We start from the raw sequence: 288,358 nt of genomic DNA on the forward strand, positions 1-288,358 counted from the left end.
TCGAGACGTGGAAAGTGTTATGTACAGCCGTGAGTTGTTGAGGTAACTCAAGTCGGTAAGCTACTGGTCCGACACGATCAATAATCTTGAATGGTCCAATATACCTTGGATTTAATTTCCCCCGTTTACCAAATCGAACAACACCTTTCCAAGGTGCAACCTTAAGCATGACCATTTCTCCAATTTCAAATGTAGCGACCCCGACAAATCGTCAAGTGACGGCGTCGACTACGTGGGTCCCATTACCTGGTCATAAGTCTTTATGACAATGTTTGACCAAAATATGTCACCCTCATTTCAAAATAAAGATTGTTTTCAAAGTTTACAAGAATTGTTCAACCAAAAGTTAAGTTACAAGGTTATAAGTACATTTGAAATCTAGGCGACACGGTTTAAAGTAAAGTCAAAAGACGCTCCAAGTAATGCATGTATACTCGACATCCAATGCAAGTATCAAATAGTGAGCGGAAGCATGTATCACATATCGTGCAAGACCTGAGAAAAACATAGAAATCTGTCAACGAAAACGTTGGTGAAATCATAGGTTTAAGTAAGTAAGTGAGTAAAAGTAAGTAAGTCGAACCACAAGGTTTGCAAAGTTGAAATAATAGTAACACATTCTAAAAGTTAATATTCACGAGCACCCAATTATCAAAACTTAACATTCCGTCCGTTGAATACCCCATCAATTAGTGCTAGAACAACACTGTTTCCTGAAAATATATTTCATCCGTAGACGGTAGCGAATCGTCAAAGATGAGGGTTGTCAAACCCATATGGCCATATAACATAAGTTCTCGCTTACACCATCTGATGTAACTAATGATAATCGGATTGAGGATTTTTGTTCTAAACTCGTATGTAGAATGTTTGTTTTCCCGTTCTTGTGTTCACTTAGTTCAAAAGAATCGTTTATGTTTTCTCATCCCAAAAGTAAGTTCAAAAGAGTAAAAAGTGGGACTATGATCTCACCTTGAGTGCAAGAGTTAATAAAGTACTTCGACAAGTACACGCGTGCAAAGACAAAGCTAGTCTTGACCTAAACATATAGGTTATATCAATAACGATAGTCACGAAGGGTCAAAGATGTTCAATTAGTCCTATGGCTCGTTACGACTCGATTAATATAGCACGTGGATCAATTTGTCAAGTTTCATGCACGACACAAGTAGTTAAGCATGTTAGAACGATTGTATAATCGTTTGGTTAAGTTTGACTAAAAGTCAAACTTGGTCAAAGTCAAATTCAACGGGGTCGGGTCGGGTGACCGACAATTTTCTCATGATGAGAAGTCATATACGAGCATAATAGTCAAGTTTCATGGTAAACGGGGTTATAGTAAAGCGGGAAACATTTTTGTGACATGAAAAACAAAGACAAAATGAGCTGGGCAGTATGCGCGGCGCGCTATGGGTTGCGCGGCGCGCACCCAAGTGTAAATCCTGGTCAGAACTTAACCACGAAGGCAAACATCTGGGATTTCTAATTCTGCGCGGCGCGCGGGTATATGCGCGGCTCGCAATACCTGGGAAACATGCAGTTTGCAGAAAAATGGTCCAAGTCACGAACCAAAATACAATTTAACACATCTCATGCACCGAAAACACTTAAAACATGTATCTTATACCATCGGAAAGGTATTTTTACAAGGAAAACATCTAAACGCATTTCATCAATCAAACTTCCACTTACAACAACCAAAAACCGCAATTAAACATTCATAATCAAAGTTCAAGTTCCAAAAACGCATTTTATGATTCGGGCAACCAATTTACATGTATGTTATGCCGTTTCGAAGGTAATCAAACACACATTGCAACAAAACACTTAACAACAATATCTCATAGCATTTGACTCATCAAAAGTTCATGTAAAGCTCATCAAACCCTAATCCAAGTTCACAAAATCATTAATCATGTTCTTGGAGTTTCCTTAATCAACCTATACATCAAAACGAAGCTAATGATACTAGTAACACTTTTAAAACATGCACTTTAACAATCTAACAACATTTGATCATCCAAAATCAAGGATTTAGCAAGTAATTTTCATATTGAACTAGTTACACCAAAAACAACGAATCGAGCATACAAATTACATACACGACATCACAATGAGCCATAGACACTAATTAACAACTTTATAACTCAAAAATCTCAAGAACACATAAAATTAGTGATTTTAGAAAGTTACCCAAATGAGATGAAGTTGGTATCAAATTGAAGAGGATGAAGAGAGGATTCCAAATATGTATTTTGTTTTGGTTGAAGCTTCCAAATCCGAATTTAGATGTTGATTCTTTGTAGTGGTGTTTGAGAGAAAATTGGAAAGTATAGAAAGAAAATGGAAATGAAAATGAAAAGGAAAATGGGGAGGTGGGTGTTGACTAGTCAAGCTAGTCACATCTTTGCTCCAATAGCGAAACTAGTCCCTCGCGTTCGGTTGCGGGTGCGTGAATTGACCAAACGAATTATTTTAAATTACACGGAAGTACGGGAGATATTAAAAATCCGATAACGAGAATATTTAAAATGTTACTTAACAAAGGATACGAATCTAGATATGAAGGGTATTATTTAAAAAGAAAAAGACGGGCGTTAAAATAATTTAACGGAAAAATGCGGGATGTTACATTATCCACACCTCAAAAGAAATTTCGTCCCGAAATTTAGTTGGAAATAATAATCGATGCCTCTCACTCGAGACCGGAGATGTCAATGCTACGAATAAGTGAAGGTACGTCCTTGAGTGTTCTCATGAATTTGGATTTTACGATCCCCGGTTTCAACTGGTTTTCCTATGAAGAGAAGTTTGTCTTCAATAGTTGGTGCATTTAGAAGAATTGCACGTTCCTATTCCGCATGACACGTTTCTATGTTTGTTACACGAAATGTTAGGTAAACGGAAACTTAATTGAGTCGGAAGTTCTAAACGGTCGGAAGCGGTTCCAATACGCCCCAAGGTTTCAAAAGGTTCAATATTGCGGCTATAGCCTTTCTCGATTTCCCAAAATGGATTACACCTTTCCAAGGTGCGGTTTCTCAATATTACGCGGTTACACACTGGGATTTGTGAGGTTTACATCTAAGTTTGGTATAACTCTTTTGGCGACTACGGATCGTCTCGAGCCCTCCTCGGATTTGAATGATTTCAATTGTTGTTTCTTGATGGAGTTCAGATTTCGGTGGTTGATGCTTTGGTTAAATGAACAGGGGTATGACATTAGCGGTCATATAGGGTTTTGGAAAGTGCGCGTGAACACACGAGTGGTAACTACTGTTGTAAGAGTGATCTACTAAAGGTGACAATACGAGTTTGTGACATGTATTTCCAAGACGTAAATCGTTCGTTTGCTCGGTTCGTCTGTTTGTGGGTGGTACGCGGTACTCATGTCTAAGCGGGTTCCCAAGGTTTCTTGTAAAACTAGAAGTGAAACGAGTATTTCGATACGGAATAATTGACAAAGATACACCGTGTTGGAATAGAATCTCTTAAGATACGTTTGAACAAGTTAGTTAGGGTTCGAAAAATGTTCGTTAGGACTATTCACCCTCGTGGCGAATACTTATGTAATATGAGGAGTTTCTCTATCCATGGAGAAATGTTACAAGGAGTTTCTTTAAACGGAAATGCGAATGGTAAAGATAGTAGTGAAATGAGGACTTAGAATAGGATGAGTTTACATCTCGAGGTTGCCATAACGTGCCTCTAGTTGTCAAAAGTTGAAGTCTGAAAGAGAAACGAGGTAGTACACGTAGTTGTATAGTTCGGGGTTGAATAATAGTTGACCGATTATCAGAAACACAAGGGCGTTAAGTCAAAGAAGAGTGAAGTATCGTTGGATTGTGTGTTATCTTAAATCCCAGTAATATCAGACGGTGACGGTGAAATAACAGAGGTAGGTAGTGTGGTACGGGATGACGAGAAAATTGATCGGATCCACAATTTAGTATTCGAATTCTTCGTGCAAAATAACGAATTTCAGTTATGTTGATTTTTGAGTCGAGAGAGTATGCCTTTCGGCGTTCAAGTAGAAATATTTCCATGTTTGAGTTCCATCTGTTGCTATACGATTTTAACTAGAAATGTTGGTGTGAAGAATCACGCTCAAGGTTCGAACACGGAGAGGTTTAGAGTTTTCCTTAGTGAGTTAACGAGTTTAAAAGTCGTGTGACACGAGAAAAGTCAGAAATGAATCTTCGGTAACAACCGGTGAGATCTAATATTTTTACGAATATAAGTCTGAGTTGGGAGAGTTTCCTGATTACATGTGGCTTGATTTCGAGATTGATTGTAATGCCTTGACCATTAACATCATGGTCTAGAAAATTGGACTTCGTTCAACAGAAACTCTCACTCGGAGAATTTGGTATAGAGTTGCTCTTTTCTCAAAAGTTCGAGCTTAAGATGGTGATGTTGTTCGTTTTCCTTCTTTACTTGAATAAGTTAAGATGTCATCTATAAATACGATAACAGATTAGTCTATATGAATTTGCATACGCGGTTCAAGAGGTTTATGGATACGGGCGAGCCCTAAATAAATCAAACGGTACTAAGAGAGCTTTACAACTAACGTTGCGAGTTCGGAAAGTGGCTTAGGAGACATCGTCTCACTTAACCCCCAATTGATGATAACCGGAACGGAGGTCGATTTGGAACATACGGGATTCGTGCAAATAATCATGAGGTCATGGATGCGAGGGAGAGGGTATCGGTTTCCAACCAAAAATTTCTTAGTTCACAATAATCTATACATAAATGTAGGGCAACAATTTCTCCTTAATGAATAGGTTTTGAGTTCCTTAGTTCTATTGGTGTCGAGTTCAATTTCTTAACGTATATCCTCCGATAATATTTATAGGCACACAATATTTTTCCGTTGGTCGCTTAAATCGCCTAAATAGTATCTAGGGGAAAAGATGGAAGGTAATGAGTACAAGTCAAAGTCTTGGTTGTAAAACGTCTAGCGGTAATCGAATCGAACAAGTATGAAGTATACGGTTTGTTGTGAAGAAACGTACCCGTGACTAGTCCATCGTCGTCTCGGGCATCCTAGGTGTCGATGTTGAAAGTTCAATGGCGTGCGTTGGGGTTGATTTCTTCTTTGGGCACACATTCCTAAAATGACCCAGTTGGCCACACTCAAAGCATGCACCCGTCCTGTGTGCGTTGGGCACCCTTCGAGCGACGGTAACGGTACCCTTACAGACATGGGCCACATGGCCACTTCTTTGACACTTGACGCAAAATGGTTTGCCACATTCACCAAAATGATGTTTGCGACACTTGTTACAGTGAGGTAGGGTTCCGTCATACCCCTTCTTGCCGCCGGGGGTGAAAGGCTTCTTGGAGATGTTGTTATTGTTGTGGTTGCTTGGTTGCGAGGCTTCCCATTTTCTTTTGTTGTTACCCGGGTGGTTCTCGACCATTCGTACCGGTGCTTCCATTTCATTCACCGTTTCTAAAGTTTAGTGGGCCTTTGTTAAAGCCTCTTGTAGGTTAGTGGGTTGGGATGCCATTACCCCGTGTTGAATGCTCTTAGGGAGGCCATCCATGTAAAGTTCGACTCTTAGGGATTCGGGAGTCATGAGATTTGGACACATTGAGACTAGTTCGGTAAACCGTTGATTATAAGCTCCGAGGTCATTCCCGACCGTTCTTAAATTCCTTAGCCCTTGCTCGAGCCTTCGAGTCTCATCGCGCGGGAAGTATTCGGTGATCATTCTTTCTCTTAATTCGGTCCAAGAGAGTGTAAGGGCTTCATCGATACCCACTGATTGTACATACGTGTTCCACCATGAGAGAGCGATACCGGTAAGAGTGAGGGTGGAAAACTTGACCTTATCTTGGTCCTGACAACCGCTTATGTTAAGAACGGATTCTGTTTGTTCAAACCATCGGGTGAGAGTAACCGGTCCCCCGGTTCCATCGAAAGTGGGAGGATTGTACTTCATGAAGTTCTTGTAGGAGCAACCTTCGATTGAATTACCGGCTCCATGATTGTTGTTGTTAGAAAAGTGATTGGCCACGGCCGTACCCACGGCGGTGGTTATCATTCGTTGAAGAGCTTGTTCTAGAGTTTCGAGAGGAGTGTTGTGTTGACCTTGGTGAACCATTGTTCCTTCATGACACAAGAATATCTTTGATTAGTATTCTCAAAAATACTAACCGTGATATGGAATAAGGATAGAGAGAAAATTTTCCTTGACTCTCCTTAAATTCTTTATGTCATAATGTCGGAACATCCATGTGAATCACCGTAATATAATCCCGGAAATTATATTACCCTGATTCTCATGTGCATTTAACATTACTTCACAAAGTCAAGGTGGCGCATCAACAAAATTTATCAACGTAAGATCAAGATCGAATACGAGTCAGATATGATAGAAGAGTTCGAGTATAAATGCACAAATAGTCAAGTAATTCCTACTTCAGTCTATATGCCGGTTGTAGTCTAGATTCACCTATGTACCCTATGAATCGGGGTGGACACAAATGAACTCTAAATCCCTACAACCAAGGCTCTGATACCACTTGTAGCGACCCCGACAAATCGTCAAGTGACGGCGTCGACTACGTGGGTCCCATTACCTGGTCATAAGTCTTTATGACAATGTTTGACCAAAATATGTCACCCTCATTTCAAAATAAAGATTGTTTTCAAAGTTTACAAGAATTGTTCAACCAAAAGTTAAGTTACAAGGTTATAAGTACATTTGAAATCTAGGCGACACGGTTTAAAGTAAAGTCAAAAGACGCTCCAAGTAATGCATGTATACTCGACATCCAATGCAAGTATCAAATAGTGAGCGGAAGCATGTATCACATATCGTGCAAGACCTGAGAAAAACATAGAAATCTGTCAAAGAAAACGTTGGTGAAATCATAGGTTTAAGTAAGTAAGTGAGTAAAAGTAAGTAAGTCGAACCACAAGGTTTGCAAAGTTGAAATAATAGTAACACATTCTAAAAGTTAATATTCACGAGCACCCAATTATCAAACCTTAACATTCCGTCCGTTGAATACCCCATCAATTAGTGCTAGAACAACACTGTTTCCCGAAAATATATTTCATCCGTAGACGGTAGCGAACCGTCAAAGATGAGGGTTGTCAAACCCATATGGCCATATAACATAAGTTCTCGCTTACACCATCTGATGTAACTAATGATAATCGGATTGAGGATTTTTGTTCTAAACTCGTATGTAGAATGTTTGTTTTCCCGTTCTTGTGTTCACTTAGTTCAAAAGAATCGTTTATATTTTCTCATCCCAAAAGTAAGTTCAAAAGAGTAAAAAGTGGGACTATGATCTCACCTTGAGTGCAAGAGTTAATAAAGTACTTCGACAAGTACACGCGTGCAAAGACAAAGCTAGTCTTGACCTAAACATATAGGTTATATCAATAACGATAGTCACGAAGGGTCAAAGATGTTCAATTAGTCCTATGGCTCGTTACGACTCGATTAATATAGCACGTGGATCAATTTGTCAAGTTTCATGCACGACACAAGTAGTTAAGCATGTTAGAACGATTGTATAATCGTTTGGTTAAGTTTGACTAAAAGTCAAACTTGGTCAAAGTCAAAGTCAACGGGGTCGGGTCGGGTGCCCGACAATTTTCTCATGATGAGAAGTCATATACGAGCATAATAGTCAAGTTTCATGGTAAACGGGGTTATAGTAAAGCGGGAAACATTTTTGTGACATGAAAAACAAAGACAAAATGAGCTGGGCAGTATGCGCGGCGCGCTATGGGTTGCGCGGCGCTCACCCAAGTGTAAATCCTGGTCAGAACTTAACCACGAAGGCAAACATCTGGGATTTCTAATTCTGCGCTGCGCGCGGGTATATGCGCGGCTCGCAATACCTGGGAAACATGCAGTTTGCAGAAAAATGGTCCAAGTCACGAACCAAAATACAATTTAACACATCTCATGCACCGAAAACACTTAAAACATGTATCTTATACCATCGGAAAGGTATTTTGACAAGGAAAACATCTAAACGCATTTCATCAATCAAACTTCCACTTACAACAACCAAAAACCGCAATTAAACATTCATAATCAAAGTTTAAGTTCCAAAAACGCATTTTATGATTCGGGCAACCAATTTACATGTATGTTATGCCGTTTCGAAGGTAATCAAATACACATTGCAACAAAACACTTAACAACAATATCTCATAGCATTTGACGCATCAAAAGTTCATGTAAAGCTCATCAAACCCTAATCCAAGTTCACAAAATCATTAATCATGTTCTTGGAGTTTCCTTAATCAACCTATACATCAAAACGAAGCTAATGATACTAGTAACACTTTTAAAACATGCACTTTAACAATCTAACAACATTTGATCATCCAAAATCAAGGATTTAGCAAGTAATTTTCATATTGAACTAGTTACACCAAAAACAACGAATCGAGCATACAAATTACATACACGACATCACAATGAGCCATAGACACTAATTAACAACTTTATAACTCAAAAATCTCAAGAACACATAAAATTAGTGATTTTAGAAAGTTACCCAAATGAGATGAAGTTGGTATCAAATTGAAGAGGATGAAGAGAGGATTCCAAATATGTATTTTGTTTTGGTTGAAGCTTCCAAATCCGAATTTAGATGATGATTCTTTGTAGTGGTGTTTGAGAGAAAATTGGAAAGTATAGAAAGAAAATGGAAATGAAAATGAAAAGGAAAATGGGGAGGTGGGTGTTGACTAGTCAAGCTAGTCACATCTTTGCTCCAATGGCGAAACTAGTCCCTCGCGTTCGGTTGCGGGTGCGTGAATTGACCAAACGAATTATTTTAAATTACACGGAAGTACGGGAGATATTAAAAATCCGATAACGAGAATATTTAAAATGTTACTTAACAAAGGATACGAATCTAGATATGAAGGGTATTATTTAAAAAGAAAAAGACGGGCGTTAAAATAATTTAACGGAAAAATGCGGGATGTTACATCAAATTCTATGTCTTTTCTTTTAATGTCGGCGTAGCTCTTTTCTCGACTTTGGGCTGTTTTCAACCGTTGTTGAATTTGGATGATCTTCTCAGTAGTTTCTTATATTATCTCCGGACCCGTAATCTGTCTATCCCCCACTTCACTCCAACAAATCGAAGACCTGCACTTTCTACCATAAAGTGCTTCAAATGGCGCCATCTCAATGCTTGAATGATAGATGTCGATCCCAACTGTTTCTGAAATCAATAACACATGCTCGAAGCATGTCTTCAAGCGTTTGTATCATCCTTTCGCTCTGCCCATCAGTTTGTGGATGATAGGTAGTACTCATATCTAGACGAGTCCCCAATGCTTGTTGAAACGTCTGCCAGAATCTTGAAATAAATCTACCATCCCTATCAGAGATAATAGAGACGGGTATTCCATGTCTGGAGACAACCTCCTTCAAATACAATCGCGCCAACTTCTCCATTTTATCATCTTCTCTCATTGGCAGGAAGTGTTCTGACTTGGTGAGACGATCAACTTTTACCCAAATAGTATCATAACCACTTGCTGTCCTTGGCAATTTAGTACTGAAATGCTTGGTAATGTTTTCCCATTTCCATTCCGGGATTTCAGGTTGTTGTAGTAGACCTGATGGTTTCTGATGTTCAGCTTTGACCTTAGAACACGTCAAACATTCTCCTACATATTTAGCAATATCGGCTTTCATACCCGGCCACCAAAAGTGTTTCTTGAGATCTTTATACATCTTTCCCGCTCCGAGATGTATTGAATATCTGGTTTTATGTGCTTCTTTAAGTACCATTTCTCTCACATCTCCAAACCTTGGTACCCAATTTCTATCAGCCCTATATCGGGTTTCGTCTTCCCGAATATTAAGAAGTTTCTCTGATCCTTTGGGTATCTCATTCTTCAACTTTCCTTCTTTTACAACCCCCTGTTGCGCCTCCTTTATTTGAGTAGTAAGGTTAGTACGAATAATTATATTCATAGCTTTTACCCGTTTAGGTTCTCTGTCCTTTCTACTCAAAGCGTCGGCTACCACATTCGCCTTCCCAGGGTGGTATCGAATCTCAAAATCATAATCATTCAACAGTTCAATCCACCTACGTTGTCTCATATTCAGTTGCTTCTGATTAAATATATGTTGGAGACTTTTGTGGTCGGTATATATAATACTTTTGACTCCATATAAATAATGCCTCCAAGTCTTTAATGCAAAAACAATAGCACCCAATTCCAAATCGTGAGTTGTATAATTTTGCTCGTGAATCTTCAATTGTCTAGACGCATAAGCAATCACCTTCATTCGTTGCATTAATACACAACCGAGACCTTGCTTTGATGCGTCACAATAAATCACAAAATCATCATTCCCTTCAGGCAATGACAATATAGGTGCCGTAGTTAGCTTTTTCTTCAATAACTGAAACGCCTTCTCTTGTTCATCCTTCCATTCAAATTTCTTCCCTTTATGCGTTAATACAGTCAAGGGTTTTGCTATTTTAGAGAAATCTTGGATGAATCTTCTGTAGTAACCAGCCAATCCTAAAAATTGACGTATATGCTTCGGAGTTTTTGGGGTTTCCCACTTTTCAACGGTTTCGATCTTTGCCGGGTCCACCTGAATACCTTCTTTGTTCACTATGTGACCGAGGAATTGAACTTCTTCCAACCAAAATGCACACTTTGAAAACTTAGCGTACAATTTTTCTTTCCTCAATACTTCTAGCACTTTTCTCAAATGTTCTTCGTGCTCTTGATCATTCTTTGAGTAAATAAGTATGTCATCGATGAAAACAATGACAAACTTGTCAAGATATGGCCCACACACTCGGTTCATAAGGTCCATGAACACAGCTGGTGCGTTAGTCAATCCAAACGGCATAACCATAAACTCGTAATGACCATAACGCGTCCTAAAAGAAGTTTTTGATGGTAAGTTTGTTCAACTCTCTGTAGTCAATACACAACCTAAATGTACCATCCTTCTTCTTGACAAAAAAACAGGAGCTCCCCATGGTGATGTGCTTGGTTGAATGAAACCACGCTCTAAAAGTTCTTGTAATTGGCTCTGAAGTTCCTTCATTTCGCTAGGTATGAGTCTGTATGGAGCACGAGCTATTGGTGCAGCTCCTGGTACAAGGTCTATTTGAAATTCAACGGATCGGTGTGGAGGTAGTCCCGACAATTCTTTCGAAAATACATCGGGAAATTCTTTTGCGACGGGAATATCATTGATATTCTTTTCTTCAGAATTGACTTTCTCGATGTGTGCTAGCACAGCATAGCAACCTTTTCTTATTAGTTTTTATGCCTTCAGGTTAGTAATAAGATTTAACTTCGCGTTGCTCTTTTCTCCGTACACCATTAAGGGTTCTCCTTCTTCTCGTACAATGCGAATTGCAAGTTTATAACATACGATCTCTGCTTTCACCTTATTCAGCCAGTCCATGCCAACTATTACATCAAAACTCCCTAACTCTACGGGTATCAAATCAATCTTAAATATTTTGCTACCCAGTTTAATTTCTCGATTCCGGCATATATAATCTGCTGAAATTAATTTACCGTTTGCTAATTCGAGTAAAAATTTACTATCCAACGGCGTCAATGGACAACCTAATTTAGCACAAAAATCTCTACTCATATAGCTTCTATTCGCACCCGAATCAAATAAAACATAAGCAGATTTATTGTCAATAAGAAACGTACCCGTAACAAGCTCCGGGTCTTCCTGTGCCTCTGCCGCATTAATATTGAAAACTCTTCCACGGCCTTGTCCATTCGTGTTCTCCTGGTTTGGGCAATTTCTAATAATGTGGCCCGGTTTTCCACATTTATAACAAACTACATTGGCATAACTTGCTCCGAAACTACTTGCTCCGCCATTACTCGTTCCGACACCATTTGTTCCTTTTGCTCTGTTAACCCCTGGTCCGTAGACCTCACACTTCACTGCGCTATGACCATTTCTTTTACACTTGTTGCAAAATTTGGTGCAGAACCCCGAGTGATACTTTTCACACCTTTGGCAAAGCTGCTTCTGATTGTTGTTGTTGTTGTGGTTGTTATTGTTGTTGGGATGATTGTTGTAGTTGTTGTTGTTGTTGTTGTGCCGTTTGTTGTAGTTGCGATTGATGTTGCGATTATTGGGATAGTTGTTGTTGTTTTAGTGACTCTTATCACCGTTTTCCTCCCACTTTCTTTTGTCTAACTTCACGTTGGCCTCTTCGGCCGCCTGTTCTTTAATTCTTCCCTCAATCTGGTTCACTAGTTTGTGAGCCATTCTACATGCCTTTTGTATGGAGGCAGGCTCGTGTGAACTTATATCTTCTTGGATTCTCTCCGGTAACCCTTTCACAAACGTGTCGATTTTCTCTTCCTCATCTTCGAACGCTCTAGGACACAATAGGCACAATTCTGTGAATCGTATTTCATACGAAGTAATATCGAATCCCTGTGTTCGTAACCCTCTAAGTTCTGACTTGAGCTTATTGACCTCGGTTCTGGGACGGTACTTCTCGTTCATCAAGTGCTTGAATGCTGACCACGGTAGCGCGTAAGCAGCATCTTGTCCCACTTGCTCTAGATAGGTATTCCACCATGTTAACGCAATACCTGTGAAAGTATGTGTAGCGTACTTCACTTTGTCTCCTTCAGCACACTTACTTATGGCAAACACCGATTCAACTTTCTCGGTCCACCGTTTCAATCCGATTGGTCCTTCGGTCCCATCAAATTCTGAAGATTTGCAGGCAGTGAATTCCTTGTAGGAGCATCCTACACGATTTCTTGTGCTGTTAGCTGTATTGCTAGATTCAGAATTATTGTTGGTATGTAGTGAAAGAACCCGTTCATATACATTATAAACGATTCACAATAGTTGATTACATTGCGAGGTATTTGACCTCTATATGATACATTTTACAAACATTGCATTCGTTTTTAAAAGACAATCTTTCTTTACATCGAAAATTGACAGGCATGCATAACATTTCATAATATCCACTATCCAACTATAAATTGATTTAATAATAATCTTTGATGAACTCAATGACTCGAATGCAACGTTCTTCGAAATATGCTATGAAAGACTCCAAGTAATATCTTTAAAATGAGCAAATGCACAGTGGAAGATTTCTTTAACACCTGAGAATAAACATGCTTTAAAGTGTCAACCAAAAGGTTGGTGAGTTCATTAGTTTATCATAATCATTTATTTCCATCATTTTAATAGACCACAAGAATTTCATTTCCAGTTCTCATAAATATACGTCCCATGCATAGAGACAAAAATAATCATTCATATGGTGAACACCTGGTAACCGACATTAACTAGATACATATAAGAATATCCCCTATCATTCCGGGATCCTCCTTCGGACATGATATAAATTTCGAAGTACTAAAGCATCCGGTACTTTGGATGGGGTTTGTTAGGCCCAATAGATCTATCTTTAGGATTCGCGTCAATTAGGGTGTCTGTTCCCTAATTCTTAGATTACCAGACTTTAATAAAAAGGGGCATATTCGATTTCGATAATTCAACCATAGAATGTAGTTTCAATTACTTGTGTCTATTTCGTCAAACATTTATAAAAGCGCATGTATTCTCAGTCCCAAAAATATAAAGGGTAAAAAGGCAAATGAAACTCACCATACTGTATTTCGTAGTAAAAATACATATAACGTCATTGAACAAGTGCAAGGTTGGCCTCGGATTCACGAACCTAAATTAATTATATATATTTATGTGTTGGTCAATATTTGTCTAACAAATTAGGTCAAGTCATAGTGTACCACAATCCTAATGCTCGAGACTAATATGCAAAAGTCAACAAAAGTAAATTTGACTCAAAATAATTTCCAAAAATCTATACATGATTAATATATAGTTTAAATATCGTCGTTTTATATTTTTAAATATTTTTAAAAGATTTATTAGAGTAAATAATATAATTTATTTATTAATAAATAAAATTTTATATTAAATTTATATAATAAAATATACTTTTATATATATTTAAGTAATAAAATTTATAGGGTTCATTTAATATCATAAAGATAATATGATAGGTATTATTAAAGTAAGTTATTACACGTAGTAAAATATGTTTGTATCACATATTTATTTGATAAAATAATATCTATAATGATAGTAAGTAAAAGTTGTATTATTTTGTAATAATAATTATTATTATAAAAATATCAATATTTATAATTACTAAGATGATATTATGATAAAACGATAATTCTAATTATGATAACTTTAATATTTACGATAATTTTTAATATTATCTTTAAAATAATAATTCTATTTAAAATAATAATAATAATAATAATGATATTTTATAGTAACAATGACATTTCTATTAAAATGATAATTTTTGTTAAAATGATAGTTTTAATACTAATGATACTTTTAATAATAATAGTAATGATAAAAATAATAAGAACGATAATTTTATCTAAATCAATATCTTATAATATTTTAATTTCATCATGAAACTCTTACCCATTATTTCCTAATCGTTTCGTTTAATAGCTTTTAATCGTCTTTTATATCGTGTTCATAATAATGATAATAATAGTAATCAAAATAATTAGGTGTTACAAATATTTGTTTTAATTACACTAATATTAATAATGATAGTTACTATAACATTATTAACGATAATACTAATAATTATCTTAATGATAATATAGTAATAATAATAATAACAATAACAATAACTATTTTTAAATAATGATATATATATTAATAATGATAATAATAATAATAATACCAATAATAATAATAATAATTGGATAATAATAATAATACTAATTATAACTTTAACGATAATAACGATAGTAATAAAAAAATAACAATTTTTAATGATAAATCCCTTTTATTGATAAAGATAATAATAATGATAATAATAAGATAAAACTAGAACGACGATAAAAACGACGATAATAATAATCATTTTTTATAAAAATATCGAAAATTCAATTGATTATAACTTCTAATCCGTTCATCGAAACCATTCGATATCTAAAGGAAAAGTTCTTAATTTTTCGCTAACTTTCTAAGGACATGCATATCTTATACCTTATCTCAACCGCAAGTGTAACTAATTCAAGATTCAACCTAACTTGTCTAAGGGCAATATCAAAAGTACAAGCATGCATAATTCTAAATACTCGAGCACTAGTCAGGGATACACTATTAGTATGTAAAAGTTAAATTATGAGTACTCACGTATCAATATTGAGATTCAATATTGTAGGAAAGGTACGTAGACGCAACGGAAATGATAAATACTATATTGACCTCACGAGCATACCCATGAACCATACTCAATCACCTCCATAGCTATAACCCATAATTTCCTTAATCCTATCCCACTCGAAAAACAATTTCGAAATCACTCAGACAGCACTCCGTCGTAATATTTTATGTATACTAATAATATCTTGAAATAATACGGAGTAAATATATATATGTAAATCGATTGAGAGAGTTTTGAGAAAAATATTTTCAAGTTTCTATGAAATAATGAAACCTATTGAATTCTATTTATAATAGATTTTTGAATTATTAAAGTGAATTATTAAAGTATGAATTATTAAAGTGAATTATTAAAGTATGAATTATTAAAGTGAATTATTAAAGTTAAAGTAAAGTAAAAATAAAGTAAAGGTAAAGTTTAAGTATAGTAAAAGTATAAAACTACATAATACGTATAATACGCGTATAAATATATATAATATTAATTTAAATCATTATATATATTTAATAAAATAAAATATAAATATCGTTATATTTATCATACTAGTTAAGTAATGAGTTGTCAAAAGTGGTTCTAGATATTTATAAAAGTTATATACGTTTTAATAATAAAGTTCTTTTTAAACTGAAAACGTTTTTGTACGTTTGAAACTAAATAGATCAATCGAGTCTTTATGAGATTCAATCTTCCACTATCCTTTGTCTAGTTCTCAATGATTAACAATTTGTTCTTATTTATAAATCACTTTACCATTTTCCGAATATTGTTAAAATAGAAAGATTTCTCAAATCAACGTGGGCCTTTCAACAGAGACTTGTAATCATAATTCAATATATCTGATAATTCAATCATTTGATCTTATCTTCTAATTCCATTGATAAACATTTTGAAACAGATACAATCATATAAAGTATTTAATCTAATATTTTGTTTACGTTTCAAGTTATAATATATATACACATATACATATATAATCATATTCGTTTAATGGTTCGTGAATCATTGGAACTTGGTCGAGGTTGAATGAATGTATGAACATAGTTTAAAATTCTTGAAATTTAACTTAACAAATATTGCTTATCGTGTCGGAAACATATAAAGATTAAAGTTTAAATTTGGTTGGAAATTTCCGGGTTGTCATAGTACCTACCCGTTAAAGAAATTTCATCCCGAAATTTGAGTGGAAAGGTCGTGAATGATAATAAGTATGTTTTCATGATGCGTACGGGCTGAAAATTAGAGTTTTATTATCAGCGAATAATTTGGATAAACAATCCATTTATATGAAGAGTACGAATGAAGCTATCATAGAAGAGTGAAATGAGTAAGTGTAGATTCATCTTATCATTTGACGTAGATATGATTGATTTCCAGATTTCAAGGGATTTGAAGAAAATCTTCTTAATAAGATTTGACACTCCGGTAATCAAGGGAATTAGGATCCGCTTTAAATGCGATCGTCCATTTTAATTGTTTTGTCGGAGATTTTCTTATAAATTCACCTCCTTCGTTTCCTTACAACTCACACCTTCTGTTGATGCATTTATGTAAGTCCCTAGACATCTACCCACGTCCATTGCAGGTACAACAGTTTACAGGCCACCATGATTGTTCGTTATTATACTATCCATGTTTGTATGTGGTTACAGGAACTGCAGGAACGAGATTTAGATATTTGACTATGTTAGACTAGTCAGACATACGAGTGAAGCCTCACTAGTACAGCTGACAGGCTCATACGCATGGTTGATGCTGAGCTAAGTCACAATTACGACCTAAATAAGAAGACACGAGTGAGTGATCACCCGTACGGCTGATGAAGCCAACTCGTACGTGTGATGAATGAATCGTATGGGTGAGTCAACAGCAGGGGTATATAAAGTCTTATGTTCTTCATTTTAGGTTAAGCCTCTCATTTGTTACACACACTCAGATCTAGTGAGCTCCTCCGATTCTCTCTCAGTCCAAATCACCCAGGTGGTGAATAATAGCTCTAGGTGTTGATCTAATCACACTTGATTTAGCTGTGATTTGACTAAATTAATCAAAAAAAACTTAACCTATTCACTAGAGGATTTGATTCACTTATTCCGCCATTGTGTTAGTTAAATCTGTTAATTTCTAAGTTCCTAGTCATGTTTCATCACCTTCTATTCTTTCCCCCTCAACTCATATTTTAAAGTATTCATCAATATGCTCCATCCAGTTCTGATTCTCGATATACTTCTAACTTTCATATCGGTCATTCTTCTTTTTCATCTACCGCCGGAAGAATCTATTTACTTCTACTATACTCTTGGGTTTATAGTGTTTCTAGTTCTCCCGTGTCTTTATATTGCTATATGCATCGATATATATGGTTTATAATTTATGGTTTATCGTTGGGCTTTATATGTTCCCTTATATTTCAAAGTCTCTGCTTCTGTCTTCTATAATCATTATCATTCACAATTAATGCTGTCTTTTATTTGCTGCAATTTATACCCCAATTTCTATTTCGGAGTTTTGTCCTTTCGTTTCTTCTTCTTGCGATTAAGCACCGCTTGTAATGGTCCAGAATTCACAGATATGAATTTTGAAATGAACATTGTTAATGTTCTAGGAAGGAAATTGTGATGGCACGATCTTGACTTGTCAAATTACTAGAATACCTTGGAAAAGGCCGAATCATCAAGAAATATTTTCTTGATATTTTAGAGGTTAAATAGAATACAAGAGTCGTATAACATAGCACATGATGATGTTATGATCGGTGAATCATCACGTTCCATTTAGAAACTCAGCATGACTTACTGTAATATAATCACGTTGATCAAGTGTCATTATATTATACTAATTCATGCTTCAGTTCCCAACACTACTTCAAAATATTTCTATTTTAAACTTGAATGTTTCAGAATTTAGAAACTAAAATAGTTTCTTTTATGATGTAATACAGATAGCGCGAAGAGGTAAATGATTTCAAATAAGAAAAATTAAGAAAATATCTTCAGAAATATGGAGGATATTTATAATGAAAGATATGATGATATTTTAGAATATCTAAGATCAGAGGATGATGAAGAATATTATTCACAAGGGTTTAGAGTCAGGATTAAGGTATTTGATAATAATTTCAGCAGACACTGAATCATTTGGATTCTTTGAAGGCAGGTTTAGTCTTTGTGATTTGTCCATAGCCTCCTTCATGGTTTGCTTAATCCGTTTTTCAGTTCCAAACCTTCTCTTTTTCTAAGCTTTTCCAACACACTATCCTTTATTATCAAACTTTTGACTATTAAGGTTGTTTACAGTTTTTGCTGCGTCATCAGCATTTTCCAAACTTCGGAGAACTAGTTCGCAGTTTAGGGTGTTTTTCAGAAACTTCACATTCAAAGTATATAAGTCTAGGAGATAGACGTTATATATACCCCTATAACTGTTGGCAGAGACATACTGCAAGATTTCAAAATACTAATTGCTGATTCCCAGTAATTGGCATGACAATTCTTGTTACAAGATGCGGATGAGTAAATGATGGGGTTTCGATAAATATAATGACTTTTCGGAAAGTCAAAGATCAGTGAAGTTGTTGGTAAGTTTATTTTTAATGTGGTGAGACGTAAAAGGTTCTCTGGTAACGATGACGAAAGGGCAACGTCTATATCAAGGTTATAATAAGACTGTTTCAACTGAAAAGTCGAAGTTGACTTGCTAAAGCTGTGACAAAACTGACTAATTTGAAAAGGAATCGCAAAGTTATTTTTACTAATAAATGCCAAAGGGTCTGACACGGATACGTGTTAAATTATGACTCTGGTTTCGAGAGCTTTTCAGATGCAAGACTGTGGTTAATATGTGGTTGGATCATCATCTCGATTGTTTATTATTTGAAGTGTCTTCAGGAATTTTGAAGGGTTTTGAACACAGATTGTAATCGTTAATATACATATGATGTTCTAACACACTTTTGAAGTCAAAGTATAGTTTGTGAAAGATGTAAGGATCTAAGAGTGATGATTTCGGTCATATCTCGAGTTGAATTCTGAGATTTCAAAATCAGAATATGCAATTAAATTTTGAATGAGTATGGTTGTTTTGATTTCTATAAAAGAATATATATTGTTTGAGAAAATAGTGAGTATAGTTGATGATTGCTGAATCAGATTCGAAGAATGTAACATATTAATTGTGAATTTATATATCTCTCGGGTATTACCTACCTGTTAAAAAAAAATATTTCACAATTAATATTTTGTACAAAAGAATTTTTATTACAGTCTTTTTGAAAATATATATATATATATATATATATATATATATATATATATATATATATATATATATATATATATGTATATATATATATATATATGTATATTTTCTTCAGATGTAATATCGATTTAATGAGTTAATATTAAATTAAACTCATTTAATTTACGGTTGAAACTAGAATTGAATAATCCCTTAAAGGCTTTAGAGATTACATAAGTATTACTTCAATAATACTGAAATTATGAATCAATACTTCGTTATTTGTTGGGGCATGATGTTGGTTTTCATTAAATTCTTGTGAACTTCGCAAAGTACGAATGATGTTATCTGAAAAGTTTCGAGTACATTGATGACGAAAGTGTAAAATCAACATATATTTGAATAATACACTTGATTTATTATGAATTGGAATTTATTGAATTGAGACAGAGGTTGTAGTTAACGATAGTTAAGTTGCGGACGAATGACGTGCATTATTGCATATTAGTAATATGAATTAACCGAATAGTTAAGATTCACACATAATAGCATAGTACAGAAAGATTTATTATGGTTTAAAGATTTATATATAAGATATACATATAAATCCTTCAGTGGAAATGAGTTAATTCTTCATAACTCATTGATACAATATACTCGTTGATTCATAATGATGTCCGCGGTGATTCTTGAACTGACGGAGCTTGTGAGGTTATAGGTGCCGCTAATGCTGATGCTGACAACACTGACGATGCTGGTGATGCTGGAGGTACTGTTGATACTGTTGGTAAAACAAGTCTAGTTTGTAAATCGTGCACCATTCTGGTCAGGATTTCTTTTATCATTTCGGTCCACTCATCTGATTTATGGTTAGATCTAGAATAAGTAATCTCTAAAATTTTAGAGATTACATAATCACCGTAAAATATTTCTCCGATGAAGTCATGAATTAATACTTCATCGTTTGTTGTTGTTGGTCTTCCATGTTATTTATAGGACGTATGACCTTGATACTCGTGGGACAGATTGTGGAGTTGAGGTTTACGACGCGGTTGTGGTTGGGGGTGGTAATGGTACTGTTGACGTTGATGTTGGTGGTACTGATTATGCTGCTGGTGCTGCTGCTGGTGTTTGTAACCTTTGCACCATATTCTCCAAAGCCACTACCCGAGCGCGAAGCTCGTTGACTTCTTCTATTACACCGGGATGATTGTCGGTTCGAACAAGCGGATAAATAAAATCTAGAATTTGATGTAGTATATAATCGTGGCGAGATACTCTGGAAATGAGAGAGAAAATAGTGTTTCGGACAGGTTCGCCGGTAAGTGCTTCAGGTTCTTCGTCAAGAGGACAATGTGGTGGATGGAAGGGATCACCTTCTTCTTATCTCCAATGATTGAGGAGGCTACGAACCCATCCCCAATTCATCCAGAATAGGTGATGACTGATTGGTTGATCCATTCCGGTCACACTGCTTTCGGAGCTTGAGTGGGATTCCATTTCATAATCTGAGGAACTTGAACTAATGACGAATTCCATTTCGTACGATTGAATAAAGGGTTTTTCGATATGAAATAATTTTCTGGCTATCGAATGGTATTCTAATTACATAGAATATATATATATATATATATATATATATATATATATATATATATATATATATATATATATATATATATATATATATATATATATATATATATATAGATCAAAAGATTTCGTAGATTACAGAGGACTTTGCGGGATATGTCAGGCAAAGTTTAAAGTAACATATACGATAAGATATGATTTAGCAGATATGCTAAGATATGAATTTTTGTCTATACACTATTCATGCAATCAATGTAGCAAGACGTGTCTTAGACTAAAAATGATAAGCAGGTAATTTCCTGAGAATGATAAGTAGTTAATTTTCGACACAAAATGATAAGCAAAATATTTGACATGCAGACACGGTCGAAGTCCAGACTCACTAATGCATCCTATCGACTTATCAGTTAGACACACTAATGCAGACCTGGTTCGCTAAGACCACCGCTCTGATACCAACTGAAAGAACCCGTTCATATACATTATAAACGATTCACAATAGTTGATTACATTGCGAGGTATTTGACCTCTATATGATACATTTTACAAACATTGCATTCGTTTTTAAAAGACAATCTTTCTTTACATCGAAAATTGACAGGCATGCATAACATTTCATAATATCCACTATCCAACTATAAATTGATTTAATAATAATCTTTGATGAACTCAATGACTCGAATGCAACGTTCTTCTAAATATGCTATGAAAGACTCCAAGTAATATCTTTAAAATGAGCAAATGCACAGCGGAAGATTTCTTTAACACCTGAGAATAAACATGCTTTAAAGTGTCAACTAAAAGGTTGGTGAGTTCATTAGTTTATCATAATCATTTATTTCCATCATTTTAATAGACCACAAGAATTTCATTTCCAGTTCTCATAAATATACGTCCCATGCATAGAGACAAAAATAATCATTCATATGGTGAACACCTGGTAACCGACATTAACTAGATACATATAAGAATATCCCCTATCATTCCGGGATCCTCCTTCGGACATGATATAAATTTCGAAGTACTAAAGCATCCGGTACTTTGGATGGGGTTTGTTAGGCCCAATAGATCTATCTTTAGGATTCGCGTCAATTAGGGTGTCTGTTCCCTAATTCTTAGATTACCAGACTTTAATAAAAAGGGGCATATTCGATTTCGATAATTCAACCATAGAATGTAGTTTCAATTACTTGTGTCTATTTCGTCAAACATTTATAAAAGCGCATGTATTCTCAGTCCCAAAAATATAAAGGGTAAAAAGGCAAATGAAACTCACCATACTGTATTTCGTAGTAAAAATACATATAACGTCATTGAACAAATGCAAGGTTGGCCTCGGATTCACAAACCTAAATTAATTATATATATTTATGTGTTGGTCAATATTTGTCTAACAAATTAGGTCAAGTCATAGTGTACCACAATCCTAATGCTCGAGACTAATATACAAAAGTCAACAAAAGTAAATTTGACTCAAAATAATTTCCAAAAATCTATACATGATTAATATATAGTTTAAATATCGTCGTTTTATATTTTTAAATATTTTTAAAAGATTTATTAGAGTAAATAATATAATTTATTTATTAATAAATAAAATTTTATATTAAATTTATATAATAAAATATACTTTTATATATATTTAAGTAATAAAATTTATAGGGTTCATTTAATATCATAAAGATAATATGATAGGTATTATTAAAGTAAGTTATTACACGTAGTAAAATATGTTTGTATCACATATTTATTTGATAAAATAATATCTATAATGATAGTAAGTAAAAGTTGTATTATTTTGTAATAATAATTATTATTATAAAAATATCAATATTTATAATTACTAAGATGATATTATGATAAAACGATAATTCTAATTATGATAACTTTAATATTTACGATAATTTTTAATATTATCTTTAAAATAATAATTCTATTTAAAATAATAATAATAATAATAATAATGATATTTTATAGTAACAATGACATTTCTATTAAAATGATAATTTTTGTTAAAATGATAGTTTTAATACTAACGATACTTTTAATAATAATAGTAATGATAAAAATAATAAGAACGATAATTTTATCTAAATCAATATCTTATAATATTTTAATTTCATCATGAAACTCTTACCCATTATTTCCTAATCGTTTCGTTTAATAGCTTTTAATCGTCTTTTATATCGTGTTCATAATAATGATAATAATAGTAATCAAAATAATTAGGTGTTACAAATATTTGTTTTAATTACACTAATATTAATAATGATAGTTACTATAACATTATTAACGATAATACTAATAATTATCTTAATGATAATATAGTAATAATAATAATAACAATAACAATAACTATTTTTAAATAATGATATATATATTAATAATGATAATAATAATAATAATACCAATAATAATAATAATAATTGGATAATAATAATAATACTAATTATAACTTTAACGATAATAACGATAGTAATAAAAAAAATAACAATTTTTAATGATAAATCCCTTTTATTGATAAAGATAATAATAATGATAATAATAAGATAAAACTAGAACGACGATAAAAACGACGATAATAATAATCATTTTTTATAAAAATATCGAAAATTCAATTGATTATAACTTCTAATCCGTTCATCGAAACCATTCGATATCTAAAGGAAAAGTTCTTAATTTTTCGCTAACTTTCTAAGGACATGCATATCTTATACCTTATCTCAACCGCAAGTGTAACTAATTCAAGATTCAACCTAACCTGTCTAAGGGCAATATCAAAAGTACAAGCATGCATAATCCTAAATACTGGAGCACTAGTCAGGGATACACTATTAGTATGTAAAAGTTAAATTATGAGTACTCACGTATCAATATTGAGATTCAATATTGCAGGAAAGGTACGTAGACGCAACAGAAATGATAAATACTATATTGACCTCACGAGCATACCCATGAACCATACTCAATCACCTCCATAGCTATAACCCATAATTTCCTTAATCCTATCCCACTCGAAAAACAATTTCGAAATCACTCGGACAGCACTCCGTCGTAATATTTTATGTATACTAATAATATCTTGAAATAATACGGAGTAAATATATATATGTAAATCGATTGAGAGAGTTTTGAGAAAAATATTTTCAAGTTTCTATGAAATAATGAAACCTATTGAATTCTATTTATAATAGATTTTTGAATTATTAAAGTGAATTATTAAAGTATGAATTATTAAAGTGAATTATTAAAGTATGAATTATTAAAGTGAATTATTAAAGTATGAATTATTAAAGTGAATTATTAAAGTATGAATTATTAAAGTGAATTATTAAAGTTAAAGTAAAGTAAAAATAAAGTAAAGGTAAAGTTTAAGTATAGTAAAAGTATAAAACTACATAATACGTATAATACGCGTATAAATATATATAATATTAATTTAAATCATTATATATATTTAATAAAATAAAATATAATTATCGTTATATTTATCATACTAGTTAAGTAATGAGTTGTCAAAAGTGGTTCTAGATATTTATAAAAGTTATATACGTTTTAATAATAAAGTTCTTTTTAAACTGAAAACGTTTTTGTACGTTTGAAACTAAATAGATCAATCGAGTCTTTATGAGATTCAATCTTCCACTATCCTTTGTCTAGTTCTCAATGATTAACAATTTGTTCTTATTTATAAATCACTTTACCATTTTCCGAATATTGTTAAAATAGAAAGATTTCTCAAATCAACGTGGGCCTTTCAACAGAGACTTGTAATCATAATTCAATATATCTGATAATTCAATCATTTGATCTTATCTTCTAATTCCATTGATAAACATTTTGAAACAGATACAATCATATAAAGTATTTAATCTAATATTTTCTTTACGTTTCAAGTTATAATATATATACACATATACATATATAATCATATTCGTTTAATGGTTCGTGAATCGTTGGAACTTGGTCGAGGTTGAATGAATGTATGAACATAGTTTAAAATTCTTGAAATTTAACTTAACAAATATTGCTTATCGTGTCGGAAACATATAAAGATTAAAGTTTAAATTTGGTTGGAAATTTCCGGGTTGTCACATGTAGCGCGGCCTGTACTGCGGCTATGTTTGAAGCAAGAAAGGCACGAAATTTCTCTTCGCTCATATTCAAGGTGTGTCGAGTAGTCGGTGCCATTTCCTTCAAAATAGTCAAATGAAACAATTTAATCATACAGAATATTAAGAGTAGTCAATAGTACCTCGTAGCATAATATGAACTCATTTATAAAAGCTTTTTCTTCATATTAGCGTTTTATAAGTTTAAATTCGGGTACTACCTATCCGTTAAGTTCATACTTAGTAGCTAATATACAATTCAACTACTACAATTCCATATGAAAAACTAATTATAATAATATATCACATACAAATATTCTTCAAACTTACAACTTCGCTATATTACATATAACATGAAATATAGTACACTATGATACAGGACAGTTTTGAAGATAAATCTAGCTAATACGAAAGTTGTTCAGCAAAGAAAATAAAGACACGTAATTCATAAGTCCAGAAACAAGTCATGCATTCTGGTTTTACTAAGACGACTTCCCATCCTTGGTCTTGTGGAAAATAACCGTTATGACCGTTGGCTAGGCAGCATGTTGAAATGTCGTCAAAAGGACTAGGGTTTTGTAATGTCCAACAGCCTCATAATAATCTAAAAACCTCATTTCTTACCCCAATTACCGACTCCGTCACTTGTGGGAACGTTTTGTTTAATAGTTGTAGCCCGATGTTCTTGTTCTCACTTTGGTGAGAAGCGAACATTACTAACCCGTAAGCATAACATGCTTCTTAATGCTGCATGTTAGCCGCTTTTTCTAAATCACGAAGTCCTATATTCGGATATATTGAGTCAAAATAACTTCTTAACCCGTTGCGTAAAATAGCATTTGGGTTCCCCGCAATATATGCGTCAAAGTAAACACATCGTAACTTATGGATTTCCCAATGTGTTATCCCCCATCTTTTGAACGAAAGCCTTTTATAAATCAAGGCATTCTTGGAACGTTCTTCGAATGTCTTACAAACTGATCTCGCCTTAAATAGTTGTGCCGAGGAATTCTGACCGACTCTAGACGAGATTTCATCAATCATGTCTCCGGGTAGGTCTCTTAAAATATTGGGTTGTCTATCCATTTTGTGTTTTTATACTGTAAAATAGACAAGAGTTAGATTCATAAAAAAATACTTATTAATACAAGCAATTTTTACATATATCATAAAGCATAAGCACACTATATTACATATATTACACCACACGAATACAACTATCTTATTCCGACTCGCTCGTTTCTTCTTCTTCGATTTTGGTTCGTTTTGCCAAGTTTCTAGGGATATATGATGTTCCCCTAATACGAGCCGTCGTTTTCCACATTGGTTTAGAAAAACCTGGTGGTTTAGAGGTTCCCGAGTTATTGTCACAACTTAAGAAATACGGATGTTGACGATACATATAAAGTTCATCGTGCTTGGAATCAAATTTTTCTATTTTTATGCCATTTTCCTTATTGTTCTCTTTTGCCTTATTAAATTGTGTTGGGGTAATTTCTATAACATCATCGGAATCCTTGTCGGGATCCGATTCATCGGAGAATTGGTAATCCTCCCAATACTTTGCTTCCTTGACGGAAACACCATTGACCATAATTAACTTTGGTCGGTTGGTTGAGGATTTTCTTTTATTTAATCAATTTACTATAGGCATCAATATTTCTTCCTCCGGAACCTCTTCTTCTTTTGGTTCCTCCTCTTCCGATTCATCCTCTTCCGGTTCCTCCTCTTCCGGTTCCTCCTCTTCCGGTTCATCTTCGGGAATTTGTGAATCTTCCCAAAATATATTCGATTCTTCATTATTATTAGGTGAATCAATGGGATTTGTACTAGAGGCAGACATCTATCACACAATATCAAACACGTTAAGAGATTAATATATCACATAATATTTACATGTTAATAATATATAGTTTCCAACAAAAAAAATGTTAAGCAATCGTTTTTTTTTTTGAAGAAAAACACGGTCGAAGTCCATACTCACTAATGCATCCTAACAAACTCGGTAAGACACACTAATGCAATTTTCTGGTTCTCTAAGACCAACGCTCGGATACCAACTGAAATGTCCCATTCATATTGATTATAAACGTTCCATATTAATTGATTTTGTTGCGAGGTTTTGACCTCTATATGAGATGTTTTTCAAAGACTGCATTCATTTTTAAAACAACCATAACCTTTATTTTATCAATAAAGGTTTCAAAAGCATTATGTAGATTATCAAATAATGATAATCTAAAATATACTGTTTACACACGACCATTACATAATGGTTTACAATAGAAATATATTACATCGACATATGTTTCTTGAATGCAGTTTTTACATAATATCATACAAACATGGACTCCAAATCTTGTCCTTATTTTAGTATGCAACAGCGGAAGCTCTTAATATTCACCTGAGAATAAACATGCTTTAAACGTCAACAAAAATGTTGGTGAGTTATAGGTTTAACCTATATATATCAAATCGTAACAATAGACCACAAGATTTCATATTTCAATATACATCCCATACATAGAGATAAAAATCATTCATATGGTGAACACCTGGTAACCGACATTAACAAGATGCATATATAAGAATATCCCCATCATTCCGGGATACCCTTCGGATATGATATAAATTTCGAAGTACTAAAGCATCCGGTACTTTGGATGGGGTTTGTTAGGCTCAATAGATCTATCTTTAGGATTCGCGTCAATTAGGGTGTCTGTTCCCTAATTCTTAGATTACCAGACTTAATAAAAAGGGGCATATTCGATTTCGATAATTCAACCATAGAATGTAGTTTCACGTAATTGTGTCTATTTTGTAAATTATTTCTAAAACCTGCATGTATTCTCATCCCAAAAATATTAGATTTTAAAAGTGGGACTATAACTCACTTTCATAAATTTTTACTTCGTCGGGAAGTAAGACTTGGCCACTGGTCGATTCACGAACCTATAACAAATATGTACATATATATCAAAGTATATTCAAAATATATTTACAACACTTTTAATACATTTTAATATTTTAAGTTTATTAAGTCAGCTGTCCTCGTTAGTAACCTACAACTAGTTGTCCAACGTTAGATGTACAGAAAAAAATTGATATATATTATCTTGAATCAATCCACGACCCAGTGTATACACGTCTTAGGCTAGATCACAACTCAAAGTATATATATTTTTAGAATCAACCTCAACCCTGTATAGCTAACTCCCACATTACTGCATATAGAGTGTCTATGGTTGTTCCAAATAATATATACACATGGGTTGATATGATATGTCAAAACATTTGCATACGTGTCTATGGTATCCAAAGATTACATAATATATTAGAATACATGTATAATACAATATAAGTTAGCTAGAATATGATTAATATAGATTTGTTACCAATTTTCACGTTGCTACAACAAGAAAAATTATCCAATCTTGTTTTACCCATAACTTCTTCATTTTAAATCCGTTTTGAGTGAATCAAATTGATATGGTTTCATATTGAACTCTATTTTATGAATCTAAATAGAAAAAGTATAGGTTTAAAGTCGGAAATATAAGTTACAAGTTGTTTTTGTAAAGGTAGTCATTTCAGTCGAAAGAACGACGTCTAGATGACCATTTTAGAAAACATACTTCCACTTTGAGTTTAACCATGATTTTTGGATATAGTTTCATGTTCATAAGAAAAAGCATTTTCCCAGAAGAACAACTTTTAAATCAAAGTTTATCATAGTTTTTAATTAACTAACCCAAAACAGCTTGCGGTGTTACTACGAGGCGTATGTCCGGTTTTACAGTGTTCTTCGTGTTTCCAGGTTTTAAATCATTAAGTTAGCATATCATATAGATATATAACATGTGTTTAGTTGATTTTAAAACTCAAGTTAGAATGATTAACTTTTGTTTGCGAACAAGTTTAGAATTAACTAAACTATGTTCTAGTGATTACAAGTTTAAACCTTCGAATAAGATAGCTTTATATGTATGAATCGAATGATGTTATGAATATCATTACTACCTCAAGTTTTCTGGATAAAGCTACTGAAAATGAGAAAAATGGATCTAGCTTCAAAGGATCCTTGGATGGCTTGAAAGTTCTTGAAGCAGAATCATGACACGAAAACAAGTACAAGTAAGATTTCCACTCAAAATAAGATTGTTATAGTTATAGAAATTGGATCAAAGTTTGAATATGAATATTACCTTGAATTAGAAAGATAACCTACTGTAAATAACAAAGGTTCCTTGATCTTAGATGATTACTTGGAATGGATTAAAAAGCTTGGAAGTAGACTTGCAAACTTGGAAGCGTTCTTGATTTTATAAAACTATAACTTATAGAATTTATGAAGAACACTTAGAACTTGAAGATAGAACTTGAGAGAGATCACTTAGATGAATAAAATTGAAGAATGAAAGTGTTTGTAGGTGTTTTTGGTCGTTGGTATATGGATTAGATATAAAGGATGTGTAATTTTGTTTTCATGTAAATAAGTCATGAATGATTACTCATATTTTTGTAATTTTATGAGATATTTCATGCTAGTTGTCAAATGATAGTTCCCACATATGTTAGGTGACTCACATGGGATGCTAAGATATGATCATTGGAGTGTATATACCAATAGTACATACATCTAAAAGCTGTGTATTGTACGAGTACGAATACGGGTGCATACGAGTAGAATTGTTGATGAAACTGAACGAGGATGTAATTGTAAGCATTTTTGTTAAGTAGAAGTATTTTGATAAGTGTCTTGAAGTCTTTCAAAAGTGTATGAATACATATTAAAACACTACATGTATATACATTTTAACTGAGTCGTTAAGTCATCGTTAGTCGTTACATGTAAGTGTTGTTTTGAAACCTTTAGGTTAACGATCTTGTTAAATGTTATTAACCCATTGTTTATTAAATCAAATGAGATGTTAAATTATTACATTATCATGATATCATGATGTATTAATATATCTTAATATGATATATATACATTAAATGTCGTTACAACGATAATCGTTACATATATGTCTCGTTTCAAAATCATTAAGTTAGTAGTCTTGTTTTTACATATGTAGTTCATTGTTAATATACTTAATGATATGTTTACTTATCATAATATCATGTTAACTATATATATATCCATATATATTTAATCATATAGTTTTTACAAGTTTTAACGTTCGTGAATCGCCGGTCAACTTGGGTGATCAATTGTCTATATGAAACCTATTTCAATTAATCAAGTCTTAACAAGTTTGATTGCTTAACATGTTGGAAACATTTAATCATGTAAATATCAATTTCATTTAATATATAAAAATATGGAAAAGTTCGGGTCACTACAATGGGTATCTTAAAAAAGGCACTACACCTCGATCCAATTGAAATAAATAAAAGATGTATGAAACAAATCAATTACCATACCGTAGTCTTTTTGCCGCTAACCAACATGCACTAACCATCTTGGACATGCGATAATCATTATCTGTCATTCGCTAACCGTATCCATCATGCGCTAAGTAACTTGCTCTAATCCAACATGTGATGCGCTAACATAACCGCCATGCGCTAAGTAACTTGCGCTAATCAACGTGCACTACGCTAACCGTAACCGTCATGTGCTAACCGACAGACGTTAGATGACTAGTGCCAACCAATGGACGCTAGCTAACCAACATGCACGTAGAAAGAGCGCTAAGCATCAAGCTCGGATCATATTAGCTGCAACCCTTCGTGCGCTTTTAGATAATAGAGACAAGCTTTGTAGGCTACTGTGTACGTTATATTCATACATACTAATATAACATATATAATAATAATATACATGTACAATATGTAATATGTATATGCAATAATAGGTCTAGGTGTAATTAGTAGCGCATGTAGAAAGAGAGAACAAAAAGAATGTTATCCCCCATGCCTTTTGTAGACCACAAACTCCTTTTTTAATTTATTTTTTGTAAAATTAAATTCAATTGTAAGTTGAGCCCATTTGTTTACTGCACCTATGAGACCAATGTACCTTTTTTCTGTTTGAGACGACAAAAAAGTAAAAGGACAAAACATAAAAGCACAGCCCTTTTCTTTTTTGCTTTTGTCATGTACCATTTCTACTTCTAAAAATTTCATTCAAAACATTTTATACCCTTTAGGCTTTTAGCGTACATAATGATCAACGAACATAAATGCATCGTACTGTAATGAATTTGTTTAGCTGCCGAATTAAATGAAGGAACTTACAGCTACGAGTCAAGTCTGACTCGTTTAACCCGTTAAACAACGGTGGTGTTGCGAAGCTATTGCATGAAGCGTATAAGTGTAAGACCGGACTGATTCAGTTGCTAGATGCATGAGCTTGCCATGCCAGTCCCACGGATGGCGCCAATTGTTCAAGCATAATTCGGGGATATACTTGAGTACAGTAAAAAGCAGGGTTTTGGGGTTCAACGACATCAACACTCCGGTCCGGATAACGTAATAACCCGAATCGAGATGATGATCTCGAGAGGGTGGTCGATGGTTGAGAGCCGTCCGGTTGAGTCGAGTTTTGTAGTGACCTGAACTTTTCCATGATTATATATTATGTGAGATTAATATTTACATGAATAAATGTTTCTAACATGTTAAGCAATCAAACTTGTTAAGACTTGATTAATTGAAACGGATTTTGTGTTAACATTTGACCACACAGTTTGTCCGATGATTCACGAACGTTATAACTTCTATATTACATGATATTATATATATGAACATATATATATGTTTAACATGATGAAATGATAAGTAAGTATCTTATTATGTATATTAACAATGAATCTTATACATAAAACAAGACTACTAACCTAAGAAATTCAAAACGATATCTATACGTAACGATTATCGTTGTAATAACGTCTTAATATTTATATATCATATTAAGATATATTAGTACATCATTTTATCATAATAATGTAATAATTTAACATCTCATTAGATATAATAACAATGAGATTAATTACATTTAACGAAATCGTTAACTTAAAGGTTCCGAAACAACATGTACATGTAACGACTAACGATGACTTAACGACTCAGTTAAAATGCATATACATATAGTGTATTAAGATGTATTAGTACACTTTTGAAAGACTTCATGTCACATATCAAAGTACTTCTACTTAACAAAAATGCTTACAATTACATTCTCATTCATTTTCATCAACAATTCTACTCGTATGCAACCGTATTCGTACTCGTACAATACCTAGCTCCTAAATGTACATACTATTAGTATATACACTTCAATGATCAGCTCTTAGTAGCCCTTAGTGAGTCATCAAACATGTGGAAACCATCATTTAACATCTAGCATGAAATATCTCAAAAAATTACAAACTAATGGAGACTATATGGTACCCCCATTTTCACGTGAACCTACACACTCACAAACACTTTCATTTTTCAATTTTCTTGAATCAAACTCATCTCTCTCAAGTTCTCATATTGTTCTAAGTGTTCTTTATCATCTTCATCAAAATCTACATCAATCTAGCTCATAAATCCAAACATAAAACACTTACAAAACAACTACTTAAGAAAACTTCAAGAACACTTTCAAGTTTGCAAGTCTACTTCCAAGCTTTCAAATCCATTCCAAGTAATCATCTAAGATCAAGAAACCTTTGTTATTTACAGTAGGTTATATTTATTATTCAAGGTAATACTCATATTCAAACTTTGATTCGATTTCTATAACTATAATTATCTTAATTCAAGTGGTAATCTTACTTGAACTTGTTTTCGTGTTATGATTCTACTTCAAGAAATTCCAAGCTATTAAAGATCCATTGAAGCTCAAGTTATTTCTTCATCATTTCCAGTAGGTTTACCTACTAAACTGGAGGTAGTAATGATGTTCATAACATCATTCAATTCATATATATAAAACTATCTTATTCGAAGATTATAACTTGTAATCACTAGAACATAGTTTAGTGGATTCTAAACTTGTTCGTCAACAAAGTTAATCCTTCTAACTTAACTTTAAAATCAACTAAACACATGATTTATATCTATATGATATGCTAACTTAATGATCTACAATCTGGAAACACGAAGAACACCGTAAAACCGGACATACGCCGTTGTAGTAAAATCGGGGGCTGTTTTGGGTTGGATAATTAAAAATTCTGATAACCTTTGATTTAAACGTTGTTCTTCTAGGAAAATGATAATTCATATGAACATAAAACTATATCCAAAAATCATGGTTAAACTCAAAGTGAAAGTATGTTTTTCAAAATGGTCATCAAGATGTCGTTCTTTCGACGGAAATGACTACCTCTTACAAAAATGACTTGTAACCTGTATTTTCGACTATAAACTTATACTTTTTCTTTTTAGTTTCATAAATTTCAGTTCATTATGAAACTATAGCAACTTGATTCACTCAAAATGGATTTAAAACGAAGAAGTTATGGGTAAAACAAAATTGGATATTTTTGCTTGTTTTAGCTACGTGAAACTTTGTAACAAATCTATACTAACCATAACTTAACTAACTTATATTGTATTATACATGTATTCTAACATATATTATGTAATCTTGATAGACCGTAGAAATGTATACAATGTTTTGACATATCATATCGACGTCATTTATATATATTATTTGGAACAACCATAGACACTTTATATGCGGTAATGCTCGAGTTAGCTATACAGGATTGAGGTTGATTCCAAAATAATATATATACTTTGAGTTGTGATCGAGTCTGAGACTTGTATACACTAGGTCGTGGATTGATTCGAGATAATATATATTGATTTATTTCTGTACTGCTAACTGTGGACAACTAATTGTGGACTACTAACGTTGGACTGTTAACTTAACAAATTTAAATCGTTAAAACGTAATAAAATATGCTATGAATATATTTCGATCATACTTTGATATGTATGTACATATTTGTTATAGGTTCGTGAATCGACCCGTGGCCAAGTCTTATTTTCTGACGAGGTGAAAATACGTGAAAGTGAGTTATAGTCCCACTTTTAAAATCTAATATTTTTGGGATGAGAATACATGCAGTTTTTTAAATGTTTTACAAAATAGACACAAGTACGTGAAAATACATTCTATGGTTGAATGATCGAAATCGAATATGCCCCTTTTTGCTTGGTAGCCTAAGAATTAGGGAATTGGCCCCTAATTGACGCGAATCCTAAAGATAGATCTATTGGGCCCAACAAGCCCCATCCATTGTTGCGGATGCTTTAGTACTTCGAAATTATCATATTTGAAGGATGTCCCGGAATGATGGGGATATTCTATATGCATCTTGTTAATGTCGGTTACCAGGTGTTCACCATATGAATGATTTTTTATGCAGATTGCATGTTATTGAAAGATGAAATCTTGTGATCTATTATTACAATTTGATAAATATATAGGTTAAACCTATAACTCACCAACATTTTTGTTGACGTTTAAAGCATGTTTATTCTCAGGTGATTATTAAGAGCTTCCGCTGTTGCATGATAAATAAAGACATGATTGGAGTCTGCATGCTTGTATAATATTGTTTAAAAACTGCATTCGAAGACTTAAGTTGTTGTGTAATATTACTGTAAACCATTATGTAATGGTCGTGTGAAAACGCTATATTTTAGATTATCATTATTTGATAATCTTTGGAATGTTTTTAAACCTTTATCGATAAAATAAAGGTTATGGTTTGTTTTAAAAATTGAATGCAGTCTTTGAAAAACGTCTCATATAGGGGTCAAAACCTCGCAACGAAATCAATTAATATGAAACATTTATAATCGATATGAATGGGACATTTCAAGTTTATTGGCCGTGAGGGAAAAAAGCCTAGGAGGCAAAAATCCTTGAGAGAGAGAGAGAGAGAGAGAATGAGTGGAGAGAAGATAGAGAGAGAAAGATGAGATGGATAAAATGGGAGGATGACCCCTTTATTTATAGAGGGGATTTAGGGTTTTTAGGGGACTTGTGGGCTTTTCTTAGCTCAAGCCCAAGTGCAAGCCTAATGAGAAAACATGATGGGCTACACACATCATCAGGAAGACATTATATAAAGATGAAGGATAGAAGTACCATTAGATTAAACGAGTTCCAAAAGTACATAAGTGAAAAATTCAAACTCCAGACCGCTCCTAATATAATCTTCGGCGTTCTTCTCCGGGTAATAAATTTCCCGCTCAGAGTCGAAGACCTTGAAAGTATGACTCTAATTATTGTAATAAGAGAGAGAGAGAGAGAGAGAGAGAGAGAGAGAGAAGTGAATTGAAGTGTGTAGAAAATGGGATGACAAATGGCCCTTAAATAGAAAAGTTTTGGCTGGAAACGGCTGGCAAGCCGGTGCCCATGCCCGGCGTGGGTGGCCGTAATGATACGCATACCCGATCATCTCGTGTAGCGCATCAGACAACATTCCCACAAGAGTCATGAGAGCGCGCACTTAGGCAGGTAGCTCTAAAGTGACAACCATAGCGCTGATCCCATCCATGCGCTTTGGTGACGTGCACATATTAGGCAATGCTGTAGCTGGCAGAGGACACCTGTCAGACAAGAGGTCAGGTCCGACAAGGACACTTTTTACTTTTGTCGTGTTAGCTAACTCAAAGAAATACTATTGGCAGGCCATGGTCCTTTTAACCTTATTATGTGGCGATAAAAGACAAGAAGGATGGCCCTATAAATAAAGGATTTTGTCCACAGCATTGAGGGATCTTGAATTCACTTCACATACACATACATTATCAACAGTAGCGCATAGAGCACATACCCGCGCTACCGGACTTATAGCATTTCACTATACATTCTTGATACACAGGTAACGTTCTATGAACACAAACCCTACAACCCAGCGTGAGCCATCGTTGACTGGACTACCCGCCGATGGTGGGTCTATGTTTAACCACCCCCGCTGAGATCCTCATCTCACAGGGGGTTATTTACGGTACTCCAGATCGGAGAGTTAAACCCAATTGACCCTTAAATCCCCCTTCTTTGATGTCAAGCATGGACCGAACCCGACCAGATTAATCTATGCTTGATTATTTGGCGCCATCCGTGGGACACACAAGTTAAAACATTCTGATTTGATCTTTCTTTGTATGTCTACTACCAACCCGCTTGTTTCTTTTTGATACAGTAACAGGGGTTGAAATGACTATCAAGCTAGAAGTACCTAAACCTGCACAAGCGCGAGCTACCTCGCCCACAGGACCTAAGCCGAAAATCAAGGTATAAAACTGTTGCTAGAAAACGACAATTTTTTTTTCTTTTTAGAGGGCTCACCACCAGACCCAGGCCTAAGCCGCGGCGCGGCTAGTCTGGTCGCGGCGCGGCCTAACATTGATCTACATATTATTTTTTCATTTCTCCTATTACCAAAACACGTTAAAGGGCGCGGCGCGGCAAAGGGGCTCGCGACGCGGCCCTGTGCTGTCGCTGGTACTGAACGTTAACATGCTTTAATTTCACAAATTTCACCATTTTACCCACATAATACATTCAGGAACTTAACTTTTAACACTTCCATTCATCATTAAGAAATACAAATAATGCTTGGTCGCGCACGACCTGTCACACAATTTAAACGTATCTTTTTGACCCAAAATACTGAATTTAGCATTTGGTTTCGAAACATAACCTAAACATCTTTTATCTTTAAACACTTTTAACCCTTGGCATTAATAAGCGGCTATCATAAAGCTAGATTCAATTAAGAGACTTGCTTACCACTTGCTAAGTGCCGAATGCTCCTCTAAAACCTTGTCGTCCCATACTTTCTCGATGCATAAGAGCCTATCAAACATTATCAACATAATGGGGTAAGCAATACTCTTAGTGAGTTAATGGTAAGTAAATATCTTAAACTTAAAACATTGACATAATCATAACGTGACCATAACCTTCCAACCCGAAGGTTGATTTCGTGTTTCGGACTTGATCATCTCGCGTCATAGGCTTACGTCTAATCTTAGCACATGACATGGACGTAGTCTAAGCTTAAAACAATATCATGGATGTAAATTCAAGCTTACACATAACATGGACATCGTCGAGGCTTACACTTAACATGGATATAAATCCAAGCTTACTCTTAACATGGACCTCGTCCAAGCTTACACCTAACATGGATATAAATCCAAGCTTATCATGTGATATGGACATAGACATAAAGTCTAAGCTTTACACCATGACATAGACACAAAGTCTAAGCTTTTCGCCTTATCATAGACATGAAGTCTAAGCTTTTCACCTTGATATAGACGTAAAGTCTAAGCCTTTACCTAGTGAGCTTAATCGTTACCCTCTTGCACGGATGCAATCCGGGAGCATTAAGTCACCCATATCATCCTATCTCGTATTCAAAACAACCACAAGTACACTTCTATAGTAAAATTCAAAAACGTAGAATAATTCATAAACATCTCTTTTACATAACTTGTGATCATGGATTCCGTGATCACCCTTGACCCGCCCATATTATCCCCATATAACTCATCTTGATTTAGAGCACTCCCTTGATTGGTTGAAGTTCCTTTGCTTTGACTAGCACTTATAAAAGAGCTAATCTCATTATTTACAAAATTGAGCTAACATAAAGCATTCAAACAAATTAACCTCATAAGCATAAACTTTCACTTTCATTCATTTAACACTTGAGGGTTAATCTTGCTTAACCCTCTTTTTATCACTTCACATGAACATTTATAATATTCAAAATTCTTAAATTTCATTAAACTTAGTTTTACATTTTCCATTTCAACAACTAGTGCCATTCTTACAACTTTTCAATATACAATTTCTCGAGTTTAATTAAGACATGTTCTTAGATCATCAACCTCCTTCTAAATTTAGAGGTGAACCTTAAACATTGACATTTCTTGAAAACACCTTTTTGACTTTCACTTCTTAGCAACAAACACTAACTAGCAATTTCATCATCTCAAAATAAATCTTTTAACACAATTTCATCAAAATTACATATTTACTTTCATTGAGGCATTTCATCAAACACTTAGTGTGCATAAAGCCATATTCAACTATTTCATAATCTAAGAAATCACATTTTCCACGATTCATCATTTATTAGCTAGTTTATGCATAAACATATGCCATAACATCATAAAAACTAGTATTTACACATAACCATAACATAAACCCATCATAATCTACACTTATACCTTCATCTCATTAACAAAACCCATTTAGACATAGACCATAGCACTTAAATCTGAATTTTAACTCATGCTTACATAAATCGTACAATAATTCATAAAACACAAACCACTTAAGCATAAGAATATGTAAAAAATTCGATTTTACCAATCATACCTCAATTTCACTTCACCATTCTAGTCCATCTTAGCAAAAGAGATGAAGATAGAGATGATTCCTTGCTTCCACCATGACTACCATGCCTCTAATTTCTTAAATTTGATTTGCAAGAGCTTTAGTCACTTAGATCCAACACTTGAAAACCCTAGGTCTTCTCCCTTTCTTTCTTTCTTTCTCAACTCTTCTTCCACAAACTAGAAGCTTCATGACTAGTTTAATACATATAAACTTTCACTAGTTGGCAACTTAAGTCCCTCCCCACCAAAACATAGTTTAAGTGGTCCTTAACACCAACTAACCACCTCATTTCATACTTTGCATGATTAGTCCGTTTTAACAAAACACATAACTTGAAATTTTTGGGATGTTACAACTCTCCCCCCGTTGAAATGTTCATGTCCTCACGAACTATCCTTTTTATTCCTTGGTGAATTCAAAACCATTATAAACTACATTTGAACCTTCACCGGTCCTTGCTCATAATTCAATACTCATTGGTGCCATTTTCATTTTAATCGAATAAAGTTTCTAATAGTCATAAGTCATCCTGAATATATTAAAGCTTTTCATCTAATATGTTACCATTTATACCTTTGTCCTCATAATTTTGAGTCTTCGTTCACTAACCTCTTTCAAATTCGATAACCAAAGTACTTAGCTTTTACTTAATCTCCTCTTAACGTTGGTAATTTCTTGTAGAATTTTGTGCACGTTGCTCCATCAATCACACACTAGGTGTTCTTTAGGCATACATTCGTTATATTCTCACCCTAAGTCTTAAATTTCCTGCATTAAGTATTCTTTCCTCATGTAGCTTTCATTAGATATTTCAATTTATCCGCTTTCTATCTCCTTTCTTGTATTATCAAGTTTCTATATCACAACCTTTACCAATAAAAATTTTCATAACCGAGAACTAATCCTTAATACCAAATAAATCATTATTTCTTTTCCAGAAAATTTCTCGTTACACCTTGTTCTCGCATCTTAATTCTCTTCTTTCAAGGTATTAAAACATGTTATCACTCTAAATTCTTCACTAGCTTCTATTAATTTTTGCCAATTTACATAGATTTTACTTCCTTACGTACTTTTTGTGTCGACAACTCATGCCATCAACATTGATTATTCGCATCATCATCTCGAATCGTGTTTAGTATTAATCAAATAAAAGACTTTATCCCTTTTATGCTCACCATTATTTCCATGTTGTAAGCTTTTCATATAATTGCACTGTACATTCCATAAGTACCTTTCTCTTCTTAACTAAATTACATCCTTCACCAATTTTACACTTGTAAAATTCATCTTTCAAGTCTCTTCATAAAATCACACAATACATGACTCATTTGCTTAAATATTAAAATCTTCTAGAATCTCTTAATCTCTATTCGCGAATCTATACTAGAGTCCGCATTTGCTCCCCACATATCACTTTTTTATAAACTTACATACCTTTGAATCTTCCATAGGTTCTTTCTTAGTAAAATATTTCTACTAAAGTATATAGAGTTACCATTATTTCAACCTTCATCTAACTCCATAAAATTAACGATCTTATTATCACCATGATCAATCTTCCATTCTTATGATCCCTTCAACTATGTATTTTCACATAACCCTTTTTCCTCTTAACCACGTTAAATAGAAACGGGGAATCTGACATGCCTCATGCAAAACCCATTAAATTCTTTTGCTTATAAAATTCACCTAATTACTTGAACAAGCCTTCAATATTATCTAATATGATTATAGATCAAACGTACGCTATTTTCATTTTCATCATCAATCTCTACATCATATTCTCTGGATAATGAATAACCGAACCTGTTTCTTTTTCAATACATAACCAGAACGTGTCACAAGACTCATTGCTACTACGCAAATGTAGCCCTAAATACATATCTCATCATCTAGAGCTCATTTCAATGTCTATTTTCATAAATTCTCTTCAGATTATTCTCATGCAACTTTTCAGAGACGCCTCCTTCCATTCTCGAAATTTATTACCATAACATAAAAATCTTCTCATTTCTCACATCTCTTTCATGTCTCTACTCATTTCCATCATTAGCTACCGATAATACACATTCGTATATACACTTAGTCTTTATTTTAAACATCGTACATCATGCACATCTTACTACTTAGTCGCAACCAAGTCTTAAGTACCATGATAGTTGGATTGCTCATTCTCATGCAAAATTTTACTCCCCATGCTTAATTAGTTTTCTTAACTGTCTACTAAGTCTTACATCATACTACAATCATTTGATGTACCACATATCTTCCTTTTTAATACAAGAAGAACTACTCGTTTTCAGGCTTTTTACATTCTATCTTGTTCTTCTTACATTTGTGTAGTCTTAAAGCTATGAAGATCCAAATATTTATAGGACCTTACAATCGGTTCAATCTTATCTATCACATCTTCCTCTCCTTCTAGGACCAAATAGATCTCTTTCTCATGACTTTTCAACCTCAAAAGTAAGTAATTTGGTCCTCTTAACATTCTTACATTTACCTAAGGGAAACTCTTTCTTTTCATTCAGTCCCTTCACTTGAAGGTTCGTTGCTATACATTTCCGTTGCAACACACTAACCCCACTCCAAGGGAACAAAATAATCATTTACTCACTATAGTCACAACTATATAGTTTCATTACCTCTCCAATTAAAGGTTAAGGCCTATACGTGTTCATGTAGGAAGTTACACAAAACATGTGCAGGTGTAAAGGAAGGAACCTACCACACATCTCGTGACTCCTTTACCCTTCTTCTACTCTAGATCGGGTTCGGGTCTCAGTTCAACCCGGACTGAGTTCACATTCCCTTCATACTTCCTTCTCTTATCATGACTTCTTAATATTCTAAACGATCGGGGATGCTAAACTCCACCCCTAAATTTCACTCTTTTGGCGCTTCAGTATAACTTGATCTGCTTTCATGCTTTTCTCGTTTTAAAAAAAATAGTTTGTTCCGCATAACGTGTTACACTTCATTGTTATTATTTTGCTTAGCCTCACGCTAAGTCTTACACCTATTCATGTATTTGTTCGTCTTAAACTTGCAACTTACATCATCCTATATAGACTCGTGGTCACGAAAACCCAAGAGCACTCTTAGCATTAGCATAATCATAACCAAAAACATAACCTGTCAACCCGCAAGTTTCTTTCTTGTATCGGATCCGGTCATACTACACCATAGACACAACTTACTAGGGATGACCTAGGATTGTGCCTAAGCTAAACACAAATCCATAGACATAAGGTCTAAACTCATCAAGATTAACATGGACGTTAGTTCAGGCTCACTAACATTACCATGGACGCAAGTCCAAGCTCATTAACTCGACCATGGACACAAGTCCAAGCTCATTAACTTTACCATGGATGCAAGTCCAAGCTCATTAACTTTACCATGGATCTAAGCTTACCATTATCGGCATGGATACAAGTCCAAGCTTATCATTATTGACATGGACACAAGTCCAAGCTAATCATCATTGACATGGACACAAGTCCAAGCTAATCATCATTGACATGGACACAAGTCCAAGCTAATCATCATCGACATGGACACAAGTCCAAGCTAATCATCATTGACATGGACACAAGTCCAAGCTAATCATCATCGACATGGATCCAAGCTTCATTACTTAGTGGGTTTGATCATCACCCTCTTGCACGGACGCAATCCGGGTGCACCAAACCACTCTAGTACATCACATCACAAGTGCATAGTTTTCTCAAAAATACTAACAAGCTCATGCATAACACACATTCATTCTTCCGATTCCTTTCTTCTAGGTTCTAGCATCCTATACAATCCTAAGGAACATGGCATAATACTTTAATAATTATCTATCATGCAAGTCATAAACAGCTTATTAAAACTTAGAGTTGGTTTAAGCCTAGATAACCCTACGATGGATTATCCAAATCCCTTAAACCATAGCTCTGATACCAACTTATAACGCCCTTAAACTCTTGCTAGAAAACGACAATTTTTTTTAGTGGGCTCACCACCAGACCCAGGCCTAAGCCGCAGTGCGGCTAGTCTGGTCGCGGCGCGACCTAACATTGATCTGCAGATCAGTTTTTCATTTTTCCTGTTACCAAAACACGTTAAAGGACACGGCGGGCCAAAGGGGGTCGCGGCGCGGCCCTGTGCTGTCGCTGGTACTGAACTTTAACTTGCTTTAATTTCACAAATTTCACCATTTTACCCACATAATATATTCAGAAACTTAACTTTTAACACTTCCACTCATCATTAAGAAATACAAATAATGCTTGGTCGCGCATGACCCGTTACACAATTTAAATGTATCTTGTTGACCCAAAATACCGAATTTAGCATTTGGTTTCGAAACATAACCTAAACATCTTTTATCTTTAAACACTTTTGACCCTTGCGTTAATAAGCGGCTATCATAAAGCTAGATTCAATTAAGAGACTTGCATACCACTTGCTAAGTGTCGAATGCTCCTCTAAAACCTTGTCGTCCTATACTTTCTCGATGCATAAGAACCTATCAAACATTATCAATATAATGGGGTAAGGAATATGCTTAGTAAGTAAATGTATTAAATTTAAAACATAGACATAATCATAACGTGACCATAACCTTCCAACCCGAAGGTTGATTTCGTGTTTCGGACTTGATCATCTCGCGTCATAGGCATACGTCTAATCTTAGCACATGACATGGACATAGTCTAAGCTTAAAACAATATCATGGATGTAAATTCAAGCTTACACATAACATGGAAATCATCCAGGCTTACACTTAACATGGATATAAATCCAAGCTTACTCTTAACATGGACCTCGTCCAAGCTTACACTTAACATGGATATAAATCCAAGCATATCACGTGATATGGACATAGACATAAAGTCTAAGCTTTACACCTTGACATAGACACAAAGTCTAAGCTTTTCGCCTTATCATAGACATGAAGTCTAAGCTTTTCACCTTGACATAGACGTAAAGTCTAAGCTTTTACCTAGTGAGCTTAATCGTCACCCTCTTGCACGGATGCAATCCGATAGCATTAAGTCACCCATATCATCCTATCTCATATTCTAAACAACCACAAGTACACTTCTATAGTTAAATTCAAAAATGTAGAATAATTCATAAACATCTCTTTTACATAACTTGTGATCATGGATTCCGTGATCACCCTTTGACCCGCCCATATTACCCCCATATAACTCACCTTGATTTAGAGCACTCCCTTAATTGGTTGAAGTTCCTTTGCTTTGACTAGCACCGATATAAGAGCTAATCTCATTATTTACACAATCGAGCTAACATAAAGCATTCAAACAAATTAACCTCATAAGCATAAACTTTCACTTTCATTCATTTAACACTTGAGGCTTAATCTTGCTTAACCCTCTTTTTATCACTTCACATGAACATTTATAATATTCAAAATTCTTAAATTTCATTAAACTTATTTTTACATTTTCCATTTCAACAACTAGTGCCATACTTACAACTTTTCAATATACAATTTCTCGAGTTCAATTAAGACATGTTCTCAAATCATCAACCTCCTTCTAAATTTAGAGGTGAACCTTAAATATTGACATTTCTTGAAAACACCTTTTTGACTTTCACTTCTTAGCAACAAACACTAACTAGCAATTTCATCATCTCAAAATAAATCTTTTAACACAATTTCATCAAAATTACATATTTACTTTCATTGAGGCATTTCATCAAACACTTAGTGTGCATAAAGCCATATTCAACTATTTCATAATCTAAGAAATCACATTTTCCACCATTCATCATCTATTAGCTAGTTTATGCATAAACATATGCCATAACATCATAAAAACTAGTATTTACACATAACCATAACATAAACCCATCATAATCTACACTTATACCTTCATCTCATTAACAAAACCCATTTAGACATAGACCATAGCACTTAAATCTGAATTTTAACTCATGCTTACATAAATTGTACAATAATTCATAAAATACAAACCACTTAAGCATAAGCATATGTAAAAAATTTGATTTTACCAATCATACCTCAATTTCACTTCACCATTCTAGTCCATCTTAGCAAAAGAGATGAAGATAGAGATGATTCCTTGCTTCCACCATGACTACCATGCCTCTAATTTCTTAAATTTGATTTGCAAGAGCTTTAGTCACTTAGATCCAACACTTGAAAACCCTAGGTCTTCTCCCTTTCTTTCTTTCTTTCTCAACTCTTCTTCCACAAACTAGAAGCTTCATGACTAGTTTAATACATATAAACTTTCACTAGTTGGCAACTTAAGTCCCTCCCCACCAAAACATAGTTTAGGTGGTCCTTAACACTAACTAACCACCTCATTTCATACTTTGCATGATTAGTCCCTTTTAACAAAATAGATAACTTGAAATTTTTGGGATGTTACAACTGGGATCTGTAGGAACCTCCGACAATGCGCCACCAAGGGTCGCCCAGATACCTCCCCATGGTGCGCCTACATCACCTTTCAAGACCCAGAGGCGATCAGGCTGATACCCTGGGCCTCGAACACCGCAAGTGTGGGGTTCACCCCTGCCTACCCCACGCTTGAGGCCACACACAGTAGCCCAAGTCACACTAGCAGCCCTGTCGACTCACAAAATACAAGGCCCTCGCCCTTGCCCCAAAGGGATGCCTCCCCAACAACCCCTGGATCTAGAGCCACTACTTTCGCACAAGGAACTTCACCCGCGGGAAGAGGCGCCTCCACCGAATCACCGGATCGAATGCGCGAACAACGCGCTCTCAGCCAAGCCAATCTGATCTATGTGTCACGACCCTATTTTTTCCGTTATCTTTTACCGTTTATTATTTAACGCCCATTAATTGTTATTCGTGCCACGTCATTTCTATGAATTATATTATTATTTTAGTAATAATATTCCTTATTATGTGTTATACGAATATTTGTATTCGTATTTAATATTGTACGTTTCTACGTGTCGTGGATTTCTATCCGGCGAATATTTTCGGTTTTCAGACCAACGGCCAGACTTTTGAGATTTTTAAATCCACTTTATTTTAAATATGATATTTTTATATCATATGATTATATAAGGTATTTCTATATTTTATTTTTCGCGTGTCGCAATTCCTCCGAAGATTTAATCGCGTAACGGTGTTTTCGCGTTTCGGGCTTCGTTCGGGCATTCGGGCCACAAGCTCTTCTTCTAATCATCAAAGTGGGCTAAGGAGGCCACTCCTTGGGCATGATTCGGCCAAAACCCCATGGGGAGGGGGTTAGGTTGTCAACCTTCCAAACTTGTGAATTTAATCCCATTTTACACTACTAAACCTAAACCTAATCCACATTCCATTTTATTTTCTCCCTCCCCTCTTTCTCTCCTGGTTTATGCCATCCACCACCATCAACATAATCATCATCATCTTCAACAATTTACATTGAAAATTTATGGCTTTCACTGTTTCTGGATTCACCGTACCGTGCTCTACGCAACCATACTCTTTGATTCTCGATTAGGGTATAAACCCTAACCCTAAATTTTTGATTTTTATTCAATTTTACTGATTTTGATGTTATTATGATAGTATAGCACTTGTGTATTGTTGTATTGATGATTGTATGCGTAGAATTGCTCGTTTGTGTATGTTTTCGGTTTTATTAAATTGGGACAGCGGACTTTTTGATTAATTCAGTACATTTGACTGTTTTTTTTGATAAAATAAAGTGTATATATGAGTTCCTCTCATCAAGACAATAATTTTGGACTTTGGATTCATGTTATTTCGAGTCCCGGATTAAAAGTTATGCTAAATTTGGTGTTCTCATGAGATTAAATTGTAAAAACGAATATGATCATTTGGATTCCTACTTTGTGACCATTTTTGAAGGGTCTAGGGTGTACTAGTGGGTTAATATTGATGATTGGATGAACATTCATGTTCGGGTCATCGAAATCCGAGCCACGGATCACCCGAAATGGCTAAAACAAGTTTTTGAACGGATTAATGGTTTAGGTTGGTTCATGGCTGTTTTTCATGGCTCATGAACTAACCTTAGGGTGTTCTTGAGTGCACTAATGTGTCGAGTGGTTTGGTTAGACGAAGATATATATAAAATTCGTCGAAAACCGACACCCGAGGCTCAAGTTATGACCGGCGAACTTTTAATTAAACTTATGGTTATAAAATTTGAACTTATGATATAAATAATGATTTTCGTTATTATTAAATTAATTATGATATAAAAGTAATTATTTTAATTTAAGACATATGATATATATATATATATATATATATATATATATATATATATATATATATATATATATATATATATATATATATATATATACATACATATATTTATTATATCATTTATTAATTACATTATGATTTAATTAAACTTTTAATTAAACTTATGATTAATAATACATTTTATTATTAATGAAAATACTTATGATAAGTATTAAACTTATGTTATGGGATTATTATATCAAAAGTTATAATAAAGATTAATTAATCATTTATTTATTATAAGGCTTAGTTATTATTTAATTATAATTTAATTATTAAATACTTATGATTTAATAATTATAATTAAAACTTATGATATGATTAATAATTCATTATTAATTAATAATACTTATGATATGATTAAAATTTATTATTAATTAAAAATACTTATATTATGACTAATATTTAATTAATTAATTAAATACTTATGTTATATTAATTATATCATTTAAACTTATGTTAACTTTATAATTCAATTTAATTTAATTAAACTTATGATATGACATGATTATACATGTATGTGAAACGACTCCAAACCATTTAATTAAATACCGATTAATTTTTTATTTTTATTTTTAACCAAAGGCGGCGCTTTTGTTATCCAAAAGCGGCGCTTCTACATGCAAAAGCGGCGCTTTTGCTGTCTGATCAAAAAGTCTACAATGTGCTGCCCAAAAGCAGCGCATTTAACCTCAGGAACGGCAATTTTGGACCTGAACTGGTGCAAACTCGAATTTTTACTAAGTATTCTATCAAACCATGAAACCACAACGCGATTTACAACCCCAATACTCAAACATAAGTTTATTAGGGCTCAAATTACAACAAATTCATAGAATAAAAGTAAGTAGACATCAAAATGGGCATCCCGACCCTTGGGACTCCAACGACCCGTTACATACATCAGTGTAGCAATTTTGACCCAAATAGTTTAATTTCCAAACATTTAACGAGCATGGTGTTTAGGACTAAACTACCCCATACTTAGGCCAAATTCCAAAAGTGTCCACTAACATAGTAAAAGTGGGAGATCTCTAATCCAAACAAATACCCTTGCCTTTGTCCACGCCGGAGCCTAAAAAGGTAAACAACGAGAGGGTAAGCAAAACGCTTAGTGAATGCAATAATTATACACCTACATATATAATATACCTACTTGCAAACACTTACTCACATACTGCATATACGCTAGCAATATAATTACAATACCATCTCAAGTACAAAGCTAATTACCTCCAATACCGTAACTAGCATAATCAATAGCATATAATCGAAACAATACAATATGCTACACTACAATGCATACACAAACCATATGGTTAACCATACATGCGTCATGGTGCTACCGACTCCGTGGTTCACACCATACGCAATTATCATGATGCTACCGGCTCCGTGGTTCACATCACAACTCGAGTCATACTCATATTGAGGCGCTACCGGCTCAGGGGTTCACACCTCAATAACTCATGTTATAGTGCTACCGGCTCCGTGGTTCACACTACAACACACTCGCACATGCTATGGAACTATCGGCTCCGTGGTTCATACCATAGCACGCAAATAAATACACCATATACATACATGCATAATTATTCTACTCACCTTATCACGTCGGTGATGATTAAACACTTCTGTAAGCTTCAAAGCAAAGTACCTAAGACATCAAGTACTCAATCAACATACAAACTAGTTGGAATAACCACCAACACATAACTCTTGTGCATTTAATGACCCAATTGCATTAAATGACCCATTTTCACAAAAACTGCCCATCCAAGGCCAACACTCATCATTAATCACTAAAAGCTAGTGATTAAAGTCTAATAACACTAACTAACACAATTTAGGGTATTTTCTTACCCATCTTGCCCAACTGGTCAACCATTAACCATTTGACTCATTTTAACATCAAAACCTATAATTTGGTCAAACTTGAACCCATTTCAAAACCTTTCACTAATACCTAAGTGTATTAGTGATTTAACAACACAATCAACTCTATGAACACCAAATTTCATGACTAAACTCTAGATTACAAACCTTAGGGTTTCCATACATCAAGTTTAACCCAAATCCACCCATTTAACCCCCAAATGGGTCTTATAAGTCACACATGAACAAACCCTAGCTATAAATCAAATTGAACTCAAAACTCGGAGTTAAGACTTACCACCACTATCACAACGTAGCTAGCGGTTAGATGAACAACCTTAATTCTCGAGTTCAAACCCGAAACAAGCTTCTTCTTCCTTGATTTAAGCTTTCTCACACTAAAACTCTTTCTCACTCTAAAATTGAAGTAGAAAAGATAAGGTAGGTGAAAGAGGAGTGAATGACACTCTAGATCTGACCTTGGGGTCTTAAATTCATCCCACAAGCGAAAATACCAAAATGCCCTTCCTTTATAATTTAAATTTAAGAGACCCATTAAATTCCCCGTCCAGGAGCGGCGCTCCTAAACATAGGAGCGGCGCTCCAAGTGTCTTCTCAAAATATTTTTGGGTCGTTACAGTATGACTTTAAATAACATTATAACTTATATTATTAATATAATTTACACTTAAAATTCAACGTTGACTAAGTTTGACCAAGGTTGACTTTTAAGTTGACTTTCGGTTGCTTTGACTTTCAGTTGACTTTGTTGACTTTTCTAATTAAGGAAACTTTCCTAAGTTAAAAACTTTTCAAATATAGCAACTTTCTAAATATGAAAACTTTCCAAAAATAGAAACTTTCCAAAAAAGAAACTTTCCAAAAATAGAAACTTTCCAAAAATGGAAACCTGCTAAAAATAGAAACATTCTAAAAATAGAAAGTACGTGTTAAACGCTGTCCTCCTCATACCAAAACATACTGAGTGTTGTTCTGTGCTTATTTGCAACAAGTACTATAGCTATCATACTAAGAGTTGACCTAAGTTCGTTATTTATATCGACCTGCTTTATTTATAGGTTGGCGTTGTGGTCATTCTTGATCACTTTATCATTTGCTGCTCACGTTTCTGTGTTGTTACTTCATTTGCGTTAAGGTGAGTTATAGTCCCATTTTTCTATTTTAAATTTTTTGGGATGAGAGTATATGCAATTTATTTTACATATTGGACACAAGTGGAATTTGATTTAAATTATTCATTGTGAGTCAAACGAAAATATTCCCTAATCTGGTAATTTTAATCACTGGTTTCTACTGGTGAATGTGAATCCTATGGATAGATCCCTCAGGCCTGACATCCCCATTTCATGCTAGTCGTACTAGCATTTACAGACAGAATGTATTAGTACTTCGTATTTTTGGAAGATACACATGTTCAGTGTATATTGTTATATTGGTTTGTTAAGGGTAAGGAGTTGTTAAGTGAATTACCAGGTGGCTCACGGGTTAATCGAATAATGTTTTTATATATTTTCGAGCATATAATTTTGTGGTCCAAGATGAGTCTTTATGTTTTCAAACATAAATGTTTATGGTTTAAATTAATTATTGTTTGCAATATTAAACCTATAATTCACTCAACATTTTTGTTGATAGTTACTCGCATGTTTTATTGTCAGGTTCATGATTGATTGCTTTCATTGTGCTTAGAGAGTCTGCATAATTATGATGGCAGCTTTTGTTAAACATTAACTTGCATTCTATTTTAATACATTAAATTGTGGGTGTTTGTTGACTTTGTTTTTGTCAACTTTTGGTTAAGTATTTATGTATGGTTTTTCGAAACTTACATATTTTGGTAGGTTTCCTTTATAGGAAATCATTTTTAAATAAAGAATGCAAGGTTATTTATTAAATTCATTTAGAGTTATGATCAAGCTGTGGGACCAAGATAACGATGGTCGTCAAGTGTACTTTGACGGGTCGTTAAACTTGGTATCAGAACCTTGGTTTTAGGGAATTAGGCTGCATTGATATCGTTACCCGAGTCAATAGGGTGCATTAGTGGGTCTAGTCTACAGCTCGACCTATAGCATATTATTATATGTGATTATTTGTATTCTATGGTATATATTTTGTTATCATACATACATCTCTGTTATGTTCTGAATCCGGGAGGAACTTCCATTCCGATTTAAACGTATTCTCCGACTCATGCGAGTTTATCTTTATAAGAACACCTCAGATAGTGAAACCGAGGCATGTCATTCTTGACTTCTAAAATTCTCGATATTTTTATGTCTTCTATTATGGTTATGTATATAACTTTTAAGTTCTATTACGCGAGATGTCATTCTTGACTTCTAATTCTCGGCATTTCGGTGTCAGCTATTATGTTTAGGTATATAACATTCTTATTATATTATGTACCTTTGTGCCTTTGTGCCTTAGTGCTTTGGTTTTCGAACCGAAAAACGTCATTCTTGACTTTTAAAGACTCTTGATACTTCAAAGACATTTTTATGTCATCGTTACTCTTATTCATTACTTTTGATGTTTTTGTCTCTTGGTGCTATCCTTAGCACACTGTTTAAGAAATCGTTCTAAAGAAAATTGTGTCGAAATTCAAGGTTGACCACGTGTCCTGACCTTATGTAGTGCTATTGGAATGGAACTATGAATTAGTGAAATATAATGGCTTCAGGACAACGTGATCATATTACGTTAATTCATATAGAAATTCCAATATTGTGACATGAGAAATAGAAAGAGAGTCAAAGAGAACTTTTATACTACTCATTCAGAAACTCCAATGTTATTACATGAGGAATGAAAATACTCATTATCTTATTTGTGGATATACGAAGAACTTGTTTTAACCAAACTATCCATCTCGTGCTTATGAGTGGATTTACAGTCTCTCATATACCATAAAGGTTGTGAAGCGAGTAGCTGTGGAATTTTTCATTCATTCTTGTTAACGACATACCTCTTATTCCTTGATAATCATCATCACTTGTTGAATTTGGGTTTACCCTATTACACTATGTTTAGTTAAATGTTAGTTCGATACTCACCACCATATCCTTGTTGGGAGGCACGGTACATATTCTTATGTGACTGGTAGTGACACACCTAAAATTTCCTAAAGCATGCACTTGTTATCTATTATTATGCTTTTGGCATAGATTTTCATATGACTTCCATGACCACATTTGGAAATTCAACGGAGATAATCGACAATCACTTGTAGGGATTTTAGTTGAACCCTCAAGCGTCGTACTTATAAACACCTTACTATTTTGTCCCTTATGTTAAGGTGGTAATTACCTCACAAACATAACCTTTTGAAGAATCGAACCTATCTACGGGTATCTTTTGATTACCATGACCAAGAAAATTTTCACGCTCGTGCGTTCATTAAATAGCAGATTGCTCGGCATCATGCGAGTAATAATGATGTACCCGACTAAAGATCATTCACAATGAATTTAAAACCTAGGGTGAGATACATCCTCTGAAGTTCTCCCGTTTACCTACGGGCTGTGGCATTAACTAAATTCATCCTAATTGAAGCGACCCGTCCAAATTCATATGGACGAATACAGTAACATCTGGTCTCATTGCGAGGTACTGACCTCTATATGATATGTTTTACAAACATTGCATTCGTTTTTAAAAGACAAAATTTTATTACAAAGAAAGTTGACAAATATGCATACCTTTAGGATTCACGTCAATTAGGGTGTCGTTCCCTAATTCTTAGGTTACCAAGCTATAATAAATGGGGGAAATATTCGGTATAATAACCTACAGAACTTCTCGTCTGTATAATAATTCATTTATAAAAGTATTTCATATATTCTCAGTCCCAAAAATATATATTGCAAAAGCATTTAATAAAAAGGGATCAAATGAAACTCACGATACGATATTTTGTAGTAAAAATATGCATACGACGGAATTGAACAATGCAGGGTTGGCCTCAGATTCATGAACCTATATTATTTATATATATATTAACACATATAATTGTAATCGAACAAATTTATATATTATTAGTGATATAAATGTTATTTTAATAAATTATATGTTTTGTTAATATATTAATTAATATATTTATTTTATATGCTTTTAAATAAATAATTAATATTTATTATAAGAATATTATTATAGTTTTTTTGTTAAATATATTTTTATATAACTAATTTTTATTGTAATAATAATAATATTAATAGTAGTATTTATAATAATAATAATAATATAGTTATAATAATAATAATAATAATGATACTAGTAGTAAATATGATAATAATAATAATAATAATAATAATAATAATAATAATAATAATAATAATAATAATAATAATGTTTAAAAATAATAATATTAATGTTAATAATAATAATAATAATAATAATAATGATAATAAAAATAATAATGATAAAAATGATGATAATTCTAATAATAATAATAATAATAATAATAATAATAATAATAATAATAATAATAATAATAATAATAATAATAATAATAATAATAATAATAATAATAATAATAATAATAATAATAATAATAATGATAGTTTTAATGATAATAAAATGATAATTTTAGTAAAAATGATAATTTTAATAATAATAATACTTTTAATAATAAAATGATAATTTTAATAATAATAATACTTTTAATAATAAAATGATAATTTTAATAATAATAATAACAATAATAATTGTAACGAAAATAAAAATGATGATAATAATTCTAATAATGGTACTTATTTTGTTAATAATAATAATAATAATAATCATACTTATATTAATAATAATAATAATAATAGTTTTAATAATAATAATAATAATAATAATAATAATAATAATAATAATAATAATAATAATAATAATAATAATAATAATAATAATAATAATAATAATAATAATAATAATAAATACTACCTTAAAAAGATAACAATTATTGCAGCGACCCGTCCTAATCCATAAGGACGAATACAATAACATATGGTTATATTGCGAGGTATCTGACCTCTATATGATAAGTTTTACAAATATTGCATTCTCTTTTAAAAGACAACTTTCATTTCATCGAAAGTTGACAGGCATGCATACCATTTCATAATATATCCAAAACTATAAATGACTTAATAATAATCTTGTTGACTTCAATGACTCGAATGCAACGTCTTTTGAAATATGCCATGAATGACTCCAAGTAATATCTTTAAAATGAGCAAATGCATAGCGGAAGATTTCTTTAATACCTGAGAATAAACATGCTTTCAAGTGTCAACCAAAGGTTGGTGAGTTCATTATTTTATCATAAATAATCATTTCCATTAATTTAATATACCACAAGATTTTCATTTTCATTTCTCATAAACATCATCTCATATTAGGCATTTCGTACTGCATAGAGATAAAAATCACTCATATGGTGAACGCTTGATAACCGAACTAACAGGATGCATATAGAATATCTCCATCATTCCGGGACTCTCATCGGATATGATAAATCGAAGTACTAAAGCATTCGTAACACGAATGGGACTTGTCAAGGTCCATAGATCTATCTTTAGGATTCACATCAATTAGGGGCCACTTCCCTAATTCTTAGGCTACCAAGCTAAAAAGGGGCATATTCGATTTCGATAATCCAACCATAGAATGTAGTTTCGATTACTTGTGTCTATTTCGTACAACATTTATAAAACATCGCATGTATTCTCAGTCCCAAAAATATATATTGCAAAAGCATTTAAAAAGGGAGCAAATGAAACTCACTATACTGTATTTCGTAGTAAAAATACATATGACGTCATTGAAGAAGTGCAAGGTTGGCCTTGGATTCACGAACCTATATTAATTATATATATATTTATATGTTGGTCAATATCTGTCTAACAATTTAGGTCAGGTCATAGTATATCACAATCCTAATGCTCGAGATCGATATGCAAAAGTCAACAAAAGTTCACTAGACCCAAAATGACCTCCAAAATATATACATGTTTATTATATAACTTAAATATAGTCATTTAATATATTTAAATATATTTATCAGATTTTATTAAAGTAAATAATACAAGTCATTTTTTAATAAATAAGAATGTATATTAAAATTTTATATATGATAAAAATATGTTTTTATATATCTTACGTAATATAGTTTATATAGTTCACTTAATATCATAAAAATATAGTGGTATGTATTATTATATTACGTGTGGTAAAAATATCTTTGTATCACATATTTATTTGATAAGATAATATTGATAATAATAAAAAATAAAAGTTGTATTATTTTATAATAATAATAATTATTATTATTCTACTAATAACAATATTTATTTATATTAATGATGATAATAATTATGATAAAATAATAATTCTAATCATGATAATTTTAGAAATAACAATACTTTTTAATAATAATATTTTTATATAACAATAATAATTCTAAAAATGATATTTTTTTAATAATAATACTAAAATGATAATAATAATGATATTTTATAATAATAATGATATTTCTATTAAAAATGATAATTTTAATAAAATGATAATATTAATATTAATGATACTTTTAATAATAATAATAACAATAAAAATAATAAAATGATAGTTTTGATAAAAATATTAATTATTTTAATAATAATAATAATAATAATAATAATAATAATAATAATAATAATAATAATAATAATAATAATAATAATAATAATAATAACATTAATGATAATAACGATTGTAATAATAATAATAATAATAATAATTTTTAATGATAGTACTTATATTAATAACGATAATGATATTAATAATATTAATTATTAGATAATAATAATAATGACGATAATAACGACGATAACGATAACGACGATTGTAATAATAATAATCATTTTAATAATAATACTAAAATTAATGATAATTCAGTTGACTATATCTTTTAATCCGTTCATCGAAACCATACGCTTTCTAAATGAAAAGTTATTAATTTTTCGTCAGCTTTCCAACGACATGCATAACATATACCTTATCTCAGTAACATATGTACTAAGTTCATGATTTATCATAAACTATATAACGGCGAAAATAAACATTCAAGCATGCATAATCATATATACTCGAGCACTAGTCAGGGATACACTATTAATATATAAAAGATAAGATATGAATGCTCACGTATCAATATTGAGATTCAATATTGCAGGAAAGTACATAGACGCAATGGAGATGATAAACACTAGTTTGACTCACGAGCAATACCCATGAACCATACCCATAACTTGCATAGCTATAACCCATAATTTCCTTTGCTCTTTCTCACTCGCAAAACCCGTTTTAAAATAACTCGAACATACCCTCGTCGTAGTATTTTATGTAATAATAATAAAAATAATAATACTAATACTAATACTACTAATAATATATTTGGATTAATAATAATAATTACTAATAAAATAAATATGAAGCAATATGAAGATCAGAGGAGGAGATTGAGTGTGCAACATTTGAATCAATTTCGTCGAGTTTTATAGACTTGTGCCACCAAACCTCCCCATGCGATCGCATGGGGATTGAGCTTTAGGGCCATGCAATCTCATGGTGCCTTTTCCAACTCACATCGCACTTCAATTCTTGCCGACACCCGATTTAATATTATATGTATAAATATATATTTAATCTATATAATTAATTAAATATTATATTATATTTACGTGTATAGTAAATTTGTAATTTTGGTTCCAATGACTCGTACGTTGTCTCTCGACTTATGTTCCGGTTTCGGTTTCTCGAACGCATTTTCGTACGCTTAGAAAAATGGTACCTTATGTTTTGTGTAATGTACCTTTATAAATAACAAGATTCAAATCAATGAAAACTATCCCACTCAAAATGTAACTTATTTATTTGAGTGTTTTGGTCATTTGCTTCTTTTAATCAATGCTTCGTTATTAATCAAAGCATATTTAATAATATTAGTTTAAATCAAAATGTTTTATGACTAAGTTAAATTATATATATATATATATATATATATATATATATATATATATATATATATATATATATATATATATATTCATTTAGAATTATAAATTTATACATAATATATATGTTTGAAATATTTATCTAATAATATGATATTTAGCTTTTCAAACTAATTATATTTCAAAGATTATTATATATAATCGTTTAAATAATAGAATTTACTATGTTGTATCACGTTTACGTTTTTGAAACACTATATATATAAATTTATAATATAAAGCTTTTATTAAATTCTTCTAATTATATATAATCAATTTATCTTTATAAATAATAGATTACAATAACTCAGTTTTTGAAATCGTTTTCATACGTTTGAAAATAGATCAGTCGAATATTATGAAATCCAGTTCTCCAATAACTTTACTTTCATCTTTAAATAATATTAAAGTTAAATAGTTGATACATATAAATAGGATATCAAACAGGAAATCCACTACCCCTTGTCTAGTTTCCGTTACTTTGACACTTACCGATAATTCTGAATATCGTTAAAAATGAATGATTTCTCAAATCAACGTGGACCTCACAATAAAGACTCATAATTATACAATGTATCTGATAAATCAATCATTTGATATTATCTTTTAATTCCACCGATAAACATATTGAAACAAATACGTTCATTTAAAGTATTATACGTTTAATAGTTTGTTAATATTCTCAAGTTATAATATATACATATATATAATCATATTCATTTATATAATAGTTCGTGAATCATCAGAATTTGGTCAACGTTAAATGAATGTATGAACACAGTTTAAAATCCTTGAGATTTAACTTAACAAACTTTACTTATCGTGTCAGAATAATATAAAGATAAAGTTTAAATTTGGTCAAAAAATTCTTGGGTTGTCACAGTACCTACCCGTTAAAGAAATTTCGTCCCGAAATTTGATTGAAGTCGTCATGGTTAACAATAAAAATATTTTCATGACTCATACGAGCTGAGGATTTAAGTTTTATCATCAGTGAGTAGTATGGATAAAACAATTTGATTTTATGAAGAGTACGAGTGAAGTTATCACAAAAGAGTGAAATGAGTAAAATAAAGTTTCGTCATATCTTTTGACGTAGATAAGGTTGATTTCCGGAGTTCAAGGGATTTGGAGAAAATCTTCGTAATAAGATTTGATTGTTCGGTAATTAAGGAAATTAGGATCTTCTTTGGTTAAATGCAATGATCTATTTTGATTGCTCTGTCGGATATTTTACTATATATCCACCCCCTTCGTTTCTTTATTTCCATAACTCTCACCTTCCATTCTTCTTCCCTCAATTCATATATTAAAGCATTCATCAATATGCTCCATCCAGTTTTAATTCTTGATATACTCCTAACTTTCATATCTATCATTCTTCTTTTTCATCTGCCACCGGAGGAATCTATTCACTTCTACTATACTCTTGGTTTTATAGTGTTTTTAGTTCTCCCATGTCTTTATGTTGCAATACTTATTGATATACACGATTTGTAATTTATGCGCTGTCGTCGGGCTTTATATCTTTCCTTGTTTTTCGGAGTCCCTGCTCTTGTCTTTTTATAATCATTGACATCCACAGTTAATGCCCTCTCTTATTTGCTGCGATTTATACTCTCATTTCTATTTCAGAGCTTCATGCTCTGTTTTCTCTTCTATCCATTAAGCACAGTAAGTAATGGTCCAGAATTCGTAGGTATGGAGTTTCGAATGAACATGGCTAATGTTCTAAGAGAGAAATTGTAATGGCACAATTTTGATTGGTTAAATTACCATAATTCAAGAGAAAAGATAGAACTATCAAGAAATTATGTTCATGATATGTTTATATACTAGATAGAATGTAAGAGTCGTGTAACATAGCACAAGATGACGTTATGAACTGTGAATCATCACGTTCCATTTAGAAACTCAACATGACTTACTGTAATATAATCACGTTGATCAAGTATCATTATATTATACTAACTCATGCTTCAGTTCCCAACACTTCTTCAAAAACATTCATATTTTATATTCAAATTTTTCATAATTTAGAAACTAAAACAGTTTCTTTTATGATATAACACAGATAGCGTGAAGAAATGAATAATTTCAGATAAGAATAGTTATGAAAATATCTTCAGAAATATCGAGGATATTTATAAAGAAAGATATGATGATATCTTAGAATTTCTAACGTCGATGGATGATGATGAAGATTTGTCTGTAAAGGTTCAGAGTCATGAGCTAGGTATTCATTAATGACTTTAGCAGATACTGAATCATTTGGATTCTTTGAAGGCAGGTTTTGTCTTTGTGATTTGTCCACAGCCTTCTTCATGGTTTGCTCAATCCGTTTTCCATTTCCAAACCTTCTCTTTTTTTTAGCTTTGCCAACACACTATTCTTTATCATCAAACTTTTGGCTGTTAAGGTCGTTTACAGTTTTTGCTGCTTCATCAGCATTTTTCAAAATTTCAAGAGCTAGTTCGCAGTTTAGGGTGTTTTTCAGATACTTCACATTCGAAGTATGTGAGTCTTGGAGATAGACGTTATATGTATATATATATATATAACTATTGGCGTAGAATTGCTGTGAAATTTCAAGAATAATGATTCAAGCTTTTTGGTATGGCAACTACCGTTACAAGATGCAGATGAGTACATAATAGGGTTTCAATGAATAAGTATAGTGATTTTTCGGAGAGGCTTAAGTTAAAGGGTAACGAAGTTGTTGATACGTTTATTGTTAATATGGTGGAATGTAAAAGGTTCCCTGGTAACGATGGCGAAAGGGTAACGTATATACTGAAGTTATAATAAGACTAATCCGGATGAAAAGTTGAAATTGATTTTGCTGGAGGTGTGACAAAATTGGCTATTTTTGAAAGGATTTGCAAAGTTATTTTTGCTAATAAATGCCAAAGGGTCTGACACGGATACATGTTAAACTATGACTTTGGTTTCGAGAGTTTTTCAGGTGCAAGACTGTGGGTAATATGTGGTTGGATCATCATCTCGATTGTTCATTATTTGAAGTGTCTTCAGGAATTTCGAAAGGTTTGAACACAGATTGTAATTGTTAATATACATATGATGTTCTAGAATTTTGAATAATACGAATATTTTTCTGGGTAGAAGTGATGTTCTAGCACAATTCTGAAGTCAAAGTATAGCTTTGAAAGATGTAGAGATTTAAAAGTGATGTCTCCTGTTAAGTCTTGACTTAGATTCTGATCTGTCAAAATTAGAATATGACATTGAATTTGGATGAGAACGGTTGTTTTGATTTCTATGAAAGAATGTATATCGTTGTGAAAGTAGTGAGTATAGTTGATGATTGCTGAATCAGATTCGAAGAATGTAACATATTAATTGTGAATTTATATATCTCTCGGGTATTACCTACCCGTTAAAAGTTTCACAAGTTAATATTTTGTACAAGAGAATTTTATTACACTCTTTATGAAAATATGTGTATATTTTCTTCAGATGTAATACAGATTTAATGAGTTAATATTAAATTAAACTCATTTGAATAATTTTTTTTGGCTGGAACTAGAAATGAATAATCTCTACAACAATAGAGATTACATAATCTTTGTGGAATATTTCACTAATGTAATCAATACTTTATTATTTATTCTTATTGGCATTTTCTTGGTGATGGATGTTGATGCTTATGAATTCTTACGAACTTCGTAAGATATGAATGATGTTCTCTAGAAAGTTTCGAGTATTTAGAAAGTGTAAAATCAAACATGTAATTGAATAATACACTTAGTTTATTATGAAACGTTCATTGAGTTGAAACAGAGATCGTAGTTAACGATGGTTAAGTTGTTAAGGAAGGATCTACATCTTAGCATATTAGTAATATGAATTCAACCGAGTAGTATCTACCCTTATTTAATTCATATATAATAGCTTAGTACAAAAAGATTTATTTTGATCTCAAAATTCATATATATATATATATATATATATATATATATATATATATATATATATATATATATATATATATATATATATATATATAATTTCTTCAGAGGGAATGAGTTAATACTTCAATGTCGTTAATACATTATACGCGTTGTTGATTAGTGGTGATGTTTGCGGTGATTATGGATCTGGCGGAGCTTGTGATGTTGCAGATGCTGCTGATTCTGACGATGCTGACGGCACTGACTGTGCTGGTGATGCTGACGGTACTGTTGATACTGCTGGTAAAACAAGTCTAACTTGTAATTTGTGCACTATCCTTGTCAGGGTTTTTACTCTTTCTTTTATCATCTCGGTCCACACATCTGATTTATGGTTAAGGCTAGAATACATAATCTCTAAGACTTTAGAGATTACATAATCGCCGTAGAATGTTTCTCCTATGAAGTTATGAGGCATTACTTCATCGGTTATTGTTGCTGGTACTTCTTGATAACTATGGTGCGTATGACATTTGTTAGGACCCCGAAGTTGTATAGTGTTAATGTGAAATAAGCTTAATTGATGGTTCCTTAAAAGAGGACTATATAAGGACCTAAGTATTCCTAATTAGATAGCCATTGCATCGAACTGAGTTCTAGAAGCTGTGGAATGTAAATCTTGTTAATTCTCTCTCATACCGAATATCCTTCACACTTACTGAATCTCATTCTAACTTGTCTTTTCTTCTAATCTCAACATGATCTGACCTATCATTTGGTATTAGAGCTTCCAGGGAGTGATATTACTTCACTAGATCGATCCAGAGATTGAAGATTACAGAATCTGAACACTCTTGGTATTTTGAATCAGACTCGGTATAATGGAATCTGATAATCTGACGTTCAGATTCCTGTGATAAGTTCAGCGAAGGTGTATTAGGTTGATTAGAAATAGTTTTAATCATCATTACAGATTTTAACATCAATTATGGAGAATCAAGTTGATTTTTAGAGTTCGTGGCTAAAACTCTCGATATTCATCAATTACAGCTTGATTCTATAGTTAAGTAAAGATTTGAGGCTTCAGTTATGATCGTGAGGTGTTTAATCACATTTCTGACGGTTTAATTTCATCAATTCTTCAAGTTTTGAAGATTTGATACACATTCGGTATCGTAACTGCCATACCAAATCTGATTCAAAGCTATTAATTCTCATTCAGTGTTGCAGATTGTGGTGTGTTTGTGATTCTATCACATTCAGTTTGATCATACGTAGCTAATTGGTGTGATTTGAGAAAGGATTCGTTTGAATTCTAAGTTTTCATACTTAGACTCGGTATTGTCAACTGCTACAGTTGACATTCGGTATCCTATACATTCGGTATCTTTGATATTTTGTTTGATACTAACTTGTTTCCTTGTGCAGCAAGGCTACAGAATCTAATTCAAAGGAATTGAATTGTGTTTGAATTCAAATTCATACAGAATCTGACTACCGAGTCAGATACCGAATCAGGATATCGGTATCACTTAATTCATTGGTTTTAAGTGTTCTCAGGTTACAAATCTTGTGGTTACCAAATCTTTACCGAATCTGGGTGTGTTACTTGTATTTCTACTCAGTTTCTGATACAGAATCTGGTTTACCGAATCTGCTACAGTACATAATCTGTACCGAATCTGCTACAGTACCGAATCAGTTACCGAATATGACATTTGTGTTAGATTGTTGTGATTTTTCATCTTAGATTTGAGTAATACCGAATCTTTACCGAATCTACCTCATTTTCAAGATGTCTACTCAAGATGCTTTGATCATTAGATCAGATTCCCATCCTCCAGTGTTGTTTGATGGTAAGTACACTCAGTGGCTTCACCGTATCACTCAGTACATAGACTACAAGGGTGAGAAAGTAAAGTACATATGGGCTTCTCTGAGAGATGGTCCAGTTGTAGATTATCATCCGGATACTGGTATGCCAAATCCAGTCTATGAACTTTCCGGTGATAAACGTGAGAGAGCTCAGGGTGACATAGAGGCAAAGAACCTTGTTATGCAAGCTATCCCATATGAGTTGTTTGAAAATATTGATAGCAACACAACAGCAAAAGATATATGGGATGAGATCAAACGACAGCAAAAGAAGATGTTACTAAACTGAATAAGGCTCTGGGATTTTATGAAGACTTCAAGCAGGAACCTGATGAACCACTCAAGGATACCTACCGTCATTTCAATGATGTTCTCAATGAGTTAAAAAGGTGCAAGATCATAAAAGTAAATGCTGAAGTCAACATGGAATTTCTTAAAAAGCTCAATGTTGATTGGCTTCCTTATGGAACCATTGTTCGATCAACCAAAGAGATTGACAAGTTGACTATTCATGAGCTTGTTGGAGTTCTTATTCATTACCAACCTGAAGTGTCTAAACTTCAAGAAAGAAGGAAAGAGTCATCTCCAAGTGATCCTCTTGCTCTCATTGCTAAAAAGAAGAGCAAATCATTTACGACTTCCAAAAGCTTGTCCAAGAAAGTGCTTGTTGAAGATTCAACTGATTCTAAAGAATTGAATCTGTCTGATGTTGATGATTCTCACCTTGAATTAGTCAAGATGGCAGCCATGTTCATAAAATCCTTGAATAAATACAAATTCAAAGGCAAATCAAGCAATCAACGCAAGAATTCATCATCTTCCTCGTACTACAAGAAAGCTGATCAATCAAAACAACAACAACGTGCTGATGATTCCAAGAAGGATGATTCAATCTGTTTCAATTGTGGCGAAGCTGGTCATTACTCTCATGAGTGCAAGATGCCTAAGAAGAAGGATGCAGCTTACTACAAGAAGAAAATGTTGATGGCTAAGATTGTAACGACTAACGATGACTTAACGACTCAGTTAAAATGCATATACATATAGTGTATTAAGATGTATTAGTACACTTTTGAAAGACTTCATGTCACATATCAAAGTACTTCTACTTAACAAAAATGCTTACAATTACATTCTCATTCATTTTCATCAACAATTCTACTCGTATGCAACCGTATTCGTACTCGTACAATACCTAGCTCCTAAATGTACATACTATTAGTATATACACTTCAATGATCAGCTCTTAGTAGCCCTTAGTGAGTCATCAAACATGTGGAAACCATCATTTAACATCTAGCATGAAATATCTCAAAAAATTACAAACTGATAAATCAATCATTTGATATTATCTTTTAATTCCACCGATAAACATATTGAAACAAATACGTTCATTTAAAGTATTATACGTTTAATAGTTTGTTAATATTCTCAAGTTATAATATATACATATATATAATCATATTCATTTATATAATAGTTCGTGAATCATCAGAATTTGGTCAACGTTAAATGAATGTATGAACACAGTTTAAAATCCTTGAGATTTAACTTAACAAACTTTACTTATCGTGTCAGAATAATATAAAGATAAAGTTTAAATTTGGTCAAAAAATTCTTGGGTTGTCACAGTACCTACCCGTTAAAGAAATTTCGTCCCGAAATTTGATTGAAGTCGTCATGGTTAACAATAAAAATATTTTCATGACTCATACGAGCTGAGGATTTAAGTTTTATCATCAGTGAGTAGTATGGATAAAACAATTTGATTTTATGAAGAGTACGAGTGAAGTTATCACAAAAGAGTGAAATGAGTAAAATAAAGTTTCGTCATATCTTTTGACGTAGATAAGGTTGATTTCCGGAGTTCAAGGGATTTGGAGAAAATCTTCGTAATAAGATTTGATTGTTCGGTAATTAAGGAAATTAGGATCTTCTTTGGTTAAATGCAATGATCTATTTTGATTGCTCTGTCGGATATTTTACTATATATCCACCCCCTTCGTTTCTTTATTTCCATAACTCTCACCTTCCATTCTTCTTCCCTCAATTCATATATTAAAGCATTCATCAATATGCTCCATCCAGTTTTAATTCTTGATATACTCGTAACTTTCATATCTATCATTCTTCTTTTTCATCTGCCACCGGAGGAATCTATTCACTTCTACTATACTCTTGGTTTTATAGTGTTTTTAGTTCTCCCATGTCTTTATGTTGCCATACTTATTGATATACATGATTTGTAATTTATGCGCTGTCGTCGGGCTTTATATCTTTCCTTGTTTTTCGGAGTCCCTGCTCTTGTCTTTCTATAATCATTGACATCCACAGTTAATGCCCTCTCTTATTTGCTGCGATTTATACTCTCATTTCTATTTCGGAGCTTCATGCTCTGTTTTCTCTTCTATCCATTAAGCACAGTAAGTAATGGTCCAGAATTCGTAGGTATGGAGTTTCGAATGAACATGGCTAATGTTCTAAGAGAGAAATTGTAATGGCACAATTTTGATTGGTTAAATTACCATAATTCAAGAGAAAAGATAGAACTATCAAGAAATTATGTTCATGATATGTTTATATACTAGATAGAATGTAAGAGTCGTGTAACATAGAACAAGATGACGTTATGAACTGTGAATCATCACGTTCCATTTAGAAACTCAACATGACTTACTGTAATATAATCACGTTGATCAAGTATCATTATATTATACTAACTCATGCTTCAGTTCCCAACACTTCTTCAAAAACATTCATATTTTATATTCAAATTTTTCATAATTTAGAAACTAAAACAGTTTCTTTTATGATATAACACAGATAGCGTGAAGAAATGAATAATTTCAGATAAGAATAGTTATGAAAATATCTTCAGAAATATCGAGGATATTTATAAAGAAAGATATGATGATATCTTAGAATTTCTAACGTCGATGGATGATGATGAAGATTTGTCTGTAAAGGTTCAGAGTCAGGAGCTAGGTATTCATTAATGACTTTAGCAGATACTGAATCATTTGGATTCTTTGAAGGCAGGTTTTGTCTTTGTGATTTGTCCACAGCCTTCTTCATGGTTTGCTCAATCCGTTTTCCATTTCCAAACCTTCTCTTTTTTTTAGCTTTGCCAATACACTATTCTTTATCATCAAACTTTTGGCTGTTAAGGTCGTTTACAGTTTTTGCTGCTTCATCAGCATTTTTCAAAATTTCAAGAGCTAGTTCGCAGTTTAGGGTGTTTTTCAGATACTTCACATTCGAAGTATGTGAGTCTTGGAGATAGACGTTATATGTATATATATATAACTATTGGCGTAGAATTGCTGTGAAATTTCAAGAATAATGATTCAAGCTTTTTGGTATGGCAACTACCGTTACAAGATGCAGATGAGTACATAATAGGGTTTCAATGAATAAGTATAGTGATTTTTCGGAGAGGCTTAAGTTAAAGGGTAACGAAGTTGTTGATACGTTTATTGTTAATATGGTGGAATGTAAAAGGTTCCCTGGTAACGATGGCGAAAGGGTAACGTATATACTGAAGTTATAATAAGACTAATCCGGATGAAAAGTTGAAATTGATTTTGCTGGAGGTGTGACAAAATTGGCTATTTTTGAAAGGATTTGCAAAGTTATTTTTGCTAATAAATGCCAAAGGGTCTGACACGGATACATGTTAAACTATGACTTTGGTTTTGAGAGTTTTTCAGGTGCAAGACTGTGGGTAATATGTGGTTGGATCATCATCTCGATTGTTCATTATTTGAAGTGTCTTCAGGAATTTCGAAAGGTTTGAACACAGATTGTAATTGTTAATATACATATGATGTTCTAGAATTTTGAATAATACGAATATTTTTCTGGGTAGAAGTGATGTTCTAGCACAATTCTGAAGTCAAAGTATAGCTTTGAAAGATGTAGAGATTTAAAAGTGATGTCTCCTGTTAAGTCTTGACTTAGATTCTGATCTGTCAAAATTAGAATATGACATTGAATTTGGATGAGAACGGTTGTTTTGATTTCTATGAAAGAATGTATATCGTTGTGAAAGTAGTGAGTATAGTTGATGATTGCTGAATCAGATTCGAAGAATGTAACATATTAATTGTGAATTTATATATCTCTCGGGTATTACCTACCCGTTAAAAGTTTCACAAGTTAATATTTTGTACAAGAGAATTTTATTACACTCTTTATGAAAATATGTGTATATTTTCTTCAGATGTAATACAGATTTAATGAGTTAATATTAAATTAAACTCATTTGAATAATTTTTTTTGGCTGGAACTAGAAATGAATAATCTCTACAACAATAGAGATTACATAATCTTTGTGGAATATTTCACTAATGTAATCAATACTTTATTATTTATTCTTATTGGCATTTTCTTGGTGATGGATGTTGATGCTTATGAATTCTTACGAACTTCGTAAGATATGAATGATGTTCTCTAGAAAGTTTCGAGTATTTAGAAAGTGTAAAATCAAACATGTAATTGAATAATACACTTAGTTTATTATGAAACGTTCATTGAGTTGAAACAGAGATCGTAGTTAACGATGGTTAAGTTGTTAAGGAAGGATCTACATCTTAGCATATTAGTAATATGAATTCAACCGAGTAGTATCTACCCTTATTTAATTCATATATAATAGCTTAGTACAAAAAGATTTATTTTGATCTCAAAATTCATATATATATATATATATATATATATATATATAATTTCTTCAGAGGGAATGAGTTAATACTTCAATCTCGTTAATACAATATACGCGTTGTTGATTAGTGGTGATGTTTGCGGTGATTATGGATCTGGCGGAGCTTGTGATGTTGCAGATGCTGCTGATTCTGACGATGCTGACGGCACTGACTGTGCTGGTGATGCTGACGGTACTGTTGATACTGCTGGTAAAACAAGTCTAACTTGTAATTTGTGCACTATCCTTGTCAGGGTTTTTACTCTTTCTTTTATCATCTCGGTCCACACATCTGATTTATGGTTAAGGCTAGAATACATAATCTCTAAGACTTTAGAGATTACATAATCGCCGTAGAATGTTTCTCCTATGAAGTTATGAGGCATTACTTCATCGGTTATTGTTGCTGGTACTTCTTGATAACTATGGTGCGTATGACATTTGTTAGGACCCCGAAGTTGTATAGTGTTAATGTGAAATAAGCTTAATTGATGGTTCCTTAAAAGAGGACTATATAAGGACCTAAGTATTCCTAATTAGATAGCCATTGCATTGTAACTGAGTTCTAGAAGCTGTGGAATGTAAATCTTGTTAATTCTCTCTCATACCGAATATCCTTCACACTTACTGAATCTCATTCTAACTTGTCTTTTCTTCTAATCTCAACATGATCTGACCTATCATTTGGTATTAGAGCTTCCAGGGAGTGATATTACTTCACTAGATCGATCCAGAGATTGAAGATTACAGAATCTGAACACTCTTGGTATTTTGAATCAGACTCGGTATAATGGAATCTGATAATCTGACGTTCAGATTCCTGTGATAAGTTCAGTGAAGGTGTATTAGGTTGATTAGAAATAGTTTTAATCATCATTACAGATTTTAACATCAATTATGGAGAATCAAGTTGATTTTTAGAGTTCGTGGCTAAAACTCTCGATATTCATCAATTACAGCTTGATTCTATAGTTAAGTAAAGATTTGAGGCTTCAGTTATGATCGTGAGGTGTTTAATCACATTTCTGACGGTTTAATTTCATCAATTCTTCAAGTTTTGAAGATTTGATACACATTCGGTATCGTAACTGCCATACCAAATCTGATTCAAAGCTATTAATTCTCATTCAGTGTTGCAGATTGTGGTGTGTTTGTGATTCTATCACATTCAGTTTGATCATACGTAGCTAATTGGTGTGATTTGAGAAAGGATTCGTTTGAATTCTAAGTTTTCATACTTAGACTCGGTATTGTCAACTGCTACAGTTGACATTCGGTATCCTATACATTCGGTATCTTTGATATTTTGTGTGATACTAACTTGTTTCCTTGTGCAGCAAGGCTACAGAATCTAATTCAAAGGAATTGAATTGTGTTTGAATTCAAATTCATACAGAATCTGACTACCGAGTTAGATACCGAATCAGGATATCGGTATCACTTAATTCATTGGTTTTAAGTGTTCTCAGGTTACAAATCTTGTGGTTACCAAATCTTTACCGAATCTGGGTGTGTTACTTGTATTTCTACTCAGTTTCTGATACAGAATCTGGTTTACCGAATCTGCTACAGTACATAATCTGTACCGAATCTGCTACAGTACCGAATCAGTTACCGAATATGACATTTGTGTTATATTGTTGTGATTTTTCATCTTAGATTTGAGTAATACCGAATCTTTACCGAATCTACCTCATTTTCAAGATGTCTACTCAAGATGCTTTGATCATTGGATCAGATTCCCATCCTCCAGTGTTGTTTGATGGCAAGTACACTCAGTGGCTTCACCGTATCACTCAGTACATAGACTACAAGGGTGAGAAAGTAAAGTACATATGGGCTTCTCTGAGAGATGGTCCAGTTGTAGATTATCATCCGGATACTGGTATGCCAAATCCAGTCTATGAACTTTCCGGTGATAAACGTGAGAGAGCTCAGGGTGACATAGAGGCAAAGAACCTTGTTATGCAAGCTATCCCATATGAGTTGTTTGAAAATATTGATAGCAACACAACAGTAAAAGATATATGGGATGAGATCAAACGACAGCAAAAGAAGATGTTACTAAACTGAATAAGGCTCTGGGATTTTATGAAGACTTCAAGCAGGAACCTGATGAACCACTCAAGGATACCTACCGTCGTTTCAATGATGTTCTCAATGAGTTAAAAAGGTGCAAGATCATAAAAGTAAATGCTGAAGTCAACATGGAATTTCTTAAAAAGCTCAATGTTGATTGGCTTCCTTATGGAACCATTGTTCGATCAACCAAAGAGATTGACAAGTTGACTATTCATGAGCTTGTTGGAGTTCTTATTCATTACCAACCTGAAGTGTCTAAACTTCAAGAAAGCAGGAAAGAGTCATCTCCAAGTGATCCTCTTGCTCTCATTGCTAAAAAGAAGAGCAAATCATTTACGACTTCCAAAAGCTTGTCCAAGAAAGTGCTTGTTGAAGATTCAACTGATTCTAAAGAATTGAATCTGTCTGATGTTGATGATTCTCACCTTGAATTAGTCAAGATGGCAGCCATGTTCATAAAATCCTTGAATAAATACAAATTCAAAGGCAAATCAAGCAATCAACGCAAGAATTCATCATCTTCCTCGTACTACAAGAAAGCTGATCAATCAAAACAACAACAACGTGCTGATGATTCCAAGAAGGATGATTCAATCTGTTTCAATTGTGGCGAAGCTGGTCATTACTCTCATGAGTGCAAGATGCCTAAGAAGAAGGATGCAGCTTACTACAAGAAGAAAATGTTGATGGCTAAGATTGTAGAAACTGGGGGAGAGCTGAAACCGGTTGATGATACTTGGTTTAACTGGACTGACGATTCAGATTCAGAGGTTGAACATGCAAATATTTGCAAGGTGACTAAGCTCATCAAAGCTATAGAAGCAATGGAGAATTCTGACTCAGCATCTGATGATGATGAGGTACAATCATCTGAAAATTCCACCTAATTTTATCAAAGTGCAAAATGATATGATGAAGAATTTGGTCTCAATGTCAAAAGAAGTCAAAGGTTTAAAATCTGAAAACAAGGTTTTAAAAGATAAAATCAAACTTTTTGAGACCAAACCATCTTCATCCAAATTACAATCGGAACTGCAAAGATTGACTGTCCAACTCAGCTCCACGGAAACTGAGTTGGAAGATCTTAAAAAATCAGTTCATTCGATTAAGGTCGAAAGGACAGATTATCGTTTAAAATCGGAATGACTTGCAAAAAAAGTTCAATTTCTAGAAAAAGATCTTTCTGATTTGAAAACTCAAAATGAACCCACACTTTCAAAGCTAAACAAGAAAATTATTCAATTGGAAAACACCATCATTGAAAAGGACTCTCAAATCTCTTCGTTGTTAAAAGAGTCTTTTGAAATGAAAGCACAACTTGCTCGATATGAGGAAAAACTCTATCGAACAGATCAATCCAAAGCTATCATGAATATGGAACTTTCAAAACAAACGATTTTCATGAATAGACCAAAAACAATTCATGGTGACAAGTGGGGGTTGGGTTATGAAGATCCTAAGATCTTAGAAAATGCTTAAAAAAAGATTCCAGGACTATATAATTCTGATTACTTTCAAGCTGGTTTACCATATCATTTTGTGCATGCTTCTGATGCTGATTTTGATGATATTATTGTTAATCGGAAATCTAGAAAATACCATCAAATTAGCTTAATGTATGAGAAAATCAATGCTAAAATGGGTAAATCAAATCCTGATTTCTTGAAGGAACTTGTTGAAACTGAAAAGAATATGCAACATGAAAATTATGTGCCTAAGCGTGGACTAGTTTATATCCCAACACTCATGCTAAAGAAATACATTATAATGCTTGAGAATGAAGTGTTTAACAAACCTAGTTCTAGCATTATTGCCATAGATGAGGTGTTTGATGAACCAACTTTTGATGTAAAACCAATTCTACCAGCTTTGCCTGCATGTTTTGATAATGTTTTCCGTGAAGACCTAGCACATGAACTAACTGTCTTCTTTAAGACAGAATCCCTAGGTCAACCTGATTTAGATGTAAAGGTAGAACCTCAAGATGAACCAAATGTTGAAAACATGATAGACTTGGACACAACAATTAATGAATTTTATGAAAACATACCTGTTGTACGAAACTTGAAACGTATATTAGGTATAGTTGAAAAGTAAAATGTTGATTTGCAACTTAAGTGTCATTCATTAGAACAAATGCTTGCTTTGTGTGATAAATTGCCTCCACTTCCTAAGAAAAAATGTACTTATGATTTTACGGAAGGTGAGGTGCTTGTTTCTACAGAGGAATTATGTCTTGAGATTAAAAGCTTAAAATAAAAAATAATTCAACTGAAACAGGCTAACACACTTAAGCAATCATCTACTGTTGAAACCAATATGTCTGAATGTGTTGGTGGGATTTATAAGAAGGGGAAGGGAACAAAAACATCTACGGATGCAAAACTCATTACTATTCTTAAAAACCCATTACGTTCTCAATTTGGTAAACGTGTTTCAAAAGTTACACCTTCACACAATTTGTTATCAAGAAAGTTCATTCTCAAAATGGTTCTGTGTTAACTGAAAAGATTCCTATGATTCCAATGTCAAATCAATCAAAGGAAAGTCTTTTACCAAAATCAGTCAAGTCAACACAACACAAGAGTCCACAACCTGATTTGAGTGAGTATGATGCAAAGGAACGTAAAATCAAATTGGAAATTTTGCAAAATCAATCATCTCATGTGTCAACTGAAAAGTTTGGACGTCTAGCTAACAGATGTATTTTTCGTGTCACAGGTTATAATCCAAATTTGACTTACAAGTCTTTATGGGTTCCTAATTCCACGACTAAGAAAGTAGCAACTAAACTAAAGAAATCTGCTGGTCGACCTAGGAAATCATCTCATGTTTTTCAATTTTCATCTGTGAACAAAACATCTACTTGGAATAAGTTGTGTGTTAAGACTTCTGATAACGATGTAAAACTTGATATTATGTATGATGCTTCATGTAATGTGGTGTTAAATGATGCTTTATTGTCTAAATTGCATGATGTTTTACTTGATTATCTCATTGTTGATCCAAAGTTTATTGTTGGTACTAACCGAAAAGGACCCAAGAAACTTTGAGTACCTAAACTCTAGGAAATTAACATTTACAGGGTTTCGACGTCTGTGTTTGGTATATCGATTTTGGTTGCTCTCGACACATGACGGTCGATAAATCCTTGCTTGTCAATTTCATTGACAAATTCCTAGGAACGGTTACTTTTGGAAATGATGAGATTGCAGCAATAACGGGTTATGGAGATTTTGTGAAGAATGGCATAACGATCAAACGGGTCTCATATGTTGAGGGTTTGGGGTGCAGTTTCCAGTTTTGTGATGGAGATCTCAAAGTTTTGTTTGAACGTCGTCAATGCTCGGTGTAATCCACCGATGGAAATGATCTCCTTGTTGGTAAACGTTGTGCTTCACTTTATACTATTGACCTCAACGATGCACCATCACATGGAACCATGTGTGTGGTCACTCATTCAACAAAGGAAAATTCATGGTTATGGCATCACTGGATGTCTCACCTGAATTACAAGGGTATTAATCAACTAGTCTCTAAAGATTTATTTGACGGTATTCCAAGCTTTCAATATGATAAGCATCATGTATGTCCATCATGTGCGATGGGTAAGCTGAAACGGACTTCTCATCCGACTAAGCAACACCCCAGTACTTCATCGTCCTTGTAATTATTGCATATGGACTTATGTGGACCCATGAGGATTTCTAGTCTTGGTGACCGGAAACATGTGCTTGTCATTGTTGATGACTATACCCGATTTACATGGATTTTCCTTCTACGAACAAAGTCAGAAACCCCCGCCATTATCATTGAGTTCATTATAAAGACTCAACGCTCTTTTAACAAACATGTTAAGAGTATTCAAAATGATAATGGGACGGAATTTAAGAATGACTTGTTTGATAGTTATTTGAAGGCCAAGGCATTGAACATCAGTTCTCTGCTGCACGAACCCCTCAACAGAATGGAGTAGTCGAACGACGTAATCGTACGTTGTGCAAAGCAGCTCGAACGATGCTTGCTTACTCGAAACTACCTCCGAAAATGTGGGGGAAGCCATTTCTACTGCATGTTATACCCAAAATCACTGCATCATTAATAAACATTTTGATAAAACTCCTTATGAGTTACTATATAGTAGACGCCCGAATGTCAAATATTTTTGTGTCTTTGGTTGTATATGCTATGTGCTTAATGATTTTGACAGCCTCGGAAAGTTTGATCCACATGGCGATCAGGCCATATTTCTTGGTTATTCTTCGAACAAAGTTGCTATCGTGTTTATCACAAACGGACAAAGACGATCAAGGAAAACATTAATGTAAGGTTCGATGAATTATCAGGAATGGCTTTTGAACAACTCAGTTCAAAACCTGATCCTAACCTGGCTATTACTTCTTCCACACAAAACTCAATTTTCTTGAAGAAGGGTGTTCCTACGGTAACAACAGAGGACCTGGATATCTTGTTTGATAGTCTTTATGCTCCTCAACGGAATATGAATGTTCAAACCTTACTAGTTACACCATCACAGTCAACTACTGTAGAGACTCAATCAAGTCTTTTTGATGAAGATACAACACCAACTGATTCACCCGTTACTTCTTCATCCTCCTTCCCACCTCTAGATACAGATAATCTTGAACCAATTAAAGATTTATCAGTTGATACAACTCCAGTTGTTTCTCTAGATACTCAATTGAATCCATTAGATGGTGTTACATCAGATCAAGCGGATCAAGGCTCAACGTCAACAACGGTTGATGTTCCAATGGATACCACTGATGTACAACCTCTTCCACATAACATTCGATGGACTAAAAGTCATCCAATTGATCTTATCATTGGTGATGCATCTGCTCCAGTCTCAACTCCAAGGGTGACTCGGAATATGTGTTTATACACTGCATTTTTTAGTAAGATTGAACCAACAACGGTTGCTCAAGCTTTACTAGATCCGAACTGGGTAGTAGCAATGCAAGAAGGGATAAGTCAATTTGATCATTTGAAAGTATGGCGATTAGTTCCAAGACCAACGGGTCAACGACCAATAGGGGTTAAGTGGATTTTTAAGAACAAGAAGGATTCTGATGGAATTGTGGTTCGAAACAAGGCACGTCTTGTGGCCAAGGGATATCGACAACAAGAGGGTATTGATTATGACGAAATGTTTGCTCCGGTTGCTAGGATTGAGGCTATTCGTCTTTTCCTTGCATTTGCTTCTCACATGAAGTTCACGGTGTTTCAAATGGATGTCAAAAATGCTTTTCTGAATGGTCATCTTCAAGAGGAAGTTTATGTTGATCAACCAGAAGGCTTTGTCAATCCCATTCATCCAAACCACGTCTATTACTTGGAGAAAGCTTTATATGGTCTGAAGCAAGCACTGCGTGGTACGAGACCTTGACAAAGTATTTGCTGGATAACGGCTTCTCTCGTGGAACGAGTGATACAATGCTATTCATCAGTAAAAACCACGGTCACATTCTCTTGGTTTAAATTTACGTTGACGATATTATTTTTGGTTCCACATCCCCGGCCTTATGAAAAGAATATGGTGACCTTATTACCAACAAATTCAAAATGAGAATGCTTGACTAGTTAAATTTCTTCTTGGGGTTACAAGTAAAACAATTACCAAATATGATTTTTATTAGTCAAACAAATTATATCAATGATATGCTAAAATGTGTTAAAATGACTGATTTAAAACCAATGACAACCCCAATGAGGACTTTACGGGATACTGATGCTAATGGGGAACCCTTTGACGTTACGCTCTATCGAAGCATGGTTGGTTCTTTAATGTATCTGACTGCAAGTCGACCAGACATTACACTTGCTATAACTGTCTGTGCCCTCTTTCAGTCTAACCCTAAGAAATCTTACTTCAAAGCGGTTGTTAGGATTTTTCAGTACCTTAAAGGTACACCTAACCTTGGGATCTGGTATCCTCATGGATCCGATTTCAATCTCACTGCTTATACTGATGCGGATCATGGTGGTTGCCATGTTGATAGAAAAAGAACATCTGGATCAATTCAGATGTTGGGGAATAGGCTAGTTGGTTGGTCATCCAAAAAGCAGAACTGTGTGTCTTTATCAACAGCTGAGTCTGAGTACATTGCTGCAGCTCACTGTTGTTCACAAGTTTTGTGGATGCAAACTTAACTTATGGACTATGGCTTTAAGATTTCTAAGACCCCAATTTACTGTGATTCACAAAGTGCTATTGCAATTACGAGCAACCCGGTCCAGCATTCTAAGGCTAAACACATTGATATTCGTTATCATTTCATTAAGGACCATGTAGAAAAAGGGGATGTAGAGTTATACTTTGTGCCTACCAAAGTGCAATTAGCTGACGTGTTCACTAAGCCCTTAGATGAACTTAGGCTAAAGTTCTTGATTAAAAAAATTGGCATGGTAGAGTATAGTGCTTGACATTCCTTAGATCTGTTGGGACTTATACTTAGGATCTTGTGTTTAGGGGGAGTAGATACATTCTAGGGGGAGCAACTACTTCTTTTGCTTTAGATAACATCTTTCAAGCTGGAGTCATACTTTTAGATTTCTGTTAACTACCTAGAATTAAATTTCAATGGTTACGAAATGGGGAGGTAACTCATTGATATCATATTACAAGGGGGAGTTAACTCATTTTCTTGGGAATATATCAAAATGGTGATTTACTTTCTTGTATATCACATTTTGAGGGGGAGAAAAAGGGAGAAAATGAAAAGAAAACTGTTTTCAATAGTGAATGTTATAATTTCCTTGTTTCTTTTTTCTCTCTGAAATAATTCACTAAGGCTTGTATACATCTCAGTATGTAACCCGTTTTAACAATTGGTATCACTGAAGATTTGTACTTTGTACATAATTCAATATTTTCTAAGTACAAATCTTGTTTTGATAAAATTCATAAGAATTGGAAAAGATAAAATCCAAAAAGATTTGAATTTTAATGAATAAATGCTACTTTTAGCATTATACCGAATCTGACAACCAACAGTGCAGATTCGGTAAGTTCCAAATTTTCAACAATTGTCTCAGAAATGTTTTTCATCAAAATTGTGATAATCTTGAATGATTTTTTATAAAGATTTGTCAAAGTCTGAAGTGCAATGTGCCTAAAAATGAAAATGGACTGCATTCGGTATTTAAGGCCCATTCGGTAAAGCCCATGTCTTCAAAACATTCGGTATCTATAAATAGAAGGGTCAAAGTCAAACTTTCGTTTACTTTTACCTAATTGCATACCGAATCTGATCTAATCTACCGAGTCTGCCTAATCTACCGAATCCGTCTCTCTGTATCTTCAAATCTTTGGTATATTCTTGTTTTAATTGAATTTAAACATCACATGTTGTAGATATGAGATAATTGAACATATATAAACCAGAAAATCAAGCAAATAACATGATTGTGACACTTAATTTTGAAAATTGTTGCTTATACCAAATTTGAGTCGTATTTCATAATTCTTTGATTAAACTCATTTGATTTGGTTGATTAACATGAAATCTTGTCAGATCCATGTTAAATTAGTTGATCTATCAATTAACCGAGTCATATTACATATTTAATTGTGTATTTGATAGATTCTGTACATACCGAATGTGTTCTTGCTACTGTACCGAGTCTGTTCAAGTCTTTAACATGCTTTTCTGATTTGTTTGAGTTGTTAATTGATTGTGACTATGTTTTTGCATGATTTAAGACTGAATATGCATGTTTGAGTGATAATGTGTGATTTTTGAAGATACCGATACCGAATCTGTTCTTGACATTATACCGAGTCTGCTATTTGGTACTTTCAAAATTTGATATTTTCAACTTGATAAATCGTGCATGCTTAAGTCTTTGGTATGAAAACTCAAGCTTATTTGGTTACAAAATCTCAAGTTTTCATGACTACCAAATCTGCTTGATTTGTGCTTAAAATTGACTAAGTGTTGTTCTGATTCTTTGTGTTATATAATTGACTTTGCATGATGACTTTATACTGTAATGAATATCATATGAATGTCATGTTTGTCAATTACTTGTTCATATTTGGAATAAATGGTGTTTTTAACTTAGAAAAACCTTAAAAATTATAAAATTTGAAAAATACAAAGGATTTCAAAGGCAAATAAGAATAGAGATATGTGCTTTATGTTATATATCTTGTGGTCTTCTATTTCTTATTCGTACAGCTAAATGGCGAACAATCACTTCATCAAATCTGAAACTAACATTTCTTTCAATTACTGGACTGCAATACTAGAGAGGCATACACTATGGCGTGCTCTAAGCTCAACTGTCAGTGTACCTGTGACAGATCTGGAGCTACTCAATAGAACCATTAGGTTTATGGAAGCTGCACAACCTACTGCTGAAAATCCAGAAGGAACTCAAGCTCGATTTGAATTTCAACTAAGGGGAGTTCAAGGGATGAGGAGTATCACTAAGGCTGATTTTAGGAGGATCTTCAGACTTCCTCTTGTACAGAATGCTCATGCTTTCCCTGCTACTCAGCAAATGATGAATGCAGTCTTCGATCTTGGTTATGTTGGAGCTACTAATGTTCCACCGGCTAAGTTCCAGAAGAAATATCTACACTCAAGGTGGTATGTGATCTTCTTAATCATCAACAGATGATTGTTGATGACAAGAAGTAGATCCGACAGCCTGACCGTGCCAATGCTGAAGTTGTTTTACTCTTTCAAAAGAGTAGAGGCTCCTAACTATGCTGAACTTCTATGGGAACTAGTTTAGGCACAAGTTGATAAGCCAAGGGGTTCATACATCCCTTATGAAAGGTTTCTCTGTATCTTTATCCATGATGCTATAACTGCTTGCAGAAATGCAAATATTTTTGTTCCAAGTACACATGGTTTACAGATGAAAAGATTTGGGGAGCTGAAGATGAATACCCCAATGGTATCTGACAATCAATTCACTGAGCTGATTCCAAATTGGCTTGTGGGGCTAGCTGTACCCCAAGACGCTCGAATGCGCTCTTATTTTAAGGCTGTACGAATACCTCTTCCGAACCCGGCACTACAAGAACAAGTTGAACCCGCCGCGGTTCCAGCCCCAGAGATTGTAAAGGAACCTGTAGTATAACCACCCGGACCAGCTAATCCTCCACTTAGGGTGAACCTCAAACGTTCTAGGGTAGCACACCAAGCTCAACCCGTGAGGATCAGGGAGCCTAGTTCACCTAGGATTGAACCAACCCTTTCAACAACACCCGAAGTGAGCAGTGACACTGATTCTTCAGCAACTAAGTCATCTCCTGAACCTTCTCCTAAGAGAACTCGATTTATACCTGATGAGATGATTCAGACTCCGCCAACCCAATGAGTAACTAGATCTAGGACTTCGACACCCATCATCCACCAAACAGTTACTCCAACCATTAGTGATACGGACCAAGACCTAGAACCAATTAGGTCACCCTCACCCATCTCCGTATCACATCCAATAATAACAGTAAGCCCTACGCAAGAGAGCTAAATGCAAGGATGGTAAAAAGACCACTAAGCCCATCCAATCTAAACAGGACTTAACAATAAATCTTACACAGAAAGATGCTTCGGCATCTAAGGAAGTAAAGTCTTCCTCTGCAGTAAAGTCTACGTTGACTCAATCGATTGAGGAAACTCAATCATTGAAGTCCAGAACGGCCGAAGGGGAGCCGAAAAGTCTTGAAAAGGCACCCTGTGTATCGGCTGGAAATCCTCCTGTGCCTCAACGTACAATAGGGTCTCGAGGTCTGGCTTATCTTGACGAGGAAGATCTGCCGCGTCCCATGGAAACGAGTCAACATGACAATCCTTCAGGATATTTATCAGACTTCCAGCAGACTGATCCCTTGGTTCATGAAAGTGATCCATTGGTTCAAACCACTTATCTTTCGGATTCTGAAACTCAGGGTCTGGAGGAAGAGTCGTTAACTGAAAGAGATGTATCACATCATGGTATATCAATGATTTCAGGAGTCGGAGATAGCAATATCTCTGCGAGATCAAAACCGAAGGGTAGTTCTACTACTTTGTCAGAGTCTCTTGAGACTAAAGTCATGGAGGCGGATGCTTCGAAAGAAACTTCGCCGGTGACAACGCCGGTGACAACGCCAGTGACACTTTGTTATTCTAAGCAAATTATCTTCAGTATCTTCAATCCCGGAAAATGTAGAGATTGTAGATGAAGGGAATCCTGATCCAGTAACTGAAAGTGATGATGAAATGGATTCTTCTAATGACGATGAAGACAATCTTTATGTTAATCCAAATGATGATTATATCTTTGATCATATTGAAGATGATAATGCTCCAACTGATGATGCGACAAATCCTACTGATCATTCATCGAATTCTACACCTTCATCGAGTTCAAATCCAACAAATGCTAATGAAAGCTCAACTTCTGGTACATCTACATCAAGTGAAACAGTGAATTCCAGATTCAAATACAACCATGGTATATTTTTTTAATAATCGGGAACAAAGATTGTTATTGGGAGTTGAACACGATTTCATTACTTTACGAAACACATTCATCGAGGAGAATGCTTACAAGATCTTCTGCATTAACGAAACATCAAGGAGTAAAAGATTTACTTATATAGGTTCAAGGTTGCTTCCAGCAAGTGAAAGAAACTGGTATGAGTTTATGTGGAGGAAACATATCAACAAAGATGAAGATGACTTGTGGCTTCAAATAAAATATCATATTATAGAAGTGCTGAATATTACTCAAGTCAGAGTAGATATAAGCGATAATAATGATGTCATCAGTCAGTTCTACGTTATTAGAGAAGATGAGAAGGAATACAAGTTCACAGAAGCATATTTTCAAAACCTAGATATGCTTGATATCATTCACATCTATAACTATCTCCGTATCATCACCATTCGACCTTTTGCTAAGGCTCAAGCTTTGGAAGCTGTGAAAAGATACATGATGGAGACAATTGAACTGATGAGACATGAAGATTTCCAAATTGGTCTCGAAGCTAATAGGAAAAAGATTCGAATAACATGTCCGAATCAATACACAGAGGGACTAAAGGATATGAGAATGTTTCAAATGCAATTCAAACCCGAAGGGTTTGTATTTGTGAATTCTCAGAAAGAAAAAGTGTTCATCTGCACTGAAGAGTTGAACAAATACTCAGATGGTATACTCGAGGCTGCACTAAAGTATCTTAAAATTTTTCAAAACAAGTTTGATGACATTGACATGAAATGGGTCTTGGAGAGTTTATAAAGTGTATCAGAGATCGGCTGAAGCTCCGAATCCGTACAAGACAGTTTGAGATTCTTCGTGGCCAGAGAAAGAGAAGGTATTTCAAAGAAATGGATGAATATCCATTACATAAGGGAGATCCAAGAAAAACGTAGGGCGTCTTGAAACCTTCTAAGCAAATTTCTGAAAATCAAGTAGAAGTTTCAAAACCAGATGGCACACGATGGAAACTAACGTTTAGATCTCTCAAGATTACTCAATAGGATTATATTGTAAAGTTCACATTTAACACTAAGGGGGAGATTGTTAGGACCCCGAAGTTGTATAGTGTTAATGTGAAATAAGCTTAATTGATGGTTCCTTAGAAGAGGGCTATATAAGGAACCTAAGTAGCCCTAATTAGATAGCCATTGCATTGTAACTGAGTTCTAGAAGCTATGGAATGTAAATCTTGTTAATTCTCTCTCATACCGAATCTCCTTCACACTTACCGAATCTCATTCTAACTTGTCTTTTCTTCTAATCTCAACAAGATCTGACCTATCAACGTTAATGCTCGTGGTATAGGTTGTGATGTTGAAGTGTGGGATGCGGATGTTGTTGTTGGTGGTGATGATGGTACTGTTAGTGTTGATGATGGTGGTACTGGTGTTGTTGATGGTGCTTGTAATCTTTGTACCGTATTCTCCAAAGCCAATACTCGAGGGCGAAGCTCGTTGACTTCTTCTATTACACCGGGATGATTGGTGGTTCGGATGAGCGGGTGAATAAGATTTAGAATTTGAGATAGTATATAATCGTGCCGAGATACTCTGGAAATGAGGAAGAAAATGGTGTCTCGAATGGGTTCGACGGTAAGTGCTTCAGGTTCTTCGCCAAAGGGAAATGTGGTGGATGGAAGGGATCACCTTCTTCTTGTCTCCAATGATTAAGTAGGCTGTGAACCCATCCCCAATTCATCCAGAATAGATGATGGCTGATTGGTTGATCCATTCCGATCACACTGCTTTCGAAGCATGAGTGAAACTCCATATCGGAATCTAACGAACTTGAACTAGTTGAGGGGTTCATCTCATACGATTGAATAACGGATTTTTCGGAAAGAAATGATTTCCGGCTATCGGATGTTATTCTAATTACATAGAATATCTATATATATAAAACAAAAGATTTCGTAGATTATGGAGGAATTTATGGAATATGTCAGGCAAAGTTTACACTAACAGATACGCTAAGATATGAATTAGCAGATACGCTAAGATATGAATTTTGTCTATACACTATTCATGCAATCAATGTAGTAAGATGTGTCAAGATTAAGAATGATAAGCATGTAATTTTCCGACATAAATGATAAGCAAAACTTTTGATATGCAGACACGGTCGAAGTCCAGACTCATTGATGCATCTTAATATCTATCAGTTAGACACACTAATGCAAGATCTGGTTCACTAAGACCACCGCTCTGATACCACATGCAGCGACCCGTCCTAATCCATAAGGACGAATACAATAACATATGGTTACATAGCGAGGTATTTGACCTCTATATGATAAGTTTTACAAACATTGCATTCGCCTTTAAAAGAAAACTTTCATTTCATCGAAAGTTGACAGGCATGCATACCATTTCATAATATATCCAAAACTATAAATGACTTAATAATAATCTTGTTGACTTCAACGACTCGAATGCAACGTCTTTTGAAATATCGCATGAATGACTCCAAGTAATATCTTTAAAATGAGCAAATGCACAGTTTAATATTTCTTGAATACCTGAGAATAAACATGCTTTCAAGTGTCAACCAAAGTTGGTGAGTTCATTAGTTTATCATAAACAATCATTTCCATTAATTTAATAGACCACAAGATTTTCATTTCCTTTTCTCATAAACTGTAACGACCCAAACCTCGTCATACCAAAATACGACCCCAAAATTTTTTTTTATGTTTCAACACATCTGGACGGCATCTAGTTATCTAGACGGCTTCCAGCAAAGAAGACTTGGACGGTGTCCAGGAAATCTGGACGGCGTCCAAATGAACTGCCAGATTCTGATCAAGGTGTCCAAATTACATGAGCGGAAAACTCACTTCCCGACACCTTTAAACGAAACGCTTTTCACAACATGTTAACATAATTAAAACTAAGAAGTTTCTACAATAAAATCAAGTTTTACAACATCGGGCCCACATCGGCCGTTTTACGAGTTTCATTCAAAAATACGAGTTTCGACCATTCAAGTTTAATTTCTAAACGATACTAGACCATGGTGTTTGGGGTTAAACTACCCAATCTTGGCCGAACTTCCAAAAAGCTAATCCCTCAAGATTCACTAATCCAACCGAATACCTTTGCCCTTATCCACGCCAGAGCCTAAAAAAAGTAAACAATGAGAGGGTAAGCATAACGCTTAGTGAATGCAATAATTATACACATACATATATAACCTACTTACTTGCAATCACTACACAATTACCTCATACACGCTAGCTTTTAAATTAGCATACCATCGCAAAGTATAACGCTAAATCTCCGGTAACACAAGCTAGCACATCGATGGCATATAACACGAACAAATATAATATGGTACACTGCATCTCTTAACCATGGTTAACCAAAACACAAGGGAGTGATTCTCGCGAATGAACCGTTAGCCACGCAGACGCCACTAGTATGCATCACTAGTCCCTTAGGTGGTATCGACGCCCGAACTTTAAACCCACCCATCACGTGAAATGTGGTATCGAATGCACAAACTTTAAACCCACACTTCACGCCCACACACATACATATGATATGGTATCGAACGCCCGAACTTTAACCCATATCACATGCCACACATGAAGATGAGGTATCGGACGCCCGAACTTTAAACCCTCATCCCATGCCTACATGATGTGGTATCGCATACCCGAACTTAAAACCCACATCGCCTTTCGCACAAGTAAATACATTACATACACACATGTATAATTATTCCACTCACCTTATCGTCTTTTGGTGAATGATAAATCGAGCTTGCAACCTTCAATGTAACGCACCTATTACATTATACACAATATTAATCACACATTCAAGTTGGCGAACCAACTTACTCGCCACCCAAGTGTCATTTGGACCCATCTCAAGGTTAGCACACCCGTTTTGGGTCATCAACACACCCAAATAATACCCACTTACTTAATATCAAATTGTGCTAGTGATTAACTAACCAATTAAGACTCATAAACACCAATTAACACTTTAAAACCCTAGGTTAGATATCATTGAGTCTTCATGACTCAATCATACCTAAGAACCCTCAAAAATCAACAATATTAGGTTTTATGTTCATCACTAACCCAAACCCTAACCCTTAAACACATTAAAATAAGGAAATCAAGATTAGAGCATACCACCACACTCAAAACGTAGCTAGTGATTAGATTAATAACTTTAACACACGCGCTTTTGCCCAAAATCAACTTCCTCCTACTTGATTTGATATTTCTCACTAAAACCCGTCTCTCTCTCTCTAGAATTTAAGTGGATAGGAAGTGGTGGTTGAAAATGGAGTGATGACACTCAATGAACTGATCTAAGTGCCTTAAACTCGTTCCATAAGTGAAATTAAGAAAAAGCCCCTTTTAATATAACCAAAGTAAGATAGCTGGCCCGTCAGTACATCTGGACGGCGTCCAGAATACTGGACGTCATCCAGAATACTGGACGGCATCCAGCCCTTCAAACTTGGATGGCGTCCCACAAGTTGGACGGCATCCCAAACATCTGAGAAAACAGGATCTTACAACTCTCCCCCACTTGAACTGAATTGCGTCCTCGCAATCCAAGCCGCATGACAAGCAGGTAGATAAACTAACACAAACTCTTCGGGCTCCCAAGTGAACTCGGAATCCTTACAACGACGCCATTGAACTTTATAAGTTCTCACTTCTTTATTCCTCAACCTTTTCACCTTTTCATCGAGTATCGCAATCGGCTCTTCAACATACTCTAACTTTTTGTTTAGCTCCATTTCGTCTAATGGCACCCATGAAGAATCATCCGCAAGACACTTATGGAGATGGGAAACATGAAATGTATTATGGATCCCTGAAAGCTCTTCGGGTAATTCCAAACGATACGCAACTTCACCAACACGAGCTAAAATTTTAAATGGCCCAATAAATCGAGGAGCTAACTTTCCCCGTTTTCGAAAACGAATAATGACCTTCCATGGCGAAATCTTAAGCATCACCATGTCACCCTCTTGGAACTCAATCAATCACCTACGTTTGTCGGTATACGACTTTTATCTATCTTGAGCCGCTTTCAAATGAGTCCGAATCATCTCAATCTTGCTATTCATCTCCAAAACCAAATCGGTACTCCCAATTTCCTTTTGTCCCACTTCACCCCAACAAATCAGAGTTCGACACCTCCGCCCATAAAGCATCTCATAAGGTGGCATCCCGATGCTAGTATGATAACTATTATTGTACGAGAATTCCACCAAGGGCAAGTGCTCACCCCAACTACCACCGAAATCAATAATACACGCTCGTAACATATCCTCCAATGTTTGATTCGTACGTTCAGTTTGATCGTCCGTTTGAGGATGGTACGCCGTCCTCATTCTCAATTGTGTACCCATATCTTCATGAAACTTATTCTAAAACCGAGAAGTGAAACGAGTGTCTCGATCCGAAATAATAGACATAGGAACCCCATGTATCGATATCACCTCCTTGATAAACAATTTTGACAAAGCCTCCAACGATATCGTTTCCCGAATGGGAAGAAACACGGCACTTTTCGTCAACCGATCAACTATCACCCAAATTGAATCAAATTGGGTTCTCGCCGTCTTTGGTAACTTTGTAATGAAATCCATGGTAATGTGCTCCCATTTCCATTTTGGGACTTCCAACGGTTGTAACTTATCATACGGCTTTTGGTGCTCGGCCTTAACTTGCAAACACGTGACACATTGTTCAACATACTTTACATCATCACGTTTCATGCCCGGCCACCAATACTCTTTCTTCAAATTAAGATACATTTTCGTCGCGCCCTGATGAATGGAATACTTTGACTTATGTGCTTCATCAAGTAGCACTCGTCGGAAATATCCCATTCTAGGCACCCACACTCGTCCTTGAAAGGACAACAAACCATGCGGACCTAAGGTAATAAACTCCGTTTAGCCCACGATCCGTTCCTCATGTTTGTTGTTAACAAAAGCTTCAATTTGTATCTCACCGAGCTTTACAAGAAAATCATTAGTAACAATCATGCGTAACGATCCTACTCGTATCGCCGGATGTTGACTCTTCCGACTTAACGCATCTGCGACCACGTTCGCCTTACCCGGATGATAAAGTATTTCACAATCGTAATCTTTTACCACATCCATCCACCTACGTTGTCGATAATTCAAATCTCGTTGATCAAAAAGGTGTTTTTAGCTCTTGTGATCCGAATATATCGTACACTTGACACCGTACAAATAATGGCGCCAAATTTTCAACGCATGAACAACCGCCGCCAACTCAAGATCATGAGTCGGATATATCATTTCGTGTTCCTTTAATTGTCGAGAGGCATAAGCGATGACTTTACCTCTTTGCATTAGAACACACCCGAGCCCATTTAAAGACGCATCACAATAAACCGTTATGTCTTCTACCCCTTCCGGCAACACTAACACCGGAGCTTGACATAAGTTCTCTTTTAACAATTGAAAAGCAATTTCTTGCTCGTTCTCCCAATTAAATCTCGCGTTCTTTCTCGTCAATTTCGTCAATTAAATCGACGATAATAATCGGTCAATCCGAGAAAACTTCGGATTTTCGTAGGCGTAGTCGGCCGTCCCCAACTCTTCACCGTCTCAATATTCCCCGGATCTACTTGAATACCATCCTTGTTCACAATATGGCCAAGGAATTGAACTTCCCTTAGCCAAAATTCACATTTGGAGAATTTTTCATATAACTTCTCCTTTCGAAACGTCTTCAACACACCACACAAATGATGTTCATGTTCCTTCATACTCTTCGAATAGACAAGTATGTCATCAATGAACACAAATGTTTTTGTATATTTTCGAGCATATAATTTTGTGGTCCAAGATTAGTCTTTATATTTTCAAACATAAATGTTTATGGTTTAAATTAATTATTGTTTGCAATATTAAACCTATAATTCAATAAACATTTTTGTTGACAGTTACTCGCATGTTTTATTCTCAGGTTCATGATTGATTGCTTCCGCTGTGCTTAGAGAGTCTGCATAATTATGATGGCAGCTTTTGTTAAACATTAACTTGCATTCTATTTTAATACATTAAATTGTGGGTGTTTGTTGACTTTGTTTTTGTCAAATTTTGGTTAAGTATTTATGTATGGTTTTTCTAAACTTACATATTTTGGTAGGTTTCCTTTATAGGAAATCTTTTTCAAATAAAGAATGCAATGTTATTTATTGAATTCATTTAGAGTAATGATCAATCTGTGGGACCAAGATAACGATGGTCGTCAAGTGTACTTTGATGGGTCGTTAAACTATGCTTTGATGAATGCTGCGCCAGATGACATGGTACACGAATTCGAACAGCCTAGGAAGGCTGAACTCATGATTAAAAACCTGTACGCAAGAATGAAAGGAGTAATCGTCAAACCCTCGTTTGAAACCACTCCCACTGGGGAATAGTTTTCAGTGCACATACTGAACCACGTCTCGATGCCGTTACCCGTGATACCACTCACCTTGGGATATTACGATGGGTTCTCAGACCTGGATGACTTCCTGCAGAAGTACGAGGGAATAGCGCGAAACCAGCGATGGGCTGACGAAACAAAATACATGGATTTTCCCCCGCTTCTTGAAGGTGTGGCTCGACAATGGTTCAACAACCTTCCAGCGCCCGTTATAAGCTGTTATGATGATCTTCACATGCGTTTTCTTCTTAACTTCCATAACATGTGCACAATTCGAAGGACGCATGTCGAATGCCATGACATCAAGCATGAACGAGGAGAGTCTATGGGACAATTCATCGATATGTACTGCCAAGAAGTAGCCAAAATCCCTAACTGCTCTGAATCGTTAAAGGTATCTGAATTCATACATGGAATCTGCCGGGAACGCCACCTAGCGTTATGGCAGAGGCTTCGGAAGCGCCATCCAGAGATGCTAGCAGAAGCAATCAGAGAAGCGCACGAGCACATGCGCGCTGAAGAAGATACTACTAGGTACTTAGGTTACCGCTGTTCGGGAAATGGTCGGCGCGACGGCTACGATTCGCCAAGGGGGTGGACGTCAGTCAGGTGGTTTCGGAAGAAATCAAAATGACTACAGCCCGTACCGCCACCACGGTAATAATCATCACAGCGATAGAAGGCATCAGCGAAACCATCAAGGGAACAACAACAACACCCAACAACATCACAGGAACAGAGACATCGAAACAAGAGAAAACAAGCAAGCCTTAATTAGAAGCCTCACCAAGAGTCTAAAGGAGATATACGTAACGGAGCCCATCTCCAAGACGTTTAAGAAACCTGCGCGCATGTCTGAATATGCGTAGCACGATAAGTTAAAATTCTGTGACTTTCACGACGACTTCAGACACGAGACCACTCGTTGCAAAGCATTGGTTGATAAGGTGGTCGTTTGCCTCAAGCGCGAAGAATTAAAAAACTTGAAGCCGGGGAAGGATGTATCAGGTGGGAACAAGAAGCAGAATGAAAGAGGTAAGAAGGACAAGGTTATCTATGTCTTTTCGTGGGAGAAGAGGAAGGAAATCGAGAAAGAGCTGTTGCTGCCATATGAAACCCTCAAGGTGCACCTTTCGCGCGAGCCTATCTATGAAAGGAAATGTGACCGCTAGTTGTGGAGGATTACTTTCCTGAGTGCAGTCAATACATCAACAACATTCTTATCGACACTGATAGTTGTGTCAATGTTATGTTCTTCCACTGCTTTGATGACCTATCCTACAAAATGAAATGCAACATAAGAGAGGTGAACCAACAGTTTAGATGAATCAGTAGGGATCCCGCATGGTCAAAAGGGATACTCGGAGCAGCGCTGACCCTGTGGGATGATCATGACAGGGAAAGGGAGCACACGTTGGTGGTTGACTTTAAAGTGATACGAGCAGAATCGGAATACGACCCTATCCTTGGGCAACCGGCATTATCACACTTTGGCATCAACATCTGCCTTTATCAAGGCATCATAACGCTACCTACCCCTCTAAGAAAAGCCATGCTCAAGTCCAAAGTAATAGCGGAGGACTACCGACTTCAACAAGTACATATATAATTAATTGTTTTGAAAATTAAAACTACAGATCATGCGCGATCACACAATGGAGAAATCGGTACTTACATACTTAACCGGATGGGATTCAATAACGCGCAACTAGTCTATGTGCTTACCACATTAAAATGAGCACAATCTTACATAATCCAAAACATATGATGCATATTCGAGTGCGCTTGCACACATACTCGCGCATTCGTTGATTTGTAACAATATTTGACTGGTATCCATAGATCCGAAGTATTCAAGCCGCGGCAAAGGCGAAGAAAGATGGGGCCAGTTCTTCAGGAGTTGGAAATGATGAGGGAGACGAAATTGCCAGCGTAGACTATGAGTTCGAGGAATATAAGGATGAGAAGTTGAGGGAGAGAGCATATGGTTTCAGCTATGATCATGGTGGATACGCTTACTATTGATGTTAGAAAAGTTTGGATGTTTGTTGTCATGCGCATTGTGTCCAGCGCAAAATTGAAGTTTGTACTAATAACAATGATCCTAAGCGCTTTGTGCGCAGTTTAATTTATTTTATGTTTGCATGTCTCCAAGTTATTGTCTGCTAAAATCTTTATGCCATTTACATGCAACGTAGTTCTATAACTTGAAAATGGTACGTACAATCTTGTAGGCAGCGCACTCCTGCCTTTGAAGGGTTGCTTTCTCAGGCACCCGTGCGGCAGAAGCTTGTTTGGCGACAATCTAGTCTATTATAACTGGAGGGTTAAGCGTCATTGGGTTGACCTAACCTACCCGCGCAGAACTTGAGATCTACAAGTCATGACTATAAATGACGGCGTTGGTCACGCCAGACCTCAGTCCTAAGTGTTGGCGCACTTAGAAGACTCCCGATGCGCACATACGGATGTTTAACTTAAGCATATATTGTGTGCACAACAATATATGTGATAAGTTAAATGTTGACATGCCTTGAGTATAATTGCGATTAAAATCAACAAGCAACTTAGCCACATAGAATAACAAGTTAACAAATGATCTTGTGCGCTTGACTATACAGTAATTGTAAATTGAGCAAATCACCAAAGATATCGAAACAGTATACATGCGTGTTCATAAACTTAAGTGCGCTATAAAACGGAAACACCATCCACAATAAGAAAAATTCAATAAAAATTGATATTTAATTTCCCAAAAAGTCATTAAAAACATACAGGAAATAATAAATTACAACTCTTCGGATAGCAAATGATGGGCGTCGGCAGTAGGATCGTTGGATAAAGCTATCAGCGAAGGCACCGTGATATTCGCCAACGACGGCGTAATTTCTTTGCTCTTTTGCACCGCAAGAGGATCCACTTCCTTAGCGATAATGGCATCCAAAGCTTGGGAAGATTGAACGTGAGGTTGAATCTTCTTCCAGAAAGTAAGACTCTCCTCCGCCTTATAGGCAAGAACGGCGTCAACAAATAGATCGCTCACATATTTGGAATAGCAAGCGCGAGAAACAAGCGAAGGAAGACCCTTCTTCAAGGTCTCAAATTGACGCACCGCCGCGTTACGATCGCTTTCACAAGTAGACAATCGACCAACCAAATCTTCGTGCTCTTTAGCTAGAGTACTCTTTTCAGACTCAAGGGAGTTAACCTTTTCGGTTAACCCCTCAACCTGAGATATCAAAGACGCCTTCTCAGCAGCTAAGGCAGATGAGGCAGTGGTTGCCTCTTTGGCACTTTTTCTGCCTCCTCGAGCTGTGAATTCAGATTCACGATGAGGTCATGGGCCTGATCAGCAGTCAAGGAACCCGATGTAGAGGAGCCATCGCCATCCAAACGAGCCCTTGCCCCCTGCAAGTAAAATTGAGAATGCATCAAGTTCAACATAGTTAGTTGAACATCGAAGCACCACGCTGCTTCAGGCGATAGATGCGTGAAGTAGTTGGGGAGTTTGATACTCTCCAAGTAGTCGAATTGGGAGGTCGCTGCCTTCTCCAGTATTGACAGAAGGCCATTCATACCATAAAACTGCAAGCGAGCCTCTGCAAGCAAAAAGATAACCGATTAGTGACATAATTAGTAGCGCAATTGTTCATAACTTAAGCAAAATGAAACTACATTTGGCCTTCTTAGCGCGTTTACGCTTGTGCCCACTCTCAGTTGGGGCCTCAGTCACCTTGGGCCCCCCGGCATCCACTCATTTAAAGTCATCAGCTGCATGACTCTCATGTTGCTCAACGCCACCAGAACCACTGGCGCTATTAGAACCGTTACCTTGGACCTCAGGGTCAGCGCTTGAGCGTTCCTCTCCCTCATTCTACGTTTCAGGTGTCTCGGTATAGACGCCCTCGATATTGCAAGATCCAAGAAGCCTGTCTAGACGCATGACTGCAACAAAAACAAACAAGAGATTAGAACAAAGCATTCGAAAAATAAAACAAGTATAAAGTTAGCACCCATCTTCCGCATACCATTATCGTCGCCATCTTTGATAATTGGCAGGGCAGACGGATAAGGGCACATGTTGGCAACTCACAAGATGTCGCTACTATAAGGGCGAATTAGAAGCTCGCAGTTAATAAAGTGCCCAAGCCTCTCTTGCTCGATCGGAGAAAGTGTGGGCTTAACATTGAGTCGCGAATATTTCGAAAGGCAAGAGGGAAGAAGGAATCGTCAATATAGAAGAATGAATTTTTCCATTTCTTACGGACGCCAGCTTTAAGATGTGCCATAAAGTTAACCCTATCATTGAAAGCGTACTAACTTTGTTGGCTTTTATGGTAAGAAAGCACGTTTTTAAATAACGTTAGCGTGGGACAAAAATTGTAGAAATTACAGATCATCTCAAAAAGTGTGACGCGGAAAGCACTATACGGATGTAATTGACCAATGCCAATATTAAAATGGCTAAGGACCTCCATGAAAAAAGGAGTAGAAGGATAGCGCACATTCCCTTCCACCATGACTTGTCGATACACGGTGACCTTATCGTCAATAACGGTATGTGTGCGCTGATTCGGTAGGGGCGCTATGGGATTCAAATCGGCCAAAGGTGGGTACTAGTCCACAAAAGCGCGATTTTACGCGCCGTCATAATAGACCTAATGGCTCCGCAATTCGGAGGCTCACCAGTAGAAGAAGAAGATGCCATCTATTAACAAGTAATTCAAAAGACCGTAAGTAAAGAAACTAAACGCGCGCTAACCTGAAAAACTTAAAGAAGAGGTCGAAGAAGTAGTAAGCCGAGAAGATTTGCGCAGGATTGAAGAACACAGAAAGAGTAAAAAATGAGAGGTAGTTATGAGGTATTTATAGGGAAGTAAAAACACAGAAGAGATCTCAAGAAGAAGTTGAAAAAGGGCGGTTAAAATATGAACGACAGAGACGGAGCCACGTGTCAAAAGCTGGAAAGGAAGAGGTACGAGATAATCAAAGGCAGCGGAAGTGATCAACGATTACTTTAGCAACCGACAAATGTTGCCTCAATTACCATGCATTTAATGCAGCAGGATAAAACATTATTCAAATAAAAATAGAGGAAAGCGAAGGCGTTTGGAGAAGAATAGACAGAGGGTGGTCATAAGTTGAGTTCAACGTAATGCGCAGTACCTACGCATACCATTAAACTTGGGGGACTTAATGATACGCATACCTGATAACTCGTGTCGCGCATCAGACAGCATTGCCACAAGAGTCATGAGAGCACGCACTTAGGCTGGTAGCGCTAAAGTGTCAACCATAGCACTGATCCCATCCATGTGCTTTGGTGACGTGCACATGTCAGGCAATGCTGTAGCTGGCAGAGGACACCTGGCAGACAAGAGGTCAGGTCCGACAAGGACACTTTTTACTTTTGTCGGGTTAGCTAACTCAAAGAAATACTATTGGCAGGCCATGGTCCTTTTAACCTTATTATGTGGCGATAAAAGACAAGAAGGATGGCCCTATAAATAAAGGTTTTTGTCCACAGCATTGAGGGATCTTGAATTCACTTCACATACACATACATTATCAACAGTAGCGCATAGAGCACTTATACCCGCGCTACAGGACTTATAGCATTTCACTATACATTCTTGATACACAGGTAACGTTCTATGAACACAAACCCTACAACCCAGCGTGAGCCATCGTTGAATGGACTACCCGCCGACGGTGGGTCTATGTTTAACCACCCCCGCTGAGATCCTCATCTCGCAGGGGGTTATTTACGGTACTCCGGACCGGAGAGTTAAACCCAATTGACCCTTAAATCCCCCTACTTTGATGTCAAGCATGGACCGAACCCGACCAGATTAATCTATGCTTGATCATTTGGCGCCATCTGTGGGACACACAAGTTAAAAGATTCTGATTTGATCTTTTCTCTGTATGTCCACTAACAACCCGCTTGTTTCTCGAAGCTGATGATCAGTTGACTCAGTTCATTCAAGGACAACAACAGCTAAATCATAGAACTACATTCAGACAAGACCAGACAGAGATACTAATGAGAAATCAATTGGCTCTGCTCAAAAGTCTTGAAACGCAGCTCGGACAGTTATCACAACGCCTTGAAACCCGACCACAAGGGAGATTACCTAGTAATACTGTCCAAAATCCCCACATAGAGGAAGCTAAGCAAATAGATTCCGTAATCCCAGAAGAGGAACCACGGAGAAGGTTAGCTAGGCTCAAGAACAAATCAACATATACTTAGAAGCTGTCCACTACAACTTCGGTCCGTGTACCTTACCCAGAAACGCTACACGAGGAACCATCCAAGCTTGATTCTTTCAAACTTGATGGAAGATTCCTGGACACCATGTCCAAAACCAGAAGAGATACATCCAAAGGCTTCTCTCTACAAAGGAAAGGATACCAGATCCTAACCAAATTCTACTGAGTGAAGAATGCTCGGCATTACCCAGAAACTCTCTACCGCAAAAGCTAGGAGATACGAGCCGATTCATTTTCCCGTGTTCAATCTACCAATATGGAACCATTCATGCGCTAGCAGATTTAGGAGAGAGTATCAACCTAATCCCCTACTCTCTCTAAAAGAGATTGGAGTTAGGATATTTTTCACCAACTAAAATGACAATCCAACTTGCCGATCACACAATTCGATATCCTAAGGGCATAGTTGAGAACGTCTTGGTGAAATTCGACAAATTCTTGTATCCTACGGATTTTATAGTGATGGACATTAAGAAAGACCTACACACACCAATAGCGTTAGGAAGACCTTTCATGAATACGGCTATGATTGTCATTGATGTGTACAATCAAACCTTGATCTTACGATCTTATGGGGAAATCGTTACCTTCAAAATTGACCGACCTAGCGATCTTTCTGGATAGGCAGAGATGTTTGCTATTTCCATCAGACGGATCACTTCCAATGATGAGTCTCCACCACCAGCCAATGATATCGAGATGGGTGTCGAATCACAGTCTGCTGACGACCCAGAAATAGAAGAAGAGGATCCTAGTGAAGAAATAGAGGAAGAGGAAATGGGAGACATAAAAGAAACTGCGATGATACCCTCTCCAAGCCTAGAATGTCACGAAGAATTAATGAGGCTTGAGACAGAAGATCACAGTTTAATCATTCGTTTCAAGAAGAAAACTGATAAGGTTGAGGTAAAGGATATAGAAATTGACCCTGCAAGTGTCAAGGTGAAGAACCAGAATACTGAAGAATCCCGTTCATCATACGAATCCTCAGAAGACTATTATACTGATGATAACGAGGAAGAGCAACATGAAGACATTCTGGATAACTCATATTCTCCAACCGAACCAGATCGGGAGAAGTCGGACTCTTCTTCAGATCGAATTCTGGTCATATTGATATTGCGATAAAAATACATATTCTTACTCGCAATATTAATACGAAATGTTATGATTTCAATTGTATTTTAGTAATTTTCAGTTTGTAATTAGTTAAAATGTGTGTAAAAATATAAAATGGCGTATGAAGTATTGTTGTGAAAAAGTGAAGATTTCAAGCTCAAAATGAAGATAAAATGAAGCTCTCTAGTAAGCAACGAAAGACTACAACATCATGACTCGAGACAACGATGATTTTTCTAGACATCAGATATATATATATATATATATATATATATATATATATATATATATATATATATATATATATATATATATATATATATATATATATATATATATATATATATATATTCATTTGACAACTTGATCTAGCTTTTCAACATGATGGGACGATGGTTATTTTAGCTTTACACCAACACAAGTATAATTTAATATGTCAAAAGAGATCAAGAGGATTATATGCTATATTATACTGATATTTTAAAGGCAAAAGGGATAAGCGAAACGCGTGAAGCATCTGACCCCGGATCCAGATCCAGCTTTAAAGAGAATGAATTGTTGCTTTGTATTTTATATTTATTCTTTGCAGTACTTTACAGCCACAAAGACTAAAAAAAAGATAAAGATCAAAGTAGCTAGCCTACCTACTACTTGAATTTCAATCTTTAAATACGGAGTACTGTTACTGTGGAAGGACTACACACAATAGGTTACATAGAGCTACACAACAAAAGATAATAGTTACTTTATAAGTCAACACTTTCAATATCCATTTATTCACTACTGTATCAATTATATTACTTTAAATATCTCGTATTTATTTCACTTCTATACCAAATTAATTCTCAAGTCAAGATTAGGATAAGTTTTATTATTAAGGGTTGTATTGTTCGTGATTAAGGGTATTATCGTTCGAGTGCAAGAGTGTTGTTATTGTAAATTTCTACCATTTGAAGTTAATGAAAGTGAAGATTTTCGTAAGTTTGTTCTACTAAAATTATTGTTATAATCTTTTATCAATATCATTATTATTATCATTATGTTTGTATATTTATATTTTTATGTTCATCCTATTAAAATGAGTAGCTAGTTACCCATAGTGTTTGCTTAGATGTAGAGCCCTAGTGAAATGGATTGTTATCATTTGTAAATATTAAAATGTAACTTGAGTATTTTTAACATTGTGCCTAGCTAAAAGAACCATTGTTATGTAATTAGATATTTAATCCTTATCACTTAATTTATTAGATATAAATAGCGAAGGTTATTTTTTATAAATTAAGCTTTAACATTAAAAAATGGTTTAGACGAACTTATGGATAAATTATTAACATCAATTTAGAAATAAGGTTCGGTGGTTTGGGTAATATCATTAGTTATATAATAGTGAAATTGTAAAAAGGGAAACCGTTACGATTTAAGGTCTTGGCGAAAGTCAAAACTAGGTTAGGTCTCAATTTAAATACTTGGGGTATAGTTAACTATCTAAATAAGATCCGATGAAAATTAGATTTAATTTAGTTAGTTGAAACTTTATAAATTCGAAAGAAAATATAAAGTTATATATAAAAACATTTTAATCGGACTTAATCTCAAAACAATCCATGGATCTAGAGGCAAAACATTTAAGTAAACACTCCTATTTATTTATATTGTAAGTTATTATTTTTACTTTTTTATCATTGAGTAAATTAAATTAATATTTCTATCAGTTTCATTTATGTACTGTTAATAATTTTTATTGCAAGCGAGTAACTTAAATACAATAGAATCATTATTTGTATACAAGAAATAACAAAAATCGAATACTTACCAATTGGTAGAATAGTCTGAAAGTATAAATTATTCCATGAGTAAATAGAACAAAGTAGTGCTTCTTTCTAGCCACGTGTCTTCTTAATCAAGTTATGAGATAACTTTTCACTTTGCAACTAAGATGTCTCTTGTCTCTGATGATCGTCGCCAACACAAGAGCCGGCTAAATAGTAACCAAAATTATCAAAACCCAATTTTCTAATAATTAAATTTGTAATTTAGTTAATTTTATTTAAATTGTATTTTATTTTGTTGTATGATATTTATCCCTAATCCAAAACCCCCTTTAAATTAGTTTAACTTCAAAGACTATTAAAAACCATTAAACACTCCATCTCCCTGTGGAACGAATCGGATTTACCTATAAAACTAAACTACGCAGATAGGACTAGTTGCCTATATATGTTTGAAATCAACCCGAATTCATTAAAATACCATATATACAATAAATTAATTCGTGTAACAAAACAACTCAAATCCGTTTAAAATAAAGGTTACGTTTCAGCACATCACATATCTACTCATGCCGACATGATAACCTTCATCAATGACACCGATGAATTTGAAGATATTCTCGAAGCCATCCGTAAATCAACAATTAATTTCACGCTACTCTTAACAGAACGAATCATGGCTATCAGAGACGAATACAACCTCTATCTATAAAAAGAAGATAATAATGTTGAAATCCTAGAAGAGCACATCCAAGACTTTATCAATACCCTTCACAATCATATCTACCGCGAAGAAAGGAAACGAGAGCACAATTCAGTGGTTCATACTATTCTTGAGACAAGGTTCTGTCGAGATCAGAAGATCATTTACTCTAAGGTTTACAATGCCTTAGCCGGATCTACACTTCCATTCTCAGCAAATCAACGGGCACTACTGACTCTCATCCGAAAGCATATGGATCTTTCCACCGGACGCCCGACTTATCACTCTGATTTGCAAATGATCAAAGATATTCACAGCTTTTTCACTGTCTTGGAAAGAGATAATTTCGAAGGCACACCAGATAGGCTAGTGATTTATGTAACAATTGATCACCACACTGATCTGATTATCAAAGAGTTACGAGATGCAGTCACAGAAGAATAAGACGCAACAATCCGTTTTCTTATCTTGAACCAGACCGAGTCAACATTGCCACCTACGTTACGAAGCAGATAGCACGTATCTTTCACGGGTCCAGATATCCAAGTTTCATATTTAAAGCTGGATATCGGGAGATATACTCAAAGACGATGACATTAATGCTCGGGTCAGGATTGCTCTTCACCTCTTTTCAGCTTCGCCTCTTGACTAATCTGTGCAAGGCTACAGACTCCTATTGTAGAGACCACCGATCAGAAGATTTTAAGATACTAAAGATACAATTTTGACACTATTTAAAGATCTCCGAAATGAACATCCTATCAGAGAAGTAATCACCACCTGCACTGCCTCAATGATTGACATTCATGGATCAATCAGCAGAGCAGTGGATCATATTCTTATCAGACTTCAAGATCTGTCACGAGCTGAAACAGCGCATTATCTCTCTTTCAGAAAATCTTTAAGAGAAGTACCTGATCTGTTACCACTTTTGGTCCGACACTTTCTCAGGATTTATCCACCAAGACTCACATTCCCTTGAGAAGACAAAGATCACAACTACCAGAGAGGAATGTCTGCTTTTTAGGCATCATTACGGTCAAGCCAACGCCCTTAAACAAAAGCACTTCTCGGGAGGCAACCCGCGTAATAAAGTAAAGTAGAAGAATAAAGGATGACAAATGAGCCGATAAATAAAGGATGTAACTTCCAAGATTGCAAGCCAGCCAGTTTCTTCACGAGCAACCACATCTGCTGGGGGTACTCCTTTCTTCCCGTTACTAGCTCAAATTTTAAATTATGCCACATCCTAGCTTATCACTATGTTTGGGATTCCAACCCAAATAAACATTAGACAAATATTCCCAAATGTTTAACTAAAACACCCAAGTGTGGGATACACTAGGAACATTGAGGACAATGTTCGTCTAAGTATGGGAGGTTGGTATAAACTTTTTATGCTATATTAAAATAACCCATTATGAAGATTCCAAGTTCTTAAGCCAAATTTCAAAATTTTTAACAAGAGAAAACCTTTCCGAAAAAGTATTTTTGAAAACGTAAAGCGTTTGTAAATAAAATTAAGGCTTAAGTAAGATAGAAATCTTGTTGGGACGAACCAAATCACTAATAGAGCATTGCATGACTAGGCATTATCGACCTAAATTGATTATGGTGAGGCACCCAAATAAGACCAGCATTCATCTTTAATGCTTCGCTATTTTTTGTTGAGAGTGTCTATGTCTGTGCTCAGAATCAGAACTTGCTCAATATCTGCATTTCCAAGTAACGAAATGTGATTCGGTTATAATCAGAAGAGCTAGCCATTTGTCAAAATAAGCCTTTCATACCTTCACCACTTCTACCACTCCAACTCATCCACATCATCTTTACTATCACTCGAATAACCAGAAAATGAGATTCCTTTCGAAAATTCGATGTTATAAACCTCTCAATTATCATGGCAATGGTCTTGAAATAGTTTAAAGGTTTTTATCATGGTTTTTAAGTTATTAAATCCTTTTGTAGGACTTCAATTCCTAGAAAAGCCTTTGTTGTTGTGATTGCATAATAGAAATTAATGCATGAATTTACGTTCTTCCAACACTGATTAAACTCCTTCATATCCTGAACCCGAAAGAGAATTTCACGAACGTTTAAGAGCTCAAGAAGTAGAGTCTCTCGCTGAGGATTTAGAATCACTTTCATTGGATTCTAAATCTGAACCAGTTATTCAACCAATCATAGAACTAGTTATTAAAGAAGAAGAAGAGATGGCTGCTACAAATCAAACGATGGATACATTGATGAAGGCGACAAGAACAGGTCAAGGCCACGCAATTATTCAACCTACGATGACTGACGGCTTTGAAATAAAGGGTCAATTCCTTCACATGGTGACTAATACATGCCAATTTGATGGAGCTCCAAATGAGGATGCTAACGAGCATCTTCGTAAGTTTGTAAGCATTTGCAAGCTATTCAAGATCAAAGATGTCTCCGATGAAGTCGCATGTTTAAAAATCTTTCCATGGTCGTTAAAAGATGATGCAAGAGATTGGCTAGACTCATTACCAGAAGGTTATATCGAAGACTGGAATGATATGATGGACAAGTTTTTGTCAGAGTTCTTCCCTGCTTCAAAAGCAGCAAAGTTACAAAGTGATATAAATCACTTCAAGCAAAATACTAATGAGACTCTTTATAAAGCTTGGACTCGATTCAATAAAATGCTTAGGGTATGTCCTCAACACGAGTTGAATACATTCCAAAAGGTTCAAATATTCTATAAAGGAGTCAATGTGGCTACTCGAAAGGATATTGATGTTGCAGCGGGAGGATCAATCATGAAAAAATGCCCAAAGAAGCTCACACAATCATTGACGATATAGCAGCTCATTCTCATAATTGGCATCAAGAGATAGAATTCTCTAGATCATCAACCGTTGCTAATATCGAAAGCAACGATGAAATCGCTTCTTTAAAAGTTCAAATGGCAAATTAAGCAAGGCAAATTGAGAAGGTAACCAAAGAAATGCATGCTATCAGGGTAGGGTGTGAACTGTGCCAAGGTCCCCATCTTACTATAGATTGTGATAAGACAACAATGGAAGAGCAAGCAAATTTCTTAGGTTACTTGCGAAAAGGTGAAATGAATTTCAACAATTTTCCGGGGATAGAAGCAATGAACAGGAAATATCCTCCTATCAACAGCTATCAAATAGGAGGACCTTCAGGTTCAAATAATAATAATTATCAAGGAGGAAATTCAGGTTACCAAAATAACCAAAATTTCCCAAATTAAAATCAAAGAAATGTACCACCAGGTTACAATCACCTAAACAACTGAAATCAACCTCAACGAAATTACCAAAATAATTTCCAACACAATCAACCACAACCACAACCACAACCACCTATACAACTACAACCCGAGAAGAAATCCGGTTTAGAAGATCTTTTGAGAGATTTTATGGTTAAGCACGAGCAAACTGAGGAACTTCAAACTCAGCAAATTCAAAATCAACAAGCTACGATACAGAATTTAGAAAGAGATGTTGGAAGGATATCACAGTTACTAGCAGAGAGACCACCAGGCACTCTTCCCTCAAATACTCAAGTGAATCCCAACAACAGTCAAACAAGGAATGAGCAAGTAAATTCCATAACTACGAAAAGTGGGTTAACCATTAACCCCGATATTCCAAAACCTCCTGCTCGTGTTCCTATTCCTAACGAAAAAGAGTCTTCGGTGAAAGAAGATAAAGTGCCAACCACAAATGCACCTAAAACTCAACCGCCATTAAAAGAATACAAACATCCAATTCCATACCCACAATGTTTGAAGAAAGATAAATTACAAGCACAGTACAACAAGTTTTCCAAAATGATTAAGCAAATTTGTATCAATGTACCACTTGTAGATGTTCTTGCGGGGATGCCAAATTATGGCAGGTTTATAAAGGATCTCATAGCCGATAAAGGTAAATATGAAGAAGTTTCAACCACATTCCTCATTGAGGAATGCTCAGCAATTTTGCAAAAGCAAAAGATGCCACCAAAACTTAGAGATCCTGATAGTTCCATTATTCCATGTCTGATGGGAGATTCAGTAATGTACGATGCATTAGCTGACTTAGGCGTAAGTATTAATCTTATGCCACACTCCTTGTACTTAAAACTAAACCTAGATGATCTAAAACCAACTAGGATGTGTATACGTCTAGCCGATAGAACTTTTAACTATCCTATTGGTATTACCGAAAACCTACCGGTTAAAGTTAATCATTTAATCTTTCCTGCCGATTTCGTTGTCCTTGAAATGGAAGAAGACAGCAAGGTTCCCCTAATTCTAGGGCGACCTTTTCTAAATACCGCCGACACAATTGTGCGTGTTAAAGATAAAAAACTTAGTCTAGGTGTAGGGGAAGATAGAGTTACCTTAAACATAGATAAAGCTATGAAATAACCTATCTCCTCCGATGATGAATGTTATAAAGTAGACATCGTTGACTGTTGTGTCGAAAAAGAATTGCAAGAATTACTAAATGTAGACACCTCGAACTTCACCCTAATGAGTGAAAATGATGAATTTGATGTAGAGCTTAAACTTAACGAATTGTTGAAAGTAGTCATTGATGAAGATTACTGTGAGGAAGAAATTCCCAAGGAAGATGAACCCTTTGAAGAAATTACCGATGGTAATAGGTTCTGAATAAAATCTTCCTTTGAAGAACCACCCACCTTGGAACTTAAAGAACTCCCGGAACATTTGGAGTATGCTTATCTCCAAGGTACGTCACAATTACCTGTTATAATCTCATCAAAACTCTCCGATAACGAAAAGAGTAGGTTAATGTCCGTTCTAAAAACTCATAAGAAAGCAATTGCTTGGAAAACAACTGATATTCAAGGGATTAACCCCGCTTATTATACTCATAAGATTCTAATGGAAGAAGATTTTAAACTCGTGGTACAAAGACAACGAAGGTTAAACCCTAACATGAAAGAAGTTGTCAAAAAGGAGGTTATCAAGTTACTTGACGCTGGGTTAATATACCCTATATCCGATAGCCCATGGGTTAGTCCTGTTCAAGTAGTACCCAAGAAAGGGGGTATAACTGTCGTCCTTAATGATAAGAATGAACTCGTTCCTACAAGAACAGTCACTGGTTGGAGAGTTTGTATAGAATACCGTCGTTTAAATGATGCCACAAGGAAAGATCATTTCCCACTTCCTTATATTGACCAAATGCTAGAACGTTTAGCGGGAAAAGAGTACTATTGTTTCCTTGATGGATTCTCCGGTTATTTTCAAATTCCCATTGATCTAAAAGACCAAGACAAGACAACATTTACTTGCCCATTTGGTACATTCGCATACCGACGAATGCCGTTCGGATTATGCAACGCGCCACGCACCTTTCAAAGGTGTATGATGGCAATATTTCATGACATGATAGAAGGAAGTATAGAAGTCTTTATGGACAATTTCTCTATTTTTGGAGACTCCTTCGATTCATGCCTTTCAAACCTCGAGTGAATGTTAATTCGTTGTGAGGAATCAAATCTTGTTTTAAATTGGGAAAAATGCCACTTCATGGTGAAGGAAGGCATTGTTTTAGGACACAAGATTTCTCGAGATGGAATGGAAGTAGACAAAGCTAAGATCGATGTAATCTCAATGCTTCCTCCTCCAACTAACGTTAGAGGAATTCGTAGTTTCTTAGGTCATGCGGGATTCTATCGACGATTCATAAAGGACTTTTCCAAAATCGCTCGACCCATGACTAAACTTCTTGAGAAAGACAGTACATTCAACTTCAATGACGAATGCTTACAAGCTTTCTCCATTCTAAAAGATAAACTTACGAATGCACCTATCATAGTATCTCCCGATTGGTCCAACCCATTTGAACTAATGTGTGATGCTAGTGATTTCGCACTAGGAGCCGTTTTAGGACAACGCCAAGATAACAAATTTCAACCAATATATTATGCAAGTAAAACACTAACAGGAGCACAATTCAATTATACGACTACAGAAAAGGAACTCCTTGCAATTTCATTTGCTTTTGATAAATTTAGATCATATCTTGTGCTATCCAAAACGATTGTTTTTACCGATCATTCAGCCCTAAAGTACTTGTTCAAGAAACAAGATGCAAAACCTAGATTGATACGTTGGATTCTTCTCTTACTAGAATTTGATATAGAAATCAAGGATAAAAAGGTGCTGAAAATCTCGCTGCTGATCACTTGTCTCGTCTTGAGAATCCCGACCTAGAAAAACTAGATGAGTTAATTATTCATGACACTTTTCCCGATGAGTTTCTAATGAGAATAGAAACCGAATTTTAAGTTCCATGATTTGCAGATTTTGCAAACTATCTCGCCGCAAGAGTTTTAATTAAAAACCAAACATACCAGCAAAAGAAGAAATTCTTTGCTGATTTAAAGTTTTACTTCTGGGAAGACCCTAATCTTTTTCGAATAGGAGCGGATCAAGTTATCCGCCGATGCGTATATGGTAAAGAAGCTCAATAAATATTGGAGCACTATCATCAAGGCCCAGCGGGTGGTCATTTCGGACCTAGCTATACAGCTAAGAAGGTCTTTGACTCAGGTTTTTATTGGCCAACCATTTTCAAAGATGCACACAACATGGTTAAAACATGTGATGCATGTCAAAGATCCGGTAACATCTCAAAAAGGGACGAAATGCCACAAAAAGGCATTCTTGTATGTGAGGTATTTGACATTTGGGGTATTGACTTCATGGGTCCATTTCCCGCATCGAATAAATGCAAATACATCCTTGTGGCAGTTGACTACGTTTCTAAATGGGCCGAAGTAAAAGCTTTACCCACAAATGATGCCCGTGTTGTTGTGAACTTCCTAAAAAAACTATTTTCACGTTTTGGGATTCAAAAAGCATTAATCAGTGATCGTGGAACTCATTTTACAAATCAATTACTCGAGAAAGTACTTAAAAAGTACGGAGTTAATCATCGTTTCTCAACTTCAGTTAATCATCGTTTCTCAACTTCTTACCACCCTCAAACGAGTGGCCAAGTTGAAAACACAAATCGAGGTCTTAAACAAATTTTAGAAAGAACGGTTAAAAATAACCCTAAAATCTGGCATCGAAAGTTAGATGATGCGCTTTGGGCATTTAGAACTGCATTCAAAACGCCCATTGGTACTACACCTTTCCGATTAATTTATGGTAAGACATGTCATCTAGCTGTCGAAGTTGAACACAAGGCATATTGGGCTCTAAGAGAATGTAACACTGACATTGTGGAAGCCAGAGAGAACCGATTCTTACAACTTAATGAATTGGACGAATTAAGACTACAAGCTTATGGAAACTCTAAAACATACAAAGAGAAAACTAAGAGATGGCACGATGCACGATTAAAGGAAAGAAAAGAATTCGAACAAGGGGATAAAGTATTAGTTTTCCAATCACGTTTTATGTTTTCACCTGGGAAACTTAGATCCGGGTGGACTGGGCCATATATAATAAAACATGTTTTTCCATCTGGATATGCAGAGTTATATAGCAAAGATGGTGGAACTTTCAAGGTGAACGGTCATCGACTCACGTTATACTTTGACGGAATCAACACTACGAAAAGAGATGAAATCACCTTCTACCCTAAGGACAAGTAAATTCAGGGTAATTTTAAGGTTTTCAACTCCATTCTCGATTTTTATTTTTATCTTTAAGAGTGGGGTTTGTTTGGTGTTTTCCTAGCAGACACTAAAGAACTAGTCTTCTCCCTTCATTCTACCTTTTTATTTTCTTTCGTTTTTATTTATTTTTTTTCTTTTATCAAGATGCGTAATCAATATGTCTACAACCACTTCTTTTTGATGTGCGATAATATTTTACCGAGAGATGCGGTATTAGATATAAAGAGTAGATGCGATCAGGGGAGAAAAGAAATAATGCATGAACTTAATGAGAAAACTTATGGAAAAGGTAAATCAAAATCAGCTAAGAAGCGTCAAGCGCGTCATTTGGGCAAGTGTGTAAAATGTGGAAAACCGACTCATTACGGAAATTGCCCAAAGAACCAAACGGACTCTAATTACGAGTACGTAACCATGTGCCGAGAAGGGCCATTTAAATGTTCAAAGGAAAACCTCTTAAACCAATGAGGTTACGCCTATGAAGCCATGGTGGGCGAAATGGTACGACTCTACTATGAGGCGAGTCGACGCGGTTTCACAATCTAATTCTTTTTCTTGCCAATTGTGTGTTTGTGCATTTTTGTGTCTTTGTGCATTTTTGTGTGTTTATGTTTTGGTGTGTTTTAGTTTGTATTCTTTTGATGTGTGTTTTATTAAAAAGGTATACCATTTAAAATTGATAAACCTTCAGTTTAACCTGTTTTTATTGAAAACGATAATGTTAAGTGTAACAACTGAATTGTCGTTCTTCAAATTGCACGAAATTTCTTGTTGGATTCATAATATATCTTTTAAATAGTAAACCAAAAAAAAACAAAAAACAAAAAACAAAAGAAAAATTATTTTTACTAAAAATATACTTTTTTATCAATAACCATAAAAATATATAACTTGTAAACTTTGTCGTGGGTAATAATAGGTGTAACAACCGAGATTATCTCTACCTAGTTGATAGGAAACAAAGTTTTAAGTTTGAAAATTAGTTGGTTTGAAAGTATATATATATATATATATATATATATATATATATATATATATATATATATATATATATATATATATATATATATATATATATATATATATATATATATATATATGTATATATATATAAGAGTGTATTTTAAATTTATTTAATTTTTATTTTTCATGTACTTGTTTTAAAATTTTAAAATATTAATTTTCTTTTAATTTTAAAAATTTGAAAAGAAAAATAGAGTGTTTTGTTTTATTACTAAGTTGTTTTCGAAAAATATTAAAACTTTAACTTTTAAAGCATTAAATTTTATAAATTGAATTTAAAAATTTATAAACGGATAAAGACTAGGTATAACAACCGAAATTTCCGAAACAATAAATATAAATTTATAAAAGATATTTTAGAAATTTGATTACTTATAAAGTTGAAAAAAAAAATTTGTGGTTTTAGTTTATTATATTTTTTGTTTGTTTATATATATACAAAAATTTTAAGTGTAGGGTAAAATTTTTGGTACTATTGAAGTACAGCCCCATCTTTTGTGTGATTAACATGATTGTTGACAGGTACTTATGATGATGATGCATTCAACACAAAGAAACACCAAAAGTGTAAAGGGATTAGATATATTCATACGATAAGCATTTTACGATCTCCAATTTTTAACTAAGGAAGTTCTAACTACCTTTACACTTTTTGTCCTCTCAAATTTATACCTTTTTATCTGATTTTATGTAATGAGGGCATTACATAATCTTAAGTGTGGGGTAGGGAATATATAAATTCTCGATAACTTATAACTTGGTGATTTTTACGAAAAAAATGAAAATTTTTAAACAAATATATCTAGTCAATTTTTAAGGTAATTACGAGCAATTAAAGATTAGGTGTCAAAAACCGAAATTATTGTCTCCATACATTAAAAATACATAAGTTTATTTGATTAAAACATCTAAAAAGAAAATCAAGTATAATGGAATTTATAAACCCATATGTTTAGAACCATTTATCACGTGTTTCTATGAAGTTTATTGCAGATATCATTGCTTTGGAATGTATAAACCTGAATATCCCATTGATGCGAGTAATAAAGGATGAATCAAGTCCATACTTTAAGGAAGTAAAGTCTTTCAAAATGACACACTTGCTAACTTATGTTAGAAGATGTAGTCCAGAACAGCTGTAGGTTGACGAAAAATCTTGAAAAGTCATCTCTATCATCGGCTGGAAATCCACCTTGCCTCAACATCAAACAGGGTTTTTGGTGGTCAGACTTATCCTAACCATGAGATGGATCTGTCTCGTACAATGGGGGGGCAAATTGCAAATTAGCTTTTAAGACTAATGAATCTAATCCTCAGATGGATGATCTCTATAAAGATCAACCGCATCTATGTTTGACCGTGGTCAACATACTTATGCCATAACAAATTGAGGTGTGCAAACTCATGGTTCACCGATGATATTTGGACACGATATAATTTCCTTCTAAAACTTATGCTATTTTATGAATTATCTTGTGTAAAACCATTTTTAGGACATTCGGTTTCAAGTTCCATGATACTTCAATCATGGGGGCGGATAGCTTGCTAATCGCCTACTGAGACTACGGTTTTCAGTTACCCTCGACCGGAATTTGAGGTTAAAACCGGAAAACGTGTCTAGTGTAAAAACTAGCATGCCATTTTATAAAATCATAAAACGTTTTCACAAGGTCCAATTTTCCCTAAGGATCCAAAATTTTAAACCTTAATCACGAGTTTCAACTTTGTTTCTGTTGTCAGAATTTCATTTCAAGTAGCGTGCGTGTGATTCAATAAATATTGTGTAGTGTTTCCAATGTGTTTCATGTGAAGACCCGTCCTAATCCATCCGGACGAAGTCCATATCGATTATAAACGATTCACAACAGTTGATTACATCGCGAGGTACTTGACCTCTATATGATACATTTTACTAACATTGCATTCGTTTTTGGAAAGACAATCTTTCATTTCATCAAAAGTTGACGGCATGCATACCATTTTATAATATATCTAACTATAATTGACTTAATAATAATCTTGATGAACTCAACGACTCGAATGCAACGTCTTTTGAAATATGTCATGAATGACTCCAAGTAATATCTTTAAAATGAGCAATTGCACAGCGGAAGACTTCTTTCATACCTGAGAATAAACATGCTTTAAAGTGTCAACCAAAAGGTTGGTGAGTTCATTAGTTTATCATAAATAATCATTTCATAATTTTAATAGACCACAAGATTTCATATTCCCAATTCTCATAAATAAACGTCCCATGCATAGAGACAAAAATATCATTCATATGGATTGAACACCTGGTAACCGACATTCACAATTTGTATATAAGAATATCCCCATCATTCCGGGATCCTCCTTCGGACATGATATAAATTTCGAAGTACTAAAGCATCCGGTACTTTGGATGGGGCTTGTTGGGCCCGATAGATCTATCTTTAGAGTTCGCGTCAATTAAGGTGTCTGTTCCCTAATTCTTAGATTACCAGACTTAATAAAAAGGGGCATATTCAGTTTAATAATCCAGCCATAGAATGTAGTTTTAAGATAAAAAGGGGCATATTCAGTTTAATAATCCAGCCATAGAATGTAGTTTTAAGTACTTGTGCCTATTTCGTAAAACAATTATAAAAGCAGCGCATGTATTCTCAGTCCCAAAATATATATTGCGAAAGCATTTAAAAAGGGATTAATGAAACTCACCTAATGTATTTGGTAGTAAAAATACATATGACTATATTGAACAACTGAACAATGCAAGGTTGGCCTCGGATTCACGAACCTATATCATTTGTATATATATTAAAACGTATTCTTGTAATCGAACAATTATATATATATATATATATATATATATATATATATATATATATATATATATATATTATTATATATTATTATTATTATTAATGATATAATTTTTATATTAGAAACTTATGTATTTTGTCATTAATATATATATTCATTTTTATATATGAAAATATAGATTTTTGTTAAGTTACATATATTGAATATCTTATTTATATACTTTATTTATATGTAATATAACTTAAATTTTATGTTATATATCTATTATGTATATATATATATTCATAAAAAAATGATTTTTTATATTCGTTTTGTTTTATTAGTATATTTATAAATATATGTTTAGTTCTTTATTTAGAACCGATAGTTTGTTATAAGTAGATGTTTTTATAAGTAATGTTCATAATAATAATATTAATGATAATAACTTAATACTAATACTATACTAATACTAGTGAAAATAATAATAACTGGTATTATTTTCATAATAATAATAATAATAAAGATTACACTACATATAATTATGCAAATAACACTAATACTTATAATACTTATAACAAATGAATAATAATAACAATAATAACAATAATAGGAATAATAATAACAATAATAAAAGTAAAGGAAATAACAAAGTATACCCTTTTAAACTCCGTCCTAAAAATAATTGCTTCAAAGGAGACTCGAACCCAAGACCACTCGCTACCCCATCAATACCCAAGACCACTCTTCCAATCATGTTTTTCTGAAATTCTACCCAAAGAATATAAATATAACTCGTTTTATATTTCTGTTTCTTCCTCACCTCCTTCTTCTTCTATTACGCGATCGAGAAACCTAATACCCATCAATCTTTTAGTTGTTTATTTAATCTTAAGATATTTAAACAAAATATAATCATTCACAAGTAGGATAATGAATTAATAAACGAAAAAAATAATAATAAAAAGAAAAAAAACAACGACTGCTGTTCGAAGAAAGAAAAGAAAATTGATTTCGAGATTTGCAATGTTTTAGGTAGAAGTTATAAAACGAAATTAGTTTCAATCCACCTTTTGCAACTATTGGGATCGTTAATTTCCAGTAATTCTCAACAACAAACTCAAATTTCTGCAAGAACAATTTTGTTGACCTTTATTTTCAAAACTTTGACCTTGAAATTCGAAGTGGTTATGAGGAGTTGGAAGTTGGGATTTTACAAGTAGCCTGAGTGATGGATTCCTAACAACATTGCTTTTAAAGATTTTGCAAATTCATTCAAAATTGGATTATGAATAAAAAGTGATGGTACAGAGTGTTTTCGAGCTGTGTAAAAAAAATAAAAAAATAAATATAGCTGAATTCCATTACAGAAATTCGTAATTTGTTTCATATAGTGAAAAGAAGTTTGGATGACTGAATTATAAAATAATTTGATCGATTATGTGGTATATGAGGCTCGTTAGGATATAATCGTTCAGAAACATTCAACAAAAAACATATATAAAAGCAGAAAATGAATATTAGTAGGTGATTAAATGGAGTTGTGGAATTGATGGCACCTTGTTTGCATCTTGGATTAATTTGACAGCTCTTCACGAGCATAATAGAGAGAAAGAAGAAAAAAATAAATAAATAAATAAAATTTTGAAAGGAGATGGCAGGATCTAGTACGCGTAATTTTGTCTACATATTTATATTACATATTATATAATAAATAAATAATAATAATAATATTACTAATATTAATAATAATAATATTATTAGCAATATTGATAAAAGTAATAATAATGATAACAAAAATAAGTTTAATAATAATAATATTATTATTTTATAATAATAATAATAATAATCCTTAATGATAGTTGATAGTAAAAATATATCTAATAATAATACTACTAATGAAACAATTATAACAACTTACATGTTTTAAATTTTTATATATATGTAATATATATTATAATAATATTAATAATACATATATTAATATTTGATGATGATAGTGAAAGTAATAATAATAGTATTAGTATAGCATTTATATTTTGACATATTAATAATATGTATTATGTATTATTTAATAATAACATATAATTTATATTTATACATTTTATCGATATACATACAATAATATTTATGTTTATACATCATATACATATTCAAATTACTATATATAATTATGTTTTACATATCAAGTTTTATTAGTTAGATGAATGTATTAATTATATACATTAAAACAATTAAACTCTAAGTATAACCTTATTCATTTAATACTTTGTTAATCGATGACAAATTATGTATATTCAAAATTATTTACAGTCAGCATACACTTTATAATAACTTTAACAGTTTTAAATAATAATAAAAAATTAAGTTATTTTAAGTTATCTTTTATATAATCAAATTACATCATAGTTTAAGTCATAATATATAATTATTATTTATATATACATTTTATATATACAACAATGTTATAATAATTATACATATAACTCATATATATATTTTTATAGCTTCATTTTAAATTACCCTTTATTATTTTGTATCTTATTTTACATCTCTAATTTTAATGTTTAAATTATATTTTATATTTTCAATTTATTATATATACTTACATTTATAAATATATACATTTATATATACACAATCGTTCGTGAATCGTCAAGAGTAGTCAAAGGGTATTTGATCACATGAATACGGTTCAAAGTTTTCGAGACTCAACATTACAGACTTTGCTTATCGTATCGAAATCAAATAAGATTCAAGTTTAAATTTGGTTGGAAATTCCCGGGTCATCACATTTCATAAAGCGTGTGTTTTCAATTCGAGTGGTGTTAATAAAACAAAAAAAAATAAAGATTCGTGTGGATTGTTAGTATTGTAAACATTTCGATTATTTTTCAGTTTGTTATTGCTTGAGGACAAACAATGTTTAAGTGTGGGGTGTTTGATATTGCGATAAAAATACATATTCTTACTCGCAATATTAATACGAAATGTTATGATTTCAATTGTATTTTAGTAATTTTCAGTTTGTAATTAGTTAAAATGTGTGTAAAAATATAAAATGGCGTATGAAGTATTGTTGTGAAAAAGTGAAGATTTCAAGCTCAAAATGACGATAAAATGAAGCTCTCTAGTAAGCAACGAAAGACTACAACATCATGAATCGAGACAACGATGATTTGTTCCAGACATCAGATATATATATATATATATATATATATATATATATATATATATATATATATATATATATATATATTCATTTGACAACTTGATCTAGCTTTTCAACATGATGGGACGGTGGTTATTTTAGCTTTACACCAACACAAGTATAATTTAATATGTCAAAAGAGATCAAGAGGATTATATGCTATATTATACTAATATTTTAAAGGCAAAAGGGATAAGCGAAATGCGTGAAGCATCTGACTCCGGATCCAGGTCCAACTTTAAAGAGAATGAATTGTTGCTTTGTATTTTATATTTATTCTTTGCAGTACTTTACAGCCACAAAGACTAAAAAAAAGATAAAGATCAAAGTAGCTATCCTACCTACTACTTGAATTTCAATCTTTAAATACGAAGTACTGTTACTGTGGAAGGACTACACACAATAGGTTACATAAAGCTACACAACAAAAGATAATAGGTACTTTATAAGTCAACACTTTCAATATCCATTTATTCACTACTGTATCAATCATATTACTTTAAATATCTCGTATTTATTTCACTTCTGTACCAAATTTATTCTCAAGTCAAGATTAGGATAAGTTTTATTATTAAGGGTTGTATTGTTCGTGATTAAGGGTATTATCGTTCGAGTGCAAGAGTGTTGTTATTGTAATTTTCTACCATTTAAAGTTAATGAAAGTGAAGATTTTCGTAAGTTTGTTCTACTAAAATTATTATTATCATCTTTTATCAATATCATTATTATTATCATTATGTTTGTATATTTATATTTTTATGTTCATCCTATTAAAATGAGTAGCTAGTTACCCATAGTGTTTGCTTAGATGTAGAGCCCTAGTGAAATGGATTGTTATCAATTTTAAATATTAAAATGTAACTTGAGTATTTTTAACATTGTGCCTAGCTAAAAGAACCATTGTTATGTAATTAGATATTTAATCCTTATCACTTAATTTATTAGATATAAATAGCGAAGGTAATTTTTTATAAATTAAGCTTTAACATTAAAAAATGGTTTAGACGAAGGTTCGGTGGTTTGGGTAATATCATTAGTTATATAATAGTGAAATTGTAAAAAGGGAAACCGTTACGATTTAAGGTCTTGGCGAAAGTCAAAACTAGGTTAGGTCTCAATTTAAATACTTGGGGTATAGTTAACTATCTAAATAAGATCCGATGAAAATTAGATTTAATTTAGTTAGTTGAAACTTTATATATTCGAAAGAAAATATAAGGTTATATATAAAAACATTTTAATCGGACTTAATCCCAAAACAATCCATGGATCTAGAGGCAAAACATTTAAGTAAACACTCCTATTTATTTATATTGTAAGTTATTATTTTTACTTTTTATCATTGAGTAAATTAAATTAATATTTCTATCAGTTTCATTTATGTACTGTTAATAATTTTTATTGCAAGCGAGTAACTTAAAAACAATAGAATCATTATTTGTATAGAAGAAATAACAAAAATCGAATACTTACCAATTGGTAGAATAGTCTGAAAGTATAAATTATTCCATGAGAAAATAGAACAAAGTAGTGCTTCTTTCTAGCCACGTGTCTTCTTAATCAAGTTATGAGATAACTTTTCACTTTGCAACTAAGATGTCTCTTGTCTCTGATGATCGTCGCCAACACAAGAGCCGGCCAAATAGTAACCAAAATTATCAAAACCCAATTTTCTAATAATTAAATTTGTAATTTAGTTAATTTTATTTAAATTGTATTTTATTTTGTTGTATGATATTTATTCCTAATCCAAAACCCCCTTTAAATTAGTTTAACTTCAAAGATTATTAAAAACCATTAAACACTCCATCTCCCTGTGGAACGAATCGGATTTACCTATAAAACTAAACTACGCAGATAGGACTAGTTGCCTATATATGTTTGAAATCAACCCGAATTCATTAAAACACCATATATACAATAAATTAATTCGTGTAAAAAAATAACTCAAATCCGTTTAAAATAAAGGTTACGTTTCAGCACATCACATATCTACTCATGCCGACATGATAACCTTCATCAATGACACCGATGAATTTGAAGATATTCTCGAAGCCATCCGTAAATCAACAATTAATTTCACTCTACTCTTAACAGAACAAATCATGGCTATCAGAGACGAATACAACCTCTATCTACAAAAAGAAGATAATAATGTTGAAATCCTAGAAGAGCACATCCAAGACATTATCAATACCATTCACAATCATATCTATCGCGAAGAAAGGAAACAAGAGCACAATTCAGTGGTTCGTACTATTCTTGAGACAAGATTCTGTCGAGATCAGAAGATCATTTACTCTAAGGTTTACAATGCCTTAGCCGGATCTACACTTCCATTCTCAGAAAATCAACAGGCACTACTGACTCTCATTCGGAAGCATATGGATCTTTCCACCGGACGCCCGACTTATCACTCTGATTTGCAAATGATCAAGGATATTCACAGCTTTTTAGCTGTCTTGGAAAGAGATAATTTCGAAAGCACACCAGACAGGCTAGTGATTTATGTAACAATTGATCACCACACTGATCTGATTATCAAAGAGTTACGAGATGCAGTCACAGAAGAATAAGACGCAACAATCCGTTTTCTCATCTTGAACCAGACCGAGTCAACATTGCCACCTACGTTACGAAGCAGATAGCACGTATCTTTCACGAGTCCAAATATCCAAGTTTCATATTTAAAGCTGGATATCGGGAGATATACTCAAAGACGATGACATTAATGCTCGGGTCAGGATTGCTCTTCACCTCTTTTCAGCTTCGCCTCTTGACTAATCTGTGCAAGGCTATAGACTCCTACTGTGGAGACCACCGATCAGAAGATTTTAAGATACTAAAGATACAATTCTGACAATATTTAAAGATCTCCGAAATGAACATCCTATCAGAGAAGTAATCACCACCAGCACTGCCTCAATGATTGACATTCATGGATCAATCAGCAGAGCAGTGGATCATATTCTTATCGGACTTCAAGATCTGTCACGAGCCGAAACAGCATTATCTCTCTTTCAGAAAATCTTCAAGAGAAGTACCTGATCTGTTACCACTTTTGGTCCAACACTTTCTCAGGATTTATCCACCAAGACTCACATTCCCTTGAGAAGACAAAGATCACAACTACCAGAGAGGAATGTCTGCTTTTTAGGCATCATTACGGTCAAGCCAACACCCTTAAACAAAAGCACTTCTCGGTAGGCAACCCATGCAATAAAGTAGAGTAGAAGAATAAAGGATGACAAATGAGCCGATAAATAAAGGATGTAACTTCCAAGATTGCAAGCCAGCCAGTTTCTTCACAAGCAACCACATCTGTTGGGGGTACTCCTTTCTTCCCGTTACTAGCTCAAATTTTAAATTATGCCACATCCTAGCTTATTACTATGTTTGGGATTCCAACCCAAATAAACATTAGACAAATATTCCCAAATGTTTAACTAAAACACCCAAGTGTGGGATACACTGGGAACATTGAGGACAATGTTCGTCTAAGTATGGGAGGTTGGTATAAACATTTTATGCTATATTAAAATAACCCATTATGAAGATTCCAAGTTCTTAAGCCAAATTTCAAAATTTTTAACAAGAGAAAGCCTTTCCGAAAAAGTATTTTTGAAAACGTAAAGCGTTTGTAAATAAAATTAAGGCTTAAGTAAGATAAAAATCTTGTTGGGATGAACCAAATCACTAATAGAGCATTGCATGACTAGGTATTATCGACCTAAATTGATTATGGTGAGGCACCCAAATAAGACCAGCATTCATCTTTAATGCTTCGCTATTTTTTGTTGAGAGTGTCTATGTCTGTGCTCAGAATCAGAACTTGCTCAAGATCTGCATTTCCAAGTAACAAAATGTGATTCGGTTATAATCAGAAGAGCTAGCCATTTGTCAAAATAAGCCTTTCACACCTTCACCACTTCTACCACTCCAACTCATCCACATCATCTTTACTATCACTCGAATAACCAGAAAATGAGATTCCTTTCGAAAATCCGATGTTATAAACCTCTCAAGTATCATGGCAATGGTCTTGAAATAGTTTACTGGCAAAAAGTTTCTCGAGAATAAATCTCTAAAAATATATATATATATATATATATATATATATATATATATATATATATATATATATATATATATATATATATATATATATATATATATATATATTTTTAAAGTTCTGAAAAAAAGGAGCAGAACTTATGAAAAGAAACGCCGAAGAAGAACTTGACCACAAATGCTTATCATGTCAAAAGGGAGAATAGTTCAAAAGTGCTTCTCAAAAATCTCAGCACTCCTATCTATCTTAAATTTTCCGAAATTCCGAATAACAGTCTTTAAAAGACTATATAACCTTTTTCTCACCCCCTTAAAACAACTTCACCACCACTTCAAAATTCCTTTCCATCATTGACAAATGACCTAAAAGCTATGGTTACTACCGTTTTCACATTAGTAGCAAGGATTTGGGTCTTTATCAAGCCTAAGACGATGGGTGCAACATGACTGGCTATAAGTGAATTCATTTCTTAGATTTATATTGAACCCTAAACACTTGTGTGGTTTGAGTAACCCGTGAAATCTAGCCTAAGTAATGTAACCTCCTCGCATGCTTGCAGAGATAGTTTCAACTATAACATAGATGACACACCTTATCTTTCGCTCTTATAATAAAAAGCAAACCGCTTAGGCTATTAGAAAAGAAACTCCGAAAAGATTTCTTTAAGTAAAAAGGAGAAGTTTGCTTGAGGACAAGCAAAGTCTAAGTGTGGGATATTTGATATCGGCTAAAAAGTCATATTTTCACCTCGATATTAAGGCCCAAAAACAATAAAGTTCCAAAATTTATCGCCAAAATACCTGCTTCATCGGTTAAAATTGAAGAACAAGTGATTACAAAGACGGTGCAAAAAGAATCAAGAGAATCGGAAAGTGAATTCAGCAAACCAGGGTAGGCCAAACGGCTTGCTAAACTGCTTGACAAACGGCATGCCAAACGGGTTAAGCAAACGGGCACATCAAATGGCCCCCTGTAAACGGCTTGCCAAACGGCTTATCAGTCGTTTGCAGGCAAATTTCAAGTCTATTTAAAGGGCCATTGTCATCCATTTTTACACACACTTCAATTCACTTCTTTCTCTCTCTTTCTACAATATTAGTCATACTTTCAGGGTCTTCGACTCCGTGCGGGAAATCTAGTACCCGGAGAAGAACGCCGAAGATTGTATTAGGAGCGGTCTGGAGTTTGAAGTTGTAACTTTTGTATTCGAAACTCGTTTAATCTACTGGTACTTCTATCCTTTGTCTTTATATAATGTTTTCCATTATTATACTTTGTGATATTGTTGCCATGATTAGTGAGTAGTTATCTTTAGTGTATGTTATGATATAGTCAGTTATAATTCTGAAATAATATTATGTCTTGTGTATATTGTCAAGATGCTTTCCGATTATACTTTAAACTCAATCACTTTTCCAACTAATAGAACGTAGTTATTGGCTCTGTTATTAGGAAGTCGCGAAACCTGATTCAGAGTACACGATCTGTGTCACCCCTTGGTAAGAGAAGGCTATTGGATACAACGTAAGTTTGACTAAGGCACACCGGTTGTAGTAAGTCCACCGAGCCTTGGATTCTGACTGAGGACTCTTTCGTTGCGAAACATCTAACTAAACCCCTAGTACATTGTCGGTCCAAGACCATGCTAGTGTAGTCACCAAGCAGATAAACTTCGTACGTGCACACTGAAGCTCAACGGTTATTGTAAGCTGTACCTCTGCTGAGTAAGGCCATGAAACCCGGTCAGTGCTAATTAGTACACTTCACCATAACGCTGTCTCAAGCATTGCACCTCGCTTGAGGGATTCTTGGTTAATTAAGGAACTGTTTGTTTAAACACATACAGGATTGGACCATTAGGATAACCGAACGTGTTCATGGAAGTCAACTTGACTTGGCCATGGTGTTCTTTATGGTTGAACTCTTTTTAAGGGCCTAACTACCTTTTTAAAACCCAATCATTAACGAAAGCATCAAAACACATCATGTCTCTCGGATACGGTAAACCCTGTATTCTATTATGCTTAAGAAAGTTTAGACCTTTGTGGAATTTTAATACGTTACCCAACCGAGTCGCTCAATTGGATAAGCCATCTGAATGTGTATGCATGTAGTCAGACTGCACGGGCGTCGGGGGTAAGGGACGTTGCTGTCTATTCAGAATCTTCAAGCCTATCGCATTACCCAGTAACTTGTCTTATTACAGGGGCGTTTAGGACCAGTGTAATGAATACAAGGTCCCTACCTATTCATGAGCCAGCATTCTATAATCCCGGTAGAGTAATTGACGAAATCATAGCATGCACTTGTTTTAAACTTATCTGAATTACCAATTTTATCGCATTTACTTTACTCTATCTTATAAACTAGAAAACCCAAAATTAGGTAACCACTACTCCTCCACCTTAGAATTATCTTAAGCTTTAAATATAGGTTCGATTCTACTGATATCTTAAAATATGACCCTAGTTCATACTTCCCTAACTCATAATAAGGAGTAGTACGATTTAGGCCCCGTTAAATATAAATTTAAAACCATTACCCCCATGTTGGTGGTTGATTCTGATGCATTGCAGCCTAACGACACTGCATAAATAAAACCGTCCATTTCGACCATATCAGGGGCCTAAATCTACTACGCCTTAGGGTGAGTAAGGAAAGTATGACCTAGGGTCGTTTTTAAAGAAGTCTACATAATCGAACCCAAAACCTGACAAAAATAACTAACAAGGAGTGGTTGTGTTTCTATTTTGGGTTTTCTAAATTTGTAAAGGATAAAATAAATACAGATAGGTAAAATCTGTATTTCAAATAGGTAAAATCTGTATTTCAGATAAGGTTAAAGATGTGCATGCTATGATTTCGTTAGTTACATTACTGAGTTGTGTAATGATGGCTCATGGATAGATAACCCTTTACCCGTTATATTGGTCCTACCACCCCTGTCAGAAGACTGATATGTCACTGGGCGTAATGTATGCGATAGGCTTAAAGATTCTGGATGGGCAGCAACGCCTCTTCCCTCGACACCAGAGTAACACAGCTACTTGTTAACACTAGACGGCTCTTTTATTATTAGTGACCTTATAAGGCAGCGTATTAATCTATCCACTTGGCCCAAACTTTCTTAAACATAAGCTAAAGTAGAAGGTATCCCTTATCCGAGAGACATGATATATTTCCGATGCTTTCATTAACGATTGGTTTATAAAGATTTAAAAGAAATCAACCATAAAGGAACGTCATGGCCAGATAGTAGTCTCCATGTAAATGTTCAGTTATCCTAACGGTTCCAATCCTTTATGGGTTTAAACAAACAGTTCCTATTACTAAAGAATCCCTCAGAAGGAGTGCAATGTCTGAGACCGCGTTATGGTGTAATGTACTCTTCAACGGTGAGGTTATTTCCATGGCCATACATATCAGAGGTATATAGTACTACAACCGTTGTGCCTCCTCGATATACGTACTATGTTTACATGCATAGTAACTACTCTAGCTGTAAGACCCGCTTACTTGTACGAAACATCTTTGTAGAGCATGTACGACGTGTTGGTTGAATGTTGGTTAATAAACTAAATGACAAACTTAAGTATGATGATTAACCAAAGAATATGTTTTGATGATGACACACACGTATGCATAAGTGATGACTGACATCTTAACATAAAACACGCAAGGTCACTAATCCATACTTTATCTTGCAAACGACCAAGTCAAACATAGGTTAAAGAATGAAATTAAAGTTCAGCTAAACACACGGTCGAGGTACAGTCGACCGCATAGTCAACCGTGAAACCCCAAACTGAATTTCAATGCAGTTTTATGAAAACAAGTTGCACGGTCGCCACCACGGTCAACCGTAGTGCGACCGCAGTTTTCTCTGTTATCGATTTTGACCAAATAAAGTTTGACTAGTTCCCGATATCTATAATTCATGAAACCTTTCTCAACATACTTAGAATAGATGCCCTCTCCATAGTCAATTGAGTTTTGGTCATAAAACACTAATTGTGATTAATTACGCCTAATGACATCTTAATGACAAATTAACCAAGATTAGGCATAACACATAAGTGTTAATCAACAACTTGTGATCTTAATTCTTATCTAGATATCCTTAGTATGATCATCAAGTACCAACACACTTAAGCCAATGTCACTAGAACAATAATTGCTATTAGAAATGACTTAGTGATTAATTAAGGCTAAATGAGGAACAATGCTCTCAAGGTTAACTAGTAATGACCTGTAATCCTAAAACACACTTAGCTATATTTAGGATGGTCACCAAGTCCCAACTAGAGATTGCTCTTCCCTTGTGCATGTGCTGGACATTAATGTGTGCTTACACATTAATCAAGAAATATGTTTTATTGCAATTAAACTTGTTAAAAGCTTGAATTATAAGTTGTGCAAGTATCTGTATGATTGATCCTAGAATAACTATCTCTTTCTATGTGAGTATTACTTGCTACTTGACAATATGCTTAATACTCATAAACTTATCAACTTGATTAATATGTTTGCTATGTGCTCACTAGTTATGATTCAAGTAACTAACCTACTCCAATATATTAAGTGTAAAATGGTTCACAATGAAAGTATAGTCAATTGTCTATTTGGTATAGTCTAAGTAACTAAGGGTGATTGTTTATGACTTAACTTTAATGTCTCTACATACTTCATGATTATCTTATACAGACATTATTCAATTAATCTCTAACTAAACTTAAAAAGAACATAACTTGTGATTAATTAAAACTAGGAAGTTAATGACATAGTGACTAGTATTTAGAATTGAACCAAAGGCATTAATGTGACTAACTAAGTCCTAACCAAACTGAGATTTCCCAAAATATCAATCAAGACACTTCTTCAAGAATGTTGGGTTTGCCACTTTTGGAATGTTAAGTCACTTTCATGCAATAAGACCAAATCTCACACACTTAATGCATATAGTACTTGTATAGGATGTTTGGTTTATTTTGCAGGTGTAGAAGGAGTAAAGGTGCCAAAATGTGGTGATGAAATTTGAGTCAGACGGCTATATAACGGATACCAAATTTGGACTGAAGCACGCACGGTCGCACCGTGCAGGCAACCGTGTGTCAACGGCTATTTTTTGAATCCCACTATAAAAGGCAAACATTAAAGAGCATTTGAAGCTGACCCTCTTGCATATTTCAAAGGTTTATTTCCAGAGATCACAAGGGCTCTAATTACTACTCAAATGTGATCAAGCAAGAGAAGATTCTATGATCTTAGAGATATAGAATTTTGTTGTTGTAAACTTACTAATCAAAATCATTAATCTTGTGAGTTTACTTAGTGTAATGTATGTCCTAGTATTGTCTTAGGACATTATTGCAAAGTGTATAAGTCTTGTAACTTCAATTAGTAGAAGCATAGGCTAGCTTAGTGATCTACTTCCTTAAAGGGACTTAGGAAGTTGATTAATCTTATTTGGAGATTAATACTTGTCCAAGGTGAAGACAAGTTGATCTAGGTTGGAGTTGATCTTTCAAAGCGATAGAAAGATTAGGTTTGTTGTCTACCAAAGAAGTTGAAGACTTCTAAATCGGTTCTCCACCGGGTTTGGAGAAAAGTACTTAGTGAAGCAACAAATCCCAATTAGTGTAATAGGGTAGTGGATTAAGGTGGATTAGTTAACATCCACTCGAACCACTATAAATCCTTGTGTCTATGTTCTTTACATTACTTCATTTATCATTTTGAACATATACACTACACACATCAAGTTTGAGTTGAATTGGTTGATCAAAGTTAATCGAATTTGGTGATCAATTGAAAAAGTGTTAAAAACGTATTAAGTAACTATTCACCCCCCTCCTAGTTACTTACAATTGGTATCAGAACGTTTGCTCAAATCATTGCTCTATAAACGATTGCGAAAGCGTTAAAATTCATTTTGTGCAAAAACTTGAGTCAACGATTCTCAGATCAACTCAAACGATGGGATACTTGGAAGAATTGATGAAAGAAGCACAAATCTTTGATAACATGAATATTGATGTGTGGAAACTAAGATTTGAAGCTTATCTCAAATCTAAGGATTACTACTTGTGGAGAATAATCAAAGTAGGAGACTTTGTACCACAAGCTAGTTCAAGACTAGTGAAGTCAACATTTCAAAACAATGATGTTTTGAAACAATTTGATACAATTTCACTACTTCATGGAATTCTTCCTAGTGAAGAAAGATTAAAGATAATTTCATGTGAAAGTGCAAAGGAATGTTGGGATTCACTATATTCACAAGATGAAGAAAACTCTAGGAGTTTAAAGGGTAAAGGAATAGAACAGGATTTGGAAAAGGTTGATGATTCTCAAGTAAAAGGTTTGAATGGAAATGAAGACTTTTGCCTCATGAGCTCTTGGAATGATTTGGATCAAGATGGTCAAAGTGAAGAAGAGGTTGAATCTCCTTTCAAAGAAGATGATGTCTCAAGCATGGATTGCAATGAGGTACATGTATTCTATCCTTCTAATTATGAAGAATTGTTAGTTGATTACAAGAAAATTAAATTTGTGTATAATAGTAGTCGTGATAAAGTAAAACTTTTAGAGAAAGAATTACACAATGTTAGATAACTTAATAAAACCTTAATTGATGAAAACAACGCTTTGAAAAGAAAATTTGAAAGTATGATTATTTGTGATTCATCAAGAGGTAAACTTGAAATGAATATATGTCACAACTCTAGCAAACACAAATCATGTAATCAAAGTCCATTGTCTATTATTAGGAAAATTGAGAATATGGGAAAAATGGACCAAGCTAGCAATTCTACAGTAGGGATAAGTCAAGGATTGGGTAATCTTAAAATCAATCAAAATCAATGATCAAAATGCTAATGAGAATAACCTTCTCAAAAAGACTTTATATTAATGAAAGGTTTTTCTTACAAATGCAAAATTGTTTTTGAAAAATGATTTTAAAAGGTTGGTGAAGGAAACTTACTTGCATTAGGATTGTGTGTTTATGTGAAACCATGTATTGCATGCTAAATACAAGATTGATGCGTTTTGTGTATACTATGTGAATGATTGAATTTGAATATATATATATATATATATATATATATATATATATATATATATACATATAGATATAGTATATTACGTGTCATTGATGATTAAACATCGGGAGGATGTAATCATTCAATGTTAAGAAAAGAAAACTTGTCCTCAAGTATTCTATAGAACCTAAGAATCGTCAAAACGCATTCTAAGAATGAAGAAGTGAAGAAATAAGTGATCAGAATGATCCATGGCAGCACCACGGCTGACTGTATACCTGACCACAGATTCCTGTCCTGTACGTGTAAAAATTCCTGCACGGCTAACACCACGGTCGACCGTGCTTCGATCGTGCGTGGTCTGATTCTGTTTTAAATTAAATAAAACCCTCACTTTTCTTTCACTCCCACTCACTTCAAAACACACGAACTTTGCACACGGCTGAGAATAAAAATCACTGATGTATAAAGTGGGAGAATAAAAAAATGATTCGAGTGAAGTGTGATTTAATTTCAAGTTCTGTATTGCTTGAGGACAAGCAGCTTTCAAGTGTGGGGATATTTGATAGTGCTCCAAATGAACATATATTTAGTCGCAATATCATCCCAATATGTAAAGTTTTTAGTTGTAATTATTCTATTTTTAAGTTGTAATCGTTTAAATAAATAAATGTGAAGACAAAGCACGAACATTAAAGAATTGAAGAAAAAGTGCCACTAAAGCCTGAAAAGTGCCACTAAAGCTATAGTGCACTCAAAAGTGCCACTAAAAGTGAGTTAAAGACTTGCGCGGATTTTGGGAGTTAAGCAAAATAATTTTTTGTGCAAATTACAAATTGCGAAACATAAAGTACAAGATATCTAAGCGTACGAAAAGACGTTCAAAAATCCAGAACCGAGACATAAACCGAGCATCAACGAGCGAGTCAACGGACCTAAAATTATAAGTCAACTATGCACAAGAATATAATATAATATATATATAATTAATATAAATTATATATTTTATATATATATATATATATATATATATATATATATATTTAAATAAAACATCGACAAACTAGAAAACAAAAGCATATGAGCTGTCCCAGGCTGCCATGCGATCGCATGGCCTGGAGGCACAAAAACCATGCGATCGCATGGGCATGAAAAGTTGGCCAAGTGCTATAAAAGGCGACGTTTTCTGTCGAATGAATTACACCTCAATTTTCTTTCTTCCTCTGTAAAGAATTATATATATTTATATTTATAATTTAAAGTTTAAATTAAGTTTAATAATAATTGGGTTAATGTAAGAAATTTTTTAAGGTTTTGTAAGACGGAACTCTGTCCGTGTAATGCTACCCAATTAATCACCACTGTAAGCTATGTTCTTCCTTTTTAAATTAATGTCTCGTAACTAAGTTATTATTATGCTTATTTGAGCAGAAGTAATTGTGATGTTGGGCTAAATATTAAAGATGGGATTATTGGATTTTGTACCATAATTAGGGTTTGGACAAAAGACCGACACTTGTGGACATTGGACTATTGACTATTAATACATGGGGGTATTGTCTAATCGAATGACAACTCATTAGAATATGTCGAACCTATCTTCATATTAGTTAATCTAATAATTATTAAAATGATTATGCATGTCCTATTTAGTGACGTTTATATGACATCTTTTACGATCATTTAATTAATTATTCAGGTTGGGTAGTTGATTATTCATTCTGATCAAGTGGGTAAATTAATATTCATATCTCATTAAAACAGGGGTGGATTACATACAAGGATAATTGGTGTAATTGTTAACAAAGTATTAAAACCTTGTTACAGTTCAAATCCCTAATTAGTTGGAATATTTGACTTCGAGAATAAGGTTAATTTGACGAGCATATTATAATTATGACCGATGGACTATTATGGGCAAAACCCAGATAGGTATCAAATAAGCCAGGACAAAGGACAATTAACCCGGGTAACAATTAATTAAAATCAAAACGTCAAACATCATGATTACGGAAGTTTAAATAAGCATAATACTTTTATTTCATATTTCATCGTACCTTTATTTACTGTCATTTTAATTACTGCAATTTACTTTATCGCAATTTAAATTCTGTCATTTATATTATTCATTTATCTTTACGCTTTATTTAAAATCGACAAACCGGTCATTAAACGGTAAAACCCCCCTTTTATAATAATAATAATATTACTATATTACTAATATATATATATATATATATATATATATATATATATATATATATATAATTGTTTAAAAATATAGTGTACGCAATAAGCCGTCTCCCTGTGGAACAAACCGGACTTACTAAAAACTACACTACTCTACGATTAGGTACACTACCTATAAGTGTTGTAGCAAGGTTTAGGTATATCCATTCTATAAATAAATAAATAACTTGTGTAAATTGCATCGTATTTAATAGTATTTCGTAGTAAAATAATAACAATTTCGTACACCTCCGCTGCTTCATCAAGTTTTTGGCACCGTTGCCGGAGAAGCGAAAGCGAAACGCTATATTCTGAAGAAAAAAAAATTAGTTTTTAAGCTATTTTTGTAAAAATATATAAGTTTTAAAAAAGTATAAAAACATAATATATATATATATATATATATATATATATATATATATATATATATATATATATATATATATATATATATATATATATATATATATATATATTTCTATATATTTCTATATTTTTTTTAATTGTTTAAATTAAAAAGTTTATATTTTTTTATTACTTTTTGTTAAAAGTTATAAAAAACTAATAAGTAATTTTTTTTAAAATATAAGTTTTATTTATATTACATATTATTTTCTATAAATTTAAAAAAAAATATAATTAAAATTGGTATCCGATCCCATACGACCGCATGAAAATATAACTCTCAAACCATGCGATCGCATGACAGTGTCTGACAAGTCTGATGCCTAGTACGTACGGATTAGGGTTTGTGTTTAATAATTATTATTATTAATTAATTAGTTAATTAGGGTTTTATTAAATAATATTTAGTTTTAGTTTATTTAAATTAGTTTTAATTAAGTATTTATAATTATAAATTAATACTTTTATAAAATAATATTTTTTTTTATCTTTTTATAAATTATATATTTTAATCATTTAATTCGTAATTTGTAACTTATCGTTCGTAATTAGTTTTAAACTTAGTTTTTTCCGTAGTTATTTTATAGATTTTTAAGTTTTGCCGTAAAATCCCTTAAGTGCTTTTTCTTTAGATTAAGATTTAGGTGCTTTAGAATTCTGCGACGCAGTTTTTAGATTTTAGTGCCTAATTAAGTTATTGCCGTTTTGGATATAGAATTCTTTTTAAGTTTTAATACCTTTAGGCGCAACTTTTTAGATTTAGTTTTTAGACTTTTAAGTTTCGACGCTTTACTTTCTTATTATTATTTTTCGATCTTTTATTTTTCGACATTTTTCGACGCACTCATTTTCTTTCTTATTTCTCGACGCTCTAGTTTCTAGAACATAGATTTTATCTTCAAAATTTCTACGAAAAATTATTTTAAGCGGTTAAATTAATAGACATCCAAAATTTTCTGGTTCGTAGTAATAGTTGGATTTGTTAGTAGCGAGTTGTGGGCTTCCAATTTAAAGGGTCCTGGCTACATGCTGCATCTATTGGCTATTCGAAACGTGGGCAAAATCAGAAAAGTCTATTAATTTGATAACTTATATAATTTTTTTTATTTTTTTATAACTAATAGGATATTCAGTGACTGCACCGAGCAAAACGTTCACCACCTTTCATACGTTCACCACCTGTAACTCGATCAAGACATCTTGCCAATATTGTTGCCGTTGATTTTTCTTTAGAATCGTCATCTAGTCAACCAAGTACTCCGAATCAAATTTCCGATAATCTATTTTTGAACCTGACCTCACAATTGAGAACCCAGAGGATATTCAAGGACAATTCAGTGATCCTGAACCACTAATTATTCCTCTTGAACCACAAATTATACAACCAGAGATTATTGAGGAAGAAACCATTAAATCAGAATCACCTAGTGATTCAGATTCAACAATTTCAATCATGGAAAATCAGGAACCTCTAAGTATGGAAGATCGAATGAGAGCCACACGCACTGGCCAAGGTCATGCCATTACTCAACCAGACATTAATGCGCCAGATTATGAAATCAAAGGACAAATCCTACACATGGTAACTAATCAATGCCAATTTAGTGGTGCGTCGAAGGAAGATCCAAACGAACATCTTCGTACCTTTAATAGGATTTGTACTCTATTCAAAATCAGAGAAGTTGAGGATGAACAGATCTATCTCATGTTATTTCCCTGGACTTTAAAGTGAGAAGCCAAAGATTGGTTAGAATCGTTACCTGAAGGGGCGATTGACACATGGGATGTCTTAGTTGAGAAATTTCTTAAAAGATTCTTTCTGGCATCTAAATCCGTGAGACTTCAAGGAGAAATTGTTACGTTCACGGAAAAGCCAAATGAAACTCTATATGAGGCGTGGACAAGATTCGGAAAGTTGTTGAGAGGATGTCCTCAACATGGTTTAGACACTTATCAAATAGTGCAAATATTCTACCAAGGATGCGACGTTAGTACACGAAAAGACATCGACATAGCAGCTGATGGTTCCATTATGAAGAAAACCGCAACTGAAGCTTACAAAATTATTGATAACATAGCCTCCCACTCACATGAGTTGCGTCAAGAAAAAGACATCGTTAGGTCATCTAAAACGGCTAGAGCCGATTCTAGACATGACTTTGATTCCGTTTCCGCAAAAATAGATGCTTTCGAAAGACGAATGGAAAAGATGACTAAAGATATTCACGCAATACGAATCAGTTATGAGCAATGCGGTGGACCACACTTAATGAAAGATTGTAATGTTGAACAAACTATGGAATAACGTGAGAATGTTTCCTACATGAACCGAAGGCCGGGAAATAATTATCAAAATAATTATCAACCGCCAAGGCCAAACTTCAATCAAAATCAAAATATTCTTTACAATCCAAATGGACCCAACAATAACTCATATAACCAACAAGGTCCGAATAACCAATTAACTCAAAATAACACTTTCAATCAATAAAGACCAGGCTTATATAACCCACTACAACAAACCGAAGAGAAAAAGCCAAATCTGGAAGAAATGATGGCAAAGCTAATGGAATCTCAAACACAATTTATTACATCTCAAACCCAAACAAATGAGAGGTTTGATCAGTTATTAAGAACTCAACAAGCTTCCATTTTGAATCTAGAAAAACACATAGGTACTCTTGCTAGCATGATGAGTGAGAGGGAACAAGGAAAGCTACCGAGTAATACTAAAGTAAATCCTCGTAATGAGAATGTTAATATGGTGTCAACAAATTCTAAAAAACCAGCACTAGAAGATGGGAAGCTTTTAGATGTAAGTACCAATGAAGAAGTTACACCACCACCACCAGCCGAGTATGTAAAGCCAGTAGTTGTACCATACAGACCACCCATCCCGTTTCCAAGAAAAGGAGTTGAGTATGAGCAAGTGATAGGTAATAAAATTTGTGATACCTCTGGAATGAAGAAGAAGAATAAGAAAGTGCAAGAAACAAAAACCGTAAAAGTAAACCTGATGAAGACAGTTCCACCAAAACTTCCACCCAGATTGGGTGATCCGGGTGAATTTATTGTTCCTTGTCTACTTAGTGATTGTGTCATGTATGATGCACTAGTAGATTTAGGTGTGAGTGTGAGTGTTATGCCCCTTTCATTATATACGAGATTAGGAGTAGGTGAGTTAAGTCCAACAAAAATGAATGTTCGACTCTTTGATCAAACCATTAGGCACCCAGTTGGAATCGCTGACAACCTACCCGTTCAAGTGGGTAATTTAACCTTTTTAGTCGAATTTATTGTCATTGACATAGAAGAGGACTCAAACATTCATCTAATTTTAGGTTGACCATTCTTAGCATCCACCAGGGCGTTATTTGATGTAAGAGAGGGTAGAATGACACTTAGTGATGGTGAAAAATCGGTCACCTTTGTTTGTTGAAAGACTAAATCTCCACCAAACAAAACCGTTGAACCAACAAAAACGATTGGTAAGAACCATATTGTTTTACCAACTCCAACAGTAGTGCTTAACAATAATAAAACACCTAAGTGTGGGGAAGATGAAGTAAAACCTAATGATGACCTGATAACAAAGAACCCCGTTGTTGATACGAAATTAAATGACCCGTTATTAACAGTTCAATGAAGAAACTTATTAAACGGATGCGCGATGCTAGAACCAAGGGGAACTTTATGTTATGTAACCGGTTAGTATCCAATCTTTCGCCTAAAGAAAAGGCGAAAGTAGTTGAATTTATGGATGTTACACAGGAATCCGACCAATGGCTTAAAGCAAAAGTCACAGATATGCAAGTTGATTATGGTCTAAAAGAAATTGTCAATGAAGTTAATCACAATTTCGACACCACATCTACCTAAGTGTGGAGAGATTCAAATGTTCTAAGAAAAAAATGTTGTCTAGAGTTAGTTGTTCTATTCTCGTGTAGTTCGAGAATGGAATCCGATTGGTCTTTTCTGCTAGCAGACACTAAAGAACTAGTCTTCTTCCCCTCATTCTGAATTTTTGTTTTGTAGGTTTTGAATAAAATTAATATGCATTTTTAAATTTAAGTTTTGTGTGAATTTAAAAACAAAATTTACTTTATTTCATTAAGTTTAAAAAATGATTTCTAAACTTCATCCTAAGTTAAAGACTAGGTCATAGAACCAAAATTGCTTTACCCGAGGGCGGGGCGAAAAATTTTGTTAAAATTATTTTTAATTTTATTGATCTAAAGTATACAAAAAAAATTTAAAAAAAAACCCAAAAATCTTTGATTTTAAAACAATCGCTTTAAAAATGACAAATTTTAAATTTTGTCGAGGGACGGACTAAGTAAACATACCGAAACTACCTAAAGTAAAAGGAAACAAAATTTTAAAAAAATTATTCATTTAAATTATTTTAATAAATAAAGGTTTTATAAGAAAATATATATATATATATATATATATATATATATATATATATATATATATATATATATATATATATATATATATATATATATATATATATATATATGTTTGTAGTTTATCTTATGTACAAAACAGGGTAAAACAGCGCACTTTCAAAGACTGACATTAAAGTTCAGAAAAAGCTACTAATTTTGACGACAAGACGCAAAATATCAAATGTGATATAAAATAATATGTTTGCAAATTCGGTATTTTTAATCACTTTTCTACACTAATCACCCTCATGAATTTATAATTATAGTCCGATTTCATGCAAATGAGAGCATTGCATGATCTCAAGTGTGGGGAAGGGTTATAAAATCTCTCGGGTTTACACTTAGGTTAATTGCCAAATTTTGTGAAAATTTGAAAAAATTTTCAACTAAATGAATTCAAAATCATGTTTATACATATTTATGAATGATAAAACTAGGTGTTAATGCCGAAATTATTGTTACCTCGGAGAGAACATAAATGGACAAACAACCCAAAATGCTTGAATTCATTTAAAATAGAATAAAGGAGAATAAAAAGGCAAAGAAAAATAAAAGCTAAGTATGGAAAGAATTTACCAAGTTCTTTAAAACATATATCACATATTTTGTACAAGATTATTGCAGGTACTTTAGCTTTGGACTAAACTAACCAGTTTTACCCGATTTACTGTAATATATTTGAAAGAAAGATGGATCTACACGATGAATCAATTCCATCATTAAAAGGAAGTAAAGTCTTCAGAAAAAGAAATGCGCTTCTTGATTTAGGTCAGGAAGTTATCATCCAGACCAGTTGTAGAGTCTACGAAAAACCTTGAATAGTTTTCTCGAAAATCAACTAGAAATCCACGGACCTCAACATCAAACAGGGTCGCCAAGTGGTCAGACTTATCCTAACCATGAGAGGATCTGTCTCGTAAAATGGGGAGGGCGCCTTGTAAATTAGCTTGATAAGACTAACGAATCAGACCCCTAGAAAGGATAATCTCCTAAAAGATCAAAAATTAGCATTTAAGCCTGATATTACTCAATCCTTGAGATTGACTTTAAAGATTGAGAATTACAAACTCATGGAATTTAATGATATCTAAACTCGAGCTTGAACGAGAAAATATTTTGATCAAAATTAATACCGATTTGTTTTCTGAAAAACTATTTTCAATGCGTTCATTAGCATTGAACGTAAAATCCTAAGAATTCACCAGAATATATTAGGTCACCTGAACCAAATCGGGTGTCAACCATAAGAACGGTGGTTGCATAGCATGGTCGAAGACAGAACCTAGTGCCAGACTGAAAAATTATAGGGTGATCTTTATTATTCTCCTACAAAGGATAGTAATTGCATCCGACACGTTGTGGACCATGAACAAATGCATGTCATTAGACATTGCCTTAACAGTTTCTTGTTCATCATTTTCCTTTACAACCAGACGGTAGTTTACCGAAAGGTAATATACGGAGCAAGTATACTGGACGTGTTGCTTTCCTAATACAAGGTTAGCAAGTGGGTGACACAAAACCGTAAGTTGTGAGCTAAAATTTTAAAATTTGAAACCCACACAACCCACAAAAATAATTTGCAAACACCGGTGAAGGGTTATTCTGTAGCGACCCGACCAAATCATGTTTGACGGCGCCGACTGCTTAGGTCCCGTTACGTGGTCATAAGTCTTTAACATGACGTTTGACCAAAATATGTCGCATTCATTTCATAAGTAAAAGGATGTTTCAAGTTTACAAATGTAGTTCAAAAGACTAGTTACATTACAATGTTTAACGTACGAATGAAACCTATGCGACACAATTTAAAGTAGTCAAAAGATGCTCCAACTATGCATGTATACTCGACATCCAAGCAAGTATCAAAAAGAGTGCGGAAGCATGTATCAAGTAGCGTTCAAGGACCTGAGAAAACATATAGAAAACTGTTAACGAAAACGTTGGTGAAATCATAGGTGTTTTAGTAAACGTTGCATTTGAACCACAAGATTTAATATAATATGATTATCAAAATCATTTGCATTCCAAAGTTGTTATTTGTTTCGCGGGCACCCAACTATCAAACTTAACTGTTTTGCACCCTTTGCGTAGTGTTAGAACATACACTATACCCGAAAATTTGTTTCATCCGCTAACGGTAGCGAACCGTCCGAATGAGGCTCGTCAAGCCCATGTGATCACATAATATAAGTTCACGTTTACACCCTACAAGTGTAACTAATGATAATTAAATTGAGGATTTTTGTTCAAACCCGTACGTGGAATGTTCGTTTTCGTACTTGTGTTCAAAATGTAAAAGCATGATACGTATATGTTTCTCATCCCATACTTTAAAGCGTAAAAGTTGTTTGAAAGATGGGACTATGATCTCACCTTGAGTGCACGTATGAAAAGTACTTCACAAAGTAACATGTGCAAAGGACAATGCTAGTCTTGACCTAAACAAATAGGTCGTATCAATAACGGTAAACACGATAGGTCAAAGATTTTCAATTAGTCATATGGCTCGTTACGACTCGATTATGTAGCATGTGAATCAAATTGTCAAGTTTCATGCAAGATACTAGTATAGAAACAAGTTAGAAAGATTGCACAATCATTTGGTTAAGTTTGACAAAAAGTCAAACTTTGGTCGGTCAAAGTCAACGAAAAAGTCAACACGTTCGGGTCGGGTCCCGAACTATTTTTCTGAGGTTTTTAATCATGTATAAGCATGTTAGAACAAGTTATATGTGAATCGGAGGTTCGTAGCATGGCAAACATTTTTCATAATTTGACCAAATTGGACAGCCCACTTTGGCGCACCGCGTGGGCATATGGCGCGCCGCGCCATTACCTGTGCAGAGAATTCTGGCAGTTTTCAAGTTTAATGCACGAACCTAACTTCAAACAATCACCATTTATGACCCGCAAACAACCAAAACATGTATCTTATATCATCAAAAAGGTATTTTGACAAGGAAAGCAACTAAACACATTTCATCAATCACATTTACTTTTACAACAACCAAATATTACATTCAAAGCTCCTCATTTAATGCATCCAAGTTCATAAATGCAATTCGATGATTCGGAAACCAATTTACATGAACGATATGCCGTTTCGAAGGTAATCAAGCATACAATACAACTTAACACATACAAATAACATTTCATGTCATTCAAAGCATCAAAAGTCCATTTCAAGTTCATCAAACCCTAACCCAAATTCACCAAAATCACTAATCAAGTTTATGAAGTTTTCTAAAATAACCTACACATCAAATTGAAGCTAGTGATGTTAGGAACACATTTAATACATGCATTTATAACATTTAACAACATTTAAGCAACCAAATCATCAATCAAACACACCAAACTTTCAAGTTCATGCTAGTTATCAAAAATAACGAGATCGAACATATAAATCATATATTCATGTTAGAGTTGAGCCATAGACACTAATTAACAACTTTATAAGTTAAAAACATCAAGAACATAAAATCTAGTGATTTTAGAAAGTTACCCAAACTTGATGAAATCGGTATGGAATCGAAGAGGAAGTTGCAAGGAGTTCAAATATGTAATTTGTTTTGATTGAAGATTTCTTGAACGAATTTAGATGATGATTCTTGGAGATGGAGTTTTAGAGATAGTTTGAAAGTGTTAAAAGAAAAGAGAAAAGAAATTGATAAAGTGAATGGAGGAGATGGAGTGTTGACCTTTGACCTAGTCAAAGGTTTGGCACTTTGGCAAGTTTGGTCCCTCTAGTTTCATTCGGGTGTGGGAATTACCTAAACGAGATATTTTTAAAACGCGTATTAACGAGGGATGTCATAAACATATAACGGAATTTAAATAGTTAAACGGAAAAGTAAACGGAAAAAGGAGGGATGTTACATTACCTACTCCTTAAAAGAAATTTCGTCCCGAAATTTAAGTAAGCGTAGTAGTCGTTGTTTCTTCCTCGGAATCTTGCGTTTTCGGAACCGGGAAAAGATGAGGGTATTTATTTTACATTTGATCTTGTCTTTCCCAAGTAAACTCGAGTCCCCTTTTGGCGTTCCAATGGACTTTGACAATCGGGATTCGGCTTTGTTTCAACGTCTTGACGGAGGTGTCCACGATTTCAACCGGTTCCTCCACAAAATGAAGTTTGTCATCAATAGTAAGTTCTTCGAGAGGAATGATGATATCGGGTTCGGCAAGGCACTTTTTCAAGTTAGATACATGGAAGGTAGGATGAACGGAGCTCAATTGAGGTGGAAGATCTAAACGATAAGCAACGGTTCCAATACGCTCCAAGATTTCAAAAGGACCAATATACCGCGGATTTAGCTTCCCGCGTTTCCCAAAATGGATTACACCTTTCCAAGGTGCGACTTTTAACATTACTCGGTCACCGACTTGAAATTCGAGGTCGTTGCGTCTTTTGTCGGTGTAGCACTTTTTGTCACGACCCGAAAAATTTCGACTAATTTTGAACCAAACTCTTGATACGATTTAATATCTTTAACACGATAAGTGAAGTCTGTTAGGTTGAATCTCAAAAATTGTGAACTATTGTCGTACATTCATTTGACCTTTGACCGATTCCGACGATTCACGAACGACTGATTGTAAATAGATGCATATATATTTAAAAATATAAATATAAATATTAATTCAAAATATAATTTGAAATATTATATTATTTAGTTATTAGAATTAATTATGTAAAATAAGTAATATATGATATTAATTATAACTTATAATGTATCTAGATTTATAAATAAAGTACATTGAATATAAATATTTGATTTCGAATTTATTTAATAAACGATAGTAGCACTCAATTGTCATACAACTGATAGTAAACAAGTTAATTCGAAGATATGTGATTCTAAAAAATAAACGGTGATCCGAAAATGAGTTATATAACTTATAGGCTTATTAAAAAAATGTATTTAGGAACACTTTTATTCCCCACTGATTAACAACGGAGTACGAATTACTATACATAAAACTGTCGGTAGATATTTACAGATTACTATTACTTAATCATGTTTTAAAATTTTATAATTATATTATATTAAACATGTCTATTTTTGCTTTTACACTTTTGGAATTACTTTACACAAGTTGATGATCCGTGAATTGAATTGGATGCCAATAATACTATTTTACTTTTGATTTACTCACAAACTACCTCTATATACATACTCACATACAGAGGAAAACAAAACCATTCTCCATCTCTCTCTAATCTTTCTGTTCACGCATATTATGATCTTATTTGTTTCAACTCTTATGAACCACCATCACCTCATCATACTACAATCATCCACCCACTTCTCAATCGCCACCACCTTCTCTCTATATATGTATACACCGTAGATGAAGAATCACATCCAAGCCTCACTCATCGACAAATGAGAACAACTATCCTCACCATCACCGGTCGCTACCCACTCCACAACAACTATGACCATCACCATTAAACCACGATCACCTTCATCAAACTCCTAAACCACCATCACCTTAAAACAACCATCATCGAACTCATCCACCACCAAACTACCATCTTCTCTCTCTCTCCCTCTTAAACCACATCGGAGCACCAACTTACTCTCTCATCTATTTTGCTCAGCTTCTATTTCTGTTTTCCCTTTTAAATCGAACAACAAAAACCCTTAAATCTATATCGAACCACCGCTGCAACCATTTGTTTCTGTTTACAATTCGAAACCACCACTCATTGCCGTCGACATATACTCCTGTTCCGCTTATAATGAACTGCTATTGCAGCTGCTACGATTAATTCATATTTCTGATTCAGTCGTGATTATTGATAGTGATAATGACGAAGATGAAGAACTGTGCTACTGCAGTTGCACGTTTCCATTTTTAATACTATTTTTAATTATACAAACATGATGATGAAAGTGGTTAGGTAATAAAGAAGAAAAGAGGGAGCTGTAAAGTAACGCTTTTTTTTTAGGGCTCCACTATGAATTCTAAAAATCACGGACGTACCTATTTTTTTTTTGCTGTAGGCGTTTGATGGGCTTGTAATATTGTTTGGGTTTGTGAAACTGAATTGGGCTGAAACCCATTTCCTTTAGACTATACTACGTACATGATGATGAGATGATGGTTTGATTACGATTTACACATTAATGATGATGCCTGATGAGGAAGACGATTGATGATGATTCTGTAATCATGATAATAACGAGGGGATGCACAGTAGATCGAAGGCCGTGATTATACAATGATTAAGTTGATGATTGATTTGTTTAAATAAGAAGAAGAAAAATAACGAAATAAAGAATAAAACGAAATAAAATCCGTAAGCTAACATAAAGAAACAGATGGTGTAGCGATTAAGGGTATTGTCTAGTTAGTAGGAGGTTGCGGGTTTGAGCCCTGTCGTGGACAATTCATTTCAGAAAAGCTTTAAAAAGGGTATACATTTTTATATTTTTATTTTAATTATTATTATTATTATTAATATTATTATTATTATTATTATTATTATTATTATCATTAGTATTATTATCATCATTATTAGAAAAATTAGCATTTTTATTTACATTTTTATTAAAATTAACATCTCTATTAAAATTGACCTTTTTTTAAAAACTATCATTATTATTAAAATTTTTAACATTTTTATTATCTTTAATATGATGTCATATATTTTCACTATCATAAAATCTAATAACATTATTATTATTACTATTATTATTATTGTTATTATTATTATAAATATTTTTATTATCATTTTCAGCATTAATATTATCATTATCATTATTGATTATTACTAAAGTAACTAATAGTATTATTATTTTCATTATAATAAGTATTATTTATAATTAATACGTATATCATAAAACTAATCAAATTTACTATTTTAACATAAGAATAACATATATAGATATATATAACATTTGGAACTAACAAATACATTATAATAAATAATATATTATATAATTAATATATATAAAACGGTATGATTATTATTACATGTAACTACATGTATTAATATATATACTTGATATAGGTTCGTGAATCCGACGCCAACCCTATACTTGTTCAATGTCGTCATATGTATTTTTACTACAAAATACATTAGGTGAGTTTCATTTGCTCCCTTTTTAATTGCTTTTGCAATATATATTTTGGGCTGAGAATATATGCGCTGCTTTTATGAATGCTTTACGAAATAGACACAAGTACTTAAAATACATTCTACGTTGAGTTGTACCACTGGCATACTTCCCTGTAGCTTGGTAACTACTATTTACATGGGTATTGTAAATGCGAATCCTGTTGATAGATCTATCGGGCCTGAAAACCCCAACCGGACTGGACGACCAGTATTCAACGGTTGCACAGTACTTCGTTTTGTAGGCTACACTTGGTACAGTGTAGTGAGATTTCATAATAAAGGGAATATGCGACGTTGATTAATAGTTAAGTATGGTTACCAAGTGCTCAACCACTTAGAATGCTTTACTTACACTTGCGAGTGTATTATGTTTATGAATATGAAATCTTGTGGTCTATTAAGATATTGAAATGATTGTTATGATAAACCTATGAACTCACCAACCTTTTGGTTGACACTTTTAAGCATGTTTATTCTCAGGTATGTAAGAAGTCTTCCGCTGTGCATTTTCTCAATTTAAGGACATTACTTGGTGTCGATCATCGCAATGGGACCAAATGTTGATGACTTCGTCCAGGAGGATAAGGACGGGTTGTTACACTTTTGACGACTCCGGGCCGTCCGAAGCCTATCTCGGATTTGTACGATCTTCTCGGTGGTTTCTTGAATGAGTTCGGGTCCGGTGATTTGTGAGTCGCCTACTTCGGCCCAACAAAGAGGTGAATGACATTTTCGGCCATATAAAGCTTCTAATGGTGCGGCGTTAATACTCACGTGATAACTATTATTGTAGGAGAATTCGGAGAGAGGCAAGTGCTTATCCCAAGCTTTTCCAAAATCAACAACGCAAGCTCGTAACATGTCCTCCAAGGTTTGAATTGTGCGTTCGTTTTGTCCATCGGTTTGAGGGTGATATGCGGTGCTCATGTCTAAACGCGTTCCCAACGCTTCTTGCAAGGTACGCCAAAATCTAGAAACAAAACGGCCATCTCGATCGGAGATAATCGATAAAGGTACATCGTGTCGGGCTACGATCTCCTTGATGTAAAGTTGTGCAAGTTTCTCCATTTTTTCAGTCTCCTTCATGGCGAGAAAGTGTGCGGATTTGGTAAGACGGTCAACAATAACCCAAATAGTGTCATAACTGCTCGTCGTTTTTGGTAGCTTGGTGATAAAATCCATTGTTATTCTTTCCCACTTCCATTGCGGGATTTCGGGTTGCTAAAGTAACCCGGATGGTCTTTGGTGTTCGGCTTTGACTTTGGAACATGTCAAACACTTGGCAACATAAGTAGCTACGTCCCTTTTGATGTTCGGCCACCAATATTGTTCTTTAAGGTCGTGGTACATCTTATTGGCACCGGGGTGAATCGAGTATCGTGACTTATGGGCTTCATCTAAAATAAGGCTTCGTAGGTCCCCATAGCTAGGCACCCAAATCCTTCCGGCGAAATATCGGAGTCCGGTCTCCCTAATTTCGAATCGAGAGACGAGAATGTTCAAGAGCTCGTGTGAAACGTTTTCATCCTTGAGAGCCTCATCTTGGGCTACCCGAATTTGGCTATTAAGGTTAGTGTGGATGGTGATGTTTAAGGCTCGAACACGAAGAGGCACCGCTCTTTCTTTTTGACTTAAGACATTGGCTACTACATTTGCCTTTCCGGGGTGGTAACGAAGCTCGCAATCGTAATCGTTTAAGGTTTCAATCCACCTTCGTTGTCTCATGTTTAGTTGCTTTTGATCGAAGATTTGTTGGAGACTTTTGTGATCGGTAAAGATAGTACTCTTGGTTCCATAAAGATAGTGTCTCCACATTTTAAGAGCAAAGACAACGGCTCCGAGTTCGAGATCATGTGTCGTGTAGTTTCGTTCATGAATTTTGAGTTGTTGAGAAGCATAAGAAATGACTTTCGTTCGTTGCATCAACACACACCCAAAACCATGTTTCAAAGCGTCGCAATACACAACAAAATCATCGTTTCCTTTGGGAAGTGGCAAGATAGGAGCGGTGGTTAGCTTCGTTTTCAAGATTTGAAATGCGGATTCTTGTTCGGTTACCCAAACGAATTTTCTTCCCTTATGAGTTAACGCGGTTAGAGGACGAGCGACTAAAGAGAAATCTTTGATGAATCTACGATAGTATCCGGCGAGACCCAAGAATTGACGAATGTGAGTTGGAGTAGTAGGAGTCTCCCATTTACTAATGGCTTCGATTTTTGATGGATCGACTTTAATACCTTGGTTACTTACAACATGACCAAGAAATTGAACTTCCTTCAAGCAAAATTCACACTTGGAGAACTTGGCATAGAGTCGTTCTTGTCTTAAAAGTTCAAGCACAAGTCAGAGGTGTTCCTCGTGTTCTTCTTCGCTTTTTGAATAAACCAAAAGATCATCGATGAACACGATAACGAATTTGTCAAGATACGGTTTGCACACGCGGTTCATAAGAATCATGAACACCACCGGTGCGTTAGTGAGACCAAATGGCATAACAAGGAATTCAAAACTACCATAACTAGTTCGGAAAGCGGTTTTGGATACATCTTCCCCCTTAACCCTTAATTGATGATAACCCGAGCGGAGATCGATTTTCGAATATACACAAGACCCTTGTAGTTGATCAAAGAGGTCATCGATGCGAGGAAGACGATATCGGTTTTTAACCATTAATTTGTTTAGTTCACGATAATCAATGCACATTCGTAGGGATCCGTCTTTCTTTTTAACAAACAAAATCGGAGCGTCCCAAGGTGAATGGTGTAGTGACCCGAAATTTTCCATGTTTTTATATATTAAATGAAATTGATATTTACATGATTAAATGTTTCCAACATGTTAAGCAATCAAACTTGTTAAGACTTGATTAATTGAAATAGGTTTCATATAGACAATTGACCACCCAAGTTGACCGGCGATTCACGAACGTTAAAACTTGTAAAAACTATATGATGACATATATATGGATATATATATATATAGTTAACATGATATTATGATAAGTAAACATATCATTAAGTATATTAACAATGAACTACATATGTAAAAATAAGACTACTAACTTAATGATTTTGAAACGAGACATATATGTAACGATTATCGTTGTAACGACATTTAATGTATATATATCATATTAAGATATATTAATACATCATGATATCATGATAATGTAATAATTTAACATCTCATTTGATTTAATAAACAATGGGTTAACAACATTTAACAAGATCGTTAACCTAAAGGTTTCAAAACAACACTTACATGTAACGACTAACGATGACTTAACGACTCAGTTAAAATGTATATACATGTAGTGTTTTAATATGTATTCATACACTTTTGAAAGACTTCAAGACACTTATCAAAATACTTTTACTTAACAAAAATGATTACAATTACATCCTCGTTCAGTTTCATCAACAATTCTACTCGTATTCACCCGTATTCGTACTCGTACAATACACAGCTTTTAGATGTATGTACTATTGGTATATACACTCCAATGATCAGCTCTTAGAAGCCCATGTGAGTCACCTAACACATGTGGGAACCATCATTTGGCAACTAGCATGAAATATCTCATAAAATTACAAAAATATGAGTAATCATTCATGACTTATTTACATGTAAACAAAATTACACATCCTTTATATCTAATCCATATACCAACGACCAAAAACACCTACAAACACTTTCATTCTTCAATTTTCTTCATGTAATTAATCTCTCTCAAGTTCTATCTTCAAGTTCTAAGTGTTCTTCATAAATTCTACAAGTTCTAGTTTCATAAAATCAAGAATACTTCCAAGTTTGCTAGCTTACTTCCAATCTTGTAGAGTGATCATCCAACCTCAAGAAATCTTTATTATTTACAGTAAGATATCTTTCTAATACAAGGTAATACTCATATTCAAACTTTGATACAATTTCTATAACTATAACAATCTTATTTTGAGTGGAAATCTTACTTGAAATTGTTTTCGTGTCATGATTCTGCTTCAAGAACTTTCAAGCCATCCAAAGATTCTTTGAAGCTAGATCCATTTTTTTCATTTCCAGTAGCTTTATCCAGAAAACTTGAGGTGGTAATGATGTTCATAACGTCATTCGATTCATACATATAAAGCTATCTTATTCGAAGGTTTAAACTTGTAATCACTAGAACATAGTTTAGTTAATTCTAAACTTGTACAAACAAAAGTTAATCCTTCTAACTTGACTTTTAAAATCAACTATATGCTAACTTAATGATTTAAAACCTGGAAACACGAAGAACACTGTAAAACAGGACATACGCCGTCGTAGTAACACCGCGGACTGTTTTGGGTTAGTTAATTAAAAACTATGATAAACTTTGATTTAAAAGTTGTTCTTCTGGGAAAATGATTTTTCTTATGAACATGAAACTATATCCAAAAATCATGGTTAAACTCAAAGTGGAAGTATGTTTTCTAAAATGGTCATCTAGACGTCATTCTTTCGACAGAAATGAATACCTTTACAAAAATGACTTGTAACTTATATTTCTGACTATAAACCTATACTTTTTCTATTTAGACTCATAAAATAGAGTTCAATATGAAACCATAGCAATTTGATTCACTCAAAACGGGTTTAAAATGAAGAAGTTATGGGTAAAACAAGATTGGATAATTTTTCTTGTTGTAGCAACGTGAAAATTGGTAACGAATCTATATTAATCATATCCTAGCTAACTTATATTGTATTATACATGTATTCTAATATATTATGTAATCTTGGGATACTATAGACACGTATGAAAATATTTTGACATATCATATCGACCCATGTGTATATATTATTTGGAACAACCATAGACACTCTATATGCAGTAATGTGAGAGTTAGCTATACAGGGTTGAGGTTGATTCCAAAAATATATATACTTTGAGTTGTGATCTAGCCTGAGACGTGTATACACTGGGTCGTGGATTGATTCAAGATAATATATATCAATTTTTCTGTACATCTAACGTTGGACAACTAGTTGTAGGTTACTAACGAGGACAGCTGACTTAATAAACTTAAAACATCAAAATGTATTAAAAGTGTTGTAAATATATTTTGAATATACTTTGATATATATGTACATATTTGTTATAGGTTCGTGAATCGACCAGTGGCCAAGTCTTACATCCCGACGAAGTAAAAATCTGTGAAAGTGAGTTATAGTCCCACTTTTAAAATCTAATATTTTTGGGATGAGAATACATGCAGGTTTTATAAATGATTTACAAAATAGATACAAGTACGTGAAACTACATTCTATGGTTGAATTATCGAAATCGAATATGCCCCTTTTTATTAAGTCTGGTAATCTAAGAATTAGGGAACAGACACCCTAATTGACGCGAATCCTAAAGATAGATCTATTGGGCCTAACAAACTCCATCCAAAGTACCAAATGCTTTAGTACTTCGAAATTTATATCATATCCGAAGGGTATCCCGGAATGATGGGGATATTCTTATATATGCATCTTGTTAATGTCGTTTACCAGGTGTTCACCATATGAATGATTTTTATCTCTATGTATGGGATGTATATTGAAATATGAAATCTTGTGGTCTATTGTTACGATTTGATATATATAGGTTACACCTATAAATCACCAACATTTTTGTTGACGTTTAAAGCATGTTTATTCTCAGGTGAATGTTAAGAGGTTCCGCTATTGCATACTAAAATAAGAACAAGATTTGGAGTCCAGGTTTGTATGATATTATGTAAAAACTGCATTCAAGAAACATATGTCGATGTAATATATTTCTATTGTAAACCATTATGTAATGGTCGTGTGTAAACAGTATATTTTAGATTATCATTATTTGATAATCTACGTAATGCTTTTAAAACCTTTATTGATAAAATAAAGGTTATGGTTGTTTTAAAAATGAATGCAGTCTTTGAAAAACGTCTCATATAGAGGTCAAAACCTCGCAACGAAATCAATTAATATGGAACGTTTATAATCAATATGAACGGGACATTTCAGTTGGTATCCGAGCGTTGGTCTTAGAGAACCAGAAAATTTGCATTAGTGTGTACGAGTTTGTTAGGATGCATTAGTGAGTCTGGACTTCGACCGTGTTTTCTTTAAAAATGATTGCTTAACATTTTTGTTGGAAACTATATATTTTTAACATGTGAATATTATGTGATATATTAATCTCTTAACGTGTTTGATATTATGTGATAGATGTCTACCTCTAGAACAAGTCCCATTGACTCACCTAATAATAATGAAGAGTCAAATGTAAATTGGAATGATTCGTGGACTGATTCACAAGGTCCCGAAGAGGAACCGGAAGAAGAGTCGGAACCGGAAGAAGAGTCGGAACCGGAAGAAGAATCGAAACCGGAAGAAGAATAGAACTAGTGGGGGAAATAATAAAACGGTTAAGTAGAAGAAAATTCTCAACCAACCGACCAAAGTTAATTTTGGTCAATGGTGTTTCCGCCAAGGAAGTAAAGTATTGGGAGGATTACCAACTCTCCGATGAATCGGATCCCGACAAGGATTCCGATGATGTTATAGAAATTACCCCAACACAATTTAATAAGGCAAAAGAGAACAATAAGGAAAAGGGCATAAAAATAGAGAAATTTGATTCCAAACACGATGAACTTTATATGTATCGTCAACACCCGTATTTCTTAAGTTGTGACAACAACCCGGGAACCTCTAAACTACCAGGTTTTTCTAAACCAATGTGGAAAACGACGGCTCGTATTAGGGGAACATCATATATCCCTAGAAACTTGGCAAAACGAACCAAAACTGAAGAAGAAGAAACGAGCGAGTCAGAATAAGATAGTTGTATTCGTGTGGTATAATATATGTAATATAGTGTGCTTATGCTTTATGATATATGTAAAAATTGCTTGTATTAATAAGTATTTTTTATGAATCTAACTCTTGTCTATTTTACAGTATAAAAACACAAAATGGATAGACAACCCAATATTTTAAGAGACCTACCCGGAGACATGATTAATGAAATCTTGTCTAGAGTCGGTCAGAATTCCTCGACACAACTATTTAAGGCGAGATCAGTTTGTAAGACATTCGAAGAACATTCCAAGAATGCCTTGATTTATAAAAGGCTTTCGTTCGAAAGATGGGGGATATCACATTGGGAAATCCATAAGTTACGATGTGTTTACTTTAACGCATATATTGCGGGGAACCCAAATGCTATTTTACGCAACGGGTTAAGAAATTATTTTGACTCAATATATCCGAATATAGGACTTTGTGATTTAGAAAAAGCGGCTAACATGCAACATAAAGAAGCATGTTATGCTTACGGGTTAGTAATGTTCGCTTCTCACCAAAGTGAGAACAAGAACATCGGGCTACAACTATTAAACAAAACGTCCTACAAGTGACGGAGTCGGTAATTGGGGTAAGAAATGAGGTTTTTAGGTTATTACGAGACTGTTGGTCATTACGTAACCTTCATCCTTTTGACGACGTTACAACACATTGTCTTACTATCGGTCACAACGGTTATGTTCCACAAAACCAAGGATGGGAAGTGGTATTAGTAAAACCAGAATGCATGACTTGTTTCTGGACGTATGAGTTACGTGTCTTTATTGCCTTTGCTGAACGCCTTATTATTAACTAGAATTATCTTTGCAACTATTTTGTATCAAAGTTTTATGTGCTATATTTCATGCTATATGTAAAAAAAAGTGGTATTGTAAGTTTGCAACTTATTGTATAAAGGTTTGAATATGATAAATTTTTTTTTTTTTATTAGTTTTTCATATAGAATTGTAGTAGTTGAAATGGTATGTTAGCTACTAAGTATGAACTTAACGGGTAGGTACTACCCGAATTAAAGAGTATAAAACGCTAATATGAAGAAAGAGCTTTTATAAATAAGTTCATATTACGCTACGAAATACTATTGACTACTCTTGATATTCTATATGATTAACTCGTTTCATTTGACTATTTTGAAGGAAATGGCACCGACTACTCGACACACCTTGAATATGAGCGAAGAGGAATTTCGTACCTTTCTTGCTTCAAACATAGCCGCAGTACAGGCCGCGCTACATACCAACAATAACTTTGAATCTAGAAATACAGCTAACGGCACAAGAAATCATATAGGATACTCCTACAAGGAATTCACTACCTGCAAACCTTCAGAATTTGATGGGACTGAAGGACCAATCGGATTGAAACGGTGGACCGAGAAAGTTGAATCGGTCTTTGCCATAAGTAAGTGTGATGAAGGAGACAAAGTGAAGTACGCTACGCATACCTTCACAGGTATTGTGTTAACATGGTGGAATACCTATCTAGAGCAAGTGAGACAAGATGCTGCTTACGCGCTACCGTGGTCAGCATTTAAGCACTTGATGAACGAGAAGTACCGTCCTAGAACCGAGATCAATAAGCTCAAGTCAGAACTTAGAGGGTTACGAACACAGGTGTAGTGACCCGAACTTTTCCATGTTTATATATATTAATTGAGATTGATATTTACATGATTAAATGTTTCCAACATGTTAAGCAATCAAACTTGTTAAGACTTGATTAATTGAAATATGTTTCATATAGACAATTGACCACCCAAGTTGACCGGTGATTCACGAACGTTAAAACTTGTAAAAACTATATGATGACATATATATGGATATATATATAGTTAACATGATACTATGATAAGTAAACATATCATTAAGTATATTAACAATGAACTACATATGTAAAAACAAGACTACTAACTTAATGATTTTTAAACGAGACATATATGTAACGATTATCGTTGTAAAGACATTTAATGTATATATATCATATTAAGAGATATTCATACATGATAATATCATGATAATATAATAATTTAAAATCTCATTTGATATTATAAACATTGGGTTAACAACATTTAACAAGATCGTTAACCTAAAGGTTTCAAAACAACACTTACATGTAACGACTAACGATGACTTAACGACTCAGTTAAAATGTATATACATGTAGTGTTTTAATATGTATTTATACACTTTTGAAAGACTTCAATACACTTATCAAAATACTTCTACTTAACAAAAATGCTTACAATTACATCCTCGTTCAGTTTCATCAACAATTCTACTCGTATGCACCCGTATTCGTACTCGTACAATACACAGCTTTTAGATGTATGTACTATTGGTATATACACTCCAATGATCAGCTCTTAGCAGCCCATGTGAGTCACCTAACACATGTGGGAACCATCATTTGGCAACTAGCATGAAATATCTCATAAAATTACAAAAACATGAGTAATCATTCATGACTTATTTACATGAAAACAAAATTACATATCCTTTATATCTAATCCATACACCAACGACCAAAAACACCTACAAACACTTTCATTTTTCAATTTTCTTCATCTAATTGATCTCTCTCAAGTTCTATCTTCAAGTTCTAAGTGTTCTTAATATATTCTACAAGTTCTAGTTACATAAAATCAAGAATACTTTCAAGTTTGCTAGATCACTTCAAATCTTGTAAGGTGATCATCCAACCTCAAGAAATCTTTGTTTCTTACAGTAGGTTATCATTATAATACAAGGTAATAATCATATTCAAACTTTGGTTCAATTTCTATAACTATAACAATCTTATTTCAAGTGATGATCTTACTTGAACTTGTTTTCGTGTCATGATTTTGCTTCAAGAACTTCGAGCCATCCAAGGATCCGTTGAAGCTAGATCCATTTTTCTCTTTTCCAGTAGGTTTATCCAAGGAACTTAAGGTAGTAATGATGTTCATAACATCATTTGATTCATACATATAAAGCTATCTTATTCGAAGGTTTAAACTTGTAATCACTAGAACATAGTTTAGTTAATTCTAAACTTGTTCGCAAACAAAAGTTAATCCTTCTAACTTGACTTTTAAAATCAACTAAACACATGTTCTATATCTATATGATATGCTAACTTAATGATTTAAAACCTGGAAACACGAAAACACCGTAAAACCGGATTTACGCCGTCGTAGCAACACCGCGGGCTGTTTTGGGTTAGTTAATTAAAAACTAGGATAAACTTTGATTTAAAAGTTGTTATTCTGAGAAAATGATTTTTATTATGAACATGAAACTATATCCAAAAATTATGGTTAAACTCAAAGTGGAAGTATGTTTTCTAAAATGGTCATCTAGACGTCGTTCTTTCGACTGAAATGACTACCTTTACAAAAATGACTTGTAACTTATTTTTCCGACTATAAAGCTATACTTTTCTGTTTAGATTCATAAAATAGAGTTCAATATGAAACCATAACAATTTGATTCACTCAAAACGGATTTAAAATAAAGAAGTTATGGGTAAAACAAGATTGGATAATTTTTTTCATTTTAGCTACGTGAAAATTGGTAACAAATCTATTCCAACCATAACTTAATCAACTTGTATTGTATATTATGTAATCTTGAGATACCATAGACACGTATACAATGTTTTGACCTATCATGTCGACACATCTATATATATTTCGGAACAACCATAGACACTCTATATGTGAATGTTGGAGTTAGCTATACAGGGTTGAGGTTGATTCCAAAATATATATAGTTTGAGTTGTGATCAATACTGAGATACATATACACTGGGTCGTGGATTGATTCAAGATAATATTTATCGATTTATTTCTGTACATCTAACTGTGGACAACTAGTTGTAGGTTACTAACGAGGACAACTGACTTAATAAACTTAAAACATCAAAATATATTAAAAGTGTTGTAAATATATTTTAAACATACTTTGATATATATGTATATATTGTTATAGGTTCGTGAATCAACCAGTGGCCAAGTCTTACTTCCCGACGAAGTAAAAATCTGTGAAAGTGAGTTATAGTCCCACTTTTAAAATCTAATATTTTTGGGATGAGAATACATGCAGGTTTTATAAATGATTTACAAAATAGACACAAGTACGTGAAACTACATTCTATGGTTGAATTATCGAAATCGAATATGCCCCTTTTTATTAAGTCTGGTAATCTAAGAATTAGGGAACAGACACCCTAATTGACGCGAATCCTAAAGATAGATCTATTGGGCCTAACAAACCCCATCCAAAGTACCGGATGCTTTAGTACTTCGAAATTTATATCATATCCGAAGGGTGTCCCGGAATGATGGGGATATTCTTATATATATGCATCCTGTTAATGTCGGTTACCAGGTGTTCCCCATATGAATGATTTTTATCTCTATGTATGGGATGTGTATTGAAATATGAAATCTTGTGGTCTATTGTTACAATTTGATATATATAGGTTAAACCTATAACTCACCAACATTTTTGTTGACGTTTAAAGCATGTTTATTCTCAGGTGAATACTAAGAGCTTCCGCTGTTGCATACTAAAATAAGGACAAGATTTGGAGTCCATGTTTGTAAAAACTGCATTCAAGAAACTGATTTCGATGTAACATATTTGTATTGTAAACCATTATGTAATGGTTGTGTGTAAACAGGATATTTTAGATTATCATTATTTGATAATCTACGTAAAGCTTTTTAAACCTTTATTTATGAAATAAAGGTTATGGTTTGTTTTAAAAATGAATGCAGTCTTTGAAAAACGTCTCATATAGAGGTCAAAACCTCGCAACGAAATCAATTAATATGGAACGTTTTTAATCAATAAGAACGGGACATTTCAGTTGGTATCAGAGCGTTGGTCTTAGAGAACCAGAATTTTGCATTAGTGTGTCTTATCGAGTTTGTTAGGATGCATTAGTGAGTCTGGACTTCGACCGTGTTTACTTGAAAAATGATTGCTTAACAAATTTTTGTTGGAAACTATATATTTTTAACATATGAATATTATGTGATATATTAATCTCTTAACATGTTTGATATTATGTGATAGATGTCTACCTCTAGAACAAGTCCCATTGACTCACCTAATAATAATGAAGAGTCAAATGTAAATTGGAATGATTCGTGGACTGATTCACAAGTTCCCGAAGAGGAACCGGAAGAAGAGTCGGAACCGGAAGAAGAAGCGGAACCGGAAGAAGAAATAGAACCGGTGGGGGAAATAATAAAACGGTTAAGTAAAAGAGAATCCTCAACCAACCGACCAAGGTTAATTATGGTCAATGGTGTTTCCGCCAAGGAAGCAAAATATTGGGAGAATTACCAATTCTCCGATGAATCGGATTCCGACGAGAATTCCGATGATGTTATAGAAATTACCCCAACTGAATTTAAAAAGGCAAAAGAAAATAATAAGGGAAAGGGCATAAAAATAGAGAAATCTAATTCCAACCCCGATGAACTTTATATGTATCATCAACCCCCGAAGTCCTTAAGTTGTAACAATGACCCGGGAACCTCTAAACCACCAGGTTTTTCTAAACCAATGTGGACAACGACGGATCGTATTAGGGGAACATCATATATCCCTAGAAACTTGGCAAAACGAACCAAAACCGAACAAGAAGAAACGAGCGAGTCGGAATAAGATAGTTGTATTAATGTGGTGTAATATATGTAATATAGTGTGCTTATGCTTTATGATATATGTAAAAATTGCTTGTATTAATAAGTATTTTTTTTTTATGAATCTAACTCTTGTCTATTTTACAGTATAAAAACATAAAATGGATAGACAACCCAATATTTTACGAGACTTACCCGGAGACATGATTGATGAAATCTTGTCTAGAGTCGGTCAAAATTCTTCGGCACAACTATTTAAGGCGAGATCAGTTTGTAAGACATTCGAAGAACGTTCCAAGAATGCCTTGGTTTATAAAAGGCTTTCGTTCGAAAGATGGGGGATATCACATTGGGAAATCCATAAGTTACGATGTGTTTACTTTGACGCATATATTGCGGGGAACCCAAATGCTATTTTACGCAATGGGTTAAGAAATTATTTTGACTCAATATATCCAAATATTGGACTTCGTGATTTAGAAAAAGCGGCAAACATGCAACATAAAGAAGCATGTTATGCTTACGGATTAGTAATGTTTGCTTCTCACCAAAGTGAGAACAAGAACATCGGGCTACAACTATTAAACAAAACGTTCCCACAAGTGACGGAGTCGGTAATTGGGGTAAGAAATGAGGTTTTTAGATTGTTACGGGACTGTTGGACATTACGTAACCCTCGTCCCTTTGACTACGTTACAACACGCTGTCTTATTAACGGCCATAACGGTTATGTTCCACAAGACCAAGGATGTGAAGTAGTCCTAGTAAAACCAGAATGCATGACTTGTTTCTGGACGTATGAATTACGTGTCTTTATTGCCTTTGCTGAACGACTTGTGTACTAGCTAGAATTATCTTCACAACTATCTTGTATCAAAGTTTTTGTGTGCTATATTTCATGCTTTATGTAAAATAAGCGGTATTGTAAGTTTGTAAAATATTGTATAAAAGTTTGAACGCGAAATATTATTATAATCAGTTTTTCATATAGAATTGTAGTAGTTGAATTGTATATTAGCTACTAAGTATGAACTTAACGGGTAGGTACTACCCGAATTTAAACTTATAAAACGCTAATATGAAGAAAAAGCTTTTATAAATGAGTTCATATTATGCTACGAAATACTATTAACTACTCTTAATATTCTGTATGATTAACTTGTTCCATTTGACTATTTTGAAGGAAATGGCACCGACTACTCGACACACCGTGAATATGAATGAAAAGGAATTCCGTACTTTTCTAGCTTCAAACATAGCCGCAGTACAGGCTGCGCTACATACCAACAATAACCGTGGATCTGGCAGTACAGGAAATCGTGTAGGATGCACCTACAAAGAATTCACTGCCTGCAAACCTTTGGAATTTGATGGAACCGAAGGACCGATCGGATTGAAACGGTGGACCGAGAAGGTCGAATCGGTGTTTGCCATAAGTAAGTGTACTAAAGAGGACAAAGTGAAGTACGCTACGCATACCTTCACAGGTTCTGCGTTAACATGGTGGAATACCTATCTAGAGCAAGTGGGACAAGATGATGCGTACGCACTACCGTGGTCAGCATTCAAGCACTTGATGAACGAGAAGTACCGTCCCAGAACCGAGGTCAATAAGCTCAAGACAGAACTTAGAGGGTTACGAACCCAAGGATTTGATATTACCACGTATGAAAGACGATTCACAGAATTGTGCCTATTGTGTCCGAGAGCATTCGAAGATGAGGAAGAGAATATCGACGCGTTTGTGAAAGGATTACCGGAAAGAATCCAAGAAGATATAAGTTCACACGAGCCCGCCTCCATACAACAGGTATGTAGAATGGCTCACAAACTAGTGAACCAAATTGAAGAAAGAATTAAAGAACATACTGCTGAAGAGGCCAATGTGAAGCAAGTCAAAAGAAAGTGGGGGGAAAACGGTGATAAGAATCACCAATACAACAACAACAGCAATTACAACAATAATCGCAACAATTATCCCAACAATCACAACATCAATCGCAACTACAATAAACGGCCCAACAACAACAACAACAACAACAGCAACTACAACAATCATCCCAACAACAATAATAACCGCAACAACAACAACAATCAGAAGCAGCTATGCCAAAGGTGTGAAAAATATCACTCGGAGTTCTGCACCAAATTTTGCAACAAGTGTAAAAGAAATGGTCATAGTGCGACGAAGTGTGAGGTCTACGGACCAGGGGTTAATAGAACGAAAGGAACACATGGTGTCGGAACGAGTAATGGCGGAGCAAGTAGTGTCGGAGCAAGTTATGCCAATGTAGTTTGTTATAAATGTGGAAAACCGAGCCACATTATTAGAAATTACCCGAACCAGGAGAACACGTATGGAGAAGGCCGCGGAAGAGTTTTCAATATTAATGCGGCAGAGGCACAGGAAGACCCGGAGCTTGTTACGGGTACGTTTCTTATTGACAATAAATCTGCTTACGTTTTATTTGATTCGGGTGCGGATAGAAGCTTTATGAGTAGAGATTTTTGTGCTAAATTAAGTTGTCCATTGACACCTTTGGATAGTAAATTTTTACTCGAATTAGCAAATGGTAAATTAATTTCAGCAGATAATATATGTCGGAATCGAGAAATTAAACTGGTTAGCGAAACATTTAAGATTGATTTGATACCAGTAGAGTTAGGGAGTTTTGATGTGATAATTGGTATGGACTGGTTGAAAGAAGTGAAAGCAGAGATCGTTTGTTACAAAAATGCAATTCGCATTATACGAGAAAAAGGAAAACCCTTAATGGTGTACAGAGAAAAGGGCAACACGAAGCTACATCTTATTAGTAATTTGAAGGCACAAAAACTAATAAGAAAAGGTTGCTATGCTGTTCTAGCACACGTCGAGAAAGTACAAACTGAAGAAAAGAGCATCAATGATGTTCCCATTGCAAAAGAATTTCCCGATGTATTTCCGAAAGAATTACCGGGATTACCCCCACAGCGATCCGTTGAATTTCAAATAGATCTTGTACCAGGAGCTGCACCAATAGCTCGCGCTCCTTACAGACTCGCACCCAATGAGATGAAAGAACTGCAAAGCCAATTACAAGAACTTTTAGAGCGTGGTTTCATTCGACCAAGCACATCACCGTGGGGAGCTCCTGTTTTGTTTGTCAAGAAGAAAGATGGTACATTCAGGTTGTGTATCGACTACCGAGAGTTGAACAAACTTACCATCAAGAACCGCTACCCACTACCGAGAATCGACGACTTATTTGATCAACTACAAGGCTCGTCTGTTTATTCAAAGATTGACTTACGTTCCGGGTATCATCAAATGCGGGTGAAAGAAGATGATATTCCAAAGACTGCTTTCAGAACACGTTACGGTCATTACGAGTTTATGGTCATGCCGTTTGGTTTAACTAATGCACCAGCTGTGTTCATGGACCTTATGAACCGAGTGTGTGGACCATACCTTGACAAGTTTGTCATTGTTTTCATTGATGACATACTTATTTACTCAAAGAATGACCAAGAACACGGTGAACATTTGAGAAAGGTGTTAGAAGTATTGAGGAAGGAAGAATTGTACGCTAAGTTTTCAAAGTATGCATTTTGGTTGGAAGAAGTTCAATTCCTCGGTCACATAGTGAACAAAGAAGGTATTAAGGTGGATCCGGCAAAGATAGAAACTGTTGAAAAGTGGGAAACCCCGAAAACTCCGAAACACATACGCCAGTTTTTAGGACTAGCTGGTTACTACAGAAGGTTCATCCAAGACTTTTCCAGAATAGCAAAACCCTTGACTGCATTAACGCATAAAGGGAAGATATTTGAATGGAATGATGAACAAGAGAAAGCGTTTCAGTTATTGAAGAAAAAGCTAACTACGGCACCTATATTGTCATTGCCTGAAGGGAATGATGATTTTGTGATTTATTGTGACGCATCAAAGCAAGGTCTCGGTTGTGTATTAATGCAATGAACGAAGGTGATTGCTTATGCGTCTAGACAATTGAAGATTCACGAACAAAATTATACGACGCATGATTTGGAATTAGGCGCGGTTGTTTTTGCATTAAAGACTTGGAGGCACTACTTATATGGGGTCAAAAGTATTATATATACCGACCACAAAAGTCTTCAACACATATTTAATCAGAAACAACTGAATATGAGGCAGCGTAGGTGGATTGAATTATTGAATGATTACGACTTTGAGATTCGTTACCACCCGGGGAAGGCAAATGTGGTAGCCGATGCCTTGAGCATGAAGGACAGAGAACCCATTCGAGTAAAATCTATGAATATAATGATTCATAATAACCTTACTACTCAAATAAAGGAGGCGCAACAAGGATTTTTAAAAGAGGGAAATTTAAAGGATGAAATACCCAAAGGATCGGAGAAGCATCTTAATATTTGGGAAGACGGAACCCGGTATAGGGCTGAAAGGATTTGGGTACCAAAATTTGGAGATATGAGAGAAATGGTACTTAGAGAAGCTCATAAAACCAGATACTCAATACATCCTGGAACGGGGAAGATGTACAAGGATCTCAAGAAACATTTTTGGTGGCCGGGTATGAAAGCCGATGTTGCTAAATACGTAGGAGAATGTTTGACGTGTTCTAAGGTCAAAGCTGAGCATCAGAAACCATCAGGTCTACTTCAACAACCTGAAATCCCGGAATGGAAATGGGAAAACATTACCATGGATTTCATCACTAAATTGCCAAGGACTGCAAGTGGTTTTGATACTATTTGGGTAATAGTTGATCGTCTCACCAAATCAGCACACTTCCTGCCAATAAGAGAAGATGACAAGATGGAGAAGTTAGCACGACTGTATTTGAAGGAAGTCGTCTAGACATGAGTACTGCCTATCATCCACAAACTGATGGGCAGAGCGAAAGGACGATACAAACGTTTGAAGACATGCTACGAGCATGTGTTATTGATTTCGGAAACAGTTGGGATCGACATCTACCGTTAGCAGAATTTTCCTACAACAACAGCTACCATTCAAGCATTGAGATGGCGCAGTTTGAAGCACTTTATGGTAGAAAGTGCAGGTCTCTGATTTGTTGGAGTGAAGTGGGGGATAGACAGATTACGGGTCCGGAGATTATACAAGAAACTACCGAGAAGATCATCCAAATTCAACAACGGTTGAAAACCGCCCAAAGTCGACAAAAGAGCTACGCTGACATTAAAAGAAAAGATATAGAATTTGAAATTGGAGAGATGGTCATGCTTAAAGTTGCACCTTGGAAAGGCGTTGTTCGATTTGGTAAACGAGGGAAATTAAATCCAAGGTATATTGGACCATTCAAGATTATTGATCGTGTCGGACCAGTAGCTTACCGACTTGAGTTACCTCAACAACTCGCGGCTGTACATAACACTTTCCACGTCTCGAATTTGAAGAAATGTTTTGCTAAAGAAGATCTCACTATTCCGTTAGATGAAATCCAAATCAACGAAAAACTTCAATTCATCGAAGAACCCGTCGAAATAATGGATCGTGAGGTTAAAAGACTTAAGCAAAACAAGATACCAATTGTTAAGGTTTGATGGAATGCTCGTAGAGGACCCGAGTTCACCTGGGAGCGTGAAGATCAGATGAAGAAGAAATACCCGCATCTATTTCCAGAAGATTCGTCAACACCTTCAACAGCTTAAAATTTCGGGACGAAATTTATTTAACGGGTAGGTACTGTAGTGACCCGAACTTTTCCATGTTTATATATATTAATTGAGATTGATATTTACATGATTAAATGTTTCCAACATGTTAAGAAATCAAACTTGTTAAGACTTGATTAATTGAAATATGTTTCATATAGACAATTGACCACCCAAGTTGACCGGTGATTCACGAACGTTAAAACTTGTAAAAACTATATGATGACATATATATGGATATATATATATATAGTTAACATGATACTATGATAAGTAAACATATCATTAAGTATATTAACAATGAACTACATATGTAAAAACAAGACTACTAACTTAATGATTTTTAAACGAGACATATATGTAACGATTATCGTTGTAAAGACATTTAATGTATATATATCATATTAAGAGATATTCATACATGATAATATCATGATAATATAATAATTTAAAATCTCATTTGATATTATAAATATTGAGTTAACAACATTTAACAAGATCGTTAACCTAATGGTTTCAAAACAACACTTACATGTAACGAATAACGATGACTTAACGACTCAGTTAAAATGTATATACATGTAGTGTTTTAATATGTATTTATACACTTTTGAAAGACTTCAATACACTTATCAAAATACTTCTACTTAACAAAAATGCTTACAATTACATCCTCGTTCAGCTTCATCAACAATTCTACTCGTATGCACCCGTATTCGTACTCGTACAATACACAGCTTTTAGATGTATGTACTATTGGTATATACACTCCAATGATCAGCTCTTAGCAGACCATGTGAGTCACCTAACACATGTGGGAACCATCATTTGGCAACTAGCATGAAATATCTCATAAAATTACAAAAATATGAGTAATCATTCATGACTTATTTACATGAAAACAAAATTACATATCCTTTATATCTAATCCATACACCAACGACCAAAAACACCTACAAACACTTTCATTCTTCAATTTTCTTCATCTAATTGATCTCTCTCAAGTTCTATCTTCAAGTTCTAAGTGTTCTTCATATATTCTACAAGTTCTAGTTACATAAAATCAAGAATACTTTCAAGTTTGCTAGATCACTTCCAATCTTGTAAGGTGATCATCCAACCTTAAGAAATCTTTGTTTCTTACAGTAGGTTATCATTCTAATACAAGGTAATAATCATATTCAAACTTTGGTTCAATTTCTATAACTATAACAATCTTATTTCAAGTGATGATCTTACTTGAACTTGTTTTCGTGTCATGATTCTGCTTCAAGAACTTCGAGCCATCCAAGGATCCGTTGAAGCTAGATCCATTTTTTTCTTTTCCAGTAGGTTTATCCAAGGAACTTAAGGTAGTAATGATGTTCATAACATCATTCGATTCATACATATAAAGCTATCTTATTCGAAGGTTTAAACTTGTAATCACTAGAACATAGTTTAGTTAATTCTAAACTTGTTCGCAAACAAAAGTTAATCCTTCTAACTTGACTTTTAAAATCAACTAAACACATGTTCTATATCTATATTATATGCTAACTTAATGATTTAAAACCTGGAAACACGAAAAACACCGTAAAACCGGATTTACGCCGTCGTAGCAACACCGCGGGCTGTTTTGGGTTAGTTAATTAAAAACTATGATAAACTTTGATTTAAAAGTTGTTATTCTGAGAAAATAATTTTTATTATGAACATGAAACTATATCCAAAAATTATGGTTAAACTCAAAGTGGAAGTATGTTTTCTAAAATGGTCATCTAGACGTCGTTCTTTCGACTGAAATGACTACCTTTACAAAAACGACTTGTAACTTATTTTTCCGACTATAAACCTATACTTTTATGTTTAGATTAATAAAATAGAGTTCAATATGAAACCATAGCAATTTGATTCACTCAAAACGGATTTAAAATAAAGAAGTTATGGGTAAAACAAGATTGGATAATTTTTCTCATTTTAGCTACGTGAAAATTGGTAACAAATCTATTCCAACCATAACTTAATCAACTTGTATTGTATATTATGTAATCTTGAGATACCATAGACACGTATACAATGTTTCGACCTATCATGTCGACACATCTATATATATTTCGGAACAACCATAGACACTCTATATGTGAATGTTGGAGTTAGCTATACAGGGTTGAGGTTGATTCCAAAAAATATATAGTTTGAGTTGTGATCAATACTGAGATACGTATACACTGGGTCGTGGATTGATTCAAGATAATATTTATCGATTTATTTCTGTACATCTAACTGTGGACAACTAGTTTTAGGTTACTAACGAGGACAGCTGACTTAATAAACTTAAAACATCAAAATATATTAAAAGTGTTGTAAATATATTTTAAACATACTTTGATATATATGTATATATTGTTATAGGTTCGTGAATCAACCAGTGGCCAAGTCTTACTTCCCGACGAAGTAAAAATCTGTGAAAGTGAGTTATAGTCCCACTTTTAAAATCTAATATTTTTGGGATGAGAATACATGCAGGTTTTATAAATGATTTACAAAATAGACACAAGTACGTGAAACTACATTCTATGGTTGAATTATCGAAATCGAATATGCCCCTTTTTATTAAGTCTGGTAATCTAAGAATTAGGGAACAGACATCCTAATTGACGCGAATCCTAAAGATACATCTATTGGGCCTAACAAACCCCATCCAAAGTACCGGATGCTTTAGTACTTCGAAATTTATATCATATCCGAAGGGTGTCCCGGAATGATGGGGATATTCTTATATATATGCATCTTGTTAATGTCGGTTACCAGGTGTTCACCATATGAATGATTTTTATCTCTATGTATGGGATGTGTATTGAAATATGAAATCTTGTGGTCTATTGTTACGATTTGATATATATAGGTTAAACCTATAACTCACCAACATTTTTGTTGACGTTTAAAGCATGTTTATTCTCAGGTGAATACTAATAGCTTCCACTGTTGCATCCTAAAATAAGGACAAGATTTGGAGACCATGTTTGTATGATATTGTGTAAAAACTGCATTCAAGAAACTGATTTCGATGTAACATATTTGTATTGTAAACCATTATGTAATGGTCGTGTGTAAACAGGATATTTTAGATTATCATTATTTGATAATCTACGTAAAGCTTTTTAAACCTTTATTTATGAAATAAAGGTTATGGTTTGTTTTAAAAATGAATGCAGTCTTTGAAAAACGTCTCATATAGAGGTCAAAACCTCGCAACGAAATCAATTAATATGGAACGTTTTTAATCAATAAGAACGGGACATTTCAACAGGGATTCGATATTACTTCGTACGAAAGACGATTCACAGAATTGTGTCTATTGTGTCCGAGAGCGTTCGAAGATGAGGAAGAGAAGATCGACGCATTTGTGAAAGGGTTACCGGAGAGAATCCAAGAAGATATAAGTTCACACGAGCCTGCCTCCATACAAAAGGCATGTAGAATGGCTCACAAACTAGTTAACCAGATTGGAGAAGAATTAAAGAACAGGTTGCCGAAGAGGCCAACGTGAAGCTAGTCAAAAGAAAGTGGGAGGAAAACGGTGATAAGAGTCACCAAAACAACAACAACTATCCCAAAAATCGCAACATCAATCGCAACTACAACAAACGGCAAAACAACAACAACAACAACAACAACTACAACAATCATTCCAACAACAATAACAACCGCAACAACAACAACAACAATCAAAAGCAGCTATGCCAAAGGTGTGAAAAGTATCACTCAGGGTTCTGCAGTAAATTTTGCAACAAGTGTAAAAGAAATGGTCATAGCGTGGCGAAGTGTGAAGTCTACGGACCAGGGGTTAACAGAATGAAAGGAACAAATAGTGTCGGAACGAGTAATGGCGGAGCAAGTAGTGTCGGAGCAAGTTATGCCAATGTAGTTTGTTATAAATATGGAAAACCGGGCCACATTATTAGAAATTGCCCGAACCAGGAGAATACGAATGGACAAGGCCGCGGAAGAGTTTTCAATATTAATGCGGCAGAGGCACAGGAAGACCCGGAGCTTGTTACGGGTACGTTTCTTATTGACAATAAATCTGCTTACGTTTTATTTGATTCGGGTGTGGATAGAAGCTATATGAGTAGAGATTTTTGTGCTAAATTAAGTTGTCCATTGACGCCTTTGGATTGTAAATTTTTACTCGAATTAGCAAATGGTAAATTAATTTCAGCAGATAATATATGTCGGAATTGAGAAATTAAACTAGTTAGCGAAACATTTAAGATTGACTTGATACCAGTAGAGTTAGGGAGTTTTGATGTGATAATCGGTATGGACTGGTTGAAGGAAGTGAAAGCAGAGATCGTTTGTTACAAAAATGCAATTCGCATTATACGAGAAAAAGGAAAACCCTTAATAGTGTACGGAGAAAAGGGCAACACGAAGCTACATCTTATTAGTAATTTGAAGGCACAAAAACTAATAAGAAAAGGTTGCTATGTTGTTCTAGCACACGTCGAGAAAGTACAAACTAAAGAAAAGAGCATCAATGATGTTCCCGTCGTAAAAGAATTTCCCGATGTATTTCCGAAAGAATTAGCGGGATTACCCCCACATCGATTCGTTGAATTTCAAATAGATCTTGTACCAGGAGCTACACCAATAGCTCGTGCTCCTTACAGACTCGCACCCAGCGAGATGAAAGAACTGCAAATCCAATTACAAGAACTTTTAGAGAGTGGTTTCATTCGACCAAGCACATCACCATGGGGAGCTCCTGTTTTGTTTGTCAAGAAGAAAGATGGTACATTCAGGTTGTGTATCGACTACCGAGAGTTGAACAAACTTACCATCAAGAACCGATACCCACTACCGAGAATCGACGACTTATTTGATCAACTACAAGGCTCGTCTGTTTATTCAAAGATTGACTTACGTTCCGGGTATCATCAAATGTGGGTGAAAGAAGATGATATTCCAAAGACTGCTTTCAAAACACGTTACGGTCATTACGAGCTTATGGTCATGCCGTTTAGTTTAACTAATGCACCAACTGTGTTCATGGACCTTATGAACTGAGTGTGTGGACCATACCTTGACAAGTTTGTCATTGTTTTCATCGATGACATACTTATTTACTCAAAGAATGATCAAGAGCACGAAGAACATTTGAGAAAAGTGCTAGAAGTATTGAGGAAAGAAAAATGTACACCAAGTTTTCAAAGTGTGCATTTTGGTTAGAAGAAGTTCAATTCCTCGGTCACAAAGTGAACAAAGAAGGTATCCAGGTGGACCCGGTAAAGATCGAAACCGTTGAAAAGTGGGAAACCCCAAAAACTCCGAAGCATATACGTCAATTTTTAGGATTGGCTGGTTAATACAGAAGATTCATCCAAGATTTCTCCAAAATAGCAAAACCCTTGACTGCATTAACGCATAAAGGGAAGAAATTTGAATAGAAGGATGAGCAAGAGAAGGCGTTTCAGTTATTGAAGAAAAAGCTAACTACGGCACCTATGTTGTCATTGCCTGAAGGGAATGATAATTTTGTGATTTATTGTGACGCATCAAAGCAAGGTCTCGGTTGTGTATTAATGCAACGAACGAAGGTGATTGCTTATGCGTCTAGACAATTAAAGATTCACGAGCAAAATTATACAACTCACGATTTGGAATTGGGTGCTGTTGTTTTTGCATTAAAGACTTGGAGGCATTATTTATATAGAGTCAAAAGTATTATATATACCGACCACAAAAGTCTCCAACATATATTTAATCAGAAGCAACTGAATATGAGACAACGCAGGTGGATTGAACTATTGAATGATTATGATTTTGAGATTCGATACCACCCGGGGAAGGCGAATGTGGTAGCCGACGCTTTGAGTAGAAAGGACAGAGAACCTATACGGGTAAAAGCTATGAATATAATTATTCGTACTAACCTTACTACTCAAATAAAGGAGGCGCAACAGGGGGTTGTAAAAGAAGGAAAGTTGAAGAATGAGATACCCAAAGGATCAAAGAAACATCTTAATATTCGGGAAGACGAAACCCGATATAAGGCTGATAGAATTTGGGTACCAATGTTTGGAGATGTGAGAGAAATGGTACTTAAAGAAGCACATAAAACCAGATATTCAATACATCCCGGAGCGGGGAAGATGTACAAGGATCTCAAGAAACATTTTTGGTGGCTGGGTATGAAAGCCGATGTTGCTAAATACGTAGGAGAATGTTTGACGTGTTCTAAGGTCAAAGCTGAGCATCAGAAACCATCAGGTCTACTTCAACAACCCAAAATCCCAGAATGGAAATGGAAAAACATTACCATGGATTTCATCACTAAATTGCCAAGGACTGCAAGTGGTTTTGATACTATTTGGGTAATAGTTGATCGTCTCACCAAATCAGCACACTTCCTACCAATCTCTATTATCTCTGATAGGGATGGCAGATTTATTTCAAGATTCTGGCAGACATTACAGTAAGCATTAGGAACTCGTCTAGACATGAGTACTGCCTATCATCCACAAACTGATGGGCAGAGCGAAAGGATGATACAAATGCTTGAAGACATGCTACGAGCATGTGTTATTGATTTCGGAAACAGTTGGGATCGACATCTACCGTTAGCAGAATTTTCCTACAACAATAGCTACCATTCAAGCATTGAGATGGCGCCGTTTGAAGCACTTTATGGTAGAAAGTGCAGGTCTCTGATTTGTTGGAGTGAAGTGGGGGATAGACAGATGACGGGTCCGGAGATAATACAAGAAACTACCGAGAAGATCATCCAAATTCAACAACGGTTGAAAACCGCCCAAAGTCGATAAAAGAGCTACGCTGACATTAAAAGAAAAGATATAGAATTTGAAATTGGAGAGATGGTCATGCTTAAAGTTGCACCTTGGAAAGGCGTTGTTCGATTTGGTAAACGAGGGAAATTAAATCCAAGGTATATCGGACCATTCAAGATTATTGATCGTGTCGGACCAGTAGCTTACCGACTTGAGTTACCTCAACAACTTGTGAATGTACATAACACTTTCCATGTCTCGAATTTGAAGAAATGTTTTGCTAAAGAAGATCTCACTATTCCGTTGGACGAAATCCAAATCAATGAAAAACTTCAATTCATTGAAGAACCCGTCGAAATAATGGATCGTGAGGTTAAAAGACTTAAACAAAATAAGATACCGATTGTTAAGGTTCGATAGAATGCTCGTAGAGGACCCGAGTTCACCTGGGAGTGTGAAGATCAGATGAAGAAGAATTACCCGCATCTATTTCCAGAAGATTCGTCAACACTTTCATCAGCTTAAAATTTCGGGAATTTAACGGGTAGGTAATGTAGTGACCCGAACTTTTCCATGTTTTTATATATTAAATGAAATTGATATTTACATGATTAAATGTTACCAACATGTTAAGCAATCAAACTTGTTAAGACTTGATTAATTGAAATAGGTTTCATATAGACAATTGACCACCCAAGTTGACCGGAGATTCACGAACGTTAAAACTTGTAAAAACTATATGATGACATATATATGGATATATATATATATAAATATATATATATATATATATATATATATATATATATATATATATATATATATATATATATATATATATATATATATATATATATATATATATATATATATATATATAGTTAACCTGATATTATGATAAGTAAACATATCATTATGTATATTAACAATGAACTACATATGTAAAAACAAGACTACTAACTTAATGATTTTGAAACGAGACATATATGTAACGATTATCGTTGTAACGACATTTAATGTGTATATATCATATTAAGATATATTAATACATCATGATATCATGATAATGTAATAATTTAACATCTCATTTGATTTAATAAACAATGGGTTAACAACATTTAACAAGATAGTTAACCTAAAGGTTTCAAAACAACAATTACATGTAACGACTAACGTTGACTTAACGACTCAGTCAAAATGTATATACATGTAGTGTTTTAATATGTATTCATACACTTTTGAAAGACTTCAAGACACTTATCAAAATACTTCTACTTAACAAAAATACTTACAATTACATCCTCTGTGACAACCCGAAAATTTCCAACCAAATTTAAACTTTAATCTTTATATATTTCCGACAAGATAAGCAATATTTGTTAAGTTAAATTTCAAGAATTTTAAACTATGTTCATACATTCATTCAACCTCGACCAAGTTCCAACGTTTCACGAACCATTAAACGAATATGATTATATATGTATATGTGTATATATATATTATAACTTGAAACGTAAACAAAATATTAGATTAAATACTTTATATGATTGTATCTGTTTCAAAATGTTTATCAATGGAATTAGAAGATAAGATCAAATGATTGAATTATCAGATATATTGAATTATGATTACAAGTCTCTGTTGAAAGGCCCACGTTGATTTGAGAAATCTTTCCATTTTAACAATATTCGGAAAATGGTAAAGTGATTTATAAATAAGAACAAATTGTCAATCATTGAGAACTAGACAAAGGATAGTGGAAGATTGAATCTCATAAAGACTCGATTGATCTATTTAGTTTCAAACGTACAAAAACGTTTTCAGTTTAAAAAGAACTTTATTATTAAAACGTATATAACTTTTATAAATATCTAGAACCACTTTTGACAACTCATTACTTAACTAGTATGATAAAGATAACGATATTTATATTTTATTTTATTAAATATATATAACGATTTAAATTAATATTATATATATTTATACGCGTATTATACGTACATATTTTTATACTTTTACTATACTTAAACTTTACCTTTACTTTATTTTTACTTTACTTTAACTTTAATAATTCACTTTAATAATTCATACTTTAATAATTCACTTTAATAATTCATACTTTAATAATTTACTTTAATAATTTATACTTTAATAATTCATACTTTAATAATTTACTTTAATAATTCAAAAATCTATTATAAATAGAATTCAATAGGTTTCATTATTTCATAGAAACTTGAAAATATTTTTCTCTAAACTCTCTCAATCGATTTACATATATATATTTACTCCGTATTATTTCAAGATATTATTAGTATACATAAAATATTACGATGGAGTGCTGTCCGAGTGATTTCGAAATTGTTTTTCGAGTAGGATAGGATTAAGAAAATTATGGGTTATAGCTATGGAGGTGATTGAGTATGGTTCATGGGTATGCTCGTGAGGTCAATATAGTGTTTATCATTTCCGTTGCGTCTACGTACCTTTCCTGCAATATTGAATCTCAATATTGATACGTGAGTACTCATAATTTAACTTTTACATACTAATAGTGTATCCCTGACTAGTGCTCGAGTATTTAGGATTATGCATGCTTGTACTTTTGATATTGCCCTTAGACAGGTTAGGTTGAATCTTGAATTAGTTACACTTGCGGTTGAGATAAGGTATAAGATATGCATGTCCTTGGAAAGCTAGCGAAAAATTAAAAACTTTTCTTTTAGATATCGAATGGTTTCGATGAACGGATTAGAAGTTATAATCAATTGAATTTTTGATATTTTTATTAAAAATGATTATTATTATCGTCGTTTTTGTCGTCGTTCTAGTTTTATCTTATTATTATAATTATTATTATCTTTATCAATAAAAGGGATTTATCATTAAAAATTGTTATTTTTTTATTATTACTATCGTTATTATCGTTAAAGTTATAATTAGTATTATTATTATTATCCAATTTTTATTATTATTATTGGTATTATTATTATTATTATCATTATTAATATATATATATATAATTATTTAAAAATGGTTATTGTTATTGTTATTATTATTATTACTATATTATCATTAAGATAATTATTAGTATTATCGTTAATAATGTTAGAGTAACTATCATTATTAATATTAGTGTAATTAAAACAAATATTTGTAACACCTAATTATTTTGATTACTATTATTATCATTATTATGAACACGATATAAAAGACGATTAAAAGCTATTAAACGAAACGATTAGGAAATAATGGGTAAGAGTATCATGATGAAATTAAAATATTATAAGATATTGATTTAGATAAAATTATCGTTCTTATTATTTTTATCATTACTATTATTATTAAAAGTATCGTTAGTATTAAAACTATCATTTTAACAAAAATTATCATTTTAATAGAAATGTTATTGTTACTATAAAATATCATTATTATTATTATTTTAAATAGAATTATTATTTTAAAGATAATATTAAAAATTATCGTAAATACTAAAGTTATCATAATTAGAATTATCGTTTTATCATAATGTCATCTTAGTAATTATAAATATTGATATTTTTATAATAATAATTATTATTACAAAATAATACAACTTTTACTTACTATCATTGTAGATATTATTTTATCAAATAAATATGTGATACAAACATATTTTACTACGTGTAATAACTTACTTTAATAATACCTATCATATTATCTTTATGATATTAAATGAACCCTATAAATTTTATTACTTAATATATATAAAAGTATATTTTATTATATAAATTTAATATAAAATTTTATTTATTAATAAATAAATTATATTATTTACTCTAATAAATCTTTTAAAAATATTTAAAAATATAAAACGACGATATTTAAACTATATATTAATCATGTATAGATTTTTGGAAATTATTTTTGAGTCAAATTTACTTTTGTTGACTTTTGCATATTAGTCTCGAGCATTAGGATTGTGGTACACTATGACTTGACCTAATTTGTTAGACAAATATTGACCAACACATAAATATATATAATTAATTTAGGTTCGTGAATCCGAAGCCAACCTTGCACTTGTTCAATGACGTTATATGTATTTTTACTACGAAATACAGTATGGTGAGTTTCATTGATCCCCTTTTACTCTTTACATTTTTGGGGCTGAGAATACATGCAAATGCTTTAGTAACTGTTTTACAATAATTATATGCGTGAGTTTCATTTGCCTTTTTACCCTTTATATTTTTGGGCTGAGAATACATGCGCTGCTTTTATAAATGCTTTACGAAATAGACACAAGTGATCAAAACTACATTATATGGTTGAATGATCGAAATTGAATATGCCCCTTTTTATTAAGTCTGGTAATCTAAGAATTAGGGAACAGACACCCTAATTGACGCGAACTCTAAAGATAGATCTATCGGGCCCAACAAGCCCCATCCAAAGTACTGGATGCTTTAGTACTTTGAAATTTATATCATGTCCGAAGGAGGATCCCGGAATGATGGGGATATTCTTATATGCATATTGTGAATGTCGGTTACCAGGTGTTCAAACCATATGAATGATTATTTTTGTCTCTATGCATGAGACGTATATTTATGAGAACTGGAAATGAAATTCTTGTGGTCTATTAAAATGATGGAAATAAATGATTATGATAAACTAATGAACTCACCAACCTTTTGGTTGACACTTTAAAGCATGTTTATTCTCAGGTGTTAAAGAAATCTTCCGCTGTGCATTTGCTGATTTTAAAGATATTACTTGGAGTCTTTCATAGCATATTTCGAAGAACGTTGCATTCGAGTCATTGAGTTCATCAAAGATTATTATTAAATCAATTTATAGTTGGATAGTGGATATTATGAAATGGTATGCATGCCTGTCAATTTTCGATGTAAAGAAAGTTTGTCATTTAAAAACGAATGCAATGTTTGTAAAATGTATCATATAGAGGTCAAATACCTCGCAATGTAATCAACTATTGTGAATCATTAATAATGTATATGAACGGGTCCTTTCAGTTGGTATCAGAGCGGTGGTCTTAGAGAACCAGGTCTGCATTAGTGTGTCTAACTGATAAGTCGATAGGATGCATTAGTGAGTCTGGACTTCGACCGTGTCTGCATGTCAAAAGTTTTGCTTATCATTTTGTGTCGAAAATTAACTACTTATCATCCTCAGGAAATTACATGCTTATCATTTTTAGTCTAAGACACGTCTTGCTGCATTGATTGCATGAATAGTGTATAGACAAAAATTCATATCTTAGCATATCTGCTAAATCATATCTTATCGTATCTGTTACTTTAAACTTTTCCTGACATATCCCGCAAAGTCCTCCGTAATCTACGAAATCTTTTGAACTATATATATATATATATATATATATATATATATATATATATATATATATATATATATATATATATATATATATATAATTAGAATACCATCCGTTAGCCAAAATCATTTCATATCAAAAAAAAAAATCCTTTATCCAATCGTACGAAATGGAATTCATCATCAGTTCAAGTCACTCAGATTCTGAAATGGAATCCCATTCAAGCTCCGAAAGCAGTGTGACCGGAATAGATCAACCAATCAGTCATCACCTATTCTGGATGAATTGGGGATGAGTTCGTAGCCTCCTCAATCATTGGAGACAAGAAGAAGGCGATCCCTTCCATCCACCACATTGCCCTCTTGACGAAGAACCTGAAGCACTTACCGGCGAACCTGTCCGAAATACCATGTTCTCGCTCATTTCCAGAGTATCTCGTCACGATTATATATTACGTCAAATTTTAGATTTTATTTATCCGCTCGTCCGAACCGACAATCACCCCGGTGTAATAGAAGAAGTCAACGAGCTTCGCGCTCGGGTAGTGGCTTTAGAGAATATGGTGCAGAGATTACAAACACCAGTAGCAGCATCAGTAGCATAACCAGTACCACCATCATCAACGCCAACAGTACCATTACCACCTCCAACCACAACCGCGTCGTAAACCTCAACTTCACAATCTGTCCTACGAGCATCAACGTCATACGCACCATAGATACCAAGGAGTACCAACAACAATAACTGACGAAGTATTAATTCATAACTTCATTGGGGAAACATTCTTCGACGATTATGTAATCTCTAAAGTCTTAGAGATTATCTAATCTAGCCCTAACCATAAATCAGTTAAGCGAACCAAAATGATAGAAGGAAGAGTAGAAACCCTGACAAAAATGGTGTGTGATTAATAAGCTAAACTTGCTTTACCAACAGCATCAACAGTACCGTCAGCGTTACCAGCATCGTCAGTACAGTCAACATTCGAATCAACAACACCGATAACATCACAAACTCCTTCAGTTCAAGAATACCTGTGGACATCATTACGAATCGATAACGTGTATATTGTATCAACGAGTTATGAAGAATTAACTCATTCCCTCTGAAGAAATTATATGTATATTATATATATATATATATATTTTGAAATAAATCTTTCCGTGCTAAGCTATTGTGTGTGAATCTTAACTACTCGGTTAATTCATATTACAAATATGCAATAATGTACGTCCTTCGACCGCAACTTAACCAGCGTTAACTACAATTTCTGTCGCAATTCAACAAATTCCAATTCATAATAAATCAAGTATATATTTGATTTTACACTTTCATCATCGATGTACCCGAAACTTTTCTGATAACATCATTCGTACTTTGTGAAATTCACAAGAATTCCACGAACCGAACATCATACATCAACAAATAACGAAGTATTGATTCACAAAATTCAATGTCATTAAAGAAATACTGCGTAAAAGTTATGTACTTTTTAAAGCCTTTAGGGATTATTCAATTCTAGTTTCAACCGTAAATCAAATGAGTTTAATTTAACATTAACTCATTAAATCTATGTTACATCTGAAGAAAATATACATATATATTTTTTCATAAAGACTGTAATAAAATTCTTTTGTACAAAATATTAATTGTGAAATTTTTTTAACGGGTAGGTATTACCCGAGAGATATATAAATTCACAAATAATATGTTACATTCTTCGAATCTGATTCAGCAAATCATCCATTATACTCCCTACTTTCACAACAATATACATTCTTTTATAGAAATCAAAACAACCATACTCATTCAAAATTTAATTACATATTCTGATTTTGAAATCTCAAAATTCAACTCGAGATATGACCAAAATCATCACTCTTAGATCCTTACATCTTTCACAAGCTATATTTTGACTTCAAAACTGTGTTAGAACATCAAATGTATGTTAACGATTACAATCGGTGTTCAAACCCTTCGAAAATTTCTGAAGACACTTCGAATGATGAGCAATCGAGATGATGATCCAACCACATGTTACCCACAGTTATGTACCCAAAAAAACTCTTGAAACCAAAGTAAAAGTTTAAACAACGTATCCGCGTCAGATTCTTTGGCATTTATTAGCAAAAATAACTTTGCGACTCCGATTCAAAGTAGCCAGTTTTGTCACAGCTCCAGCAAGTCAACTTCGACTTTTCAGTCAGACTAACCTTATTATAACCTTGAGATATACACCGTCGTTACCAGGGAACCTTTTACATTCCACCACATTATTAGCAGATGTACCAACAACTTCATTACCCTTTGACTTTAGCCTCTCCAAAAAGTCATTATAATTATTTATCGAAACCCCATCATTTATTCATTCGCATCTTGTAATGAGAATTGCCATACGAATCATTGGGAATTAGCAATCAGTATTTTGAAATCTCGCAGCATATCTACGCCAACAGTTATATTTGTTTATATAACGTCTATCTTCTGGACTTAATTTGAATGTGAAGTTTCTGAAAAACACTCCGAACTACGAATTGGTTCTCCGAAAATGGAAAAAATGCTGATGAAGCAGCAAAAACTATAAACGACTTTAAACGGTAAAAGCTGGATGATAATGATGAAGTGTACTGGTAAAGCGCAGAAAAAGAGAAGTTTTGGAACTGGAAAACGGATTGAGCAAAGTAGGAAGGAGGCTGTGGACAAATTACAAAGACTGAACCTTACTTCAAAGGATCCAAATGATTCAGTACCTGCTGAAGTCATTAACGAATACCTTGCTCCTGACTCTAAACCCCTGCTTACAATATTCTTCATCATCCTCTGATATTAGAAATTATAAAATATCATCATATCTTTCATTATAAATATCCTCCATATTTCTGAAGATATTTTCTTAATTTTTCTTATTTGAAATCATTTACCTCTTCGCGCTATCTGTATTACATCATAAAAGAAACTATTTTAGTTTCTAAATTCTGAAACATTCAAGTTTAAAATAGGAATATTTTGAAGTAGTGTTGGGAACTGAAGCATGAATTAGTATAATATAATGACACTTGATCAACGTGATTATATTACAGTAAGTCATGATGAGTTTCTAAATAGAACGTGATGATTCACAGATCATAACATCATCATATGCCATGTTATACGACTCTTGTATCTTATTTAACCTCTAAAATATCAAGAAAATATTTCTTGATGATTCGGCCTTTTCCAAGGTATTCTAGTAATTTGACAAGTCAAGATCATGCCATCACAATTTCCTTCCTAGAACATTAACAATGTTCATTCCGAAATTCATATCTGTGAATTCTGGACCATTACAAGTGGTGCTTAATCGCAAGAAGAAGAAACGAAAGGACAAAACTCCGAAATAGAAATTGGGATATAAATTGCGGCAAATAAAAAAGAGCATTAACTATGAATGATAATGATTATAGAAGACAGAAGCAGAGACTTTGAAAAATAAGGGAACATATAAAGCCCAACGACAAACCAGAAATTATAAACCATATATATCGATACATATAGCAATATAAAGACACGGGAGAACTAGAAACACTATAAACCTAAGAGTATAGTAGAAGTAAATAGATTCTTCCGGCGGTAGATGAAAAAGAAGAATGACCGATATGAAAGTTAGAAGTATATCGAGAATCAGAACTGGATGGAGCATATTGATGAATACTTTAAAATATGAGTTGAGGGGGAAAGAATAGAAGGTGATGAAACATGACTAGGAACTTAGAAACAACAAAATTAACTCACACAATGGCGGAATAAGTGAATCAAACCCTCTAGTGAATAGGTTAAGTTTTTTTTTGATTAATTTAGTCAAACCACAACTAAATCAAGTGTGATTAGATCAACACCTAGAGCTATTATTCACCACCTGGGTGATTTGAACTGAGAAAGAATCGGAGGAGCTCACTAGATCTGAGTGTGTGTAACAAATGAGAGGCTTAACCTAAAATGAAGAACATAAGACTTTATATACCCCTTCTATTGACTCACCCATACGATTCATTCATCACACGTATGAGTTGGCTTCATCAGCCATACGGGTGATCACTCACTCGTGTATTCTCATTTAGGTTGTAATTGTGACTTAGCTCAGCATCAACCGTGCGTATGAGCCTGTCAGCCGTACTAGTGAGGCTTCACTCGTACGTCTGACTAAGTCTAACATAGTCAAACATCTAAATCTAGTTCCTGCAGTTCCTGTAACCACATACAAACACGGATATGATAATAACGAACAATTATGGTGGCCTGTAAACTGTTGTACCTGCAATGGACGTGGGTAGATGTCTAGGGACTTGCATAAAATGCATCAACAGAAGGTGTGAGTTGTAAGGAAATGAATGAGGTGAATTTATTAGAAAATCTCCGACAGAACAATTAAAATGGACGATCGCATTTAAAGCGGATCCTAATTCCCTTGATTACCGGAGAGTCAAATCTAATTAAGAAGATTTTCTTCAAATCCCTTGAAATCTGGGAATCAATCATATCTACGTCAAATAATAAGATGAATCTACACTTACTCATTTCACTCTTCTATGTTAGCTTCATTCGTACTCTTCATATAAATGAATTGTTTATCCAAATTATTCGCTGATGATAAAACTCTAATTTTTAGCCCGTATGCATCATGAAAACATACTTATTATCATTCACGACCTTTTCACTCAAATTTTGGGACGAAATTTCTTTAACGGCTAGGTACTGTGATAACCCGGAAATTTCCAACCAAATTTAAACTTTAATCTTTATATGTTTCCGACAAGATAAGCAATATTTGTTAAGTTAAATTTCAAGAATTTTAAACTATGTTCATACATTCATTCAACCTCGACCAAGTTCCAACGTTTCACGAACCATTAAACGAATATGATTATATATGTATATGTGTATATATATTATAACTTGAAATGTAAACAAAATATTAGATTAAATACTTTATATGATTGTATCTGTTTCAAAATGTTTATCAATGGAATTAGAAGATAAGATCAAATGATTGAATTATCAGATATATTGAATTATGATTACAAGTCTCTGTTGAAAGGCCCACGTTGATTTGAGAAATCTTTCCATTTTAACAATATTCGGAAAATGGTAAAGTGATTTATAAATAAGAACAAATTGTCAATCATTGAGAACTAGACAAAGGATAGTGGAAGATTGAATCTCATAAAGACTCGATTGATCTATTTAGTTTCAAACGTACAAAAACGTTTTCAGTTTAAAAAGAACTTTATTATTAAAATGTATATAACTTTTATAAATATCTAGAACCACTTTTGACAACTCATTACTTAACTAGTATGATAAAGATAACGATATTTATATTTTATTTTATTAAATATATATAACGATTTAAATTAATATTATATATATTTATACGCGTATTATACGTACATAGTTTTATACTTTTACTATACTTAAACTTTACCTTTACTTTATTTTTACTTTACTTTAACTTTAATAATTCACTTTAATAATTCATACTTTAATAATTCACTTTAATAATTCATACTTTAATAATTTACTTTAATAATTTATACTTTAATAATTCATACTTTAATAATTTACTTTAATAATTCAAAAATCTATTATAAATAGAATTCAATAGGTTTCATTATTTCATAGAAACTTGAAAATATTTTTCTCTAAACTCTCTCAATCGATTTACATATATATATTTACTCCGTATTATTTCAAGATATTATTAGTATACATAAAATATTACGATGGAGTGCTGTCCGAGTGATTTCGAAATTGTTTTTCGAGTAGGATAGGATTAAGGAAATTATGGGTTAAAACTATGGAGGTGATTGAGTATGGTTCATGGGTATGCTCGTGAGGTCAATATAGTGTTTATCATTTCCGTTGCGTCAACGTACCTTTCATGCAATATTGAATCTCAATATTGATATGTGAGTACTCATAATTTAACTTTTACATACAAATAGTGTATCCCTGACTAGTGCTCAAGTATTTAGGATTATGCATGCTTGTACTTTTGATATTGCCCTTAGACAGGTTAGGTTGAATCTTGAATTAGTTACACTTGCGGTTGAGATAAGGTATAAGATATGCATGTCCTTGGAAAGCTAGCGAAAAATTAAGAACTTTTCTTTTAGATATCGAATGGTTTCGATGAACGGATTAGAAGTTATAATCAATTGAATATTTGATATTTTTATTAAAAATGATTATTATTATCATCGCTTTTGTCGTCGTTCTAGTTTTATCTTATTATTATCATTATTATTATTATCTTTATCAATAAAATGGATTTATCATTAAAAATTGTTATTTTTTTATTATTACTATCGTTATTATCGTTAAAGTTATAATTAGTATTATTATTATTATCCAATTATTATTATTATTATTGGTATTATTATTATTATTATTATCATTATTAATATATATATATAATTATTTAAAAATGGTTATTGTTATTGTTATTATTATTATTACTATATTATCATTAAGATAAATTATATTATTTACTCTAATAAATCTTTTAAAATATTTAAAAATATAAAATGACGATATTTAAACTATATATTAATCATGTATAGATTTTTGGAAATTATTTTGAGTCAAATTTACTTTTGTTGACTTTTGCATATTAGTCTCGAGCATTAGGATTGTGGTACACTATGACTTGACCTAATTTGTTAGACAAATATTGACTAACACATAAATATATATAATTAATTTAGGTTCGTGAATCCGAAGCCAACCTTGCACTTGTTCAATGACGTTATATGTATTTTTACTACGAAATACAGTATGGTGAGTTTCATTGATCCCCTTTTACTCTTTACATTTTTGGGGCTGAGAATACATGCAAATGCTTTAGTAACTGTTTTACAATAATTATATGCGTGAGTTTCATTTGCCTTTTTACCCTTTATATTTTTGGGCTGAGAATACATGCGCTGCTTTTATAAATGCTTTACGAAATAGACACAAGTGAACAAAACTACATTATATGGTTGAATGATCGAAATTGAATATGCCCCTTTTTATTAAGTCTGGTAATCTAAGAATTACACCCTAATTGACGCGAACTCTAAAGATAGATCTATCGGGCCCAACAAGCCCCATCCAAAGTACCGGATGCTTTAGTACTTCGAAATTTATATCATGTCTGAAGGAGGATCCCGGAATGATGGGGATATTCTTATATGCATATTGTGAATGTCGGTTACCAGGTGTTCAAACCATATGAATGATTATTTTTGTCTCTATGCATGGGACGTATATTTATGAGAACTGGAAATGAAATTCTTGTGGTCTATTAAAATGATGGAAATAAATGATTATGATAAACTAATGAACTCACCAACCTTTTGGTTGACACTTTAAAGCATGTTTATTCTCAGGTGTTAAAGAAATCTTCCGCTGTGCATTTGCTCATTTTAAAGATATTACTTGGAGTCTTTCATAGCATATTTCGAAGAATGTTGCATTCGAGTCATTGAGTTCATCAAAGATTATTATTAAATCAATTTATAGTTGGATAGTGGATATTATGAAATGGTATGCATGCCTGTCAATTTTCGATGTAAAGATAGTTTGTCATTTAAAAACGAATGCAATGTTTGTAAAATGTATCATATAGAGGTCAAATACCTCGCAATGTAGTCAACTATTGTGAATCGTTTATAATGTATATGAACGGGTCCTTTCATCCTCGTTCAGTTTCATCAACAATTCTTCTCGTATGCACCCGTATTCGTACTCGTACAATACACAGCTTTTAGATGTATGTACTATTGGTATATATACTCCAATGATCAGCTCTTAGCAGCCCATTTGAGTCACCTAACACATGTGGGAACCATCATTTGGCAACTAGCATGAAATAACTCATAAAATTACAAAAATATGAGTAATCATTCATGACTTACTTACATGTAAATAAAATTACACATCCTTTATATCTAATCCATATACCAACGACCAAAAATAGCTACAAACACTTTCATTCTTCAATTTTATTCATCTAATTAATCTCTCTCAAGTTCTATCTCCAAGTTCTAAGTGTTCTTCATAAATTCTACAAGTTCTAGTTTCATAAAATCAAGAATACTTCCAAGTTTGCTAGCTTACTTCCAATCTTGTAGAGTGATCATCCAACCTCAAGAAATATTTATTATTTATAGTAATATATCTTTCTAATACAAGGTAATACTCATATTCAAACTTTGATTCAATTTCTATAACTATAACAATCTTATTTCGAGTGAAAATCTTACTTGAAATTGTTTTCGTGTCATGATTCTGCTTCAAGAACTTTCAAGCCATCTAAGGATCCTTTGAAGCTAGATCCTTTTTTCTCATTTCCAGTAGCTTTATCTAGAAAACTTGAGGTAGTAATGATGTTCATAACATCATTCGATTCATACATATAAAGCTATCTTATTCGAAGGTTTAAACTTGTAATCACTAGAACATAGTTTAGTTAATTCTAAACTTGTTCGCAAACAAAAGTTAATCCTTCTAACTTAACTTTTAAAATCAACTAAACACATGTTCTATATCTATATGATATGCTAACTTAATGATTTAAAACCTGGAAACACGAAGAACACTGTAAAACCGGACATACGCCGTCATAGTAACACCGCGGGCTGTTTTGGTTTAGTTAATTAAAAACTATGATAAACTTTGATTTAAAAGTTGTTCTTCTGGGAAAATGATTTTTCTTATGAACATGAAACTATATCCAAAAATCATGGTTAAACTCAAAGTGGAAGTATGTTTTCTAAAATGGTCATCTAGACGTCGTTCTTTCGACTGAAATGACTATCTTTACAAAAACGACTTGTAACTTATATTTCCGACTATAAACCTATACTTTTTCTGTTTAGATTCATAAAATAGAGTTCAATATGAAACCATAGCAATTTGATTCACTCAAAACGGATTTAAAATGAAGAAGTTATGGGTAAAACAAGATTGGATAATTTTTCTTGTTGTAGCAACGTGAAAATTGGTAACAAATCTATATTAATCATATCCTAGCTAACTTATATTGTATTATACATGTATTCTAATATATTATGTAATATTGGGATACCATAGACACGTATGCAAATGTTTTGACATATCATATCGACCCATGTGTATATATTATTTGGAACAATCATAGACACTCTATATGCAGTAATGTGGGAGTTAGCCATACAGGGTTGAGGTTGATTCCAAAACTATATATACTTTGAGTTGTGATCTAGCCTGAGACGTGTATACACTGGGTCGTAGATTGATTCAAGATAATATATATCAATTTTTTTCTGTACATCTAATGTTGCACAACTAGTTGTAGGTTACTAACGAGGACAGCTGACTTAATAAACTTAAAACATCAAAATGTATTAAAAGTGTTGTAAATATATTTTGAATATACTTTGATATATATGTACATATTTGTTATAGGTTCGTGAATCGACCAGTGGCCAAGTCTTACTTCCCGACGAAGTAAAAATCTGTGAAAGTGAGTTATAGTCCCACTTTTAAAATCTAATATTTTTGGGATGAGAATACATGCAGGTTTTATAAATGATTTACAAAATAGACACAAGTACGTGAAACTACATTCTATGGTTGAATTATCGAAATCGAATATGCCCCTTTTTATTAAGTCTGGTAATCTAAGAATTAGGGAACAAACACCCTAATTGACGCGAATCCTAAAGATAGATCTATTGGGCCTAACAAACCGCATCCAAAGTACCGGATGCTTTAGTACTTCGAAATTTATATCATATCCGAAGGGTGTCCCGGAATGATGGGGATATTCTTATATATGCATCTTGTTAATGTCGGTTACCAGGTGTTCACCATATGAATGATTTTTATCTCTATGTATGGGATGTATATTAAATATGAAATCTTGTGGTCTTTTGTTACGATTTGATATATATAGGTTAAACCTATAACTCACCAATATTTTTGTTGACGTTTAAAGCATGTTTATTCTCAGGTGAATATTAAGAGCTTCCGCTGTTGCATACTAAAATAAGGACAAGATTTGGAGTCCATGTTTGTATGATATTATGTAAAAACTGAATTCAAGAAACATATGTCGATGTAATATATTTCTATTGTAAACCATTATGTAATGGTCGTGTGTAAACAGTATATTTTAGATTATCATTATTTGATAATCTACGTAATGCTTTTGAAACCTTTATTGATAAAATAAAGGTTATGGTTGTTTTAAAAATGAATGCAGTCTTTGAAAAACGTCTCATATAGAGGTCAAAACCTCGCAACGAAATCAATTAATATGGAACGTTTATAATCAATATGAACGGGACATTTCAAATGGAAAGGTTGGATAAAACCACGATCAAGTAGTTCTTGGATTTGACTTTGCAATTCTTGCATTTCAGATGGAGCGAGTCTATATGGTGCACGTGCTACGGGCGTGGCTCCCGGAATAAGATCGATTTGGAATTCAACCGGTCGATGAGGTGGAAGACCCGGCAATTCGTCGGGAAATATATCGGAATAGTCACTAACAATTGGCACATCATCGTTGTGCTTCTCATCGGGGTCGACTTTCTTAACGTGAGCAAGGATCGCAAAACAACCCTTACAGAGTAGTTTTCTAACTTTAATGCATGAAACGAGGTTGAGTCCGGTGCAACTCTAATTGCCATAGACGATCAAAGGTTTACCATTCTCGATAGGAATCCGGATTGTGTTAAGATCACAAAGGATGTGAGATTTCGTTTTGGCTAGCCAATTCATACCGATTATTACATCGAAGCTTCCTAGTTCCATGGGTATCAAGTCAATTTCAAACTCATTACCCAAAATGTTTAACGTACACCCCGGTAATATGTGTCGGCACTCAATAGTTTCCCGTTGGCCACTTCAATTGTATAAGTGGTATCTAGTGGAAGTGGTGGAGTGCTAAAAGAATGAGTCAAAGTCTTGGATACAAAACTCTTATCGGCACCCGAATCAAATAAACAAGTAACATAAGTGTTGTTGAGGAGAAACATACCCGTGACTAATTCATTGTCCTCTCGGGCTTCCTCCGTGTTGATGTTGAAAGCTCGGCCGCGTGTGTTGGGGTTGGCTTTCTTTTTCAGACATGCATTTCTAAAATGACCCGTTTGGCCACATTCATAACAAGTAACCGATTTTGGTGCATTGGGCACCTTTTGAGCGACGGGGGCGGCACTTCTACAATCTTTGGCCACATGACCACCCCTTTGGCACCGGTGACAAAAGATATTTCTACATTCACCATAGTGGTGTTTGTGGCATTTGTTGCAAAAGGGTTTATTTCCGCCATAAGTTTTCTTGGCGTCGGAGGTGAAGGGCTTTTTGGTGAAGTTGTTGTTGTAGTTGTTGCTTGATTGGGGGGCTCCCCATTTTATTTTGTTGCCGCCCGATTTATCCTCGGCCTTCGGTGCCGGAACTATGATTTTGTCAACCGTTTCGATCAATTGACGGGCCATGTTCAAGGGTTGTTGTAGGTTAGCGGGTTTGGATGACATCACTCCTTGTTTGATGCTCTTTGGAAGACCATCCATATAGAGTTCAACCCTTTGATATTTGGGGTTCACGAGGTGGGGACACATCAAGGATAGCTCGGCGAATCGTTGATTGTAGGCCTTGAGATCATTTCTGACCGCCTTTAAAGTTCTTAGCTCTTGTTCGAGCTTTCGGGTTTCTTCACGAGGGAAAAATCCGACGATCAACCTTTCCCTTAAATCGGCTCAAGAGAGGGCGTGAGCTTCATCGGTACCCACCGATTGTACATACGTGTTCCACCACGTAAGGGCGATACCGGCAAAGGTGTGGGTGGAATATTTGACCTTGTCTTGGTCCCGACAACCGCTTATGCTAAAGACGGCTTCCGTTTGCTTAAACCATCGGGTGAGCACAACCGGTCCCCCAGTCCTATCAAAAGTATGAGGTTTGCACCCCATGAAAGCTTTATAGGAGCACCCTTCGCTTGAGTTACCGGCCCCTTGATTGTCGTTGTTGTGGTTGTTGTTATTGTTGTTGTTGGAGGAGTGACCGGCCATGGCCGCATCCACGGCGGTGGCTATCATTCGTTGTAGAGCTTGTTCGGGAGTCTCATGGCGTGGCACACGACGAGGAGGCATTGTTCCTTCAAAACACAAGAATACCGTTGATTAGTATTTTCAATAATACTAATCATGATATGGAATAAGGATAGAGAAAAATTTTCCTTGACTCGCCTTAAATTCTTTATGTCATAATGTCAGAATGTTCATATGAGTCACCGTAATATAATCCCGGAAATTACATCACCCTAATTCATATGTCCATTCGACACTATTTCATATAGTCAAGGTGGCGCGTCAATTAAATCAAGTAATGTGAGATTTAGATTGAATAAGAATCAGATATGATAGAAGAGTTCGAGTATAATGCACAAATAGTCAAGTAATTCCTACTTCAGTCTATATGCCAGTTGTAGTCTAGATCCACTAATGTACACTACGACTCGGGGTTGACACCAATGAACTCTAAATCCCTACAACCAACGCTCTGATACCATCTGTAGCGACCCGACCAAATCATGTTTGATGGCGCCGACTGCTTAGGTCCCGTTACGTGGTCATAAGTCTTTAACATGACGTTTGACCAAAATATGTCGCATTCATTTCATAAGTAAAAGGATGTTTCAAGTTTACAAATGTAGTTCAAAAGACTAGTTACATTACAATGTTTAACGTACAAATGAAACCTATGCGACACAATTTAAAGTAGTCAAAAGACGCTCCAACTATACATGTATACTCGACATCCAAGCAAGTATCAAAAAGAGTGCGGAAGCATGTATCAAGTAGCGTTCAAGGACCTGAGAAAACATATAGAAAACTGTCAACAAAAACGTTGGTGAAATCATAGGTGTTTTAGTAAACGTTGCATTTGAACCACAAGATTTAATATAATATGATTATCAAAATCATTTGCATTCCAAAGTTGTTATTTGTTTCGCGGGCACCCAACTATCAAACTTAACTGTTTTGCACCCTTTGCGTAGTGTTAGAACATACACTAGACCCGAAAATATATTTCATCCGCTAACGGTAGCGAACCGTCCGAATGAGGCTCGTCAAGCCCATGTGATCACATAATATAAGTTCACGTTTACACCCTGCAAGTGTAACTAATGATAATTGAATAGAGGATTTTTGTTCAAACCAGTACGTGGAATGTTCGTTTTCGTACTTGTGTTTAAAATGTAAAAGCATGATACGTATATGTTTCTCATCCCATACTTTAAAGCGTAAAAGTTGTTTGAAAGATGGGACTATGATCTCACCTTGAGTGCACGTATGAAAAGTACTTCACAAAGTAACGTGTGCAAAGGACAATCCTAGTCTGGACCTAAACAAATAGGTCGTATCAATAACGGTAAACACGATAGGTCAAAGATGTTCAATTAGTCCTATGGATCGTTACGACTCGATTATGTAGCATGTGAATCAAATTGTCAAGTTTCATGCAAGATACTAGTATAGAAACAAGTTAGAAAGATTGCACAATCATTTGCTTAAGTTTGACAAAAAGTCAAACTTTGGTCGGTCAAAGTCAACGAAAAAGTCAACACCTTCGGGTCGGGTCCTGAACTATTTTTCTGAGGTTTTTAATCATGTATAAGCATGTTAGAACAAGTTATATGTGAATTGGAGGTCCGTAGCATGGCAAACATTTTCCATAATCTGACCAAATTGGACAGCCCACTTTGGCGCGCCGCGCGGGCATATGGCGCGCCGCGCCATTACCTGTGCAGAGAATTCTGGCAGTTTTAAAGTTTAATGCACGAACCTAACTTCAAACAATCACCATTTATGACCCGCAAACAACCAAAACATGTATCTTATATCATCGGAAAGGTATTTTGATAAGGAAAGCAACTAAACACATTTCATCAATCACATTTACTTTTACAACAACCAAATATTACATTCAAAGCTCCTCATTTAATGCATCCAAGTTCATAAATGCAATTCGATGATTCAGAAACCAATTTACATGAACGATATGCCGTTTCGAAGGTAATCAAGCATACAATATAACTTAACACTTACAAATAACATTTCATGTCATTCAAAGCATCAAAAGTCCATTTCAAGTTCATCAAACCCTAACCCAAATTCACCAAAATCACTAATCAAATTTATGAAGTTTTCTAAAACAACCTACACATCAAATTGAAGCTAGTGATGTTAGGAACACATTTAATACATGCATTTATAACATTTAACAACATTTAAGCAACCAAATCATCAATCAAACACACCAAACTTTCAAGTTCATGCTATTTATCAAAAATAACGAGATCGAACATATAAATCATATATTCATGTTAGACTTGAGCCATAGAAACTAATTAAAAACTTTATAAATTAAAAACATCAAGAACACAAAATCTAGTGATTTTAGAAAGTTACCCAAACTTGATGAAATCGGTATGGAATCGAAGAGGAAGTTGCAAGGAGTTCAAATGTGTAATTTATTTTGATTGAATATTTCTTGAACGAATTTAGATGATGATTCTTGGAGATGGAGTTTTAGAGATAGTTTGAAAGTGTTAAAAGAAAAGAGAAAAGAAATTGATAAAGTGAATGGAGGAGATGGAGTGTTGATCTTTGACCTAGTCAAAGGTTTGGCACTTTGGCAAGTTTGGTCCCTCTAGTTTCATTCGGGTGCGGGAATTACCTAAACGAGGTATTTTTAAAATGCGTATTAACGAGGGATGTCATAAACATATAACGGAATTTAAATAGTTAAGCGGAAAAGTAAACTGAAAAAGGCGGGATGTTACATATTCCAGAAAACTTATCTAGGGTAAAAGCTAGATTGAATTTTCAAAAGATCAAATGTTTTCATAAAGATCCAATTTCCTTAAAGGATCTAAATTTTCATAGTCATGTGGGACTGTAAACCACATCGTTACTACCATTGTTTATACCGTCGTATCAAAATCACTGATGTATAAAGTGTGAGAATAAAAAAATGATTCGAGTGAAGTGTGATTTAATTTCAAGTTCTGTATTTCTTGAGGACAAGCAACGTTCAAGTGTGGGGATATTTGATAGTGCTCCAAATGAACATATATTTAGTCGCAATATCATCCTAATATGTAAAGTTTTTAGTTGTAATTATTCTATTTTTAAGTTGTAATCGTTTAAATAAATAAATGTGAAGACAAAGCACGAAGATTAAAGAATTGAAGAAAAAGTGCCACTAAAGCCTGAAAAGTGCCACTAAAGCCATAGTGCACTCAAAAATGCCACTAAAAGTGAGCTAAAGACTTGCGCAGATTTTGGGAGTTAAGAAAAATAATTTTTTGTGCAAATTACAAATTGCGAAACATAAAGTACAAGATATCTACGCGTACGAAAGGACGTTCAAAAATCTCGAACCGAGACATAAATCGAGCATCAATGCGCGAGTCAACGGACCTAAAATTACAAGTCAACTATGCACAAGAATATAATATAATATATATATAATTAATATAAATTATATATATTATATATATATTTAAATAAAATGTCGGCAAACTAGAAAACAAAAGCATATGAGCTGTCCCAGGCTTCCATGCGATAGCATGGCCTGGAGGCACAAAAACCATGCGATCGCATGGGCATGAAAAGTTGGCCAAGTGCTATAAAAGGCGACGTTTTCTGCTTAATGAATTACACCTCAATTTTCTTTCTTCCTCTATAAAGAATTATATATATTTATATTTATAATTTAAAGTTTAAATTAATTTTAATAATAATTGGGTTAATGTAAGTAAATGTTTTAAGGTTTTGTAAGACGGAACTCTATCCGTGTAATGCTACCCGATTAATCACCACTGTAAGCTATGTTCTTCCTTTTTAAATTAATGACTCGTAACTAAGTTATTATTATGCTTATTTGAGCCGAAGCAATTGTGATGTTGGGCTAAATATTAAAGATGAGATTATTGGATTTTGTACCATAATTAGGGTTTGGACAAAAGACTGACACTTGTGGACATTGGACTATTGACTATTAATAGATGGGGGTATTGTCTAATCGAATGACAACTCATTAGAATATGTCGAATCTATCTTCAAATTAGTTAATCTAATAATTATTAAAATGATTATGTATGTCCTATTTAGTGACGTTTATACGAAATCTTTTAAGATCATTAAATTAATTATTCGGGTTGGGTAGTTGATTATTCATTCTGATCAAGTGGGTAAATTAATATTCATATCTCATTAAAATAGGGGTGGATTACATACAAGGATAATTGGTGTAATTGTTAACAAAGTATTAAAACCTTGTTACAGTTCGAATCCCTAATTAGTTGGAATATTTGACTTCGGGAATAAGGTTAATTTGACGAGCATATTATAATTATGACAGATGGACTATTATGGGAAAAAACCCAGATAGGTATCAAATAAGCCAGGACAAAGGACAATTAACCCGGGTGACAATTAATTAAAATCAAAACGTCAAACATCATGATTACGGAAGTTTAAATAAGCATAATACTTTTATTTTATATTTCATCATACCTTTATTTACTGTCATTTTAATTACTGCAATTTACCTTATCTCAATTTAAATTCTGTCATTTATATTATCGTCATTTAGCTTTACGCTTTATTTAAAATCGACAAACCGATCATTAAATGGTAAAACCCCCCTTTTATAATAATAATAATACTACTATATAACTAATATATATATATATATATATATATATATATATATATATATATATATATATATATATACAAATATAATTGTTTAAAAATATAGTGTACGCAATATGCCGTCTCCCTGTAGAACGAACCGGACTTACTAAAAACTACACTACTCTACGATTAGGTACACTGCCTATAAGTGTTGTAGCAAGGTTTAGGTATATCCATTCTATAAATAAATAAATAAATAACTTGTGTAAATTGTATCGTATTTAATAGTATTTCGTAGTAAAATAAAAACTATTTCGTACACCTCCGCTGCTTCATCACTAAGTCTTGACCAAACTGGGATTTCCCAAAATATCAATCAAGACACTTCTTCAAGAATGTTGGGTTTGCCACTTTTGGAATGTTAAGTCACTTTCATGCAATAAGACGAAATCTCACACACTTAATGCATATAGTACTTGTATAGGATGTTTGGTTTCTTTTGCAGGTGCTAGAAGGAGTAAAGGTGCCAAAATGTGGTGTTCAAATTTAATTCAAATGGCTATACAACGGATACCAAATTTAGACTGGAGCACACACGGTCGCACCACGGTCGCACCGTGTCAACGGCTATTTTTTGAATTTCACTATAAAAGGCAAACATTAAAGAGCATTTGAAGCTGACCCTCTTGCATATTTCAAAGGCTTATTTCCAGAGATCATAAGGGCTCTAATTACTACTCAAATGTGATCAAGAAAGAGAAGATTCTATGATCTTAGAGATATGAAATTTGGTCGTTGTAAATTTACTAATCAAAATCATTAATCTTGTGAGTTTACTTAGTGTAATGTATGTCTTAGTATTCTCTTAGGATCATCATTGTAAAGTGTATAAGTCTTGTAACTTCAATTAGTAGAAGCATAGGCTAGCTTAGTGATCTACTTCCTTAAAGGGACTTAGGAAGTTGATTAATTTTATTTGGAGATTAATATTTGTCCAAGCTGAAGACAAGTTGATCTAGGTTGGAGTTGATCTTTCAAAGGGATAGAAAGATTAGGTTTGTTGTCTACCAAAGAAGTTGAAGACTTATAAATAGGATCTCCACCGGGTTTGGAGAAAAGTGCTTAGTGAAGCAACAAATCCCGATTAGTGTGATCGGGGAGTGAATTAATGTGGATTAGTTAACATCCACCCGAACCACTATAAATCCGTGTGTCTATGTTCTTTACATTACTTCACTTATTATTTTGAACATATACACTACACACATCAATTTTGAGTTGAATTGGTTGATCAAAGTTAATCGAATTTGGTGATCAATCGAAAAAGTGTTAAAAACGTATTAAGTAACTATTCACCCCCCTCTAGTTACTTACATGACGTATAACATATGTATATGTATAAATAGTGCGAGAGATGATCGAGGGTTGTTATACGCGTCATAAGTGTATGTAAGTTGCACGAATGAACAGCTCGAAGCGGGTACGAGTCTTATTATTCGACAAGTTCAAAACTAGACGAAACAAGCCAAAGGTTGCGGCGCAGAGCAGCTTGGTCGTGGCACGATGTTTCAAGGGATTCAAGATCAGGAGACGGGCTAAACAGATCACCAGACCATGTGCAATGTCGCGTAGTGACGTATGCTTAGGCATAGAGACGTATGTGGGACTTTGGTGAAGTTTGCTTTGGGAACGATTAAGGCAGTTGATTGTGATTTGTAGTATGAAGGTACGAAGTCGTCGTTGGTACAACATCTCTGGTAATATTGTATGATGGCTCTGAGAGCCTAAAGTGAATCAGTGATGAGAATGATCATGTGTGTTATGGAATGGAAATTCCGCTGGATGTTATCATCTTGGCGGTGAGAATGTGGAGCTGAATCCTAAGTGGGGGAGTTTTACTGCCGCCCGAGGAAGCTCTCGTGGTACTAGATCAAGTGAAGTGTAAGACTTCTTATGTAAGGTGGTCGTATAGTACCAAAGTGCGGTATGAGACCAAGTGTGAAGTTGAGATTACGGAATTGTGAGAATGTAACTGTTATTGCGGATGCTCTCGTGATATAAATTTGGGTTGGTGTGAAACTCGGATAATACCGTCGAGTGAGTACGAGTTCGATATGGTGGTGAATACTGTATTTTCCCTGTCGGGAAATGTGATTATGAGGATTTTCAGTGGATTATTCCACTTTGTGGATGATTGTGAGGCGGGGGGTGCCGGTTCTGACTGTCTCACGTCGAGACACGCGGATGTTGTTTATGTATGAGAGTGTGTTCCCTAGTGATGCGACCCGTTGGTTGCATTGAAATGTCGAGGCCATCCTTAATGGATGGTCTTGGTAGGAGGATTCACCCGACGTCAGTGAATATTTTATGGGTCATGTGTCGAATTTCAAAATTGTAGTGATGATGATTTGCTGTTGATGGGATTCTTGTATACGAATAGTTTCCATGCAAGTACTAGGAAATCATTTTGCGTAGTTGTGTTGTAGGGTTTAGGAGAGAAACCCTGTGTCTAGTGTTGATGTTTTGTCTAACTCGCGGTGTATTATTGACGTCCTGGATTTATCTAGAGACTGATGGTCGTGTCCGGATCAATTTATGGGAAAGTTTGTGTCCCTAGTGTGATTAGTGGGCGATACCGAGATTTCTTCATTGAAGGAATGACCCAGTGGTGCAGACGCGGGGAAGTTGATCCTTGATTAAGAGAACCTTCTTGAATTGCTAGTTCACGAGTCATTGAAGTACGAAGACTTGACGCGGCATAAGTCCTTCTCGATTTAAATTAATGCAACACTTGGTTCACAGCGTAGTGAACTTAGTAGACCACGTTGGGAGATATAGTTGTGAATGTAGATTGTTGCGAATTGTGGCCAGGAGAAATTGAAGGAATATAATGGTGGTTTCCGTATTTTCCCTAAGTGGGCATTTGGATGTTGAGTGTACGAGATACCGTTTGTTGCGGTAATGCACGCTAATGGTTATTAGCGTGTGGTGAGACGTTTGGGTTAATGAAAATCGTTGTACACATCGAGTTTGGATGTGTGTCGAAGGACTATAGAGTGTGGGTCTGGTCGGTTAAATGACGAGGATCACGAGGACGTGTTCAAAATAAGTGGGGGAGAGTTGTAAGACCCGCTTACTCGAACGAAACATCTTTGTAGAGCACGTACGACGTATAACGGATGTATATGTATAAAGAGTGCGAGAGATGATCGAGGGCTATTATACGTGTCATAAAGTGTATGTACATTACACGAATGAAGAGCTCGAAGTCGGTACCAGTCTTATTATTCGACAAGTTAAAAACTGGACGAAACAAGCCAAAGGTCGCAGCGTGGAGCAGCTTGGTTGCGGCGCGACATTTCAAGGGATTCAAGATCAGGAGACGGGCTAAACAGATCACCAGACCATGTGAAATGTCACGGCGCGATGGCCTGAGCTGTGACGCGAGTTTGAACGGATTTAGGGACATTTTCAACTCATTTTAAGGGGTTTAATGAGGGGCAAGTTCATCATTTTGCATAGGGATGAGTTGTGAGCCACAAAACTGGTGCAAACCCTATCCATTTCTCATTTCTTCTTTCTCTCTTCACCCTCAAACCCTAGTGAGAGAGAGTAGAGAGTTTAGAGAGAGAATTGGTGATTTGAAGAGGAAGAAGCTTGATTCGGTCTTTGGTGCAAGAACAAACGTTGTCCTCTTCGTTCACGGCTACGTTGTGGTAGTGTTGGTAAGTCCTAACTCCGAATTTCGTTGTTTATGATTCTTGTTCATGTTTGGGGTTTGAGCTAGTTAGGGTTATAAACCCCATTTCTCATGAAATTGGGGGTTTTGTTGTATTGTTAGTGTAAGTGAACCCGATTATTGTGGGTTTAGGGTTTGATGATGAATTTGGAGGTATTTGTCATGGTTATGGGTGTTAGTCACTAGATTTGAAGTGTATTGGTGAATTTGGATGCTCATATGAACTTGTGTACTAGTCAAAATTGGTATTGACTTTGATTTGTGTCAAATAATGTTTTGGGTCAAGATTTGATGAATCAAGCATTAAATGGTGTTTTGGAAGGTTAATCTCTAGTTGTTAGTGATTAAGGATGTTTTTGGGACTTATGTCAAAATGGGTTGACTTTGAATTGGGTCAAAAATTGATGATGACACTAGTTTTGGTCAAATAGATGTTTAAACACTTTTTTTAAGTGTTAAAGGACGTTTTTGGATGTAATTAATCGTTGGAAGTGATTTTGAGTTAAATTGGTATTTTAACAATAAGTCAAAATTGGTCAAATGCAATATGTGTCAATGTTGCACGTGTTGGGGTTTTGGTGTAAATAACATTTAGTAAACGGATTTAGGGTCATTACAAGTGGTATCAGAGCATAGTCTAAGGGAATTAGTTGGCCTTGGAATAGGTGCCTAGTATTAGACTTATTGGCGGTTATGCATTATTTGCGGGACTTGTTGGAATACGGGTCGGATTGAAATTTGTTAGTACCTTAGAGTAGGTGACTAACTAGGACTTGTGTTTGTCCAAAGCGTGATTATGTGGGGCTTTATTTCGCGTGTAAATTAGTGCCTTAGATTGCTAGTGCCTAATGTAAGTAGGCGAACTTGGACATTGTTTTAATGGTAGTCACCTTGGTTGTAGGTTGACTTGTTGTTGTGGTGTACTTGTGTACGTTTATTATTATATTGTATATTGGTGTGTATATACAGGTATCTACTGGTGCGGTGTCCTAGAGACGAATCTATTGGAGAGATTCACATGTTTAGCGGTTTAAGTGATCAAGTTCACGGTAAGGACTTTGGTCATTCAGGTAATTGGAGTTATCGCGTGTTATTTTGTGTGAATGTTGCGTCAGTTCGGGTAAAGTACTTTGCATGACCATGCGAAAATGATAAGGTACGCAATTGTAATAGTGAATGATCACCATTATTACAACTGTGTATCTTGGAACCAAGCATGACATGACGAGTACCGAGAGGAGGAAACGTGGCATGGTTGGGGTAGAATCGGGATGAGTTAGGAATCTTTAGTGGTTCCTAGGATATAGTGGTGTCGGGTGTTGTGCTTGTTGTCACATCAGATTCGTTGCGAGTCGGAAATTGTTACGGTGGTTTCGGTTAGCTAAGGTGAGTGAGTGAACTCACGAGTTCGGAGCGTGCGTAGTCACCCTAAGTAGTGGGTGCAGTATTGAGATTTTCATTGGTTGTGGTTACCCATCGTAACTAGGATAACCCATAATGGTGTGGGTGTGTGCGACGAAGACTTGAATTCCGTAATGGGATGCGACAAGTCTAATGATTGTAGTTTTGAGTTACGTTCGGTGGAGTGTGTGGTTAAAGAATCGTGATAGGATTATTGTTGGGAGTCGCCTTGGAATTGGCGAATCGAGGAGTCTTCGAGTCGTTAAACTCATGGGAGTGGGACTCGTATAATGATGATTGTGTTAGTGAATTGTGGATTATGGGGTAACGTTCCTAATGGAATATCCCTTGTAGTAGTGGTTTTATCGAGGTGTGGAAGGATGTAAGACTTGGTGTTTCCAAGCATCTCCTTAGTGTTAGATGAAAGGTTTCGTTAGGCTATATTGTTCTGGCCTTGTGGAAATTGTGGGTAGCATGTGATCGCTAGGAACTTTTGATAGGACAATAAACCGTAAGGTTTGTCGGGTAGGAATGACTTCGGGTCATTATTGTGGAGAAATGGGTGACATCGGGTGTATGGGACCCAAAGGTCGGGTTTCTAAATCTCGATTGAATGCGGTGGGAGTCTGCATAACACTGCGTCAGGTGCCCCGTTATACCTGCTAGTGTGATGTTCAACTCCGGTGATGGTGTGATCACTTTGTGCTTAGGATGACTGTGAGATACCGTTAGAAGCAGCGGAGATTACAATAGTGATCGACGGGTGATAGTAATTCGTCAGCTATGAAAGTCGAAGTTTAAGAACATTTCGGTAAATATCTCTTGGGAAGTGACGGATGAGCGAATCTAGTTGCTCTTAAGCGTTAGACCGAAGGTTATGATGAAGTGTTGATATTGTGGTCGATGCAATTATTGTGTCGGATTGGTCACTCTTCTCCATGAGAGTGAGCAATTGTTGGTAAAGGTTTGTTGAATGGAAGGTCAGGTGATCTCGACTGAGATGCACGACTAATTTATCGGAGTGACGTATGCTTAGGCATAGAGACGTATGTGGGACTTTGGTGGAGTTTGCTTTGCGAACGATTAAGGCAGTCGATTGTGATTTGTGGTATGAAGGTACGAAGTCATCGCGGGTACTACATCTCTGGTAATCTTGTATGACGACTCTGAGAGCCTAAAGTGAATTTACAGTGATTCGGTGTTTATGATCAGTGATGAGAATGATCATGTGTGTTGTGGAATGGAATTTCTGACGGATGCTATCATCTTGGCAGTGAGAATGTGGAGCTGAATCCTAAGTGGGGGAGTTTTTACTGCCGCCCGAGGAAGCTCCCGTGGTACTAAATCAAGTGAAGTGTAAGACTTCTTATGTAAATAAGGTGGTCGTGTAGTTTAATGACCCGTCCTAATCTATCTGGACGAACACATTACATTTGGTTACATCGCGAGGTAATTGACCTCTATATGATACATTTTACAATCATTGCATTCATTTTTAAAAGACAAACTTTCATTACATCGAAAGTTGACGGCATGCATACCATTTCATAATATATCCAACTATAATTGACTTAATAATAATCTTGATGAACTCAACGACTTGAATGCAACGTCTTTTGAAATATGTCATGAATGACTCCAAGTAATATCTTAAAAATGAGCAAATGAACTGCGGAAGATTTCTTTAATACCTGAGAATAAACATGTTTTAAAGTGTCAACCAAAAGGTTGGTGAGTTCATTAGTTTATCGTAATCAATCATTTCCATAATTTTAATAGACCACAAGATTTCATATTTCCCTTTCTCATAAACATCATGCATAAAAATCATTCATATGGATTGAACACCTGGTAATCGACCTTAACAGGATGCATATAGAATATCCCCATCATTCCGGGACTCACATCGGACATGATAAATCGAAGTACTAAAGCAGTTCAAATTCTCTGACTGGGGCTTGTTAGTGCCCATAGATCTATCTTTAGGATTCGCGTTAATTGGTGGCAATTATCATAAACACCAATTCTTAGGCTACCAACCTAAAAAGGGGCATATTCGGTTCGATAATCCAACCATAGAATGTAGTTTCGATTACTTGTGTCTATTTCGTAAAGCATTTAAAAAAGCAGCGCATGTATTCTCAGTCCCAAAAATATATATTGCAAAAGCATTCAAAAAGGGAGCAAATGAAACTCACTATACTGTATTTTGTAGTAAAAATACATATGACGACATTGAACAATGCAGGGTTGGCCTTGGATTCACGAACCTATATCATTCATTTATATATCAAAACGTATACTTGTAATCGAACAATTATATTATTATTATTGATATGGTTTTTATATTAATAACTTGTATATTTCATTACTTAATTAAATGAATCTGTTTTATATATAAAAATATTTATATAGTTAAGTTATATATTAAAAATATTTTTATATGAAGAATCATTAGTTTGTGAAATTTATAATTATGATAATACTACTAATATTAATGATATTGTTAATAATGATATTTATGTTAATACTGATTCTTATAAAAATAATAATAGAAATCTTATTAAAAATGTTAATATTAATTGTCATATTACTTAGTAATAATACTTTTATTGATAATAATATTAGTAATAACATTAATAATAATGATAATCATAATTGTAGCTAGGTTATGATAACAATAATAATAAATGATAACCAATACTTATATTAGTAATAGTTTTATAAAAATTAATAATACGATAATAATAAAATCATTTAGTGATAATACTGGTAATGATAATAGTAACAATATTAGTAATAATAATGCAATTATAGTATTAATTTTTGTGTATATAATAACAATTATAATTACTAATAATAGCAATAACAAATACAATAATAGTAATACTAACAACAACAACAACAACAACAACAACAACAACAACAACAACAACAACAACAACAACAACAACAGCAGCAGCAGCAGCAGCAGCAGCAGCAGCAGCAGCAGCAGCAACAACAACAACAACAACAACAACAACAACAATAATAATAATAACAACAACAACAACAACAACAATAATAATAATAATAATAATAATAATAATAATAATAATAATAATAATAATAATAATAATAATAATAATAATAATAATAATAATAATAATAATAATAATAATAATAATAATAATCAGCAGCAGCAACAACAACAACAACAACAACAACAATAATAATAATAATAACAACAACAACAACAATAATAATAATAATAATAATAATAATAATAATAATAATAATAATAATAATAATAATAATAATAATAATAATAATAATAATAATGGAAATAGAATAAAAGAGTATACCCTTGTAGAAGGGTCTCTAAAAAGAAACGCCCCGGACTGGACTCGAACTCGAGACCTCTCACTAACCCACTAACATCCCTCACCATTGCTCCATGTATGTTTATCTATTTATACCCCATATTCATATAATTTAACCCAGCATATTTGTGTTCTATCTTCATCTTCTTCTTCACGAATCCAAATGACCACCACTAATCAAAATTAACAAAAACGAGTAACACGTTTTGTTTTGGGTCATTTAACCGAAATATATTAACCTATAATTGTTCTTGACTTAAATGAAAACACAAAAAAAATTATATTACTGATGTTGTTGTCGCAACTTCTAAAAAAAAATTATTGTTTTCGATTTATAAACGTTTTTAGATTATGACTCCTTCATGAAATATTTTCTAAATCACCATTAAAACACTCTGGAACTAACAATCGTACTGGAAACAACGTATACTTCAAGAATTCGAAGGAAAACATTAGTTGACTTTCAAAAACCAAAACTTTGACTTTGAAATTCGTACTTGATTTGAGGAATTAAGGATTGAGAATTTACCGAGAGATTAAATGGATGATTCCTAAGACATCTGCAATTTTAGATTTTTACAAATGGTTCGAAATTTCATTTTGGTAAAAACATCAAGAACAGAGAAAACGGAAGCAGTTGAAATGTTTTTTTTTAACTTCAATTATCAGTAATTGATAATTGATATCTGATAATGGAGATGAAAGAGTTGCACGAATTTTATCACTATATGATTGGTTTTTAGAGATCAGCTGGTTCGACAAAGAGTCACAGACAAATAGAAGTCAGGAAAAAATATAATGCAGATAGTGATTAAATAACGCGTATATATCTGTTTTTATATATAAAGTTTATTATTAATAGTTAATTAATATTTAGTATATTAATAATAATAATAATAATAATAATAATAATAATAATAATAATAATAATAATAATAATAATAATAATAATAATAATAATAATAATAATAATAATAAAAATAATACTAATCTTAATGATAAAAATAATTAATAACATCACATAATACTCATAATAATAATAGAGATAAAAGTAAGAATATTGATATTAATATAATGATATATATATATATATATATATATATATATATATATATATATATATATATATATATATATCAAATTTCATATTTATATTTCTATAATAATAATATTAATAACACAGTATTGATATATTAAAGGAAATAACAATATTATTGTAACTACTATATTTAATGTATTAGTATTACATATTATAGATTATGTAATATAACTATATAATATATATTATATAATAATAAGTATTAAATCTTTATATATTTTAATAATAAAAATGTCTAATAATAATAATGAAGATATAATAGTTACATGTTTTCATAATAATATTACTGATACAGATATTGATATTTGTACTAATAAAAAGAATAATAATAATAATATTATAAAAAATATATTTTTAGCTTGTAATTACATTTAATTATTAATATTACATATTATACGATAACATGATGTTGAATATTTATTATTTATACATTATATATATATATATATATATATATTACCATATAATCATAATTATTAATAAGAATAATATATATATATATTTATTCATTTTAATTATACTTATTTATTCTGTTTATTATTTTACATTTTTAATTCTAATTAGTGAAAGTGTATTTTTATTTATACAATGTTGTTCGTGAATCGTCAAGAATAGTTGAAAGTACATGAACAAAGTTCAAACGTTTTTGAGATTCAATTTATAAGACTTTGCTTATCGTGTCGAAACCATATAAAAATAAAGTTTAAATTTGGTCGAAAATTTCCGGGTCGTCACAGTACCTACCCGTTAAAGAAATTTCGTCCCGAAATTTGATTGGAATCATCATGGTTGACATTAAGTATGTTTTCATGACGTGTACGAGCTAAAAATTAGAGTTTTATTATTATTGGGTAATATAGCTAAAACAACTTGATTTTGTGAATAGTACGAGTGAAGCTATCATAAAAGAGAGAATTGAAGAAATAAAGTTTCATCTTAACTTTTGACGTTGTCTTGTTTGATTTCCGAAATTCAAGGGATTTAAAGAAAATCTTCAAAATTTAAAAGATCTGATTCTTCGAGATTTAAGGGAATTAGGATCTCTTTAATTAAATGCGGTCATCTGTCTCGATTGTTGCGTCTGATTTTTCCTTTATAAATTAAACTCTTCCGTTCCGTTATTCTCACCATTCCTATACTTTCTTTCTTAGTTCGTATAACCAAAAGATTGTAAAAATGCTTAATCCTGTTCTAATCCTTGATATTTTTCTAAATATCATTTCTGTCATCCTTCTTTTCAATCTTCCACCCAAAAAAATCTGTTTACTTTTACTATTACCTTGGGGTGATACTATTCTTAATTCTACCGTGTTTTTATATTGCTATTCGTATTAATATCCACGATTTGTAATTCATGTGTTGTTGTTGGGCTCTATATTTTCTCTTATATTTTGGAGCTCTTTACCTTTTTATTCTCTTCTCGACCTCTAGTAAAGCGAGTAATGGTCTAGAATTTGTAAGTATGGAGTTTTGAATGAATTTAATGTTCTAAACAAGAAAGAACATAATAGCACGATTTGATTTGCCAAATTACCAGAATCACTGAGAATAGAACTATCAAGAAATATATTTTCTTGATATGTTCAGAAGTTAAGCAGAATGAAAGAGATATGTAACATGGCACGTGATGACGTTATAATCTGTGAATCATCACGTTCCATTAGAATCTCAGCATGACTTACTGTAATATAATCGCGTTGATCAAGTGTCATTATATTATACTAACTCATGCTTCAGTTTCCAACACTACTTCAAAAACATTCATAATTTAAGTTTGAATTTTTCAGAATTTAGAAATTAAATAGTTTCTTTTTATGATATATCACAGATAGCGCGAAGAGATAATTAATATCGGACGAGAATATTTATGAAGATATCTTCATAAATATTGAGGATATTTATAATAGAGAATACGATAATATCTTAGAATTTTAGAATCAAATTGTGATGAAGAAATTCATTCACGATGATTTAGAGCGATTAAGGAGCAAGGTATTCGCTAAAGATTTCATCAGATTCAGAATCATCATGATTCTTTCTGTGCAAGTTTAGTCCTTGTAATTTATCCACAGCCTCCTTCATAATTTTGCATAATCCGCTTTTTAATTCCAACTTTTCTGAGCTTTGCCAACATACTATTTTTTATCATCAAACCTTCGACTGTTATGGTCGTTTACAGTTTTTGTTGCTTCTTTCAACTTTTCAAAATTCAGAGTATTGATTCGCAGACTGGGTGCTTTTCAGAATTTCAGAATTTAAGATCATAATTCTACGAGATAGATGTTATACGTATACATATAACTGTTGATGTAGAAACACTGCGAGATTCAAAATACTGATTGCTGATTTCTAGTAATTGGTATGGCAATTCTCGTTACAAGTTGTAGATGAGTACTTGATAAAGTTTCAATGAATAAGTATCGTGATTTTTCGGAAAGGCTTAAACATCAATGAAGTTGTTGATAAGTTTACTGCTAATGTGGTAAGATATGAAAAGTTCCTCGGTAACAATGATGAAGGGGTAATCTTTATAATAAGGTTTATTCGAATGAAAAATTGAAGTTGATTTGTTGGAGCTGTGATAAAATTGGCTAATTTGAAAATGAATTGCAATGTTATTTTCGGTAATAGCAATGCCAATGGAACTAGCACAGATACGTGTTAAACGTTTACTCAGGTTCCGAGTGTTTTCAGGTGCATAACTATATGCATCAATCTTTTCTTCCGTAGATGAAGTGCGGTTGGTTCATCCTCTTGATTGAGGTGTTTTCAAGAATCATGAAAGGTTTGAACACAGATGGTAATCGTCAAGATACAAATGACGTTTAAGATGAAATCAAGTGGCAAACTTGAAATAATGTTTAGTTTCATATGTTATAATCAATATTTTAATTCATTTTAATTGTCCAATGTTGGTAGTTCACAGTCAGTAGTCCACAGTTAGTAATTCAATAATTCATATCTAGTTTGATATATAATATTCAAATTAATTAATACGTATCGTGACCAATTGTATACATGTCTCAGACTCAATCACAACTCAAAGTATATATATTATTTTGGAATCAACCTCAACCCTGTATAGCTAACTCGATCATTACCGCATATAGAATGTCTATGGTTATTCCAAATAATATATATAGATGCGTCGATATGATATGTCAAAACCTTGTATACGTGTCCTGATATTAAAATGTGTAAATAATAGTATTTAAATGGCGATAAATAAAGTGCGTAAAACAAATAACATAAATTAAATGACAATAAGGAATCAACAGTTAGCTAGGAACAGTTAGCTAGGATTTTGTTAGCGTGGTTTCTTAACAAAATTTCTCATAGTTAATTCGTTTGTTTCTAACAAATTTTATTTTTGTCCAATGTTTTCTTCATTATGCCACTTGTTGGATTTCTGGTAAGTCAAAATTCAAATACGAAATTGAATGAAAATGGTTATTCTTCGGTGAACAGAATCATATATCTGTGGATGTAAGTAGGATAGTTAATGTCTGTTGAATTAGATTCGAAGAATGTATAGTGTAATTTATTAATGTGAAATTTAAATATTCCTTGGGTATTACCTACCCGTTAAAATATTTTCATCATTAACAGTTTATATAAAAGAATTTTTAAATATAATCTTTATGAAAACATATATACATAAATATTTTCTTCAAATGTAATCATGGATTTAATGAGTTAATATGATATTAATCTCATTTGCTTTTCAGTTGGAACTAGAATAAATGATCTCTAAGACTTTAGAGATTACATAATCTCCATAAAATTATTCTCCAATGAAGTTTATGAATCAATACTTCATCGGTTATTGTTGTTGATACTCCTTGGTATCTATGGTGCGTATGACGTTGATGCTCGAGGTACAGATTATGAAGTTGAGGTTTGCGGTGCGGATGTGGTTGTTGTGGATACTGTTGATGTTGTTGATGGTGGTACTGTCGTTGCCGGTGCTGCTGCTGGTTCTTGTAACCTTTGCACCATATTCTCCAAAGTCACTACCCGAGCGCGAAGCTCGTTGACTTCTTCTATTACACCGGGATGATTGTCGGTTCGGACGAGTGGCTGAATAAAATCTAGAATCTGAGATAGTATATAATCGTGATGGGATACTCTGGAAATGAGAGAGAAAATGGTATTACGAACAGGTTCGCCGGTAAGTGCTTCAGGTTCTTCACCAAGAGGAGAATGTGGTGGATGGAAAGGATCACCTTCTTCTTGTCTCCAATGATTAAGTAGACTGCGGACCCATCCTCAATTCATCCATAACTGATGATGGCTAATTGGTTGATTCATTCCGGTTACACTGTCTTTAGAGCTCGAGTCAAAATCCATAGCAGAATAGCTGTCGAAATCTAAGGAATTTGAACTAGTTGCGAGTTCCGTTTTGTACAGTTAGATAATGTATTTTCGGTATGAAATGATTTTTGAATATCGGATGATATTCTGATTACATAGAATAACTAAATATAATACAGAAGATCCCGTAGATTACAGAGGAAATTAAGGAAACGTGTCAGACAAGATTTAATGTGATGGGATATGAAATTGTCTGTACACCATTCATGCAATAACTGCAATAAGATGCGTCGAGACTGAAAATGATAGGTAGATATTTTTTGACAAAGAACGGTAAACAAAACTTTTGACATGCAGACCAGGTTCAAGTCTAGACTCATTAATATAACCTAACAACTACTAGGTCGAAGTCCAGACTCACTAATGCATCCTAACAACTACCTGTTAGACACACTAATTCAAGACCTGGTTCGCTAAGACCACCTCTCTGATACCAACGTTAGTGACCCGTCCTAATCTATCTGGACGAATACATTACATTTGGTTACATCGCGAGGTACTTGACCTCTATATGATACATTTTACAGACATTGCATTCATTTTTAAAAGACAAACTTTCATTACATCGAAAGTTGACGGCATGCATACCATTTCATAATATATCCAACTATAATTGACTTAATAATAATCTTGATGAACTCAACGACTTGAATGCAACGTCTTTTGAAATATGTCATGAATGACTCCAAGTAATATCTTAAAAATGAGCAAATGCACATCGGAAAATTTCTTTAATACGCGAGAATAAACATGCTTTAAAGTGTCAACCAAAAGGTTGGTGAGTTCATTAGTTTATCGTAATCAATCATTTTCATAATTTTAATAGACCACAAGATTTCATATTTCCCTTTCTCATAAACATCATGCATAAAAATCATTCATATGGATTGAACACCTGGTAACCGATCTTAACAGGATGCATATAGAATATCCCCATCATTCCGGGACTCACATCGGACATGATAAATCGAAGTACTAAAGCAGTTTAAATTCTCTGATTGGGGCTTGTTGATCTATCTTTAGCATTCGCGTCAATTGGTGTCAATTATCATAAACACCAATTCTTAGGCTACCAAGCTAAAAAGGGGCATATTCGGTTCGATAATCCAACCATAGAATGTAGTTTCGATTACTTGTGCCTATTTCGTAAAGCATTTATAAAAGCAGCGCATATATTCTCAGTCCCAAAAATATATATTGCAAAAGCATTTAAAAATGGAGCAAATAAAACTCACTATACTGTATTTTGTAGTAAAAATACATATGACGACATTGAACATTGCAGGGTTGGCCTTGGATTCATGAACCTATATCATTCATTTATATATCAAAACGTATACTTGTAATCGAACAATTATATTATTATTAATGATATGGTTTTTATATTAATAACTTATATATTTCATTACTTAATTGAATGAATGTGTTTTATATATAAAAATATTAATATAGTTAAGTTATATATTAAATATATTTTTATATGAACAATCATTAGTTTGTGAAATTTATAATTATGATAATACTACTAATATTAATGATATTGTTAATAATGATATTTATGTTAATACTGATTCTTATAATAATAAAAATAGATAACCAATACTTATATTTGTAATAGTTTTATTACTTAGTAATAATACTTTTATTAATAATAATATTAGTAATAACATTAATAATAATCATAATCATAATTGTAGCTAGGGTTATGATAACAATAATAATAAATGATAACCAATACTTATATTTGTAATAGTTTTATAAAAATTAATAATACGATAATAATAAAATTATTTAGTGATAATAATAGTAATGATAATAGTAACAATATTAGTAATAATAATGCAATTATAGTATTAATCTTTGTGTATATAATAACAATTATAATTACTAATAATAGAAATAACAAATACAATAATAGTAATACTAACAACAACAACAACAACAACAACAATAATAATAATAATAATAATAATAATAATAATAATAATAATAATAATAACTATAATAATAATAATAATAATAATAATAATAATAATAATAATAATAATAACAATGGAAATAAAATAAAAGAGTATACCCTTGTAGAAGGGTCTCTAAAAAGAAACGCCCCGGACCGGACTCGAACCCGAGACCTCTCGCTAACCCACTAACATCCCTCACCATTGCTCCATGTCTGTTTATCTGTTTATACCCCATATTCATATAATTTAACCCAGCATATTTGTGTTCTATCTTCATCTTCTTCTTCACGAATCCAAATGACCACCACTAATCAAAATTAACAAAAACGAGTAACACGTTTTGTTTTGGGTCATTTAACTGAAATATATTAACCTATAATGGTTCTTGACTTAATTGAAAACACAAAAAAAAAATTATATTACTGCTGTTGCTGTCGCAACTTCTAAAAAAAAAAAAATCTTGTTTTCGATTTATAAACATTTTTAGATTGTGACTCCTTCATGAAATATTTTCTAAATCGCCATTAAAACACTCTGGAACTAACAATCGAACTGGAAACAACGTATACTTCATGAATTCGAAGGAAGAACATTAGCTGACTTTCAAAAACCAAAACTTTGACTTTGAAATTCGTACTTGATTTGAGGCATTAAGGATTGAGAATTTACCGAGAGATTAAATGGATGATTCCTAAGACATCTGCAATTTTAGATTTTTACAACTGGATCGAAATTGCGTTTTGGTAAAAAAGATCAAGAACAGAGAAAACAGAAGCAGTTGAAATGTTTTTTTTTAACTTTAATTATCAGTAATTGATAATTGATATCTGATAATGGAGATGGAAGAGTTACACGAATTTTATCACTACATGATTGGTTTTTGGAGATCAGCTGGTTCGACAAAGAGTCACAGACAAATAGAAGTCAGGAAAAAATATAATGCAGATAGTGATTAAATAACGCGTATATATATGTTTTTATATATAAAGTTTATTATTAATAGTTAATTAATTTTTAGTATATTAATAATAATAATAATAATAATAATAATAATAATAATAATAATAATAATAATAATAATAATAATAATAATAATCTTAATGATAAAAATAATTAATAACATCACATAATACTCATAATAATAATAGAGATAAAAGTAAGAATATTGATATTAATATAATGATAATTCTTAATAATAATAAGAGTAATAATGATAATAAGTCACAATAATACTAATTTTTGTGAAATTGATAATAATGATATTATTAATGATAATAATACTAATCATATTAATATTAGTAATAATATATATATATATATATATATATATATATATATATATATATATATATATATATATCAAATTTCATATTTATGTTTCTATAATAATAATATTAATAACACTAGTATTGATATATTAAAGGAAATAACAATATTATTGTAATTACTATATTTAATATATTAGTATTACATATTATAGATTATGTAATATAACTATATAATATATATTATATAATAATAAGTATTAAATCTTTATATATTTTAATAATAATAATGTCTAATAATAATAATGAAGATATAATAGTTACATGTTTTCATAATAATATTACTGATACAGATATTAATATTTGTACTAATAAAAAGAATAATAATAATATTATAAAAATATATTTTTAGCTTGTAATTACATTTAATTATTAATATTACATATTATACGATAACATTATGTTGACTATTTATTATTTATACATTATATATATATATATATATATATATATATATATATATATATATATATATAATCATAATTATTAATAAGAATAATATATATATTTATTCATTTTAATTATACTTATTTATTCTATTTATTATTTTACATTTTTAATTCTAATTAGTGAAAGTGTATTTTTATTTATACAATGTTGTTCGTGAATCGTCGAGAATAGTCGAAAGTACATGAAAAAAGTTCAAAAGTTTTTGAGATTCAATTTATAAGACTTTGCTTATCGTGCCGAAACCATATAAGAATAAAGTTTAAATTTGGTCGGAAATTTTCGGGTCGTCACATGTAGTACCAAAGTGCGGTATGAGACCAAGTGTGAAGTTGAGATCACGAAAGTGAGAGAATGTAACTATTATTGCGGATGCTCTCATGATATAAATTTTGGTTGGTGTGAAAGTCGGATAGTACTGTCGAGTGAGTACGAGTTCGATATAGTGGTGAATACTGTATTTTCCCTGTTGGGAAACGTGATTGTGAGGATTTTTCAGTGGATTATTCTACTTTATAGATGATTGTGAGGCGGGGGCGCCGGTTCTGACTGTCTCACGTCGAGACACGCGGATGTTGTTTGTGTGCCAGAGTGTGTTCCCTGGTGATGCGACCCGTTGGTTGCATTGAAATGTCGAGGCCATCCTTAATGGACGGTCTTGGTAGAAGGATTCACCCGGCGTCGGTGAATATTTTATGAGTCGTGTGTCGAATTACGAAATTGTAGTGATGATGATTTGTTGTTGATGGGATTCTTGTATACGCATAGTTTCCATGCGAGTACTTGGAAATCGTATTGCGTGGTTGTGTTGTAGGGTTTAGGAGAGAAACCCTGTGTCGAGTGTTGATGCTTTGTCTAACTCATGGTATATTATTGTCGTCCTGGATTAATCCAGAGACTGATGGTCATGTCCGAATCAATTTATGGGAAAGTTTGTGTCCCTAGTGTGATTAGTGGGCGATACCGAGATTTCTTCGTTGAAGGAATGAACCGGTGGTTCAGACGAGGGAAATTGATCCTTGATTAAGAGAACCTTCTTGAATTGCTAGTTCACGAGTCGTTGAAGTACGGAGACTTGACGAGGCATAAGTCCTTCTCGATTTGGATTAATGCAAGACTTGGTTCACGGCGTAATGGACTTAGTAGACCACATTGGGTGATATAGTTGTGAATGTAGCTTGTTGCGAATTGTAGTCGGGAGAAATTGAAGGAATATAATGGTGTTTTCCGTATTTTTCCTAAGTGGGCATTTGGATGTTGATTCTACGCGATACCGTTTGTTGCAGTAATGCACGCTAATGGTTATTAGCGTGTGGTGAGACGTTCGGGTTAATGGAAATCGTTGTGGACATTGAGTTTGGATGTGTGTCGAAGGACTGTAGAGTGTGGGTCCGGTCGGTTAAATGACGAGGATCACGAGGAAGTGATCGAAATAAGTGGGGGAGAGTTGTAAGACCCGCTTACTCGTATGAAACATCTTTGTAGAGCACGTACGACGTATACCGGATGTATATGTATAAAGAGTGAGAGAGATGATCGAGGGTTATTATATGTGTCATAAAGTGTATGTACGTTACACAAATGAAGAGCTCGAAGCGGGTACGAATCTTATTATTCGACAAGTTAAAAAATGGACGAAACAAGCCAAAGGTCGCGGCGCGGGGCAGCTTGGTCTTGGTGCAACATTTCAAGGGATTCAAGATCAGGAGATGGGCTAAACAGATCACCAGACCATGTGCAATGTCATGGCGCGATGGCCTGAGCCGCGGCACGAGTTCGAACGGATTCAGGGACATTTTCAGCTCATTTTAAGGGGTTTAATGAGGGGCAAGTTTGTCATTTCGCATAGGGAAGAGTTGTGAACCATAAAACTGGTGCAAACCCTATCCATTTCTCTTTTCCCTCTCATTTCTTCTTTTTCTCTTCACCCTCAAACCGTAGTGAGAGAGAGTAGAGAGTTTAGAGTGAGAATTGGTGATTTGAAGAGGAAGAAGCTTGATTTGGTCTTTGGTGCAAGAACAAACGTTGTCCTTGTAGTGACCCGAACTTTTCCATGTTTATATATATTAATTGAGATTGATATTTACATGATTAAATGTTTCCAACATGTTAAGCAATCAAACTTGTTAAGACTTGATTAATTGAAATATGTTTCATATAGACAATTGACCACCCAAGTTGACCGGTGATTTACGAACGTTAAAACTTGTAAAAACTATATGATGACATATATATGGATATATATATATATATAGTTAACATGATACTATGATAAGTAAACATATCATTAAGTATATTAACAATGAACTATATATATAAAAACAAGACTACTAACTTAATGATTTTTAAACGAGACATATATGTAACGATTATCGTTGTAAAGACATTTAATGTATATTTATCATATTAAGAGATATTCATACATGATAATATCATGATAATATAATAATTTAAAATCTCATTTGATATTATAAACATTGGGTTAACAACATTTAACAAGATCGTTAACCTAAAGGTTTCAAAACAACACTTACATGTAACGACTAACGATGACTTAATGACTCAGTTAAAATGTATATACATGTAGTGTTTTAATATGTATTTATACACTTTTGAAAGACTTCAATACACTTATCAAAATACTTCTACTTAACAAAAATGCTTACAATTACATCCTCGTTCAGTTTCATCAACAATTCTACTCGTATGCACCCGTATTCGTACTCGTACAATACACAGCTTTTAGATGTATGTACTATTAGTATATACACTCCAATGATCAGCTCTTAACAGCCCATGTGAGTCACCTAACACATGTGGGAACCATCATTTGGCAACTAGCATGAAATATCTCATAAAATTACAAAAATATGAGTAATCATTCATGACTTATTTACATGAAAACAAAATTACATATCCTTTATATCTAATCCATACACCAACGACCAAAAACACCTACAAACACTTTCATTCTTCAATTTTCTTCATATAATTGATCTCTCTCAAGTTCTATCTTCAAGTTCTAAGTGTTCTTCATATATTCTACAAGTTCTAGTTACATAAAATCAAAAATACTTTCAAGTTTGCTAGCTCACTTCCAATCTTGTAAGGTGATCATCCAACCTCAAGAAATCTTTGTTTCTTACAGTAGGTTATCATTCTAATACAAGGTAATAATCATATTCAAACTTTGGTTCAATTTCTATAACTATAACAATCTTATTTCAAGTGATGATCTTACTTGAACTTGTTTTCGTGTCATGATTCTGCTTCAAGAACTTCGAGCCATCCAAGGATCCGTTGAAGCTAGATCCATTTTTCTCTTTTCCAGTAGGTTTATCTAAGGAACTTAAGGTAGTAATGATGTTCATAACATCATTCGATTCATACATATAAAGCTATCTTATTCGAAGGTTTAAACTTGTAATCACTAGAACATAGTTTAGTTAATTCTATACTTGTTCGTAAACAAAAGTTAATCCTTCTAACTTGACTTTTAAAATCAACTAAACACATGTTCTATATCTATATGATATGCTAACTTAATGATTTAAAACCTGGAAATACAAAAAACACCGTAAAACCGGATTTACGCCGTCGTAGTAACACCGCGGGCTGTTTTGGGTTAGTTAATTAAAAACTATGATAAAATTTGATTTAAAAGTTGTTATTCCGAGAAAATGATTTTTATTATGAACATGAAACTATATCCAAAAATTATGGTTAAACTCAAAGTGGAAGTATGTTTTCTAAAATGGTCATCTGGACGTCGTTCTTTCGACTGAAATGACTACCTTTAAAAAAACGACTTGTAACTTATTTTTCCGACTATAAACTTATAATTTTTCTATTTAGATTCATAAAATAGAGTTCAATATGAAACCATAGCAATTTGATTCACTCAAAACGGATTTAAAATGAAGAAGTTATGGGTAAAACAAGATTGGATAATTTTTCTCATTTTAGCTACGTGAAAATTGGTAACAAATCTATTCCAACCATAACTTAATCAACTTGTATTGTATATTATGTAATCTTGAGATACCATAGACACGTATACAATGTTTCGACCTATCATGTCGACACATCTATATATATTTCGGAACAACCATAGACACTCTATATGTGAATGTTGGAGTTAGATATACAGGGTTGAGGTTGATTCCAAAATATATATAGTTTGAGTTGTGATCAATACTGAGATACGTATACACTGGGTCGTGGATTGATTCAAGATAATATTTATCGATTTATTTCTGTACATCTAACTGTGGACAACTAGTTGTAGGTTACTAACGAGGACAGCTGACTTAATAAACTTAAAACATCAAAAGTACCGGATGCTTTAGTACTTCGAAAGTACCGGATGCTTTAGTACTTCGAAATTTATATCATATCCGAAGGGTGTCCCGGAATGATGGGGATATTCTTATATATGCATCTTGTTAATGTCGGTTACCAGGTGTTCACCATTTGAATGATTTTTATCTCTATGTATGAGATGTGTATTGAAATATGAAATCTTGTGGTCTATTATTATGATTTGATATATATATATATATATATATATATATATATATATATATATATATATATATATATATATATATATATATATATATATATATATATATATATATATATATATATATAGGTTAAACCTATAACTCACCAACATTTTTGTTGACGTTTTAAGCATGTTTATTCTCAGGTGATTATTAAGAGCTTCCGCTATCGCATACTTAAATAAGGACGAGATTTGGAATCCATGCTTGTATGATATTGTGTAAAAACTGCATTCAAGAAACTTATGTCGTTGTAACATATTTGTATTGTAAACCATTATGTAATGGTCGCGTGTAAACATGATATTTTAGATTATCATTATTTGATAATCTACGTAAAGCTTTTTAAACCTTTATTGATGAAATAAAGGTTATGGTTTGTTTTAAAATGAATGCAGTCTTTGAAAAACGTCTCATATAGAGGTCAAAACCTCGCAACGAAATCAATTAATATGGAACGTTTTTAATCAATAAGAACGGGACATTTCAGTTGGCATCAGAGCGTTGGTCTTAGAGAACCAGAATTTTGCATTAGTGTGTCTTATTGAGTTTGTTAGGATGCATTAGTGAGTCTGGACTTCGACCGTGTTTACTTGAAAATGATTGCTTAACAAATTTTGTTGGAAACTATATATTTTTAACATGTGAATATTATGTGATATATTAATCTCTTAACGCGTTTGATATTATGTGATAGATGTATACCTCTAGAACAAGTCCCATTGACTCACCTAATAATAATGAAGAGTCAAATGTAAATTGGAATGATTCGTGGACTGATTCACAAGTTCCCGAAGAGGAACCGGAAGAAGAGTCGGAACCGGAAGAAGAATCGGAACCGGAAGAAGAATCGGAACCGGATGAAGAAATAGAACTGGTGGGGGAAATAATAAAACGGTTAAGTAAAAGAAAATCCTCAACCAACCGACCAAGGTTAATTATGGTCAATGGTGTTTCCGCCAAGGAAGCAAAATATTGGGAGGATTACCAATTCTCCGATGAATCGGATTCCGACGAGAATTCCGATGATGTTATAGAAATTACCCCAACTAAATTTAAAAAGGCAAAAGAAAATAATAAGGGAAAGGGCATAAAAATAGAGAAATCTAATTCCAACCCAGATGAACTTTATATGTATCGTCAACCCCCGAAGTCCTTAAGTTGTAACAATGACCCGGGAACCTCTAAACCACCCGGTTTTTCTAAACCAATGTGGAAAACGACGGCTCGTATTAGGGGAACATCATATATCCCTAGAAACTTGGCAAAACGAACCAAAACCGAAGAAGAAGAAACAAGCGAGTCGGAATAAGATAGTTGTATTCGTGTGGTGTAATATATGTAATATAGTGTGCTTATGCTTTATGATATATGTAAAAATTGCTTGTATTAATAAGTATTTTTTTATGAATCTAATTCTTGTCTATTTTACAGTATAAAAACACAAAATGGATAGACAACCCAATATTTTAAGAGACCTACCCGGAGACATGATTGATGAAATATTGTCTAGAGTCGGTCAGAATTCTTCGGCACAACTATTTAAGGCGAGATCAGTTTGTAAGACATTCGAAGAACGTTCCAAGAATGCCTTGGTTTATAAAAGGCTTTCGTTCGAAAGATGGGGGATATCACATTGGGAAATCCATAAGTTACGATGTGTTTACTTTGATGCATATATTGCGGGGAACCCAAAGGCTATTTTACGCAATGGGTTAAGAAATTATTTTGACTCAATATATCCGAATATTGGACTTCGTGATTTAGAAAAAGCGGCTAACATGCAACATAAAGAAGCATGTTATGCTTACGGATTAGTAATATTCGCTTCTCACCAAAGTGAGAACAAGAACATCGGGCTACAACTATTAAACAAAACGTTCCCACAAGTGACGGAGTCGGTAATTGGGGTAAGAAATGAGGTTTTTAGATTGTTACGGGACTGTTGGACATTATGTACGACGTTACAACACGCTGTCTTATCAACGGCCATAACGGTTATGTTCCACAAGACCAAGGATGGGAAGTAATCCTAGTAAAACCAGAATGCATGACTTGTTTCTGGACGTATGAATTACGTGTCTTTATTGCCTTTGCTGAACGACTTGTGTACTAGCTAGAATTATCTTCACAACCATCTTGTATCAAATTTATTGTGTGTTATATTTCATGCTATATGTAAAATAAGCGGTATTGTAAGTTTGTAAAATATTGTGTAAAAGTTTGAACGCGAAATATTATTATAATCAGTTTTTCATATAGAATTGTAGTAGTTGAATTGTATATTAGCTACTAAGTATGAACTTAACGGGTAGGTACTACCCGAATTTAAACTTATAAAACGCTAATATGAAGAAAAAGCTTTTATAAATGAGTTCATATTATGCTACGAAATACTATTAACTACTCTTAATATTCTGTATGATTAACTTGTTCCATTTGACTATTTTGAAGGAAATGGCACCGACTACTCGACACACCGTGAATATGAATGAAGAGGAATTCCGTACTTTTCTAGCTTCAAACATAGCCGCAGTACAGGCTGCGCTACATACCAACAATAACCTTAGATCTAGCAGTACAGGAAATCGTGTAGGATGCACCTACAAAGAATTCACTGCCTGCAAACCTTTGGAATTTGATGGAACCGAAGGACCGATCGGATTGAAACGGTGGACCGAGAAGGTCGAATCGGTGTTTGCCATAAGTAAGTGTACTGAAGAGGACAAAGTGAAGTACGCTACGCATACCTTCACAGGTTCTGCGTTAACATGGTGGAATACCTATCCAGAGCAAGTGGGACAAGACGATGCGTACGCACTACCGTGGTCAGCATTCAAGCACTTGATGAACGAGAAGTACCATCCCAGAACCGAGGTCAATAAGCTCAAGACAGAACTTAGAGGGTTACGAACCCAAGGATTTGATATTACCACGTATGAAATACGATTCACAGAATTGTGCCTATTATGTCCGGGAGCATTCGAAGATGAGGAAGAGAAGATCGACGCGTTTGTGAAAGGATTACCGGAAAGAATCCAAGAAGATATAAGTTCACATGAGCCCGCCTCCATACAACAGGCATGTAGAATGGCTCACAAACTAGTGAACCAGATTGAAGAAAGAATTAAAAAACAAACTGCTGAAGAGGCCAATGTGAAGCAAGTCAAAAGAAAGTGGGAGGAAAACGGTGATAAGAATCACCAATACAACAACAACAACATCAATTACAACAATAATCGCAATAATTATCCCAACAATCGCAACATCAATCACAACTACAACAAACGGCCCAACAACAACAACAACAACAACAACAACAACAACAACAACAACAGCAACTACAACAATCATCCCAACAACAATAATAACCGCAACAATAACAACAATCAGAAGCAACTATGCCAAAGGTGTGAAAAGTATCACTCTGGGTTCTGCACCAAATTTTGCAACAAGTGTAAAAGAAATGGTCATAGCGTGGCGAAGTGTGAGGTCTACGGACCAGGGGTTAACAGAACGAAAGGAACAAATGGTGTCGGAACGAGTAATGGCGGAGCAAGTAGTGTCGGAGCAAGTTATGCCAATGTAGTTTGTTATAAATGTGGAAAACCGGGTCACATTATTAGAAATTGCCCGAACCAAGAGAACACGAATGGACAAGGCCGCAGAAGAGTTTTCAATATTAATGCGGCAGAGGCACAGGAAGACCCGGAGCTTGTTACGGGTACGTTTCTTATTGACAATAAATCTGCTTACGTTTTATTTGATTCGGGTAGGGATAGAAGCTATATGAGTAGAGATTTTTGTGCTAAATTAAGTTGTCCATTGACGCCTTTGGATAGTAAATTTTTACTCGAATTAGCAAATGGTAAATTATTTCAGCAGATAATATATGTCGGAATCGAGAAATTAAACTGGTTAGCGAAACATTTAAGATTGATTTGATACCAGTAGAGTTAGGGAGTTTTGATGTGATAATCGGTATGGACTGGTTGAAAGAAGTGAAAGCAGAGATCGTTTGTTACAAAAATGCAATTCGCATTATACGAGAAAAAGGAAAACCCTTAATGGTGTACGGAGAAAAGGGCAACACGAAGCTACATCTTATTAGTAATTTGAAGGCACAAAAACTAATAAGAAAAGGTTGCTATGCTGTTCTAGCACACGTCGAGAAAGTACAAACTGAAGAAAAGAGCATCAATGATGTTCCCATTGCAAAAGAATTTCCCGATGTATTTCCGAAAGAATTACCGGGATTACCCCCACATCGATCCGTTGAATTTCAAATAGATCTTGTACCAGGAGCTGCACCAATAGCTCGTGCTCCTTACAGACTCGCACCCAGCGAGATGAAAGAACTGCAAAGCCAATTACAAGAACTTTTAGAGCGTGGTTTCATTCGACCAAGCACATCACCATGGGGAGCTCCTGTTTTGTTTGTCAAGAAGAAAGATGGTACATTCAGGTTGTGTATCAACTACCGAGAGTTGAACAAACTTACCATCAAGAACCGCTACCCACTACCGAGAATCGACGACTTATTTGATCAACTACAAGGCTCGTCTGTTTATTCAAAGATTGACTTACGTTTCGGGTATCATCAAATGCGGGTGAAAGAAGATGATATTCCAAAGACTGCTTTCAGAACACGTTACGGTCATTACGAGTTTATGGTCATGCCGTTTGGTTTAACTAATGCACCAGCTGTGTTCATGGACCTTATGAACCGAGTGTGTGGACCATACCTTGACAAGTTTGTCATTGTTTTCATTGATGACATACTTATTTACTCAAAGAATGACCAAGAACACGGTGAACATTTGAGAAAGGTGTTAGAAGTATTGAGGAAGGAAGAATTGTACGCTAAGTTTTCAAAGTGTGCATTTTGGTTGGAAGAAGTTCAATTCCTCGGTCACATAGTGAACAAAGAAGGTATTAAGGTGGATCCGGCAAAGATAGAAACTGTTAAAAAGTGGGAAACCCCGAAAACTCCGAAACACATACGCCAGTTTTTAGGACTAGCTAGTTACTACAGAAGGTTCATCCAAGACTTTTCCAGAATAGCAAAACCCTTGACTGCATTAACGCATAAAGGGAAGAAATTTGAATGGAATGATGAACAAGAGAAAGCGTTTCAGTTATTGAAGAAAAAGCTAACTACGGCACCTATATTGTCATTGCCTGAAGGGAATGATGATTTTGTGATTTATTGTGATGCATCAAAGTTAGGTCTTGGTTGTGTATTAATGCAACGAACGAAGGTGATTGCTTATGCGTCTAGACAATTGAAGATTCACGAACAAAATTATACGACGCATGATTTGGAATTAGGCGCGGTTGTTTTTGCATTAAAGACTTGGAGGCACTACTTATATGGGGTCAAAAGTATTATATATACCGACCACAAAAGTCTTCAACACATATTTAATCAGAAACAACTGAATATGAGGCAGCGTAGGTGGATTGAATTATTGAATGATTACGACTTTGAGATTCGTTACCACCCGGGGAAGGCAAATGTGGTAGCCGATGCCTTGAGCAGGAAGGACAGAGAACCCATTCGAGTAAAATCTATGAATATAATGATTCATAATAACCTTACTACTCAAATAAAGGAGGCGCAACAAGGAGTTTTAAAAGAGGGAAATTTAAAGGATGAAATATCCAAAGGATCGGAGAAGCATCTTAATATTCGGGAAGACGAAACCCGGTATAGGGCTGAAAGGATTTGGGTACCAAAATTTGGAGATATGAGAGAAATGGTACTTAGAGAAGCTCATAAAACCAGATACTCAATACATCCTGGAACGGGGAAGATGTACAAGGATCTCAAGAAACATTTTTAGTGGCCGGGTATGAAAGCCGATGTTGCTAAATACGTAGGAGAATGTTTTACGTGTTCTAAGGTCAAAGCTGAGCATCAGAAACCATCAGGTCTACTTCAACAACCCGAAATCCCGGAATGGAAATGGGAAAACATTACCATGGATTTCATCACTAAATTGCCAAGGACTGCAAGTGGTTTTGATACTATTTGGGTAATAGTTGATCGTCTCACCAAATCAGCACACTTCCTGCCAATAAGAGAAGATGACAAGATGGAGAAGTTAGCACGACTGTATTTGAAGGAAGTCGTCTTCAGACATGGAATACCAATCTCTATTATCTCTGATAGGGATGGCTGATTTATTTCAAGATTCTGGCAGACATTACAGCAAGCATTAGGAACTCGTCTAGACATGAGTACTGCCTATCATCCATAAACTGATGGGCAGAGCGAAAGGACGATACAAACGCTTGAAGACATGCTACGAGCATGTGTTATTGATTTCGGAAACAGTTGGGATCGACATCTACCGTTAGCAGAATTTTCCTACAACAACAACTACCATTCAAGCATTGAGATGGCGCCGTTTGAAGCACTTTATGGTAGAAAGTGCAGGTCTCCGATTTGTTGGAGTGAAGTGGGGGATAGACAGATTACGGGTCCAGAGATTATACAAGAAACTACCGAGAAGATCATCCAAATTCAACAACGGTTGAAAACCGCCCAAAGTCGACAAAAGAGCTACGCTGACATTAAAAGAAAAGATATAGAATTTGAAATTGGAGAGATGGTCATGCTTAAAGTTGCACCTTGGAAAGGCGTTATTCGATTTGGTAAACGAGGGAAATTAAATCCAAGGTATATTGGACCATTCAAGATTATTGATCGTGTCGGACCAGTAGCTTACCGACTTGAGTTACCTCAACAACTCACGGCTGTACATAACACTTTCCACGTCTCGAATTTGAAGAAATGTTTTGCTAAAGAAGATCTCACTATTCCGTTAGATGAAATTCAAATCAACGAAAAACTTCAATTCATCGAAGAACCCGTCGAAATAATGGATCGTGAGGTTAAAAGACTTAAGCAAAACAAGATACCAATTGTTAAGGTTCGATGGAATGCTCGTAGAGGACCCGAGTTCACCTGCGAGCGTGAAGATCAGATGAAGAAGAAATACCCGCATCTATTTCCAGAAGATTCGTCAACACCTTCAACAGCTTAAAATTTCGGGACGAAATTTATTTAACGGGTAGGTACTGTAGTGACCCGAACTTTTCCATGTTTATATATATTAATTGAGATTGATATTTACATGATTAAATATTTCCAACATGTTAAGCAATCAAACTTGTTAAGACTTGATTAATTGAAATATGTTTCATATAGACAATTGACCACCCAAGTTGACCGGTGATTTACGAACGTTAAAACTTGTAAAAACTATATGATGACATATATATGGATATATATATATATATATATATATATATATATATATATATATATATATATATATATAGTTAACATGATATTATGATAAGTAAACATATCATTAAGTATATTAACAATGAACTACATATATAAAAACAAGACTACTAACTTAATGATTTTTAAACGAGACATATATGTAACGATTATCGTTGTAAAGACATTTAATGTATATATATCATATTAAGAGATATTCATACATGATAATATCATGATAATATAATAATTTAAAATCTCATTTGATATTATAAACATTGGGTTAACAACATTTAACAAGATCGTTAACCTAAAGGTTTCAAAACAACACTTACATGTAACGACTAACGATGACTTAACGACTCAGTTAAAATGTATATACATGTAGTGTGTTAATATGTATTTATAAACTTTTGAAAGACTTCAATACACTTATCAAAATACTTCTACTTAACAAAAATGCTTACAATTACATCCTCGTTCAGTTTCATCAACAATTCTACTCGTATGCACCCGTATTCGTACTCGTACAATACAAAGCTTTTAGATGTATGTACTATTGGTATATACACTCCAATGATCAGCTCTTAGCAGCCCATGTGAGTCACCTAACACATGTGGGAACCATCATTTGGCAACTAGCATGAAATATCTCATAAAATTACAAAAATATGAGTAATCATTCATGACTTATTTACATGAAAACAAAATTACATATCCTTTATATCTAATCCATACACCAACGACCAAAAACACCTACAAACACTTTCATTCTTCAATTTTCTTCATCTAATTGATCTCTCTCAAGTTCTATCTTCAAGTTCTAAGTGTTCTTCATATATTCTACAAGTTCAAGTTACATAAAATCAAGAATACTTTCAAGTTTGCTAGCTCACTTCCAATCTTGTAAGGTGATCATCCAACCTTAAGAAATCTTTGTTTCTTACAGTAGGTTATCATTCTAATACAAGGTAATAATCATATTCAAACTTTGGTTCAATTTCTATAACTATAACAATCTTATTTCAAGTGATGATCTTACTTGAACTTGTTTTCGTGTCATGATTCTGCTTCAAGAACTTCGAGCCATCCAAGGATCCGCTGAAGCTAGATCCATTTTTCTCTTTTCCAGTAGTTTTATCCAAGGAACTTAAGGTAGTAATGATGTTCATAACATCATTCGATTCATACATATAAAGCTATCTTATTCGAAGGTTTAAACTTGTAATCACTAGGACATAGTTTAGTTAATTCTAAACTTGTTCGTAAACAAAAGTTAATCCTTCTAACTTGACTTTTAAAATCAACTAAACACATGTTCTATATCTATATGATATGCTAACTTAATGATTTAAAACCTGGAAACACAAAAAACACCGTAAAACCGGATTTACGCCGTCGTAGTAACACCGCGGGCTGTTTTGGGTTAGTTAATTAAAAACTATGATAAAATTTGATTTAAAAGTTGTTATTCTGAGAAAATGATTTTTATTATGAACATGAAACTATATCCAAAAATTATGGTTAAACTCAAAGTGGAAGTATGTTTTCTAAAATGGTCATCTAGACGTCGTTCTTTCGACTGAAATGACTACCTTTACAAAAACGACTTGTAACTTATTTTTCCGACAATAAACCTATACTTTTTCTGTTTAGATTCATAAAATAGAGTTCAATATGAAACCATAGCAATTTGATTCACTCAAAACGGATTTAAAATGAAGAAGTTATGGGTAAAACAAGATTGGATAATTTTTCTCATCTTAGCTACGTGAAAATTGGTAACAAATCTATTCCAACCATAACTTAATCAACTTGTATTGTATATTATGTAATCTTGAGATACCATAGACACGTATACAATGTTTCGACCTATCATGTCGACACATCTATATATATTTCGGAACAACCATAGACACTCTATATGTGAATGTTGGAGTTAGCTATACAGGGTTGAGGTTGATTCCAAAATATATATAGTTTGAGTTGTGATCAATACTGAGATACGTATACACTGGGTCGTGGATTGATTCAAGATAATATTTATCGATTTATTTCTGTACATCTAACTGTGGACAACTAGTTGTAGGTTACTAACGAGGACAACTGACTTAATAAACTTAAAACATCAAAATATATTAAAAGTGTTGTAAATATATTTTGAACATACTTTGATATATATGTATATATTGTTATAGGTTCGTGAATCAACCAGTGGCCAAGTCTTACTTCCCGACGAAGTAAAAATCTGTGAAAGTGAGTTATAGTCCCACTTTTAAAATCTAATATTTTTGGGATGAGAATACATGCAGGTTTTATAAATGATTTACAAAATAGACACAAGTACGTGAAACTACATTCTATGGTTGAATTATCGAAATCGAATATGCCCCTTTTTATTAAGTCTGGTAATCTAAGAATTAGGGAACAGACACCCTAATTGACGCGAATCCTAAAGATAGATCTATTGGGCCTAACAAACCCCATCCAAAGTACCGGATGCTTTAGTACTTCAAAATTTATATCATATCCGAAGGGTGTCCCGGAATGATGGGGATATTCTTATATATGCATCTTGTTAATGTCAGTTACCAGGTGTTCACCATATGAATGATTTTTATCTCTATGTATGGGATGTGTATTGAAATATAAAATCTTGTGGTCTATTATAATGATTTGATATATATAGGTTAAACCTATAACTCACCAACATTTTTGTTGACATTTTAAGCATGTTTATTCTCAGGTGATTATTAAGAGCTTCCGCTGTCGCATACTTAAATAAGGACGAGATTTGGAGTCCATGCTTGTATGATATTGTGTAAAAACTGCATTCAAGAAACTTATTTCGTTGTAACATATTTGTATTGTAAACCATTATGTAATGGTCGCGTGTAAACATGATATTTTAGATTATCATTATTTGATAATCTACGTAAAGCTTTTTAAACCTTTATTGATGAAATAAAGGTTATGGTTTGTTTTAAAATGAATGCAGTCTTTGAAAAACGTCTCATATAGAGGTCAAAACCTCACAACGAAATCAATTAATATGGAACGTTTTTAATCAATAAGAACGGGACATTTCAGTCCTCCTCATTCACGGCTACGTTGTGGTAGTGTTGATAAGTCCTAACTCTGAATTTCATTGTTTATGATTCTTGTTCATGTTTGGGGTTTGAGCTATTTAGGGTTATAAACCCTATTTCTCATGAAATTGAGGGTTTTGTTGTATTGTTAGTGTAAGTGAATCCGATTATTGTGAATTTAGGGTTTGATGATGAATTTGGAGGTATTTGTCATGGTTATGGGTGTTAGTCACTAGATTGGAAGTGTGTTGGTGAATTTGGATGCTCATATGAACTTGTGTACTAGTCAAAATTGGTATTGACTTTGATTTGTGACAAATTATGTTTTGGGTCAAGATTTGATGAATCAAGTATTAAATGGTGTTTTGGAAGGTTAATAACTAGTTGTTAGTGATTAAGGATGTTTTTGGGACTTATGTCAAAATGGGTTGACTTTGAATTGGGTCAAAAATTGATGATGACACTAGTTTTGGTCAAATAGATGTTTAAACACTTTTGTTAAGATGTTTAAACACTTTGGTCAAATGGATATTTTGGAAGGTTAATCACTAGTTGTTAGTGATTAAGGATGTTTTTGAGACTTATGTCAAAGTGGGTTGACTTTGAATTGGGTCAAAAATTGATGATGACACTAGTTTTGGTCAAATAGATGTTTAAACACTTTTGTTAAGTGTTAAAGGACGTTTTTGGATGTAATTAATCGTTGGAAGTGATTTTGAGTTAAATTGGTATTTTAACAATAAGTCAAAATTGGTCAAATGCAATATGGGTCAATGTTGCACGTGTTGGGGTTTTGGTGTAAATAACATTTCAAATGATTACTACCTAAGTAGTAATTTAGTGTTAAGACCTAGGTTGGTCTAATTGGTGTAACGTATAATTTGGGTTAAATTGTACTTATAGAGTGGGTTTGAATTACCACCCGAAGTGGTAATTGGTTTGTGTCCATTAGGCGTTAAATGGGTGGGTTTTAGCGAGCAAGGTTTGATCCCTCAACTAAGGGATGTTTATTTCGGGTTCTCTCTTAGAGAATGGCTATTTATGTGGGTATTGTACCAATGTGTGATATAGGTGGTTACTTGCTCGGATTTGAGGACGGCGATCATGTTATACATGACTTGTGCGGGCATTTCAAAGTGAGTGGAATAATTATACGTGTATGTATATAATGTATTTATTTGTGTAGGATGGATATGTGTTGTCTATACCACCCATGAGTTAGTGATATATGTTGTTGTACACTAACGGTTGTTATGAACAGATATGTGTTATCGTTACCACCCATGAGTTAGTGATATATGTCGTTGTACACTAACAGTTGTTATGAACAGATATGTGTTGTCGTTACCACCCATGAGTTAGTGATATATATCATTGTACACTAACAGTTGTTATGAACGGATATGTTTTGTCGTTACCACCCATGAGTTAGTGATATGTCCTTGTACACTAACGGTTGTTATGAACGGATATGTGTTGTCGTTACCGCCCAAGGGTTAGTGATATATGTCGTTGTACACTAACGGTTGTTATGAACACCGATGGGAAATTCGAGTACCATCCCCGTGTGCGAATGGTTAACCATGGTTATGTGTTGTAGTGTAGCGTATTGTATTGTTCGAGTTATATGCTATTGTTTGTGCTAGCTTGCGTATTGGAGATTTAACGTTATACTTTGCGATGGTATGATAATTATATTGCTAGCGTGTACGGTGTATGCGGTAATTGTGTAAGTGATTGCAAGTAAGTAGATTATATATTCATGCGTATACTTATTGCACTCACTAAGCGTTAGCTTATCCCTCTCGTTGTTTATCTTTTTACATGTATCGTGATTGTAAGGCTAGCTAGTCGTTAGACTATATGTGTAGGAGCGTTTGGGCTTGATGGGATAGCTTTCGGAGATTTGGACACGGATTGGGGATTTGGTAGTCCACGGGATTATGCTCGTGGTATTGGGTTGGGTTATTGAGTGTTAACCCGTGATTTGTGTGATTGGGTCATTATTACAAATGATTTTGTAATGTGTCATTTGTGTACCAAGGGTTACATTAAATTGTTAAACGTATCATTACGATATTATGTTTTTGGTTAAAATAGTGTTGAAGGCGTTATGCATCATGTACGTTTTAATGGGACCTAACTTATAAAAAAAATGTGCTTCGTTTTTGGTAAACGGATTTGGGGTCGTTACACTAGCATAGCCTGAGGCCGGCCTTGTACTCCTAGTATCAATTAGGGTTTCCATTACGAAAGAACCTCTGTCGGAATCCGTAGGGTAGGTTGCCTTACTACAACCGTTGTGCCTCTAACAAACGCCCTATGTATCCGGCAGATGTGTCTTACTAAGAGGTGACACATATAGTATACTCTGAATTGGGGTTCGTGACTTTCCAATCACAGAGCTGATAACCACGTTCTATTAGTCGAAAAAGTGATGGAGTTTAATCATAATCGGAAAGCATCTCACCAGTATCTCATTACACAATTTGTATATTCAGAGAGCGTAACAACTACATCACAGCATGCACAAAATATAACTACTCGCTAATCATGGCAATTATATCATCTATCAAAGTAATAAAAGACATTATAACAAGATATAGTGAAGATAACAGTACCAGTATATTAATCGAGTTCTGAAAGTACAAAAGTGACAACTCCAACTCTAGACAGCTTCTTAGTACAATCTTCGGCATTCACCTCTGGGTACTTAAATTCCCGCTCGGAGGTGAGAAGGCCTCGAAAGACTATTCTCGAACTAGACTAGAAAACTAACTAAATTTGAGAGTGAATTGAAGAGTGGAGAGTGTGTTTGAAATGGATACAAATGAACCTTATTATACTAGTATCTGGCCTAGCTGGCTGTCCATGGCGGGCCGTCCATAATCATGGCAGGCCATCCAAATTGTGGTCAGCCGTCTAATTAGCCCGTGTAATTGGTTGTTGAGTCGTCCAATTGGGTGTTGGCCCGTTTAATTAGGCTGTTTATTATGGCAGGCCGTTTTCAATTAGGTCGGCCATCCACATACAATGGCAGGCCGTTTTCTTGGGCTTTGGCAGGCCGTTTTTTGGGGTTTTCTAGGTTTTCGCCATTTTCGCCGTTTTCGCTCTAAATTCTTTGTTTTAAGTCCTTTTTCGCTGATTCTTTTTGCATTGCCTTCGTAATTACCAAATGTACCAATATAAGAAAATAGATGAATAATTTGGAAATAAAGTAGTTTACTTTGTTAAATACGGACCAGATATATGGGGTAAAAACATGACTTTTTAGCCGATATTAGCCTTAATCATCCCACTCAACAGAAGAAGAAAACAACTTCAAACCCTGAAACAATCTTGTCTGCTAAAGGTATGACATCTTTATGTATGTTATTACTTATATGTGTTAGATTATTATTGTTTACGAATTTTAATCTTCTGTTTGTTTAATAGGTGTTCGTCTTGACGTGGAGGATGTGCCTTTGGCATCTGTTGTGCCTCCAGTTTCTGCTACGCCACCACCTATGACTACAACATTCTTTCCTGCTCTTCCTACAACTCCCATTTGATTTATCAACAGTTGCCCCAGTACCTCCAATATTCGCTTCTCATCATGCCGAATCCGGTCCATCGGTGCGTGTCTCTTCCGGCCCTAAGCTGAGCACCAACGCTTACGCCAATATCCGATTAGATAATCTAGAAGTCATTTTTAATGTTCCAATGCATGCCACATTCGAGAAAAAAAACTACATGCAAAAGTGTGCTCCTACCGAAATTATGCAGGAATTAGAAAAGATGACCGCTGAGCAGAAGTTGCGCTTTGATACGCGGATCTCATTCTTGACCTGGGCGCCAGATTGTGATAGATTGCATGGTGAACGTACGCACCACACCGAGATTTATCGTTCTGGGCAGTTGCAGAAGAGGGTGCCATTTTTGGAAGGTCAGCTGAAGGTGGCCAATGAATCATTGAAAACAGTGAAGCCCACTATTGAAATTGCGAAGAAAGATAAAGATGACACACTTTCTTTGAAAGATGACTATGAAGAGGAGAATCAGGCGCTTAGAGAAGAGTTAGCCACTATGAACTCAAAGATTGACTAGCTTTCCTATGACTACAAGGACTTTGTTTCACATATTGATGAGGTTGCTTCCGAACGCGATACCATGAAGAAGAACTATACAGATCTCAAGGTCGCACTACCTACCATTGCGAGTAACATCATTGATGCTTCCATTGTTAGCAAGTTGTAAGATGATGCCCTCAAAGCAGACCGCGCACTTGCCAGGGTCAATTTTTGGAATCTGATCACAGAGAATACAGAAGTCTCGTCTCCCGTCCCTCAAATCATCATCAATCAACTTGAGGAAGGTGTGTATGCCAAAGAAAAGGAAACCAGTGCAATGTTAGAAAACATCACCATCCAACCTTTGATTGATACAATTTCAGATCCTGCTACTTCTATGCAGGATCTTATTTCTAAAAAGTTCAAGTTTGCGGGATCCGTGTCCGCGGTAGGGGGCTAATGGATGCGCTTTGTCAGGCATCCTTTGGCTATATATATATACCTTGAGTGCGCCAAGAGTATGCCTTGTTGGATGCTCCTGGCCTTATGCGCTCACTACTCCTTGAGGGTGTTCCTGTTATCAGTGCACTTCATTAGGTGTTGTTAACACTAAAGGTACATTCCTCACCTTTATGTACCGGACCACTATAGGTTAATTTAATGTTCTATCTACATGGGGCAATTCTCCTGATCGATGTGGGCGAGGTTCAAATAATTGTTACCATTAGTGTAGGGCACCGTTACTGATAAGCCACCCCTTTTATTTTCTTGCTTATAGTTTAAGCTTTTTTGTAATGGCCTGCGTGCCAATGAATTCTGTGCTATAAGCACCTTTTATCTTGTAATCATACTATTTGGCAGTATTTTGCACATATGGAACTTTTAAATAAATCAATATTTCCCTCGTTCTATTGTATGCGTTTTAAGCATTTGTATTCTAAGTTTTTTTAGGACTTAGACATAATTGTTGTACACAAGCCAATGTATACCCGTTTATACTCCAAATTTAATAAGTTAACTGATGAAATGCTATTGTGCACATAGAACATGCTTTTCATTACTTTATTAAGTGTAATATTTAGAGTCTTCCAAGTGAACCAATACTCGGGTGATGTGGGCAAGCAACCCCAATGCTTGTCATTTATAGTCATGACTTGCAGTCTTATAGTCTGTGAGAGTGTATTGATCTAGACAAAACAATGTCTCTTACCCACCCTAAAGTCTAGCCTTGTAACCAAACAGGCTTCTGCCACACGGGAGCTAGAGATCATCTCTTAAGAGGTAGGTGCTCGTAATTGCTATCATATAATGTGTCGAAACATAACCAAACATTTCTAATCAAACAATTGATTTATTCATAAAAAAATAAATAAAATTCATAAGTCATAATCACATGACAAATTATTGCAACCAAAGAAGAAATACCAGTTGTCTCATAAAATAATGCAACATTTTAAAGTAACTAAAAAATGCAAGTGCTAATAAAGAGGGGTGATCAATCCCAAGTGATTCAACCTGACAATCATATGTAATATTTTTTAAATTGGTTGCATGACAAGTATGATATACTCGCTCTCCAGTGATTTCTGCAAGGATGTATGATCCAGTTGCACTTGCACCAACAGCTTCACAGGGCCCCACCCAATTTGGTCTCAGATTTACGGTATCCACTGCACGACTTGATTCATTGTTGCGCCATACATAATCTCTTGTCTTAAATGAAATTGGATTGACGCATTTTTCATAATACTTAGAGTTTTTCTGTTTGTTAATTGCTTCGCGTATAGCTACCACTTCTATGCGCTCTTCTAGCAAGTCTAGATTGGTGCGCAAGTCTTCATCGTTTCCTGACTCATCAAAGGCAGTAATGCGCTTTGTTGGAACTAGTAGCTCAGCGGGGATCACAACTTTCGTCCCATAAACTAAACTGAATGGTGTTTCACCTATGCTCTTTTTGTGAGTGGTGTGATGCGCCCATAAAACACTCGGGAGTTCATCTACTCATTCCTTTCCACACAAGCCCAATCGTGCTTTTATACCCCTGAAAGTATCTCGGTTGCTTACTATGATGACCTGGGAATTTCTGACCAAATTTAAACTTAATCTTTATATGATTTCGATACGATAAGTAAAGTATGTAGAATTGAGTCTAGAAAATTTTGGAACAATGTTCATATATTCAATTGACCTTCGACCATTCCCGACGATTCACGAACAACTATTTGTAAATATATATATATATATATATATATATATATATATATATATATATATATATAATTTGAAATATTATTTGAAATAATATATGAGTTAATTGTTGGAAATAAATATGTAAAATAATATGCGATATAATAAGACTTGTTATTGTTACCAAAACATTATTTTATATATATATATATATATATATATATATATATATATATATATAGTTTTATAAGTAAATAAACCATATATTAATATCCATTACTCCTATATCTATTTATTATTATTGGATTTATGACTCTTTTAGAAGAATTTAATTGATCAAGTACACTAGTTATTACTATATAAATTATTTTTGCTAGATGTTAAGAAAATGACTTCACCTAAACCCTTTTGTTTAATCTCAAGTTCTTAATGCACAAATTAAGCCTACTTTATTCCATGTGAACATTAACATCAACAATATTTTAACAAGTAGGGTTTGAATGAATATATATTTATGTTTTTCTCGATGCATCACATCAACATGTAGCATATCTTGTAGTATTAATGTTATTACTACGTTCATTATCATATATATTCATGATTCAATCAACAACAACCCACAATCCATCGATTAGCTTGATTGCTAAACTGTTCATCCACTATTTCTGTCTTCTTTGTTGAATATCCACAAACATATAATATATATATATATATATATATATATATATATATATATATATATATATATATATATATATATATATATATATATATATATATATATATATATATATATATATATATATATATATATATATATATATATATATATACATGGATAGAATTATGACATATAAGCCAAACAAATTCACGGACTATGTATTACCTTTTATTCATTTGGCATGATGCAATTATGAGTGTTTATTTGTCTTTGTGGAACACCACCACACTTTTATAATATTCATGTTTGGTACTCACTACATGAATCAAGAATCATTTATAGGAGTTTACTGTTTTTGGGAGTTAAGCAACTTATCTATCTATATTACATATATACAATTTATCACCACCCTCTTCTTCTCCTTCTTGGGATCTATTACTTCGGCAACAATTATCACCCGAACACTAACCACCATTGTGAGTCCAAAAACTGCTACTTGATCTCTTTCACTACATCACCAACGTACAACCTATGATCTTCTGTTTTCTGTTTCTATTCATATTCCCGAAAGAAACCACCATCAAAAGTTTTAATCGCTACTAAACTGCAGCCCTTCTGTAACTGATGTGCTGCTACTTTTATTCTACATAAACAAATAACAGACACCATTAAATCCCCTATTAAACTACTGCAATGTTTTATATTTCTGTTTATTCAAATATCACCATCGAACACCAAACAAACAACTCAAGCAACAACCATAAAACCTGCAAGGATCTAATACTACTGCTATGTCTCTTGTTTAGGGTGATGCACATTAAAGAATAGCTACTACTCTGTCTCTATTTTGGTTCACAATCAACACCACAACCCTATTTACTATTTCTATTTCCGTGCCTTGATCAATAACAAGCAGCAAATAAATAAATAAATAAAAGAAAGAAATCGAACCAGACTGCTGTACGTGTGTTCTCTACTCAGAAAAACCCTTCGAAAACCTGCTGCAAAGTCTTGCTATTCGTTACTGATCCTGCTGCTTGTACCTGATTCGATCAGACCAAGTATACATCAGATTAGTACTGCTTGTTCATTTTTTTTTAAACTATTGTTGTTTGACTTTTGATTGACAGAGTACAATCATATCGAACACTATTATTATTTATTTTACTCTTTTTTTCTCGAACTCGTATCCATTACTGCAGACCCAATTCACAAAACCAAAAACCAGTTGCAGTTCCACAAAAACCACTATCAATACAAACCTGATCAAACCTATTCAGTTATATTAATACTATTATCGTTTCTGTTTCGATCTAACAATCAAATACCTACTGCTACTAATTGGGTTAGATAATTGCTGCTGCTCCGTATCTGTACCCTCTAACTTATAAATATTTTTTTATTATTATCATCAAACCCACCAAGAACATCAGCAATTACTGTTTTTGTTCGATCAAATAATAATACAGAAAATATAGATAGATTAATGAAAGTAAGGGAACTTTAAAGGACGGATTACTTACTTGGCTAATTGATGAACCGATTACTTAATTGATTGAAGAAGGATGATGAGTAACGATGATGATAAAGATTGATGATGACCTTGAACGATGATGATGATAAATCGAGGGTCTACTAAACATTGATTGATTGGCGGATTAATGAAACGAAGAACACTGAAACCCTGATTTTCTCCTGCGTATTTGTTCTACTATTCTCGATCTGTTTTGAACCACCATTAAACGCAGATCACTCTTTATTAGGTAATGTATTATTATTATTATTATTATTATTATTATTATTATTATTCTTATTATTATTATTATTATTATCATTATTATTATTATTATTATTATTATTATTATTATTATTATTATTATTATTGTTATTATACTTAATATCATGTTAATATTAATATTATGATTTGGTTAAAACATTGTTAGAATTATGATTAAAATTATGATTTAATTGAATTATTGATATGATCATTATTATTATCTTTATTGATATGTTATTATTATTATAATCATAATTATTATAAAGTATTATTATTACTATTATTATCATTATTAACACATACAACATTTTTATTATATTATTATTATTATTATTATTATTTATTATTATTATTATGATTTTTATTATCTAACTAGTATTATTAATAGAATTATTATCATCATTAGTAAAAATTATTAATATTCTATATATTCTTATTATTATTATTATCACTACTAGTATTATTACGATCATTAATATTATTATTATTATAATTAATATTATTAATTTTTAACATCTATAATAATATAATAAAAGGTTATTATTATTACTTTCATATTACAAATATTATTATAACAAATAAATATTTTTTTTATATAAGAATACAATTACTACAAATACCATAATAGTACATATAATTATATATTAACATTATATATTTACATATAACAAATAATTGATGTTTAATATAATACTAAATACATATACATATAAAACTATATAAATATTAACTATTTTAAATGTATACAAATATTAAATATATAAGATATATAAATTAAGAATAAACTTGTTCGATTTTAATTATATGTATTAATATATATACATGATATAGGTCGTGAATCCGAGGTTAACCCTATACTTGTTCAATATCGTTCTATGTATTTTTACTACAAAATACATTAGGTGAGTTTCATTAATCCCTTTTTAAATGCTTTCGCAATATATATTTTTGGGACTGAGAATACATGCGCTGCTTTTATAACTGTTATACGAAATAGACACAAGTAATCGAAATTACGTTCTATGGTTGAATGATCGAAACTGAATATGCCCCTTTATATTTAGTCTGGTAATCTAAGAATTAGGGAACAGACATCCTAATTGACGCGAACTCTAAAGATAGATCTATCGGGCCCAACAAGCCCCATCCAAAGTACCGGATGCTTTAGTACTTCGAAATTTATATCATGTCCGAAGGAGGATCCCGGAATGATGGGGATATTCTTATATGCATATTGTTAATGTCGATTACCAGGTGTTCAATCCATATGAATGATTTTTGTCTCTATGCATGGGACGTATGTTTATGAGAAATGAAAATATGAAATCTTATGGTTTATTAAAATTATGAAATGATTATTTATGTTAAACTAATGAACTCACCAACCTTTTGGTTGACACTTTAAAGCATGTTTATTCTCAGGTATGAAAGAAATCTTCCGCTGTGCATTTGCTCACTTTAAAGATATTACTTGGAGTCATTCATGACATATTTCAAAAGACGTTGCATTCGAGTCGTCGAGTTCATCAAGATTATTATTAGGATAATTATAATTAGATATATTATGAAATGGTATGCATATCGTCAATTTTCGATGTAAGGAAGTTTGTCTTTTCAAAACGAATGCAATGTTTGTAAAATGTATCATATAGAGGTCAAGTACCTCGCGATGTAACCAACTATTGTGAATCGTTTGTAATCGATATGGACTTTGTCCGGATGGATTAGGACGGGTCCTTTTAGTTGGTATCAGGGCGGTGGTCTTAGTGAACCAGGTCTTGCATTAGTATGTCTAACTAATAAGTCGTTAGGATGCATTAGTGAGTTTGGACTTCGACCGTGTCTACATGTCGAAAGTTTTGCTTATCAATTCGTGTCGGAAATCATCTGCTTATCATCCTTAGGAAAATTATCTGCTTATCATTCTTAGTCTAGACACATCTTACTGCAATGATTGCATGAATAGTATATAGACAAAATTCATATCTTAACGTATCTGATAATTCATATCTTAACGCATCTGTTGCTGTAGATTTGCCTGACAGTTTACGTAGATTCCTCCGTAACTTATGAGATTTTAGTATTACATATGCATATGTAAATTATGTATTGCAGGATACTAATCTACATCCTACAATCTATTTCTTATCGAAAATCCTTCATCTGATCGTACGAGATGAATCCTTCAACTAGTTCGAGTCCCTTGGATTCCGACAGCTATTCCGATAGTTATCCCGACAGTTATTCCGAATGGATAGTCATCTAAGCTCCAGAAGCAACGTCAGCAGAATGAATCAACCAATCAGTCATCCTCAATTCATCTGATGGATTCGTAGTCGACTTAATCAATGGAGACGCGCAGAAGGCGATCCCTTCCACTAACCGAATTCACCTTTTGGCGAAGAACCTGAAGCACTCACCGACGAACCTGTTCGTAACACCATTTCACCCTCATTTCCCAAATATCTCGCCACGACTATATCATAACTCAAATTTTAAAACTTATTCATCCTCTCGTTTCGACCGACAATCATCCTGGAGTAATAAGTCAACGAACTTCGCGCTCGAATAATCAATTCGGAGAATATGGTGCAAAATATACCAGCTTCAGCAATATCACCACCACCAACGGTACCATCAATAACAGCACCAGTACCATCAACAATCCATGCTTCAATATCATCATCTGTACTTTGAGTATGATCTTCGTTCTACGTATCGTTCTACATCATTTATCTTCGTTCGACATGACGAATATGTAATCTTTAAAGTTTTAGAGATTATTTATTCTAGTTCCAACCGAAAAGCAAATGAGGTTAATAGCATATTAACTCATTAAATCCATGAATACATCTGAAGAAAATATATATGTAAGCATATTTTCATAAAGATTGTAATAAAAAAAAATTCTTTTGTACAAACTGTTAATGGTGAAAATATTTTAACGGGAAGGTAATACCCGAGGAATATTTAGATTTCACATTAATAAGTTACACTGTATATTCTCCGAATCTGATTCAACAGTCGTTTACGATCCTACTTACATCCATCGATATACGTATCCGTTCACCACAGAATAACTATTTTCATTCAATTTCATATTTGGATTTTGACCTATCAGAATCCGACAAGTGGCATAATGAAGGAAACATTGGACAAAATAAAATTTGTTAGAAACAAATAAATTAACTACGAAAAACTTTGTTAAGAATCCACGCTAACTGTTCCAGCTAACTATTCCTAGCTAACTGATTACATTTATTTATCGCAATTTATTTATTTATCGCATTTTAATTATCGCAATTTACATTCTCGAAATTTTATTTATCGTCATTTAATTTCTGTTATTTACTTTATTTATCGTTATTTAATTTTTTTGTTATTTATTTTACGCACTTTAAATATCGGGACACGTATACAAGGTTTTGACATATCATATCGACGCATCTATATATATTAATTGGAATCACCATAGACACTCTATATGCAGTAATGATCGAGTTCTCTATACAGGGTTGAGGTTGATTCTACAATAATATATATAGTTTGAGTTGTGATCGAGTCTGAGACGTAGACGGGTCACGACACGTATTAATTAATTCGAATATTATATATTAAACTATATATGAATTATTGGTCTGTCAACTGTGGGCTATCGACTGTGGACTAATTACATTGGACAATTAAAATGAATTAAAATATTAATTATAACATATGAAATTAAATATTTCTTCAAGTTTGCCACTTGATTTCATCTTAAACCTCATTTGTATCTCGTCGATTACAATCTGCATTCAAACCTTTTATAATTCTTGAAAACACCTCAATCGATAGGATGAATCAACCGCACTTCATCTACGGAAGGAAAGATTTATGTATATAGTATTGCATCTGAGAAACTCTCGACAACTGAGTAAAAGTTTAACACGTAGCCGCATCAGATCCTTTGGCATTTATTAGCAAAAATAACTTTGCGATCTCTTTTCAAAGTAGCAAATTTTGTCACAGCTTCAGCAAATTAACTACGACTTTTCGTTCGAAACAACCTTATTATCACCTTGATTTATGTGTATGTTCTTTTATTGTTACCGGGGAACCTTTTATATTCCACCATATTACCGTCAGCGTTTAATCATCTAAAAACACAATTCTCTTAAAAATCATCTCGGATCGATAACCAATGATTCAGATATAGTAGCGGTAAATATAGAGGAATCAGTAATCAATATTTTGAATCTCGTAGCAATTCTACATCAATAGTTATATGTATACATATAACAATTATCTCCTAGAATTACGATCTTCAATTCTGAAATTTTGAAAAGGCACCCAGTTTACGAATCGATACTCTGAATGTTGAAAAAGCTGAACGAAGCAGCAGAAACTGTAGGCAACCGTAAATGACCTTAATCATCAGAAGTTTGATGATAAAGAATAGTATGTTGGAAAAGCTTAGAAAAGTAGGAACTGGAAAACGGATTGAACTAACCACTAAGGAGACCAAGGACAAATACAAGGACCATATCCTATATTCAAAGAATTCAGATAATTCTGGATCCGTTGAAATCTTTAGAGAATATCTTGCTCCGAAGTCATGATAAAATTTTACGGAAAATCTTTCTCTATCAACCATCGAACTTAGAAATTCCAAAATATCATCATTAATATTTTCAATATTTCTGAGGATATTTTCATAAATATTCTCGTACGAAATTATATACCTCTTAGTGCTTCCTGTGTATCATTATAATGGAAACATTCAATAGAAATTTTAGTACCGAAAAGCGGATTATGCGAAACTATGAAGGAAGCCGTGGACAAATCACAAAGAATAAGTTTGACTTCAAAGAATTCAAATGATTCTGTTTCTGATGAAATATTTAGCGAATACCTTGCTTCCGAATCTAAACCCTTACGGATAAATCTTCTTCATCATCCATCGATATTAGAAACTCCAAGATATCATCGTATCTTCATTTATAAATATCCTCCATATTTCTGAAGATATTTTCATAACTGTTCTTATCTGAAATCATTAATCTCTTCGTGCTATCGGTGTTACATCATATAGAAACTGTTAGTTTCTATATTATGTAAACTTTCGAGCTTAAAATATGAATGTTATTGAAGAAATGTTGGGAACTGATGCATGAGTTAGTATAATATAATGACACTTGATCAACGTGATTATATTACAGTAAGTCATGCTGAGTTTCTAAATGGAACGTGATGATTCACAGATTATAACGTCATCATGTGCCATGTTACGTAACTCTTTCATTCTGCTTAACTTCTGAACATATCAAGAAAATATATTCTTGATAGTTCTATCCTCTGTAATTCTGGTAATTTGACAAATCAAGATCGTGCCATTACGAATTCCTTCTTAGAACATTAATTATGTTCATTCTGAAATTCATATCTACAAATTCTGGACCATTACATACGGTGCTTAATCGCAAGAAGAGGAAATGAAAGAATGAATCTCCGAAATAGAAATGGGGGTATAAATCGCAGCAAATAGGAGAGAGCATTAATTGTGGATGACAATGACTATAGAAGACAGAAGCAGGGACTTTGAAATATAAGGGAAGACATAAAGTCCGATAACAATACATAACTTACAAACCATTATATCAATGTTTATCGTAACATAAAGACACGGGAGAATTAAAAACACTATAACCTCAAGGCGAAGTAGAAGAAACAGATTCCTCCAGTGGAAGTTGAAAAAAAAAAAAAAAAGAATGATTGTTGCGATAGTCAGAGTAAGGACAAGGATCAGAACTGGATTAAGCAATTTCACAATCTTTTGAATTTGAAAATTGAGTATAGGAATGGTAAAAGTAATGGAATGGAAGAAGTTAATTTATAGTGAAATATCTGATAAAGAAATCAAGGCAAATCTCTGCATTTAATTAGAGAGATCCTAATTTCCTGAATCACTGAAGAATCAAATCTTATAGATTTCGAAGATTTTCTCTAAATCCCTTGAATTCCGGAATTCAACCAAGACAACGTCAAAAGACAAGACGTACTTTATTTTCTAAATTCAATCGTGACTACGTCAAAAGTTAAGACGAAACTTTTCACTATTTGTGATAGGTTCACTCGTACTCTTCGAGTAATCGAATTATCTTATCCATATTACTCAATAGTAATAAAACTCTATTTATCAAATCATATTGTCAGGAAAACATTCTAATTGTTAACCCTGACGACCACACTCAAATTTCGGGACGAAATTTCTTTAACGGGTAGGTACTGTGATGACCCGGGAATTTCTAACCAAATTTAAACTTAATCTTTATATGATTTCGATACGATAAGTAAAGTATGTAGAATTGAGTCTAGAAAATTTTGGAACAATGTTCATATATTCAATTGACCTTCGACCATTCCCGACGATTCACGAACAACTATTTGTAAATATATATATATATATATATATATATATATATATATATATATATATATATATATATATATATATATATATATAATTTGAAATATTATTTGAAATAATATATGAGTTAATTGTTGGAAATAAATATGTAAAATAATATGCGATATAATAAGACTTGTTATTGTTACCAAATATTAATATGCGATAAAATAATATGCGATATATATATATATATATAGTTTTATAAGTAAATAAACCATATATTAATATCCATTACTCCTATATCTATTTATTATTATTGGATTTATGACTCTTTTAGAAGAATTTAATTGATCAAGTACACTAGTTATTACTATATAAATTATTTTTGCTAGATGTTAAGAAAATGACTTCACCTAAACCCTTTTGTTTAATCTCAAGTTCTTAATGCACAAATTAAGCCTACTTTATTCCATGTGAACATTAACATCAACAATATTTTAACAAGTAGGGTTTGAATGAATATATATTTATGTTTTTCTCGATGCATCACATCAACATGTAGCATATCTTGTAGTATTAATGTTATTACTATGTTCATTATCATATATATTCATGATTCAATCAACAGCAACCCACAATCCATCGATTAGCTTGATTGCTAAACTGTTCGTCCACTATTTCTGTCTTCTTTGTTGAATATCCACAAACATATAATATATATATATATATATATATATATATATATATATATATATATATATATATATATATATATATATATATATATATATATATATATATATATATATATATATATATACATACATGGATAGAATTATGACATATAAGCCAAACAAATTCACGGACTATGTATTACCTTTTATTCATTTGGCATGATGCAATTATGAGTGTTTATTTTTCTTTGTGGAACACCACCACACTTTTATAATATTCATGTTTGGTACTCACTACTTGAATCAAGAATCATTTATAGGAGTTTACTGTTTTTGGGAGTTAAGCAACTTATCTATCTATATTACATATATACAATTTATCACCACCCTCTTCTTCTCCTTCTTGGGATCTATTACTTCGGCAACAATTATCACCCGAACACTAACCACCATTGTGAGTCCAAAAACTGCTACTTGATCTCTTTCACTACATCACCAATGTACCACCTATGATCTTCTGTTTTCTGTTTCTATTCCCGAAAGACACCACCATCAAACGTTTTAATCGCTACTAAACTGCAACCCTTCTGTAACTGCTGTGCTGCTACTTTTATTCTACATAAACAAATAACAGACACCATTAAATCCCCTATTAAGCTACTGCAATGTTTTATATTTCTGTTTATTCAAATATCACCATCGAACACCAAACAAACAACTCAAGCAACAACCATAAAACCTGCAAGGATCTAATACTACTGCTATGTCTCTTGTTTAGGGTGATGCACATTAAAGAACAGCTACTACTCTGTCTCTATTTTGGTTCACAATCAACACCACAACCCTATTTACTATTTCTATTTCCGTGCCTTGATCAATAACAAGCAGCAAATAAATAAATAAATAAATAAAAGAAAGAAATCGAACCAGACTGCTGTACGTGTGTTCTCTACTCAGAAAAACCCTTCGAAAACCTGCTGCAAAGTCTTGCTATTCGTTACTGATCCTGCTGCTTGTACCTGATTCGATCAGACCAAGTATACATCAGATTAGTACTGCTTGTTCATTTTTTTTTAAACTATTGTTGTTTGACTCTTGATTGACAGAGTACAATCATATCGAACACTATTATTATTTATTTTACTCTTTTTTTCTCGAACTCGTATCCATTACTGCAGACCCAATTCACAAAACCAAAAACCAGTTGCAGTTCCACAAAAACCACTATCAATACAAACCTGATCAAACCCATTCAGTTATATTAATACTATTATCGTTTCCGTTTCGATCTAACAATCAAATACCTACTGCTACTAATTGGGTTCGATAATTGCTGCTGCTCTGTATCTGTACCCCCTAACTTATAAATATTTTTTTATTATTATCATCAAACCCACCAAGAACATCAGCAATTACTGTTTTTGTTCGATCAAATAATAATACAGAAAATATAGATAGATTAATGAAAGTAAGGGAACTTTAAAGGACGGATTACTTACTTGGCTAATTGATGAACCGATTACTTAATTGATTGAAGAAGGATGATGAGTAACGATGATGATAAAGATTGATGATGACAATGAACGATGATGATGATAAATCGAGGGTCTACTAAACATTGATTGATTGGCGGATTAATGAAACGAAGAACACTGAAACCCTGATTTTCTCCTGCGTATTTGTTCTGCTATTCTCGATCTGTTGTGAACCACCATTAAACGCAGATCACTCTTTATTAGGTAATGTATTATTATTATTATTATTATTAATTATTATTATTATTATTATTATTATTATTATTATTGTTATTATTATTATTATTATTATTATTATTATTATTATTATTATTATTATTATTATTATTATTCTTAATATCATGTTAATATTAATATTATGATTTGGTTAAAACATTGTTAGAATTATGATTAAAATTATGATTTAATTGAATTATTGATATGATCATTATTATTATCTTTATTGATATGTTATTATTATTATTATCATAATTATTATAAAGTATTATTATTACTATTATTATCATTATTAACACATACAACATTTTTATTATATTATTATTATTATTATTATTTATTATTATTATTATGATTTTTATTATCTAACTAGTATTATTAATAGAATTATTATCATCATTAGTAAAAATTATTAATATTCTATATATTCTTATTATTATTATTATCACTACTAGTATTATTACGATCATTAATATTATTATTATTATTATAATTAATATTATTAATTTTTAACATCTATAATAATATAATAAAAGGTTATTATTATTACTTTCATATTACAAATATTATTATAACAAATAAATATTTTTTTTATATAAGAATACAATTACTACAAATACCATAATAGTACATATAATTATATATTAACATTATATATTTACATATAACAAATAATTGATGTTTAATATAATACTAAATACATATACATATAAAACTATATAAATATTAACTATTTTAAATGTATACAAATATTAAATATATAAGATATATAAATTAAGAATAAACTTGTTCGATTTTAATTATATGTATTAATATATATACATGATATAGGTCGTGAATCCGAGGTCAACCCTATACTTGTTCAATGTCGTTCTATGTATTTTTACTACAAAATACATTAGGTGAGTTTCATTAATCCCTTTTTAAATGCTTTCGCAATATATATTTTTGGGACTGAGAATACATGCGCTGCTTTTATAACTGTTTTACGAAATAGACACAAGTAATCGAAATTACGTTCTATGGTTGAATGATCGAAACTGAATATGCCCCTTTTTATTTAGTCTGGTAATCTAAGAATTAGGGAACAGACACCCTAATTGACGCGAACTCTAAAGATAGATCTATCGGGCCCAACAAGCCCCATCCAAAGTACCGGATGCTTTAGTACTTCGAAATTTATATCATGTCCGAAGGAGGATCCCGGAATGATGGGGATATTCTTATATGCATATTGTTAATGTCGATTATCAGGTGTTCAATCCATATGAATGATTTTTGTCTCTATGCATGGGACGTATGTTTATGAGAAATGAAAATATGAAATCTTGTGGTCTATTAAAATTATGAAATGATTATTTATGTTAAACTAATGAACTCACCAACCTTTTGGTTGACACTTTAAAGCATGTTTATTCTCAGGTATGAAAGAAATCTTCCGCTGTACATTTACTCACTTTAAAGATATTACTTGGAGTCATTCATGACATATTTCAAAAGACATTGCATTCGAGTCGTCGAGTTCATCAAGATTATTATTAGGATAATTATAATTAGATATATTATGAAATGGTATGCATATCGTCAATTTTCGATGTAAGGAAGTTTGTCTTTTCAAAACGAATGCAATGTTTGTAAAATGTATCATATAGAGGTCAAGTACCTCGCGATGTAACCAACTATTGTGAATCGTTTGTAATCGATATGGACTTTGTCCGGATGGATTAGGATGGGTCCTTTCACTTACTTCGCATTGCCTATTTTCTCGCAGGTGCGTAACTGAAGTAAAAGACTGCCTAATATTCAGCTCTCAGTACCATGATCAAAAGGGCACACCTTCAAATTGAGTACCATTGTCACTAAAAATTTCATTGGGGATACCAAACCTGCACACAATGTCTTTCCAAAAGAAGTTTCGAATGGGCATGACCTTTGCAGCAATAGTTCTATATCCGGAATGTAAAGCGCAATATCCTTCATGAAATTCTTTGGCCTGAGATGGACACAGCAAGCTTGGCTCTAGGAATGATTTCCTATACAATACCCCTTCTATCAGCTTATACATGGGGATTTTACTCTTTCGCGTTATTTTCATCTTCCAGAAGCACGCCCTCTGTTAAGAACTTTATGAAAGGTGTCATCCACTTAAGGACTTCTTCCTCAACGAGTGCGACTGTGAGCTTTTCATCAATGGATTTTTCTGTATACTCTTCTACCCATACGTTTTTGTGCAGATGATCAAATGCCAAAGAAGCTACTTTGCTGAGCGTGTACGCCTTTTTTGACCTCTAGGTACTTGTGTTAGTCGGAAAGTATCAAACTCATAAGCCAGCATAATTCTAGATAACTTTGCATAGAGGCATCATGCGCCTCAAATAACCTATTGACCTGATTATCTACCAATTGTGAATCAACGTATGCATCCAAGTGTTTTATAGCAAATTTCTGCGCCATACGCATTCCCGAAAGCAATGCATCATAATCTGATTCATTATTCATTGCCAAAAACACAAATCGAAGTGCGTAAGTGTGCTCTTCTCTGTCAGGATTAAGCCGGAGTCTGTGCCTTCTGGACCGCAGGCACCATCGGTATACAACTCCCATGGTTGATTTTCAACAGGCTCTGTCACCGTGTTTTCAATAAGTGCTTCTACTTCAATTGTAGTTTCAACCAACTAATCTGCCTGTATTTAGCCTTTTATCGCAATGCACAGAGAGTAATTTTTTTAATGCTCCCCCAACTCTATGGCCCATATAGCCAATCGACCTGAAACCTCAGGCTTGTACAATACCAGTTTTGTTTTTCACGGCACCTGTCAGCAATTCGCAGTTGATTCACACGTATTTACAATGCTTCTTACAAAATTGCGTATATAAATAATTAGGATGCGCGTATCGCGACTTGTACCCGTCTTATTGGCTGATCGGTTAACACCATGATGGGATGCTTTTGGAAGTATCTACCCAGCCGACGAGCCGTATCAACTAGCGCGTATACCAGCTTTTCTATAAGTGGATAATTAACCTCATTTTCGCTGAGTGCTTTGCTAACAAAATACACAAGCATTTTTACCTGCATTACACCAATGGGAAACATGAATGTGTACATCATATCATGTCATAAATTAATGTAAACAATTAAAACCATATCGGTTAGCGCTATAGAAGCTGTTGGTTGAATGTTTTTTAATGGTAACCGACAAAGGTAAGTATGATGCTTAACCAAAGAAAATGTTTTGATGATGACACATACATATGCATAAGTGATGATCAACATCTTAACATAAAACACGCAAGTTCACTAATCCATACTTGATCTTGCAAATGACCAAATCAAACAAAACATAGAATGAAAATAAACATCATAAAGTTACACGGTCAAACCACGGTCGACCGTATACTTGGCCGTAGAAGCTCAGATTGAATCTGCAACGCAGTTTTGTGAAAAAAAAAATTGCACGGTCGCCACCACGGTCAACCGCAGTGTGACCGCATAATTCACTGTCACTATTTTTGATTAAATTTAGTTTAACCACTTCCCGACATCTATAATTCTTGAAACCTTTCTCAACACGCTTAGAATAGATGCATCATCCATACTCAATTGAGTTTTGGTCATAAAAACACTAATCTTGGTTAATTACTCTTAATTACATCTTAATGACAATTTAACCATGATTAGGCATAACACATAAGTGTTAATCAATAACTTGTTATCTTAAAACGTATCTAGACATTCTTAGAATAATCACCAAGTACCAACACACATAAGCTAATGTCACTAGAACACTAATTACAATTAAAGATTACTTAGTGACAAATTAAGACTAAATGAAGAACAACATTTTCAAGTGTAACTAGTAAAGACTTGTAATCATAAAATACACTTAGATTGAGACGACCCGTCCTAATCCATAAGGACGAATACAATAACATATGATTCCATTGCGAGGTATTTGACCTCTAATGATACATTTTACAAACATTGCATTCGTTTTTAAAAGACAAACTTTCATTTCATCGAAAGTTGATAGACATGCATACCATTTCATTATATATCCAAACTATAAATGACTTAATCTGTCATCTACTTAATAATAATCTTGTTGAACTCAACGACTCGAATGCAACGTCTTTTGAAATATGCCATGAATGACTCCAAGTATTATCTTTAAAATGAGCAAATGCACAGCGGAAGATTTCTTTCAAACCTGAGAATAAACATGCTTAAAAGTGTCAACCAAAAGGTTGGTGAGTTCATTAGTTTATCATAATCCATCATTTCCATAATTTTAATAGACCACAAGATTTCATTTTTATATATATAAACTGCAGGAACACTCATCTGCAAAAATCATCATACAGGAACACTCATCTGTATAAAATCATTCATACTATTGGACACCTGGTAACTGACATTAACAAAATGCATCTAGAATATCCTCAAATATACAAGTATACTCATCTGTATATAAAAATCGAAGTACTAAAGCATCCATAACCTGGATGGGGTTTGTTAGGCCCATAGATCTATCTTCAGGATTGCGTCAATTAGTGGCCAGTTCACTAATTCTTAGGTTACCAAGCAAAAAGGGCGATATTCGGTATAATAATCCAATCGTAGAATGTAGTTTTAAGTACTTGTGTCTATTTCATCAAACATTTATAAAAACAGCGCATGTATTCTCAGTCCCAAAAATATATATAAAAAGTGAGTAAATGAAACTCACAATACTGTATACGTATATGATGGCACTGAACAAGTGCAAGGTTGGCCTCGGATTCACGAACCTATATTGAGTATATATATTTATATGTTGGTCAATATCTGTATAACAATTTAGGTCAAGTCGTAGTGTATCACAATCCTAATGCTCGAGGCCGATATGCAAAAGTCAACAAAAGTCAACTTGACCCAAAATGACTTCTAAAATCTATACATATTTATTATATAGCCATTTTATATATTTAAATATATTTATTAGATTTTATTAGAGTAAATAATACAAGTCATTTATTAATAAGAATTTATATTAAAATTTATATATGATAAAAATATACTTTTATATATTTCAAGTAATAAAATTTATAAAGTTCACTAAATATTATAAAAATATAGTGGTATGTATTATTAATGTAATTATATTACGTGTGGTAAAAATATTTTTATATTACATATTTATTTGATAAAATAATATTGATAATAATAATAATGAGTAAAAGTTGTATTATTTTGTAATAATAATAATATTTATTATTATTCTGCTAATAATAATAATAATAAAAATATTTATATCTACTAATGATGATATTAATTGTAATAAAATGATAATTCTAATCATGATAACGATACTTTTTAATATTAACTGTAATAATAATATTTTATATAAAAATAATAATTCTACTCAAAATGATAATATTTAATAATAATAATACTAAAATGATAATTTTAGTAAAAGTGATAGTTTTAATATAAATGATACTTATAATAATAATTATAATAATACTAATGATAATACTAATAATTATTATAATGATAATGATAATAATAATAATAATAATAATAATAATAATAATAATAATAATAATAATAATAATAATAATAATAATAATAATAATATTAATAATAACCTTAGTGATAATAATGATAGTATTAATAATAACAATAACAATTTTAATGATAATACTTATATTGATAACGATAATAATAATAATAATATTATTAGATAATAATAATAACGATAACCATTACGACAATAGTAGTAGTAATAATAATAATAATAATAATAATAATAATAATAATAATAATAATAATAATAATAATAATAATAGAATTAATAATAATTCAGTTGACCATAACTTAAAATCCATTCATCGAAACCACACGATTTCTAAATGAAAAGTTATTAATTTTTTGCCAGCTTTCCAACGACATGCATATCATATACCTTATCTCAGTAGCATATTTATTAAATTCATGATTTATCATAAACTATTTAACGACAAAACTAAGCATACAAGTATGCATAATCATATATACTCGAGCACTAGTCAGGGATACACTATTAATATATAAAAATAAGATATGAGTGCTCACGTATCAATATTATGATTCAATATTGCAGGAAATTATGTAGACGCAACGGAGATGATAAACACTAGTTTGACCTTACGAACAATACCCCCGAACAATACTCATAACCTCCATAGCTATAACCCATAATTTCCCTAGCTTCATCCCACTCGAAAAACCCGTTTTTGAAATAACTCGCTCATGATCTCGTAATAGTATTTTATGTAATAATATAATAATAATACACCTAACTATAAGATTAATAATAATATTAATCTTAATAATAATAATAATAATAATAATAATAATAATAATAATAATAATAATAATAATAATAATAATAATAATAATAATAATAATAATAATAATAATAATAATAATAATAATAATAATAATAATATCAAGAGAGATAGAGAATGGATTACTTCATCCGAAAAACTTGAGTTTTATAGACCAAAACGTGGCCCCCATACCTCTGCAATTGCGGAGGGTTTAGTGCAAAAATGCCGCGATCGTGGCCCTCCTTGTTCCAGCTCAAAAATCAATTTTCACGTGGGCTGCCGATGGTGTAAATAATATTTATATATATTATATTATATTCACGTTCATAGTTAACCAGTAAAATTAGTTCCGATAACTTGTACGTTGACGCTCGACTTATGTCCCAGTTCTGGTTTTTCGAACGTTACCTCATACGCTTAAGAAAACTAGTACTTTACGTTTCGCAACGTGTACCTTTATTAATAATTAGACTTAACCATCGATAGACTATATTACTAAAGGTATAACTTATACATTTGAGTGTTTTTATCATTTTCTTCTATAAATTAACTTCTCGTTGTTTATTAAAATACATTTAATAATATTATTTAAAATCAAAACATTTTGTAACCAAATTAATATTATATTTTATTACATTGTAAAATATATATATATATATATATATATATATATATATATATATATATATATATATATATATATATATATATATATATATATATATATATATATATATATTCAGTTAAAAATATACATTTGTACATTTTGAAATATTTATTTAATAATTTAGTTTTTCAAAACTTAAATATATTTCAAAGCATAATATATATAATTTAAAATCGTTTCCATAATAGAAAAGATTATATCATATAACGTTTACGCTTTAATAGTTAATTTGATATAGTTCCTTTATGCGCCAACGTTTATTTTAACTTCTCAAACGTTTTAATTAACTTATTCAAATATCAACTGAATTAATAAACGAATGCTACAATTGTTCATTAAATAATTTGAAACTATAGTATAGCTAAACACGTTTTAAATAAACGTTCGTACTCTTCATTATCTTTATTTGTATTTTATCGAATCACAGACCATTTTCATTTACAACTTGTCAAAAGGTTTCTAGACATATTCTAACTTTTAAGATAACGTTAAAACATTTATCCTTATTAAAATCCTTATTAAAATGGCTCAGTAACAATTTGTCAAAAGTGGTTCCAGATATTTGTGAAGTTATATTCTTTTTAAAGAAGACGTGACACTCAAATCATCTTACATAATTTCTAAAATTCATAATAATAAATGATAATAATAATAATAACCTTAATAATCTACTTCTTAACATGTTGTAAAATGTACTAACCTTTGGAAATATATCATAGTACGTTTTATATTTTTAAAACAACATATATATATATATATATATATATATATATATATATATATATATATATATATATATATATATATATATATATATATATATATATATATATATATATATATATATATCATAAAACTTTAATTAGGTTTTATATACATATTTAAATTTCATTATAAAATGTTTTAATAATAGTATTCTTTTAGACTGAAAACGTGTTCGTACGTTTGAAACTAAATCAAATAACTATCATAAATTTATTCTTCTGAAACTAATTATATTCATATAACATAATCTATTACTAGAACTTATGTTTATTCTCATAAGTTTGTATTAACTTGTTTAATAACAATCAAGTGTTACTTTATCTATTAATTGTATTCGAAACTGTTTATATATAAGTTCAATATACTTTGTATATATATATATATATATATATATATATATATATATATATATATATATATATATATATATATATATTTGCACGTTTCACATAACACGCTTTATTACGTAGATGTTTATCTAAAACGAATAAGTATAACGTTATACGTTTAATACCTTATTAACGTTTTCAAGCCATATAATAGATTTCATAACTTATTTTCATGTCAACCAAACTGTTAAATGTTTTATTAATATTTTACAATTTAATAAACACACACATATATATACATATCTATTCACACATAATTGTTCGTGAATCGTCGGGCACGGTCAAAGGGTAATTGATTACATGAATGTAGTTCCAAAATTTTGAGATTCAACATTACAGACTTTGCTTATCATGTGGGAAACATATAAAGATTAAGTTTAAATTTGGTCAGAAATTTCCGGATCGTCACAGTACCTACCCGTTAAAGAAATTTCGTCCCAAAATTTGATTGGGATGGTCATGGCTGATAATAAGTATGTCTTCATGACGCATACGAGCTAGAAATTAGAGTTTTTATCTTCAGTGAGTAATATGGATAAAATGATTCATTTATGTAAAGAGTACGAGTGAAGCTATCACAAAAGAGTGAAATGAGTAAATGCAGGTTTGTCTTAACCGGTGACGTAGTCACGGTTGATTTCCGAAATTCAAGGGATTTTAGAGGAAATCTTCGTGATAAGATTTGGTTCTTTGATAATTAAGAAAATTAGGATCTTCTTTGGTTAAATGCATTAATCTATTTTGATTGCTCTGTCGGATATTTCACTACAAATCCACTCCCTTCTTTTCCTTATTTCCACAACTCACACCTTTTATTCTTTCTCCTCAATTCATATTTTAAAGCATTCGTCAATTATGCTCCATCCAGTTCTAATTCTTGATATACTCCTAACTTTCATATTTGTCATTCTTCTTTTTCATCTACCACCGGAAGAATCTATTCACTTCTACTATACTCTTGGTTTTATAGTATTTTTAGTTCTCCCGTGTCTTTATATTGCTATACGCATCGATATACACTGTTTGTAATTTCTGATTTGTTATTAGGGTTTATATCTTTCCTTATTTTTCGATGTCTCTGCTTCTGTCTTTCTATAATCATTGACATCCAAAGTTAATGCTCTCTCCTATTTGCTGCGATTTATACTCCCATTTCTATTTCGAAGCTTCATGCTTTTGTTTTCTTTTCGCAAGTAATGGTCCAGAATTCGTAGGTATGGAGTTTCGAATGAACATAGTTAACGTTCTAAGAATGATATTGTGACAGCTCGATCTGACTTGTCAAATTACCAGAAGTCACGGAAAAGACCGAATCATCAAGAAAAATATTTTCTTGATATTTTTAGAGGTTAAATAGAATGAAAGAATTATGTAACATGGCACCTGATGACATTATGGTCTGTGAATCATCAAGTTCCATTAGAAACTCAGCATGACTTACTATAATATAATCACGTTGATCAAGTGTCATTATATTATACTAACTCATGCTTCAGTTCCCAACATTACTTCAAAAACATTCAATTTTTTAAATTCGAATTTTGCAAAATTTATAAACTAAAATCATTTCCTTTCTGATGTGACACTGATATCGCGAAGAGATAAGTGATTTCAGATAAGAATAGTTATGAAAATATCTTCAAAAATATCGAGGATATTTATAATGAAAGATAAGATGATATCTTAGAATTTCTAATATCGATGGATGATGGAGAAGATTTATCCGTAAAGTTTTAGAGTCAGGAGTAAGGTATTGGTTAATGACTTCAGCAGATACTGAATCATTTGGATTCTTTAAAGGCAAGTTTAGTCTTTGTGATTTGTCCACAGCCTCCTTCATAGTTTGCTCAATCCGTTTTCCAGTACCAAACCTTCTCTTTTTCTGAGCTTTGCCAACACACTATTCTTTATCATTAAACTTTTGGCTGTTAAGGTCGTTTACAGTTTTTGCTGCTTAATCAACATTTTTCAAAATTCAGAGTATTGATTCGTAGACTGGATGCTTTTCAGAATTTCAGAATGGAAGATCAAAATTTTAAGAGATAAATGTTATATGCACACATATAACTGTTAATGTAGAAACGCTGCGAGATTCGAAATACTGATTGCTGATTCTCGATAATTGGTATGGAAATTATCGTTACAAGATGCAGGTGAGTAGATGATGGGGTTTCAATGAGTACATATAATGATTTTTCAGAGAGGCTTACGCCAAAGGCTAACAAAGTTGCTGGTACATCTGCTGATAATGTGGTGGAATATAAAAGGTTCCCCGGTAACGATGGTGAAAAGACAACGTATATATCAAGGTTATAATAAGGCTAGTCCGACTGAAAAAATCGAAGTTGACTTGCTGAAGCTGTGACAGAATTTGCTATTTTGAAAAGGGATCGCAAAGTTATTTTTGGTAATAAATGCCAAAGGATCTGACGCAGATATGTGTTAAACTTTTACTTAGGTTCCAAATGTCCTCCAGGTGCATATGTTCTTCGTATGTATCGTGTGATTGGTTCATTCTCTCGATTGCTCCTTAGTTAAGGTCTATTCAAGAATTTTGAAGGGTTTGAACGCATGTTGTCATCGTCAATATCCGTATGATGCAATCGTCATGAATTTTGAATGATTCGTATATCTTTCCGTGTTTTTATGAATAAAAGTGATGTTCTAGTATAGTTTGGATTCAAAGTATGGTTTAGAAGATTTAGGAATCTAAGAATGACGTCTTCTGTTAGATCTTGACTTGGATTTTAATGTGTCAAAATCAGAATATGTAATTGAATTTGATTGAGAATTGTTGTCCTGCTTTTTATGAAAAATGTGTATCGCTGTGTAACTAGTGAGTATAGTTAATGATTATTGACTCAGAATCGAAGAATGTACAGTGTAACATATCAATTGTGAATTTATATATTTCTCGGGTATTACCTACCCGTTAAAAGTTTCACAAGTAATATTTTGTACAAAAGAATTTTTATTACAGTCTTTATGAAAACATATGTATATTTTCTTCAGATGTATTACTGATTTAATGAGCTAATATTAAATTAAACTCATTTGATTTTCGGCTGGAACTAGAAATGAATAATCTCTAAAACTTTTATAAATTTCGTAATCTTAGCGGATTATCTCTTCAACGTAAATGGAATTATGAATTAATACTTCATTATTCATTTTTATTGATATTTCCTCGGTGAATGATGTTGGTGCTCGTAGGATTCTTGTGAACTTCGGAAGATATGAATGATATTTTCTAGAAAGTTTCGAGTAGGTCAAAAATGAAAGTGTAATATCAAACATGTATTTGAATAGTACACTTGGTTTATTATGGAATGGAATTCATTGAGTTGAAGTAGAGATTATAGTTAATGATTGTTAACTCGTTAACGAAGGATGTATATCATAGTATATTAGTAACATGAATTAACCAAGTAGTAATTGCTAGTTAAAATCCATACGTAATAACTTAGTACGAAAAGATCTATTGTGGTTTCAAAACTCATATATATATATATATATATATATATATATATATATATATATATATATATATATATATATATATATATATATAATATATATATAAATTCTTCAGAGGTAATGAAATGCCCCGTTCATATTAATTTTAAACGTCTCATATTAATTGGTTTCTTTGCGAGGTTTTGACCTCTATATGAGACGTTTTTCAAATCTTGTATTCGTTTTAAAAAAAAAACAACCATAACCTTTATTATTGAATAAAGGTCTTAATAACATAATTTAGATTGTCTATCAAAGACAATCTCCTCAAATAAATAATTTTTTACACAACCCATTACAATATGTTCAAATATATTACAACAAATACTTCGAATGCAAGTTTAAACAATATAAACAATTATGCCGACTCCAAATCTTGACCTTGGGTTGGTATACGATAGCAGAAGCGTTTTTAATATTCACCTGAGAATAAATATGCTAAAAACGTCAACAAAATGTTGGTGAGTCATAGGTTTAATTTCTATATAATAATCATAATATTTAATAAGCCACAAGATTTCATTTAATTAAATGCGCAGGATCATTACAACTGCAAAAATCATTATGACGATGAGTCGCCTGGTAACCGACCTTAACATGAGCGCTTAAGATATCTGGCATCATACATTCCACTATTCAAACGTATGACAAGAACCCTTCGAAGTACTAAAGCATTTCCACTATTCGAAAATGGGGGTGGTTGGTGCCCGTAGATCTACCTTTAGGATTCTTGTCAATTAGTGTTTTTCACTAATTCTTAGGTTACCAAGCATAATAATAATAAGTACAGATATCCGGTATAACAAAACAATCGTTGAATGTAGTTCCATGAACTTGTAGTTATTTTGTAAAACATTTATAAATTTTGCATGTATTCTCATCCCAAAATAATTTAGATAGTAAAAATGGGACTATAACTCACTTGTGATGATTTTCGAATAGATGGTGATAAGACTTGGCCTTTTGACAAATTCACGAACCTAATAATAATATTCTTGTGTTAAGATATATATATATATATATATATATATATATATATATATATATATATATATATATATATATATATATATATATATATATATATATATATATAATTAATATTCCATACTTATGATACTTGTGATAATTTTAATTGTCCATTGTTAGTAGTCTAACGTTCGTAGTCCAATAGTCCAATAGTCCAACAGTATAAATATATATATAAATATAAATGTGTATATTGTGTTAGAATTCACTAACACTATAATATATTGTCTTAATATAATAAGACACATAATATGTATATTGTCTGAAGCAATCCGTGACCCATTGTATACATGTCTCAGGCTCGATCACAACTCAAAGTATATAATATTTTGGAATCCACTTCGACCCACAGCTAACTCGAGATTACTGCCAATGGTGTCTAATAGTTCGTTCCAATAATATATATAGAAGAAGTCAAAATGATATGTCGAAACTTTGTATACGAATCCACGGTGATCAAGTCATATATATATGGTGCCTTACGATCTTTATTAAGACTATAATATATTGTCGTAGAACTTAATCACGACTATTATAAATTGTATTTCCATAAGTTCGGGAACAAGACATGTATAAATACATGTAGGATACAAGGTAAGTTAGCTAGGATAAGGTTAGCAACCATTTTTATTAATCAAAACCGTAGCTAAAAACAAACAAAAATATCCAATTTTGTTTTACCCATAATTTCTTCGTTATAAATCCGTTTTGAGTGATTTGACTTGCCATGGTTTTGTATCGACCCATTAATTATTAATCTAAACAGAAAAAGTATATGTTTATAGTCAAAAATACAGCTTAGGTGTCAAATACAAGAAGATAGTCATATCAGTCATAAGAACGACATCTTGATGACTCTTTTGAAAAACATACTTCCAATTAGAGTTTAACCATGGATTTTGGATATATTTCATATCCATATAAAATAAGATTTTTTACTAAAGGAAATCTTTTAATTCAAAGTTTAAGATAGGTTTTTAATATCAAACCCAAAACAGCCCCCGTTCGACTAAGACGGCGTATATTCGATTTTAAGGCGTTCTTCGTGTTTACAAGTTTTATATCCTTATGTTAGCTTGACATACTGTCATAATACATGTGTTGAAGTGTTTTAAAAGTCAAGTTAGAAGGATTAAGTTTATTTGCAAACAAGTTTAGAAATAATCTAAACTATGTTCTTGTTGTTATTAGTTATAACTCAAAATAAGATAGCTATATGAATACGAATCGAATAAGTTTATGAATAAGGTTACTACCTCAAATCAAATGAGTAAATTTTCTGGAGAAATAAGGAGAATATCTTGAGTTCAAAGATACCCTTGATGGCTTGGAATTCTTGAAGTGTTCTTGATCAAGCTTTGTTATGATGATTATAACTTGGATTATGAGACCAATACTTGCTGAATTGAATGGAGGTTTGAGTATGTGTTTAGAGAGTAAAATGATGTAGTTAATTGGAATGAAATGGATGGTTATTTATCCTACATGTTGGCATCAAAATGGGGGCAACAACATGACTCCATAGTTTGTAATTTTATGCATTTAGTCATACTAGTTTCCAAGCCATGGTTCCCACAAGTCTACATCATGTTTATACATGTCTCACAACTGATTGAGGGCTGCTAAGATCAATGATTTGGTATGTATATACCCATAGTAAATACGTATAGAAGCTGGATATGATACGGGTATAAATACCGTATGAATACGAATAGGATTCTTGCTAAAATTGAATGAGAAAATGAGTATAGCTATCTTTATTTAGTATAAATATATTGATATATATTATTAAGTCTTTCAAAAGTGTATTAATACATATTAATACAATACATATACATACATTTTAATTTAGAAGTTATTACAACGTTAATCGTTATATATATGTATATAGTCATGAATTCTTTAAGTTAGTAATCTCATTTTATGTATATAACCAATTGTTATTATATATAATGAGATACTTAAATATCATTTTAACAAATCATAAGTATATATATATATATCCATATATACATCATTATATAATTATTTTAATTTATGACGTTCGTGAATCGTCAAACAAACTGGGTGGCCAAACGTTTGTATAAAATTCATTGCAAATAACCAATTCTTAATGAGTTTGATTGCTTAACATGTTGGAAACATTAATTATGTAAATATTAATCTTCAATATATTAGCGGAAAAATTCGGGTCGTTACATTACACACCCGTTAAATTAAATTCCGTCCCGAAATTTAGAATAGTACCTAGTTAACGTGCGATATCGGAAAACAAATGTGGGTACTTCAGCTTCAGTTGGTCTTCTCATTCCCAAGTGAATTCAGGTCCTCTACGAGCATTCCATCGAACCTTAACGATTGGTATCTTACTTTGTTTGAGTCGTTTGACCTCACGATCCACAATTTCGACGAGTTCTTCGACGAAATTTAGTTTCTCGTCAATTTTAATCTCGTCTAAAGGAATAATTAGATCTTCGGTAGCTAGGAATTTCTTCAGGTTTGAAACATGGAAGGTGTTGTGAATCTTTTCTAATTGTGGAGGTAACTCAAGTCGATAGGCCACCGGCCCAATGCGTTTTTCAATATTGAATGGCCCAATGTATCTTGAGCTCAATTTCCCCCGCTTTCTAAAACGAATAACACCTTTCCAAGGTGATACCTTTAGCATAACCATATCACCTTCCTCAAACTCTAAAGGTTTTCTTCTAACATCCGCATAGCTCTTTTGTCGACTCCGGGCTGTTTTCAATCGTTGTTGGATCTGAATGATTTTATCGGTGGTTTCTTGGATAATTTCCAGACCTGTAATCTGTTTATCCCCCACATCACTCCAACAAATCGGAGACCTGCACTTCCTCCCATAAAGTGCCTCAAATGGTGCCGCCTCAACACTAGAATGATAGATGTTGTTGTAGGAAAACTCAGCTAACGGTAGATGTCGATCCCAACTGCTTCCAAAATTAATAACACATGCTCGTAGCATGTCTTCAAGTGTCTGAATCGTCCTTTCACTCTGCCCATCAGTTTGTGGGTGATAGGCAGTACTTAAATCTAGATGAGTTCCCAACGCTTCGTGTAATGCCTGCCAGAATCTGGAAGTAAATCTGCTATCACGATCAGAGATAATAGAGATTGGTATACCATGTCTAGAAACAACTTCTTTCAGGTATAATCGTGCTAATTTCTCTATACCATCCTCTTCTTTTATTGGCAGAAAGTGTGCTGACTTAGTAAGACGATCAACTATTACCCAAATCATATCATAACCACCTGCGGTTCTCAGTAACTTAGCAATGAAATCCATGGTAATGTTTTTCCATTTCCATTCTGGGATTTCAGGTTGTTGGAGTAGACCCGATGGTTTCTGATGTTCAGCTTTGACTTTAGAACAAGTCAAACATGCTCCTACATATGTGGCTATATCGGCCTTCATTCCTGGCCACCAAAAGTTTCTCTTGAGGTCTTGGTACATTTTCCCCTCTCCGGGATGTATTGAATATCTGGTTTTATGTGCTTCATCTAGTACCACTTTCCTCAAATCCCCATTCTTTGGTACCCAAATTCTTTCAGCTAAATACCTGGTTCCGTCTTCCCGAATATTAAGCTGTTTTTCTAATCCTTTGGGTATTTCCTTTCCAAAAATTCCTTCCTTCAATACCTCCTGTTGTGCCTCTTTTATTCGAGTAGTAAGATTAGTATGAATAATCATGTTCATAGCTTTTACTCGAATAGGTTCTCTTTCCTTTCGACTCAAGGCATCGGCTACCACATTCGATTTTCCCGGGTGGTAATGGATTTCACAATCATAATCATTTAGCAGCTCAACCCATCTACGCTGCCTCATGTTTAGTTGCTTTTGATTTAAAATATGTTGGAGACTTTTGTGGTCGGTGTATACGATAAACTTTACCCCATACAGATAATGTCTCCACATCTTTAATGCAAAAACAACGGCACCCAATTCCAGATCATGTGTGGTGTAGTTTTGTTCATGAATTTTGAGTTGTCGAGAAGCATATGTGAGACGACCCGACCCAATCCATAGGGACGAATACAATAACATATGATAACATTGCGAGGTACATGACCTCTATATGATACATTTTACAAACGTTGCATTTATTCTTAAAAGGCAAACTATCATTACATCAATATTTGACATTTTCATCTAACATTTCATAATATCCAAATGACCTAATCTGTCATTTACTTATTAATATTTTCTATTGAACTCCAATGACTCGAATGCAACGTCTTTGTATCATGGCTTAAAAGGTCCCAAGTAGTATCCTTAACATGAGCTAATGCACAGCCGAAGACTTAATTCATACCTGAGAATAACATACTTTAAAACGTCAACATAAAGTTGGTGAGATATATAGGTTTGATGCTAGCAGCATTATAACAATGGAACACAAGATTTCATATATAAACATTTTAATAAAAATATTCTAAGTGGTTGAGCACTTGGTAACCATACTTAACATTTAATCACGTCGCATATTCCCTTTATTATGAAATCTTACTACACCGTACCAAGTGTAGTCACGAAACGAAGTACTGTGCAACCGTTGAATACTGGTCGTCCAGTCCGGTTGGGGTTGTCAGGCCCGATAGATCTATCAACAGGATTCGCGTTTACAATACCGCTGTAAATATTAGTTATCAAGCTACAGGGAAATATGCCAGTGGTACAACTCAACGTAGAATATATTTTTCAGTTACTTGTGTCCATAACGTAAAACATAAAAATACATGTATTCTCATCCCGAAATATTTAGAGTTTAAAAGTGGGACTATATACTCACTTTTGTCTTGAAGATATGTAATTTCGACTTGGTCTCCGATTGATATCACAAACCTATCCATATATAATATATCAATACCTTTTCTTTTTAAACAATCGTTACATATATATACTTATAATACTTTTAATAATTCCTTAGTCCGTAGTTAGCAGTCCGATGTTAGTAATTCAATTTTAATGGTTCATATTTAGGTGTTTAACCCCCATCGAAATAAATAAAACCCCCGATGTATTTGAATTGGTCGAGATTAATCTTGACCCACGGTACCGGTGTTGTCAAATGACGTGTTGCGTACATAAAGTACCGGTGTTGTCAAATGACGTGTTGCGTACAATCATGGGATCTTATGTTTAATCTTCTCGTATTGTTTACGGGTGATCCTGAACCATATAAAATTAAATTATGAGTACATATATATAAAATATCATGTTATTTTAAAAAGATGTGATTTATTTAATTTTTCTCCAATTATTTTCGTGGCTAAACTAGTCTTGGATATCCGATTTTGTTTCGGTCATAGTTTCTTCGTTACAACTCCGTTTTCGTTGGTTCAACTTGCCACTTCCTTGGATCGAGTCCCTCTTTAAGAATATTAACTGTAAATACCTTAGTTTGTATTCAAAATCACAGGTCATAGGTCAAACTTTAGTGAAACTTATGAAGTTAATCATTTTTGTTACAAAACATCATTTAATGACCATTTTTCTAAAAATACTTATACTTTAAATTAAATCATGAAATTTTTATGTGTTATCATATTCATAGTAAATATCATTTTTCCAGAAAATAAACCTCCAATTCAAAGTTCAAGATAGTTTTTAATTATCCAACCCAAAACAGCCCCCGGTTACACTCCGACGTCGTAAATTCAGTTTTTAAGGTGTTCTTTGAAAAACCAAGTTATACCTTGTTAAATTAGCATATATTTATGTTATATTACAGGTCTTGAAGTATTTTAAAAGTTAAGTTAGAAGGATCTATTTAGTTTGCAAACAAGTTTGAAAACATTCAAACTATGTTCTTGTTGTTAAAATTTTATACCACAAAATAAGATAGCTATATATATATGAATCGAATAAGGTTATGAACAAAGTTACTACCTCAAGTTACTTGGACAAGATTGCTGTAAAAGAGGAGTGAAAACCTAGAACTAAAAGAGTGATGGAATTGGATGAAAGATTGGAAGTAAACTTGTATAGTTGGAAGAATTTTTGAAGTGTTCTTGAAAGGATTTTCTTATGATGTTTAAATGTTGTTTTTGAAGCTAGTTCATGATGAAAATTTGCTGGAGTGTTTAAGGGATTTTTTTCTTTCTTAAAAGAGTGTGTTTTAGTTAAAGGAAATGTGTAGTAAAATGAAAATGGAATGGAGTATAAATGGTGGTGTAAAAGGTGTATAAGTTTGTAATTTTGTGAAAAAATCTTTTAAATCATGTGAAATTGTCATACTAGATAACAAAAGTAGTTACCTTATACATAAGGCATGAACAAGGGCTGGTTGGTGGTGATTTGATGTGTATATACCAATAGTAAATACGTATAGAAGCTAGGTATGATACGAGTACATATACTCTAGATATACGTATAGAAATCTTGTGAAAAATGGAATGAGAATTCAAATATAGCTATCTTTTGTGAATATACTTATATTGTTTTATGTATTTAAGTCCTTAAAAGTGATTAAATACATTACATATACGATATATGTATAAACATTATATGTTATAAGTATTTATGTCAAATAACGTTACGTATGGTTATCGTTTTGAAAACTTAAGTTAGTAGTTTCAAAATATACTTATAACTTATTGTTATTAATACAAAATGAGATATTAAAACATCCATAAATCATGTTAAATATGTATATATACCTATATATACACAAACGTATAATTATCATATGTTATATAGTTCGTGATATCATCGGTCAAACTAGACGGTCAAACGTTGTGTAAAACTCTTTTCAAAAACATAAGTCTCAACAATTTGGATTGATTATCATGTTGGTAAGGTTTAATTTATGTAAATATTAATCTTATAAGTGTAAAACGATCGGAAAAATCCGGGTCGTTACAATATGCAATCACCTTCTTCTGTTGCATAAGAACACACCCAAAACCCATTCTTGATGCGTCGCAGTAAATAACAAAATCTTCCATTCCATCAGGTAACGATAAAATTCGGTGCCGTATTCAACTTCTTTTTCAACAATTGGAAGGCACCCTCTTGTTCGGAAGTCCATTCATACTTCTTCCCCTTATGTGTCAAGGCAGTTAAAGGTTTCGCTACACGGGAGAAATCTTGAATAAATCTCCTATAATAACCGGCTAGACCCAAAAATTGACGTATTTGCATTGGAGTTTTTGGGGTCTCCCAATTTTTGATGTCTTCAATCTTGGCGGGATCAACTTTGATTCCATTACTACTGACTACGTGGCCAAGAAATTGTAATTCATTTAACCAAAAAGCGCACTTAGAGAATTTTGCATAAAGTTGTTCTTTTCTTAACAACTCTAACACAAGTCTCAAGTGGTGTTCGTGTTCTTGGTTATTCTTCGAATAGATAAGAATGTCATCAATAAATACAATAACAAACTTATCTAAATATGGACTACATACTCGGTGCATGAGATCCATGAAAACTGCGGGTACATTGGTTAAACCGAATGGCATAACCATGAATTCGTAGTGGCCATAACGAGTTCTGAAGGCTGTTTTTGGTATATCGGCTTCTTTAACCCTCAGTTGATGATAACCCGACCTTAAGTCGATTTTGGAGTATACGCTCGAACCTTGGAGTTGATCAAATAGGTCATCGATTCGAGGTAAAGGGTATCAGTTTTTGATGGTTACTTTGTTTAGCTCACGGTAATCGATACACATTCAAAAAGACCCATCTTTCTTTTTAACTAACAAAATTGGAGCTCCCCATGGTGACGTACTCGGTCGAATAAAACCACGTTCTAATAATTCTTGTAGCTGACTTTGTAATTCTTTCATTTCGGTGGGCGCAAGTCTATATGGAGCACGAGCTATTGGTGCGGCTCCTGGTACAAGATCTATTTGTAATTCAACGGATCAGTGTGGAGGTAGTCCCGGTAATTCGTCCGGAAACACCTCAGGAAATTCTCTTGCAATAGGAACGTCATCAATTTTCTTTTCTTCTTTTTCAACCTTCTCGACATGTGCTAGTATGGCATACCAACCTTTTCTTATTAGTTTGCGTGCCTTCAAACTACTAATAAGATTTAATTTGGTATTACCCTTTTCTCCGTACACCATTAAGGGTAACCCGTTTTCTCTCGGAATGCGAATCGCCTTCTCATGACAAACAACTTCGGCTTTCACCTTGGACATCCAGTCCATTCCAATAATTACGTCGAAGCTTCCCAATTCCACCGATATTAAATCAATTGCAAACGTTTCGCTAACTAAACTAGTTTTTCGATTTCGACAAATTTTATCAACCTTAATTAGTTTACCGTTTGCTACTTCAACTATACACTTTTTATCCAAAGGCGTTAACGGGCAATTTAATTTGGCACAAAATTCTCTACTCATATAACTTCTATCGGCACCCGAATCAAATAAAACATAAGCAGGTGTATTGTTTATAAGAAACGTACCCGGAACTTGCCTGTGCTTTCTCCCCATTAATGTTGAAAGCTTTCCCACGGCCTTGCCTATTTCCATTCCGGCACTGGTTTATAGTATGGCTCGGTTTTCCACATCCATAGCAAACAACGCCTTTATTATTTGTTCCGGCATTATTTGCTCCTCTGTTTCTATTTGGTCCGTAGACTTCACACTTTGCCGCAATATGGCCATTCCTATTGCACTTGGTACATAATTCTCTACAAAACCATTCCGGATGAAATGTATCACACCTTGGGCATATAGTCCTTTGCTTTTTGTTGTCGTTGTTGTTGTTGTTAGGGTTATTATTGTTGAGACGTTTGTTGTTGTTATTGTTGTGATTGGGATTGTTGTTGTTGTTGTTGTTATTATTATTGAGATGGTTGTTGCGGTTATTGTTGCGGTTGTTGTTGTGATTATTGTTGTTGTTGGGATGGTTGCGATTGTTGTTGTAATTGTTGTTTTGATTGTTGTTGTTGTACTGGTGACCCTGATCACCGCTTTCCTCCCACTTTCTTTTCCCCTGTTTCATTATGGCCTCCTCGGCCGCCTCTTTCTTTATCCTTCCTGTAATTTGGCCTATCAATTTGTGGGCTATACGACTCGCTTTCTGCATTGTTGCAGGGTCGTTAGCACCTACATGCTCTTGGATTCGTTCCGGCAACCCTTTTATGAATGCTTCAATTTTTGCCTCTTCATCCTCAAATACTCCAGGACACATTATCGCTCGTAGGTAATGACGTCTAACGCTTGTAACATCCCGCATTTTTCCGTTAAATTATTTTAACGCCCGTCTTTTTTTTTTTTTAAAATAATACCTTTCGTTATTTAAATTCGTAGTTTCCGTTGACTAACGTTCATAATAATTCCATCATTTAATTATAACACCTCTCGTTAACTTGCGTTTTAAAAATATTCGATCGGTTAAATCCCGCACCCGCTTCTAAACTCGAGGGACTAAAATTGACACGGGGCAAACTAGTTGACTAGGTCAACTAGTCCACCCCAATCACCACCATACAATCACCTCCATCTCTCTCTCTTTCTCTCTAGCAAGAACACACACACAAACACCCAATTCAATCATTCATCATCTAAATCCGATCTAGGAGGCTTACAACAAAACAAATTACATATTTGGAATCCTCTCTTCATCCTCTACAATTTGATACCAACTTCATCTCGTTTGGGTAACATTTCTAAAACTCTAGATTTCTCTAAATTCGTGTTTTTGACTTGAAATTGTGTTAGTTAGTGTCTATGGCTCGTGTCTAGCATGAATATATGTTTTGTTTGCTCGATTTGTTGATTTGAGTAACTAGTTTGAACTTTTGAAGTGGGTTAGCTTAATCTTTGATTTTGGATGATTAAAAGTTGTTCAATTGTTAAAGTGCATGTTTTAAAAGTGTTACTAGTATCATTAGCTTCATTTTGATGTATAGGTTGATTAAGGAAACTCCAAAAACATGATTATTGATTTTGAGATGTTTGACTAGGGTTTGATAGTTCTTGACATGAATTTTTGGATGCTTGAATGCCATGGAATGTTAATTATTAGTGTTTAGTTGTAATGTATGTTTCATTACCTTCAAAACGGCATATTATATGTGTGAATTGGTTTCCCGAAACTCAAATTGCATTTGAAGAACTTGAAACCTTAAAAATGAACGTTTAATGATCACTTGATGAGTTTTCGGCTATTATAAATGATGTTTTTGTTTGGTGAAACATGTTTAGTTGTGTTCCTTGTCAAAAGAGCTTTCCAACGGTATAAGATACGTCTTCTAGTTGTTTACGGTTTGAGTTTTGCGTTTGTTTGAAAATTGACCAAGTCTTGAACAAGTGAAACAGGCCTGGGACCAGGCCACGGCCATTGTCGCGGCGCGACAGGCCTGGCCGCGGCGCGGCATAAGCTGTGCCCAGCTTCTGTCTCCAATGTCCGTTTCACGTGAAATGTTTGCCATGTTTTAGACTTCCAATTCGCATGCAACTTGTTCTAACATGCTTATATATGAATAACTAGCATAGAAAATTTGTCCGAGACCCGACCAGAACGTGTTGACTTTCGTTGACTTTGACCGACCAAAGTTTGACTTTTTGTCAAACTTAACCAAATGATTATGCAACCTTCCTAACTTGTTTCTGTACTTGTATCTTGCATGAAACTTGACAATTTGATTCACATGCTACATAATCGAGTCTTAACGAGCCATAGGACTAATTGAACATCTTTGACCTATCGTGTTTACCGTTATTGATACAACCTATTGTTTAGGTCAAGACTAGCATTGTTCTTTGCACACGTTTACTTGTTGAAGTACTTTACTACTCGTGCACTCAAGGTGAGATCATAGTCCCACTTTTACTCTTTTTGAACTTATATTGGGATGAGAAAACATAAACGATTCTTTTGAACTAAGTGAACACAAGAACGGGAAAACAAACATTCTACATACGAGTTTAGAACAAAAATCCTCAATTCGATTATCATTAGTTACACTTGCCGGGTGTAAGCGAGAACTTATGTTATATGGCCATATGGGTTGACAACCCTCATCTTTGACGGTTCGCTACCGTCTACGGATGAAATATATTTTCGAGAATCAGTGTTTGTTCTAGCACTAAGTGATGGGGTATACAATGGAAGGAATGTTAAGCTTTGATAATTGGGTGCTCGTGAAACAAACTTTTGGAATGTATTACTATTATTTCATTGATGCAAATCTTGTGGTTCACTTGTACTTACTTACTTAAACCTATGATTTCACCAACGTTTTCGTTGACAGATTTCTATGTTTTTCTCAGGTCTTGCACTATATGTGAAACATGCTTCCGCTTACTATTTGATACTTGCATCCGATGTCGAGTATACATGCATTTCATGGAGCGTCTTTTGACTTTACTTTAAACCGTGTCGCCTAGATTTCAATCGTACTTATAACGTTGTAACTTAACTTTTGGTTGAACAATTCTTGTAAACTTTGAACAATCTTTATTTTGAAGTGAAGGCGACATATTTTGGTCAAACGTTATCTTAAAGACTTATAATCAGGTAATGGGACCCACGTAGCTGATGCCGTCACTTGACGATTTGTCGGGGTCGCTACAAGTGGTATCAGAGCCTTGGTTGTAGGGATTTAGAGTTCATTTGTGTCCACCCCGAGTCATAGGGTACATAGGTGAATCTAGACTACAACCGGCATATAGACTGAAGTAGGAATTATTTGACTAATTGTGCATTTATACTCGAACCCTTCTATCATATCTAACTCGTATTCGATCTTGATCTTACGTTGATAAATTTTGTTGATGCGCCACCTTGACTTTATGAAGTAATGTTAAATGCACATGAGAATCAGGGTAATATAATTTCCGGGATTATATTACGGTGATTCACATGGACGTTCCGACATTATGACGTAAAGAATTTAAGGCGAGTCAAGGAAAAATTTCCTCTCTATCCTATTTCCATACTCCGGTTAGTATTGTTGAAAATACTAACCAACGATATTCTTGTCTCATGAAGGAACAATGGCTCACCAAGGTCAACACAATACTCCTCTCGAAAGTCTAGAACAAGCTCTTCAACGAATGATAACCACCGCCGTGGGTACGGCCGTGGCCGATCACTTTTCTAACAAAAACAATCATGGAGCCGGTAATTCAATCGAGGGTTGCTCCTACAAGAACTTCATGAAGTACAATCCTCCCACTTTCGATGGAACCGGAGGACCGGTTACTCTCACCCGATGGTTTGAACAAATGGAGACCGTTTTTAACACAAGCGGTTGTCGAGACCAAGATAAGGTCAAGTTTTCCACCCTCACCTTCACCGGCATTGCTCTCTCGTGGTGGAACACGTATGTACAATTGGTGGGGAGCGATGAAGCCCACACACTCTCTTGGACCGAATTAAGAGAAAGAATGATCACCGAATACTTTCCGCGCGACGAGACTCGAAGGCTCAAACAGGGTCTAAGGAATTTAAAAACAGTCGGAAATGACCTCGAAGCTTATAATCAACGGTTTACCGAACTAGTCTCGATGTGTCCAAATCTCATGACTCCTGAATCCCTAAGAGTCGAACTTTACATGGATGGCCTCCCTAAGAGCATTCAACACAAGGTAATGACATCTCAACCCACTAACCTACAAGAGGCTTTAACAATGGCCCGCCAAGCTTTAGAAACGGTGAATGAAATGGAAGAACCGGCACCAATGGTCGAGAACCACCCGAGTAACAACAAAAGAACATGGGAAGCCTCTCAATCAAGCAACCACAACAATAACAACAACCCCGCCAAGAAACCTTTCGCCTCCAACGACAAGAAAGGCTATACCGGAAAACTACCTTTTTGTAACGAATGCCACAAGCATCACTTTAAAGGATGTGGCAGGTTTCACCACCGGCGCCAAGGACCCGTCGCTCGAAAGATGCCCAACGCACACAGAACGGGTGCTTGCTTCGAATGTGGCCAACTGGGTCATTTTAGGAATGTGTGCCCAAATAAGAAAATCAACCCCAACGCACGCCGTTGAACCTTCAACATCGACACCTAGGATGCCCGGAACGACGAAGGACTAGTAACGGGTACGTTTCTTCACAACAAACCGTATACTTCATACTTATTCGATTTCATTACCGTTAGACGTTTTATAACCAAGTCTTTGACTCGTGCTCTTTGCACTCCACTTTTTCCTAGACACTACTTAGGCAATTTAAGCGACCAACGGAAAAATATTGTGTGCCTATAAATATTATCGGAGGATATACGTTAAGAAATTTAACTCGACACCAATAGAACTAAGGAACTCAAAACCTATTCATTAAGGAGAAATTGTTGCCCTACATTTATGTATAGATTATTGTGAACTAAAAAATTTTTCGGTTGTAAACCGATACCCTCTCCCTCGCATCCATGACCTCATGATTATTTGCACGAATCCCGTATATTCCAAATCGACCTCCGTTCCGGTTATCACCAATTGGGGGTTAAGGGAGACGATGTCTCCTAAGCCACTTTCCGAACTCGCTACGTTAGTTGTAAATCTCTCTTAGTACCGTTTGATTTATTTAGGGCTCGCCCGTATCCATAAACCTCTTAAACCGCGTATGCAAATTCATATAGACTAATCTGTATTTATAGATGACATCTTCACTTATTCAAGTAAAGAAGGAAAACGAACAACATCACCATCTTAAGCTCGAACTTTTGAGAAAAGAGCAACTTTATACCAAATTCTCCGAGTGAGAATTTCTGTTGAACGAAGTCCAATTTTCTAGACCATGAGGTTAAAGGTCAAGACATTACAATCAATCTCGAAATCAAGCCACATGTAATCAGGAAACTCTCCCAACTCAGACTTGTATTCGTAAAATCTTAGATCTCGTCTATTTTTACCGAAGATTCATTTCTGACTTTTCTCGTGTTACACGACTTTTAAACTCGTTAACTCACTAAGGAAAACTTTAAACCTCTTCATGTCTGAGCCTTGAACGTGATTCTTCACACCAACCTTCCTAGCTAAATTTGTATAGCACAGATGGAACTCAAATATGGGAATATTTCTACTTGAATGCCGAAAGGCATACTCTCTCGACTCAAATTCAACGTAACTGAAATTCGTTATTTTGCACGAAGAATTCTAATACTAAATTGTGGATCCGATCAATTTTCTCGTCATCACGTACCACACTACATGCCTCTGTTATTTCACCGTTACCGTCTGATATTACTGGGACTTAAGATAACACACAATCCAATGATACTTCACTCTTCTTTGACTTAATGTCATTGTGTTCCTGATAATCGGCCAACTATTATTCAACCCCGAACTATACAACTACGTGTACTATCTCGTTTCTATTTCAGACTTCAACTTTTGACAACTAGAGGCACGTTATGGCAACCTCGAGATGTAAGCTCATCCTATTCTAAGTCCTCATTTCACCCCTATCTTTATCGCTCGCATTTCCGTTTAAAGAAACTCCTTGTAACATTTCTCCATGGATAGAGAAACCCCTCATATTACATAAGTATTCGCCACGAGGGTGAATAGTCCTAACGAACATTTTTTTTCGAACCCTAACTAACTTGTTCAAACGTATCTTAAGAGATTCTATTCCAACACGGTGTATCCTTGTCAATTATTTCCGTATTGAAATACTCGTTTCACTTCTAGTTTTACAAGGAACCTTGGAGACCCGCTTAGACACATGTACCGCGTATCTCCCACAAACTGACGAACCGAGCAAACGAACGATTTACGTCTTGGAAAGACACGTCACAAACTCGTATTGTCACCTTTAGTAGATCACTCTTACAACAGTAGTTACCACTCGTGTGTTCACGCGCATTTTCCGAAACCCTATATGACCGCTAATGTCATACCCCTGTTCATTTAACCAAAGCATCAACCACCGAAATCTGAACTCCATCAAGAAACAACAATTGAAATCATTCAAATCCGAGAAGGGCTCGAGACGACCCGTAGTCGCCCAAAAGAGTTATACCAAACTTAGATGAAAACCTCACAAATCCCAGTGTGTAACCGCGTAATATTGAGAAACCGCACCTTGGAAAGGTAAAATCCATTTTAGGAAATCGAGAAAGGCTATAGCCGCAATATTGAACCTTTTGAAACCTTGGGGCGTATTGGAACCGCTTCCTATCGTTTAGAACTTCCGACTCAATTAAGTTTCCGTTTACCCTACATTTCGTGTAACAAACTTAGAAACGTGTCCTGCGGAACAGGAACGTGCAATCCTTCTAGATGCACCAACTATTGATGACAAACTCCTCCTCATAGGAAAAACCGGCTGAACTTGTGGATCGTAAAACCAAGCCCTAATACAACGTAACACCCCGACTATCCGGATTCGTGGAATGTCTAAGAAAGTACCTTCAATCATTCGTAGAGTTACTACACTAGGTCCCGAGTAAGAGATACCGATTATTACTTCCAACTAAATTTCGGGACGAAATTTCTTTTGAGGTGTGGATAATGTAACATCCCGCATTTTTCCGTTAAATTATTTTAACGCCCGTCTTTTTTTTTTTAAATAATACCTTTCGTTATTTAAATTCGTAGTTTCCGTTGACTAACGTTCATAATAATTCCGTCATTTAATTATAACACCTCTCGTTAACTTGCGTTTTAAAAATATTCGATCGGTTAAATCCCGCACCCGCTTCTAAACTCGAGGGACTAAAATTGACACGGGGCAAACTAGTTGACTAGGTCAACTAGTCCACCCCAATCACCACCATACAATCACCTCCATCTCTCTCTCTTTCTCTCTAGCAAGAACACACACACAAACACCCAATTCAATCATTCATCATCTAAATCCGATCTAGGAGGCTTACAACAAAACAAATTACATATTTGGAATCCTCTCTTCATCCTCTACAATTTGATACCAACTTCATCTCGTTTGGGTAACATTTCTAAAACTCTAGATTTCTCTAAATTCGTGTTTTTGACTTGAAATTGTGTTAGTTAGTGTCTATGGCTCGTGTCTAGCATGAATATATGTTTTGTTTGCTCGATTTGTTGATTTGAGTAACTAGTTTGAACTTTTGAAGTGGGTTAGCTTAATCTTTGATTTTGGATGATTAAAAGTTGTTCAATTGTTAAAGTGCATGTTTTAAAAGTGTTACTAGTATCATTAGCTTCATTTTGATGTATAGGTTGATTAAGGAAACTCCAAAAACATGATTATTGATTTTGAGATGTTTGACTAGGGTTTGATAGTTCTTGACATGAATTTTTGGATGCTTGAATGCCATGGAATGTTAATTATTAGTGTTTAGTTGTAATGTATGTTTCATTACCTTCAAAACGGCATATTATATGTGTGAATTGGTTTCTCGAAACTCAAATTGCATTTGAAGAACTTGAAACCTTAAAAATGAACGTTTAATGATCACTTGATGAGTTTTCGGCTATTATAAATGATGTTTTTGTTTGGTGAAACATGTTTAGTTGTGTTCCTTGTCAAAAGAGCTTTCCAACGGTATAAGATACGTCTTCTAGTTGTTTACGGTTTGAGTTTTGCGTTTGTTTGAAAATTGACCAAGTCTTGAACAAGTGAAACAGGCCTGAGACCAGGCCACGGCCATTGTCGCGGCGCGACAGGCCTGGCCGCGGCGCGGCATAAGCCGTGCCCAGCTTCTGTCTCCAATGTCCGTTTCACGTGAAATGTTTGCCATGTTTTAGACTTCCAATTCGCATGCAACTTGTTCTAACATGCTTATATATGAATAACTAGCATAGAAAATTTGTCCGAGACCCGACCCGAACGTGTTGACTTTCGTTGACTTTGACCGACCAAAGTTTGACTTTTTGTCAAACTTAACCAAATGATTATGCAACCTTCCTAACTTGTTTCTGTACTTGTATCTTGCATGAAACTTGACAATTTGATTCACATGCTACATAATCGAGTCTTAACGAGCCATAGGACTAATTGAACATCTTTGACCTATCGTGTTTACCGTTATTGATACAACCTATTGTTTAGGTCAAGACTAGCATTGTTCTTTGCACACGTTTACTTGTTGAAGTACTTTACTACTCGTGCACTCAAGGTGAGATCATAGTCCCACTTTTACTCTTTTTGAACTTATATTGGGATGAGAAAACATAAACGATTCTTTTGAACTAAGTGAACACAAGAACGGGAAAACAAACATTCTACATACGAGTTTAGAACAAAAATCCTCAATTCGATTATCATTAGTTACACTTGCCGGGTGTAAGCGAGAACTTATGTTATATGGCCATATGGGTTGACAACCCTCATCTTTGACGGTTCGCTACCGTCTACGGATGAAATATATTTTCGAGAATCAGTGTTTGTTCTAGCACTAAGTGATGGGGTATACAATGGAAGGAATGTTAAGCTTTGATAATTGGGTGCTCGTGAAACAAACTTTTGGAATGTATTACTATTATTTCATTGATGCAAATCTTGTGGTTCACTTGTACTTACTTACTTAAACCTATGATTTCACCAACGTTTTCGTTGACAGATTTCTATGTTTTTCTCAGGTCTTGCACGATATGTGAAACATGCTTCCGCTTACTATTTGATACTTGCATCCGATGTCGAGTATACATGCATTTCATGGAGCGTCTTTTGACTTTACTTTAAACCGTGTCGCCTAGATTTCAATCGTACTTATAACGTTGTAACTTAACTTTTGGTTGAACAATTCTTGTAAACTTTGAACAATCTTTATTTTGAAGTGAAGGCGACATATTTTGGTCAAACGTTATCTTAAAGACTTATAATCAGGTAATGGGACCCACGTAGCCGACGCCGTCACTTGACGATTTGTCGGGGTCGCTACAACGCTTGGGTTGTCAGTGCTTTAAGCTCTTCCTTGAGCTTGTTGATTTCAGTTCTGGGGCAGTACTCTTCTGTCATCATGTGCTTGAAAGCGGACCATGGAAGTGCGTAGGCGGTATTCTGTCCTACGTAATCCATGTAGGTATTCCACCATGTCAAAGAAGTACCCCTGAAAGTATGTGTGGCATACTTAACTTTATCCTCTTCTGCGCAGTTGCTGATTGCGAACACGGCTTCAACCTTCTCTGTCCACCGCTTTAGTCCAACGGGTCCTTCAGTTCCTTCAAACTCATTGGGTTTGCAGGCCATAAAAGCTTTGTAGGAACATCCTACCCGGTTGCCATTGCTTCCTCCACTGCTGGAACCCGATTGGTTATTGTTATTCATTGCATTCACCACTGCAGCCATATTTGCAGCGAAAGCTTGAAGTTCTTCTGTGTTCAATTGTTGTTGTCTAGTAGCTGGAGGAGCCTTTTCCTTCAAAAATAGCCGAATGAGTTAATCATATAGAATTTTTAGAAGTAGCCAAAAAGTATTTTGTAGCTTAATATGAACTTATTATTATAAAAGCCTTTTCTTCATATTAGCATTTTATAACTATAATAATGTTCATACTTAGCAGCTAACACACAAATTAACTACTAAAATTCTAATATGAAAAACTATGGTAAGTTATTACATTACTACGTAATAATAAGTTGTAATAATAATAATAAACCTTCCATGCTTATTCTTATTATTATACAATCATAAGAAAAATTACATTGCGGATTTTCTTACAAACTTAAACACATAATATAATACATATTATACAATGCATGGAATATAGGATAGCTGCCGATGGTTCAAAAACGGCGAGATTTCTTAGATGTTGACGTTGTTTCTTTCTCGGCCAAACGTTTGGATTTTCGTTTGGATAGTTCTTTTTCCAATTCCTCCCAATTGGTTCTTTCGGCTAATTGTTTGGGAGCAAAACCAACAGTCGTTATACGAGCGGTCATTTTATAAAATGGTCTCTTAGGTGGTTCAGGTGGATGATCACAAACATTTTGGGTCATAATAGGTTCATCGGGTTTGGGATCGGGTATAACAGCCAAAGATTTTTCCAAATCAAGTTGTGGTTCGGTAATTTCCACAACTTCTTCAGGATCCTTTTCTTCGGGTTCCTCCTCTGGATCTTCTTCCGGATCCTCTTCCGGAACCTCTTCTAGCAATTGTGAATCTTCCCAATTTTCTCAACAATTTTCCACTTTAATGGTAGCACCAAAAGTTAACTTTTCTGTTAGTTCATAAGTCGTATGCTTTGACTCAGCCTCTGAATCACTTGATAAGTAAATGAAATCTGAATCACTAGAGATGCTTATATGATTGGATGAAGTCATCTATCACATAATAGCAGGCACGTTAAGAGAATGATATATCTTATAATATTTATATGTTAATAAACTTATATTTCCAACAATTATATTAAGCAATCATTTTTAAAATAATTACGGTCGAAGTCCAGACTCACTAATGCATCAAAAATTAGTTAGACACACTAATGAAAAATTTTCTGATTCTCTAAGACCAACGCTCGGATACCAACTGAAATGCCCCGTTCATATTAATTATAAATATTTCATATTAATTGTTTTCTTTGCGAGGTTTTGACCTCTATATGAGACGTTTTTCAAATCTTGCATTCGTTTTTAAAAAAAACAACCATAACCTTTATTATTGAATAAAGGTCTTAATGACATAATTTAGATTGTCTATCAGAGACAATCTCCTCAAATAAATAAGTTTTTATACAACCCATTACAATATGATCAAATATATTACAAAAAATACTCCGAATGCAAGTTTAAATAATATAAACAATTATGCCGACTCCAAATCTTGACCTTAGGTTGGCATACGATAGCGGAAGCGTTTTTAATATTCACGTGAGAATAAACATGCTTAAAACGTCAACAAAATGTAGGTGAGTCATAGGTTTAATTTCTATATAATAATCATAACATTTAATAAGCCACAAGATTTCATTTAATTAAATGCGCAGGATCATTACAACTGCAAAAATCATTCATACGATGAGTCGCCTGGTAACCGACCTTAACATGAGCGCTTAAGATATCTGGCATCATATATTCCACTATTCAAACGTATGATAAGAACCCTTCGAAGTACTAAAGCATTTCCACTATTCGAAAATGGGGGTGGTTGGTGCCCGTAGATCTACCTTTAGGATACGCGTCAATTAGTGTTTTTCACTAATTCTTAGGTTACCAAGCATAATAATAATAAGTACAGATATCTGGTATAACAAAACAATCGTAGAATGTAGTTCCATGAACTTGTGCTTATTTTGTAAAACATTTATAAATTTTGCATGTATTCTCATCCCAAAATAATTTGGATAGTAAAAATGGGACTATAACTCACTTGTGATGATTTCCGAATAGATGGTGATAAGACTTGGCCTTTTGACAAATTCACAAACCTAATAATAATATTCTTGTGTCAAGATATATATATATATATATATATATATATATATATATATATATATATATATATATATATATATATATATATAAAATTAATATTCTATACTTATGATACTTGTGATAATTTTAATTGTCCATTGTTAGTAGTCTAACGTTCGTAGTCCAATAGTCCAATAGTCCAATAGTATAAATATATATATAAATATAAATGCGTATATTGTGTTAGAATTCACTAACACTATAATATATTGTCTTAATATAATAAAACACATAATATGTATATTGTCTGACGCAATCCGTGACCCATTGTATACATGTCTCAGGCTCGATCACAACTCAAAGTATATAATATTTTGGAATCCACTTCAACCCACAGCTAACTCGAGATTACTGCTAATGGTGTCTAATAGTTCGTTCCAATTATATATATAGAAGAAATCAAAATGATATGTCAAAACTTTGTATACGAATCCACGGTGATCAAGTCATATATATATGGTGCCTTACGATCTTTATTATGGCTATAATATATTATCGTAGAACTTAATCACGACTATTATAAATTGTATTTCCATAAGTTCAGGAACAAGACATGTATAAATACATGTAGGATACAAGGTAAGTTAGCTAGGATAAGGTTAGCATCCATTTTTATTAATCAAAACCGTAGCTAAAAACAAACAAAAATATCCAATTTTGTTTTACCCATAATTTCTTCGTTACAAATCCATTTTGAGTGATTTAACTTGCCATGGTTTTGTATCGAACCATTAATTATTAATCTAAACAGAAAAAGTATATGTTTATAGTTGAAAATACAGCTTAGGTGTCAAATACAAGAAGATAGTCATATCCGTCGTAAGAACGACATCTTGATGACTCTTTTGAAAAACATACTTCCAATTAGAGTTTAACCATGGATTTTGGATATATTTCATATCCATATAAAATAAGATTTTTTACTAAAGGAAATCTTTTAATTCAAAGTTTAAGATACGTTTTTAAAATCAAACCCAAAACAGCCCCCGTTCGACTAAGACGGCGTATATTCGATTTTAAGGTGTTCTTCGTGTTTACAAGTTTTATATCCTTATGTTAGCTTGACATACTGTCATAATACATGTGTTGAAGTGTTTTAAAAGTCAAGTTAGAATGATTAAGTTTATTTGCAAACAAGTTTAGAAATAATCTAAACTATGTTCTTGTTGTTATTAGTTATAACTCAAAATAAGATAGCTATATGAATACGAATCGAATAAGTTTATGAATAAGGTTACTACCTCAAATCAAATGAGTAAATTTTCTGGAGAAATAAGGAGAATATCTTGAGTTCAAAGATACCCTTGATGGCTTGGAATTCTTGAAGTGTTCTTGATCAAGCTTTGTTATGATGATTATAACTTGGATTATGAGACCAATACTTGCTGAATTGAATGGAGGTTTGAGTATGTGTTTAGAGAGTAAAATGGTGTAGTTAATTGGAATGAAATGGATGGTTATTAATCCTACATGTTGGCATCAAAATGGGGGCAACAACATGACTCCATAGTTTGTAATTTTATGCATTTAGTCATACTAGTTTCCAAGCCATGGTTCCCACAAGTCTACATCATGTTTATACATGTCTCACAACTGATTGAGGGCTTCTAAGATCAATGATTTGGTATGTATATACCCATAGTAAATACGTATAGAAGCTGGGTATGATATGGGTATAAATACTGTATGAATACGAATAGGATTCTTGCTAAAATTGAATGAGAAAATGAGTATAGCTATCTTTATTGAGTATAAATATATTGATATATATTATTAAGTCTTTCAAAAGTGTATTAATACATATTAATACTATATATATACATACATTTTAATTTAGAAGTTATTACAACGTTAATCGTTATATATATGTATATAGTCTTGAAGTCTTTAAGTTAGTAATCTCATTTTATGTATATAACCAATTATTATTATATATAATGAGATACTTAAATATCATTTTAACAAATCATAAGTATATATATATATATATATATATATATATATACATCATTATATAATTATTTCAATTTATGATGTTCGTGAATCGTCAGACAAACTGGGTGGCCAAACGTTTGTATAAAATTCATTGTAAATAAACAATTCTTAATGAGTTTGATTTCTTAACATGTTGGAAACATTAATTATGTAAATATTAATCTTCAATATATTAGCGGAAAAATCCGGGTCGTTACAGGTAATGAGTTAATACTTTATAACTCATTGATACAATATATCCGTTGATGATTGTGGTGTAGATATCGTTAATGGTTAGGGAGCTGATGTAGTTTGTGATGCTACAGGTGTTGCTGGTTTTGGTGATACTGACGGTGATGCTGGTGGTACTACCGGTGGCGCTTGTATAATAAGTCTAGCTTGTAAATCACGCATCATCCTTGTCAGGATTTCTACTCTTCATTCTATCATTTCTGTCCACTCATAGATAATCTCTAAGACTTTAGAGATTGCATAATCACCGCAGAATGTTTCTCCAATGAAGTTATGAATCAATACTTCATCGGTTATTGTTGTTGGTACACCTTGGTATCTACAGTGCGTATGATATTGATGCTCGAGGTACAGATTGTGATGTTGAGGTGTGGGATGCGGATGTTGTTTTTGGTGGCAGTAATGGTACTGTTGATTATGACGACCCGGGAATTTCCGACCAAATTTAAACTTAATCTTTATATGATTTCGACACGATAAGTAAAGTCTGTAATGTTGAGTATCGAAAACTTTGGAACTATGTTCATATGTTCAATTGACCTTTTGATTACTTCCGACGATTCACGACCAATTGTTGTATATATATATATATATATATATATATATATATATATATATATATAATTTTTTGAATTAATAAATTATACTTTAATTTAAAATGTAAAATGATATTTAGTATAATTAAGTTATTGTTAATATATATATATATATATATATATATATATATATATATATATATATATATATATATATATATATATATATATATATATATATATATATATATATATATATATATATATGAAAGGACCCGTTCATATACATTATAAACGATTCACAATAGTTGATTACATTGCGAGGTATTTGACCTCTATATTATACATTTTACAAACATTGCATTCGTTTTTAAAAGACAATCTTTCTTTACATCAAAAATTGACAGGCATGCATACCATTTCATAATATCCACTATCCAACTATAAATTGATTTAATAATAATCTTTGATGAACTCAATGACTCGAATGCAACGTTCTTCGAAATATGCTATGAAAGACTCCAAGTAATATCTTTAAAATGAGCAAATGCACAGCGGAAGATTTCGTTAACACCTGAGAATAAACATGCTTTAAAGTGTCAACCAAAAGGTTGGTGAGTTCATTAGTTTATCATAATCATTTATTTCCATCATTTTAATAGACCACAAGAATTTCATTTTCAGTTCTCATAAATATACGTCCCATGCATAGAGACAAAAATAATCATTCCTATGGTGAACACCTGGTAACCGACATTAACAATATGCATATAAGAATATCCCCTATCATTCCGGGATCCTCCTTTGGACATGATATAAATTTCGAAGTACTAAAGCATCCGGTACTTTGGATGGGGTTTGTTAGGCCCAATAGATCTATCTTTAGGATTCGCGTCAATTAGGTTGTCTGTTCCCTAATTCTTAGATTACCAGACTTTAATAAAAAGGGGCATATTCGATTTCGATAATTCAACCATAGAATATAGTTTCAATTACTTGTGTCTATTTCGTCAAACATTTATAAAAGTGCATGTATTCTCAGTCCCAAAAATATAAAGGGTAAAAAGGCAAATGAAACTCACCATACTGTATTTCGTAGTAAAAATACATATAACGTCATTGAACAAGTGCAAGGTTGGCCTCGGATTCACGAACCTATATTAATTATATATATTTATATGTTGGTCAATATTTGTATAGCAATTTAGGTCAGGTCATAGTGTAATCCTATTCTATAGCTCGAGTCTAACTCTACAGTATAGTAACATGTTATATTACTCATGCTCAATTAAGATTCTAGTAAAAGGTGACGTGTGAAACAACGTAACAAAAAAGGTTTCATAATCATAAAATAGTATTTTAGGTTTTTTTTTTTTTTTTTTTTTTAGAAAAAATCAGCACAAAAAGTTAACTGAAAAGTTAACAGGAAAAGTCAAAGTTCAAAGTCAAAAGTCAAAGGTTAAAGTCAAAAGTCAAAGGTCAAAGTAAAAATGAGGTCGCATGCAAATATATAATAACTTATACAAAAATGATTTTCGGTCAAACATGACTAAACGGGCCACTTCAGCTATTTTTAGAAATATTATCGGAACTCCGATTGATAAACGGCCAAAGATAAAAGTTACACATTACCAAAAAGTGATGGATTTCAATACATAAACAAAGTTACATAACCCATTTTTTTACATATAAATTCGTGAGTATATGTATATATAAAGCGGAAGCAATTTCAAGTTCATGCATGTAAAGTTTAACCTTTTAAAGCATGAAATCCATTAAAGATCTAGTCTTGAAATATATGCTAAAATGTAAGTATAAGCTAGTAGGAGTTTATACCTTCTCCAAATGGAGGTGTAGAACAAAATGAAGATGATGATGAAGAAAGGCTAGTCTCTAACTTGAAACCTCAAGAGAATGATACCCACAAGCTATGTAATCAACACCACCTTTGGTTAGGATTTGCAAGACACCTAAAACACAAGCAAAATCAATGGAAGAACCCTCTTCCTTGCTCAAAACTTTCGGCCAAAATGGGGAGGAAAAGGAGAGCTTTTTGCTAATTTGAAAATGCAAGAGTAAGTGTGTGTCTTGGAGAATTCAAGCATGCAAGTATAGAAGTAATTTCTAGTTATTAAAACAAAATGGGGAGGTGCCTAGGAGACCACAAAACCGCCCCCATGCCTCCCCCATTTTATATCTTTTATTTTTTTTAAACTTGTTAAATAAAATCTCATGATACTTGCAAATATATATATATGTTAAAACATGTACACATTTTTATCTTTACAAACCATTTATAAAGATAAATAAATATGATTTGTACATGTATATTATATATATATATATACATAATTTTATAAGCCACTTTATAAAATTATAACACACACATATAAGTTTAATGATTAAACTTGTACTTATAATCATCCAAATAATTATATCTTGCATTTTAACTTTAGAAAACCAATTTCTAAAGTATAGGTGCCAAGTATTTATTTATTAAAGTTCCATTTAATAAAATAAATACTAAAAGTATTGATAAGCTTGTTATTGGGTATGACCCGACTTGGATCATAACATGTAAGCCACATTAATTTATTATGTCTCTCGGGCATAAGAAAATCCTTCAATCTCCCACTTGCACGAGAAACATAAGGAATTAATGTAAGTGATAGATACCACCTAACGACCGTCCATCACCCCCAACATGTTATGACTTGGTGCCATTCAATAACATCATCCCTTTCGAGTTCCCATCTCGAATATGATTTAGGTGAATTTTTCAATATATCCTTTTGTCCTAGATGTCATGTTAAATCCAAGAGACATAGAATGATCACTCTCTTATAGATTTAACTTTGTCAGGCCTTAGACATCTGACTCTCAACGAATAAGAGGGACAAATTCCATCTTGACTACATACGTCCTAGACATTACACTTCATACCATGCCTGAAGCCTCCCTTAAGTACTACCATGTTTCAGAATAGCGAAGGAAAGAATCAAGGTACAATATTCGGTGAATATCTGAACCCAATATGTGTCTCAGGTCAGAGGATATAATGATATTCTCCTTTACTCAAGATTACATGTGATCAACCACAAAGGTTCCATATAGTAATCTTGAGAGCGGGTCTTCCAATATTTGTATCCCACAAATATCTATGAACCTTGGTTGCAACCTTGCCCCACATTCATCATTTGAATGTTAACCAATCCAAGTTCATAATAGTCTAGACCTCACACTTGTTCCCACAAATGTGATCAACTACGGAATTTAGAATAATAATTTATTCATGGATAAAATATGCTAAATTGGAACATGACTCATAATTGAATTAATACCATAATTATATTAATGAGTTTGAATTAATTCGTTCCGTTACAATACATAAAGTAGATCAATTCCAATCACTAGAATATCGAAGCCCTAATGCACAAACATGTCCCTCATGATTTGGCCCATGTAAGAGCTTCGTGAGTGGATCCGCAACATTTTGATCTGTGTGAACTTTGTGAATACATATCTTTCCTTTTTCAACCTCATCCCTAATGTAGTTGAATCTCCGCTCAATGTGACGAGTCTTTTGATGAGCACGAGGTTCCTTGATTTGAGCAATCGCACCCTCGTTGTCACAAAAGATCTCAAGAGGGTCCTGAATGGAAGGGACCACTCCTAAGTCGTCGATGAATTTCTTCATCCATGCAGCCTCCTGAGCTGCCAATGAGGCGGCAATGTACTCCGACTCTGTAGTGGATAACGCAACAACTTCCTGTTTCGCACTCTTCCAAGAGACCGCACCACCATTTAACATGAATACATAACCGGATTGTGATCGGGAGTCATCTCGATCAGTTTGGAAACTCGCGTCCACGTAACCTTTTACAACGAGTTCCTCCTCACCAGACCCATATATTAGAAACATATCCTTAGTCCTTCTAAGGTATTTCAATATACATTTAACCGCAGTCCAATGACTATTTCCTGGGTTATTCTGGTATCTACTTGTCAAGCTAAGAGCGCATGACACATCCGGTCTAGTACATATCATTGCATACATGATAGACCCAATAGCAGATGTGTATGGGACTTTCTTCATTTTCTCTTGTTCATCTTTCGTGGTAGGACACTGAGATGAACTGAGAACAGTTCCCTTTTGAATAGGTACCAAACCTTTCTTAGAGTTTTCCATCTTGAACCTTTTCAAGACTTTATCAATGTATGTACTTTGACTTAAACCTATCAATCTCTTGGATCTATTTCTATAGATTCCAATCCCCAATATGTATTGTGCTTCTCCAAGATCCTTAATGGAGAAGCAACCTTTTAACCAAGTTTTGACCTCTTGCATTGTGGTTATATCATTCCCAAATAATAATATATCATCCACATATAGCACAAGGAACATCATGGAGCTCCCACTAGCCTTCTTGTATACACAAGCTTCATCACCATTTTTAATGAAGCCAAATTTCTTTGCCTCTTCATTAAAACGATGATTCCACATTCTCGATGCTTGCTTCAATCCGTAGATTGATTTCTTTAACTTGCATACCTTTTTAGGATTTTTCGGATCGACAAAACCTTCGGGCTGTACCATATAGACATCTTCCTCAAGATATCCATTTAGGAAAGCGGTTTTGACATCCATTTGCCAAATTTCGTAATCATAATGAGCAGCGATGGCAAACAATATCCTAATAGACTTTAGCATTGCCACAGGCGAGAAGGTTTCATCATAGTCAACCCCTTGAGTTTGAGTGAAACCTTTTGCTACAAGTCTAGCTTTGTATGTATCCAAGTTTCCATGTATGTCGGTTTTCTTCTTGAAAAGCCACTTGCAATCAACTAGCTTATAGCTAGGAGGTTGCTCAACAAGTTCCCAAACTTGGTTATCATACATGGATTGCATCTCGGCGTTCATGGCTTCTTGCCATTTATCTTTATCAATCCTTGATAAAGCATCTTCGTAGTTTACCGGTTCATCCAAATCAACCGTATAGTAACCATCCACGAGAAAACCATATCTCTCAGGAGGATTACTAATCCTACTAGATCTTCGAACGTCTTGTGTACCTTGATCATCCACTTGATCATTTTCAACATCCTCATGTTGAGTGCTAGTGTCAACCAATTGTGTATCATTGGCTTGATCTTGTACCTCTACAAGATCTATTTTCCTTTCACCATCACCTTCCATAAGGAACTTGGTTTCAAGGAATTCCGCTTTCCGAGCAACAAATACCGTTTGCTCGGATGGATCATAGAAGTAATATCCCATGTCATCTTTGGGATATCCTATGAAGATACACTTTGTGGATCGAGCATGTAGCTTATTTGCTACATAACGCTTAGGATAAGCTTCACATCCCCATACTTTCAAGTATGAAAGAGAAGGAGGTTTTCCAAACCACATCTCATGAGGAGTTCGTTCCACTTTCTTGGTTGGGGCCATATTTAAAATACGAGCCGCGGAGCTTAGACAATAACCCCAAAATGATAGAGGTAACGAGCTTCTAGCCATCATAGATCGAACCATATCCATTAGGGTTCGGTTCCTCCTTTCGGAAACTCCATTAAGTTGGGGTGTTCCGGGTGGAGTAAGTTGTGAGATGATCCCACAACTCCTAAGATGATCTTGGAAGGCATCGCTTAGGTATTCACCTCCTCTATCGGTACGAAGTACCTTGATTGTCCTATTGAGTTGATTTTGTACTTCGTTTTGATATTCTTTGAATGCTTCAAACGTTTCGTCCTTGTGTCTTAGTAAGTAGACATATCCGAAACGACTAAAGTCATCAATGAAAGTAACAAAGTATCTTTCACCATTCCTAGTCATGGGTTTAAAGGGTCCACATACATCCGAATGTATTAATCCCAATAAATCTTTAGCCCTTTCATAAGTCCCTTTGAAAGGTGCTTTAGTCATCTTGCCTTGTAAACAAGATTCACATACATCAAACGAATCCATTTCATTTGATTTCAAAAGTCCATTCTTTTGAAGTGTATGCATTCGGTTCTTGTTTATATGACCAAGGCGACAATGCCATAAATAGGAATCACTCAAATCCCTTCTGAGTTTCTTGGAGCTAGTATGGTATATAGAGCTCGATGATGCGTCATCATGAACCAATTCATAAATTCCATTTGAAGGCGAAGCCTTGAAATAGAATACATTATCTTTAGAAAAATGGATATCATCATCAATAAAATTAACATTGAAACCACATTGTCTTAAGCGAGAAATAGAAATAATGTTTCGACATAAATCCGGTGCATACAAAACATTTTCTAAAATAAGCTCCAATCCACTTGGAAGCTTCAAAACAAATTCTCCTTGAGCTTTAACATGCACCTTTGCACCATTGCCCATATAGAGACTTGATGTTCTCGCTTTATGATCACTTCTTTTGAACCCCTGCAAAGTATTGCAAATATGAGTTCCACATCCCGTGTCTAATACCCATGTATTAGAAGAAGTAATACTAAGCTCTACATATACCATGTATATATTACCTGAGGTTTGCCCTGCATCCCTCTTGTCCTTCAACTCTTTAAGATAGACCGGACAGTTTCGTTTCCAATGACCCATCTCACCGCAACCGAAACATGGGTCTTCCTTGGGGTTTGCCTTCTCGGCTACCTTTTGCTTCTTTGCCTTGTTGATGGTTGGGGTAACCATCTTCCCCTTCCCTTTGCCTTGATGGGCGGGTCCTTTTCTCTTAGCCACCTTTGGCTTAGAGGTGTTACCTTTAGACCCACCTTGATCGATTGCTAACACGGGTAAAGTCCTTTTACCCATGCTAGTTTCCGCCGTCCTAAGCATACCATGAAGCTCACCTATACTCTTATCCATCCCATTCATGTTGTAATTAATTACAAATTGATCAAACCTCTTTGATAGGGAGTTAAGGATAAGATCGGTGGCTAACTCATTAGATATGTTAAGGTTAAGACGGTTAGCACGATCGATAAGGCTTTTCATCTTAAGTACATAAGATGAAACCGATTGGGTATCGTCCATACGACAAGCATGAAGTGCCCGAACCGTTTCGAAACGCTCAACACGTGCTTGTTGGAGAAACATCTCCTTCAACTGTGTTATCATGTCGTATGCGCTATGATGCTCGAAATCCTTTTGGAGTTCGGGTATCATAGTCCCAAGCATTAAGCATGAGACTTGAAGGGAGTCGTGGCAATACTTATCGTAAGCGGCCATTGCCTCCACATCATTCTCATCCGGTTGATCGGGAATGGGGTCCTCAAGCACATACATTTTATCCTCTTGTTTGAGGACAATCCGAAGATTGCGGAACCAATCCATAAAATTTGTATGGTTGAGTTTGTCTTTCTCGAGGAGAGACCGTAACGATAGGTTGTTAAAGTTAAGTGGTGCGTTGTTCATGTTGTTGTTGTTATTAGCAGCCATCTACAAAATTCAACAAAGTTCATTTAAGTATTGATTTCAAATTTAATAAACAATACCCTTTTAATTTGTTTTATTAAATATTAGAATCCAACGGTAAATCAAATTTCGGTTAGGTGACCTTTATCCCGTTATTTGATTTTGCTAGGTAGTCATAATGACAATTGCAATCCTTTTGCAACTTCTGATTTATGGGATCATGCAATCCTTTTGCATGGCATATTAATCCCATCAACGCCTATTTGTTCCTCATGCTTCGGTGACCCTAAGTTCATGATTCCCAAATCAAGTTGTCCTACTTGTGTAGACATGTAGACTTAACATACAAGTGGTTAGGTGACCTTTATCCCACATGTATGTGAAGTGTACCTTATTCATATTAGTTCACTCATGACGGTTAGGTGACCTTTATCCCATCAAGAGATTCCTAATATGTCTAAGTGTTTCCACAAAAGGATGGCGTTAAACTTGTTTACCTTGTTTTATTAAAGGGATTTTAGGTTTTCTACATTCTAGTTTAGAAAACAAAGAGCTATACACCAACATGCATTTGGTGTGTAGTATGTTTATGAAAAACCCATTTTCATGTACCTTTTAGTAACCAATTACTAGTTTTAACCATTCCATTGCTTTTAAATAAACCATTTTATCTAAGTCTAATAACCAATTATTAGTGTCATTTTGTTATGTTTTATTATAACCATTTTATAATGTATTATGCAAGTGTTATCTAGTGATGATCTTGTAGCAACCAAACATACAAACATTCACAAACATGCATAACAAAGTGTTCACAATCAAGAGCCATTTTGGTAGACATTTGTTTAGCCAATAAACAAATGTCACCTAAGGGGTTAAACCAAAATAAGAGATTTTTACCAAAATCTCCCACTTAATCTTGTAATCCTCAAATGCTACATCTTGTAACTTTCTTCATGATCTTCATTTTCTCTTTACAAAATTATATCCTAATACAATCTTTCTAGAAAATGAAATAACAACCTATTCTATTTTACAAACCAAATTACATGAATATTACAAGATTATATACAACTTATTACAAACCAAAATAACAAAATTATTACAAATCATATGAATGAATATTACAACCAATTCAACCAAACATTCAAACATATGGTCTAGGCTTGATTGTGAACAATAACATAACAACAAACTTGGCCAAACTTGAAGTCCCAAAACCCACTTTTGGGTCCAATAATTCGGCCAAGACCATAAACCCCACCAAAACTCAAGATTTTTACATTCTACATTCATGCATGTTAGTAGATTGTAAAACAAATGAGTTTTCTAGCCAAAAACAAGAAGCATATTAACAAGACTTTGGCTCTAGATACCATTGATGGATTTCAATACATAAACAAAGTTACAAAACCCATTTTTTTACATATAAATTCGTGAGTATATGTATATATAAAGCGGAAGCAATTTCAAGTTCATGCATGTAAAGTTTAACCTTTTAAAGCATGAAATCCATTAAAGATCTAGTCTTGAAATATATGCTAAAATGTAAGTATAAGCTAGTAGGAGTTTATACCTTCTCCAAATGGAGGTGTAGAACAAAATGAAGATGATGATGAAGAAAGGCTAGTCTCTAACTTGAAACCTCAAGAGAATGATACCCACAAGCTATGTAATCAACACCACCTTTGGTTAGGATTTGCAAGACACCTAAAACACAAGCAAAATCAATGGAAGAACCCTCTTCCTTGCTCAAAACTTTCGGCCAAAATGGGGAGGAAAAGGAGAGCTTTTTGCTAATTTGAAAATGCAAGAGTAAGTGTGTGTCTTGGAGAATTCAAGCATGCAAGTATAGAAGTAATTGCTAGTTATTAAAACAAAATGGGGAGGTGCCTAGGAGACCACAAAACCGCCCCCATGCCTCCCCCATTTTATATCTTTTATTTTTTTTAAACTTGTTAAATAAAATCTCATGATACTTGCAAATATATATATATGTTAAAACATGTACACATTTTTATCTTTACAAACCATTTATAAAGATAAATAAATATGATTTGTACATGTATATTATATATATATATATACATAATTTTATAAGCCACTTTATAAAATTATAACACACACATATAAGTTTAATGATTAAACTTGTACTTATAATCATCCAAATAATTATATCTTGCATTTTAACTTTAGAAAACCAATTTCTAAAGTATAGGTGCCAAGTATTTATTTATTAAAGTTCCATTTAATAAAATAAATACTAAAAGTATTGATAAGCTTGTTATTGGGTATGACCCGACTTGGATCATAACATGTAAGCCACATTAATTTATTATGTCTCTCGGGCATAAGAAAATCCTTCAAAAAGATTAAGCATAAATATTACAGAAGTAAACTAAACCTAAACAACTCGTAGTTGCCAACGCGTTTTCGGCGTTTCAAAGTTAATTTTTCAGCTTTAATAAATTTACAAAAGTGACCGAGTAGCCTACTTTGGAGATTTTTAGAAAATTCCTCAAAACTCGTATTGACAAACGGTCAAAGCCTGCAAATTCTCGTTACCACAAAGATATAACATGATTTTTGGCAAGAGTAAACACATATCAGGCTGACCATGACAACTGATACAAAACTGACACTTTTAAATAAAAAAGTTTCAGCTCTTTTTAGAATTTTAAAATGTGACCAAACCATCAACTTTGATGATTTTTAGAAAAATCGTCGAGACTCGAATTGACAAACGGCCAGAGTCGTTTGTTAGACCTTACAGCAAAGAATTCAGTGGTATTTTTTTTATATATGAAACAACGCAGATCAGCGAGAATTTCAGTTCCTGTTTCGACATTTCATCAAAATTTGCAAAACTTCTTTTGTCCATAACTTGACAACCGTTCAACGAAACGAGACGTGCTTTATATGAAAATTCATCTACTCGACGAGTAGAATCCAAATAACCACTTTTTATAACCCAGAAAATTAGTTCACTAATTATCATCAGCAATTTTAATTACGAAATTAATTATGCAATTTGTTTATTTCATAACTTTCTAACCGTTACTTGGATTCAAGTTATTCTTAAACCAAAATTCAACTATTTTTTGCTAGCTTTCCAACGACATGCATAACTTATACCTTATCTCAATCGTATATGTAACTAATTCAGGAATCAACATAACCTATCTAATGGCAATATCAAAAGTACAAGCATGCATAATCCTATATACTCGAACACTAGTCAGGGATACACTATTAGTATGTAAAAATTAAATTATGAGTACTCACATATCAATATTGAGATTCAATATTGCAGGAAATGTACGTAAACGCAACGGAGTTAATAAACACTATATTGACCTCACGAGCATACCCATGAACCATACTCAATCACCTCCATAGCTATAACCCATAATTTCCTTAATCCTATCCCACTCGAAAAAACAACTTCGAACTCACTCGGACAGCACTCCGTCGTAATATTTTATGTATACTAATAATATCTTGAGATAATACGGAGTAAATATATATATGTAAATCGATTGAGAGAGTTTAGAGAAAACTATTTTCAAGTTTCTATGAAATAATGAAACCTATTGAATTCTATTTATAATAGATTTTTGAATTATTAAAGTGAATTATTAAAGTATGAATTATTAAAGTGAATTATTAAAGTATGAATTATTAAAGTATGAATTATTAAAGTGAATTATTAAAGTATGAATTATTAAAGTGAATTATTAAAGTATGAATTATTAAAGTTAAAGTAAAGTAAAAATAAAGTAAAGGTAAAGTTTAAGTATAGTAAAAGTATAAAACTATGTACGTATAATACGCGTATAAATATATATAATATTAATTTAAATCGTTATATATATTTAATAAAATAAAATATAAATATCGTTATCTTTATCATACTAGTTAAGTAATGAGTTGTCAAAAGTGGTTCTAGATATTTATAAAAGTTATATACGTTTTAATAATAAAGTTCTTTTTAAACTGAAAACGTTTTTGTACGTTTGAAACTAAATAGATCAATCGAGTCTTTATGAGATTCAATCTTCCACTATCCTTTGTCTAGTTCTCAATGATTGATAATTTGTTCATATTTATAAATCACTTTACCATTTTCTGAATATTGTTAAAATGAAAAGATTTCTCAAATCAACGTGGGCTATTCAACAGAGACTTGTAATCATAATTCAATATATCTGATAATTCAATCATTTGATCTTATCTTCTAATTCCATTGATAAACATTTTGAAACAGATACAATCATATAAAGTATTTAATCTAATATTTTGTTTACGTTTCAAGTTATAATATATATACACATATACATATATAATCATATTCGTTTAATGGTTCGTGAATCGTTGGAACTTGGTCGAGGTTGAATGAATGTATGAACATAGTTTAAAATTCTTGAAATTTAACTTAACAAATATTGCTTATCGTGTCGGAAACATATAAAGATTAAAGTTTAAATTTGGTTGGAAATTTCCGGGTTGTCACAGTACCTACCCGTTAAAGAAATTTCGTCCCGAAATTTGAGTGGAAAGGTCGTGAATGATAATAAGTATGTTTTCATGATGCATACGGGCTGAAAATTAGAGTTTTATCATCAGCGAATACTTTGGATAAACAATCCATTTATATGAAGAATACGAATGAAGGTAACATAGAAGAGTGAAATGAGTAAGTGTAGATTCATCTTATCATTTGACGTAGATATGATTGATTCCCATATTTTAAGGGATTTGAAGAAAATCTTCTTAATAAGATTTGACTCTCCGGTAATCAAGGGAATTAGGATCCGCTTTAAATGCGATCGTCCATTTTAATTGTTCTGTCGGAGATTTTCTTATAAATTCACCTCCTTCATTTCCGTACAACTCACACCATCTGTTGATGCATTTTATGCAAGTCCCTAGACATCTACCCACGTCCATTGCAGGTACAACAGTTTACAGGCCACCATTATTGCTCGTTATTATCCTATCCGTGTTTGTATGTGGTTACAGAAACTGTAGGAACGAGATTTAGATGTTTAACTATGTTAGACTTAGTCAGACGTACGAGTGAAGCCTCACTAGTACGGCTGACAGGCTCATACGCATGGTTGATGCTGAGCTAAGTCACAATTACAACCTAAATGATAAGACACGAGTGAGTGATCACCCGTACGGTTGATGAAGCCAACTCGTACGTGTGATGAATGAATCATATGGGTGTGTCAACAGCAGGGGTATATAAAGTCTTATGTTCTTCATTTTAGGTTAAGCCTCTCATTTGGTACACACACTCAGATCTAGTGAGCTCCTTCGATTCTCTCTCAGTCCAAATCACCCAGGTGGTGAATAATAGCTCTAGGTGTTGATCTAATCACACTTGATTTAGTTGTGGTTTGACTAAATTAATCAAAAAAAAAAACTTAACCTATTCACTAGAGGGTTTGATTCACTTATACTGCCATTGTGTGAGTTAAATCTGTTGATTTCTAAGTTCCTAGTCATGTTTCATCACCTTCTATTCTTTCCCCCTCAACTCATATTTTAAAGTATTCATCAATATGCTCCATCCAGTTCTGATTCTCGATATACTTCTAACTTTCATATCGGTCATTCTTCTTTTTTTTCATCTACCGCCGGAAGAATCTATTTACTTCTACTATACTCTTGGGTTTATAGTATTCCTAGTTCTCCCGTGTCTTTATATTGCTATATGCATCGATATATATGGTTTATAATTTCTAGTTTGTCGTTGGGCTTTATATGTTCCCTTATATTTCAAAGTCTCTGCTTCTGTCTTCTATAATCATTATCATTCACAGTTAATGCTCTCTTTTATTTGCTGCAATTTATACCCCAATTTCTATTTCGGAGTTTTGTCCTTTCGTTTCTTCTTCTTGCGATTAAGCACCGCTTGTAATGGTCCAGAATTCACAGATATGAATTTCGAAATGAACATTGTTAATGTTCTAGGAAGGAAATCGTGATGGCACGATCTTGACTTGTCAAATTACTAAAATACCTTGGAAAAGGCCGAATCATCAAGAAATATTTTCTTGATATTTTAGAGGTTAAATAGAATACAAGAGTCGTATAACATGGCACATGATGATGTTATGATCTGTGAATCATCACGTTCTATTTAGAAACTCAGCATGACTTACTGTAATATAATCACATTGATCAAATGTCATTATATTATACTAATTCATGCTTCAGTTCCCAACACTACTTCAAAATATTCCTATTTTAAACTTGAATGTTTCAGAATTTAGAAACTAAAATAGTTTCTTTTATGATGTAATACAGATAGCACGAAGAGGTAAATGATTTCAAATAAGAAAAATTAAGAAAATATCTTCAGAAATATGGAGGATATTTATAATGAAAGATATGATGATATTTTAGAATTTCTAATATCAGAGGATGATGAAGAATATTGTCCGCAGGGGTTTAGAGTCAGGAGCAAGGTATTCGTTAATGACTTCAGCAGATATTGAATTATTTGGATCCTTTGAAGTCAGGTTCAGTCTTTGTAATTTGTCCACAGCCTCCTTCCTACTTTGCTCAATCCGTTTTCCAGTTCCAAGACTTCTCTTTTTCTGCGCTTTGCCAGCACACCTATTCATTATCATCAAACTTTTACTGTTAAGGTCGTTTATAGTTTTTTTGCTGCTTCATCAGTATTTTTCCATTTTCGGAGAACCAATTCGTAGTTCGAAGTGTTTTTCAGAATCTTCACATTCAAATTAAGTCCAGAAGATAGACGTTATATATACACATATAACTGTTGGCGTAGACATGCTGCGAGATTTCAAAATACTGATTGCTAATTCCCAATGATTCGTATGGAAATTCTCATTACAAGATGCGAATGAGTAAATGATGGGGTTTCAATGAATAATTATAATGACTTTTTGGAGAGGCTAAAGTCAAAGAGTAATGAAGTTGTTGATACATCTGTTAATAATGTGGTGGAATGTAAAAGGTTCCCTGGTAACGATGGTGTATATCTCAAGGTTATAATAAGGTTAGTCTGACTGAAAAATCGAAGTTGACTTGCTGGAGCTGTGACAAAACTGGCTACTTTGAATAGGAGTCGCAAAGTTATTTTTGCTAATAAATGCTAAAGAATCTGACGGATACGTTGTTTAAACTTTTACTTTGGTTTCAAGAGTTTTTCAGGTACATAACTGTGGGTAACATGTGGTTGGATCATCATCTCGATTGCTCATCATTCGAAGTGTCTTCAGAAATTTTCGAAGGGTTTGAACACAGATTGTAATCGTTAACATACATTTGATGTTCTAACACAGTTTTGAAGTCAAAATATAGCTTGTGAAAGATGTAAGGATCTAAGAGTGATGATTTTGGTCATATCTCAAGTTGAATTTTGAGATTTCAAAATCAGAATATGTAATTAAATTTTGAATGAGTATGGTTGTTTTGATTTCTATAAAAGAATGTATATTGTTGTGAAAGTAGGGAGTATAATGGATGATTTACTGAATCAGATTCGAAGAATGTAATATATTAATTGTGAATTTATATATCTCTCGGGTATTACCTACCCGTTAAAAAAAATTTCACAATTAATATTTTGTACAAAAGAATTTTATTACAGTCTTTATGAAAATATATATATGTATATTTTCTTCAGATGTAACATAGATTTAATGAGTTAATGTTAAATTAAACTCATTTGATTTACGGTTGAAACTAGAATTGAATAATCCCTAAAGGCTTTAAAAAGTACATAACTTTTACGCAGTATTTCTTTAATGACATTGAAATTATGAATCAATACTTCGTTATTTATTGATGTATGATGTTCGGTTCGTGGAATTCTTGTGAATTTCGCAAAGTACGAATGATGTTATCTGAAAAGTTTCGGGTACATCGATGATGAAAGTGTAAAATCAAATATATACTTGATTTATTATGAATTGGAATTTGTTGAATTGCGACAGAGATTGTAGTTAACGCTGGTTAAGTTGCGGCCGAAGGACGTACATTATTGCATATTTGTAATATGTATTAACCGAGTAGTTAAGATTCACACACAATAGCTTAGCACGGAAAGATTTATTTTTATTTCAAAATATATAAAATATACATATAATTTCTTCAAAGGGAATGAGTTAATTCTTCATAACTCGTTGATACAATATACGGGTTATTGATTCGTAATGATGTCCATAGTAATTCTTGAGCTGACGGAGTTTGTGATGTTATAGGTGTTGTTGATTCTGATGTTGACTGTACTGATGATGCTGGTGACGCTGACGGTACTGTTGATGCTGTTGGTAAAACAAGTTTAGCTTGTTAATCACACACCATTTTTGTCAGGGTTTCTACTCTTCCTTCTATCATTTTGGTTCGCTTAACTGAATTATGGTTAGGGCTAGATTAGATAATCTCTAAGACTTTAGAGATTACATAATCTGCGCGGAATGTTTCTCCAATGAAGTTATGAATTAATACTTCGTCGGTTATTGTTGTTGGTATTCCTTGGTATCTACAGGGCGTATGATATTGGTGCTCGTGGGACAGAGTGTAAAGTTGAGGTTTACGACGTGGTTGTGGTTGGGGTGGTAATGGTACTATTGGCGTTGATGATGGTGTTACTGGTTATGCTGCTGATGCTGCTGCCGGTGTTTGTAATCTCTGCACATATTCTCCAAAGCCACTACTCGAGCGCGAAGCTCGTTGACTTCTTCTATTACACCGGGGTGATTGTCGGTTCGGACGAGCGGATAAATAAAATCTAAAATTTGATGTAATATATAATCGTGACGAGATACTCTGGAAATGAGCGAGAAAATGGTGTTTCGGACAGGTTCGCCGGTAAGTGCTTCAGGTTCTTTGTCAAGAGGGCAATGTAGTGGATGGAAGGGATCACCTTCTTCTTGTCTCCAATGATTGAGGAGGCTACGAACCCATCCCCAATTCATCCAGAATAGGTGATGACTGATTGGTTGATCTATTCCGGTCACACTGCTTTCGGAGCTGGAGTGGGATTCCATTTCGAAATCCGAGGAACTTGAATTAATGATGAATTCCATTTCGTACGATTGAATAAGGATTTTTTTTTCGATATGAAATGATTTTCGGTTATCGGATGGTATTCTAATTACATAGAATATCCATATATATAGAACAATAGATTTCATAAATTATGGAGGAATTTACGGGATATATCAGGCAACGTTTACAGTAATAGATACGAGAAGATATGATTTAGCAGATACGCTAAGATATGAATTTTTGTCTATACACTATTCATGCAATCAATGCAGCAAGACGTGTCTTAGACTAAAAATGATAAGCAGGTAATTTTCTGAGGATGATAAGTAGTTAATTTTTGACACAAAATGATAAGCACAACTATTGACATGCAGACACGGTCGAAGTCCAGACTCACTAATGCATCCTATCGACTTATCTGTTAGACACACTAATGCAGACCTGGTTCGCTAAGACCACCGCTCTGATACCAACTGAAAGGACCCGTTCATATACATTATAAACGATTCACAATAATTGATTACATTGCGAGGTATTTGACCTCTATATTATACATTTTACAAACATTGCATTCATTTTTAAAAGACAATCTTTCTTTACATCGAAAATTGACAGGCATGCATACCATTTCATAATATCCAGTATCCAACTATAAATTGATTTAATAATAATCTTTGATGAACTCAATGACTCGAATGCAACGTTCTTTGAAATATGCTATGAAAGACTCCAAGTAATATCTTTAAAATGAGCAAATGCACAGCGGAAGATTTCTTTAACACCTGAGAATAAACATGCTTTAAAGTGTCAACCAAAAGGTTGGTGAGTTCATTAGTTTATCATAATCATTTATTTCCATCATTTTAATAGACCACAAGAATTTCATTTCCAGTTCTCATAAATATACGTCCCATGCATAGAGACAAAAATAATCATTCCTATGGTGAACACCTGGTAACCGACATTAACAATATGCATATAAGAATATCCCCTATCATTCCGGGATCCTCCTTCGGACATGATATAAATTTCGAAGTACTAAAGCATCCGGTACTTTGGATGGGGTTTGTTAGGCCCAATAGATCTATCTTTAGGATTCGCGTCAATTAGGGTGTCTGTTCCCTAATTCTTAGATTACCAGACTTTAATAAAAAGGGGCATATTCGATTTCGATAATTCAACCATAGAATATAGTTTCAATTACTTGTGTCTATTTCGTCAAACATTTATAAAAGTGCATGTATTCTCAGTCCCAAAAATATAAAGGGTAAAAAGGCAAATGAAACTCACCATACTGTATTTCGTAGTAAAAATACATATAACGTCATTGAACAAGTGCAAGGTTGGCCTCGGATTCACGAACCTATATTAATTATATATATTTATATGTTGGTCAATATTTGTATAGCAATTTAGGTCAGGTCATAGTGTAATCCTATCCTATAGCTCGAGTCTAACTCTACAGTATAGTAACATGTTATATTACTCATGCTCAATTAAGATTCTAGTAAAAGGTGACGTGTGAAACAACGTAACAAAAATGGTTTCATAATCATAAAATAGTATTTTAGGTTTTTTTTTTTTTTTATAGAAAAAATCAACACAAAAAGTTAACTGAAAAGTTAACAGGAAAAGTCAAAGTTCAAAGTCAAAAGTCAAAGGTTAAAGTCAAAAGTCAAAGGTCAAAGTAAAAATGAGGTCGCATGCAAATATATAATAACTTATACAAAAATGATTTTCGGTCAAACATGACTAAACGGGCCACTTCAGCTATTTTTAGAAATATTATCGGAACTCCGATTGATA

Source organism: Rutidosis leptorrhynchoides, chromosome 4 (assembly GCF_046630445.1).
Source record: "Rutidosis leptorrhynchoides isolate AG116_Rl617_1_P2 chromosome 4, CSIRO_AGI_Rlap_v1, whole genome shotgun sequence".
Lineage (NCBI taxonomy): Eukaryota > Viridiplantae > Streptophyta > Magnoliopsida > Asterales > Asteraceae > Rutidosis > Rutidosis leptorrhynchoides.